This window comes from Antedon bifida, chromosome 6 (assembly GCF_963402885.1).
Source record: "Antedon bifida chromosome 6, ecAntBifi1.1, whole genome shotgun sequence".
Classification (NCBI taxonomy): Eukaryota; Metazoa; Echinodermata; class Crinoidea; order Comatulida; family Antedonidae; genus Antedon; species Antedon bifida.
This window is the reverse complement of record NC_136231.1, coordinates 26,614,073-26,877,776: the sequence shown is the minus strand read 5'-3', so window position 1 is coordinate 26,877,776 and position 263,704 is coordinate 26,614,073. Positions and strand designations below refer to the sequence as shown.

At 32.8% G+C, this 263,704-nt stretch overlaps 17 protein-coding genes across 27 annotated transcripts; 4 read left to right on the top strand and 13 right to left on the bottom strand.

The window, feature by feature from the left end:
• The first annotated feature begins 4,276 nt into the window (after positions 1 to 4,276).
• On the top strand, positions 4,277 to 42,318 carry LOC144844496 (uncharacterized). Of its 2 annotated transcripts, none has more exons than XM_078701434.1 (11): positions 4,277 to 4,398; positions 5,322 to 5,637; positions 15,243 to 15,364; positions 23,013 to 23,061; positions 32,038 to 32,190; positions 37,220 to 37,296; positions 38,231 to 38,312; positions 38,713 to 38,796; positions 39,150 to 39,239; positions 39,568 to 39,682; positions 40,212 to 42,318. In XM_078701434.1, the coding sequence occupies exons 2-11, from the start codon at positions 5,380 to 5,382 to the stop codon at positions 40,886 to 40,888; spliced, it is 1,707 nt and encodes a 568-aa protein (XP_078557560.1). In that variant the 5' UTR covers positions 4,277 to 4,398; positions 5,322 to 5,379; the 3' UTR covers positions 40,889 to 42,318. The 2 variants fall into 2 exon arrangements, with proteins under 2 accessions (XP_078557560.1, XP_078557559.1); XM_078701433.1 differs by having other exon boundaries at positions 4,309 to 4,398; positions 5,329 to 5,637.
• A 1,169-nt stretch (positions 42,319 to 43,487) lies between these two features.
• On the bottom strand, positions 43,488 to 55,982 carry LOC144844127 (uncharacterized). 2 transcript variants are annotated; one of them, XM_078700867.1, is made up of 6 exons: positions 55,816 to 55,982; positions 51,251 to 51,315; positions 50,606 to 51,012; positions 49,721 to 49,852; positions 46,241 to 49,520; positions 43,488 to 45,046 (listed from the first exon to the last, which is right to left on the bottom strand). In XM_078700867.1, the coding sequence occupies exons 2-6, from the start codon at positions 51,297 to 51,299 to the stop codon at positions 44,985 to 44,987; spliced, it is 3,930 nt and encodes a 1,309-aa protein (XP_078556993.1). In that variant the 5' UTR covers positions 51,300 to 51,315; positions 55,816 to 55,982; the 3' UTR covers positions 43,488 to 44,984. The 2 variants fall into 2 exon arrangements, with proteins under 2 accessions (XP_078556993.1, XP_078556991.1); XM_078700865.1 differs by lacking the exons at positions 43,488 to 45,046; positions 55,816 to 55,982 and adding an exon at positions 54,814 to 55,102 and having other exon boundaries at positions 46,127 to 49,520.
• Positions 55,983 to 58,664: 2,682 nt separating this feature from the next.
• Positions 58,665 to 62,930, bottom strand: LOC144844402 (uncharacterized). The gene is made up of 2 exons (XM_078701297.1): positions 61,304 to 62,930; positions 58,665 to 61,168 (listed from the first exon to the last, which is right to left on the bottom strand). The coding sequence occupies exons 1-2, from the start codon at positions 62,917 to 62,919 to the stop codon at positions 59,872 to 59,874; spliced, it is 2,913 nt and encodes a 970-aa protein (XP_078557423.1). The 5' UTR covers positions 62,920 to 62,930; the 3' UTR covers positions 58,665 to 59,871.
• A 20-nt stretch (positions 62,931 to 62,950) lies between these two features.
• On the bottom strand, positions 62,951 to 66,626 carry LOC144845757 (uncharacterized). Its single transcript, XM_078703187.1, has 6 exons — positions 66,568 to 66,626; positions 65,761 to 66,167; positions 65,284 to 65,421; positions 63,420 to 65,175; positions 63,020 to 63,380; positions 62,951 to 62,963 (listed from the first exon to the last, which is right to left on the bottom strand). The coding sequence occupies exons 1-6, from the start codon at positions 66,617 to 66,619 to the stop codon at positions 62,951 to 62,953; spliced, it is 2,727 nt and encodes a 908-aa protein (XP_078559313.1). The 5' UTR covers positions 66,620 to 66,626.
• Positions 66,627 to 70,278: 3,652 nt separating this feature from the next.
• On the bottom strand, positions 70,279 to 78,427 carry LOC144844493 (uncharacterized). Its single transcript, XM_078701429.1, has 15 exons — positions 78,314 to 78,427; positions 77,883 to 78,017; positions 77,616 to 77,756; positions 77,346 to 77,406; positions 76,903 to 77,068; positions 76,187 to 76,384; positions 75,688 to 75,955; positions 75,269 to 75,462; positions 74,768 to 74,933; positions 74,203 to 74,354; positions 73,244 to 73,439; positions 72,627 to 73,120; positions 71,991 to 72,139; positions 71,461 to 71,665; positions 70,279 to 71,015 (listed from the first exon to the last, which is right to left on the bottom strand). Exons 2-15 carry the CDS (start codon positions 78,004 to 78,006, stop codon positions 70,764 to 70,766), a joined length of 2,766 nt encoding a protein of 921 aa, XP_078557555.1. The 5' UTR covers positions 78,007 to 78,017; positions 78,314 to 78,427; the 3' UTR covers positions 70,279 to 70,763.
• A 211-nt stretch (positions 78,428 to 78,638) lies between these two features.
• Positions 78,639 to 90,143, bottom strand: LOC144844191 (protein transport protein Sec24C-like). The gene is made up of 18 exons (XM_078700949.1): positions 89,499 to 90,143; positions 89,145 to 89,292; positions 88,139 to 88,864; positions 87,899 to 88,010; positions 87,508 to 87,635; positions 87,080 to 87,218; positions 86,444 to 86,559; positions 86,046 to 86,170; positions 85,000 to 85,191; positions 84,473 to 84,566; positions 84,061 to 84,177; positions 83,770 to 83,940; positions 83,319 to 83,561; positions 82,904 to 83,042; positions 82,541 to 82,659; positions 82,076 to 82,255; positions 81,234 to 81,515; positions 78,639 to 80,588 (listed from the first exon to the last, which is right to left on the bottom strand). Exons 1-18 carry the CDS (start codon positions 89,816 to 89,818, stop codon positions 80,448 to 80,450), a joined length of 3,492 nt encoding a protein of 1,163 aa, XP_078557075.1. The 5' UTR covers positions 89,819 to 90,143; the 3' UTR covers positions 78,639 to 80,447.
• A 2,601-nt stretch (positions 90,144 to 92,744) lies between these two features.
• Positions 92,745 to 101,900, bottom strand: LOC144844752 (death-associated protein kinase 1-like). The gene is made up of 13 exons (XM_078701803.1): positions 101,870 to 101,900; positions 101,019 to 101,295; positions 100,359 to 100,457; positions 98,521 to 98,619; positions 98,026 to 98,124; positions 97,421 to 97,519; positions 96,947 to 97,018; positions 96,434 to 96,553; positions 95,893 to 96,135; positions 95,141 to 95,279; positions 94,741 to 94,898; positions 94,423 to 94,611; positions 92,745 to 94,150 (listed from the first exon to the last, which is right to left on the bottom strand). Exons 2-13 carry the CDS (start codon positions 101,184 to 101,186, stop codon positions 92,987 to 92,989), a joined length of 2,649 nt encoding a protein of 882 aa, XP_078557929.1. The 5' UTR covers positions 101,187 to 101,295; positions 101,870 to 101,900; the 3' UTR covers positions 92,745 to 92,986.
• Positions 101,901 to 104,661: 2,761 nt separating this feature from the next.
• LOC144844602 (death-associated protein kinase 1-like) lies at positions 104,662 to 113,644 on the bottom strand. Its single transcript, XM_078701581.1, has 13 exons — positions 113,537 to 113,644; positions 112,966 to 113,247; positions 112,275 to 112,373; positions 110,684 to 110,785; positions 110,134 to 110,232; positions 109,830 to 109,928; positions 109,460 to 109,531; positions 108,309 to 108,428; positions 107,767 to 108,009; positions 107,278 to 107,416; positions 106,826 to 106,983; positions 106,329 to 106,517; positions 104,662 to 106,043 (listed from the first exon to the last, which is right to left on the bottom strand). Exons 2-13 carry the CDS (start codon positions 113,131 to 113,133, stop codon positions 104,880 to 104,882), a joined length of 2,652 nt encoding a protein of 883 aa, XP_078557707.1. The 5' UTR covers positions 113,134 to 113,247; positions 113,537 to 113,644; the 3' UTR covers positions 104,662 to 104,879.
• A 4,743-nt stretch (positions 113,645 to 118,387) lies between these two features.
• LOC144845274 (cGMP-dependent protein kinase 1-like) lies at positions 118,388 to 187,316 on the top strand. 5 transcript variants are annotated; one of them, XM_078702465.1, is made up of 17 exons: positions 118,388 to 118,831; positions 155,487 to 155,653; positions 159,152 to 159,265; positions 159,737 to 159,842; positions 165,033 to 165,096; positions 166,133 to 166,210; positions 172,134 to 172,231; positions 175,635 to 175,703; positions 176,068 to 176,139; positions 177,347 to 177,434; positions 178,435 to 178,571; positions 179,681 to 179,770; positions 180,415 to 180,556; positions 180,859 to 181,022; positions 181,990 to 182,175; positions 184,234 to 184,300; positions 184,804 to 187,316. In XM_078702465.1, exons 1-17 carry the CDS (start codon positions 118,560 to 118,562, stop codon positions 184,900 to 184,902), a joined length of 2,013 nt encoding a protein of 670 aa, XP_078558591.1. In that variant the 5' UTR covers positions 118,388 to 118,559; the 3' UTR covers positions 184,903 to 187,316. The 5 variants fall into 5 exon arrangements, with proteins under 5 accessions (XP_078558591.1, XP_078558595.1, XP_078558590.1 ...); XM_078702464.1 differs by lacking the exon at positions 118,388 to 118,831 and adding an exon at positions 150,185 to 151,161; XM_078702469.1 differs by lacking the exon at positions 155,487 to 155,653 and having other exon boundaries at positions 118,779 to 118,831.
• A 760-nt stretch (positions 187,317 to 188,076) lies between these two features.
• Positions 188,077 to 194,543, bottom strand: LOC144845275 (uncharacterized). 3 transcript variants are annotated; one of them, XR_013612528.1, is made up of 11 exons: positions 194,171 to 194,195; positions 193,860 to 194,004; positions 193,168 to 193,330; positions 192,631 to 192,700; positions 192,063 to 192,313; positions 191,624 to 191,821; positions 191,012 to 191,115; positions 190,413 to 190,588; positions 189,705 to 189,838; positions 189,214 to 189,542; positions 188,077 to 188,886 (listed from the first exon to the last, which is right to left on the bottom strand). XR_013612528.1 is itself a non-coding variant. In XM_078702471.1 (10 exons), exons 2-10 carry the CDS (start codon positions 193,994 to 193,996, stop codon positions 189,282 to 189,284), a joined length of 1,494 nt encoding a protein of 497 aa, XP_078558597.1. In that variant the 5' UTR covers positions 193,997 to 194,004; positions 194,435 to 194,543; the 3' UTR covers positions 188,077 to 189,281. The 3 variants fall into 3 exon arrangements, 2 of the variants coding, with proteins under 2 accessions (XP_078558597.1, XP_078558596.1); XM_078702471.1 differs by lacking the exon at positions 194,171 to 194,195 and adding an exon at positions 194,435 to 194,543 and having other exon boundaries at positions 188,077 to 189,542; XM_078702470.1 differs by having other exon boundaries at positions 188,077 to 189,542.
• Positions 194,544 to 194,637: 94 nt separating this feature from the next.
• On the top strand, positions 194,638 to 200,165 carry LOC144845869 (uncharacterized). Of its 2 annotated transcripts, none has more exons than XM_078703347.1 (7): positions 194,638 to 194,759; positions 195,110 to 195,323; positions 195,801 to 195,973; positions 196,333 to 197,049; positions 197,410 to 197,561; positions 197,818 to 197,954; positions 198,359 to 200,165. In XM_078703347.1, the coding sequence occupies exons 2-7, from the start codon at positions 195,122 to 195,124 to the stop codon at positions 198,517 to 198,519; spliced, it is 1,542 nt and encodes a 513-aa protein (XP_078559473.1). In that variant the 5' UTR covers positions 194,638 to 194,759; positions 195,110 to 195,121; the 3' UTR covers positions 198,520 to 200,165. The 2 variants fall into 2 exon arrangements, with proteins under 2 accessions (XP_078559473.1, XP_078559474.1); XM_078703348.1 differs by having other exon boundaries at positions 194,647 to 194,759; positions 195,107 to 195,323.
• Positions 200,166 to 200,863: 698 nt separating this feature from the next.
• On the bottom strand, positions 200,864 to 214,504 carry LOC144845868 (prolyl 4-hydroxylase subunit alpha-1-like). Of its 2 annotated transcripts, none has more exons than XM_078703346.1 (14): positions 214,335 to 214,504; positions 211,858 to 212,028; positions 209,459 to 209,613; positions 208,665 to 208,829; positions 207,916 to 208,076; positions 207,708 to 207,759; positions 207,137 to 207,375; positions 206,316 to 206,489; positions 205,892 to 206,062; positions 205,556 to 205,609; positions 203,983 to 204,033; positions 201,720 to 201,788; positions 201,370 to 201,466; positions 200,864 to 201,022 (listed from the first exon to the last, which is right to left on the bottom strand). In XM_078703346.1, exons 2-14 carry the CDS (start codon positions 212,019 to 212,021, stop codon positions 200,952 to 200,954), a joined length of 1,623 nt encoding a protein of 540 aa, XP_078559472.1. In that variant the 5' UTR covers positions 212,022 to 212,028; positions 214,335 to 214,504; the 3' UTR covers positions 200,864 to 200,951. The 2 variants fall into 2 exon arrangements, with proteins under 2 accessions (XP_078559472.1, XP_078559471.1); XM_078703345.1 differs by lacking the exon at positions 203,983 to 204,033 and adding an exon at positions 203,643 to 203,708 and having other exon boundaries at positions 214,335 to 214,502.
• A 4,228-nt stretch (positions 214,505 to 218,732) lies between these two features.
• On the bottom strand, positions 218,733 to 219,506 carry LOC144845756 (uncharacterized). The gene has a single exon (XM_078703186.1). It carries the CDS (start codon positions 219,504 to 219,506, stop codon positions 218,733 to 218,735), a length of 774 nt encoding a protein of 257 aa, XP_078559312.1.
• A 4,382-nt stretch (positions 219,507 to 223,888) lies between these two features.
• LOC144845978 (uncharacterized) lies at positions 223,889 to 237,175 on the bottom strand. The gene is made up of 6 exons (XM_078703511.1): positions 237,112 to 237,175; positions 230,667 to 230,742; positions 229,968 to 230,105; positions 229,640 to 229,711; positions 227,528 to 227,599; positions 223,889 to 225,486 (listed from the first exon to the last, which is right to left on the bottom strand). Exons 2-6 carry the CDS (start codon positions 230,739 to 230,741, stop codon positions 225,046 to 225,048), a joined length of 798 nt encoding a protein of 265 aa, XP_078559637.1. The 5' UTR covers position 230,742; positions 237,112 to 237,175; the 3' UTR covers positions 223,889 to 225,045.
• On the top strand, positions 231,113 to 243,264 carry LOC144845976 (uncharacterized). The gene is made up of 6 exons (XM_078703510.1): positions 231,113 to 231,431; positions 237,452 to 237,534; positions 239,305 to 239,407; positions 239,809 to 240,060; positions 240,346 to 240,636; positions 240,877 to 243,264. The coding sequence occupies exons 3-6, from the start codon at positions 239,330 to 239,332 to the stop codon at positions 241,204 to 241,206; spliced, it is 951 nt and encodes a 316-aa protein (XP_078559636.1). The 5' UTR covers positions 231,113 to 231,431; positions 237,452 to 237,534; positions 239,305 to 239,329; the 3' UTR covers positions 241,207 to 243,264.
• Positions 243,140 to 251,062, bottom strand: LOC144845975 (uncharacterized). Its single transcript, XM_078703509.1, has 19 exons — positions 250,882 to 251,062; positions 249,973 to 250,122; positions 249,640 to 249,816; positions 249,045 to 249,172; positions 248,607 to 248,684; positions 247,869 to 247,989; positions 247,477 to 247,599; positions 247,207 to 247,293; positions 246,734 to 246,838; positions 246,387 to 246,468; positions 246,084 to 246,196; positions 245,889 to 245,983; positions 245,667 to 245,706; positions 245,485 to 245,586; positions 245,227 to 245,322; positions 244,968 to 245,111; positions 244,628 to 244,681; positions 244,136 to 244,221; positions 243,140 to 243,740 (listed from the first exon to the last, which is right to left on the bottom strand). The coding sequence occupies exons 1-19, from the start codon at positions 251,029 to 251,031 to the stop codon at positions 243,560 to 243,562; spliced, it is 2,112 nt and encodes a 703-aa protein (XP_078559635.1). The 5' UTR covers positions 251,032 to 251,062; the 3' UTR covers positions 243,140 to 243,559.
• A 347-nt stretch (positions 251,063 to 251,409) lies between these two features.
• On the bottom strand, positions 251,410 to 263,469 carry LOC144844119 (neutral ceramidase-like). The gene is made up of 19 exons (XM_078700852.1): positions 263,332 to 263,469; positions 262,081 to 262,221; positions 261,106 to 261,282; positions 260,548 to 260,675; positions 259,949 to 260,026; positions 259,328 to 259,448; positions 258,891 to 259,013; positions 258,704 to 258,790; positions 258,403 to 258,507; positions 255,692 to 255,773; positions 255,141 to 255,253; positions 254,504 to 254,598; positions 254,281 to 254,320; positions 253,782 to 253,880; positions 253,187 to 253,282; positions 252,827 to 252,961; positions 252,602 to 252,661; positions 252,337 to 252,422; positions 251,410 to 251,998 (listed from the first exon to the last, which is right to left on the bottom strand). Exons 1-19 carry the CDS (start codon positions 263,467 to 263,469, stop codon positions 251,788 to 251,790), a joined length of 2,115 nt encoding a protein of 704 aa, XP_078556978.1. The 3' UTR covers positions 251,410 to 251,787.
• Between the last annotated feature and the right edge of the window lie 235 nt (positions 263,470 to 263,704).

The window sequence follows — 263,704 nt, the reverse complement described above, 5'->3', positions numbered from 1 at the left end:
TAATTTAAACATTTTGGATTTAGAAGACCAAACAGTATCATCTCTTTGGATTTATCAATTGTGTATGGCACACCACAATGGTTAAAGAGGTCTAATCTTTAAAAATTAAAGCACACACAAAGTTTTTCTATGATTGGGCAGTTCCCACTCCGCACTCAAACCAACTTAACCATGATGAACAGATCGAATGAAATTGAACAGATCGAATGAAATTGAACAGATCGAATGAAATTGAACAGATCGAATGAAATTGAACAGATCGAATGAAATTGAACAGATCGAATGAAATTGAACAGATCGAATGAAATTGAACAGATCGAATGAAATTGAACAGATCGAATGAAATTGAAAAGAAATTTTGAGCAATCCAAAATTTTAGAATTGAAAAATTGTAACAGATATTGGCATGCACACCCTCATGCAGGCGGATTTATAATATTGAGTACTTTAACTTTTGTAATTACTATTATGGAAATTCAGCACCATTATGGACATGGATAGAAATAAAATACAACGGCAATACATTTATGAGAAAAAACACTATAATTATGGGCAAATCAATTACCCACACCACAAAAAGCCTTTGCATCTTTCATTTTCCATTGTCAGTGTCAATTTAATTTTCAATATCACCGGCATGCAGGCGTGGATTTAGACAGGGACTAAACAGCCATGTCTCTTTAAAATAAAATAATTACTATTTTCATTTTTCTGTAACCCTACATCGTTTTCATCATTTATGAAATATTTAGCCCCCTCTAGTCTATAATGCTGGTTCCGCCCGGGCCCTGACATGCAACTATCGTCCTGCACACGGTCACACTGCACATGCACAGAATGTTTAAAAAAAAAATATTTACAACTTTTTTTTATCAACACTACTACGGATAATTAAAAATTAAAGTAGATACATTTTGCCATATTTTCATGTGTGGCGTCCCATACCCTGCCGGCGATGGATAACACTATTCCTTTGCTTTCACTTAGGTCCTAATAGACTTAGTCGAAACACCCTGTTATTTTATTATTGAAACAAATGTCCTACTTACATGGTGGGATGGCCGAATACCTTCATTCGGAGTGGTCCTCTGATATGTGAGTCGGCATTGTGAATTGTTGACAGTTAACATCATTACAATCCACTACGCCATCTTAGTTTATCTATTATAATGGTTTCTTCTTGGTAGAGATAAGCTCGAACTTAAAGCTTGATTGATTTTCGCGTTGAGATGACAACTGTGTGACGTCTGGAAAGTCAACAAATGAGGGCGCCCTGGTAGTATGTTATTCAGAGCCATATATATATATATGGCTCTGATGTTATTTTGTGTACAAAATTAATTTAATCATTACTTTTTGTAGATTTGAATTATTTCTATCGAACCCCCATCAAACTAATAAATCGAACTTTTGATTTGATTTGTACCAGTATTTTAGATAAATGAGAATAATAAATGGTTGGAGAACCTCACATAACGAAATCGTCGCTGTTATAATCCAAACTTTTTGGAATAATCTGTGTATAGAGACGTTCTGATTCACTTTTATTGTCGGTGATGCCCGACATAAAGATTATATTAAGCATGCAACGAAAATATAAATTAATAAATATTTATTGACCATAGTGAATTAAATTCAACAAATTAAATATTAACAGTCTTGGAATATGCTCCACGAATTTATCTGGCTACTCAATTAATGTTTTATATTATCACTACATTAATGTACCGTCTTTGCATTTTTTAAAGTTGCTATTATTTGTATACGCCAAAAATGTTGAATAAAATCATATTTTATATACATTTCTCGGTGTGTCTCTACGGTGTGTATTTTCAAATAAGTTCTCGTTTTGTTGTGTCACATTTTTTTTTTCTAAATGTGTGTATCATCTTCAATCATATCATGTCTGGGTCACCCTTCTGTCCGTGTAAATGCACCTTCAAATCACTAAATTCAAATTTATTTCCACGCGCTCACATTCATAATGCCGTGCGTTGTTATGCAATGGTTGTGCAGGTGTAGTGGGAAAGACGGTATTCGCGGTCAACACGCCACACTGTTAAATTTTGATTTTATTAATCAATGTTGCTACACTGGTAGCGAAATGTCCGATTCATGCAAGATATTGTATTGTAATATGTTATGAATAAACGTTTATGGTAGTTTGGAAGTAGAAGTACTGGTACGTAGTCCCAGAAAAAAACAGATAGTTTGTCTCCTCCGATGATTTTTGTATGGGATTAATGGAGAGTAAAATAAGATAAAATATAGAACATTTGCAAAGATGCCAATTTCTAGACCAATTTCGAAGCTTAGACTAATTTCGCCTAGACGTTAGGCATATACGAAGTCGAGTTTTAAAGTTGAAAACCCCACCTAAAATTTTGAAGTAGCATCTGGATAGTGAAATTTTAACATTATCATAATTATCATAGGTGATTATATATAGTAATAAGTATACGTATAAATGCAATTCTGGGCTCTATTTTCATTATTAGTTCTGCCCCAACGGTGGGCTAGTACTGGAGACATTAATATTTAATTTCATATTTCAATGAATCGTACACTTTCCGGGGACAAGCTCTATTGTCCTGGTGAGTCTTATATAGTTTGTTTCATATAATTTAAAATCATGTAAAGTGTCATTTTTTCGGGCCGGAACCTATGCACCTCTATTTTTCAAAATTGTCTTTGCTCAGCCCTAAGCATGGTGGGGTACTGAAATTCTTATACATGTTATTTGAAAAAATAATAAATTTCATCGGGGACCTTGCAGCTCTATTTTAAACAGTTTGGTATGCCGTGCGTTGTTATGCAAATGAGTTTGTGCAGGTGTATTATGGGGAAGATGGTATGTTAGTCATTCGCGGTCAACACGCCACACTGTTAAATGTTGATGTTGTTAATCTTTACATTAGAAGATTGTTCAACTCATGTGAATAAAACATTTTCCTGGCGGGAACCTAGCAGCTCCTCTCTTTTAGTTTGCAAAAGTAATCTCGAAAAGAACTCCATGTGGAAAAGAAGCCCACCCAAGAGTACTAAAAATGAAGGAGCACATGGGCTTCTTTTCGAGGTTTTATGGCAGTCTATTTAATGGAAAATAATGCCATACAACTTTGTTTCTGTATTTAAAAAAAGTCCACTTGTTTAGGCCTGACATTTACAACCCTCAAAATAAAAGAAAAACAATATTCATTATTTTCCATTAAAAAAAAATATCCGTAGAGGTTCGAACCCAATCTACTAGATCTAAGAGCTCCCAAACCTGAGCATTGCCCGTTAAGCCACAAAGTAGTACATGACTGAACAGCTGATAATAGTCTATTTATACGTGTATTACGTAATTCATCATTACGTCATATATATCATTTTAACCTTGTTAAAATCAAAATGATCAGTTAGCTCAGTCGCCTGAGCGTCGTGTTAACAACACGTATGTCGTGGGTTCGATTCCCACGCTGGTCGGTGGAATAGAGTTTAAAGGCATGCGGCCACTGTGTTTGGGGTTCACAGAATTATACGTCCCCCTTTCCACCACACATCATGAGGCGACAACATCAATGCATCTGGTGATGTGCTGGAAACGACCCCAAAAGGCTGTGGCAGGGCCTTAGTGCTGAGGCAGGGAGAGCACATTTAACATCTATTTTTTTATTTAATTTTTTTTTTCAACCTGTATGCGATCTCGTAAATTTTATGTTTGCCGCCCTCAATTTTAAAAGAAATTGAATTTATTTTCATCGCAGGTGTACGAAACGGTGGTTTTATTTACGTTTACTCTATTTTGTACGTTAAGCACACCGTGAAAAAACGACAAACCAATGGTACGCCTAGTCCTCTCATTTTGAGTCCCACCATTTTGTATACTGTTTTATTTGAAGAAAATAAATGTTACTTTGAATGAATGAATTGAATGAATCCTGTCATCGCGTCGTTTTGGGATATAAATTTAGGCTACATAAACTAAATAAGCTCAGCTCAATATTGGGCGGTCATTTTTGTCTTCGCAGAGTGCGTCAAAAACAAAAAAATACAGTTTAAAATCATAATCATAAATTAAAAATTGTCAGTAAATATTTGTCTTGGTTAAACTCATAATTTAGTTAAAATGTGGAAACTCATTATCAGCTAAGTGCCATCAGACCAAACTATTTCTGAATATTTATCATTAATATTTTTAAAACTAGGCTATCAAAGGAAAGTCCATTATAATTGTTATCACCCCCTCTATAATCCACACAAACCAAAATAAATGCACATACAGTATACACACAAAAACAACATCAACACGGTGTGTGTGTGGACATGTTGGTTTTGGCGGAAGTAGCCTAGGCTAGCTTAGAAACTGTAATTCTACTACATATGCGATTTGTTTATCAGAAGTCGGTGAAAAAGGTACTTCTACTTCTATTTAATTGACCGGGTTCTAGACGTATTTGTAGATTAAGTGTAGTAGCATAAAACATGCTAGGCCTAGGCTAGCTAGGCTCTAGCAAGGCTAGCTAGGCAGGCGCGCCTACCCAATCATTTATTAGTGTGTGTTTGTGGGAGTTAGAAGGAATGGTATGGTTAAGTATACCAGCCAGGTGCTGGCTACTACACTAGGTATATACATACTTTACTAAAGGCCTAGGCCTATAGAGTACTACTACTACTATTCTAGGCCTGAGGAAAACCATATGGATACCTTCGTGCATTATGGATGGACAATTTAATTTGTTATCTATGTTTGTGTACAGTAGAGTAGGCCTACTACTGTGCTCCTCTCCCTGTTGAATCATCATGCCAATCATCACAGTATTTTAATTTTTTTATTTATTTTTTTTTTAATTTAAAAAATTATTTCTTTTATAGCAATTTAAAAATCCAATAAGGATAAATAAAAACAATACAATGCAATTGTACTATTAACTAAACATCACCCGATAGCTACAGAAATTTACATAGGAAGTTCCAGTAAGCAGTGTTATCAGGTACTGCCTGCTGGCTACTTCTACAGTAGGCCTAATATCAATTACTACAGTCTATATTTACTCATCAGTAAAGCGTCGTAGAATAAAGTGAAGTGTCGTCATTTCATTGCGTCACCGACAAATTACATAACTAATCGTAACAACTAACAGTAGCATAAGGGTAGAGTATTACATTCACTCACTAATCCTCAAATAATAAACCTCTGATTAATAAACTTGAAATAAATAACATGATTAATCTGTTTGTACTAAAAATCCAATGAAATGTTTGTTTATAAAAACTGATTAATTACTGTTTACCAATCAGTGACCAGATAAAATTGACAGTTTGTCACTTTTTTCTAGCATCTAGCATAACGATGTCAGAGCTTGAAACATAGCATAGAAGGCGTACAGTAGCCTGATGATGCTTCAACCAATGGAATCTGATGAGTCAACAACAGATAGTCCACCATCAACCAGTCCTAATGGCTGTGTCCAAAGAAAAACAACAGAAAAGAATTGGAATGTAACTCCTGCAAGACAGCGTAACAGTATTGCTGGTCGGATGCCGTTGTCACCAGGTTACGGCGCTGTTGTGTCAGCACTTAGCAAGTTAAATCGTTTGGATGACTTTGTCTTGGAGCCAATTGCTAAAGGCTTTTTCTCAGATGTATCCAAAGTAAGTTTTATATTATTTTTTGTAAATTACGATTTGAATATTTTTTTAGCTAAACTATTAGCGAATTGTGAAAAAAATATATTTTTTGTGTTTCAATTTCAAGTAAAGACATGCAAAGCAGAGCTCATACAGCTAGCACCCGCTTAAAGTAATTGTCTGTAGTTTTAAAAAATACATTGACATAATGTCATAAATGTACTTTTAGAAGTCAGCAGTTTGGATATGGTGGTCACACAGTATCTTTAGCTACAATACTTTTGCAATCTGTTTCATACATTTTAGATGCTTTAGATTCTGGTCATCATCATATTCATGACATGTTATAACAAAATTCTACCTTGCATCTTACAGTACAAGAAATATGTGTTAGAAACTACTGTATCTAGCAGAAATTTAAAAAATCAATTTGTACGAAAAAAAAAAATTAACATTAACAAACAATACTTTGAAGGAAAATATTGTATATGATTGAACCGTAGACAACTGAATGGATAAGGCATCAAATTGATTTCTTTTAAGCAACTTAATAAGTTATAATTTAATTCATTCTGTATGCAAGGTAGCATCAAGCATATGTTCATTTATTTAAGCTTCTTTTCAAAACGGTCTCAATATTTGCATGACCAAGTTTAGAAAATTCTGAAGAAAGGTGTTTACTTGCTGCTGATGTGTTGGAATGTGCACTTGTAACTTGAGATAGATTGATAGCTCTAAGTACTTACCTGTACCTATTGTATTGTTGTTTGAATCCTCTTTTTATTCATTCATTTTGGGACACTATCAAGCGTTTGACCATAGCTATAATTAAAGGATTTAACCTCAATTTAATTTAACAATTTTAACAACAATAATTAATATCTTTGGTGTACAGTTTTAGCCTGTAGATTTCCACAATTGATTAAATCTGTTTTCTTATCAACTAAGCAGTTTCTGTCGCATATTCTCAAAATACTGTGCCACAGTAAATGAAATACTGTATATCATGTACTGTTTCTCCTTGCATGGTTCTTGTTTTTAATCTTCATAAGCATTTCAAATATAGCTAATCATTTAGCTAATCATTTTGCTATATTATGCTATTATTTGCTTTAACCAATCCTGCGCCTGAGTGGACTTCCAGTTGGACATTTGGATTGACCTATTTAAACTATTAAGTGTGTGTATAACCACATCAATTACAGTTTGTAATTCACAATAAAATGACTGCTTCAGTGTCTCTTTAAAAACTTAATTCATCTTAATCCAACATGTCTGTGAATTAATGAATATTTTTTATATAAAATTAATTAATTTAGTTTTAGTTAATATTCAATTTAATATTGTTCGGGAATATTTATTTTCATGACAAAATTATTTCAATTAAATCCCAACCTTGTTATAATTTTTTTTTTAAGTTTAACTTTAATTGTACAGTATTACTTTAACGTTTAATTAAGCAATAAGTGGAATATACAGGTTCCATTTTTGCACTCAAAATGTAAAACATTCATTCTAAATACTTTATAGTACTTAACAGTATTAGGTATTTTGATGAAGTAGTTTCGCTAGACTACTGCTGCTGCTACTATCAATAAGTTAAGTTACATTTATTGAAATTCGTTGATTCATATATAATTTGTTAAAGTGCTCACGGACATGTGATAGTAAATGCCAACAACAAGAAGAGAATTGATCTAATGGTACCTGGACAGCAATACAAAAATGTCAATCAGATTATATCAGTACTGTACAATTAAACTAAAAGTACAGATTAAAAACTTATTAGGTCATTCAATGCCTTATTAGGTCATTCAATGCCTTATTAGGTCATTCAATGCCTTATTAGGTCATTCAATGCCTTATTAGGTCATTCAATGCCTTATTAGGTCATTCAATGCCTTATTAGGTCATTCAATGCCTTATTAGGTCATTCATTTCATTTTTCATTTCATTTATTTATTCGACACAAGCGGTCCAGGGGTTGCGACAGCAACAGAGCGCCATAACACATTTGTGTCCGCAACCCCTGTAACATACAACTTAATACAAGTTAAAAATGAATAAAAAATATACAGATTATATTACACAATTTAAAATACACCTAAACAATTAAAATAAAGTTATCGATTATCAAGCAGATATTTTTTCAATTTTGACAGAAAATTTTTCAAAGGAAGAGTAACTGCTTGATCTTTGATTATGGGGGGTAGTGATGACCATATAACAGGAAAATTGTTGATAGACGAATATTTTAAAGTATCGGTACGTGCAAAAGGGTGGACAAATGTGAGTAATTCAGGATGGCGTTGATTGATATGAATATTATTGTTTACAGTACTACAAAAAGTTAAATTATAAAAACAACGAAATATAAAGGAAATTAAAATCATTAAACGTCTATCACGTAAGGATAACCAACCCAAAGTTATTAAACGTTCGTCGTATGATATAGGTCCGCAGTGGGGTCCCAGAATACGTCTAGAGGCCCGTCGCTGAACCTGTTCGAGGCGTTCTATGTGTCCTCCATTTCTGGGGCCTTTTCAATGCCTTATTAGGTCATTCAATGCCTTATTAGGTCATTCAATGCCTTATTAGGTCATTCAATGCCTTATTAGGTCATTCAATGCCTTATTAGGTCATTCAATGCCTTATTAGGTCATTCAATGCCTTATTAGGTCATTCAATGCCTTATTAGGTCATTCAATGCCTTATTAGGTCATTCAATGCAATGATCAGTTTCGGCTGAATGGACAACATTAGTTGATTTAAATTCCTGTTAATGTACTAATTGAAACACATCTGTAGTTTTCCCATATTTACTAGTTTAGTAGTACTGAAATTATTGTTACTGTTGAAATCCATTTCTTGTCATGTCCTGTCATTAAACGATACATTTTTGGGAGAAGAGAGATTCTATTAGTCGTAAACAAGTTGATGGATTCTTTGCCAAAATAAAAGCTGTTTGAAGTCAAATAATATTTGAAGTTCAAACTTGAAGACATTCATTAAAGTTTACACATTATTATAAAGTTAGTACAAATTTATAAAGTTAGAGCTGCACTGACGAGATCTAATAAGATCGAAACAGTACTGTCTGCAGCTTGGATAAAGTTAGAGTATATATTAGTAACTGTACATTTACATACAGTAGACCTGAATATAACCATCCTTCTCACAGTTTTATGTTGAAATGTGTTTTACATTGACGCTATTTAGAGATCAAAAGGGACCATATATTGCACTTTAAATTTATCCACCTAAGGGGGGAGCGGTTAAAAAAAAACTGCATTCATTGTAAGAAAACGTCACGGTTGAGCAGTTATTTACATTGCAAATTGGTTTCTCATCTTTCATTTCATGCTTTTGACAGCCATTTAGCCGCCAGCAAATCAACAAACATATTCATAGAACTGCGTGTTTGTATTATTATTATAAAGAAGGGGAACAGTCTGAAGAATGACAGCCAATGCAAATGTATGCTTGTGATTTAGATTTTAAAATTTAATCAAACCTTGTTGATGACGTATGTAATAATATTGAATTCCACAAATTCCTGTATAAATATTATACAATTTTTTTTCTCACACTGTTTTAACAATCAACCATTCTGCTATATTTTTTGTATGGTGTGAAACAAATTCTTCAGATTATATAACTATTAAATCATTATTTAATGAATTATAATGTGTATAAAATACAATGAATGTACAGTTAATATAAAATAAAATTATAAAAATAAAAAATTAGTCAACCAGTTCGACAAAATAAATCCAATTTGTTAAATAATGACTGTATTATTGTTGCACGCACAGTACACTACTGTTTACCTTTTCAATTACAGTAGTACATTTTTTACTGTTTAAACTGGACTGTAATGCCTCATTTTATCCTCCCATGTTGGTGTAGACCCGGGGGGTTACTTACATATTTGAATAAACTCTGCATTTTGCAGGCAGTGCCTTAGAATTATTGTTATTATATGCATCAGAGTACTGTACCATGCTATAAGATTAATCTTCTAATCTATTAAATCTTTGTTCTTAACCTTGATTGGAAATCTACACTCAACAACAGGTAATTACTGGTGAGTACTTCAAAATCCTTTAGTGCATTTCATACCTAGCTTGCACAACCTTCAATGATTTTGCAGAATGTTTTGCAGTATTTCATTTCCAGAAATAAATAATAATAATAACTACCAAAGATAGTGTATACAGTACCATCCTACGTAAACATAAAGTTGCCTGAAAGAAACTAGTAAAATACATGGTTTGTTGCCTCTATAACAACAAAAAGTTGTTTTTCCTAAATTTGTTTAAAGCAGGAAGTTACTGATACCATGGAGGTAAAAAATAATTTTTTTTTATTGTTTTCCTCCATTCTGATACTGGGTAAAAAAGCCAAAAAGTTTTAACATTGATGATACATTCACATTTTGTGCGCTAAATAAATCAACTTCACTTCCCTTTGTTCCTTCTAAATTTATGGAATAATATAAACATCACGCTTTCACTTAACTTTTAAATGTTAAAATAATAACTTTTTTTTTTATACCAATTGTTTCTATTTTATATTTATAAACAAAGTTTACAGAAGTCAGGAATGTTGTCATTCAATTCCTTTGTTATACTTCACTAAAACTGTAGTTTCAATTTCATGTTGTTTTTTTAAATGATGTTTAAATGACACAATAGCGTTTAAATGTCCTCATTATATTCTCAGTTATTGTTTCATTTTCTTTCTCAGCCTATCATCAGCTTGTTATCTTATCAAACTGTTCTGTTTAGATATGGCTTCTGTTTTTCTGTTTAAGTTCTAATTGTTTGTTTGTGATGAGGGTGAGATGTTGGCTTATTGCCACCAATACCCTTTGATATGGCACCTCCACGTGTCCTTGGAGACTATAATGTCACCAATAAGGATACATTAACAAAGAAAATCATAATAATACATATTTGGCAATATATGTTTTAGGGCCTGCTTCTGCTGCATAGCAACGAATAAACAGTTTATTTAATAATTACATTTTTAGACTGACTGCATTTCTACTCGCAAATAGCCGTTTAAATTTGAGGGTGGTCAAAAAACGTTAATACAGTATCATCCAAAATGCAATGAGATTAAGCAGTCAAACATCCGAGATACTACATCTGGCAATCAAATAATTTTACGTTGAATTTTCACCCTGCCATTTAACCGGTTTATTGAAAATTGTCCAGTTTCTGCTGCCAAGAAATTGGGGTTGAGTCTGTATGTTTGGTTTAACTATTAGCACATTGTTGAAACCCTAATTTCTACATTTCAAGGCCTTATATGGACTAGTGGAAACGCAACATGTGATTGTGAGCAAAAAAAATATAATTTAAATAAATATCATTTAATATGGTCCACCGATTAATCGTAGATACTGTTGTAGTATTTTTCTAACCTACAGTTTTAAAGCTACAGCAGGCTACAGAATGTCTGCCCAATGAGTTTGTCATAAATAAAGTGAGTCTTCAGAATAAAACATCTCTTGCCTAACCACTTGGCCATTGACTCACTATAATCATCATATTTATCAAAGTGATTGCTTAATTCCTTTTGATGTATTTATAAAACACTTGAATTTAATTTCTCATATTTTCCAATCCAATTCAACCACAGGATTATCGCTTTCGAATATTATGTTTTTATTTAAAAATCATGCAGATTGACAGGTCAACACACAAAGGTCAACATACAAAGGTCAACATACAAAGGTCAATATACAGTACAAAGGTCAACATACAATGGGTTTACAACTGATAATCCTGACACACTTCATAATTAATTTTAATTAATAACTTCCTGAATAACATCAGATCAGATAAATACCAAATAAACATTGATGAAAATCAGTTATATTGAAGTTAGAACCAGGCAAAACAAATAAATTGACAGACTTGTCAACTTGGATAAAATTGATTTCAGTAGTCTTCATAAAAAAAACTCAATAATATAGAAAATTTCAATTATCTTTTTTTTACACATCATGTCAGTTCTGTGACCTGTGACCTGGAGAGTGCACAGAGTGATTTTCTAACTGTTTGTCACGTTATAAAAGCATAAGGCAAACGGTCTACCATTTGGCACTTCTACACTGGAAACGAGTCTTTTCGTGGTGTCGTCCATAATTATTGTTTTACAGGAATTTCCTAATATTTTACATTAAATCATAATTTATGTATTTTCCTCTTAAATATACATTTCTGTACATCTGTAATTAGGCATAATTTTCTGTTGGCAGACATTCTGTAGACTTGCAATGAGGAATTGGATAATGATATTGGACATGCTGAGTAGGTAGAATGATATGATTGATAATTATTGATTAATGTGAATGATGTCATTGCCATGTTAACCATACTCTGTGAGTTAAACCTCAGCACAGCAGTATTGCTGCTGGTCAGTGTCATTGTACAGTATACAGTACCAATACCAGACACCTTTGGGCTGGCCAAATATGTTTGGTTTTCGAAATGTGTTTTTAATGGTAAAAAGGAATTTGGGACCTTTTGGACCTTGAGAAAATTCTGGTATTGCGAAAGTTTCTGGTTTTCAGAGAGTAATGGGAAAGTCGACTGCACTTGAGAAAAATCACAGTCATTTGGTGCAAGATTGCAAAGATAATAACATAACAGCTTACTAATATTAATATAAGGTGTATAATTATTAATACTAGTAGTCCTTGACATTATTCTGTAATTTAATCACATATAGAAAGACTTTTGGACCCGTTTATGTTGTGTGAGGAAATAACTTGTAAATACAGTATTGATAGAATTACCTTCATTTTATTGCCAACAGCACAAATACAGTTTTCTCAAAATAACTGTTACAGTCACTCAATCAGTAATTGTGTTACGTACTATTACCACCAGTTTTTCAGGAAGCAAAAATTACTGAATATGACAAAAAAAATTATTTGGTATTTCAGAAGAAATGTAATTCTGTGGAAGGAAGCAATTTTTTTTGTTTATATAGCAATCTGAAATGATATGCCTTTTGGATGTGTTTTCTACTATTTTTACCTTCTTATTTTAGTGTTTTGTATTTGTTGTCTTGTTTCCCAACGGAAATAAACCGTAAGGTTTTATTGGGTCATCCTGAGCTTTGTTTTTTACTTTTAAGTTTATATTACAACCGTCCATTATTGTATTGTTAATTATGTGCTCGAATAAAATTGAATTGAATTGAATAGCTCCACGTATGCTTGGTCCTCCAAGCTGTGACCTGGAATATTTGTATACATTCTTATATGTTTTTTAAAAATAAAGGATGATTTTACTACTTTTGAAAATTGTACTTTATAAATTGCTGTTTCGTTGGTTTACTACTGTATACCATTATTACCAAGTAGGCCTATATCGATTGAAAGATCAGTTAATATTGGCAGTAACAACACAACAATGTGTACAATAAATATAACGAGATCGTGATGATTACCGTAAGCTATACATGTCAATATTGCTAGGAACAGGAAATAACACATCCCCCTTCCTGGTTCATTCCTATCCTGGTCCTTGTAAAGTTTCAAACAATATCTGTAATGCTTCAAATGTCCGATAGGCTAACAATGAATCTGCTTTAGCTATTACTCACGATTTCATTATGAAATACCTGACAGCTTATCTAACTGGTTCAATAAACTTGAGTTCATTTATACCTTTATATTGTATTCTTCAAATCCTCAGTAAGCTGTTATTATAACAAAATAGTTGAAAAGATTTTATAGTAATGAACGTAATGGTGACATACTGTAATTATAGTAACACATAAAACTGGTACCCGTATATCCTCGGGTATAATCCCATGTCGAGTCTAATCCCACCTCCTACCTTATGTCTTATTTCACAAACAGGAATATGCCCGGGTATAGTCCCAGTATTGACATGATCTGGATGTAGGCCTATCTCTAGCCAGTTCAGGTGAGTTTTTACAAGAAATGCTTACCATTACCAATCATTTTTTCCCTGAACCAGGGTTCCCCCGGGTACTGTATTGTTCCAGGTCTGCCCAATTTCGTGTGCTAGAGGGGTGGGATTATATCAGAGGATATACGATAATATTAATAATACTGTTCTATAAATGACCTGTTTTTGGTTGTTTTTTTTTATTTATTGAGATATTTACATTATATTTTTATAACAACTTGTACAGTCATTTCTTGTCTGCTACATACAGAATAAACATTTATTTGAAAATAGAATTTATAAAAAAGGTGTTTAATATCAGTGGGTGGTCGTCAATAAAACATTAACATTACCTAACAACATGCAATGTACTCAGGCTGTCAAACAATTAACCATTATTTTGCAATGCAGCTGAATACCAACCAGTTTACAACATCTAAGCAAAATGAGAACCGGTGTTGAAATTTGGATAATTTATTCAAACAGTTATTAATCATTTATTTGCTCGCAGCAGAAGCAGGCCTTTAGATCGAATTTATCTGTTTCTGTTAAATGCAAGTAAAAATATTTGATACTGTACTGTAGCCGATCAGATTCCAGTAGAGGTAAATCATCCATGTAAATTACAATAAAGCGTGCGCTTACATAACACAAAGAAAACCAAAATACTAAACTTGTCTCGAACCGGTTCATTAGACTATATAAATAAAACAGTGAAAACTAGAAGGAATAATACATATAGCTTGTGAACAGTCTGGTATTGTACCTATCTCTTGGACTGTTATCAGACAAATAGCCTCTTTATATACTTCTACTCAATTATCTTAAATAAATATCTTTTGCTTTTTTAGCTACTGGTGTGAAAGATTATAGCGTTAGATCCATTCTTGCGTTATGGTGATAATAATAAATCGTTTCCTTAATTCACTTAGATCAGAAGATCACCTATCCTTATCAATTTATAACATTTCTTTAAAAATAGTATCTTGAAATTGCTAAAAAAAATAAAGAAAGTGTAGTACAGTATACTGTAATATGCCTAGTATTACAATAATTAATGGCCAAAAAAATCAGATACAAGTATTTACTAATTAATTATTGAGACAGAATAATAATAAATTCATATTTAACTGTTTAAAATGTTTTGCCTATTTCTGTCGCCAAAAAAATAATCTTTAAAATGTCCAACAGTATTGTATTGTTGTAAACTCTGTATAGTATTGTAAATATAAATACAGATTTCATACTTAAATTTATAATCTGCGTGTAAGAACAAAAGTGATTGACACAAAAGCAGAGAAAAATAGGTAAATAAATGACTACAGTTGAACTTCAACATGTTTTATTTTTGCATTCTGACAGATATAGATCTTTGTCTCTACTCTTTTCTCTTCAACGTTAAATAATTGAGCAATTAGATCAACCATCTGATGCTATATGAATTATAGATCGTTAAAAATGCCAGAACAAAATCATTCATTAATAACGACTACTTACAGTACTAGTGTACAAACCGTACTTAAGTATGTCCATCTGAACATGTACTGTACACATTTTGTCTTGGTGTGTCTTTTGTAAGCATATTAATAAAGAAAATGTAATTTGCTATATGAGTAACAGCACCATGAGCAATGAACTATCGTTCGAATGACGTTATTGAAGTCTGTATGACGTATTATCTTCATTTTACAGGTTTGGCATCGAATAAGTGGAGAAGTAATGGTGCTCAAGATGAATACACGCTATGACAACAGAGCTAATGTTATACATGAAGTTGAACTACTCAATAGATTAACACACAAAAACATTGTCAGGTAAATCGTTTTTATTTTACTTCACATTTAAAAGTTAATTCTTTCCTCTCTTCAGTCTCTTTTCTCTTTCTATCCCCTCTCTTTCTATCTTTTCTCTTTCTATCCCCTCTCTTTCCATCTTTTCTCTTTCTATCCCCTCTCTTTCTATCTTTTCTCTTTCTATCTCCTCTCTTTCTATCTTTTTTTTTCTATCCCCTCTCTTGCTATCCCCTCTCTTTTTATATTTTCTCTTTCTATCCCCTTTCTTTCTATCCCCTCCCTTTCTATCTTTTCTCTTTCTAGCTTGTCTCTTTCTATCCCCTCTCTTTCTCTCTTTTCTCTTTCTATCTCCTCTCTTTCTATCCCCTCTCTTTCTATCTTTTGTCTTTCTATCCCCTCGCATTCCCTTCTTCATACATAATTACTTTGGCACAATTACCTAAATGTTTTAAAGGACATAGCAGCAGTCGAGAGTCTGTTCACCAGATGACTGATGAATACTATTTTAACTCATAACATGACAAACTAATCACATGACAAACTCATAAAAGCATTTAAAGGAAACATTAAATATATGCCCATTAGCCAGCATAACATAAAATAAAACATTTGATTATGTGAGACATGTGAAGGCTGTCTACTACAATAAAAACATTTGAATGAAATATCAGAATTCTGTTTTCCTTCATACAGTAGATGTTTTTGAATTGAATGTATCCTATTTTTTTAGAATGAACAAATCCAATGCCTTGTTTGTGTGTATCAAAACTCTTCAATGACAATAATTTGATGAATGTAAAGATGTCTCTCAAAACATAAATAATAAAGAACATTGAATAGGAAGTTTTGTAGTTGTATAATAAAGATAGTAAAACAAACAAAAATAATGATTTTACTCATTAAAAGACAAAATAAAGTAAATATTTCTATTGACTTTAAAGTAGCATATTCTACAAAACATTATTTTTTCCAGTGAGACAATATATCTTTAACAATTTAAGTAATGTTTATTCATTTTTTTTATCACAGTACATCAAATATCTAAACCAAACATACACCTTTTCAGTAAATAATACAAGTAAAATCATCTGCTTCTGGCGTAATGATGCTCACTGATATATGTCATACTGCTTCTGATTGGCCACCAATTGTTAGAATAATAATTTATTGCAATCTTTCCTTTCAAATCTTACGCATCCTTGTAATTTGCATGCCAACGGGAAACAAAATATCTGAGAAATCAGTTGGTAGTCTGATATTTAAGAAGGGCGCGATATGGTATTAAATGGGTCAAATAAGGTAGATTAAACATCAATTTGTTTCCAAACTGAACTAGACATGAAACTCGTCACTTTGACGAGTTAGTTATCCGCACCACGACAAACGCCACGTGCACGTCATACGTTGGAATATTGCACACAGATAAAGATTATGGCATTATGACAAGAACTGAAGAATATGACATGCTGTTAGTGCTGAATTTTGTGTCATATAGTATATACATGCAAACAGTATAAGCTGTATACATATTACATACAGTGTAGAATATGTGAAATTACGGGACCCGCCATTTATTCCAATTTTTAACATGGCGACGGTATCAAAATGAAACACTTGGATAGCAATTTCAGAAGGAAATTATCTCAGGAACAACATATTAACGTGTAGAAGAAATTTGAATACGTAAAATATAGATGCGCACCCTTTTAAATGTGATGAACTATTACGCAAAATATCAAAATACGACTTTTTTTATTCAACTGGCCATATGATGACGTCACAACATCCGATTGGCAAAATGTTTACATGAATTCGTATCTACAATCCAATAGCTTCCAGAAAACGTTTTAATCGTGATTATCACATTTTATTCTTACGAGCTATTACAGATTAAAATTTACTGTAAAGATGAAATTAATGACCCACGTAATTAAAATTTGTAGGCATGATGACGTCATAAAAATTAAAATATTTTTATCTCATGCTAAAGAAAGTTGATTGACCTACACAATATATAAATGTAGGAGAAAAAGGAATACAGATAAGCGCGATGCGCTCCATTGAATGTGATGAGCAATAACGAAAGAGACAAAAATCCTATATTTTACATTCGTGTGGCCATACGATGACGTCACAATGTTTTTTTAGCCTTATTGATGCATGATCCGATATCTACAACTCATCAACTTCTAGATTTTGTAATAAAAATAAACGGTTAACGGTTTACTTTAGAAACTATGACTGTTTAAAAAAAGACATAATTTTGACGATTTTTTAAGCTTTTTCATAAAAAACGCGCACGAATTGTCTAATTCAACGTGTTCGTATGGCGTTATTTAAACTGGAAAAGGTCTAAATTGTTTTCAAAATCACTGGGAAAGGCTTGAAAAATATAATTCAAGAGAAAAAAATATGTTTTTAACGCTATGTGCCCACCGCGCGCATAAAAAATTGCGCGCCCGTGGGAATTTTTGACATGCTCAAAATGACAAGAAACGCGTAAAAAGTTGATTAGAAATTAATTTTGCGCATTTTGAAATTTTAAATGCGCGTGCGCGCGTAACTTCTTGTCAAACATGCCATTTTTAATCCGTAGAAAGTTTGCCCCTGATATGACTTAAATTTTGTCAAAGTGTCAATACTAAATGACTTTTGGTTTTTAATCTATGATCAATCATTGAAATTCATAAAATTGCGCATAAGTCACGTTGCGCAACTATGACGTCATTCAAAAATAGGAGGTGCACAACTTCACGTAAATGCCCATATGTTGTCAAAGTTATGAAATGTTATGTTTACACATTTTAGAGGAACACGACTCACAAAAAGGAAGGAAGGAAAGAAGAACTAGACATGAAACTCGTCACTTTGACGAGTTAGTTATCCGCACCACGACAAACGCCATGTGCACGTAATACGTTGGAATATTGCACACAGATAAAGATTATGGCATTATGACAAGAACTGAAAAATATGATATGCTGTTAGTGCTAAATTCTGTCAATTTTGTGTCATATAGTATATACATGCAAACAGTATAATCTGTATACATATTACATACAGTGTAGAATAGGTGAAATTACGGGACCCGCCATTTATTCAAATTTTTAACATGGTGACGGTATCAAAATGAAACACTTAGATAGCAATTTCAGAAGAAAATTATCTCAGGAACAACATATTAACGTGTAGAAGAAATTTGAATACGTAAAATATAGATGCGCACCCTTTTAAATGTGATGAACTATTACGCAAAATATGAAAATACGACTTTTTTTATTCAACTGGCCATATGATGACGTCACAACATCCGATTGGCAAAATGTTTACATGAATTCGTATCTACAATCCAATAGCTTCCAGAAAACGTTTTAATCGTGATTATCACATTTTATTCTTACGAGCTATTACAGATTAAAATTTACTGTAAAGATAAAATTAATGACCCACGTAAGTAAAATTTTTAGGCATGATGACGTCATAAAAATTAAAATATTTTTATCTCATGCTAAAGAAAGTTGATTGACCTACACAATATATAAATGTAGGAGAAAAAGGAATACAGATAAGCGTGATGCGCTCCATTGAATGTGATGAGCAATAACGAAAGAGACAAAAATCCTATATTTTACATTCGTGTGGCCATACGATGACGTCACAATGTTTTTTTAGCCTTATCGATGCATGATCCGATATCTACAACTCATCAACTTCTAGATTTTGTAATAAAAATAAACGGTTCACGGTTTACTTTAGAAACTATGACTGTTTAAAAAGAGACATAATTTTGACGATTTTTTAAGCTTTTTCATAAAAAATGCGCACAAATTGTCTAATTCAACGTGTTAGTATGGCGTTATTTAAACTGGAAAAGGTCTAAATTGTTTTCAAAATTACTAGTAAAGGCTTGAAAAATATAATTCAAGAGAAAAAAATATGTTTTTAACGCTACGAGCGCACCGCGTGCGTAAAAAATTGCGCGCCCGTGGGAATTTTTGACATGCTCAAAATGACAAGAAACGCATAAAAAGTTGATTAGAAATTAATTTTGCGCATTTTGAAATTTTAAATGCGCGTGCGCGCGTAACTTCTTGTGAAACATGCCATTTTTAATCCGTAGAAAGTTTGCCCCTGATATGACTTAAATTTTGTCAAAGTGTCAATACTAAATGACTTTTGGTTTTTAATCTATGATCAATCATTGAAATTCATAAAATTGCGCGTAAGTCACGTTGCGCAACTATGACGTCATTCAAAAATAGGAGGTGCACAACTTCACGTAAATGCCCATATGTTGACAAAGTTATGAAATGTTATGTTTACAAGTTTTTGAGATACGTGAGACACAAAAATGAGGGAGAAAGAAATAAGAAAAAAAAAAAAAAAAAAAAAAAGTAACAGGACGATTACAAGGAGTTATCCGCTACTAAGCGGATAACTAACTAGACATGAAACTCGTCACTTTGACGAGTTAGTTATCCGCACGACAAACGCCACATGCACGCCATACGTTGGAATATTGCACACGGAAAAAGATTATGGCATTATGACCTGAACTGAAGACTATGATATGTTGTTATTGCTGAATTCTATTATTTTGATTCATATATAGTATACACAGTGTAATCTGTATACATATCACATACAGTGTAGAATAGGGGAAATTACGGGACCCGCTATTTATTGCAATTTTTAACATGTTGATGGTTTTAAAATGAAACGTGAAGGTAGCAATTTTGGAAGGAAATTATCTCAGCAACAACATATTAGCGTGTAGAAGAAATTTGAATAGGTGAAATATTAATGCGCGCTCTTTTAAATGTAATGAACTATGACGTAAAATATGAAAATACGACTTTTTATATTCAACTGGCCATATGATGACGTCACAACATCTGATTGGCAAAATGTTCACATGAATTCGTATCTACAATCCAATAGTTTCCAGAAAACATTTTAATAATGATTATTACTTTTTATTCTGATGAGCTATAACAGATTGAAATTTACTATAAAGATGAAAATAAGTGACCCATGTTATTTACATTTTTAGACATGATGACGTCATAAAAATTAAATTATTTTTAACCCATGCGATAGATAGTTCATTGACCTAGAAAAAATAAAAATCGGGGTGAAAATGGAAAACGGGCAAGTGGAGATGCGCTCTATTAAATGTGATGCGCTGTGACGAAAGATACAAAATCCTATATTTTATATTTGGGTGGCCATACGATGACATCACAATGTCCGGTTAGCCATATTAATGCATGATCCGATATCTAAAACTCATCACCTTCCAGAATATGCAATATAAATAACTTTAACCGTTTAGTTTAGGAACTACGACTGTTTTAAAAAAGGCATAATTTTGACAAATTTTGACGATTTTTGTAACTTTTTCATCAAAAACACACGTAAGTTATCCAATTCAACGTGCCCGTATGACGTAATTTTAAGTCGAAATTGTTCAAAAATTGGTAAAATTACTAGAAAAGGCTGGAAAGACATAAATCACGTGAAAAAAATTGTTTTCAACGCTACGTGCGCACCGCGCGCGTAAAAAAATGCGCGCATGTGGGAATTTTTTACATGCTCAAAATGACATGAAACGCGCAGAAAGTTGATTAGAAATTAATTTTTCGCATTATAAAATTTTAAACGCGCGTGCGCGCGTAACTTCGTGTGAAACATGCCATTTTTTTTTACAGTCAGTTACCGCAAGATATAACTTAAACTTTTGTTAAGTTTCAATTTAAATTGTTATATGGTTTTTGATCTACGTTAAATACGCGAAATTCGTAAAAACGCGCGTAAGTCATGTTGCGCAACTCTGACGTCATTCACAATAGCAGGTGCACAACTTCACGTAAACGCTCACATGTTGACAAAGTTATGAAATGTTATGTTAACACGTTTTAGAGATACGCTCTGCACAAAAATGATGATGAAACAGGACAGTTACAAGGAGTTATCCGCTAAATGCGGATAACTAATAATACAGAAAAAAAATATTGATCTCATACAATTACAAGGAGTTATCCGCTTGGTATACCAAGCGGATAACTAATAAGTGTAAAGCTCTGTCTACAATATCAAACTAGTTTGACAAAAAAAAGTGTGATGTGCCCAAATATGGTAGTGATAATATTTATGCTTAAATATTGTAGTGATATGACATCATCATGATGTCAATATGAGCACATCACATTTTTTTGTCAGATAAAGTTTGATAGTGTAGACAGAGCTTAAGTGTTCTGTACTAATTTCCAAACACAAAAGAACCAAGAATATGGATTTACTGAAAGTCTTGATTGGGTCTAAAGTACATAGTATAACAAGAAGATGATTGGACAACTTGGAACATGTTAAGCAGCATTTACACAAGGAAATATGTCATGTTCAAATTAATTTACACAAGAATGTAAATATGTGGTCACTTTCATGTCATGTGGAACCATGTGATGTTTATAATGATCATAGTTTAAATGCCAAGCCAAAACATTTGCCCTTTTACTATCTTTGCAACAATATGCAACAAAATTAAAATTTTGGGTTTGAACTTCGGACATAAACCCAATTGTACGTGTAACCTAAATAATTACTCTTGAGACTAATCAGACAAACCGTTTACCCAGCAAGGTCATATTTCATTCTTGAGTGACCCCAGTCAAATTTGTACTGAATGATGGTATCCCTGTTATCCCATGTGTGATGGCTAGGCATAGGCGTGATTAATCAGCTTGCGGTTTAAGGTGTAATTGAAAAATCTACCAAATTTGTTCAGTTTTTTAAGCAGTTGTTTATCGCAAAATTTATACCCAGGGAAACAATTTAAATGCCGAACGCAACCATTTACATGACGTTTAAATTCTAAAATCTCAACAGGTCCTTACTTTTTTGCTATGACCAAACATTAATTGCATTCACACAGAATGCATTACAATCCAAAGATAAATTTGCTTCATTCATGTTTACAAGTTGCCCTAATGTATTAATTAATATATGCAGCTTTACGAAACATGTTGAATAACAAACCTTATTCATGTTTCATGACTTCCAGCTATATATAAATTTACAACTATGTAAATAAGCCAAAATTTGCAAATTTCATTATTTCATTTCATCATTAAATTGAAAGTAATAAATGACCTTGAAAATGTGAATAGTAGTAGATAAAAAACTATTTATAGGTTAACCTTTGACCCATTTAACACAGTTATTATAGAATGCATCTGCATTTACTGTACCAACAAAAAGTATACAGTTTGAATAGTACTGTTAAATATTTATTTAAATTTCTACTATGACATGCTTTCAATGTACTATGGTGAATGAGTTTAAAGCTCTGTCTACAATATCAAACTTTATGTGACAAAAAAATCATGTGATGTGCCTATGTATGGACATGATGATGTCATATCACTATCATATTTAGGCATATCACTACCATATTTGGGCATATCACACATCATTTTTTGTCAAACTAGTTTGATAGTAAGACAGAGCTTAAGTTTGTTATTTATTTTTATACCATTTTGTATTATACTGTAGAAATGAGCATTTTTTTCATATTGCGCTTCTGGAATTTCTTCTTTTCTTTGGCTGATTGTTATCATTTTTATACTACATTGTTATTTATGCTTAAATAAAATGTTCTTATTTATAGATTCAAAGGAGTGTGTGTACACAATGGACAACTACATGCGTTAACTGAGGTTAGTAATCTAAATTTACTAGATTTATGACAAACTGTCCATGCATACTGTACATGTCAAGTTTGACATTGCTACTAGTTTCAATTGTGACAAAATGTCCCCCTCCCAAACGAAACAACCCTGATTCATTACTCCCTCTGATAATTACATTGGTACAACTCCATAGGTCTGATCTCATTCATAATACATTTATTTTCAGTTTTCAATATTTTGAACATAAATTGATCTTTATAATACCAGAAACATACAAAAAAACAAAAAAAAATAAAGATATTGTTGAATATAAAACATTTCTGCTTCATCATGTGGGCTTCCAATACAATGTTACCTAGCAACCATAACAAAATGCAGACATAGGTCTTGGCTCACGACCTATGACCCAAGAATCCTGGTGGTTATGAGGCCATTGAGGCCCATAACATAATTTTACTGTTTTTATAACTTGTATTTTTTCGAATGATAATGTAGAAGTACATGTAAATGATTGTAAAAAGTTAGTGAAGAAATTCACAACTCGTATGCTATAATTTATGAGCCATGACAAATTAAACCAAAAGTTGTTCATTAATATAATTAAATGATTGATAACAAAAAGTAGAATGCATGCAAGATAGAGCGAGATTTAGGAATGGAAAAACCCAAAACATTTTTAGTTATCCGCTTGGTATACCAAGCGGATAACTCCTTGTAATTGTATGAGATCAATATTTTTTTTCTGTATTATTCTTCTTTCCTTCCTTCCTTTTTGTGAGTCGTGTTCCTCTAAAATGTGTAAACATAACATTTCATAACTTTGACAACATATGGGCATTTACGTGAAGTTGTGCACCTCCTATTTTTGAATGACGTCATAGTTGCGCAACGTGACTTATGCGCAATTTTATGAATTTCAATGATTGATCATAGATTAAAAACCAAAAGTCATTTAGTATTGACACTTTGACAAAATTTAAGTCATATCAGGGGCAAACTTTCTACGGATTAAAAATGGCATGTTTGACAAGAAGTTACGCGCGCACGCGCATTTAAAATTTCAAAATGCGCAAAATTAATTTCTAATCAACTTTTTACGCGTTTCTTGTCATTTTGAGCATGTCAAAAATTCCCACGGGCGCGCAATTTTTTATGCGCGCGGTGCGCACATAGCGTTAAAAACATATTTTTTTCTCTTGAATTATATTTTTCAAGCCTTTCCCAGTGATTTTGAAAACAATTTAGACCTTTTCCAGTTTAAATAACGCCATACGAACACGTTGAATTAGACAATTCGTGCGCGTTTTTTATGAAAAAGCTTAAAAAATCGTCAAAATTATGTCTTTTTTTAAACAGTCATAGTTTCTAAAGTAAACCGTTAACCGTTTATTTTTATTACAAAATCTAGAAGTTGATGAGTTGTAGATATCGGATCATGCATCAATAAGGCTAAAAAAACATTGTGACGTCATCGTATGGCCACACGAATGTAAAATATAGGATTTTTGTCTCTTTCGTTATTGCTCATCACATTCAATGGAGCGCATCGCGCTTATCTGTATTCCTTTTTCTCCTACATTTATATATTGTGTAGGTCAATCAACTTTCTTTAGCATGAGATAAAAATATTTTAATTTTTATGACGTCATCATGCCTAAAAATTTTAATTACGTGGGTCATTAATTTCATCTTTACAGTAAATTTTAATCTGTAATAGCTCGTAAGAATAAAATGTGATAATCACGATTAAAACGTTTTCTGGAAGCTATTGGATTGTAGATACGAATTCATGTAAACATTTTGCCAATCGGATGTTGTGACGTCATCATATGGCCAGTTGAATAAAAAAAGTCGTATTTTCATATTTTGCGTAATAGTTCATCACATTTAAAAGGGTGCGCATCTATATTTTACGTATTCAAATTTCTTCTACACGTTAATATGTTGTTCCTGAGATAATTTCCTTCTGAAATTGCTATCTAAGTGTTTCATTTTGATACCGTCGCCATGTTAAAAATTGGAATAAATGGCGGGTCCCGTAATTTCACCTATTCTACACTGTATGTAATATGTATACAGCTTATACTGTTTGCATGTATATACTATATGACACAAAATTCAGCACTAACAGCATGTCATATTCTTCAGTTCTTGTCATAATGCCATAATCTTTATCTGTGTGCAATATTCCAACGTATGACGTGCACGTGGCGTTTGTCGTGGTGCGGATAACTAACTCGTCAAAGTGACGAGTTTCATGTCTAGTTTCCCATTAATTTTTTTTTTCAAATACATTTTTTTTTTCAAATAAATTTAAGAGCACTAGACAATTTTAAAAAGTGATGCATATAAGTGCCTACTGATGAAATATTCCAGATAGTAAAGCACTAGAGAAGGCTGCCAATATCTAAAGTAAAATGCACTCATCAATGTTTGAAAGATTATGATGATGTCCTAGATGTGATCATGTTTGTTCATTTTAGATACACTTCCTTTCTCATTCAGCACTTGAGGGGTTTTACTGTCGATCTAAATGTAAATGCAATAAGTACATCAATGTCCTATTTTAAGCTCACTTAGCTCTGCTGACAATATAGGCCTAGTAGGCTTTATGGAAAGTAAATTGATTCTAAAAATGTTGAGTTGAAAATGTACTAAAATCATCTGGATACTACAATTCTGAGATTAACATAAAAACATGTTAAAATATTTGAATAAAACACATGTTGTTTTGACTTTGTAACACTTTTTTCTGAAAATGAGTTTAGCAGAGAAGTTTGTTAATCAAGTTTGGCTGTTCATAGTCCAAGTAAGAGGCCTGTGATTTCAATTTAAAATACCATAGGCCTACAGTAAAGAAGGTGTTTAAATGATGTGAATTATTTTTGCATTTTACAACAGAAAGTTAGAAACTTTCCTGGGGGTTAAAAAAAACTACCAGGAATAATTCTGAGGTAACGTAAATATGTAAACAATCTATACTATTAAAACTCTGTCCACACTATCAAAAATGTGATGTGCCCATATATGGACATGATGATGTCATATCTGGGCACATCACTACCATATTTACTTTGATAGTGTAGACAGAGCAATTTCAGAGTTGTGCTATGACATCAATTGAAACAATATTTAATATCACCCTGAAAACTTCTGCAAAATGTTAGATGATCTGCTTACCTTGGACGTTGTACTTGAACAAACCTTGGACAACAATTAATATTATTACATAACACACTCAAGTGTATCTTTGCCATTTAATTATTGCATGTTTTTCAGTATTAGTTTTACTGAACGGGAAAATTGAATAATTATTATGGTGATTAATTAATTGTGATAATACAAGTTTTTTTTTCAAACAGTAGGCCAGAAGTTGAAGATAAATTTCATAATAGTTTTAATCAATCTAAAAGTGTAGGCCTACGTTGTTGACCAGTGATAGCAGTATCGTCACCAAAAATCCTACAGTACCTCTACTGTAGGCCCATAAAAAGTGTAAGCCAACAGTACCTATAGGCCCATAAAAATGTAAGCCTACTGTAGGTCCTGGTTGACTGTCCTATTTAATTTGGCTCCACCTCATTTAGAACAGTTTTTCAACTCATGAAAATATTCTCCCATCCAACTCATAAACATTCATTACATATTACTTAAACATACATTTGATTAAACTTGTACTTGATTTTTTATTCCGTTCACATAATATTATAACCAATATGAAACATTATCAGTATCGATTGTTTTGCTTGTCATTTCCTGCTGTTGGTCCCTAGAAAATGTGGCCATGAATTTAACTACAAATTGATATCTAGTATAGGTGCCAACTAAAGAGTTTAGGCGCCAGCTAAGTTTATGGGTGTATGCCAAAAAACAACACTGCTACAAGGAGGTTAAGAATTTCTTATGGCGGGGATATAGAAGGTAAACCCTGGATGGAAATAGAATCTTGGGGGCGGGTGTTAAGCTGTTTCCATTCTGTTGTAGAAGGTTAGACCTACTAGTTGTTATCTGTCCAATGGGCCAGCACCATCTTAGCCCAGATAATGAATTGGTGATGAATCTGCAACCTGATAAATAGGTACCCTATACACAAGTATCGGGTCGGGTCATAGGAGGAGAAAAAGAGGACAAAGTTTATATGACTTCTCTTGATTGATTAAATAACATACTGTACTGAAGCTGATAAAATTTATTGTTTGTCATCGCTAGTTGCAAACTACTTTCTTGGTGCATGCATTGGAAAATGAGTGATTTAATGGTCATTCAGGCTCTTCTGCCTTTTGACTACTATACTACAGTACTACTAATCTATACATTAGAATAATATAGTGAAGCAAATTTTGTTTGATATTTATAAGCTTTGTTGGCAGTTGTCCAAGTTTATTTGCTAGCAGGATGTAATAGCGGAAGTAGGTCCTTATGTAGGCTATATATTGCTATGATTGGTATGGGGATGACATGGGATGATTGTGAGCCCCTGGACAAGGCACCTGGACACTCTTCATTCTCTTATTAAGAGTTCTTAAGATTCTATATCTATCATTCTAACGACCTCTTGACATTGATTTACCAGTTACTGTACACTTACATTTATCATTTGACCACATTTTCATTGTATTAAGAAATTGCTAAAAACATTTTTTTTTAATGTATTTGCCGGATTACACCACAGACTCTTGGTTTGTGTATTTTCTCCATATGTACAGTAGTATTATGAGTTTTCATTTTTCTAATTTAAAAAGAGACTTTGTATAATATGATGAACTATGCATTAGTATTATTATAATACTTTTATCTATTCTTTAATTACATATTTTATCATTAGGGTTAACTTTTAAATTATAAGTTCATTGAGATGTTTGAAATTACAGTAGAATCCGTTCATGCATAAAATTGTATTTATATTTTTAAATTGCATATTTCAGATGATTAATGTGTTAAAAAAAGTCAACAAATCATAGATATTATGATACTTTACAAATAGGAAATCATACAATGTTCACCCTTAATACTTACTTACTTGCTTACTTGCCATACTACCTAAAATCAACATATATTTTGATCTGGTGTCAGAGGCGGAGTACTTTAGTTCGTCCTAATTGCACTAATGATATACTTTAGAAAATAACAGTAGTATGAGCAGACGGTGGGATGGAGAGAGAAAACACCCTTTTCACTTTTTTGAACGGATGAGAGAATATTTTTTAATATATAAATGTGACAACATGCATTTTACAAACTTGTTATCTTACAATACTATATTTTAAATCAGAGTTACTGTACTCGGTCCTTGACAAATAGAATATTCAGTTGTTAAATGATACAGGACACCAATATATGTAAATCCCTTAGTTTTACTACTATTTATTATTTAAATTTATCCTTGGTAAACTGGTAAAAATCACAAAGAGAGAATTTCTGTTAGGCAGTATAAATTAATATTAAAGACAATAACATTAACAAAGTGTTGGTATTCAACTTTCAATGACTAGTAAAGGCTGATATTTTATTGTATTTAAAGCCTCTGTGTAGAAAAACAAGATGTTAGTTAGGAACAAACTCAATGTGACATGATGTTAACAAATGTCAAATCATGGTACTTTTTTCCACTAAATTGTTCAATTGTACCTTCACATAAATTTTTTCCAAATTCTACATATCAACCATTAATTCTGCTACCATTCAAACTTTTAATATGAAAATATACAATAGAAAGAACTTGTTAACCATGATGACATCGTCACTAAAAATTGAAGGAAATAGACCTCCAAACTGTTATGATTAATACTAAATTAATTTTAGAAGTTTGATTAGCAATTTCTCTTAATATTCAGACATTTGTTTTACATTTTAGCCCAACTGAACAATCAAAAGTTAAGTATGATGAGTCATGTATTATGATTTCATTTATTCATATTATTTTAAGTGTGAATCAACTACCAGCAGACAATCACCTCCATAGTAATTAAGGACATCATTAATAGGTTTGTTGATCACCTGGTAATGACGAATTAAACTAAATTTGGAAACAAAACACAAGAAGTATGCCTGATGATCAAATAGGGCTCAGACCTTTGATGTACAAGGAGATTGGGGATGTGATTAGTGAGACATCAGTAGTAATAATTGATTTTTTTATAAATTTAAATCCATATATTAAATTTGTCTCCAATATAGTTTCTAATGTATTTCTTCTAATTTGCGACCAAGATAGAGTAATGCGCTTTTCACACACCCTGCTTCGGTCCAGCTCCAGTTTGCTTGTCAGATTGCATGTACAGTGAGTCTAGACAGGTGTGAAAAGCCCTTTTTGCAGATTGCCCAAAATCTCGTAGCTTTACTGGAGATTGTAATCCCCATATCATTGGGCCTGTTTCTGCTGAGCAGAAATAATCGATTATTAACCGTTTATTTTTTTAATCGATTATTTTTGGGCAGCAGAAACGGCGCAAAATAAAATAACCGATTAAAAATAACCGATTAAAAACACTCAATCCATTGCGTGTTTTAATCGATTATTTCTTGTTTTAACCGATTATTGCGGAGCAGTTTTGAGCTGCAACACAAATAGCGATTATTGACCCCACTTTGACCTCTAGAGTATGGCAAACTCATTCACGTCACAAAGCATGCTGTTTATTTGCGCGATATCGACGACGATCAGCAAAACAACGATCGCGATGTAGACCGAATAACAATCAAATGTTAAACATTTGATTTTTATTATTTTGTGGGGGAGAATTATACCGAGAGACTCCAGGATTCTGTGTTACAAGTACACCGTTACATCCCACCAGTCCAGGCTAACGATGTTTTACACGTCCTTTTTTAGGCCTGTTGTCTGTTTCGGTAGAAATATATAGCCTATAGTACTAATAGGCCTAGCAGGCCGAAGGTAGAACCAACGAACGAACGGCGAAACGAACTTTTCTCGCCGACGTGTCTTTATTAATAAAACATCATTATTCTGTTGTATGTGGTACGGTAGTAGGCCTAGATGTTTATTTTACAAATAATATAGCTTTACGTAAAAGTAATTTTTAATCCTACATGTGAGAGTTTTAGGCAGCGATAGGATGTAAACAAACCAACTTCTCATCGGCCTTTCATAACTTGAATGCGCTGTGGGGGAATGATGACGTGATTTTAAAAACCGATTATCTGAATAACCGATTAAAGTCGTAGCAATTTTCAATTGCAACGCGATTATTTTTGTGGTTTGCGGTGACTGGAAAAAATCGATTATTTTGATTTTTTCAGCAGAAACAGACCCATTGGTATTATTCATTATTTACTCTGAGAGAACTACAGTGTATTGACTACTATCTAATAATCATTATCTAAAAGTACATCTGTATTTGTGTAAACGTTGGGTGTTGCACAGTGTTGAACAAATTTGCAGAACGAGCAATAATGGGGATCCACTTCCCTTTCCATATTTGGTTGTTGAGGGACGCATACAAACACAAATGTATGGGTTTGTGTTTGAACTTTGTACACTTTTTATAGCACTTTTTATAGGCTATGTAGAGCAGGTTAGTTATAAACTATAGACAAAGGTAAACTTTATTTGTAATACTGTATAAGAAGATGTATAATCAAAATTCTATAAGATAAACATTTTTAAAAGTTCTTTTAGATTTCAAATTAAAAATATGAATTGTTTTTGCAACAAATAATCTAAAATGTAAATTATCGTGGTGGTCTAACTTTCCCTGATTTGTCAAATAAATTAGTGTATAGTATATACTGTAATAATGTTATATAGTGAGATTTTAACCAATCAGGACACAATATCCTATACAAAAGGTTACTGAATCATGTCTAGTGAATATGGCAAGATGTTGGCCCCTTTTGCAGAATGTAGATTTAGACTGTGAAATCAAACCAAGCAACATGTCTAGCAGCTTTTTGCAAGTAAATATTATCCAGTAAATGATTCCAAGTTTATTTTTCTAGAAAAACACTAATATTGGTGTTAATTCCTTCATTACGTCAGTGATTCTAATCAGGGTATTAAAACTGATTGATCTAGATTACCCACATCTACCATATTTCTCAAGTTTAATCCTGCTAAAATTAACTCTAAAATAGCAGCTATCTGCCTGATGGACATCAATAGATTACCCACATCTACCATATTTCTCAAGTTTAATCCTGCTAAAATTAACTCCAAAATCTGCCTGATGGACATCCGTATATTTCACAAATCGCTGGCCAATTTGTATAGTATTTTTAGATAGTTTTCAAGGCCAATGTGTCAGCAAGCGGGAAATAATTTATCATTCTATTCATGATGCTTTCCTGTGAGCTGGTATTTACTGGTTTGTTTTGGTTTTTATAGGGATTTTTTTCTGGGATTTTCAGTTCACAATGTTTTCCTCAATTTTAAAGCATATTGTTAAGCACTGTCTACACTAGCAAACTTTATGTGACAATAAAATGTGATGTGCCCATATATGGACATGTCATATCACTACCATATTTGGGCATATCACTACCATATTTGGGCACATCACACTTTTTTGTGAAACTAGTTTGATAGTGTAGACAGAGATTTATGCAATAGTAGATAGACAGAGGGAGTATTTGTCTGTAATAAAATCTCTTTTTTATCTACATGCTGTAAACTTCCTAATGAGAAAATAGATTTATTTATAGAATGATGTAATGATGCTTGTGAATGTCCAACTGAAAGGTCATTATAACAAGGTCTCAGAATACTAATCTAAGTCCTTGCTTAATGTACTGGTACTGTAGTACAGTAGTTTGTATTTTAATCACTAATTAGTAATTTTGGTCAACATTTTTTTTTTCTATCTCCATTTCATCTCTCTTTTTCTACATGTCTTTAAATAATTTAATTACCATCAAAAACCATGCTGTTACATTGTCAATAAGTTGATCAAGGTGATTAAGTGAGTTCATTTTTCTTAAATTAAATGTTATGATCTATTATTTTACAAAAACTTTAATTATTAAACTTAAACTTCTTTCTTGCAGTACATGAATGGAGGAGATCTTCAACATATTTTATTAGATGAGAATGTTATCACGTTATCGTGGGAGTTACGAATAAGTCTATCACGAGATGTAGCTGATGGCATGAACTATGTACATACAAAAGGCTACATTCATCGAGACCTAACAGCTATGGTAATTTACATATTATTTTGAATCTATTTGCATATATTAAAAAATGGCACACATTATTTGCATACATTTGTCACAAGATTTCACTACTGGCATGAATGTTACAAAAGGTTACATTAATCTGGACCTAACTGCTATGGGAAGGCATTTACATATTGTATAAATCATTTCCATATTATTAATTCATTTACATACTTATAAATCATTTGAATTTTATTAATTCATTTGACATACTTATAAATCATTTGCATATTTTTAATTCATTTGCATATTCTTAATTCACTGCACTTGCATACTTATAAATCATTTACATATTCTTAATTCACTTTAAAATAGACTGCAAATACCAGGTTTCATCCTTTTTCATTTTTCAAAACAGTCTATATAATTACATTTTTAAAGAAAATTGAATTTATGAAAAAATGAGGTGAATCAAGAATTATGTAGAGAAAGGGGTACATCAATAAATACCCAAGTACTTTAGCAACTGAAAAAAAGCTTTCTTTAAATGTATTTCTTTAACAAATTGACACGTTCATGAACAGAACAACTTTGTCTCCTTTAGTTTAATCAGTTCAGTAGACAAATGTTATCTGACGTATGATCTCTAAATTGAATAATACCATTTTCAAATAATAAATCATATTTTATTTACATTTTTAGCAGGTGGTATATTTAGTTTTTATCTTGTTTATGGCATCTTCATGACACTTTACTGTTTCATATTCTTTTTTATAATATTTTGAAGTATACATTTCAAAACATTTCTATGAGAATCAACTTGTCAACAGTTTCTCAGACTAAAAAAAATTGTTTGATAAAAGAAAAACCTGTTATAGTTGCCATGCAAGTGTAGCTATTTTCTATGGTATGTACTTGTTGCTATGGATACTGTTACAGCTTCTGAAGATTTGCTTTATAATGTTTTATAATGAATTTAATAAACATTATTTGCCCTTTAGGCATCAAACATTATAGGTCTGGAATGTATGAGATAGTTAATACTTTGGTATGTACAGATGTAAACTATTTTTAGACAGTAAAACTGAATATTATTTTGCCATTACTGGATGAACTACTCTACATACACTAGAAAATAAATTATTGTAGTTATTTATTAATATTAGGAACATTATTGCCCAGGTATTAAATAATAATTTTTTTTATCATTTTCACAAACTCTGATCCACAAAAGCTAGAGGTCTTTGGAATAAAAAAGAAAAAAATAAAATTAGTTACATATCATTCAGTTGCATTCTTAATCTTAGAAGTTTTTATTAAAAAATATTTGTTGATTTTATAATTTTACCAAAATAAATTCAACGGAAGTTCTAACAATGAACAATTAATTTGACGTCTTCATTTGTCAACAAGTGCTAACCTTAATCATGCCATCCCAGTTCAAGGAAAATTGAAACTATTTTTATCTGATTGCGGATATACACAGGTATCTTGCAGCTCAGTGTGGATTGGATTGAACGTTGAGGTAACAGATGTGGCAGGAAAAGGTGTATACAGTACATTTTTATACACTGTGTATATATATTATATAAATATATTTATTATACACTATATATATTTAGGCAAAGTGCCAAGGATTCATTCACTACCCTTCTTAAAGGTGGCAATCGCGTTCACAAGACAAACATACACAAGATGCTCTACATAAACAAAGTCTTATTACAAGTCTTTGGGAGTGGAGTTGTAATTTGTCATTAGGAAATATCCTAAAATATGACAGAACTTGAACCCATGACCATTGGATTGGTAGCCGAGCATCATAACCACCAAACCACAACTTCACTCATATACATGTTGAAGCTTCTTTATTAGGCATCCTTGTCTTTACACGCACAAAAAATAATAGTAACGAAAATTAGATCTTTCTTATTTCAATTTACGATTGTTTATTTATAATGGTGTGTTTGTGATATTTGTTTACTCGCTTCGTCTTCCTTAAATTCATTAGGTTTATTAGGTTATATGCATGATATGCATATAACCTCTTGATTCTGTCAGGATCTTTATTTATTTATTTATTTATTTATTTATTTATTCTTTCCTTAGCACTATTTTGTCCGTGAATTATCTTGGCATCAGTTTCATCTAGCTAAGTCAATTTTTCAGAGTATATTCCTTATGGCCAGGAATCGATGTGGTCATGTTTTCACGGTGCGCAATCATAAATTACGCGGTCTACGCGCAATTTAATGAAATCACGTTTGTAATCATATCTTCACAAGCATGAATCACTTTTAAACAAAATTTGGTACTCATAAATTTCAGGTCATATTTCATCATATGGCAATATAATTACGTGCGTAGCGCATATAACGCATGCGTACGCGCGCTTAAAAGTTTTAAAATTGTCAAAATTTATTTTCGATTAAATTAGAGTACGTTTCAGGCAATTTTAAGCGTTTAAAAAATTGCCACGAGTGCGCAGAATTTTGCACGCGCACTGCGCGTTAAACGTTAATGCGCACTATTTTTTCCCGATTTCTGTTTTACAACCTTTCTTTAATAATATCATCATATTTGATTCACTTTTCAACTCGAAATTGCGTTATACGAGCACGTCAAAAGTGACAGGCTACGCACGTATAAGTTAACAAAATAGTGAAAATATGCTAAATTTTAAAATTAATATATATCGTCAGAATGCTGGGGAACACCTATTTTTTATTTCATTTTCTTGAAGTGTATGTATCATATGTATGATTTATTATCAAATTAAGAGAACAAAAGTTGATTAAGTCATCATTAATTGCATATTGAATTAAAAAAAATTAATTTTGACAATCAAACAAATTTTGACAATTTCTTAGGCCGAAATAACAAACTTAACATTAACTTTCTTTCTTAAGAAGTTCATATATTAAAGTTAAAAGTATATAGTTTGACAGTGCATCATTTTTTTTAATTTTTAAAGATGTCATCATAGTAATAAATTATAATTCATTGCGGTATGTAATAATCTATCTGCACCAAAGTGGCTACTGAATAGTAAATACACGGAGGAATCTTTCTACATGTTTTAGTAAGTTGTGTATGGCTCGGTGGTCTGTGCTCGTGTTTATGGCATTCAAGGTACCGAGATCGAGCCTCACCTTGGGTAACGAAACGAAATAAGATTTTTTTTAATTATTTGTATTGTTTGTTCAATTTTATTTCTTAGTGTATAGATTATACACATGATTTATAATGAAATTTAGATAAAAAGAAACTTATGTCTTTATTATTATGTAACAAATATGGTTTATGACATTATACGCAGAGGGATCTTTGATCGGATTGCGATACCGGCTATTGTATTTGCCTTAGCAAGATCTTAGCATATATTATAAATAATTAAAGATTCTGAGAAAATCAATCAATCAATATATCTTTTACAAATCAATTATCTTTATTTTAATCAAATGCATATAACCTATAATTCGTCATAGTGACGAATTAAATCTAGTTTTATTTTGCATTAGTAAACAAAACATTTTCAGTAATCATAAACAAATGCGATTATTTGTGTAATATTGAACACCCACAATGTATTATCTTTTAAATAAGCTTTTTTGTTTGGATTAAAGTGTGGATTAAGGGATTTGTGTCCAGTAAACAAATAATATTAAACAGAACATTATATTACTTAATTAATTCAAAGATATCTGATGAAGTATAATATTACAAAGCTGACTACAAGCTATTGGTTAAACTAACCCTACAGCAGCATCTAGTTGACATTCTTAATAAATTGAAGTAAATAATACCTTTCAGAATTTGTTGTTGTAGATATTTCATTTCAGAATGTAATTCAACAAGCATCTTTGAGATTACGTTCTTCGTTTCTAATTAATAATATCACGTTTAATTTTGTGGTTTACATTTGCTTCAAGCTTCAATGTCCTAAATATTGTTAATCAACATATTCTAGTTTTTACACTAATTTCAAAATCGATATTTTTTAATGAATTTATGTCATCTGCACTATTTATTGTTTTATTTTTAGCTATCACCTTTATTGTCATCAATATTTTATTCAATATTAATAATGGACATTAACCAGAATATTTAAAATTTTTAAATATATCAACCAAATTATCTGTAATCATCATTATCAATTAATCGTTATTACAGTACCCTCATCATTGTCATTAAACCTTTATCAGATCATCATATCACTATTTTTTTATCATCATTATTATCATCATCGTTATTATCATCATTGCCATTAAATCTTATCAGTATATAAATCATCATCACTATTTTGTTATCATTATTATCATCTTCATCATTGTTTTTCATCTACAGGAATAACATCATTACATCATCATCCTTATCATAATCATTGTTTTAATATCTTTATTATTATCGTCACAATTAACTGCACAATACTATCATAGCTGATGTCTATGACTGGCGACCCAGAACTAGTACAGTTATTAACATATTTCATACAAGTACAAACATTTCAAATGTAACGACCAGCAAGGTCATGTAAGTTTACATTACAATGCTTTAATATATGTTTTTAACTCATAATGTTAATATTTATTGGTTACTTAAAAAGGTTTTGACTTTAATTCGCAAGTATTTCATTGGTGTATGTAATAGGTGGGTTTAGCAATGCATTACAGTATCACTCTCAGGGGATCTACAGCTAAACCCTAACCTAGATATTTTACAGAATTGTTGGCACCAGACGAGTCACAAAATTGCATAAGTATAATTGTAGCAATATGGCGTAATGGTAAAGGAATCTAGCATGTGAATTGGTATTGGTTCGAGACCGGTCTGGGTCATTGTAGCCTTAGGAAAGACGCTTTATTCTTAATGCCTCATCCTTTAATTTGGTTGTTAAGTTGTTGGTCCCAGGTACATTATACAATGCAATGGTACATGATAAAGAACTTGGTAAACTATTGGAAAAAGAGATGGGTAAGCGGTGCACTGTACCTGCCTTGGGTCTGTAGAAGACATGCATGCTTCATGTTGTCTTGTCATTTTAATAATATTTCGCCTTTTTATGTTTTTGTAGAATATATTGGTGCGTAAAGAAGGAGCTAGATGGCAGGGAATTGTTGCTGATTTTGGACTGGCAACCACAATACCACAGTAAGTTGAGAAAACCTTTGAACATGCTTACAAACCAATCAATAGATATGTTCTTGAACTACCTCAACTATTTTACATTACTTTAGTGTAATAATTTTTATAATTCTGTACTATCCTGTTTCTTGTTTTCCTATGTATTCAGATTTTGTAAATAAATGTTTATTGAATTGAACTGAATTGAATACCAAAATGGTGAACAGTATTCACAAATTATTTATTTCTTTTTATTAAATGTCAGAAAAATTATGTTCAATCATAAAGATCATATATAATTCGTGACAAGTTAAAATCGAGTTGTTGTTGTTATTGTTGTTGTCTTCTTAAACATCTGATTATTAAATTGTCTCTCCTCATTGTCCAACTATTTCTGCTATATTGTTTGAGATTGATATACAGTGTTAGTACTGTATGTCTATATTTATTTGTAGATTTGTAGTCTATTGTTTGCATTGCAAAATAGATATTTCCTTTCTCAAACATTAACGTTGCAGTGATTCCAACAACACATGAGTGTTAGCGCAAAGTGGATAATGTACTTAGTTTGTTATCTGCTATATATAATATATCACACGATGACAATTAGCATCCTCTTAAAAACTTTTAACATGTCAACGAATGAAATGATAAATGCTACAAATATTTAAATAAATAAATCACCGGATTAACCAATTTGATTCAATTTTGTAAGATATCAACATTTCAGAATTATTGATAATTAATAAGTCTATTTTGAACCTAGCTTACCTGGAGAAACCGACAATAGCCCTTTCTCCTCAAAGAGTGAGATATACCTCAAAAAGTAGAAATTTCCCCACAAACCACCATCATCATTTCTTTTCAAGACATGAGAGAGTAATCATGTCTTCAAGAGAGCTTGTACATTTCAGAATTATTGATAATTAATAATTTTATTATAAATTTTTATTTATTTCAGGCATAATGAAAAGAGATCAATAGCAGGTTCTCCATACTGGATGGCCCCAGAATGTTTGCGGAATGAATTCTTCAACGAAAAGGTGTGTTAATTACACAATAAGTAATCTAAAAAAAGTTGACCGATTAGTTAAAGCCATTAAGGGCCACAATGGAAATAAGTTTGACCATAGGTTACTTTTTTGTGCTTCCCTGAATTCATTCCTGTACTGTTTTTTAATGTTATATTGTTTTGAATTCCAATAAAGAAATGAAAGAAAAATGGGACAGGTTCAAATTATAGGTTTCAATTACAGGTTCATTATTGTGAAAATAACAATTTCTTGCATTGAAAACCAAAAAAAAAAATTTTTATTTTCAAATAAAATCAATATTGTTTTTCACAAAATGCAAAATAGATATTGTGTATGCTGTATTATTTGAAGGATATTGATGGAAACAGAGCTGTGTTATAAATATATTTATTGTGTTCATTTCCTGTAGGCTGACATCTTTTCCTATGGCATTATTCTTTGTCAAGTTATCGCTAGGATACAAGCTGATCCTAACTGGTTGCCAAGACTTGGGGTAATATTACACATTCAATTTATTACACTATTAATAATAATTGGTTTTTAAAATAATGTTTACTTTATAAATTTGTTATTTACCTAAAGCTCTATCTTTATGTGACAAAAAATGTGATGTGCCCATATGTGGACATGATGATGTCATATCACTACCATATTTGGACACATCACTACCATATTTGGGCACATCACTACCATATTTGGGCACATCATACTTCTTTTGTCAGTTTGATAGTGTAGACAAAGCAACATTTATTTCAGAATTTCCATTCATCAATTGTCAATTTTACACTGATTTTTAAGTTTAACCTTTCCCTCTCTCTTTTGAATTGTTATCATTTTTTGTTTTAGAATTTTGCTGTTGATGAGGAAGGGTTTAAATGTTTATCTTCTGATGATTGTCCTCATGATTTTCTTCAATTAGCATTCACATGTTGTAATGTAAGTCACACGCTATACATACTTTTGAATCTCAGCTTTAATATGCTTGAGATGACAACAATGTGACCATTTCCACAGACACCAATGGGAAGGGGAAGCTAAAGGTCGGAGGGGAAACTAGAGGTCGGATGAGAAACTAGAGGTCAGAGGGGAAACTAGAGCTCGGAGGGGAAACTAGAGGTCGGATGGGAAACTAGAGGTCGTAGGGGTGATGGTTGGAAGTGAACAACATCTGAATGAACAATAACATTTGGATCAAACACCATAATATTTCAACAATATATCACATTGTGATTATAACTAAAAATAATACGATTTTAATTTGTAGATGGAATTTGAGAAGAGACCAAGTTTTGAACAGATCTTAGGCATGCTAAACAAAATGCTACGTAAAATAAGGGAAGACCGAGCAAACCAAAATTCTGTTTGGTTCCGAAATCGGAGTAAGTAATTATTAGGTAGTTTTTCCTACAGCTGTATATTTTTTTCCTATAGATATATTTATATTGCTGTATTGGAGTGCTATTTTATATGATTGATTATTTGTCAATCAATGTTGGTTATGTATTTCGTTTAAAAATGTTAAACTGGTTGGATTAAGTTTCATTCTTAACTGACACTTCACTTATCTTCTCATCTTTCAAAACCTGTTTGTCATGTATGTAGAAACAGTAACGTCAACAAACAAAGCAACTTTTGCTGCTGATATGATGGTTAACATGCTTGCCTTCCAATCCAAAGGTCCGGGGTTCAATCCTGACCTAGTGCCAAGGTTGTAACTCATAACTCTTTCAACTCCACTCCCTAAGCCTCAAATTAGACTTAGTTTATAAACACAATAAATTATAAAATAGTTTATCCATCCTGTAATTGGCGAGTTTGTGCTCGCTGTTGGATGTGTATGAAATAAAATAAAAAATAAATAGAAGTACATTCAGTACACTAATTCCAATTATATAATTATTTTTTCAGATGAAATGGCGGTTAAAAAACGATCACGAACATCTGTCAGTCAGTTGGATTCTCCAGTACAAAATAACTTACGAAATTTCCCGTTAACTCGGAGTAATTCAGCAAGATTAAGGAAGCAATCAGAGCGCCCTCAGCTTTTCAGCAAAAATAGTAGTAATCCTTTCGATACACCTGAACTAAAAGGAGGGCAAACAAAAATAGTTTGCAGCCCTCGAGGAATCGATGCGGATATACCCCCAAAATTAAGTGCAATGTTTGATGAGTTAGACCTCGATGAAGAGTATTTTCAATTCCAAAATAAAGATCGTAGAAAGTCAATATCTTTACCTACATCTCCTGTTTTAAGGAAAAAATTGCAAAGTACAGATGATCGGCTTGAAAACTGTGACAGTCCAGATGACGCTAAAGCTTTCTTTGCTAGTGAGAACGTAGAACTGACGCATCGATTAATATCGTGGCGTGAGAGGAAACAATCTGGAAAAATGGATGGCAGCGGAGATTGGGAAATCATTGACGCTCCGTCTGCCACCATAACCCCACTTAAGTCTGTGCTAAGACATGATTCTGGTGTTTGTTCATTATTTGATGAGGAAACAACACCGTCAAACAGTTCACATGGAAGCATGGATGATGCGTTTATTGGTGCTAATTGTAAAAGAAATTCAACAGGAGAGTGAGTGATTAAAAGAACAGTAAAATGAATATTTTCCCTCCAACGTAAGAAATGTAAACTGGGGTTGTGCAACTATAGAAGCCCCAAGGGAGAAAACAAATATTAGAAGTAAATTTAACAAAACAGTATATTTTGATAAAACAATATAAGTTCTTTAGTTCTTGTACATTGAAACAGATATACAGTGTCTTGACATAATGTTGAATAAGGTGCACACATGTATGCAAATTTGTAAATAAGTCATTTTCACTATAAGTATACTAACACAGTATTTAGTTGTGTAAAGATGCGATAACATTTATGATAAATAATTTGTGTTCATTTTAAGGGACCATGTCAGAATTATTCTAGAGCAGTTACTTTTAGTAACTACATTTAATTTTTTTTAAAGAGATCCCCTGAATATCAGTTGACCCATTGGACTAAACTGGAAGGAATAACCCTAAAAGATGATTGAAATAAAAATACTTTTTTTTAACTGCAATAATGTATAACTTTTTCAATGTTAAAGTCAATTAAAGGCTGCAGTAACTGCAGTAAACATGTGTGTATGATTACCCAAAAAAGCACTTGCTATATTAATAGGTTAAGAGTAAACAAAATATAGTTACTGAAGTAACTGCAGTAGAATACTTTTGACATGGTCCTTTATTTTAGATTCAGACTTGTACAGTGGTTAATTAAGGTACATCATAAAATCTAGAAAATTGATGTGATAAAACATTTTGTCCTTTTTCCTTGAAAAAGAACCCCTACCCCAATGTACAACCCAAGGTGCGGTCCTGAGGTGTTATATAACCTTATTAACACAATTGATGAAAATGATTTATTTTTGTAACAAAACCTAGTAAACAAGTGAACAGTAAGTAACATTAAGGTGATATGACTAATTTGGTTAATAGCTTCCATGTAATTAACTCATTTTAAAGTAAGGAGCACATTCACATAAATAAATCCATATTCAGCACGCCACTAATTATTAAAACTTTATTGTGCAAAAGATAATTGTACATTATCACATTTGTCATTCTTTAACCAAATAAAAAGTATTATGTTGTGTTTAAAAAAAAAAGTTATTAAACATAAATATTTTATGTCAACATGATGTAAAATAATTATTATAGAAAGTGATTATACTATTTTGCTACAATTTATAATGTTTTAAGATAATATTTCAGAAGTGTATTATTAAATCAGTACGTATATAATTTGGTAAAGGAAAGCTATTACGAGAGAAAATACATTTATGTCCAATCTTTTGTACTGAATGTTTAGTTATCAACAGTTATTGAAGTAGGGTCAGTACTCTCATCAAAGAAAGCATTAGGGTGGGGAAGCATTAGGATGGGGGAGTGGATAACCTTACAAATCAACATGAGAATGAATGTTCACCAAATGTTATTCATGATATGTAACATTTACAAGTTTCTTTGTGAATAATAAAATGCAATATTATAAAATGGATTGTGGTTTGTATGCTTTTCTTTTATCATTTAATAATTATTGCGAGACATAAGAATTCAAATGACAGAAATAAGAGGTAATATTAAGAAACGTGTGGATAACAACATTTAAGGAAAATTAGGAAGCCCAGCTGCATGTGTGTGACCAACCCATGTGGACTATACTCAGAAGAGGTACTGCACAGTATAGAAAGATGATGATGATGATAATTAGGCAGAAACACAAAAGTGGACTAAATCATTATTATAACGCAAGTGCAATGATGATACTACGAATTGTTTGCAAGAGCTGATGATGATGATTTGATCTAAGTAAATATCCAAGATATTTAAAACAGGTAGAATCTACAGGTGTTTACTTGTGGTTGGGGCTATAACATTGTACCACTTTGGTTGCTCTGGATATATTTTGTTACCTATCCCAGATAAATAGTATTTTGACTTGTGCCTAAAAATGGTAGCAATTGGGTTGCCCTGTGATTGCTCTAAATTCATGATACCATCCAGATCTTTAAAAGTGTTGACTCATGGTTGGGGCTAAAAATTGTACAAATTGGGTAGCCATGTGACTGCTCTGGATCCATGATACCATCCAGGTCTTTAGAAAGTGTTTGACTCATTGTTGGGGCTAAAAATTGTACCAATTTGGTTACCCTGTGACTGCTCTGGATCCATAATACCATCCAGGTCTTTAAAAAGTGTTTGACTCATTGTTGGGGCTAAAAATTGTACCAATTTGATTGCCCTGTGACTGCTCTGGATTATGATACCATATTGGGGCTAGATCGTGAAGATTCTCACTATCAGTATTATCAAACCAAAATTGATAAGTCTATTGTGTAAAATCAACATGCAAACAACTGCAAAAAAAAAACTACAACAACCAATCTCAATTTTCACGATTTCTTGTACATTTCTGGAATAACAGATGTGGTATTAAAATCTTGATATAAGTTTGCGGTACACCGCATATATAGTTATGAAAAGAACTGTTTGTCGACGTTTCAATCAATATAATTTGATCGTCCTCAGGAGTGAGACTCACAGATGTGGTAATAATTCTAGTGTAGTGTAATTGGACAGTGGAAGTCAAGCAATGTGCATCAAAAGGCCGAAAGAAAAATGCCACAGAAATTATATTAATATAATAATAAAAACAATTTGTATTTATTCTGCAATGTATAAACTGTATATTACATTTATCTTATAAAAACATATAAACTAATAAGAGCTTGGTAACAATCAAAGCACAATATTCAATAATAAACAAGATATAAAAATTCTACAGAATCTTTCTAATGCTGAAACCTCTGCTGTTCTCGAAAAAACTTTAAGTATGACCGACTCCTCACCCCACATTATACCCTTGCAGCTGTCTTCAATCCTTCATGAGAACCAGTGTAGATACCAGATTTATAAGCACCAAACATTTTTTTCCATTATTATGCACCAATTGTGTTCAATTGATTTTTAAAAAGAAACATCTTCTGAGGTGAATCATTACTAGCTTTAAATCTTTAAAATAAATTTGTAATCTCAAATGTTTTGTATAGTTTTATAATAAGTTATCTACGTCTCTATCATAATTATTTCCAAATTGAGAATTCTATCTATTTTCTAATTTATATAGTTCTGGATATCAAATAATAATAATCAATCAAATATGTATAATATAAACAGTGAATTACATTTCTATATGACTGAATATAATACCATGCTCATGCAACTCTCTCTCTAATTTAGACTATGAACACAACACCCTCTAATTATCATTAACTTTTGTACCAGTCCCCGGAAAATTCACTCATCATATATATAGTAATACCGTAATAATAAATAAGAAAAGCCTGTTTGGAAATATTCTTTCACTCTGCTGTTGTCTACCTATTGACAAGAAACAAAACTGCTGTATAAAATTATAATGTTAAAGCTACCATCAAGACTTATTGCACATTTTTCCGATCTCTTTGTGAATACTGGTTCCTACTAGGACATAATACAAGAACGAAACAAACATTGTCATTTGACCAATCAAAAGCGACGGAACACAATTAATGTTGGTTAGTAATGAGGTACCAAGCTAACGACTGCAATAGGATACAAATGTAGTTTTTGTAACATTCTATGAAAATGGTTGTAAAATCAAGGTACTTTAGAATGGAAGTCTTGTACTCAAAAAAATTAGTAAAATGAAAACAATTTTAAATGTTAAAAGTACTTTGACAGGCAAACCAACAATAAAACCATCAAACAACTTTTTTCATGGTAAATTAAAAATTAATACTGTATTAATTAAAATTATCTATCGTAACAAGTAAACCAAATTTTACAATATTTGATTGATTTTAATCTCAATCAATGTTGATCATGATCATGATCATTTCTTGGTTTACTTTTTAAAACAGATAATTATTAATTGGGGGACACATCCAAATTATTCTACTGCTGTTACTGCAGTACATTCTTGTACGATTCTTGACGTGATTGTTTTAGTTAGTTTCACCGTAGAAGCTTATGAGACAGTCACAATAAACAGCAATAAACAGAAAGAGTTTGCTAAATAATTGAGAGTATTAGAAGAATAATAGTAGAATAATTTTAACATGTCTCCAAGACTGTATAATGAAGTTAATGATGCTAGTAATTATCCCGACAAATGCCTCCTCTTTGTCTATATCCTCTTTGTGCACAGCGGCCATCTAAAAATAGGGTACAGAAAAAAAATTAAGTTGTCAGATAGTTAGAATAGTAAAGAAAACATTAAAAACATACATTAATTAATACACAAACAAAACATCACACAAACAAATTTGATCCTTTTCAAATTCTCCTGAAGCCTGTTCTCTACTACAGTATGCAAATTTGTTTACGCAAGTCAAAAGCTTATATGCATCAGTATTCAAGTTTCCATTTTCTAAATCTCTTGTCTGTGAATTCTCTTTTTAGTTCCTTGTGTTTTTTTCTATTAAGCAAAATTAGTACAGTAGTTTGTATAATTTTATCTTTTGAAAAACAAAAAATTGCACCAGCAATCAGAGCTCAAGAAATGAGTTACAACGTTTTTGTGAGCACTCATGCGATGCAAATTGCAGCTATTTGCTTTCTTATATGGAAAGGGTATAGCGCAATTTTTTTCTTTGCAAAAACATTGGATTTGTACAACGTCTAGTGGAAAACAGGCTTAACAAGTTTCGTACACAATTTTAGTGTGAAAGGTTAACATGCTTATGGATAAACAGTATTGACAGTATAGTTGTTTGTATGTCAGAATGAGGGGTGTGGGGGAAGGGAGCATGAGGTTAGTGGGACATCAAATGAACATTTTAAAACTCAACTGAAACAAACACAATAATGAAAGCAAAACAGTGTGCTGTATTAGCGTAATTTACACCATTATAAAAATGTAGGCATATTAGAATCACTAAAGGAGGTGTTGAGAACTAACATCTCATAATGATGTGAAATACAATTTATCTCTAACTTTGTTGGTGGTAGGAACCAACTTATCCTGGTTAACAACTAAGCTTGAACCACGGCCAACAGTAACGTTGATACATACGCAATTCAATTTTATAAACACTTTCAAGGATTGATTAGTTCTAATAAAAACATTTTTAAAACAGTGTAATCAATTTATCAACATTCATTTTTTTTCAATATGCATATCACAAATTAAAAAGTGTTGTTTTCATTGATTTTCAATTAAAATTATAAACTGATTTGTATTGCATAATTTAAAATGTAACGTAAAGAACAAAAATTGAAAATATGTCTAATCTAATTTTAAGTCCTCATTTTTATCCAATTACAAAACAAAAACTATGTATGTCTTCAGGGCCATTGTGAATAGTAATGATACCACTTCCAATAATCTTCATATTTCACATACGTACCATTCAAATACCTTGGTGGCCATCGTTCATCCCACCTATCATCATACTTATTTTGATGATGCCATGTTTGGTTCTCAAATGGGTCTCTGTTTCTGTAATCTTCGTAACTTTTTGTACCAATGCGACTATGATTTTGCAAATGCTCGTTGTTATTATTACACATGTAACTAGATGATTCTCTTCTAAAGCGCTTTACTACATTGTGTAAAGTATCAGCATCAGTTTTATCTGGACTGACATTTGAGCTTTTAGCAGGAGACTTTGAACAATCACCCGATAATCTGTGCTTTCGACATTCATTAATCTGATGTCTTAAGTCATTTTTGTTGATAGCACCATCGTCTTTGGAAGAATGTCGTCGCTTTCCATGTCCTCTTCTCCTTTTACCGAAATGTACTTCCTCATGAGGATGTTCAAAAAGATTTGGATTTACTCCTTGTAAGTCTTCGGGCAATCTTTTAAATGGGTTTTTGTCCATTCTATCTTTTTGGTTAGAATTATTTATAGAAAGGTCAGTATCCATGGCCAATGAATTGACCTCACTTCCAGCATCCAAGTAAGAAACTTCACCTTTGCACAAGTTCTGCATTGGATCATTTCTGGTTGTTATTATTGCAGGACAATGGTCAATGGTTTTTGATACATCTATCTGTATAGAAACATTTGAACATTTTGTTACGGTTGTTGGAATGTGAAAGCAAGCAGCATTGTCATTTTGGTGGTCTTCTTCCGTTATGATCTCCTTTTTAATAGCTACATCTTCACATTTATAATTAACTAAAGATTGTGTAGCTTGACATGGATCACTGTCATGCGATACAGTTGATAATAAGTTGTAATCAACTGAATCTTCATTCTCTTTTAATTCGTTAGTCTTCCTCCTCTCCTTCATATTCTGATCATTCTCTAACAAATTTGACATCTTGTTACTAGAAGAAGAATCTATTCCATTGCGCTCAAACAATTCAAACAGGAAATTTGCCGAGATTGTCCTTTCCTCTAAATTTACTATAATACGCAAGAGGTCGTCTTTATAAATAAACTTAGTTTGTAGGTAAGCATTTTGTGAATTATCTGTCTGTGTTGAGGCTTCAATTTGCTTTTTCTTTAGTTTGAGGTCATGACCTTGTAGCTTGTCTTGCTTTCTAACAACATCAGTCAATTTTGTTGATGGTTGCAAATGACCATTCATCTGTTTTGATGCGGACCCATTCTTTTTTTCAATATATGTCTGATGATTTTTATCCGATTTCTTTAATACTTCTGGATTCATTGTCGACATTGTCTGAAATGCGGTGTGTTTAATTACAGAAACTTGACCAGATTCAAGCTTTACACAACTTTTGTTTGACTGCAAATTAGATGATACATCTGATGTTTTGGATTCTTTTCTTTTCTCTGTACAATCAAAACTCGTTTTCTTTTCTGATACAATGGAAACATTGTTATTAGAAACTTTCAACGACCACTGTAGAACAAAAAAATCTGACACCTTCTGAGGGCGATAGAGCATCTTACGAGGGTCAGGAGGTTTTGTATAACTATCTGGTGTCTCCAGAGGTATTTCAAAATGATCTTCTTTAGTTAAAAATGTCTTTCCATGAAAATTATTCATTTTTTTTGTCTTTTTCACAGGTGACACATGTAATCGCTTATTCTCATCTTCATAAACATTATATTCAGCAATTGTGTCTTTAAAACATTTGTTAATACATCCAGCTGTATTAGAAACACTGTTTTGCAAAAATGTGTCAGCACGTTGAATTGGCACATTTGGTTCTGGACTACTAACATCCATGTCCATAACTTCCAGATTATCCTCTTGAATACTATAATCTAAAATAGATTGGGATGGAGAATAGGCACCATTTTTGTAAGAAACTGCTGGCCTCATCGCATTCTGGTTGGAATCAAATGACTGGTTATCCTCTTGAACACTATAATCTAAAATAGATTGGGATGGAGAATAGGCACCATTTTTGTAAGAAACTGCTGGCCTCATCGCATTCTGGTTGGAATCAAATGATTGGTTATCCTCTTGAACACTATAATCTAAAATAGATTCGGATGGAAAATAGGCACCATTTTGGTAAGAAACTGCTGGCCTCATTACATTCTGGTTGGAATCAAATGATTGGTTCAGCGGAACAGTTTTATCTTCTAAATCACTGATTTGATTAGGTGGACTTGCTGGCATAACCAAGGTAGGAATTGATTTAGAAAATGTGTTACAATTCTGATGATTTACTTCTGCAGATCCAGGTAAAACATCATGTGGAGATGCAGTCTCCAATTGGTTGTTGGAAGTATAATCAACATTTGAAGATACAGGACGTGCAATTCCTGAATGGTTGTATTCGAAAACATGCTGAATTTTGCTATTATTACTTGATCCATTTTGAATTATCAATCCATTAGTCGGGTTAAAACCATTAATTCCAGTCTGAACAACAGGTTCATTTTTTACTTCTGTTGGACTAGGTAACATCTTCTCTTTTACAGCTTGCTTTTTTGTATTTCGTAACAACTTTTCATTACATAATTTGGAATATTCAGCAGCAAGTCCAAAATCGGAATCTTTCTTTGGCTGTGCGTTAATAAACGATCTACCGATCTTTTTGTAATTTTTTCTCCAACGATCACGTTTTCTTCTAACGACTAGTTTTCCAGCATATGCCTTTTTCTTTCCTCTTTCATTTATATTTCTTTTCAGTTGACAATTTTCAGTTTCCTTGGAATCTGATTTGATCCGATTTGTGGAATTAGTTTCTTCTTCATCAGACAATGTTTGATTTGAGTTACAGTTTTCACAATGATACTCATCTAGAACAATAAATGACACCAATTTATTTGGTTGTTCAGTCACAGACTCCTCAGTCACAGACTCTCCGGTAACGGTCTCTCCAGTCACAGACTCTTCGATCACAGACTCCTTCTTAAGTATTGATGTACATTTCTCTTCTTTCAAAACAACTTTCTTTTTGCCTTTGGGTCCAGAGACCTTTCTCAATGGAAGTGTATTCACAGATTCCTTAAAACTATTTTCTTCTTTGAAAGTAACTTTCTTTTTACTTTTAGACTTGACAACTTTTGTTGGTGGAAGTGTATCCACTTCCATCAAACGTACTAATTTACTTTTTCCTTCTTCTGAAGCAACTTTCTTTTTGCTCCAAGGAAGTGCATCGTTGTGCATTCTTGTGCATGTGACTACTGCAATCGGGTAGCAATGCCTAGGATGCTTGCTGGGTAAAGCCTCATCGTCATACTCATAAATAAACATCTACAATATGGACAAATGAGAATAAAACTTTTTTTAAATTAGGAAGTTCAATGTTTTACTTTACAAAACAACATTAGGCTGATGATTGTGAAATTCAGTCAGACACACTCATGCAGCCATCATGCGTGCCAATGTGGAGATATTAGATGGTTTTTACACAAAGCCTAAAAGATCTTTTCAAGAGCCAATGTTATCATTACCTGGCTGGAATTTACCAACTTGCCAAAGTTTGCAGTCTTTGTTACATGGCTTACATGACATTCAAAGTTTGGTGTTGGATCGATATTACTGTTTAGGGTTGGTTTCACCAATTTTGCTCGTCCTCGCATTACCTGTCAATAAATAATCAGATTAGAAGATTAATTATAATTCAAAATATCTTCCATTTCGTCATTCATGCATTAACATCTGAAAGCTTGTTTGCATTAAAACAATTGTAAAAGTATCAAGTGAAAAATCTGCTTTAAAAAGGCACCAAATATTATCTTTTTTTTTACCATATTTAATGAGGGTTATCCATCCAGCAATTGCTGATCATTAGGGACCCTCAGAGGTTCACAATACAAACATATACACAAGATGCTCTACATAAACAAAGTCTTATTACAAGTCTTTGGGAGTGGAGTTGTAATTTGGCCCTTAGAAAAAATCCTGACATGTGACGGGACTTGAACCCAGGACCCTTGGAGTGGCAGCCAAGCATCATAACCACCAAGCCACAACTCCACTATCTATTGTCTACATGCAAGCACTGAAGCTTTAAATTTGCAATGGGTTACCAAAGTATGTCATGTTAATTCACTGTGCACAAGCAGAGAAATTTCCCGACAGTTTTATGGTGGACACAATGAAACACATTGATTAACCCGGCCTAGGTACGTCGACAAATCTAAAGCTCCCCAATACTAGACTCTTAGTTCCGCAGTCCCTGCCAGGCAAATTGTTGGCAACTATACCATCACCATTTCCCATTTTGTACAATCCCTGCCCAGAGGTGTATTAGCAATTATGGTATTAAGGTAATCACTCATTTTTTCGCTGCCACCTTTACTAAGTGGAAATTAGGCTTTACAGTAAAACATTACCTTGTACACAATTAGGTAGGCTTTCAAAATATTTTTGGTAGCCCATTTCAGAGGTATGTCTGAATACAGCCACACATGAACACCATCAGTTCGTTTGCCTAAGGTCATAGAGGTTAACATCTCATGACCACTGAAGACTCCATTTTTACATGCATCATTTGCCTTCTCTTCACTGTCAACAATTGCAAATGCAAATCGTTCACCAACATCACTACTCTTTAGTATTGATCTTAATTCCTGCCGTTTGTCTTGATATGATTTCTCAAAATCCTGGTTAATAACTTGATCAACAGATGAGATAGTCCAGTTATCTTCAAACACATAACTTGATTCGAAATATGCATCTTTTATAGACTGCAATATTTCTTGATAAGTGCGAGTTCCTGGTTGAATTATATTCTTGCAGCCTAAAAAATAAAGGAGTGATTAATCATGGGGATAGCAGGGGTAGCCATTATACTGAACCACATTACTGTAACTCTTTTATTCAGGCTGCTATGTCTCTGCTGACAATAAGCCATTGTTGAGCATGCTAACAAACCTTGGCTGACGAAATGCTTTTATCCTTACTTTTCATGACAAATCTTTACATGTCATGATCAGTCATGTTACTGTTATCTTGATGCAACATGAAATACATCTTACCTTCATTAGGTAATTTTGGAATCAAGTAGACCTTTTTTGGTTGTGACATGGTGACCTCAAAATTCCTGTAAAAACAATTAAATAGCATGTAATCTAATGCAACTACACACAAATCTAGAAACAATGGATGATGAAAATAACCAAAACAATGATCATCATAAATTCAAGCCAAACCAACTAATTCTACAAATACACAGTATATCACAGTAGGCATATTGGTTTTGTTAAAGCCTTGAATATACAACCACAGTATCAAGCATGGTCACGCTAGTAGTGAATCACGTAAGTAAGCTGATACTGCATTGGGGAACATAAACTGGTACTGTATTCTGAAAATCTTAATTTTTCTTTTCATTTAGCTTGCCGACAGACACAAAAGAAAAGGAATCAAAATCTAAAATAGTTGATCTACCCCGGGACCAAATGGAATTAGATTATAGACAAGACGGTAACCACATCTAATCTAGATTATCACTTATATGGCCATACTGCGTTGAAACACTGGTTCTCGTCAGATCACTAAAGTTAAGCTACATTGGCCCAGTTGTGTTCTTGGATGGGAGACCATCCGGCAATATAGTATCAGATGATGTACAGTATAGACCAGAGAATGATGGAGCAATAGCCTACCATGTGATAGGTTCAAGTCAATTTGTACACCATACTGATTGTATCCTTTAGGCAAGATGCTTTACACTCATTGCCTCTTTTTCCCCGTTCAGATGGGACATAAAGCTGTTGGTCCCTAAATATAAAGAGCATGGTACATAGTGTTCGCAAAGAGTACTTTTCGTGTGCTGATCTGGGTTAGCGTTGCACCTCTGGCTGATGTGTGTCTCTAGAGGGCCTACTGTAATCCAAATTTTCACCGAAAAACCTAGCCGTGTCTGGAGTTACTCCGGTGTTCCCCAATGGAGGATGAGTATTATCAAACCAAAAAACATATAACAACGTAAATCGAAAGGTATCTGTTTTTATAATCCTTGTTACAGTATTTGGTATCTGGTGTAGTAAGCTTTAGAATACTGATGGCAACATGGACAAAAAAAAGAGTGCTTCTTGTACTGTAGGAAGTTCAGTCAAGTAAAACGGAGCACAATTCTTCCAACCTCATGCATCTAGGCCTAGTCAGGTGTGGTATTGGCCAAAAATGATGATATCCATTTCTGTTTACATTGAATAGATTGCTAATGCTTGAACCATGGATATGCAAAAAGAGGAATGTTCTTACAGCTGATATAATGCTCTGAGAAAACCAGTGAGGCTGGCTGTAATGTGGAGCTTTCGATTTGTGACAGTAAGTAATGATGTTAATTTATCGGGTACACCCCCCAAAAAGGTCCACTTTTTTAGGCCTCTTGGCTTGACTTTTACAATTTTCGCAACCTTGACAGCAACCCAGCCTATGCCTCTGTTCATCATTGATTCCTTAACATAGTTTTGGTGGATTTCAGATGACATAGGTCCTAGCAAACACCTGACCAGCTGTGATGGCAGGTAAATTTGTCTCCAGGGCATGTACCATGCATTTATAACCCCTCTATCTTGATGCTTTTTGACCTCCACTATAATTCTTTAAGATTGAACTGATGCTTGTTTTGTACTGTAAATTACCTCCATTATGAAGACTGAACTAATTCTAGACACTTTCACTTTACAAGAATGAATTGATACTGTGATGTGTTAAGACTGAACTGATGCTTGTCACTTCTATTGTGATACGTTAAGATTTCCCTCATGATATCTTAGGACTTAACTGATGTTTGACATTTCCCTCATGATACATTAAGACTGAACTAATGCTGAATACCACAACCATGATGCATGGCCTGATGCTCAACATCGCCATTGTGATGTTTAAAGGCTAAACTGATGCTTGACATTTCCCTAAAACTGAACTAATGCTTGACACTCGCCTTGTGGTATGTTAGGGCTTAACTGATGTTCAACATTTCCTTCATGATACAAAGACTGAATGAATGCTTGACACCACCACCATGATGCATGGACTGATGCTCAACATCGCCATTGTGATGTTTAAAGGCTGAACTGATGCTTGACATTTCCCTCATGATACGTAAGATTGAACAAATTCTTGTTCCCTCGTGGTATGTTATGCCTGTTTTCCTGTTGACATTATCATCGTTGATCGTTAAAAGTTCAACGACGATCGTTTAAAAACGATCAAGTTGAAAGGATAACGATAGCACGATCATTTGATTTCTAGCGTTGAACGTTAGAGTTGAAACTCCTGTCTTCTTACTATCTCTATACTGATGGTTCTTCGTTCTCAGTAGGATAGCATTTTGGAGTAGGCTGAAGACTTAGACCTACCTAATACCATGCCTACTTTCCTCATTTCATCATTTTATAGTCACTTTCGCTAGGCCTAGCCCTAGCTTTGACTGTGCCGCGATGCAACAAAAATAAATGTAGTCAGCAGGATTTTTCCATCAATTATGTGATGTACTGTATCGCCAAGATGATTGGTCAGTTCTTGCGTTTCAAAGTTGCGATATCGCTAGAATAAAACTGGATTCCACTCTCGCTATTGTCAATGATCATTAATTATTACACAGTTTCCTTTAAATCGGCGAAGTTTTGTGTCGTCGTTAGTACCTTTTCCTTTAAATCGTTAAAACTTCGCAGATTATTGTTAACGATAGCGTCGACTATCATCGACAGGAAAACAGCGTTTAGGACTGAACTGATTCCCTCATGATACATTAAGACTGAACTAATTCTGGACACCACCACCATGATGCATGGACTGATGTTTAAAGACTGAACTACAGTAATGCTTGATACGCCACCATGATTCTTGACACTTCCCTCATACTTTAAGACTGAACTAATTCTTGATACCACCACTGTGATGCAATAATACTGAGCTAAAGCTTCATACACCACCATGATGTGTGGACTGATGCACAACATCGTCATTGTAATGTTTAAAGACTGAACTGATGCTCAACTGACACCTGCACTGTGATGTGATAAGGCTGAACTCATGTTGACACTTCCACTGTGATAAGTTAAGACTGAACTCATGCTTGACATCACCAACTTGATGCATTCCGAAGTTATGCTCAGCACTGCCATTGTGATTTGTTAAGACCACTTCTATGTCTATGTGTTAAGACTAAACTGATGCTTGACCCTCCCAATCTGACATGATAAGACTGCACTAACTCTTGAAACCACCACTGGAATAAAGTAAGGCTGAACTGATGCTTGACACTGATCACTATGATGCTTTTGAGAGAATTTTTCTTGTTTTTCCTTATTCTCAAGAGTACAATTTTCATGCTAAAACCAATCCTACACCTTTCAACCTGATCACTTTTTTACAGAAGTCTTTGACAGCTCAGTGGCTTGAACAGAGGTTGTTCTCTTTTCTTGCGAAAACCGGACCACTTTATTTCTCGTGGCTACATCACTGCTTAGTGGACGCTTTAAGACTTAACCGATGCTCAAGTTGTGACTGTCATGGTTAAAACTGAAAACCAAGTTTTAATCACGGTAATGTATTTTGAACTGCACAATCATTTCGGCTGGTTTACCTTCAATCGACTTGAATAAATCATCGGAGCCAAAATGGGATATTAACTCTCTGTATATGAATCCAGTACCCTTAGTTGAGCAGTAGCCTTCAACTATGAAGTTTGCTCCTTAAAATTGAAGAAGATGAAGAAGTAAAAAAAACCTCCATTTCCAGGAAATTTCCTTCTATTTTATAGCCATGTAATACTGTAGCATGTTTTAATATGGGTCTTTTCTTTCACCTCTTGCTTCTAAATAACCATTTAAATCAGTGGGTGGTCGTCGATGGAAATCAGTGGTATTACCCAAAATGCAATGGGCTCTGGCGGTCAATTCAAACGTTACTGCAGTGTAGTTGACTGCTGTTAATCAAAACCATTATTTTGTGTTACACAGCACTAATTGCTTAAACCATGGAGAAATAAGTTAACTTATTTCTCCATGCTTAAACACAGAATCGATTGTGTTTTTTTAACCATTATTTTCAGACTTCCATTTAACCGGTTACTGAAAATTGTGGCTGCCAAGAAATTTGGTTAATTTATTCACACGGTTGATAACCAGTTATTTTTTTGGCAGCAAAAACACCGAGGACCTATGAGTATGAAAAGCCCCTGACTGAATTCTTGAATAAAATAGTTGACCTGCTACTAAATAATGCAGTATGAATTTAACCTTGTTGAAAAACTAATTAAAATTCATTGGACATGCGACTCTGCAGCTCGAATAATTGTATGAAGGAAGGCCTCTCTATAATGTAGTATGTAGTTAATGTGAGTGTGTGAACCTCGTGAATTGTAACGAACACAGTGACTGGCTGCATTCCTGTGGTTTTCTGAAAACGTATTGTAAACTACTTCATTTACTCGATCTAGAAACTTCTATTCTTCTTATCGTCGTCCATTGTTTCTGCTTGCAGACATGTCACATCATAACGGTGCCTCCTTTTGTGTGAATGTTATTTGTGTTAAATATTTCCGCGGCAAAAAGTGGGCTAAATAAGAAGATTGAATGATCCTTACTTTTAAAAATCAAACATCATCATTGTGTTCAGATTATTATAAGATACACTGTCACACATTAATGAAGGATTAATTAGGCGAATTGTTCCTCGTGTACGTAGGCCTATGCCTTGCCTCTCGTCTTCAAAACACCCCTGTTTTCTCAGGAACAAGACACAAGAAGTCACCTCCCTCTCTCTCTCCCCGTCGTCCGCGCACACAACAGAAATCAGGCGCGGCGTGGTGATGAAATACTGTATGTACAAAACAAGGGTTTTTCCCCAACAGAGGGCGCTAAGTCAATATTGTTATTTGGAGATGCCTATTACTGTATTTAATTTGGAATTGATTTCTTTCTTGATCATCGAAGAATAATAAATCATAAAAAACAATTTAAATCAACATTATCTAATAATCTAATGCCAGATGCAGAAGAACCTGCGTAATGTAATCAATTTTTGTTTTGTCCCTAAATATAAATAAAGTAAATCTTTAAATAGACGTTTTAGTTTTAATGAAGTTATTGCCCAAATAAAAAAAATAATGACTTCGATATAATTATTACAATTATATTGATTGATTTTAGTATTAATCATATTCAATTAAATTGTATGTACAGTATATTATTGATGTGTAAATATTTTTTCCGCGCTGCGCCTTTAGGAAGTTAACTTATGTTTAAGAAGCAGATGCCGGGGAAGCATTGAGAAACTGTATCACGCGGCTAAAATGGTTGAGAAAAATGGGTATTTGGAAACTCGGACTAAGCATGCGCAAACCCCAAAGCACTTCTGGGAGAAGAGAAGCTATAATAATAATATTATGATTTGATTTGAATTTATTCGGAAGTACACAAATATACATTACAATTGGTAAACAAGAACAATTAAAACATACGGTAGTCTTCCATGGATAACCCATAAAGCCGGTAAATATCATTCCAGCTTATTTCCATTGGGGTCCATTATATACATACATACAAACAATAAAATATTAAACCAGTAAAACAATAAAACATAGCATATAAAAGCATACTGTATAAAATTGATTATTAAAATAATATTTCAAGTCATTCTTTAAAGTCTTACAGTAAGTTAAAAAACATCTGTCATTTATTCATTCATGAGACGTTGCTAAATATTCCTTTACTTTAAATTTAAAATCTGTCTTGCTAAAAATGGTTTTTAAAATGTGTGGTAATAGGTCCCATTGTTGTGCTGCTGTGTAGAAGAATGTGTCTTTGATATATGTGTCTGATTTAGACAGGATAGATATTATGTATTGAAGCTACACCTTTACAACGGTGACACACGTTCATGCACGATGCGTTCTTAAAATATATACAACAAACAAATAGAAAATAATAATTAACCCACCGAAACTATCGCCGTCGTAGTCGGTATAATGAGATATACAACCAAATTAATTACAAAAATTAAGTAGTAATAACTATAAATTGACAATAGTAAAACTGAGAAACTGAAAATAATATTTTAAAAAACAACAGTAAATAAGTAATAACTGAAAATATCAAATGAAAAGATTTAGTTATACACATATACCGCAACAAGACAAAACAATCTGCGAGTTGGATTTATAAGATCATTTCGTATTATTAGATATGTTTTACAATTTTTTTTCAAAACACATTGAATTTCTATTGCTGAGAGGAAGAGTGTACCACTTCCTAGAACGTATAACATTTATATATTCATTATTGTTATGTTGCTAAGTGCAGAATATTTCCCATATATCTAACTCATTATGGTAAATTAAATCTTAAATATTTAGTTGTTCATTTCTTACACATTGCAATGCATCACAATCACAACTACTGGAAATAATCCCTTTTCAAACTGACAACCTTGAGTCGCCGCCGCCGCGCCCAAGTAAATAAGTTTTTGCATGCCGGTCAAATAATACCGTATTATTCCCGTAACCTTCAAACATTGACCATTCCCATGACCTCATTACCTCAAGGTTCGATAACCGGTAGCTGGGCCTACTTCTCATTTCCGCAATATAATAACAATAGAGAATAACAAAAGCAAGACAATGAGACAGTTGTTCATAAATCATGCTGAGTGAGGACCCGTGGTTCATACGTAGGCTAAATAGGCCTACATTGTTAAAAAAAAAAAGCTGTAAAATCATTGAAATTAAATTATTAGGACTATATTTTATAAATAGTATTAATAAAATGTAATTGGTAATACATTTATGATATAAAACAATTGAAATTTAAGAAAATTATAAAACTAGGGCTCCATGCATGAAATACTAATGATCAAGAGTTCCAGCTTGATCGGAGCAATTTTGAAAAGTTACCTGACCTTTGACATCGCATGACCTTTGATGGCGATCAGATTCATACTCACCCTATCATTTTGAGATTTGACCTTGCTGACCTATTAACTCGTTTTTCTTATACCGAGTGGCACCCACCAAGTTTGAAAACTATACCTAAATTTCAGATTCATCGGAGCAGCATGGAGTAAAGATCGGAGCAATTTAGAAATTTTACCCTGACCTTTGACATCGCATGACCTTGGTTGGCGCCTTCCTCGATATTGGATTCATATTCTATCCCTGAGACAACCAACAACCAAAGAGATTACAAGTTATTTCCCCTTGTGTCGCAATTGCAGACAGTTTTCAGGTCTTGTACCTCTTTGTTAATGCAAATTTGCTGAGTCATCAGTAATTAAGCCAAGCTCATTGGTCATCGGTGACGAGTGTGCGCATGTGCAGTCTTTCTTTTTAGTCAAAATCAGTGATTCGTGAAAGTTTGACCAAGGAACAACGAAATTAATTTCAATTATCAATCATTTTATTAAAAAAAACATCAAGTAATATTATTAGAAACACAGTTTATTTTTGTTATCGATGGTGAGAGTAACAATTCAAAGTATAGAAAATGATGTTATACTGTATTTAACAAGATAAGAGTAATATTATTCTTAATTCAATACCAATTTGCTGCTATGATATAATTATCAACGAGTACACTTTTAGAATTTTTGGTTATTAATAAAGAGAACTACTTATTCATTATAACTGAAGAAAATGTTAGTGTGACCTTGGGTGGCCTCCTAAGTTCGTAGCAGGATTTTATTGAAAATGATAACAAGAGCAACATGACTAATGGTCATTTAATCTTTTATTAATCCGAGCTTCTTATACGCCGTTTTAAAATTTAAAAACAGCTGTATGTACCAAATAAGAGAGCCATTAACAATGTCTACATACATGTGTTTGTCATAATGTAAGATTTGGTAAAATTGCTATACTGTACATGTCATTTTTACACACATTTGATTGCTAGGATAATATGGAAAATGGAAAATTGTATACATTATTTAACCGGAATTTATAATATAAAATTGCTTTACAAAAAACTGCTTCTGATCACTAATACATCTTAGATACATTGTTACAAATGAATATTTGTTTATACATAATTTTAATAATTAATATTAAAATAAATTACGTTTTCTGTTTAAAAATTAAACCATTAAATGATGTTAATCTTAATTATCAAACAATTATTAAATTAATACCTAACTGCATAACACTTTTTAAATTTACAAAGGTTTAGTTCGAATTCAAAATGAAAGATGATTTAAAATACAACGATGGGTAGTCTTCAGTATTAAATGTATTATGGTTATGATTTTGTTAGAAATACAGTAAAATAAATGAAAATAAATAATTAGTCCTGAAGCTGAATGCTTATGACATTCTTATACTTATTTAGTTGTTCTCATCAACTGTTTGCATGTTGATGATCTGAGGAGCATTGACATGATACAAATGATTTTAAAAAATTTGAAAACCAAACTAACAAATGTTTCTACTAATTAGTGAATGAAAGCCAAAGGGAACAAATTAAAATGCAAAACTTAAAATACCGATACCAACCAACAGTACACTAGCATGATCTTTAGGTATCGTTTGCAATAAATGTGTAAAACAACCAGAAAGCACAAAATAAATAATAATTATAAATCATTAACAATTATTATGGTTATAATAAATAGCTTGCGAGTATTCATCATTTCTTCGTCTTTGTCTCACTCATTCAAGTAGATTATTCCACCAATAACTTCTTCTGGAGTCTGTTACCCTTTCTCTCGGACTGTCGTCTGCTGCCCGATAAATGTTTCTATTATTCACAACATATTCTGGATACATAGGCCTAACGTTTGATTTGTTAGCACTTGACCGTCTTCCATGTGGCGAGCGATAGGCAATATACGGAGTACTATCAGTCATAGTGTCATATCTTTCTGAATTTCTTCTAGGTGGCTCATCTCTGCACCTCTTGACCGGAGGAGAGTTTGATATACAAGTCGTACTTCTTGTGCGTTTTCGATTTATGCTATATTTTGAAAACGTCTCCATAATCAACCTGCTTTTTTCAAAATCAGACTCGTTATGGCCACTATTTATGTTAGAAGAATGAGTAGTGCAATTGTATTTACTTAATTTTCGGCAACCTACTATCTTGATATCATTTGAATGTTTGTCTCCATTATTAAGTAGTAAACGACGAGCAACACTGGAAGTATTATTTGACTTCTGAATAATGTTATCTGACATGGTGTTATCTGCTCTATCGGTTTCATTAGAACTAATTGTCTGCTTAGTATGATTAGTACCTTTATGATCTTTTGATACAAAGGTTTTCTTTAAATTTTCATCAGCATGTTCTTCTAAAATAGCAGTACTATTCTTCAGCTTAACTCTCTTGGCAGGGGTTGTAATTAAATCTTGTGAACTACATTTGTCAGGGTTGCTAGTTGTTATTTTCAAAGATGAAGGGTCTCCATTGTCCAGATCAATTTCTTGAAGTCCTGAAAGGTTCACTGCACATTTTCCAGTTGTTTTTGCCAAAGATGAAGTAAGGAGAGAGGGTTCTTTATCATTAACTCCATTTTCCAGATCAATTTCTTTAGGTCTTAAAAGGTTCACTGCATATTTCCCAGTTGTTTTTGCCAAAGATGAAGGAAGGAGAGAGGGTTCTTTATCATTAACTCCATTGTCCAGATCAACTTCTTTAAGTACTGAAAGGTTCACTGCACATTTTCTAGTTGTTATTTCCAAAGATGAAGGAAGAATAGAGGGTTCTTTATCATTAACTCCATTGTCCAGATCAACTTCTTTAGGTCCTGACAGGTTCACTGCACATTTTCTAGTTGTTATTGCCAAGGGTGAAGGAAGGAGAGAGGGTTCTTTATCATTAACTCTATTGTCCAGATCAATTTCTTGAAGTCTTGGAAGGTTCACTGCACATTTCATTCGCAAAGCCCTGTTTACCATCTCAGTTTTCAATGTGTCTTCGATATAGGTCACATCTTTTGGAGGTTTTTCTGCCACTTCTATAGTTCTTGATTTGTCAGATTCAATGTAGACGCTTAGTTTTGAAAGACATACCACAGCTTTGGTTTGCAAATATTTGTCTTCCATTTCCATACTTTCAGTTTCCGGATTTTCATAAAAATCGGATTCATTCTCTCTAACATTTGAAAAACATGCCACATCAATGTCAGACATATTGGCTTCAATAGTTGAAAGAACATCCATATTTTGGGTTTGCAGAGGAACTTCTGCCATCTTTAATTTGATCATACCCTCGGTATCTAATTGGTCTTCAATACCAGAGTCACTGGCTGCAACATTTGAAAGAACATCTACATTTTTGGTTTGTAAAGGAACTTCTGGCATCTTTAATTTGATCATGGCCTCAGACTCTAAATGATCGATATCAGTGTCACTGACTGCAACATTTGAAAGAACAGCCATATTTTTGGTTTGTAAAGGAACTTCTGCCATCTTAAATTTAATCACGGCCTCAGACTCTAAATGGTCTTCAATGTCAGACTTGTTAGCTGCAAAAGTTGAAAGAACATCTATATTTTTGGTTTGTAAAGGAACTCCTGCCAACTTCAATTTGATCGTGGCCTCAGACTCTAAATGGTCTTCAATACCAGAGTCACTGGCTGCAACATTTGAAAGAACATCCATATTTTTGGTTTGTAAAGGAACTTCTGTCATCTTTAATTTGATCATGTCCTCGGATTCTAAATGGTCTTCAATATCAGATTTGGCTGCAACATTTGAAAGAACATCCATATTTTGGGTTTGTGAAGGAACTTCTGCCATCTTGATCATTGCCTCAGATTCTAAATTGTCTTCAATATCATACTCATTGGCTGCAACAGTTAAAAGAACATGGTCTTCAATATCAGACACATTGGCTGCAACAGTTGAAAGAACATAGTCTTCAATATCAGACTCATTAGCTGCAACATTTGAAAGAACAGCCATATTTTTGGTTTGCAACGGAACTTTTGCCATCTTCAATTTGATCGTAGCTTCGGTTTCTAAATGGTCTTCAATATCAGACTCATTGGCTAAAACATTTGAAAGAACATCCATATTTTTGGTTTGTAGAGGAACTTCTGCCATCTTCAATTTAATCACGGCCTCAGTTTCTAAATGATCTTCAATGTCAGACTCGTTGGCTGCAAAATTTGAAAGAACATCTATATTTTTGATTTGTAAAGGAACTTCTGTCATCTTCAATTTGATCATGTTCTCGGATTCTAAATGGTCTTCAATATCAGATTTGTTGGTTTCAACTGAAAGACCATCTACATGTTTGGTTTGATAAGGCTTTTCTGCCATCTTCATACTCATGGCCTCAGTTCCTGAATGGTCTTCAATACTATTCTCATTAGCTGCAACAGTTGAAAGAATATGGTTTTCATTATCAGACTCATTGGCTCCAACATTTGAAAGAACATCCATATTTTGGGTTTGTGAAGGAACTTCTGCCATCTTCAATTTGATCATTGCCTCAGATTCTAAATTGTCTTCAATATCATACTCATTGGCTGCAACAGTTGAAAGAACATAGTCTTCAATATCAGACTCATTGGCTAAAACATTTGAAAGAACATTCATATTTTTGGTTTGTAGAGGAACTTCTGCCATCTTCAATTTAATCACGGCCTCAGTTTCTAAATGATCTTCAATGTCAGACTCGTTGGCTGCAAAATTTGAAAGAACATCTATATTTTTGATTTGTAAAGGAACTTCTGCCATCTTCAATTTGATCATGGCCTCAGACTCAAAATAATGGTCTTCAATGTCAGACTCGTTGGCTGCAACATTTAAAAGAACATCCCTATTTTGGTTTCTAAAGTCTTCAATATTATACTCATTGGCTGCAACAGTTGAAAGAACATGGTTTTCAATATTAGACTCAGTGGCTGCAACATTTGAAAGAACAGCCATATTTTTGGTTTGCAATGGAACTTCTGCAATCTTCAATTTTATTGTGGCCTCGGTTTCTAAATGGTCTTCAATATCAGACTCATTGGCTGCAACATTGGAAAGAACATTCATATTTTTGGTTTGTAAAGGAACTTCTGTCATCTTTAATTTGATCATACCCTCGGCTTCTAATTGGTCTTCAACATCAGAGTCACTGGCTGCAACATTTGAAAAAACATCCATATTTTTGGTTTGTAAAGGAACTTCTGCCATCTTAGTTTCCATGGCCCCAGTATCTAAATGGTCTTCAATGTCAGAATCATTTGCTTTAACAATTGTAGGACACTCTATGGGTTGTAAAGGTTTTTCACTAATCTCCATTTTCAAAGCATCACTTTCATTGACATCTGACTCAATGATAATGGTCTGATTGTTCTTCATACCACAATCAGAACAAACATTATAAATATTCAAAGTGATATTCTGTTTACATTCAATTCTTCCACTTGATAAATTTTGAATTATATTTACAATCTTATCTTCAGAGATGAAAGCATGCCGATGAGGATCATTGCAGGTGGGTTTGGGTTCACTTGATACCTTCAGATTTCTTTTATCTATATTTGTACCAGAACAGGCTTGATCCCCAATGTTACCTGATACTGCTCCTAAATCTGTACCTTCATCTGAGTTGTCTTCTCTCTTCTGTCTGTTTTGGACTATTGTATTCTTGCTTTTATCAACATTTAGCCCTACCCTGGATGTTTCAGCCCTCAAATTTCTATTTTCAACTAAATTTTCAACCAAAACAATCATATCTTCAGGCATTTTTTCAAATCTATAAAGCAGTAACAAACCATTTATCATATGTCTAAATTCTTTCTGATCAATGTCCTCATTCAGCAACTGAATCTTTTTACCAAAATTGCCACGATGCAAAGATAAGTAGTAAAGAAGCACACGAGCATCTAAGATGCCGAAGTTAAAATAGTTCAATCCTTTATCTCGATAACTCACTGCCATCACTTCAATCCACTTCAGAACTCTGATGCAATTGCAAAGTAATTTTTTAGTCATAGTCTCAATTCCCCAGCCATATTTTTTCAGCCATTTTCGTGTAAAGCGAATTAGCACAAATGATTTCTTTATCATTGGAGACAAGCTTTGATTATCACCTGATGTAATGACAGTGATGTCTGATGAACTGGTGGATAATGGTATTATCGATTGTGATTCCGGCAAGCAATCCTTCAGTGTATCCAAATTATGTGTATCAAGTAAATGTTCAAGAGAATCATCGTTTAAGACATAATCTTGATTTCTAATTTCTTGTTTTTTTGTTTCAACTGATTTGATAGATTTAGTCTTCTTTGGCAAGCAATCACTATTTGATGGAGTAGTCAATGTACTCCTCTTTGACAAGAAATCACTTCTATCAGCCTTTTCTTTTAATCTCATCTTTGAGTTATCTTTCTTATTCTCAGTAGATAAATGATGTTTGTTGAGGCATGTAGAGGTGTTGTGTTCCAAGTACATATTACATGCTTCATTGCTTTCATCTGTACTATTCTTTGAAAGCAAACTATTTCCTTTAACTGAATTCATATCTTCTTCATTTGCTACACTTAATTTCTGCTTTTTTGCTTTAGATAATTGTTTACTTTCATTATTATTGGCATCTTTAATAGTTTGGTTTGTTTTTGCTTTGATTTTAAATCTGTCACAACTGGATGAAGGGTTTGTCTGTAATTTGTTTTTCTTCCTCCAAGATTCTACAGCCATCTTATTTTTTGCTAATTTCTCTTTTAATCTAAACACTATTGCGTCCTGCTCTGATTGAAAAATGCCTATTTTATGTGATTTATCTTCACAAGGTTTACTCAATTTTGTGTTATCAGTAATCACTTCATCATTCGTATATCTGGACATCAGAACATCTGAGGACCGATGCATAGACTCTTGTTCAATATCTGAAATGCATGGCAATATTTGGTGCTTCTGCGAATGTATTTCTTTGGAGAAAGTAACAACTGCATAAGGATAACAATGTCTGGGACGCTTAACCGGCAGGCATTCCTCATCGTATTCGTAGATAAAAATCTAAGGATAGAAAAAAAATAAATAAAATGCGAATTATTAATGCAGAATAATATTCTTAAAATATTACATTTAATAATACAGTAATAAACGAATGCTTTCTGTACTCACCTGTGTGGTATTAATTAACTGGCCAAGTGATGCTGTAGCTTTTGGAAATTCGCGGCTTACATGGCATTCATAGTTAGGCGTGGGTTCAACATCACTATCAATACTTGGAGAAATGAGTTTTGCTCTGCCACGTATCACCTAAAGCAATTAGAAATTTGGATGTTGATCAATCAGGTTAAAAATGGAGAGGTTAAGTCAGCACTTTGCAATGTTGAAGCAAACAGTTTTATTTTCTATGTGCTAGTACTGTATGTGTTATTGTTAACAATTTCCCAGGTTGTTGTAACTCATTGATGTTATAGTATTATATGTAATGTTTACACAATGGGTAACAAGAAATAATGTAAAACAAAATGGACTACACTGGGTCTACTAAAAATGAAAAAACATAAAAAAAACTTTAGACAGGTATTTACTACAAACTGCTTATTACACCAATAATGTAGCCTACTGTACAAGTAAAATTCTTATATTTACCTTGTATACAATAAGGTGTAATGTTCTAGTGATTTTGGAAACTGATCGTAGAACAACATCAGCATTCTGCCACAAATGAACACCACATGTTTGTTTTCCCAAGGTCGCATAAGTCAATTTTTCATGGCCGCTATTAATTCCATCCTGACACACTTCTTTAACTTTTTCTTCGCGGTCGACAATTGCAAATGCAAACCGTTCGCCCACATCAATGCAGTTTAGATCAGATCTCACTTCTTGTCTTTTCTGTTGGAAAGTTTTCTCAAACTTCTTATTCACAACTTCTTCAATAGAGTTGATATGGCAATCTTCTTCGAATTTGTAATTTGAATCCAAAAATGAACTTTGAATTGTCTGTAGAGTTTCTTTATAGTTCCTGGAAGTTGGTGGAACATCAGATCTGCAACCTGAAAAATCAATACCTTAAAATTAGTGTTTAGAAGAGTCCTAAATTTGTACAGCCTCCTTAAGAAAAAACATAAGCAAATTTAATTTTTACCCCTCTGCCATTCTTTAAAACTGTAATAACAAGATCTTCCAACACACTCCACAAATATCTTTGTTTTAAAGCACATAACAGAACTATTATCGATTGTATGGCATTGTTTTGTTACTCATTGTATTTAAATTGCCATTTGCTAAAGATTTTAGTGACAGCATTCTTCACACCACCTTCTCCAACTAAATCTTGATTTTTTATTTCACCATAGAGAACCGTCTGACTTTAATTTAATCAAATTTCACACCAACATTAAAATTTATTCCATTCCTAATCTGCTCTATTAATTAACACAGCAATTGCTTTACCTAGTGATCTTTTAACCTTTGGAATAGAAAATGTCATAGGTGGTCCAGCCATGGCGATTTTTCCATTCTGTGTGTAAAATAAATTAAAACTTGTTAGCACGTTCCACAATCATTACTGTTACATAGAAAGTGTTGATATTGATTACATTTATTCAAAAGAAAAATCCCAAAATAGAAAACATAGTATTTTAATGAAATGTTATATTTAGTAAGTTTTACTTACAAGTTATGAGTCCTAAAAAACTAATAAACATGTGGCACACTCAAGCGAAATCAGATATAAGTTGCATAGATAGATTTGTAGCCAAAAACAATAAAAGATTGAAAAATCACTTCTTTTTTTTACGAAAAATTATAGTTGAAACAAGTACTTATTTACACATTATACCTTAATGTTTTTCTATTTTTAGACAAATAAATGCAGGAATTTTAACATTTTGTGTCGTCTGTTGTATTGAAAAGGTTCCAATGGGTTGTTTTTAATAAAAATTGAGCATAATAATAGAACAATAGTTAGTGAACAAAGGTGCAAAGTTTCATTGAAATACAACAATTAGTATACCCCTTTAGCAAGGCGCAAACTTAAAAACCCCCTGTTTTTTTTTGTTTTTACATGTCATTTGTCTGTTAAAAAGCATTTTTCTCAAAACACTGATTGTAATGTAACAACCAAAACTTTAGACTGTGACATCTCTGGAAGTAAATAGTATCAAGATATTTTTTTCAGTATATTAAATCTTGGATTATGTAGTTTTAGTATTTGTGAACATCTTAATTTTGAAAATTCCAACTTATGTCTGATTTGCTTGAGTGTGCCACAAGTCCTTGCTGATTATGATTGAAGTAATTAATATAATTAATAATTAATGTATTGGCACTGCACTTTTTTTTTATCAGTGGCACATACCCTTTAACTTGAGAAGGTGCATGCATCCAAGCATGGAGAATAAGTTATTTATTTATTTCTTTATTTAAGTTACTTATTTCTTCATGGTCCAGGGAAACCTATGAAAGCCCATTAATGCCATTTTAAGTATATGTTTATCGAACGTAATCCGTTCTAACGAATTAGTAATTCGTTTGAACGGATTAATAATCTGTTTAAACGAATTAGTAATCCGTTCAAACGAATTGCAACATATACATTTAAAGTATATGTTGTAATTCGTTTGAACGGATTACTAATCCGTTCAAACGAATTACTAATTTGTTTAAACAGATTAATAATCTGTTCAATCGAATTAGAAATCCGTTCAAACGGATTAGTAATTTGTTTAAACGGATTACTAATTTGTTCAAACGAATTACTATTTCGTTTAAACGAATTACTAATTTGTTCAAACAGATTAGTAATCCGTTTAAACAAATTAAATTAAACAAATTACTAATTTGTTTAAATGGATTAATAATTCGTTTGAACGAATTAGTAATTCGTTTGAACAAATTAGTAATCTGTTTAAACAATTTACTAATCCGTTTGAACGGATTACAAAACAGATTATTAATCTGTAATTAGTAATTCGTTTGAACGGATTAGTAATCCGTTCAAACAAATTACAACATATACTTTAAATGGCACTTGTTGTATATGTTGCAATTCGTTTGAACGGATTACTAATTCGTTTGAACAGATTATTAATCCGTTCAAACGAATTACTAATTTGTTAGAACGGATTACGTTCGAAAAACATATACTTAAAATGGCATTAATGGGCTTTCGTAGAAACCAAAAAAAAAGAGAGAAAATACAACAATGCAATGGGAATACATCCTACTTAGAAAACAAAATACTACTACAACAAGTTACAACCATAGATTATAGTACAAACAAATAAAATAATAATAATAAAATAGATAAAAAAAACCAACTTACCAAATGACTACTCTGGCAAAATATTATAATGAAATCCCTCACTCAAATAAATAGGCAACATATCACAAACACTTACAAGTTAGGCCCTACTAGATTTGTATTGCATCAAAATTGGTTTTTGTAGTCAGTAGACTGATGATGTACTCCTACCTACAGCTGCCAGTATCATGAGCACAAGACAGACGTGGTCTTCCCACCAACTGCTGCAGCTGCTGAGCTGACTAAGGTATGATTAACGAATAACAAGCCTTTATCTCTGTGGTAACATACCAACGTTGGAACAAAACCTCTTTGTCCAATTAATCTCCAGCAATCCTAGCCATAGCAGCCTTAAACAATACGACTTCCCGTTCCCGCCAAAGTCATCATTTGATATTTAATATTCATTATTCATTAATTCATCGATTTCTCCGATCGAGCCAACACCGTTGTCTTGTCGTTTTATTATTTTGATTGCCTGCTTGTTTGGCGCCGTTCGCAAACACAACAGAACTATTCTTTGACATAGAGAGGGAGATATACTGAACAGGGAGGTGAAAAAATTCTCCCTGTACTGAAATTGCATTTGATCAATTAGGTTTCACTTCATTTATAAAACAACCAATAATTCAATCAAAAACCCATTTTTTTAGGTAATCTTCGATATTGTGGATAACTCATTATGTTACATTAAAATGGCATATTCAACAGTGGGAAAATACATTTTAAAGTTTTCTTGTAAATTGGCCCAGGCCTTTTTTAAAACTTAAAAATTACTCTGGTGGACGCACCTCTCGTATCTAGCCTAGAAGCGTACGTGCCACTATTTCAAAAGTGTTTAATTTTCCAAGTAAATAATTATTATTTAATTAAAGGCTAGATTCACGTAGGCCTATATACCTAGTATCCTTCTTTTCTTCTGAACAAAAAGTATCAAATGACCGGGATAATATGAATAATAATATTAATAATCTCTTGAACCAATTTTTCTTTCACACAAAATCAATAATTTCTATATAGAAATTAATATAAGCCTAGGTCTACCTACCGTGAACTTCAAATTTAATCTCTTGTGGCAAGCCATAATTATTAATTTCTTGTTGCTTTCTTCTTCACACAAAACAAACAAAACCTTTTTTTTATACAGAATCACCAAAAACATGTAAACAAAATGGGCCAATAAGTGTTAGGGAATACTGTTACTTCGCAACGTAAAACAAGGCCCAGGGCGATAAGCGCGGATAAAAAACGCACGTCGTAAAGCCCGGCGCGCGCGCACTAGAGCTATCGGCGGCGCGGCTGCTGAGCCAACTCTAGGCACGCGAATAACACTTTGGTGCTCCGCACACGTCACTGATTTGATTTATTGCATCTAAAGTAAAAAATACATACTATTTATGGATACTGATAAATACAAAATATACGTTTCCGCAGCAAAAATTAATCGATATAACCGATCATTTCTGTGGTTAAACCAAGGCCTAGATTGCCTTGGTTTAACCGATTCCGCTTGAGAAAAATTACATCGAATTAAACTCATTCAAATCAGCTAATTTTTAACCTTAATCTTTAGATGTAAAAGTAAGAAATTATTCATATCATTTCTATCAAGATTATAAATAATATAATTGATTTTATAAATGATTTTTATGTTCTTCATATATTCTAAAATTATCATATGGCGGCTAATTTGCGTTCCTGGCCTATTATGGCATAACTTCTACCTCTCTAGTTGTATAAAAAATATCTCATTTAAGTATAATATTATGAACATATTTTTTTCTAAATATTTTACTGAATATAATTATAATAAATGTATAAGATGCAGTTAATTACAATAAAATAAAAACAATACACTGTTATTGGTGGAAAGCATTTTGATTAATGTTTAATAATCGTTTATTAATGGAAGAAAGACAAAGAAGAAAGACATAGTATTAAAAGCGCCCTACTATACACATTAGAAATAAACTAGCTACTACAGCTTGTTACACTAATTTGTTCATTCTTTCAAATCAAATATATTTTGTATAAAAAAATAAAATATTTTGTATAATCATCATTTTATCGATTCTGTTGAACATTTTATGGAATTGTTTCTTGCTCATAAATTGAAGGAAACATGTTTGCAGAAGTTATTATAATACTATCTTCCACATTCATCTAGATGTGATTAGAGTTCTACACTAACTTTTTAAATATTATACTTATCAATTAATGAAATTTCAATTTATTTACACAGCGTCTGAAAATAAAACAATACCACTCAATGTACATACACATGAAAGCCATTAGAATTTATTGTTTGACAACTTAGTTATTCCTTCAATGTGAAAAAAGTCAATTACGGTTTCCCAACTTCAAATTTGGCTAACTGGTAAATCGTATTGCAGAAGGCGATATAATCAACATCATGTTTCCCGCCAACTTTTACGTCAAATTTCTCGCATAAGCTGCATAATTCGCTGTTGTTCACTAAGGATCCTAAGTCAAGTTCACTGAGTACACGAATCAATTGAGATCCTGAAACTGTGCCGTTGTGAACGCGGTCGTAGTCTTCAAACAACGGAAAGAGTTGAATACGTCGTTGTCGAACCTTAAAGTTAAACAAATATACACATGCTATTAAAACATAAAAAACAAACTCAATTTCAACAATACAGTGTACTAGTACTACACTCGCAAAAGTTGGCCAAATATATTTCATATAATCTTTTCATCTTTTAGCAGAGAATTGTTCTACGTCCATGGCTTCTTCTAAAACACATTGAGAAGAGGGATTTATAAATTGCATTAATAAATACATCAAAATTACAAAAGAAAAGTTCTGTTATTATACAAAAATATCAAAAATTACCACCATTACTACTATACTCCTACATAACTATAACTATAAAAATATATTAATTAAAAATTATTGCTTTTAAGATAAATATGCGTATTTAACATCATTTTATATTTACTCAATTGAACAAATTGGTTATTTCTATCCATCTAAACACAAAATGTATTCCATTTAGAAGTGCTCATCATCTTCTCACCTTTTCTGCCAATCTCCTCATAGTTCGCATCAACATTGCTTCAGCTTCAGGTGATAAGATGTTCTGGTCTACTTCCACCGGCGGGATGAACTGTGTTGGTGTCACTTCTGGTGCTTTCTCAAGATTCTTCAACGTGAATATACTTTCTATCTCATCGGAGAACAAAAGGTATTGTACACAATCAGGATTCGTTGGACACTCATATCTAGAAATAGAAACAGATAAAAGATTGTAAAAATTCACTTTAATATTTTTTACTCATAACTATCAAAGTCCATGTTAAAAGTTGATAACAAAAAAGTTGTGTAAGTGAAATATTTTTTTTTTTAAACTGAGTGATGATCATTATTACAAGGACATATTTTAGGAATTTTGAAAAATAATGACAGAACCACCTGCACCCGCTTCTTTTCACAAAGTTTTGTTAGGGTAAATTTAATTTGTAGAGAAAATGAAATATTTGCCTTGCTGAGCACAAAGAAAAACCCCCAATATGGAACCATGGGAATACTTGTTTTCAATATACTTACACAGTTGCTAGGACATCAACCTCAGTTGGCAGCAGTCCAAGGTTGGCCAGATCTAAAGCACGTTGAAACAAAGTCTTGAGCATTCTGCCTGTTCTTAGCTTGTCATAATCTCGCATGAATTCAAGAACTCGTATACGTTGTTTACTAACCTGAATAAGTAAAAAAATAGAAACCTTTCATTGAAACATAAGGCAAAGTATATTTGATATTTTTGATAAATTTGTGATACGCAACTAAATTAAAATTCTTGTTGTGGTACGGTTTACAGATACAGTTTCCTTTTATTATCCAATATAATGGAAATTACAGTGCTCATATCTTGGCTTGCCTTAAATAAATATAAAGAAAAAGGACTATCTAACAAATCTTTTGTTACAGAATTTCTTTGAATAACCATGATTATATCATGGAGGTATAAAATTAGTAAAACCTCCATGATTATATGAAGTCAATTTTAGAAAAAAAATATTTTTTATTGGTTTTGTAAATTTTTAACAATCTACCTTGGTCTTGTAACTAAATTAAAATTCTTGTTGTGGTATGGTTATACAGAATTTCTTTGAATAACCATGATTATATAATTAAATTAGAAAATCAATTCTTATTTATTGGTTATGTAAATTTGTAGTAGTTTACCTTGGTCTTAATTTTAGTCATAATGCTTTCGAAGTCCGTCAAAGGATTTTGCTCGAGTGAACTTGTCTTGGAATTGACCTTGCGAAGTACCTCTAATCTTTCTGTGTATTTCAACTCAGGCTTTTGGGAAGGCTGTAAGTCCTCAAGGAATCTGACATAATTAAATCCCATGTTGTTGGAGTATTTGCTCTCCAAAGCAGCCATTTCAAACTCGGAAGCCGTCAGACCAAGATATGTCAAACACTGTCGGAACTGAGAGTTGGTAACGATTCCAAGGTTGTGAGGGTCAAAGTCTTGGAAGCACGGCTTTGTGAGAACTCTTCGTTGATTGGCTCGTTGTTGCATCCTTTCCATTGCTTCATCAACAAGTTTTACTTGTCCGAGATCAGCTGTTGACCAATCCATTGTTCCAGGCTTCTTCATTAGGTAAACTGAATGTGGAGGAACATGGCTTGTTGGCGTTTTCTCCAAATTTGGAAGAACTTGAGTAAAAGCTGTAAACAAAAATATGTATTTCTAAGAAAAAAGCTAACTATGGCTCAAATCACCTCAGTCGATCTGATTTCACACTTTTTCTGAGGATTGAACATTTTTAAATGATTAAAAAGTCTTCTTACCAGTCTCAATATCTTTTTCAAACAACTTCCAGAGAACCTGGTCGGTCTTTTTGGGGTTAGCATAGTGATCACAGAGAGCTTTACATTCAGCTTTTGTTACATCTTCCATTCCTAGTGAAGTCAAACCCATGATGAACTGGCTACGAGGGATTGAATGTCCACGCAGTGAATCAAAGTCTTGAAAGTATTCACAAACCTTCAAACAAAACAAAAAATATTAAGTTGACCACCTCGCTCTTACTTTACCTATTATCATAACTTGATTCATCTTCTTCAATTTTAAGGAGCAAACTTCATAGTTGAAGGCTACTGCTCCACTAAGGGTCCCATTGTGACATCGGCAGCCAACTACGGCGCCAATTCGTCTGTCCACGACAGTGTGTGTGTATGAATGAACTAGTACACCGGGGTAACCCCCTACTCGTCTCGAAAGATGTACTAGGTTCTTTAAAGTGCACATGAGCCAGATGTACACTGGACCTACGGTTTATAGTCCTTATCCGAGAAGACTTGTTCTACCACCAGAACCATGGAGCGAGTGAGCCTCGAACCCTTGCCAATGTTATGGCTATGGATTTCGGTTCCACTGTCTTAACCGCTCGGCCACACTCACTGATTAAAACATTTTCATCATCACCACCCACATACAGTACACCATCAATTGTCTAAAACTAGCAAAAAAAAAGCAGTATCTAAATATAAAAAATATGGTAAATTTGAACATAGCTATCTTTTCTACATTAAATTAAATTGCCTGAAGGCTGAAAGGAGGAAAGACATTTTACTATATTCAGTATTCCAATGACAGTTAAGATGCATGCTCGCATTATCATCACCATATCATCACCATCTCATCACCACATCATCAACATAGCATCACCAACATCATTAATAATACCATCTGTTCATCACCAAAACACCATCATCCACAGTAGCCTATAAAATAACATTGGTCTCACCCTGATTCTGTTAGTAAGTACAAAATGCCTTATGGATGCTTTGAGATGCTCTATGTCAACATTGCTTGAGTCTACAGGTATGTCAGTGTACAGCACACTAGCATCCTCCACTCTCTGCTTATCACCTGATTCCATTGTGAAACCAATAAATTCTAAACAAAATAAGAAAAAACTAATAGTTAATTCTTCTACCCAATTCAATAAAACTTTATTTAACCAGAGGCCCAAATCAACTCACGGCTATTCTTTCCCTGGGGTCGTGCACATAAAAAAACACAATTTTACCAAATTTTGTATCCATCTAAACACAAAATTTATTCCATTTAGAAGTGCTCATCATCTCACCTTTTTTAATATTATGTAGTATTATATATAAAGTATTATACATATACGTATAAAAAAAGTGTTAACTAAGTTTAGCTTAAGTGTTTGTGGAGTTGTAGAAGAATGAATCAAAGATAATGCTCAATTTGTATTGTTAACTAATAAAAATACGAAAAAATACATTTTTTGGAAATGATAAACAATAAAGATGGTGTTATAAAAGAATCACAAATAAGTATACCATTATCAACACTTTGAACAAATGCAGGATAATTAATATCGCTACTTAATGGAACCTCAAACTTTCTACATAACAGATTCAAGTCTTCCGGTTCAACATTCAATGACAGGAAATGAAGAATACGGCCAAACTGCTGTTTAGTAACATTGCGTGTGTAAGCTTTACTCTGAAAAGAAAGAACACAATATTAGAAAGTGACCTTTAACAAGTGGTAACTACTTTGTGGGATTTATTTATTCGATTTTTTGGTAATTTCAGTAAACTTTCCAAAACCAGATTTGCCACAAACTCAATGGATTTTTCATAATATTCTTTTAGTCAGTAAAGCTCTGTTTATACTATCAAACTAATTTGACAAAAAAAGTGTGATGTGCCCAAATATGGTAGTGATATGACATCATCATGTCCATATATGGGCACATTTTTTGTCACATAAAGTTAGATAGTGTAGACAGAGCTTTTAATATTCTTTTAGTCAGTAAGTTTGATCTCAGCACTTACTCTGTCAAAATCTTTAAAGTATGGAATCATCATCAATCGTCGTTGCTTAACATCTTCCGACAAAGCCTTAAGCACCACTTGTATACGTTCTTCTTCTCGTTCAGACAATGGGTTCAAGGTTCGAGAGAGGGCTCCTAGAGGTGGACGAATGACCTCAAATTGTGGTTTCTTTTCAAGATGTGGTTCATTGAATGCTTTGAAATAAATAGTCACAAATTTTAATTAATAACAAAAAGTAAAATGATAACAAAATATGCCATTTTAGAAAAAAAACAACAGCTGGCCGAAAAAAATTGTAAAATTTGAAGGGAAACATTTATTTTTGTCTGAAGTGAATAACTTTTTTAGAAATACAGTTTGATTTTATAAATCCTTAATTTTCACGCTTAGGGGATAATATATCTTTAAAATAAACTCACCATTTTCCATTAAATCACAAAAATCCTTGTAACGAACCCTGCCATCATCAGTCTTATAGAAGTTGACAAGATGTTGCACTTCTCCTTTTGTAAGGTGTGCTTCTTTACCAATGCACAACATCAGACCACATGTGAACTGGTTCTCTGTGATAACTCCACTACGTAATTTGTCGTGGTCTTTAAAGAATTCAGTTGTACGTACACCGTTCTTATGCACAGCAACTTGGATTTTGTTAAAGATTTGTTGTGTGGTTCCATCTTGCATATCCTGAATAATAAAGTTAATGCCTTCCATAAAATACCTTCTCATATATAATGACAAAATAAATGGTCAAATAAATGGTCAAATTCAACCAAAAATAAATTACAGTTTTTTCAGGTAAATAATATTTTTTTCGATTCAATTTTTGTTCAAAGTGGATAACTGTTATGTGACAAAAAAAATTGAAAACATTATTTTTTCAGGGGACAATACATCTTTAAGTTTTTCCTTTATTACCTCTCTTGGTATGTTATAGGAAGTAGGAGGAGCAGAACCAAACAAGTTGTCTTCGCCTTGATCTTGAACCTTCTCTAAGTCATGATGCAGATTAAGGTAGTTACACATGCTAGGCTTGGCTGGGTCAAGGTATCGCCGTGCCAGTAACCCAAGGCTGCTCTCTTCTAAGCCTGGAGGACGTGGAAAGCTTCTGTAGAACTAAATATATGAAATAATGTTGATAAAATCATACTACTTATTTTTTTAGGAGACACTTACTCAGGTCAGGAGACTTGATATTGGTATCTTGTAATCCAATACTACCTGCTGCAGGGTCGGGCCGCTGGTGACTAAGCCGGTACCCCCACCAACTCTTTAGGAGCATGGTGTGGATGGTGGTTGCACACCCAGTTGGTACTAAAAAACCAACTACAAGGGCGTTGGTTCAGGAGAACCAATGATTGCCATCCAGCAAATCTCGCAAGCCCAGAGACGAGATAGGCAAAATTAGAATTTATGACTTATGTCTGTGTATCGTATCATGATGAGTACAACTACTAATTCCCTATATGGAAAGACTTGGTGTACTGTATCTCATCTACGATCCTCTAGGTCATGGGACAACTAGAAATCATGAAACAAATGAGGTAAAATATGTATTTAAACATTACAATCAACGCTCAGAGGGTGACACACTTTGTTAGGTCTCAATAATACCATCATTCATAAATACTTACTTGACTCTCGGTGACAAGGCCTATGTTGTGCTTATCAAAATCCTCAAAACTGGTACGAATATTAATGCCATGATACTTATAGTACGGAGCCAGAGATTGCAAGACACGATTTATCTTGTGTTGAGAAGCTGGACTGAGAGGGCGCACTGACCGCGTAGTACCAAGGCTGTAAACAGTAAAATAAGTTGTTTATGTTACATTACATTAATTAAAACATCAAATTTAAATTTGATGAAAAATCTCCAATTCCAAGTAGAAACAATATAAAAAACTATTAATTTTTAGATATTACAATACCGCAACTTTGCCACTATAACTATAAATTTGTTTACATTTAAATCTTTCAAAAAGTGATGAAGTAACAGTTGCAACATGTATTATTATTTAGTTAAAAGTTTGAGCTCGTCCAACAACCACCATGACAAAGTTCAATATATACTTACTATTCATCAGGCTCAACTGTTTGGTACATTGGATCAGTAGTCATGGCTTGAGGGTTAAAAACTAAAAGAATTGAAGAACAAAGAAAATAGATAAAATGCTCATTATTTTTATTTATTTATTTTAAATAATATACTTATTATAATATAAGCAATATTTGGTACCTATGTCCTTTTATGAGCTTTAAAGTTTTACTTTTTAATGAATTTTATAAAATAAATAAATACAACTATTCCTGAAAACATAATGGTAATGCCATTAGTTAACAGTACCTTGTTCAATGTTATCTGCAAAGCTATTATAATTTATCATTCCATCATTTTTGTCGTTATACTTGCTGAGTAAGCAATTCTCATCCTCAGGAGCTAAAATGATACCAAAGCTTTGATCCAAACATCTTGTAAATCTAGTTCCTGCAACCAAAAATAAACAAGTCAACATGAATGAAAATTGATGACTGTTAAACTTAAAGTTTAGTAAAAGAAAATGGATGATCATCTCGGTAAACTGTTTGCCAAAATGTTACTGCATACACTTACGTGTTACGTATCCTGATCGTAGCCTATCATAGTCTTTAAAGAACTCAGAAACCCGAACTCTTTTAGATAAGACAGCCGTTCTTATTCGGTCTTCAATTAAACTTGCCTGGTCCTTCATTGGCATGATGCCTTTCTCTGAAAAACAAATGCGTTGTTTTTTTTATGTTATTCATAATTTAGTATAATATGAATTATTTAATTTATATATTTTAGGGACCGATATTTTAGTATTATTCATACCAAATAAAATGTAAAATATAAACAAGACTAGTGCCTAGGAGGCCTAGGCCTGGCGCAAGCCTAATTTATTACTAACATGTGGACAATCCGACCCGTTCAGTGCTGGTGGTGGGTCCCAACAACAAAAACCAGTCTGAAACTGGCCGGTGTTTAAACAGATATTATAAACGTTACAAAACAAGTATACTCACTTTAAGATGCACCAGATAGACCTACTATATTTAAAGCTAGTTTTCAATACATACACAGTATTAGTAATCTTATTCTTAATCTTATATGTCTTTTCAATCTGTTCACAACAAACACCACACAGCAGCAAAACAAAACTTATTTCACGCTCAGATTGTTATTACGCATCCTAGCAACAATAATGAATTACTCTATTGGTGGCGCTGTCTCTAAAATTGACCTCATCAACATTGTATTTTTTTTTATGACTTGCATCCATGTGGGTGACTTGTATGTTAAATTGATTTGTTTTCCAAATGAAAAAAGTAAAACAAAAAGCGGTAAAAATAGTTTTTCTTTCCAAATTTAATCGGTATTTATCATTATTCCTGAAACGGTATTGTTTCATAATTTAGCCAAGCCATAACATTTTTCAATAAGCTTTTCATATAATTTCTTACATTTTTTAAAGTAAAAACAGAATATCTATAATAGGTTTAGGTTGACTTATATACTGTATATACACACATTCTCTGCTAGAACTAAGTAACAAAAATCACTGAAAACATGCAAATTCAAAAGCAATAATCACATTACAATAGAATGTTGATGCTCTTATCAGTTATTAGTACTATTATACTTATTCAGTATCAGTTCTACATTTAAAAATAAGATATTAGCTCTGTAATAACTTTGGCATTTTGCTCACCTTACCTTCGTTGTAAAATTGACTTAACATTAAATACAGTTTGTTGACAACAAAAATTACATTCACTACTACAATGTTGAAATTAAATTTAGGGTAATAACGTAATTTTTAATAACGTTGAAATCAGTTTAATATAGTTTTAGTGATATAGAATTTCAGTATTTCACATATACGGTCTGTTGTTGGATATCTAAATTAATTTACCCTTCACTTTAAATACATTTTAAAAAGACAGAAGAAACATTATTTAAACAATGAACAAGATTTAAACATGAGAAATTATTATATATTATAATAATAATATCTCTCCATGGTTTAAGTAACTCACAATGAGGGACATAGATCTATACAATAATACATGTTAATTAGAGTCTTAAATTTTCTAACTTTAATTGATATCAGGCCTGGTTGTAGTAGTATTACTTAACTAGTCCCTAGGGGGGGCCTAGCCTTCATTTTACTTGTCGCACTTTTGTACTGTGTCTTTTACTTTCCTACCTTATGTGGAATACTTTTCTTGATAAAAATCTAAATTAACTACAGTATTTTACTTTCCACCAATTACACAATAATATTAATATAAAAAATAGTAAATTTAAATGTTTACAGTACACTGTACCATTTTTTAAATTTCAAAATAAATAAACTAAACTAAATAAAAAACAATTATACTTTGAGTGAGATTGTATTGCTGTTGATTGAAGCAAGGACAATATATTGAAGATTAGCTAATATTAGTTAATGTGTATTTCACAGCCACATACTGTTGACTTTCATAATTTGCTATGTTTTGCAACGGAATAGATAAAGAAAAAGTAATTGGTAGGAATGCTAAAACAAAACAATTTGAATGATAGGCCACATATGGTAAAGGTATGCTTCTTTTTTCAGTTTCAAAATCTTTAGTCCACAAAAATTGTAAAAAATGATTTGATTAAATTGAACTCGCTGATAGATGGTAACGAATGTAATCTTGAACATTGATACTAGTGTTTAGTGATGTTAAACAACCTTTATCATGGCCAAAAATCAATAAATTGTAAATAATAGGTGTTATATATCCTGATTCTATAACCTGTATCTAGACAAATGGAATAATTAATTCAGTATCATGGCAAATTCCATGATACATGGCACAAATGCATCACATGTGACTGCCTTATCATAAAATGTTAAGGTGTAAATAGTGGCATTGTTCCTATGGTACAGTTTTCATGCTGTATCATGGAATTTGCCTAGATACAGAATAGTATAAATACAATAGGTAGAATCAGGTAGATATATTATAAATCTTGCTGTACAATTCTAAATATTAGCATCATATTGTTGAACAATGATGAACATAAAGCAGTTAAAACATCTGAAAATATATTGTTATATTTCCATTAAACATTTCCCACCAAAATATCTAAAATGGATTGTGGGAAGATGATGATATGTCAAAGGTCTTAGGTCAATAAATTGCGTATCTCCTTATGCATATGGCAGAGGAAGTCAACGTAAGAGGCCGTTGCATTTGACCCTTTATCTTCAACTAAGAAATGTCGGAACCAGCCTTCCAGAGCATCTCGTTGACGAACTAATGTTAACTGTGAAAAGCAATAGAAAACAGTATTGATATTTATGTGGGAAATACAAAATAAATCTAATACATACATTTATTTAATTTAAGAATTATTTGTCATAAACACACTGTTAAGCTTTGTCTACACTATTAAACTTTATGTGATAAAAAAAATGTGATGTGCCCATATATGATAATGTCAGGAAAGAAATAGGTGCTGCATAGGCAGGATCATGTATAAAAATAAAACAGACAAAGTTCTTGTTTCTGCCTCAAAATAAAATATTTATTGTATTTTCGACCATAGGTCATCATCAGGTACTGATAGAATATTGGTAAAAGACGAATACATATAGAGAAAGGGTACACTAGAAAACAAAGGAGTCTATTATGGGCTATATGGGCGTAACAATGAATAAGCAAATAACAAATTGACAAAAGCATTGACAAACAAAATGTATTATCATATCAATACCATATTTAAGCATATCAATACCATATTTAAGCATATCACTACCATATTTAAGCATATCACTACCATATTTGGGCACATCACACCTTTTTTGTCAAACTAGTTTGATAGTGTAGACAGAGCTTTAAACTTCCAGAATTCACTAATATTATTCATGTTGTGTAATTGTGCTTGTAGGTTGTCAGTTACACTACATACCTTCATGTATCTCGGCCTTGTCTTCCTCACATCATCAACAATAGTTCGCACCTGGTTGGAAATTTTGTTATCTATTTGTAACAACTTCTGCGATTCAATGTTAATTTGAGCAGCGGAGTTTACACCAAACACTTGTTGAACCCAGTCTTGCGGAACATGCAGACCAATCCATATAAATAGGGACAGTCCATTCTCAAGTAGGTATACACCGGTGTCACTAAGACGGTCTGCTGAACATCGGATTGCTACCGGAAGTACATTGGAGTCTGGGTTTAGTTCATGCTGAAACAAGAAATAATTCCACAAATTATAAACTGTAAAATAAGAGTATGTTTCAATGCAGAAGTCATTACCTCACGAAGAAAAATTGATAAATAATTGAAAAACAGGTTAATGGCCCATTTATACTAGGACCATAACGATCGACTATAAATAGATAAACATACATTTTTCTTACATAAAACAAAAGATATTTAGAACTCATTCATTCTAGAACTATAAAATAATCATTTATGCTGTCTTTAATAAAATTAATATTTTTTTAAATACAATCAAATGACGTCATGATCAATAAAAACATTAAAATCGGTGTATTGTCACGATATTATTGCTCTTATCAATTATGACGTCAATCGATTGTACGTTTGAAAATATTATTTTCATCAAAGAAAGCATAGATGGTTGTCCTATAGTTCTAGGATAAAAACTCTTTCTTTTGCTTTATGTATGAAAAATGTATCTATTTATCGTCGATCTTTATATTCCAAGTGTAAATGGGCATTAAGAGTTTTAAAAAAAGGTAGTAACTGCAGTAGATTTGTACATGATTGCTAAGTACATACCAAAGGCAGCAATCTAGGATAGAAGTAGACATGACTTGATGGTACATCCATTGACATCACAGCCTGCATTAACCAGCTACGATCATCTGTCATGATCTCAGAGCTTCCTTGTAAAGCGTCACTCTTTATAATACAGTTGCAGTATAATGGCAATAGTTTCATACATTCCGGTAGTATTAGCTGTAAATACAATTATTAATATCTAATTAAAACTTTTAAATTGATTTTTATATTATTTCCCAACAATTCTGAACACACATTTGTTTTCTTTTGTGCAAATAACAAGTTTGATTTTTTTATAAATAGCATATTTGATTTTCTTTCTAAAATAGCAAATTTGATTTTTTAAAATTTAATTTAATTTATTTCCACAAATAAATAACAAAACTGTATTTAAATTTGTTCAGAAATGTCCAATAGAGCCTTTTATTGAAATATATTCACTTAATTTGCATACAAACCCACCTGTCCTTGAGATGACTGGTTAGCACAGTTCTTTCGATAGCAAGCCAGTATCTGAGCGGTACGGTTTACTAATCCCTCTCGAATGGCTTTGGGATTTGATGTTAATGAAGCTTTCATTGCTGGAAAGTAAAATATAAACACACTTTTAATTTGAGTTATTAATCACAATTTTTAATAATATATGGTTATTTTGATTTTCTAGACAAAATTTAATTTTCTTTTGACTTTGGTATTTAATTACAACTCATTTAATGTTTCATTTGGAAAAATCTTTTGAGACTCAGAACAATGTCACCATTTACAGTAAAATAAAATTACAAACAAATAGAAATGTTTATAAAAGGAAACAATCAGAACACAAACCATGTTTGGATAAGAAGTTGATAATAGTATCTGTTTCACAGCTGCGGTACATGTCTGCCATTTGTGAACAACAATTCATTGATAAATTGAGAACTCGAAGTCTACGTTGACCACTAACACTTGTGTATAACACTGCCACCTGCAATAGTACATTTATATATTATTATTAATCTAAAATTAAATTAAGTAATTTGAATAAATAGACCAAGGCAAAGCAATGGTCAATGCTATTATCAGTCCTGGATTTAAGGAACAAAAATAGGCATCAGGTCTAAAGATAGTTTGTATTCTTTGTAATTTTTCACAATCAGAATCTTTGTGTCTAATTGTGAAACAAAAATCTAGTTGAAAACAAAACAAATATTTTAATTTTTAATTTATTCTTAATTACTTTACATAAATTTAAAAGGTTTACCTGTATATAAGCGCCGTTTTCCTCAGATAATTTATCATCATGTTTAATCTCAAAGGTAACAGCTTTATCACAATCAATCGATGCCAACTCAACATCAACTGTGTTTGACATGAAAAAATTACCATGAAAGTCTGTGGCACGAATACCGGTACTTGTCCGCACACGCATGACAGCATCGAAGGCTATTGGTCGTTTTACGTTGCGGTTGAGATCTTGTAAGAAACGCTCACCTTCGGCAGAAGCCTGATAAATAGCAAACATAAGTAACTTTCATGATTTGGAAAAATTATTCAAAATGTTTCTATTTATTAAAACAATATTTATTAATAATTATATAATAGTATTATGTTGAATGTAACATCAGTAGTGTTGTTCTGTGGCATTGTAGAGAACATGGCAATCTTAATGTTCTTTTGTATGTAATTTTGAGACGAGAAAATAAAGCACTTACCTGGAAGTATGTGTATTTATAGCACTGGCCACCCGTCAGACTGGACACTTGACCAATGGTTGCCAAGTCCGTGTAAGCATTTGGAAATAAAAATAAATCTACACTGCAACCAGCTGCCACACAGTCTTGGCCAAGTTTGGTATAGAATCCGGTCTGAGGTGATAACAATGTCTAGAATAAAAATTGAGTTTTGCATACATTAGTAAGTTAGTTTTTAATATGTCCTAAAAAAAAAATACAGGGATTCAAGAAATTGAAAGTAAACATGCAAATTTAATAATTTGTTCATACCTTTTCTTTTTCCGTTCCCAGTAGTTTTCTATCATCTCTATTTTTCAACTTCCCAGGGGCGTCAGCAATTGGAAGAGATGTGTGAAATATAAAAAGCTTTCCTGCACAATTTGCTGCCTATATTAAGGACATTTTGGATAGGGTAAACTAGTGTAAATAATGAGTCATGAGGAAAGCATTTAAATATCTTTATTATAATCTTAAGCTCTGTCTACACTATCAAATGTGATGTGCCCATATATGGCCATGAAGATGTCATATCACTACCACATGTTTTTTAGTTTAATAGTGTGGACAGAGCTTAATATAACATTTATATTAAATCAAACTTGATTAAGAAAATAATTATAATATTTGTATATATTACTATTAATTTTATTATATAATTTAAAATAATTTCCAAATCAAATACCTTGAGGGCTTCTAAACCTGCTTGTACAACTGGTCCCAGCATTGATTCTGTTTCTCTTGTATCCGCAAACATCTCAGGGATTTGGTCAAGAAGACTATAAGGGAATAACAATGAGAGAATAGTATACATTACTGTATGCCAACTGGCATAGGTTCTTTTAAGGCCAACTCAGACAGCGTCGGGAGAAAATTAAACATGTTTAAAGTTCTCTCGACGACCTAAAAACTACACCTGTCGCTATCTCAAGATGACTAGTCACGTCAGGATAAAACTCAGACACTACAGCATCAATGGTTCAAGACGTTTCATCAGCATCATCGTTTGATGCTGTGTGAGTTGGCCTTTAGAAGAAATCTGACAAAGGACAGTCTAAGTTCGGTAGCCAACTACCAGAACATATGCAAGTGGGATGTCTTCAATATCAAAAAAAAAACTGAATGCATAGAGCATTTATTTATGACATTATCATACATTACATTTTTGGGAATAGAATTTAATTTGACTGATTGAACTTGGTGTAAGCTTACCTATCAATAACTGCCCTAGAATCTGAAACTTTGACTAGAAAACCATCTAACAAAGGCATAAATACATCATGAACATCAGACACAACTAACATCTGAGGCTGAGCAAGAGCAGAGTTGATGTTATAAAAATGCAGCGTACTATTATATGTTACAAAACCAACACGGATTGCTGATTCTTTATTCCCATGTTCCCTGAAAAAGTAAATAAAGTAATAATAACAATAAATGTTGATATAAGTTTGCGGTACACCATGTATATTAGTTCTGAAAAGAACTGTTGAGTTTCTCGACGTTTCAATCAATTGATCGTCCTCAGGTGTGAGAATGTAATAATAATAAAATTTCTTATTTTTTTTAATGCAATTACAAACACTGAAAAATGTTCAATTTCGCAAAATAGAATGAAATAAAAGTAGAAAGAGGAAATTTGAAGATGGTTCACTAAAAAGATTGCCTTAACAAATCTGAGAAATATTACATATGAGTTCATACAGTTTGTAATTGCTATCATTATCATTGACATGTAACAAATACATCATTAAAGTCTGTCGTGTGACACATAATAAGTATGATACTCAAGGACATATCTAAAAGCACAGCACAGATCTTAATATGCATCCTTTATGTACATGTGGAAAAAATAAAGAACAATTTTGAAAATTGTAAAACATCTTCATGCAAACAATATATCTATAATAACTAATAATATTTTGAAATATTTCTGAATTACAATTAGTTTAATTAATTGTATAACACAAAATAAATTAATTTTCAGATTAATCATTGTTGTTCAAAATTGGTATTCCTTATGCATATTTTTTGAATATTGACTTTCCAGCAAAAGTACAGCTGCTCATTTGCATAAAGCAACAATGTGATTAATAATTGTGAATGAATAACATTATTTATAATGAATATAGCATAATCAAGACATTATAGAATATTATACACCTAAATCAATTCCAGTCATTTGATTGGACAATTGTGGGTCACATGGAGTGCAATAGTACATTAATTATAGAATATTAATTGAATAATTTGTCTACCTTGGTAACTGGTCAAGAATCGTTTTTAACTCTTTACACAGCAGATCCACCATTCCTGTTTTTATACTCTGATATGTTACATCAATCATAAAAATAAATGCAGGTGGTTTCGGAAACTCATTGTTCTGCAAAATGAACAAGAAAAAAACTTACAAACGAAACTATAAAAGTAATTTATTCCTAATTTATTACTCAAAATCATTTTTTTTAAAAGGATTGTATAGTATAGATTTAACAATTAAAAACTATTAAGCGAGTCAAATTCAAAAGGCCATAGGATTGTCCTATTTCAGTTGAAATAATGTTGCAACCAACGGAAAACAAAACTAGGTCAAAAGAATAGATTGTATTTTCAAAAAACTAAATCAGAAATAGTATATAAGACTTTTGTTACTTACTTTACAATAATCTGTTGTAGCTAAAAATTCATAAGCACCGAGCGAAAGTTCCGCTCTTTCATACATGTCTACTCGCTTTCTCATATGATCCAGCGGTTGGAAATACTCAGGAGGTACTGTGCAAAAAAAGTACATTAAAAGTTACAATAATTAGTAAAATGTGTATAAAAGCACATTAAAAGTGTTACCATTTCAGAAATAATTAATAAAATTTGCTTCAGTTTTGACAATAAATGAATAAAGTTATTTGGCAAGAATAATATCTGCCCTACTCTCACATAATTGTACATTATACTAGTACATAGGAATTTTTTTTTTTCAACAGGCAAGTAATTCTTGAGTAAGACACAAACCTATAAATGATCTACAGATTACTAGTTAAATGTTAAATAATGTATGACTTTGAGTCTGAGATGACGCAACTACTCTTGCATTGTAGCCTGAATCATTGTTGATTTGAATCATTGTTGATTTGAATCATTGTTGATTTGAATCATTGTTGATTTGAATCATTGTTGATTTGAATCATTGTTGATTTGAATCATTGTAGGCATTTTAGGCTGAAGAAAAGCTGTCCAGCTATGACTGGTCAACAAATTATTTAGTACTAATTGGAAAGTGATAATTGAATAGTACCTTCTGTGACACAATTGCAAAAGTTACATTGAAACCGACGACCACCATCAACAAATTGCATAAACGGACACATGTAGGCTTTACAACGATTGCATCTGATTGGTCCATTTGGTCCATGATCAACCAATGGTGGAGGAAACTGAAAGAGAACAACGAAATGATTGCGATTATAATGTTACCTTTAGTGTTTTCATGGATTTCATGGTCATTCGTGGTTTTACAAAACAAAAATGGTTTTTAAAATAAACAGTTCACTTTTAATTTCTAGATACATTTTAACATTCCTTCTACAATTTTATTTTTAAATTTGATTTTTCCTCATGGGGTTTAATGAATGTTACGCATTCTAAATTGTTATATCATTATTTCTTACAGATTTTCATGCTTTCTTATAACTAGTGGCAAAAATATAGGCAATAAAAACTAACCTCGCCTTCTGGTAGCTCTGAAAATGGACACGCCACAACGGCCATAGGGAGCTGTGACTGCTTAATCATGTCTTGGGTGCATGGTAAATTATACATGGTTGACCTGATCATTCTTGGACTAGCATTACCTGTAACATCAAACATTAAAAAGTCACTACTAATCACTCTAGATATTGACAAGAATAATTGTTTTTTATTTATACTTATATTTTTTTATGTAATACTTAATATTGTTATGTGACTTTTCCAGGTCGCTGGGTCAGATATTAATTTAAATTATGATGTGCAAAAGCTAAAAAACAAGCTTTGAAATGTAACATTTTAGTTGACTATATATGGTTGACCTGCTGGTGCTGAGAATATATTGTGTTTAATTTATAGGATGTCATACCTTGATCTATAACTTGGAATTGTGTAGTTACTAGTGGTGGTACCAGACCTCTGGAGTTGGTCATAAATTGCTCATTTCCTCGGTTCTTTTTATCGTCTTCTATTACTTGAATCTATAACATAAACATGTATGGTTAATATATGCAACAAATGTAAACATTTCAGATCACAATGTGCTACATGCTGTAACTATTTATAGGTCTATTTAGGGTTTACAAACTTAACAAATGTAAATACTTACTGGGCTTGGCATCTGATCAGGATCCAACCTTCTTGGTGCCGGTTGTTGCGCCATACCTTGGCCTGGTGGCATCCCGGGTCCTGGTGGCATCCCAGGGCCTGGTGGCATCCCAGGGCCTGGTGGCATCCCAGGTCCCATTGGAGGGCCCATTCCAGGGTTCTGCATGCCAGGATATTGCGGCCTAGCTCCTGGTCCACCTGCAGGTGACATTGGAGGCGTTTGACCAGTAGCAGGACCACCTTGATAGAGTTGCCCTACAGGTGCCCCACCCATCATAGAGTTTGGAGGGGCGCCCATCATAGCATTTGGAGGGCCACTCATTGTGGAATTAGGTGGGCCTCCCATCATAGAGTTGGTAGGGGCACCCATCATAGAGTTGGGAGGGGCACCCATCATAGAGTTTGGAGGGGCACCCATCATAGAGTTTGGAGGTGCACCCATCATAGAGTTTGGAGGTGCACCCATCATAGAATTAGGAGGTGCGCCCATGGGAGCATTTGTTTGCTGGTTGTTATACATTCCCATCTGTGTATTACTTGTTGGTGGTTGTCCTGCCATTGGTGGAGGCCTACTGTTTGCCATACCCATTCTGTGTATGCTTCCTGGTGCTTGTGAGGAGGGTGGTGGTCCTACTGTATTAGATGTTGGCGGTCCTTGTGAGTAACCCATACTTGATGGTGGTGGCCCTTGGGGCCTCACAGGATTCTGCATCCTGGGACCACCCATCTGCAAAATAAAAAGCATAACAATTTATGTTATTTTTCTGCTAAATACATATAAATAGTTGTTTTTTTCTTCATGTCTGAATTGTTATTATACAGAGACCACTTTTAGAGCCTCTGATATCTGGTGGACCAAACATTCTGAATTCATTTTGTCTTTATTTACTGTTCCATTATCAACGTTTCATCCTTTTTGTGATAATAAACACATTTATTATCTTTTTTCTTTAATTATGATGCTGGAAATTTTTGTATTGTTAACTAATAATAGCACATCATCATACCATGCCTGGTTGGTTGCTACCTAAACTCATTCCACCCATTTGTGTAGTCATTTGGTTTTCACCTGATGAAGGCGGCAGGCTTGTCTGTGATGTAGGTTGGTAAGGAAGTCTCTGTGGTGGTGGTTGACTGTTTTGTTGTGGAGGCCCTCTGTCAAAAAAAAATAAATTAAAAATATGAATTAATTAGCAAAACCTTTGGTATAAAAAAATATGGTTTTGAATTATACATTACATTGAAAAAATGATATGGCCTGGCATATTGTCATCATTATTTACATTTAGTTATGATGATAGATTATATTTCATTTTAATTTCAATTTAAATAAAGGAAAGAGACTTTGTGACATTGCATACCTTGACGGTTGTTGATATCCTCCGTAGGGTGAACTCTGATTTAGTTGTTGCCCAGGAGGTGGTGGTTGGCCGTATTGTTGACCAGTTGGGCCCTGTGGTGGTCCTTGGTGTGATGAAGGTCCATTCATCCTAGGCTGCAAACCGGGTTGATAAAACCCGGGTCCTCCGTGTTGAGTTCCTGCCACCGTTTTCTGCTGTGGTGGTCCCCCTGATTGACCGGCGTTATTGTAGTACGAATTCTGCTGGTTATTTGGAGCTTGTCCGTAATTATATTGACCAGGACCAGGTGGTCCTTGGTTCATGTAAGGCCCAGAGCTCATTCTTGAAAAATTATTTTACATTAAATGATCCACGTATATAAGAAATCAAAATATTTAGACACCGGAAACTCTCACCCAGCATAGGTTGTTCCGCGGCCGCTGTTGGTACTATCGCTGAATCCTCTTTCTAGGCTGGCGGCCTGGCACTCGTCACTTATACCGTCTATTATTTAACGATTTGTACCAAAACGTGGCAAAAAATGATGTGTAGGTTACCTTGATTCTATAAATGAACAATCCATATACCTACCGCAACCATGTGGCAAATAAAACGACGACAATAACGATACAACACAGATTTAATCGTGTTTTCTGTCAACGTATTTCTCATGCCACGTAAGGTTTACCCTCATGTACAGGTCAGTACGCATGCGTATTAACAGCCACGTCAACATCGCAAAGACTGTTGGGAAGTTTAGAATTTATACTTTACTTAGCAAAATTATTCAGCACACCTACTATCTACGGAGAAATTAATTAAATATTTTCGATGGAGCAATATAAATCATTCCCACAATCAATATTTCGTTTCTTCTAGTGTTTCTTATAACATTTTCGTTCAATCGAAAAATATTATATCGTCCAAGTTCTTACGCGACAATTTAAGTTCCCTCTATTTTCAGGGAGTTAATTAGCAACGCAACTCTGTATTTGGTTCCGTCGAAATTTAGTTTTTATTTTCAGACCGCTAGAGTTTTTTAAAATAATTTGATTTAATGTACATGTGTTTTAATACGAGTAGTTTTAAAATACCCCTTTTAATTCGCCGCTTGTGTGTGGCGTTGACAGGCTCGACCATAATATATATAATTGATAACATTAATGTTATTCAGTTACTAGTTGCAGCATTTTTTTAGTACCAGCATATGTGTCGTCACATTGTTTATCATTATGTAAAACTTACTCAGTAAAGCCTGCATGGTTACACCACTGTCTTAAGCTCTGTCTACACTATCAAACATTATGCGACAAAAAAATGTGATGTGCCCATATAATGGACATGATGATGTCATATCACTACCATATTTGGGAATATCAATACCATGGGCACATCATACTTTTTTTTTTTTCTCAAACTAGTGATAGTGTAGACAGAGGTTTAGGGAAATGATCAAGATCAGCTTATAAGAACACAACGCACTAATATTAAATAGGTTAAAACAAACAAAATTTCAATTTATAAGGGAATTATACTAAATAGGCACAAAAAACCCTATTTTTGAAAAAAAAATGTATATTTTCTTTTTAAATTAATTTAAAAGGCCATGGTCAAAATCTACCTATTTCCTAAATTAACACTGGAAATATCTCAAAAAAATATTTATTTTCTATTTTTAAACCAAAAAATAAAAAAATCGTAAAGATTTGAACCCTGTCTGCGAGAGCTGTAAGTATTCAAAAGAGATCATTACCCGTTACGCCACGAAGTACATGACTAAACATGCTGACAATAGTCTATTTATACGTGATTGCGTAATTCATCGTGGCCTCATAAATCTGCATATTCATGACCGTCATCATGACGGAGAACGAAGCTTGTACAGTATTAACCTTGTTAAAACCAAAATGACCAGTTATCGCAGTCGCCATGGAAAATAATGCCATAGGCCTACAACTTTGTTTCTGATTTTAAAAAAGGTTAAAAAAAAAGAAAATATCTCTCTTTCAAAATAAAAGAAAGAAAAACAATATTCATTATTTTCCATTCCAAAAAAAAATCCGTAGAGGTTCGAACCCAAGTATCTGAAGCTGAGAGTACTCAAACCTGAGCATTACCCGTTACGCTACAAAGTAGTACATGACTGAACAGCTGATAATAGTCTATTTATACGTGTATTACGTAATTCATCATTACATCATATATATCATATTAACCTTTTAAAACCAAAATGATCAGTTAGCTCAGTCGCCTGAGCGTCGTGTTAACAACACGTATGTCGTGGGTTCGATTCCCACGCTGGTCGGTGGAATAGAGTTAAAGGCATGCGGCCACTGTGTTTGGGGTTCACAGAATTATACGTCCCCCTTTCCACCACACATCATGAGGCGACAACATCAATGCATCTGGTGATGTGCTGGAAACGACCCCAAAAGGCTGTGGCAGGGCCTTAGTGCTGAGGCAGGGAGAGCACATTTAACATCTTTTTTTTTATTTAATTTTTTTTTCAACCTGTATTCGATCTCGTAAATTTTTTGTTTGCCGCCCTCAATTTTAAAAGAAAATTGAATTTATTATTTTCATCGCAGGTGTAAGAAACGGTTTGGTATGCCGTGCGTTGTTATGCAATGGTTGTGCAGGTGTAGTGGATGGGAAAGACGGTATTCGCGGTCAACACGCCACGCTGTTAAATTTTGATTTTGTTAATCATTGTTGCTACACTGGTAGCGAAATGTCCGATTCATGCAAGATATTGTATTGTAATATTATGTTATGAATACACGTTTATGGTAGTTGGTGTGTATGGCCGCACCGTCCCTGAATAAACATTCCTTTAATAGATTTTAATTTTAACATTATCATAATTATCATAGGTGATTATGTATAGTAATAAGTATAAGTATAAGTGCAATTCTGGGCTCTATTTTCATTATTAGGTCTGCCCCAACCATGGTGGGCGGCTAGTAGTACTGGAGACTTAATATTTAATTTCATATTTCAATTAATAGGTGCACTTTCCGGGGACAAGCTCTATTGTCCTGATAAGTCTTATATAGTTTGTTTCATATAATTTCAAATCATGTAAAGTGCCATTTATAGGAGTTTAATTGTTTTCCCCCATCCGATATAATTCATGATGCATGTAGTAGAAAAAATGTGTACAATTAAGAAAATGTTTTTTAAAAAATAAAAAAAATAAAATAAAAAACTTCATCAAATAAGAAGACAGAAGACATTCAATTTCAATGTTTCAACGATGTATTTTCATTTTTGAGAATTAAGGTACTTAATTAATCGTTACAAAAGTGGTATCATGTGTCTACCGACAATACAGCATAACGTATCGTGTCATCTGACAGAAAGCTTCGTCCCACATGGGATATAGTACTGTATGCTTCTCCGATTCGAACCACAGCGTGCTACGTTTGGGCTGATGCCGTTAGCAGACACAATACTACTGCCTGTTTATTGTCGCTAGACATGATACCGCGAGAATCAGCTGACATGGTTTAGACAGGAGCAAATCCTTCTTCCTTCATCATTTTATGAACCGCATTTAGTGCGTCATTTCGATCCATCTCCTTCAATATGGCGCATAATCTACCTATGCTACTACAACTCTCTTGGTGCTCGGACCATCTCCTTAACAGCATGGGCAACTTTCCTTCGTTTCCAGAAAGGTTCACCTCAGACAGATTTTTAATATCTATTGCATTCATTACACCTATTCTCTCAGCAAACGTTCGGTAATCATTCAGATCTGCAGCACGTTCGCGTTCTAAGAAAACTCTAAGTTGCTCAACAACTTGTACTTTCAACCATTTAACGTCACTCTCATAACCTTTTATTTTCAAGATAGTCATGTCATGTCCTTGACATAATAATTCAGTTACGTGTTCATTTTTACTACGTTTTAAGTTGACGACAAAGCCGTTACCCCCATCAGCTTTTATAACGTCATTTATTGAATAGCTTTGGCAGTCTGTGATGTCAGACTCTTTTTTCATGTCCGCTACACTGACTACGCGGATCTCTGTTTGAGTTCCCTGTGACACTTGGTACTTAGCATCATCTACGTCATTCATGAGTTGTGACAATAGTATATTGCACTCTTCTTTACGTTTCACATCGTCCACTTTTACGCCAACAAATAAAGACATTTGATCGCTGGACATTTTCACAATACTTTCAACGTAACCTACAGCGCTTTTGATCGTATTTCGCGTAAGTGTGCTGTGCGCTACGAACTCATTGAGTCGCGTTAAAATTGTCGCTTGAAGGGATGGGAAAAATCCCGGGGTGAACATATCTGATTCATCAACACATTTGATGTGTCTGCCAAAATAAACTGATTTCTCCTCCTCTACCCATTTCACTGCTGGAAGATCTAAAGGCAATAAACTTGGAATGATGTAAGTATCTTCTCTATATTCGTGAATTAAGTTAAGATGTGTAAGAAGTTGTATTACTATCGTTGGGTTTGCAATTTTGCTAACTATTTCACTTATATCTTTGAAGGTAAAGAGTATCTTAGTTGGAACTCTCTGCACACCATCGAAGAGTGTGTGGTGGCTACTGGCAAACAGTCGTCCAAACAAGTCTGACGTCAGCCAGCCGGGATTGATGACAACTTGATCTTCCACGTCATCACTCTGAAGCTCCGCAAAATATATCTAAATTATAAAAAGTATAGATCAGAAAAGATGTAGACCATGAATGAAATGTATTAGTAATTACCACCGATAAGGAATCAGAGACGATGAAGGAAAAAGTATAAAATGTGAAGAAGACATGCTGCCGAAATCAGAGAGTTTGTTAGAAGGGCGAAAGAGTAGGCCTAATTGAGCATGCGCAAAGTAATTCGTTGCATTGGCAATTGTAATTGCATCTATATGTACTTTTTGAATTATAATGTATTTGTATAATTATACAAATACAATCTTACCTCTCCTGTGTCAGTCATAAATCTAGCCGCAGTTTTCAGCAGTTCTTTCGTTACCAAAGCGTTTGTTATAGAATTAACGCGTTTTTCAAACTCAGTAAAACTCAACAATGGAGCCATAGCTAATTCGTCGATCCAATCTGGAAGATGATTGGTTATTCTCTGACATATTACTGGTACCCGTTTTGTTCCCTATAATAAAGTATAGAAAACTTTTATATAACATCAGAATGGTATGAGTTAAAACATTAACCTATAAAATCCATAAATAAATACAGTACACACACACACACACACAGAGGAGGCGGGATGTATACTTACTCGTATACCCTTTCCAAGAGTTTCAATTGCATTACGTAATGGTTTTATGTGCTCATCCCACGATTTGTGTGTTTTAAGCACTATTACGTCACTAGTTATGTTAAGAGTGTAGAACACTTTTTTCATCTCCTCGACATTCTTCCTGGCAATGGAAGTTGCTGGAAAGAAAAATAAATATTGGAACTATTAAGTTAAACCATTATACATATTAGTGCTCTGCTGTTTGCAATAATAGTAAATCTATTGTATAATGGGGTAGAATTTCTCATGAAAACGATTGAGCAGGATCGGATACGTGATTATGTAAAAGTTCTTTGCTATGGAGTTACTGGTATGACAGAGGATCATACCTATTTAACAAACTAATACCAGGCCTATCAATAACATTAGTGTCCTATACCTGAAGAAATATTTGCAGCATCTAAGTTGTCCTTGTGTGTAGCTACAATCACGATCCCACTGTTGATTTCATCTGGATGGAATGCTGACGTCACTGACTCCCTCTGACACGCTTTAATCATAGCCAACCAATGTTTTAACTTTAAAATTACAAGAAAAACCAATAAAGTTCTTAAAGAGCTATTCTTAGAAAGAAGCAGTGGCACGCATATTGACCGCAAAGAATTGACAACGAGAAATAGAGAAATAATGTTAGGGGATCCAACCGTTTGCTTTAAACCAACGCGCTCTCTCCTGTGTTTACTCCAATCTTCAGAGTAGTTTAAGCTCGGTTCCTAAAGTGTGGTTCCCACTTAGAACGCAACGACGTATTGACGCAAGTACTGTATTGCGTGAAGCGTGGTTCCCACTAGAACGCAACGCAGCGACGTATTGACGCAAAGTGATGTATTGCGTAATCACAAGTGGGAACCGACGACGCAACAGTGCTGCAAAAATCGCAGGTTTGATTTCACGCAGGTGGGGGCAAACACAATTATTTGAAGGGCATTTTCTTACGTTGCGTCGGTTGCGTTACGTCGCTAGTGGGAACCAAGCTTTAGGACGCAACGCAGGGACACGTAAGTAAGTGATTTGACCAATCAAAAACGATGGATTATTCGGGCTGTCGCTTGTCATTGGTCAACTCGCCTGCGTTTAATACAAAAATGATTATAGTATCTCACTCTTTTACAGTATCAACACAACTCTCACCTGTCTTTGCTGTTCCCTCTGTTCAAGTGTTATGTCATACAACACTAGGAAAATGGAATTACGAATGCCGAAGAATGCAGTATGTGTTATATGGTATTCACCCTGTCCAGCAAAGTCTCTTGCACTGAACTTCCCAGCCTTTGGAATGGATACGTTAGTTATTCGCACGCCTGGTGTTGCTCTGTGATCTAGTGCATGCGAAAGTTTCGGTCGTTCGTGAAGACGATGTGGAGACCAACGTTTCTATAAAATGTTAAAGAGGTATTAAATTAGAACAATTAATGTCTGAAACGATTTACAAGAGAAAGCAGTTGAGGAAGCACCATCTGTTTATATTGTTTCAGATTTTTAATATGGAAACCGTCACATTCACACTAACTCTTTTCGGATTTCATACAAACGTGTGTGAACGCATCGCCCGAAAAGCGTATACGCAGCCCGGAGTTTTCTCCGGCAACGATCGTGTGAACATTACTTAAGATGCGGAAGTTTCGGTCGCTGTGATTTGATGAAATATCAAAATATATAAGATAAAACAAACCTGTATTAGTGTTTTGAGTAATGTTGTCTTACCAGACATCGGGTGGCCGATAATATTCAGTCTCAATACATCTAATGGTTGCCCACCATCTGCTAGTTTCAAAAGATCCTGTATATTAGCCTATAATAGGCATAATATTCAAATCAAAATATTAATTTTAATATAATTTCTCCGAAAACAATGACATAAATAAACTTGCTAGCAAACAGGATAATCTGAAGTTTAGATTGTAACATAATCATTGATGACATCCTGCCATTTATCTTTACTTTTTCTCCTTTCATACTTTGTATTTTTTTTTATTCATATAAGCCATTCAAATGCCTTGTGTTTTACTGGTGGTCTTAGCTTAAGTGACATTTTGTCCTATAAAGGCATCCTTCCATGTTATACCATCATTTTAATCTCAAAGTTTTGATCTACTTGTTATATTTTGTATATTATTATTATGGGAAATAAATGAAATGAAAATGATGTATTAAATTCATAATAAAATACGTTCACTATAATTACCTCACTTTTCAAGTAGTCGGCAACCGCTCGATGGTTTAGAGCCTCGGCTTCGTCAATTGCTGATTTACCTTCCTAGAAACACAATAATAACAGGCCTAATATTTTAGGATATTGTAGGTTGGTTTTGTGGTTGCTTGTATTGTTAATTTCCTGGTGACATTTTTTCTCTTTTTATTTTTGTTTTTTGTATGATTTGTATACAAGATACAAGTATTGTCAACATTTTAAAATTTTGAGATATGCTTTGTACCATAGATCATTAAATAATACAAAGTGATAATATTTAAATACATTTAAATAAAATATCCAAAATAAAGGAAATGAATGAATAATCAAAATTACTAATTATAATGAATACCAATAATAACAAAATACAAAAAGTAATAATCATGATATAATATTATCATAATAATTGATACATTAATAGACAGGACTTAGTAGAGGTTTAGTTAAGTATTTGTAAATTCTTGTTACCTTATTCTTTTCTCTAATTGTTGCTTTATTTTCAACGAGTCGACAACAAATGTCGAAATTGTTAACAATGACAGCCAAATGAAGCGGTGTCCTGCCTTCCTATAAGATAACAAATAATTTTTTATTTGTATTTATTTGATACTTTTATCAAGCTCATTTCGAGTATTTACGTGTTTCCTTTTTATCTCTTTATCGACCAATTTTTCTGATTTCTTTATATTTTTAACGATGATGAATAAAGTATATTTGATTTAATTTGAAATTTACATTACATTTCTTTACCCAGGGTAGCCCAAACATTTTAAACTGGTTTTCATTGGAGCCCTGCATGCAACATTATACATGTTAAAACTCAGCAGAGACTTAGTTATTAATAAATTACATCAAACAATTTTGATTTGAAGACCCTTACAGAAGTCTCGGTTCTCGGTCAAACTGTTCCATATATTTGTGCAAAAACTTGTGAGATAACTTTCCTTTTTTGCAAAAGGGACCTTAAGTTGAGTTAATTATCAAATTTATCATATCTCACATCATCTCCGTTACCATCCTACTCCTGCTTCATTGGTACCATTAACGTATGTAGTTGTTCATAATGTACTTACACAATCTTTTGATGAAATATCAGCTCTTTTATCAAGAAGAAACGCACAGATGGTGGAATGACCAAGCAGAATTGCCAAGCTGAGAGCTGTCAAACCTTTCTGTCGATATAATGTCAAAACTAACACATCAAGTAGATGCCATATTCTGAGCTTTCTATAAATTAATGTGGGCCTGGATTCAATGATTCAAAGGACAACATGTAATTAAAGACCTGAAAAAAGCTATGGCCTATCTGTATAAAGCCTAAACCTTCCAATAGTTGTGTTTGCCCCCGCGCCTGCGTGAAATCAAACCTGCGATGTTTGCAGCACTATTGCGTCGTCGGTTCCCACTTGTGATTATGCAATACAGCACTTTGCGTCAATACGTCGTTGCGTTACTTGCGTCGCTAGTGGGAACCATGCCTTAGAAGTACTCACAACAATAACAAGATAAAACAATTAATAAATTAATACATGAATTATGTAAATTAGTTTACGTATTTGAAATCTTACGTTATCTTTGAGGTCGACGTTAGCTGAGCGATCAATTAGCAACTTGCAAATGTCTAAGTTGTTTTCTTTGGCAGCTTCGTGGAGCGGACTTCTTCCTTCCTGAATTATAAGCACACATATTTTCTTTTCTGAACATTTTGTAATGGCTGTGGGTTTCGTAATTTTCACTTAGAGCATGACTTTACTAAGGGTTTCTATTGTCACACGTAAATCTAAAGCTCTGTCTACACTATCAAAATAGTTTAACAAAACAATTGATCGATACTGAGAATTATAAAAAAAATATTACAGTTTACAATTAAGTGCCCCAGAACATGGATTTACAACTCTGTATAGTCTATATTGTTTTGTATGGGTATTGTGCTCTGTCTATACTATCAAACTAGTTTGACAAACAAAGTGTGATGTGCCCAAATATGGTAGTGATAGGCCTTGCTTAAATATGGTAGTGATATGACATCCTCATGTCCATATATGGGCACATCACATTTTTGGCACATAAAGTTTGATAGTGTGTGAACAAGGCTTAAGAAACATTTTTCTATTCATTTCATAATCAATAAAATCACTTATAATGCGACCATACATCCACTGAACTTGCTTATGCGCAGTACATACAACACCTACAAAGCTAACACTTACAAATATAATATTTAAATGGTCACGTTTTAAAACTTTTCAAATTGTTAAAGCTTACCTAATAATTACGTTACAAAAAATAAATTCGTGTAGTATTGTCGATTAAACATATTTTCGCGCCGATCCTTCAGTTATAGGCTATTCAAGAGAACGAAAGCATTAGGAAGCAGTTACCACCATGCGGTATAGCTTATTGTTTACTACGGCTGAAAAAACGGACTGGGCATGCGTACACCTCAAAGCACGTCTGGGAAAAGAGAGTCTATGAAAACTGCTTGCTGATAAAATTGAGATCCATATTGTAGACGGTAGTTATCGTCAGGCGTTTTTTGTAAGAAATAATTTTTGTTTAAATAACGCTTAACACTAATATAAGGATAACAGAGTGCATCAATAATCCACTGACCATGTAAGACAGAGCCTCCAGTTATTATAGTTACAATAATTGTTATAATAGTTTAGAGAGTTTAACAAAAGAAATAATATCACAACAATATTATAAGGAAGTATGTTAGAATTATTTTTTTTAAATAATGGTTGGCATTGAAAGTCTGGATATAGGAAGAAATAGACACACCTTTAGAATCAGTTTAGGATATAATTTAGGCCTATTAACGCGTACGTAACAGCACAGTATTTTCCCCATCAGTACGTGCTGCACTTTTACAACTGAAAAAACTAAAGCGCATTATGCTATTTGTATAACAAATATAAAACAAATTGATATGTAGTTCATTGATTGTAAACCTGACGAAACTGTCTTGAAACGTAAGTTAAAATTACTGGTTTACAATTTTCAAGTTCAAATAAACATTTATTTCTTTCATATTCATATTTAAGTAAAACATTATAATTTCTGATATTTTTTTTTTTTTTTTAGAGTTATAATAAAGTAGGCCTAAACCATAATGTATGAAAAAGGTGATTCAGTTGAAAATGAAAGAGGCAAAAAACCCAAGAAAGTTATCTATCAATTGGAAAAAAAAATCCAACTGAAAACTTGTATATTGGGAAGCCATGTAAGATTATATACTTATATATAAATGTAAACAATCAATGAACTATCAAAACATACTAATCGAAAAAAAGTTGTCACTATTAATGTATAACAAGTCATCTAACGGTGTTTTCATTATTTAGCTAGTATATAAGTATTTATATAATTTCTTTGATTCAATATTATTGGAATTTATTCTCACCATGTCAGTACTATTAACATCAGCATTGGCTTTGATTAGAATTTCACAAATTGATTTGTAACCATTCGCAGCTGCAAGGTGGAAAGATGTTTTGCCAAGCTATTTTGAACAAAAAAAACAATTTAATTGTCAATAAACAGCATCCCCGACCAAGTAATCTAACAACACGCTAATTTCTCTCATAATGATTTTGTATCAATTGGATCCTTTGTTCTTTTCATCATATATTAATATAATATTTATTTTTAACAATTCGTTTTTAACCTTTTAACTGTTTTATACTTTTACACCTTTTTTCAACCGACATTTCTTTTAAAGGTTCTTGTATCTTGTAAAATGCAAAGAAATCTCACTCATGGACGCACCGCGCATTGCGCAAGAACGCAGTGGAGTATTTGACCAATCACAAGTGACGACGATCATCCTAACAAGCTTTTCATTGGCGGATGTCTCGTGACATTTCTTACATTTTGAGTTCTAGACCTATTAAACATAATGCATTTATAACAATTATATAATATTTACTACTGGGCTTACATACATAATGCAACGGTAACTAAATATAATTGTTGAATTTTCTGTAATATTGTTCATTAAACAAATTTTGATTATTACATTCTGGTAATCCACAAGTTCCTATAAAATAATAAAAGAACTTACCTCTGTTAATGTGCCTATTTCAACCTTTTCGTCATTGATTAATCTTTGAACTTCTTCACTGTCATTGTTGAGAACGGCACGTATCAGTCCCTGCTCTTGAATTGTAGATTTTCGTCTAGGATTAGATCTTCTACTAGGAGACAAACTAGATGACGACCTGGTATCCATTTTACAATGAAGGCAATATTACCTTGGTTCGCTTGGTACACTTCCTTATTGACGTTATGATAGGTAAATAAACAGTACATTTTCAATACACATTGTCATGTTATCGATACTGAGAATTACAAAAAAAAATATTACAGTTTACAATTAATTAAGTGCCCCATAACATGGATTTACAACTCTGTATAGTCTATATTGTTTTGTATGCGTATTGTGCTCTGTCTACACTATCAAACTAGTTTGACAAACAAAGTGGGATGTGCCCAAATATGGTAATGACATGCCCAAATATGGTAGTGATATGACATCATCATGTCTATATATGGGCACAACACATTTTTTTGTCACATAAAGTTTGATAGTGTAGACAGAGCTTAATGCCTACGTTTATCCACCCAATTCTGAAACATTTACTATGTATTTATATAGTTTTGACATCTGTCCTGACATCTAGGTGTGAGGAAACATCCTACCTACCTACCACCACGAAACGTGGTCTCGATTGACATATGAAGACATTTTCAAGCTCTATGTTTTGTCATCACTGTTTACACATCATCATCGCTATAGTAGCTATTCTTCTTTCGATGTAAATTTGTAAAATGTAATTGTTCATCTTTGGGGGTTTTTTTAAACAATAACAATGGTACCGGCACCTTAAAATTATAATAATTGAGTGAGCTTACCGTGGAGACATCTGCTAACATTGAATCTTTACTATATAGGTCATCGCCAGTAGGGCCTACAACGCGTTTATTGTGTACAACATTCGGGATCGAGTTGTGGTTATAACTGGCTTGCTCTCATGCACTTCGTAAATGTTGTCAAAGTGTGAACACTTCTGAGCTAAATATATTAAGTACCGTAATTCTTGAAACGGATGAATTAAATAGATCGTCGAAACATTGAATTTGAATGTCTTCTGTCTTCCTATTTTATGGAATTGTAAACATTTTCTTAATTTTACACATTTTACTACTAGCCTACTACATGCATCATTGGGTATAAAAATCACCTCTTGATTGAGTATGGTTCTTTATAAAACAAAAGCCCAAAACATAAATAACATTCATTTTGTTCTTGTTAGACCATTCCATGCGTCATGTTTGCTAATAAAAATGATTATAAAAACATGTCCAAGTATAAATAAAATTCGGTAGACCTGAGGTATAGCGCGTACTTCAATTCAATTCAATTCAAGAAACATTTATTGACCATATTTTAGCATAACATTAACAATGGTTAGCATATAATATATATAGTCGAGAGACTACAAAAGGCCCGATGGGCCTGTCGCTGTAGTCCCTCTTTACATTATACAAGTAAACATACAAATACAAATAATAATAATAATACAACACTTAGGCTAATCTTAATTAGCCGTTACGTACATTATATCAGTAAAAAAAAAAAAAAGAATACTTAATCATACAATAACAATTATTTCATATAGGCCTAGAATATACATATTTTTTCGCTTATTTCTTACTGAAACAGCAAGATAAAAAGGGAAAAAAGCAACAATCAAAAACGAAGATGGAAGTATCTTATGCTATCTGTCACACAAAGGTGCCTAATCAACTGAAAAATAATATAATGCTTACCACACTGTATTTTGTCATTATATTCTTGACACATGAATGCATGTCATTGTGTCCTCGATCCTCAAACACTGGTGAACAAAAACGCATAACTTACATTGTGTCCCACATTGCACTCTTGGCAATCCCCAGGGTGCTGCACCGTTGTCATGTATTTTGTTTGTGCCTGAAAATTTAATTAAAAAAAGAATAAAATACAGCCAATTTGGTGAACACAATGAAAATATACGAAGCAAGTTTATAAGGTATCCTGTATCCTATATATAAAACAATATTTATTTTCCATCTTTAAACCAAAAAAATAAAAAATAAAATAAAAAATACGTAAAGATTCGAACCCTGACTGCTGGATCTGTAAGTACTCAAAACAGATCATTCTCCGTTACGCCACAAAGGACATGACAGAACAGCAGACAATAGTCTATTTATACGTGATTCATATTACGTAATTCATCGTGGCGTCATAAATCTGCATATTCAGACCGTCATCATGAAGGAACGAAGCTTGTATTAACCTGTTTACAACCAAAATTACCAGTTAGCTCAGTCGCCATGGAAAATAATGCCATAGGCCTACAACTTTGTTTATGATTTTAAAAAAGGTAAAAAAAAAAGAAAATATCTCTCTTTCAAAATAAAAGAAAGAAAAACAATATTCATTATTTTCCATTCCAAAAAAAAATCCGTAGAGGTTCGAACCCAAGTATCTGAAGCTGAGAGTACTCAAACCTGAGCATTACCCGTTACGCTACAAAGTAGTACATGACTGAACAGCTGATAATAGTCTATTTATACGTGTATTACGTAATTCATCATTACATCATATATATCATATTAACCTTTTAAAACCAAAATGATCAGTTAGCTCAGTCGCCTGAGCGTCGTGTTAACAACACGTATGTCGTGGGTTCGATTCCCACGCTGGTCGGTGGAATAGAGTTAAAGGCATGCGGCCACTGTGTTTGGGGTTCACAGAATTATACGTCCCCCTTTCCACCACACATCATGAGGCGACAACATCAATGCATCTGGTGATGTGCTGGAAACGACCCCAAAAGGCTGTGGCAGGGCCTTAGTGCTGAGGCAGGGAGAGCACATTTAACATCTTTTTTTTTGTTTAATTTTTTTTTCAACCTGTATTCGATCTCGTAAATTTTTTGTTTGCCGCCCTCAATTTTAAAAGAAAATTGAATTTATTATTTTCATCGCAGGTGTAAGAAACGGTTTGGTATGCCGTGCGTTGTTATGCAATGGTTGTGCAGGTGTAGTGGATGGGAAAGACGGTATTCGCGGTCAACACGCCACGCTGTTAAATTTTGATTTTGTTAATCATTGTTGCTACACTGGTAGCGAAATGTCCGATTCATGCAAGATATTGTATTGTAATATTATGTTATGAATACACGTTTATGGTAGTTGGTGTGTATGGCCGCACCGTCCCTGAATAAACATTCCTTTAATAGATTTTAATTTTAACATTATCATAATTATCATAGGTGATTATGTATAGTAATAAGTATAAGTATAAGTGCAATTCTGGGCTCTATTTTCATTATTAGGTCTGCCCCAACCATGGTGGGCGGCTAGTAGTACTGGAGACTTAATATTTAATTTCATATTTCAATTAATAGGTGCACTTTCCGGGGACAAGCTCTATTGTCCTGATAAGTCTTATATAGTTTGTTTCATATAATTTCAAATCATGTAAAGTGCCATTTATAGGAGTTTAATTGTTTTCCCCCATCCGATATAATTCATGATGCATGTAGTAGGAAAAATGTGTACAATTAAGAAAATGTTTTTAAAAAAATAAAAAAAATAAAATAAAAAACTTCATCAAATAAGAAGACAGAAGACATTCAATTTCAATGTTTCAACGATGTATTTTCATTTTTGAGAATTAAGGTACTTAATTAATCGTTACAAAAGTGGTATCATGTGTCTAGCGACAATACAGCATAAAGTATCGTGTCATCTGACAGAAAGCTTCGTCCCACATGGGATATAGTACTGTATGCTTCTCGATTCGAACCACAGCTTATACTGCCTGTTTATTGTCGCTAGACATGATACCGCGAGAATCAGCTGACATGGTTTAGACAGGAGCAAATCCTTCTTCCTTCATCATTTTATGAACCGCATTTAGTGCGTCATTTCGATCCATCTCCTTCAATATGGCGCATAATCTACCTATGCTACTACAACTCTCTTGGTGCTCGGACCATCTCCTTAACAGCATGGGCAACTTTCCTTCGTTTCCAGGAAGGTTCACCTCAGACAGATGTTCAATATCTATTGCATTCATTACACCTATTCTCTCAGCAAACGTTCGATAATCATTCAGATCTGCAGCACGTTCGCGTTCTAAGAAAACTCTAAGTTGCTCAACAACTTGTACTTTCAACCATTTAACGTCACTCTCATAACCTTTTATTTTCAAGATAGTCATGTCATGTCCTTGACATAATAATTCAGTTACGTGTTCATTTTTACTACGATTTTGGTTGACGACAAAGCCGTTACCCCCATCAGCTTTTATAACGTCATTTATTGAATAGCTTTGGCAGTCTGTGATGTCAGACTCTTTTTTCATGTCCTCTACACTGACTACGCGGATCTCGGTTTGAGTTCCCTGTGACACTTGGTACTTAGCATCATCTACGTCATTCATGAGTTGTGACAACACTATATTGCACTCTTCTTTACGTTTCACTTCGTCCACTTTTACGCCAACAAATAAAGACATTTGATCGCTGGACATTTTCACAATACTTTCAACGTAACCTACAGCGCTTTTGATCGTATTTCGCGTAAGTGTGCTATGCGCTACGAACTCGTTGAGTCGCGTTAGAATTGTCACTTGAAGGTATGGGAAAAATCCCGGGGTGAACATATCTGATTCATCAACACATTTGATGTGTCTGCCAAAATAAACTGATTTCTCCTCCTCCACCCATTTCACTGCTGGAAGATGTAAAGGCAATAAACTTGGAATGATGTAAGTATCTTCTCTATATTCGTGAATTAAGTTAAGATGTGTAAGAAGTTGTATTACTATCGTTGGGTTTGCGATTTTGCTAACTATTTCACTTATGTCTTTGAAGGTAAAGAGTTCCTTAGTTGGAACTCTCTGCACACCATCGAAGAGTGTGTGGTGGCTACTGGCAAACAGTCTTCCAAACAAGTCTGACGTCAGCCAGCCGGGATTGATGACAACTTGATCTTCCACGTCATCACTCTGAAGCTCCGCAAAATATATCTAAATTATAAAAAATATAGATAAATGTTAGGCCTTCTTTTATATCAGAAAAGATGTAGACCATAAATGAAATGTATTAGTAATTACGGCCGATAAGGAATCAGAGACGATAATTAAAGGAAAAAGTATAAAATGTGAAAAAGACATAAGCTGCCGAAATCAGAGAGCATAAATGCCTACAGTAATGGAGCATGCGCAAAGTAATTCTTTGCATTGACATTTATAATTTCATCTATATGTACTTTTTGAATTATACTGTATTTCTATATACAAATATAATCTTACCTCTCCTGTGTCAGTCATAAATCTAGCCGCAGTTTTCAGCAGTTCTTTCGTTACCAAAGCGTTTGTTATAGAATTAACGCGTTTTTCAAACTCAGTAAAACTCAACAATGGAGCCATAGCTAATTCGTCGATCCAATCTGGAAGATGATTGGTTATTCTCTGACATATTACTGGTACCCGTTTTATTCCCTATAATAAAGTATAGAAAACTTTTATATAACATCAGAATGGTATGAGTTACATTAAAAAAACATGTCAGATTTTCTACAATGTATATGGCATGCAATTTATTTAATCAAAACTTTAAAAGATAGTAACTTGTATTCATTTATTTAAATAGTTATCACTTTGTATTATTTAATGATCTACTATGGTACAAAACATATCTAAAAATTGTAAAATTTTGACAATAAAGTAGACTTGTATCTTGTATTAACCTATAAAATCCATGATTAAAATAAACACAGAACAAAAGAGCACTGGGGATGTATACTTACTCGTATGCCCTTGCCAAGAGTTTCAATTGCATTACGTAATGGTTTTATGTGCTCATCCCACGATTTGTGTGTTTTAAGCACTATTACGTCACTAGTTATGTTAAGAGTGTAGAACACCTTTTTCATCTCTTCAACATTCTTCCTTGCAATGGAAGTTGCTGGAAAGAAAAATAAATATTGGAACTACTAAGTTAAACCATTATACATATTAGTGCTCTGCTGTTTGCAATAATAGTAAATCTACGGTATAATGGGGTAGAATTTCTCATGAAAACGATTGAGCAGGATCGGATACGTGATTATGTAGACGTTATTTGCCATGGAGTTACTGGTATAACAGAGGATCTTACGATTTGCTAGTAAGTCGAAAAACAAAGTTGTGTTAAATTTGCTTAGTTACCTATTACAAAATAACACCGTAGGCCTATCAATAATCTTAGTGTCCTATATACCTAAAGAAATATTTCCACCATCTAAGTTGTCCTTGTGTGTAGCTACAATCACGATCCCACTGTTGATTTCATCTGGGTGGAATGCTGACGTCACTGACTCCCTCTGACATGCTTTAATCATAGCCAACCAATGTTTTAACTTTAAAATTACAAGAAAAACCAATAAAGTTCTTAAAGTAAAGAGCTATTCTTAGAAAGAAGCAGTGGCACGCATATTGACCTCAAAGAATCGACAACGAGAAATTAAGAAATAATGTTAGAGGATCCAACTGTTTGCTTTAAACCAACGCGCTCTCTCTCCTGTGTTTACTCTAAGAGTAGTTTAAGCTCGGTTCCCTAGGACGCAACGCAGGGACACGTAAGTAAGTGATTTGACCAATCACAAACGATAGATTATTCGAACTGTCACTTGTCATTGGTCAACTCGCTTGCGTTTTATACAAACATGATTATAGAGCCACTCTTTTACAGTATCAACACAACTCTCACCTGTCTTTGCTGTTCCCTCTGTTCAAGTGTTATGTCATACAATACTAGGAAAATGGAATTACGAATGCCGAAAAATGCACTGTGTGTTATATGGTATTCACTCTGTCCAGCAAAGTCTCTTGCACTGAACTTCCCGGCCTTTGGAATGGATACGTTAGTTATTCGCACGCCTGGTGTTGCTCTGTGATCTAATGCATGCGAAAGTTTCGGTCGTTCGTGAAGACGATGTGGAGACCAACGTTTCTATAAAATGTTAAAGAGCCATTTAAAATTAGAGCAATTAATGTCTGAAACGATTTACAAGAGAAAGCAGTTGAGGAAGCACCATTTGTTTATATTCGTTCAGGTGTTTAATATAGAAAACGTCACATTCACACTAACTCTTTTCGGATTTCGTACAAAATGTGTGTGAACGCATCGCCCGAAAAGCGTATATAGCTCGGAGTTTTCTCCGGCCACGACCGTGTGAACATTACTTAAGATGAGGATGTTTCGGTCGCTGTGATGTTATGCGATATCAAAATATATAAGATAAAACAAACCTGTATTAGTGTTTTGAGTAATGTTGTCTTACCAGACATCGGATGGCCGACAATATTCAGTTTCAATACATCTAATGGTTGCCCACCCTCTGCTAGCTTCAGCAGATCCTGTAAATTAGCCTATAATAGGCATAATATTAAAAATCAAAATATTAATTTTAATATAATTTCTCCGAAAACAAAAATGATAAATAAACTGGCTAGCAAACAGGATAATCTGAAATTTCGATTGCTTACATAATCATTGATGACGTCCTGCCATTATCTTTCGTTTTCTCTTTTCATTTACTTTGTATTTTTTATTAATAAAGCGTGGTTCCCACTAGAGACGCAATGTAACGCAACCTACGCAACGTAAGAAAATGCCCTTCCAATAATTGTGTTTGCCCCTGCCTGCGTGAAATCAAACCTACGATGTTTGCAGCACTGTTGCGTCGTCGGTTCCCACTTGTGATTACGCAATACAGCACTTTCCGTCACTGCGTTGCGTTCTAGTGGGAATGGCAAGCTTAACCATTCAAACGCCTTGTGTTTTACCGGTGGCCTTAGCTTAAGTGACATTTTGTCCTATAAAGGCATCCTTCCATGTTATACCATATCATTTAATCTCAAAGTTTTGATATACTTTGTATATTATGGAAAATAAATGAAATGAAAATGATGAATGAAATTAAGTAAAAATTAAAATTTGTTTTGCTATTTTTTTGTTATCCTACTTTCTGCGATCGAACCAACATAAAGCTTGGTTCCCACTAGTGATGCAACGTAACTTAATCTACGCAACGTAAGCAAACGCCCTTCTAATAATTGTGTTTGCCCCCGCCTGCGTGAAAGCAAACCTGCATATTTGCAGCACTATTGCGTCGTCGGTTCCCACTTGTGATTACGCAATATAGCACTTTGCGTCGAAACGTCATTGGGTTGCGTTCTAGTGGGAACCACGCTTAAACAAGTAACGCATTGTATTATTTGATTTCTGTCATTTTAAATAGAGTGTTCACTACTCAACCTTTATAATGTTTCAAATATGCCTACTATCAGACAGGAAATATGTTAGTGTTTACGAAGAGAGTTATCCAACATTTATCACATGATAGATAAATATTAATAAAAGATACGCATTCATAATTAAATACGTTCACAATTATTACCTCACTTTTCAAGTAGTCGGCAACCGCTCGATGGTTTAGAGCCTCGGCTTCATCAATTGCTGATTTACCTTCCTAGAAACACAATAATAACAGGCCTAATATTTTATTAGGTTGGTTTTGTGGAAGTTGCTTGTATTGTTATTTTCCTGGTGACATTTTTTCTCTTTTTGTTTTTGTTTTTTGTATGATTTGTATATGGATTATTATCCAAATTAAAGGAAATGAATGAATAATCAAAATTACTAATTATAATAAATACTAATTAGGCCTAATAACAAAAAGTAATAATCATGATATAATATTATTATAACAATTGATACATTAATAGACAGGACTTTTTTATAGTTGAGTATTTGTAAATTCTTGTTACCTTATTCTTTTCTCTAATTGGTGCTTTATTTTCAACGAGTCGACAACAAATGTCGAAATTGTTAACAATGACAGCCAAATGAAGCGGTGTCCTGCCATCCTATAAGATAACGAATCATTTTTTATTTGTATTTATTTGATACTTTTATCAAGCTCATTTCGAGTATTTACGTGTTTCCCTTTTATCTCTTTATCGACCTATTTTTCTGATTTTTTAAATTTATTTATCATCGTCACATCATCTCCGTTACCATCCTACTCGTGCTTCATTGGTACCATCATCTTATTTAGTTGTTCATACTTACACAATCTTTTGATGAAATATCAGATCCTTTATCAAGAAGAAACGCACAGATGGTGGAATGACCAAGTAGAATTGCCAAGCTGAGAGCTGTCAAACCTTTCTGTCGGAATAAAGTCAAAACATAACACATCTATGTTCAAAGTATAGTAGTAGATGCCTTATTCTGAGCTTGCTATACAATAATGTGGGCCTTGATTCAATAATCTTAATGACAAAATGTAATTAAAGACCTGAAAAAGGCTATGGCCTATCTGTATAATGCCTAAAGCTTGGTTCCCACCAGCGAGGCAACGTAACGCAACCTACGCAACGTAAGAAAATACCCTTCCAATAATTGTGTTTTCCCCCGCCTGCGTGAAAATCAAACCTGTTGCGTCGTCGGTTCCCACTTACGCAATACAGAACTTTGCGTCAATACGTCGTTGCGTTGCGTTACTTGCGTCGCTAGTGGGAACCAAGTTTTAGAAGGACTCACAACAATAATATGATAAAACAATTAATAAATTATATACATGAATTATGTAAATTAGTTTATGTATTTCAAATCTAACGTTATCTTTTAGTTTGACGGCGTTAGCTGAGCGATCAATTAGCAACTTGCAAATGTCTAAGTTGTTTTCTTTGGCAGCTTCGTGGAGCGGACTTCTTCCTTCCTGAAATATAAGCACATATTTTCTTTTCTGAACATTTTTTAATGGCTGTGGGTTTCGTAATTTTCACTTAGAGCATGACTTTAATAGAGGTTGCTATTGCCACACGTGAATCTAAAGCAAATTAGTTTGACAAAAACAATTGTGATGTGCCCAAAATATGTCCAAGTATGGCAGTGATATGACATCATCATGTCCATATATGGGCACATCACATTTTTTTGTCACATAAAGGTAGTGTAGACAAGGCTTAAGAAACATTGTTCTATTCATTTAATAATCAATAAAATCACTTATAATGCGACCATACATCCACTGAACTTGCTCATGCGCAGTACATACAACACCTACAAAGTTAACACAATTACAAATATAATATTTAAATGGCCACGTTATAACACTTTTTTAATTGTTAAAGCTTAATAATTACGTTAAAAAATAATTCGTTTAGTATTGTTGAAAAAAAATTAAACAGATTTAGGCAGTTATATTCAAGAGAACGGAAGCATTAGGAAACAGTTACCGTGCGGTAGCGTTTAGCAACGGCTGAATAATGGCTATTTGGAAACTGGGACTGGGCTTGGGCACCCCTCAAAGCACGTCTGGTAAAAGAGTCTATGAAAACTGCTTGCTCATAAATATTGAGATGCATGTAGACGGTAGTTATCGTCAGATGAGCGGCGTTTTTCGTAAGAAATAATTCTTGTTTAAATAACGCTTAACACTAATATAAGGATAACAGAGTGCATCAATAATCCACTGACCATGTAAGACAGAGCCTCCAGTTACTATAGTTACAATAATTGTTATAATAGTTTAGAGAGTTTAACAAAAGAAATAATATCACAAAAATATTATAAGGAAGTATGTTAGAATTATTTTTTTTAAATAATGGTTGGCATTGAAAGTCCGGATATAGGTAGAAATAAACACACCTTTAGAATCAGTTTAGGATATAGTTTAGGCCTATTAACGCGTACGTAACAGTATTGTGTTTAGTTCCCCATCAGTACATGCTGTACTTTTACAACTGACATTGCTCAGGTTAATGAAAATAATTTTCATTAACCTGAGCAATGTCAGTTGTAAAATTAATTTGTTTTTAATTATTACGTTTCCCTTTTCTACAAATAAAACGCATAATTCATAAAAGACATATATCTTTGTTTTCATTCTTTTTTTTTAATTTAAATTTTTGGAAAACAGGGACAAAAGCGCATATGCGTCTGTGAACTAATGTATACGTAGTTCATTGATTGTTAACCTGACGAAACTCTCTTGAAACGTCAGTTAAAATTAAAAGAGTTAAAATAAAAGAGTTAAAATTACTGTTTTACAATCAATCTACTAATCGAAACCAGAGGAAACAGTTTTCACTATTATTGTATCTAACAGTGTTTTCATTATTTAATAACTTAGTATTATGCTAGTATATAAGTATTAATTTTATATAATTTCTCTGATTCAATATTATGAATTATTTAATTCTCACCATGTCAGTACTATTAATATCAGCATTGGCCTTGATTAGAATTTCACAAATTGATATGTAACCATTCGCAGCTGCAAGGTGGAAAGATGTTTTTCCAAGCTATTTTGAAAACAAAAATAATTTAATTGTCAATAAACAGCATCCCCGACCAAGGAAATCTAACAACACGTTAATTTCTCTCATAATGATTTTGTATCAATTGAATCCTTTGTTTCTTTTCATCATAATAATATTAATATAATATTTATTTGTAACAATACGTTTTTAACCTTTTTAAAGAGTTTTACTCTTTTATACTTTTACACCATTTGTCAACCGACATTTCTTTACGAAGACAAATAAAGCTTCTTGTATCTTGTAATATGCAAAGAAATCTCACTCCTGGACGCACCCCGCATATTGCGCAAGAACGCAGTGGAACGTATTTGACCAATCACAAGTGACGACGATCATCCTAACAAGCTTTTCATTGGCGGATGTCTCATGACATTTCTTACATTTTGGGTTCTAGGCCAATTAAACATAATACATTTATAACACGATTATAACATGTATTACTGGGCTTATATACATTATGCAACGGTAACTAAAAATCATTGTTGAATTTTCTGTAATATTGTTCGTTAAAAAAAATTATGATTATTACATTCTGGTAATCCACAAGTTCCTATAAAATAATAAAAGAACTTACTTCTGTTAATGTGCCTATTTCAACCTTTTCGTCATTGATTAATCTTTGAACTTCTTCACTGTCATTGTTGAGAACGGCACGTATCAGTCCCTGCTCTTGAATTGTAGATCTTCGTCTAGGGTTAGATCTTCTACTAGGAAACAAACTGGATGACGACCTGGTATCCATTTTACAATAAAGGCAATATTGCCTCCTCGGTTCGCTAGGTACACTTCCTTATTGACGTTATGATCGGTAAATAAACAGTACATTTTCAATACACATTGTCATGTTATATCGATACTGAGAATTATAAAAAAAAATATTACAGTTTACAATTAAATGCCCCAGAACATGGATTTACAACTCTGTATAGTCTATATTGTTTTGTATGGGTATTGTGCTCTGTCTACACTATCAAACTAGTTTGACAAACTAAGTGTGTCATCACTGGTTACACATCATCATCGCTATAGTAGCTATTCTTCTTTCGATGTAAATTTGTAAAATGTAATTGTTCATCTTTGGGGGTTTTTTTAAACAATAACAATGGTACCGGCACCTTAAAATTATAATAATTGAGTGAGCTTACCGTGGAGACATCTGCTAACATTGAATCTTTACTATATAGGTCATCGCCAGTAGGGCCTACAACGCGTTTATTGTGTACAACATTCAGGATCGAGTTGTGGTTATAACTGGCTTGCTCTCATGCACTTCGTAAATGTTGTCAAAGTTTGAACACTTCTGAGCTAAATATGACTAAGCCGGATATTGTAAATTATCGCTCTATCCTTCACAGTGGACTCAACGATTTTCTTCAAAGAAGAATGCAAGTACAATTTGTTAATAACATGATTAATATCATATTTATCCGGCTTTACTTTATATCGTTTCCTTTTATCCTGTTTCTAGCTACCATATACACCTCAAGGAAGTGGCATCAATTCTTAATTCGACTTCTTGGGGGATAACCCAGTAGGCCTATAAATAAATAGGTTTTACTATTAAATTATTATTATTCACAATTACATTTACAATATTTAATAGTATACCAAAAGAAACGAGTGCTTGTCAGTTTGGTAACCATTATTTAAATGCATTTAAATGTACGGTACATACAACATTCAACAAAAAATATGTACGAAAAAATAAAAACATTGGTCGCCCACGACCGGTCAGCACCTCCGGTGGGGCAATCCCTATGGGGATACGGGAAAATTATTATTAAAAACATGTTAGTATTATTATATTACTTTAATAATACAATAATATTTATCTTTGAATCTCATAATAGTAATTAATCATCGGTCCTGTGATCCCATGTAATTGTGCGGATAAAATACATTCTGTTTCGTGCACCGAATAACCCATTAGTCGGTCTAATAACGCACCCTTCTTCGCAATTTTTGTATTACCCACCTTTCTTTCTGACTTAGTACCAAACTACGCTTGCATTAAATCACGCCGGTCACTTCGTGATTTCTGCGCATTCACGACTCTCAACTCTCGGTGTTTGCCACAAAATCATCAACATTTCTTCATGTTCTACGTACAAAATCTCGAACCTCTCAGCCGATTCTGCTACTGTCAAGAGGTATCTATATAAAACTATAGCAAGTTATACACGTTGCTGTCTGCAGAAATGCTGTAATATATGTAGAGCATTTCTGCAGACAGCAACGTATATAACTTGCTATAGTTTTATAAGATAGATACCTCTTTACAGTAGCAGAATCGGGTCAACCTCTCGTGTTTGCGCACAAAATTATGAAACCGATGTTTTCTGCGCACTTAAAATCACGAACCGCTCTTCGTATTTTCTGCGCACTTGAAATCACGAACCTCTCTTCGTATTTTTTGCGCACAAAACCACGAACCGTCTTTGTATTTCTGTGTACAAAACCACGCGAAGTTAAACAAAACATAGAATTTGTAAGTTTGACATTGTTTGTCGAAACCTACCACAAGAACCGTCAGAACAAAGACCCTAGAACGCAATGTGTACCTAAAGTGCAATGACCGATCATGCAATGGACACATACATAACTATTGTCTACAGTAACCCTCTATATAATAGATATATCGAATGCATGTGTAGGCCTCTGTAAAGTAAATAATGTCTTGACTCACTCGTCCATCCCGATTGTATCCGTGTTTGCTTTGTAATAACTGGACTTTATGATCTCGTATCTTGCTTTGGTATTCACAGCTGCACGGTGACACTCCAAAGTGCAATTATAAACTGTATTTTGGAACCATTTTATTATCGCAATTGTCAAAAGAAACAAAATCTTGTTAGTCGTCATATGTTGTAGATTCGCATATTAAATTGAATTATCCAAGAGCTCTTTGGTAACATTTTGTACCAATTATAAGGGTAAGCTTTCTTATTTTAGTTATTTAATTATGACACATTACCGTAGCTATCTTATTGGTACACCGTTGACAGACTTATGGTACATTGTTTAGAATGGTAACAACATAGCAACGGAATGTACCAATTTGGTGTTTATGTACCTGTTGCTACGGTATTCTTCCTAAATAAAGTGTTATTCCCACGAGAACGGAAAGCAATGACGTACGTAAGTCATTTGACCAATCACACGGGTCAATTATCCGCTACTTGTGACTGCGCATTACACGTACGCCCGTGCGTTGCAAATGCATAATAAGTTTTAAAAAACTGATTTGAGACCAATGTTGAAATACTCGTGTACTACATATACTATTTTTTTAGCTTTCACATTTATAATCATTGACATTCTATGAGTCCGGTTTCTCAATTACCCAGGAACACTACAGGGTAAATTAAGACTTTAATAAAGGGAAATAAAGATATTTTTCTAACTGTGCAATTTCATTCTACCTTTAATGGTTTTTCAAACATAGGCCTAGTTTGAGTATTGTTGACTGTACACAAAGCACTGTTCGCCGACTTATAACATATTGATGATTAAACAAAACTGTATGGCTGTTTGTGAAATGAAATAATTCTAAAATTTCTTTTGTTTACTTTCTTAGCTATTGAATTTTAATTCTATGGAATAATATGTACCCGAATATAATTCATTTTTTATAATAATTAAGATGCAGTTAGTAATACTTCACATTGTAATCTGACAATAGCTTTAGGCCTATACTTTATATTCCTTTATTTTCTTTTTTTGGCTTTTAGCTTTCATGACGACGATATTAATTATAAACATCTTTACGATACGATAATACAATCATTTTTTCTCTGAATAATTTAGGAATGTGTTTTCGTGAATTGATAGTTGTGGGCTGAAGCAATGGGATCGGCTGTGGTTCGCCATTCAAGTCCTTCCCGGAACCATAAGGATTCGCCAAATACAGTCATTTGTGACAAAAAATCGGGTAAGTTGAGGAAAATTCAAGATTGAGTTGGATCGGAAATGTTCACCATGCACTTTGACCTGGGTCTGGATAGACGTGTAGCTTTACTATGTTCTTAGTTAAGTTCTAATGTTAAAGTATTTCGAAGAGACTCACACCAGTGGACTGTGCCTTACCTCTAACATGATTGCTTATATAAAACATTTATGTATTTTGAACTGTATTTTGATTTTTAATTTTTTGTAGTTAAGTTCTTCTGGGGCCCCAGACATTTCATGTTATGGTGACTCTGTTGCTTTTGGGGTTCCATGACATAATGTCGAATAATGAAATGGAATGCTAAGTGGGTAGTGTAGCATTAATTCAAATAAACAGCGGATACCGATATCAACTGTCAGAAACATGGGGCGTGGGTCTATGTATACTTCTAGCAAAAGTTAGAGCCGTACTGTGTGTGTAGTCAGTAGGCCTACAGTAGGCCTAGATATAATTTGTACCGTTGTATGCGGTTTAATGTAATAGCGCCCTCTACAGATATTACATTCATAAACTTTTGTTAAAGCCCGGTTTCCACTTCCACTTGTGATTGGTCTACTACTTGCAGTACGTCCTATGTAATGTCACAATATTCTGAAGTACCATGTCTGTCATCTAGGCTATGCTATCACAAAATCATCGAAATTGTATTCGCTATGTTATCACAGAATCATCGAAATCGTATTCGTGTTCACGAAAACTAGCAGAGATCAAAGTCACCTCATTCATGTTGGTCTATCTCCACACGTCACTGTCAATCATTCGGACCACATCTAATTCCCTACCAGTGTAGGCCTATAAAGACCGCGATTAAACTCATGAATATTAAAAGGCAGATTGAGACTCAGGGAATCAGTTTTAGATATAAGAGTCAGAGAGTCAGTACTTATTGATCTCATTTTCTACTTCAAATTTGAACCATAGATAAAATTGCTCGCCTCCTCCTCATATCATCAGACTATTTACAATACTTGAAACCGCCCTGTGCCATACTTAATAGCCGTTTTATCATTGATTAAACAATAACTACCTTTGACTCTATCACAGTATCACAGTGTAATAATAATAATTAATGAAAATAACTTGCCAATAGTGTTAGTGTTCTTATACTATAGGCCTACTGAAGTTATAGGCCTAATTTAAGTTTTTTCCCGGTAGACAAATTTAACGGCAATCATTGATACGAAAACTTAGCTAACGGCGGATCCAACCCGTTTATTATTAGGAGAGAAGAATGTTGTTGAAAAGATGTAACATCTAAGTCCACAGCGCTTTTGATCACTTGTTGCTGGAATTGGCGCTTTACAAATTCGTATATATTATTATTATTAGTAATAGTAGTAGTAATTTGAATGAGGTGATTTAGTACAGTATTTTATTTGATTGTGTTAGGCCTACTACGAGTAATTGGATATTCTAGGAAATAGAAACACGGACTGAATAGTGATTTATATTTTACAATATACGGGTCTATACGCCTCCGTCTAGGCCCCAAACATAGATGAATTAATTGTACTGCTGTGGTAAATGATGCAAAAACAGTAGGAAACTAGCTGCACGATATTGGACGCGCACGATTGTGCGTTTTGTATGGAAGAGATTATTAAGTTCAGTTTATTTAGGAGTGGAGGCAGATCATTTTAGGGGTTAACGGTGTTCATTACAGAGGGGCTGAATCATTATGATCTCTAATTAAGACACGCAATTCTAAAAAAACAATTTAGTCGTAAAGGAAAACGACGCAATCGCAAATTAATTAATTTGAACGTTACATCATTATCTGTGATGTGATGGCTATCATTATCATTATAGGCCTATCAACCAACCGGCTTTCAACAGCCGATGACCTTTCGAATTGAATGCTACTGCGGTATATATTTAGTATTTTGACTGACAAGAGTGCCAATCATAAATACTCATTTTTTTGTCGCACATGAGTTTGTAAACATTACTATATGCAGATTCATGCGGAAGAAGAAGTTAAGTAAACAAGAGCATGCTAACCAGTGGAGCGTGAAGCGATACGAAAGCGGTTAGTGTGAACTTAGTGGCCTTGCAGGGGGTACGCAGGCAGGCAGCAGCAGCAGAGAGCTTGTATTGCGGCGAGTCGCATCAAACAACATTCGAAGCGCCCAGCAGATCTGCGTCGCCCTGGCCAACTTTTGAATCGTTTTTATTTGGTTTCAGGAGCTGGTCTTGGACAGACAAAACAATTTAACAACATGGGTAGTTTATATGAATTAAAGAAAGAACTTCGGGAGAAAGATAGGCGTATAGAAGAACTGGAATACTTGGTTAAGGCGAAAGATGTGGAATTGGCCGAATTACGTACGACCGTAGATAAATTTCAATCTGTGCTTCCAACTATCGGTCGTCCAGGATCTACTGTTTATACTAAAAAAAGGGCCTTAGGTATTTCAGCAGAACCTCAATCACTACAATCCGTTCAAGAAGCGACACAAAAAGAATTCAAGAAGTATCCTAAATCAAAAAGGTAAGTCCGTTTATTTTACTACTGTAACTGTGTTTGAAAGTTGCTCCAAAAATGTCAAAAAGTGTCCGTTTTGTCGTTAATCCGTCGCAAAAGACAAATGCAATGTCACACAAGGAGACGAAACAAATCCAAAGATACGATCTTTTTACGAAAAATGTATACATACATTACTAGCCTACTTAATTAGAACAGAAAAATAATCATGTATCTGCTATAATATTAGTTGATTGATTTAATATTAAATATTACTGTGTGCTGAAAAAAGGACGGTCTAGTATTATATCACAACAGTATTTAAAAGTACAATAATTCAATACCGGGACAGGTGGGTGGTCCATTATTACCCACTATCTAATAGTTGGCTCTCTAAATCTATTGAACACAAAATACATTTTTAAAATAATAGATCATATATGATATTATTATGAGTGTACATTATGACTAAACATACCAGAAATACCAAATGTGCATTTAACCCTAAATATTGGACAATAGAACAAATTGTAAATAGTACAATGAAGAGTATCTGTTCTTTGTTTTGACCTTTGTACCCTGATCTGATCAGTTAAAAATACCTATTTTGAAGATGTGGTGGTCACTAGTGTCCATACTGTAATAAACAATCAACCTTTGACCTACACCAGAAGGCCTTCAACCTGTTGTTTGTCTTGATTGGAGATGAGTTTTGTTCATTTACCTCTAATGAGGACAATTAACATACTGAATGAAGTGGCTACTTTGAATATTTCAATAGATACCCAATTAGTGAAGAATCTTGTATGCAACACCATGGTATAGCACTTTTCTGTTTTGAATTTTGAGTGGCAGATCTGGCAATTTGAAATATGGAACGTAAATTAAATACATTTACACCCCCTCCCCCACCAAATCCACTACCACTATGTTCCTATTTTTGTTTTTATTGAGTATAAGAGATATTAATAGGTTAAGTTAATATTTTTCAAAACATTTCCTATATTTGGAATCAATCATATTTTTTTTCAATTGAATTCACCATGTAAACTGAATCAAGATGTTTCACTAAACAATAATGTCAGAAACACATTCAGCTAATAAAAAAAGTGTAATTTCACGTTTCAATTGATTTCTCCATTGGCATTTGAGAACATGAGGTTTATATTACTGTACATATTGTATAACGTCACACACTCTTTCTATAATATTTATTTTATTTCATTGAGTCATATATTTATTTTTATCTTATGGACCATGTCAAAATGTTTGTACTGCAGTTACTGCAGTAAACTACACATTGTTTGCTTTTTATCCTGTTGGCTACAAATACTGCAGTAAAAATGTAGTTACATCAGTAAACTGAATAATTTTGAAATGATTCCTTGCCATGTAAAGAGTTAATTCATTGAGTCATATATTTATTTTTATCATAATGGACCATGTCAAAATGTTTGTACTGCAGTTACTGCAGTAACATCAGTAATGTAGTTACATAAGTAAACTGTTCATAATGTTGAAATGATTCCTTGCCATGTAAAGAGGTTGACATTATATCAAGGTTATAGGGATTGTAAATATTTGTTGACTTGTGTGAGGAGAGACTTTTTATAAATTTCTGACAGTGATGCACACTCATGTTTAACTGACATTACTGTAGTGACTATAAGACATTAGTGTACACTACTCTGCCGTCCATGTCTGATAGATCATAGACTTCTTTGAGTTGATTACTGTATAGTTGCCTGAGCATGCATAACATATAGTTTACTCCTCCATTTAACTATTCTTGATTACTATCCCTACACTGTATCATTGGTAAAAGCTTGCCCATGGCGCAACACCTACAGTACACATCCAATAATTGTTATCTACAACATTTAATCAGCACATTGCAAAATTGTAATTATTTTCTTTTTTTTAATTTGTACTAGTGCTGGCTTTTCCCACAACACCTTATATAGAAATCTTCTTCTTGTTTTTCTGAATATGTACTAAAAACTTATTGTTTTGAATGTTTAAAGGTTTGTAAATACATTTTATTCTATTATAGCTAATAAATATATAATAGCTTTACAGTAACTGACCTTGAAATGATGTGACTGTCAATTCTTTTAAAAATTATGTCATAAATTCCAAAAGTGTGGTTTAACCATTGAGCATAATGCTAGGTAATGTATTTTTCAATCTGCAGGTTATTGTTGCAAACACCTTGCCAATAATGATTGCTGGCTTTCACATTTGATTCCTTTACAGATTAACAAATATAAAACAAATCCTACTTTACCTGCGAATCAGGAAAATGTTAATTGATGCCTAAAGCTGTATCTTACTGTACATACATACATAGTTATTTCATCGTGTTTGTGGTATAGAAACTTATGATGGTTATCTATAGGCTATTAACTGAAATAATAGACCAAACATAAATCGTGTATTGCAGAGATTTTATTTTTAAAACTATATTTTAAAATATTTAATACTGAACATGTTAATTCAAATCATTTTCAGAATATAAATTCATCAGAAGTAGCGGGAAAAACTATATAGGGGTCTGGTGTTGTTTCTACACAAAAAGGACCATTGTCATTTTAACCTTCGACATAATAGGGAGAGGGAGGAGGTGCCAAATTATCTGTGTTTTTTGTTGGACAGTTTACCACCACTTATTTTCAATATGATTATTATATTTTAAAAATTAATATTGTTTTGTTTTTTTTAAGTTTTTACATTCTATCACACTTTTTTCCTTTCTTTTTCTTTCTTTTTTTTTTATCTCATGTCCAATACAACAATCAGTAAATCAACTGTGTCGTATCTAGTCCGTCGTTGTGTGCTATACACAATATAAACAATATAAAATGTATTTGCCGATTTGGTGTATCAAGATGAAGCATACATCTACCTGTATATTTTTTATTTATACACCTTTTTTCAGGATTTAAAACTTGTAATATAGACGTTTACTACAGTAGATGCTATCTATGTAATATTATTAACTTTCTAAAAATACTTTTGTATACTCAATGCTTCGTTGAATTGAACTGCAATACAATTTTTTTAGTATTTCTATTGAAAGATCATAATGTATTTGCTATCAATTTCATAAACAAAGCATAATTTTCTAATTCTCGTTCGTTTTTTGGTGAGTGAATAAATAATTAAATCGTCCTAGAATTGTACAACCCAGAGATATTTAATATCTGTGTAATACTTTAAATAAAGTCAAATTAAATTGATTAAATCTGGATAGGCTACTTATAATATGTGCCGTGGACTTGTTTTGAGAGCTTACTGCCATGTTAGCTGACCGCGGCATGACGTGTAACAAGCACTGTGTTATTATCGTATCGTTTAAAGTGATGTAATTTCGTATTTCCAAACAACAATGGAATCAGTAATTGCAATAGAATAGGTAATTGACTATAAAACCAGCAGGTATTCATTCTTAGAAAGGTTTTAATCTTTAACTTGTCATTAGTCTTTAATTCTGATTTTAAATAAATTATGCAGATTGCTAATCGGTCAATAAGGAGAATGCGTTTTAGTAATCAAATAGAAATACAATTGTTGATCTAGATTATATCTGGCATGAACAAAACTAAAAAATTGTCATTACTCATTTTTGTATTGATTGTTTATTGAGAAATGTTTTGTAATAGACTCACTTGCGCAAGACAAAAATAGAAAAATATATAAACAGTATAAATATGGAATGTTGATCAATAAATATAAATTGATTTGACGGCACTTTTAAAAAGATTACAGGTGTTTCCATATCCATATATTGTAAATGTGAGATTGGCACAATACTTTGGAAATAGAATTGTTTATGTCGGTTTTACACTTTTCAAATTGTATTATTTGTTTCTATGGTGATGTCCCACTAGGACACAATGCAAAGATGTACATCAATGCAAGAAGACCAATAGCAGCAAGCTACAGATCACTAACCTGTCACTTGTGATCAGATTAAGCCTTCTTGCTTTGGGTGTCCTAATGGGATTGAGGTGAGGTGGACTTTTGGACTTCTGCCTATTCTCACTAAGTACTGTTTAATATTATACATCAATTGGTGACCAAAATAACACCACAGCCTCCTCCCCACACCCTTCTCACTTGTTTTGCCGTAGCTTACTGTAGGAAAGATACCGTGTAACTTACAGTAGGTTGCAGGTACTGTATTGAGGAAGTGGTTGAAACACATTGATATTGTACAGTAGCTATTTTAGTTCAGGCGTCTGAAATTAGAGGTAGAAGAAAAAGGCAGTTGCAATTTGATTATAGGGTATACTATATAATAGGATTTACTTATTTCAACAACATCTATTAAGGAGGGTGGTCCGACCATACAGCCAAAGCTGATCTGAGTGAGAGTTTGTGGTTGGAACTGGTGGGAATCATAGAGTACATTATTGTTGAATACTATAAAGCAATTGGAAACAAATTATAATGCAAGATAAATTGTTTGGAATCAATGATCCAAGGAAACAATGTATCTATTGTTAAAGCAAAGTTGAAAGACACCCAGTAAACAAGTACTTTACAACCCATAGTTCAAAGACACCGTAGTAGTAAACACAACTTCCAATCCTAGATCTCACTTTTTGTTCTACTACTAAGTAACTCTGTTCATTTACTTAACATTTTTTCGTAGTAGCCTGTTGGTCTGTAAAATAATAGCTTTCATTTGTATTAGACTAATGCAGTCATGCTTAAGTTATTTACAGAGAAATAGTTAAGATTTAAACCAGTACCATAGTCCAATGTCTACATTGTACATTTTGATTTTAAATTACTTTATGATTTTTATGATGCCAGAAATGAAGAAGAAAGTTTTCCACTGATAATACATTTTACAAAACTGGACAAAAATTACAGTAGTTTACCAGGCGTGGATTTAGATGGGGCCTAAACTGGCTTTAGGCCTCTCTCCCACTTTTTTTAACAGCCATGTCTTTTAAAAATAAAACAATGTTAGTTATGAAATAAATTGTTTTTTAACCTACATTTATGAAATAAATTCGCCCCTGTATTCCGTTTTTAAAATTTATTTTAGGCTAGTTTTAAATGATAATAATTGTATCACTGCTGATGATCACTAGAATTGCATTCATTCAGGTTTAAGAACAATTTAAACTAGTGACAAAAATGTAAATATATTGAAGTAGGCTGGATGAGAGTATTTAACTTGTAGACAAGGCAAAAGGAAAGCTAAGATTTATGTGATCTGCAATAAGAATATAAATTACAGTAATGTAGTCTATCTATCTGAATGTCTTGAGGGCTTTTAAGATGGATGCCTTTAATATTTATGCTTTTATTGTGTGTGTATTTGTCTGACTACAATATTATGTCAACTTTAACAAATGCAGAATTTTAACGAGTAGTTTATCGGTGAGGCACTGTACGAATGTTGTTAAAAATCAAATGTCTTTATAGTAAGTACTGTCATCTTTGCTTCACAGTGTCTTTAAGCAATAAAACTTAGTCATTTAGATTGCTCTTGCTTACGGCACTGAGTAAAGTCTATCACCATTTACCATTATCTTGTCAGCATTAGTATTTTTAAGATGATGTAACAGCAAAGTATAGAAATGGAATGTATTGATAAATTAAGTTATCCATTCTAAAAGTTAACAGTCAGGATATTGAATTTAAAAATATATTTATTAATAAGTCACTATTAATTTAAAGAAATACTGGAAGCAATTATTGTTTGTAAAGCTTTAACCTACATATGTCATTCCATGCTAAATGTGTTTTTTCCACTAGCATAGCAGTTAAACTATTAAACATAATTTTAACATACCACCTGTATATACTGACAATTGCTATAATGTAAGTAATTATTTAAATTTTATTATTTAAATCATTTGAAACAAATGTGGGAATGAATTGAATATATAGATATCTAGTACTATAAATGAAATTATACTTTTGCAAAATATGTAATACTGGTTTATTATACAATAGTGTATTGGATTAGCAGGGTACTGTGACCTTGCAACCCCAAATCCATCAAGTTAAACATTGTCAAAAGGTCGCTAAGGTCAACTGCAGATATAGGGGTAAAGGTTAAGAGTGACAGGTACTTATATATTTGGCAGATAGGAGGAAGGAGAGATATAATAAAAGATGCTAAATTGTAGGTGAATATTAGAGTGCGTTTATACAACACACTATTACATGCATATTCAACACACCTACGAGAAGATACTTGGTTGCTGTTACTGTTGCCGTGTTAGAAGCGTCCCAGGGTATTGTTTTTTCTTTTGTTTTATTCGGTACAATCAAAATACCAAGGATTACCCATAAAGCTAAAAAAGCATATTTCCAATGGGGTCCTTATAACAAAAACTTTAAAAAAAAAAAATTCACAAAAATATAACAAAAGTTCACAATACTATCAGTCTAGCTATGTACATTACTACATTACATGTACAGTACATGTACAATACATGTACATACATTACATTACGATAAAGCTTGATAGCACGTTTATACTCATTAAGTGGTTTTTGTACCTTTAATGTTTGATGAAAGATTATTCCAATCTTTAATAGTATTATAATAAAATGTTTTCGAAGCTCACCCTTTGATATATTAGGAAATACAATATTTTCATTTAATTTCCACGTACAGTATGTTTAGAAATTTTTGTAAAATTGTCTGCTAAAAAAGTGGAATCTACATCATGGTATATCTTAATAGTGGACAAGTCTTAGAAATTTAACTCTGTTGTTTATATTCAGTTAACTACTGTATGGTAGTATTATTAAATGTATAATGTTTTTTAATGTTTTTGGGGATTGACCTCGGCCCCTACAACATGCTAAAAATGAACATTTGTTCAAATTTAGGGTGTTGTATAAACACAGCCTTAGTTGGGGGTTGAAAAGTAAGTTTGAAAATCAATGGAAAGTGGAAATTACCAGAGTATGTAATTATAAGGATACATTAATTGAGATTGTTGAAGCACAGGTGGTACTTATTAGATCATAATGATTCGTATTAGATATTATATTAAACTGTGATAGGAGGAAATGAATATAGGTAAAGGTTGATAGTCTCATGTGAAAAAATATGATTAATGTGAATATAGATTGAGATGCAACTGGGAAATAAGTTAGTAATTAAAGTCGTAGTACAGACAATGATTAGTGAGATTTGTACATACAAGAAGAGTAGAATAGGAAAGACGTTGAATGTTTGACCTGTGTAAAAGCATGATTGCAACCAATTCATTGATGCGTTCAAATCTGCAATACTTAAACCAGTCTGGTTGTTGCTTATCTTCTATTCCTAAATCCCATTATTATTACTCACTATAATGTATGTCAAAAGTAATAAATTAAAAGATGTGACGTTTTTCTGATGCTGTTTACTGCTTCTTCAACCTTGTCATATTTCTGTCACAAGAACAGGTAATGACCAAGAAAAAAAGAACTGTTGTTATCATCAGCTTTTACAATCATTCTAACTGATTTGGTTTGGGACTTATTTTGGCACTATTTCTAATGACAAACACAAAATAACTGATTACTCCTAAGTACCCTTACCTATAGACGTGTCAATGTTATTACTAACGATAATTAGACGCATAAACTTGTTATTCTACTGGGGAATCTACATTATGTTTAATCAGTAGCTAGGCCTATGTCTATATATCTATACAATCTATCTAATTTATTAATTATAAATACAAAGGCAAATTACTGAAATGACAATGTTGGGGATACCAGTGGCTGGATCTCAATCGAGAAATAAATTAAAATAAGCAAAAAGCTAAATCAAAACGATAAAGTAAAACAGCCAGAAAAATTGCTATCAATTATATATCTATTTAATTTTGAACTGTGAAAATCAGATAATTTGTCACTGTACTTGGTAATGTAATCGTCTAACTACTTATTTGTGTCCATAAAATAGAAAAAAAGGATTAAAATATAAATCAGCAACGAATTGATATTGAGTGGGCATAATGAATAGCTTCATGAAGATGATGATGTGAGGGTTGAAGGATGTACAATAACAAGAAGATTTAAGTAGCTTTTGTATTATGTAATTGAGGAATACTCAAGGTAATGAGCAAAATAAATACTGTAATGTTTGGAAGTACAGTATTATACAAATACAGTATAGGTTATGTATAGTTGGGTAACAATTTAACAATAGATGTACTGTACACAGTATCATTTGATTCACTACTGTCCTTATCTTGTAGGATCTCAACAATTACCTGGAAAATGATTGTTTTGCAATGATTTCTCCGAAAGGAGTGAGAGAGGCTGTTATCTGTAATGCTAATGTCATTAGATTTAGTTTCTAATTTAATCTTACAAGAAAACTAAGCAAACACATCCATTTCTGTTGATGATTGAGTATAAATGGCCTGTAAATATTAGATTTGAAATGGAATGTTAAAAGACTTTACCTTCTTTACCAAACTTAAAAGGATAATTCAAAATTAAAGCAATTTGTGTGCTATCTGTAGCTACAGTATTACAGCACTGTGGGCTACAGTATAAATGACCAAAAATATTTCAACTGTCATGTCATGCTTTTTTATGTTTCGTTCCCCTGTTCCGGAATAAAAATCATTAGTTTTTAAAACATTCTCAAAGTTATATTGGATTAAAAAAATGTTCGAAAAGACCCTGTGCAAGTTCTTGTAACCATATTGGTAAATTTTTATGAGGCTATCATGTTTGTGTAATGACTATTTGACAGTGTCAAGATTTCGATGAATGTCCCACTTTCAAATTTGATACGCCCCAGTTTTGAGCATTTATTAGAAAGTTGGAATGTCTGTTCTTGTCCACATGCTTCATATCTTTTCACATAATTTTCTACACCATAAAAAAAAACAGAATTTTAACTACAATCTTCTGAGTAAACTTATAATTATTAACAAACTACCTGAGAATATTAAAACAATGATAGATGAATCGTGAACTCTGGACCAGCATACAGTATTATTGTCACAGTTGATAAATGGTACTTGGAAAAAGTAAAATAAATTTTTATGGTTAAATAATATTTTATGAAAAGACAGTGCAATTTATGGATATTTTGAAAACTTTTCTAGACATGGTTTGTTTAAAAATGTCTTGATCCGCCCCATTCAACTTAATAGAATCATACAGTACAAGTATTATTATAAACAAGGCCATATACATGGCTGCAGTCGCGTGCTCAAGTTAGTGTTTACCGACCGACCGACCGACATAGTGAGCTGTAGAGTTGCATTGCACGCGACTAAAAATGCTGTGTGTGGGAGCCGTTGGCTACAGCGATCATCTTCTTGGACGATACTAGTGCAAAATAAGTATGCATATTAATATTATAAGACCATCATATACATTGATAATGTTGTGTCACATAAATCCAGGTTGCTCATCACTATTCTCTTAATAACAGAATTTAAATTTGCTGTGTACTTTGTGCACTGTCAGCAGCCATCTGCTGCGCCCACATAACTGTCAAATTCAAGTGGTTTTCTCAATAATTTCATAATTAATTTTGGATCTATAACTTTATGTGTATGATTTGTATCAGATATCTCGTGTGGAAAATCATACCTAGTGAATATATGATATGAATTTTGTGATTTGATTATCATAATGAAGGTTTTAATGATGAAGAATATGATATTAATGATTTATAGCAAATGATGATGCTATATAATTTAATTTGGCCTATGCATTTTCATGTTATACATTCAAAAGCAAAAAAGGAGCCCAATAAAGACAATTTATAAATAACTAAATAATTAAATAATAATTAAATAATAAATAAATAATTAAATTTGAGCTAAGTATTAAAAGTTGAAAAATGAACAAAGCAGAATCCCAACAAAATTTTACCTTGTTTCAGAATGCATAAACGTATTTTCAAAATGAAAATTTAAATAAGCGACAAGTATATTTGAAATTAAAGCATTTCACTTATAAACAGTGAAAGTCTGCATATTTTAAGCATAGTTTAATAAACTAATTCTTGTTTGACTTAAATTTAAATATTGATTTTAGATAGTAGAATGTTTTAGCTATATCTGAAATGGTGACTGCTTACATAGTACTTTGATGACGTTTAACGAACAGAAAACAATGGTATTAAGTAGCTTCTAATTCCACCAGTGTACAGTGCTCAATATCCAATCATAATTTGTCTAGGATTTAAATGAATTAAATTTTTGAAAAGGTAAAATTCGGTTGTGATTTATTTCAGAGGTTTTACAACATTATGTTGGGCGCTTTATAAATCCAGAATATCATTATTGTTTTTATTATTTTAAAATTATTTATGTACAGAGTACTATGACATCATTTAACTGAGAATTATTTACGTACTGTATAGTGTTGCCTTTTTTTGTAGTACAGTAGGTAGTTCCCAATTGTCATCTTACTTATAGAGATATGTAGGCTAACTACGATAGTATTAAAATTATAACTCTCTCCACCCGGAACCCGGTTAGATCAAGACACAACTTTGCGTTGATTACTAGGTGCAGTATGGGAGTATGTTTCCAAATGTGTTTGATCCAAAAAAAAGGACTGGGGCAATAATGTTCAGCGTTTAGAGGTTTCAGAACATTAGGCGCTATATAAATCCAGGATATTATTATTATTATAACAGTTTTTGTCTTTTTTGGTACAGTAGTTCCCAGTCATTGTCTTTTATAGATATGTACAGAAGGTATTGAAATCTGTCAATTCATTTTCCGAATAAAAGAAACCAACAATATAACCATCTTGACGTATACAAATATTACTAATTAGGCTGTGTGATGTCCAACAGCCTAAGCCAGGCACTTTCTAATAGCATCTAGAGCAACCATTAACTTGCACATTATGGGCTCTGTTAATTAGCTTACTACTCATATGTTATCAGATTCATAATTAATTACTGTACTATCACCCTTCAATGACCACTCGCTGATCCATTCAATGTTTTGTTTCATATGGTCAGCCTTACGGACAAATTAAACGTTTTCATGCTCTAGGGCTTTTTAAGGTCTATAGCTCTGTCTACACTATAAAATTTAATATGACAAAAAATGTAATGTGCCCATATATGGACATGATGATGTCATATCACTACCATATTTGGGAATATCACTACCATATTTGGGCACATCACACTTTTTTTGTCAAACTAATTTGATAGTGTAGACAGTGCTTATGATGATGTTACATGGATAATGGGTGGATAATTTCTCCTCTATTTTTCTCCATGCCTTTATCATTTATATGTTGTAAACAGGAGAAAATCCAGCTGGTTAATGGACATGAACTGTCCCTGTTTAACAGCTAAAAGGAAGTAATGAACTACTCTATAGATACATATTTTCCGACTACAGAATATTAATATTATTTTATATACTACTGAATATTTTATGTTTATATTTGTGTTATGTTTTTTCGAGGGCTCTAATAATCAGTTCCTTCACTGTAACTGTATAGGCCACCAACCCTCATTAAAGATGGTAATAAATAAATAAATGTTAGCACTTGCTCCTTTTTAAACAATCCTGGATCCGCCTCTTGCTTGGTGAAATTTTTCTCCAGTTTGAAACAATATTTGTTTTTTTTTTATAGTTTTCCATTCATATCCCATGGTAGCAAGTGACAATTCTATAATTTATTAGTGTGAAATTCTTAAAGTGTTTGTAGGACTTTGTGTTTACAGCTATCCTTCCCACTAAATTCACTGCATTGAATGACCTGGTCACATAAATTTAATAACTATATGGATTGACGACAGTACTAATATTATAGTCTTTCATAAATTTTGCTATTTCTACTGTGCTTTCTCAGCAAACCATTTTTCAAAGTCGAAATGAATAATAAAATGAAAAATAAGGTGTTACAATGAGTTTGGTAGCAGCCTCCTAGGTTTCTATTTTTTCTTTTTTCATACGCATCCAACAGTGAGCACAAATTCGCCAATTACAGGATGGATAAACTATTTTATAATTTATAGTGCTTATAAACTAAGTCTCATTTGAGGCTAAGGGAGTGGAATTGAAAGAGTCATGAGTTACAACCCTGGCACTAGTTCAGGATTGAACCATGGACCTTGGGATTGGAAGGCAAGCACGTTAACCACCAAGCTACAGCTCCACTACTACTTGCATGGCACCTGAGCTTTCAATTATTAAGCTGTAAGTGCATTTCAACAGTATTCAATATATATGGATATATAATTTGTCCTTAAGGCTGAAGATGAATCTAATGCTTTAGAAGATAAACTTTTATAGACCAATAAACAAGTGTACTGTAAATCAAACGATTCAAAGAAAATGAACAACCACTATCTTCTGACATTAAATGAGCTGTAATAAAAGAGTTTATCAAATTTCCAGAGAGAAATGTGGTGAGGGATATGGTCACAATGTTAATGTGGGGGAATAACCTGCAACTCGCAGCCTACTGGACTAAGTTGCACATGTATACAACAACTGTCTTCTCCACAAAAGGTCATTCTGTTTCGTACCACTGCCACCGAACGGCGCTCATTCGCCTGTCATGTCATCACCCACAGAAGCCGAGATGGACCAGTACACCGGGTAACCCCCTACTCTTTCGAAAGATTCATATGGTTCTTTACCCAGTGGAGGTTGGGGATGATAACCTCTTCTCATATAATGATATAATCAGCAACTAATTCTCCCTGAATCTAGATTTTATTGTAGAAGTCGTACTGTAAAGAAGTAAATTCTACACTACATGACATGTGGAAACAATATCAGATGTAACATTTCTAAAACCATGTCACATTATGCATACTTGCTATGTATGAATTTGTATCAAAACTGAATGTTGAATGTTAAGGTTTTGAGATAGATTTTTTTTTTTCAAAATTATCTGGCCATATATTATTTGTTACCAACCGACGTGCTATGAAACACATCAGTGTGAAACCACATTAACATATTAACTGTAACATAATGATTCACCAGTGTACAGTTGGGTAGCTGTTTAAGCTTCTTTTTTAATGTAATTGTAGACCTACTACAAATCACATAACATGCATTAGCACAATTTTTGGCGATAAAAGTCTGTAGTGATACTTTTCATATTGCTCATTCTCCATTCTGTACAACTCCAATTTCAAAATTTAATAATAAAGATTATAGAAAAACCTTAGACCTGAGGGAAAATATGTTTTACTAGGAACAAACTGCCTTACCCTATTAGAAATGAAATTCTTATTAGTGTCTTGTGTATTTAGTGTTTTTAGAGTTGTTTGTATTGTTCTCTGTTTTTAACCTTTTCAATTTACACGGTCTCAGAGGCGCTATAAGCAGGTCAACAGATTCTGCCCATTAAAGGTTTAAGAGCTTTTCTCCATCAATGAAACTATTGTTGTTGAAATACTGATTTTATTCTGATAGCAAATTATACAATGAATACAAATTTATTAGATCAACTATATGGGATCAAATCCAATATTCTCCAAAACAGATTCTCTATGCTCTGGGAAACACAGTTATATACTTATTATACTTATTATACTACGAGTTATTTACTACAGAAATTACGGATGGAACAGAGATACTACAGAAATACATAAAATCATGATTTGGCCTAAAGTTATGGGACAAATCAACAACTTACGAAAAGCCATGCTTCCCAGTTTTCCACAACCGTACAACAAACATTGAGTGTAAAACCATATTGTTCTGGTCTTTTTTGTCATGATGCACCAAGCAACTACACAACTGTCATGTCTGGAAGTTGCTCTATGCACACAGAATGAAGTGAATGAATTGAAGTGTAAAAAAATAATAAAATTGTCTATTTACTAGGCCATTTGAATGCTGTATGTTGGTCAACTTATCAACTGTAGGAATAATGGGATGTAGAAAATCTAATTTGAAATCTATGATGGTGATCAGCTTGGCATAAACAAAATTGATTAATTGAAAAATGAAATAGCATTACTTCATTGACAGTCTAAAGTTCTGTCTACACTGCCCAAATATGTAAGTGATATTCCCAAATATGGTAGTGATATGCCCAAATATGGTAGTGATATGCCCAAATATGGTAGTGATATGCCCAAATACGAATTACGGTAGTGAATATGCTCATATATGGTAGTGATATGTCCATATATGTTAGTGATATGCCAAAATAATGTAGAGATATGACATCATCATCCATTTGTCACATAAAGTTTGATAGTGTAGACAGAGCTTTAGGGTCATTTTCAGTGTCTTTATTTACAACTATACACTTTATTTCCCACCATAATGAATACTCGTCTCCCCTTGCCGATCTTTCTTTTGTAATCTTGCGACAATGACATTACAGTTGAATTGTGTAGTGACTAATAGCAATAACAAATTTACACCCAATGAGCATTGTGAACAGCCTAGGTGTTAATGCATTTTACTGGCAATCAAATGCACAGATAAACAAAGTAGTAACGATAATCTTTAGGGAATTATATACAAGATATTAATATTGATAGATGTTTCTTTTTAGACGACACATTTATTATGATGCATATTATTTTATGCAAAAATTTAAATACATGACGTCAGACAAACTAAATTGAAAATGAGTGTTTAAAAAACAGATGTTTCAACTATTGATTCTAACAATTTTATTTTTTTTGCTTGATGAAGAGTAGACACTGTATAGTTTTTACGATTTTATAATTAGTTATTATTGGATTAAGTTGCATTTATGTACTATAAATCAAAAACGTTTGCCTGATCAAGCAGTGAGTACACGTCAAAAACTGTTGTACATGAGTTAGCATAAATTAGGAAAAACATATGAGCAAAGTGTCTGTACTTGTTGTAATCGGGTTGGTTTTACGGTTTCACATTTTATTATGTACGGTGTAAGCAAGTGTTGTACGTACCTCTAAATGCGTGTACTTACCTTTAATGCTTTTGACGGCCGACACGCGGTAGTTAAACACTTTTATCAATCCTCGGATCTGATTTTACTACTTTTAAAATGTAATTTCTGAGTCATCTCACATGAGATTGTGTACTGGTACAGACTAATGACTTTACTACGTAATTAACACGGTTTTGATGCCTCAATAATCCTAAAGCTCTATCTACACTTTCAAACTTTATATGACAAAAATATGGACATATCATATATATGTCATATCACTACTGTATTTTGGTATTATCACTATCATATTTGGGCACATCACACTTTTTTTGTCAAACTGGTTTGATAGTGTAGACAGAGCTTTAGGTGTGAATTCATAATATGCATACAAAAAATTATTTTATATAAACTATTTTAAAACTAAGTTTTAAAATAAAAAATAAATTCATAATTATTTTGTTTTTTTACATACAATACAGTAGAGTTGTTACATAAGCTAGAAATGTACATTAATGTATTTATTAATGTAGTCCTTTACATTTTCTATTCCTCCTCCATGATTGTAGGCTTACAGTTTACAGAGCTTATGCCTACTGTATGTTCTTTGAAAAGAGGTTTCTGTGATGTATATTCGTGGATGGCTTGGGGCCTAAGAACAGGTCAAAATAAAGTCTTCAGGTTGTAATAATTTGGCAAGTCTAGACGACTGCCAAAATAGATCAATTATAGCTGATTATGTGTGTATTGGAATGTATGTTATTTTTCATGCCGTTTTTCAGTATTCTACACTGTAACTTGTATGTACTGTAATAACCTGCCTACAAGTCATTTGAATTATAAATCCAAATATTTTTTTAAAAAGTCTTATTTTGATAATTTTAACTTTCCAATTTCAAATTTCTAGATATATTTATATAAAGTGAATCTGTAACATTTTTAACAGTAATAAAGTATGATTTGGGATAATTTTACTTTTCTAATGAATACTGCAACTACTGTACCGATAATGCTAAGATAACAAGTACGAAATCAGTAATATCGTTGCATTAGATTTTGTCAGCAGAGAGCAGTATGTTATTACCTTGTCTGTGTTTTATGTGCGACATTCATGTATTTGTCTAACATGCTAACTGTGATGTTTTTAGATTAGGCATATATTCAGATTACATTACGGAGGCCATCATTTGATTTATTGAGTAAGTCATACATGGAGGATATAATAAGAAAAAACTTAAAACATTCATATAGCATTTTTTTTGGTTATACGCACTTGGTGGATAACCCTTGTGATTGTCAATGAACATCTTTTTTTTCTCTTTAAGTTTCACTATTCTTCTTTCTTTCTGCCATTTTTGTTAGGAACATTTCTCCAAAACTTGAAAACATTTTTTAACTTTACATGATCATTTTACATTTTGCTTGTTGAATTTAAATTTCTCGGTCACTTATATCATAGGCTCTAAAATGTAGGTAAGATTTTATGCCTGGTCAGTTTTTCAACCAAATCACTTTTTAACTTTTTTTCCCAACCCCCATTTTGAATTGCTTTTCAAAATTGATATTGGAAAAACAGCATAAACCTAACACTGAGTGTAATATTGGATCAACAGTCCTATTTTGTAAAGCTTTTGAAGCCCAAGTGTGGCTATAGTATTGCACTGTATTGTAGCAGACAATTACAATACTATACAAATGTATATAAAGTAGATGTATTCATTGAAAAACTTCATGTGAACTCATCAAGTGGCAGACCAATGAATAAATCAAATAAAGAAATCAAATAAAAATACTTAAAAGTACAGTAAACTCTAAAGCTCAGATTTACAATATTGACAAATGAGGTTATATACATAATCCTAAAAACAAATGTTTTTAAATTTTAATAATAATAATTTAATATATTTAATGTAATTAAATTCAGAAAGGCATCAAGCGTTTAATATATTAAATACAATTAAATTCTGAAAGGCATCGAACGTTTAAAAAACATTTAATATATTTAATATAATTAAATTCAGAAAGGTGTCAAACGTTTTACAATTTTTAGAATAATTTGCGAGATTTCTAATAGTAATCTGGTAAAGATGAAGTCGTCGATAAAATTATTTTAAAAATGTTCAATTAAAAAATCCATGTCATTTTGAAACATCCCAAAACCATGTTTCATGCTATTTCTAAAAAAATTCATGAAACCTGTTTCTGAGTTTCCCGCCACCACCACTTCATCAATTCCATTTTTTTGGACTGGCAAGTCAAGTTGTTTTTCATTAATAAACCAAGTCTTCATAGATGTATTCTCTTAATATGTGCTCTCTTGAAGAGAATCATGAATATGGATTGCGATACTATAGAGCGGTTTCAATTTACAAGCAAAAGAATTGTTAATGCACAGTGGTCATCAATCACGTAACGTATTTTTCGTTCGTTAGTACGTGTAGTGTCAGCAGATCGGAAATCCCTCGTGTGATGATGGGTAATTGTTAGGCTATTTGAATCCAACATCTAAAGGGTGTTTTATCTGTATAGCTGTCAGGATTGCACTGTATATTGTAGGAGAATGCTAATGAAATGAGCAGCAATTTATATGCTGATACTTGCCTTCAATGCAATGATGACTAGAGTATCGTAAGGACGGACTGAACATTATCGGTGTCACTTTGTTCGAGTTTCTGACTAATGATTTGAATTTCAAATCCAATTTATCAAACAAATTAGATATAAAAATAGACGTTTTTAAATTAATTGAAAGAGAAACGACAAAAAGTCTAAAACATATTCATATCAGAATAGTGATCAGTTTTTATAATCACACTAATTGCAATATCAATCATTTAATATGACTATGCCGACAGAATAGTAAATCATTTGTTTGGGAAGCCCTCCTCTCCCCGTCTCTCCCTCCCCGCCTCTCCCTCCCCGTCTCTCCTTTCCCCGTCTCTCCTTTCCCTGTCTCTGCCTCCCCGTCTCTCCCTCTCCCCGTCTCTCCCTCCGTCTCTCCCTCTCCCCGTCTCTCCCTCTCCCCGTCTCTCCCTCCCCATCGTTCGAGCAAGTTTTGAATTAGTCATGGTATGGCTACCTTTAGTAATCATCTTAATTTTTTTCACTTGTTGAAGTTAATTGGGACTCATCAATCAATAATCAAACCATGGCTTCTCCGATGTTTATACAATTTCTAAGACGAATTTCAACATTGCTGGTGATTTAAAAGATTAACAAAGGAAGTACAGACGTCTTATCTACAACCAATTACAAGTTGCATTTCATACATGATTCTTGCGTATGTTTGGAGATTTGGATTCTTTGCATTTTATACTTGTTGTACTAATGTCCCCATATGGACATACAAACCGATCGTGAAAGTTGAAAATGTCTTTCACAACTAACACGGTTATACAGCAGTTATGCTTGATAAGACAACAGCTGAGTGTATTTCAACCGATACCGTCATCTTAAACCGCAATACTTATATAATTTCTACTTTTTAAGTTATGAAAATGTAAATGACATATGTTTAGTTTGTGGCAGGCAGGCCTACATACTACGTGTACTGTGGATGGTATATTCAATAATACTTTTATAATCAGGAACCAATGTCTACCTATTTGAATGTTATTGTAGTCAAAAACAAATGACAACTGATTTGATCTGCTTGTGAAAGATGACATACAGTAGTAGCATTGTTACTATTATGTAAAGCCATACAAATTGTAAACTCTGTGACTAGTACACATTGTTCAATTTCACTGTACTTTCCATTTGTGTTTTTTTTTTAAATAAAAAGTTAAACCAACAGAGAAGATAGTAGAATGCTTCCTGTATGGGCATCCCCATTTAGCACCTTTATTGACACCACTATTCAGGGAGACCCCTGTAAAGGAGACACCTCTATTCAAAGGACACCCCTGTTGGAAGACCTCCTATTCAGTGACTCCCCCCCCCCCCCCCCCCACCCCCAATTCAGAGGACACCGCTGTTAATAGGACACTCCTATTCAGCGGACACCGCTTATTCAGGGGAGACTCCCATTGGAGTGACTTTGATGGTTTGATGATCTACTTAATAAGATCCACCCATAACCTCCTCCCACTTTTTTTTTCTTTGAACCTTTCAAAGCAGGAAAAAATGGTTGATATCTATTTAACCCATGGTATATAATAGAAGTATTCAACCTATTTGGCATATACCAGTCCAGGAATTTGCCACAAACCAGCACAGCTTCAAAGTGTATCCATGGAGTAAAGTTACTCCATGGTGTATCCCATGTTCTGGTGTGAGGAGGGTGAATATGGACTTCTCTACATCTGAGCTAGTCAGTGTAAAATTCGGTATCAAAGGCTTGGGTAGTTGCAAGGTCTATTATTACCTTGTATTTAAACTGATACACTGTATTTACTATGCTACTATGCAAACTTCGTAGTCTGAATGCTAGAGTGGTTTAAATTAGAGAATAAACAGTACAAGTAAAGCTGCACTGTTCCTCTTTGTTCAACTGTAGAGACATTTAACCTCTGATCTGCATTATAGGTTATATGATACCTTTTAAAGAAACACTGTGTTTAAATTTCTGCCAGTTAATTTATACAGGTTATGTTGTTGGACTTAATTACAGCATGGCGATTGTTAATTCACTAACTCCCTGTAATCAACTCTTTTGTTACCATCATTAATTGGCATCGAGTTGTCTAGCTGTTTGGTGATAAACGTTTACTAAAGATGAATCTTTGTCGGCCTACAAGAACATATTATTGTCTTCAGTAATTAAAATTGCTAAAAAAAAGTTTCTATAATAAAAACAAGATAATTGAAACCAAAATGAATTCTGTACCTGTGTATCGATGAACTACCCCAAGAAGAGATAAGATTCCAGTTAATAATTTACTGTACGCCAAATTAATATAAAGAAAAAGTAATGTACTTTCTATATACTGAGTACAAAAACATAATTATGAATAGTGAATTGAGATAATAACATTTTAATTTGGGTTTTAAATATTATTATTATTTACATTTATTTACCCAGGGTAGCCCAAACAGTTAAAATTTCCATTGTGGCCCTGCATTTTACTTTATTTTTTTATTTTTTTTCATTATGGTATACGTACAAAAGCAATATCACACAGTTAATAATGTTTGTAATTACAATAAAAAAATGGACAAAAAAAAAAAAATCTATAAAAAATACAACAATAAATTTGTATACAATTTGAGGGCAATGTAGCTCCTCTCATTTTGAACACAGTAAGGTCTTAATTATGTGACCAATAACATCATTAACACACTTTACAAAATGTTGACATTGTCAAAGTTTTAGTTGAAGTTTGTTTTTATAATTAAGAATTGCCAATTTGCTGAAACTAACTGTACAGGATGTGCTAATGCAGTTTTATGAATATAGGCTGAATTCCATCAATATGTTAACATGCATATGTTAGTTTGTGTTTTTATCTCAGACACTTTGTAATGAGTTTGTTTGTAGTTTGTGCATCAATAAGTTTGTGTTTTTATCTCAGACAATTTTTAATTAATGTAGTTTGTGAATACCATCCTCCTACTACAGATTAGAACAACTTAAGTAGCAATTGAAATGCCTACCATTTCATCTATATAATATATAGGCCCTGCTTTTGATTTACATATCAAACTGTCTCTAGTCTAGCTAATTTATTTTTGGATTGCAATATTTGTTTGATTCAAGTTACAAATATTGAGCTATATTTGATTTCAGTTCATAAAACTGCTAACCTTTAAGGAATCGGATAGAGTTTAATAATAAGTTGAAAATCTTACAGTATAAAAGTTCTTTGTTGAAAACATTTGTAAAGCTCTGTCTACACTATCAAACTAGTTTGACAAAAAAAGTGTGATGTGCCCAAATATGGTAGTGATATGACATCATCATGTCCATATAAGGCACAACACATTTTTTTGTCACATAAAGTTTGATAGTGTAGACAGAGCTTTACATTGCGTAGAATTAGACCTAATACTTATCAGGCTGTGGGTGCTCTTTAGCATATTATTGTATCATCATAAAGTCTGTCTTCCGGCTTTGTATATTTAAATCACATTAATTTCTTTATTACCTTATTTGTATTCCCATTAGGGTTTATAATAGGTTTCTTTACTATAGTATACATTACAATACCAACAAAGCACTAAAAAATGTTACACTTGATTAAATCTGTAACGGATGAAAAATGTTGAAATTAGAATGCAAAATATACTGTAGGACATTTTTGAACACTTGAACACATTGTCCCTCTCCCATCCCATTCTTCTGCTTCCTCTTTTCTTCCCCTCTCTCTCCACTTCCTTCCTCTCTCCCTCCACTTCCTTTCCCTTCTTCCATTCCTCTCTCCCTCCTCTTCCTCTCCTAATTTAAAATCCTGGATCCACCATGGATGCAGCAATGATATGTATACTATTTCATAACTAGCATGCCTAGATAGATCAATGATAATAATATACATTAACCTCGAAAAGCATTATATGACTTGAAAACAAACCAAGTCAACACAACAGTTCTTTTGAATTGTACATAAAAAAGGGATGAATTTGAATATTGACTACTGTATAATGATATAATTCACTTGAATTCAATATGTACTATCCTACTTTGCCTGTAGCCATGTCGGTCTACATGACAACGACGTATAATATCATTTTAAATATGTACTAATGATTGATTGATATCGTGAATTCTCAGATGGAACATTTCCGTTTACTGTTGAAGAGTGATTATTGCATCTTCATTATGTGAGGCTAGCTGTGAACAGTCATTATTAACGTAACAAACAGTCTTTATGATCTCAAGCAAATACTTAATTGTTTGCGAAAGTGTAAAGAGAAAGAAACAAGTTATTACATTCAGTTTTTTCTGTATTCTTTTGTATTTTTTGATATTGTATTTTTCATATTTAATGCCTTATTTTCTGTACACAGCAAACAAAACAATTTTCATTTCTACATGTTTCAATCTTGATATTAAAATTACGAACAGAATTGCCAAAATTGTGCATATGTCAACAAAAATCATCTTTCTATAATTGATTTTAACTGAACCATATATATTAAGATAAGTGTTTATTTGGCATCTATGCTCTGAAGGATATAGTTAGAGAAGTATCAGTATGGTGTTGGGAAAGCAACAGTTGATACAACGGGTTAATATTTTGTATAAATTTAACGTCTACGTTCCCAATGCAAAATCTCAGTACTCAGGTATAATCCCACTTCAAGTCTAATCCCACTTCCTACGTCTGACAAGCATATCGTCGGGTATAGTCCCAGTATTGACTTTTAGTCTGGATGTAGGCCTCTCTCTAGCCAGGGTCACCTTTTGTAGTCGAATTAAGTGATTTAGGTAGGCTTGATTTAGTCACAGATTTTATTTGAAGCTTGTCTAAGTTAACTAAAATGTTGTAATTGTTTAGATAAATATTACTGTTTGCAATGCTTGTAAATTGTCAGAATTGGCCAGAAATTACGACATAATTTCAATCGTTTTTTTCAATCTTCTTTCTTGTACTTTCATTACAATGAACAAATTACTAATTGTGTCCTTAATTATCCAACAAATTTATACCCCGAGTGAAAAAATATATTTTCTTTTTGTGTGTTTTTGTTTTAAATTGTGTATTCAGTTCTAAAGTTAAATTGATTCTATTTTTCAGCAACATTTTCAATTGAAACTATGCAAAAATCAGTTTTTCAAAGAAAACTAAATGATTGAATGTATGACAATGTACTGTATGTCACTTCCAATTACACAAATAGTACTTTGTTATACTTTCTCTAATATTTGTACATATATTTTCTATCTCTAATTTGTAAAATGATTATTTATTATTTATACATAAACACATCCGACTAACTTTAATAGTCAGAACTAATCAAGTTCAGCCCCAAAACATTAAAGAATAAATAGTTAATGCATATTATAAAGGCAACCTTTCTAAACTTAATATACATCAAATATTTTTTTGTTTAACTCTCAAATATATAATTTATTCGGTTATTTGACAATAATCTTATTATGCCAGATTGGAACCTATCAGATGGGATTAGAAGAAAATTAATAGATACAACATAATGTATGTAATTAATTAGAAAAGGTGAAGTCTACAGTTTGAAGGTTCATGGCTGAATGTAAATGCTGATGGCCCTTAACCTAATATTCTGATTATGAACGAAACGTCACCTTCGGGAATCAATCAATTTATATGTGTTTGAATCCTATTCTTACTGTATCTCGTTAGCACACTATTCACACTATTTTGAAAATGGTGTAAATTAAAGTTCACATCTAAGTTGTGATAAGCTAACCTAATAGGGCATAATTATAAGAAGACTCTTTCTAAACAGGAATTTATTTTATTTATTAAAAAAAATGCTTCACTGATATATCAAACTGCTGTTCATGTGACTATTACATCATTGGTGATCTCAGTTTTAATTAAACAGTAATTAAATACATTCATTTATGAAATTATTCAAATCAATTCAACATTTATTTTGACCTTTCAATAGACTGTATAACTTTGTGATTAACAAGTTTGGTGTCTGATGAAGGCTGATTCAATGCATGATAACAGCCGGTCAAATTTGGAAGAGGCCCTCCCCTTTCCAACCTCCCCTCCCCTTTCCAACCTCCCCTCCCCTTTCCAACCTCCCCTCCCCTTTCCAACCTCCCCTCCCCTTACCAACCTTCCCTCCCTCCTGATGCAGACCTACTCTGTATTTCTCACCATCATCCCACATGGAAAAACCTTTCTGGATCAATATTTATTACTGTAATTAAAATTTAAAAAGTATTATGTCATGTTTTGCGATAATAGCCTAGCTATTAGCAACAAATAAAAATATGTTTCAATCATTAATACAAAATTGTGGTAATTATGTAGATCAGCTTCTTTGAAATTCTCTGATGAAAACATTTGTAATTATTTTGTATTTCAATTCGCTTCAATCTGAAATTTGAGTCGGACCGAGATTGTAAGTAATACCAAATCAATTTCATCTTATAATCTAATGAATGTAAGAAAGAACCCCTTACAGACCGTACTCACCAGCTTTTTCAGCATATTCCATTGATAAACTCATTATCTCCTCAAGTAATAAATATATTAATACCATGTTGCCACTCTGCTGCTATCTCCTAAGGGAATTGAAATTTAAGAGCACCTGGCTCCGTAGGGAAGAGTTTTGCTTGAGAGTTGATTGTTACTTTGCTGGATTCAGCATCAATCAATAAACAGGCTTAAGTGAACATGTTTTGTAGATCTGTTTATGTACAAGATAATTTCATTCGTTTACCAATTAATAATTAAATTATATTTTTTTAAATATTTTAATTAGCAATATTAATAGTGATACTAAAGAACAAGAAAATATTTTCAAACAAACAAAATATTGTCCCAAAAAATAATTTTAATACTTTTATTTTATTTATGGTCAATTCATTCCAATATTGGGATCATATTCAAGACATTAAATCTCGAAAATTGAACATTTAGTCTGAGGATGTCCATAGTTGACCTGAGGTCACTTTTGATGGGTTGTTAGATAATAGCTTTCAATTTGCGATGACCCGGACATGAACAGGTCATGTCAATGAATGTGTCACCAACCATTACTTGAACCTAAAAACCACCAAAGAGCACAGAACCACTTCCCAACTTCTTTGTATGCGCACAACAAATTAACGTGACATAGTTAGGTCATAGGTCAGACATCACAAATCAAAAGTTTCCTAATTATTTGACCTTTAGTGTCCAAGCAGTAAAATATTTGCATATTTTAGTTATGAATTATAGAAAATGATTTGTCACTGTAATAGTATTTTTAATATCTTCGAGTGTAATTTATTAGATTGTTTAAACTTAAGAATTATTTAGGATCATTAGAGTTCATTGACTAATGATTAATTTAATTTTAGTTGCAAGTTTAGTACTAATATTTATAATGGATTTCTGCAGCATTAATTGTGAATATATTATTCATCGTTCTGAATAAGGTTGAACTTTCACTGGCACTGACTGCACACAAATAGAATCTAAGATTGAAGTTACAGGAAGGAGATGAATTAACCTGATATAAATATAGATTTATTGGAATCAGAAATGACATATAAGTCAGCCGTTTCAATTCTATTTCTAGTTCTTGCATCTAGTAACATTATGCTGACATTTGTAATGATGAAAATGTGTTGGCAATAAGTGCTTCTGGTATTTCAATACTTGTTGTTGCCATGTCAACTATTCTCAGAAGTACCAGTATGTTCCTAATGTTATTCGGATAAGAATCTGAACTTTGAATGAACATAGGTGGTTGAGATATTTAAATTGAAATATAATAATAATTACCCCCCACCCCCTAATCCTTCACAAAAACCACCAGTTGCACTTGTCCAACCCTTCCCCTCTCAAAAAAAAAAGAAAAGAAAATCAGAAACCATTAAGAAATCATGAACAAAATCTTGATTCTTTTAAACAGCCAACAATACACATCCAAAAGATTTCTGTCTTGGAACCAACGCTTACATGCCTTGCTTAGGTTATTTCTTAGTTTTATTATTAAAAAAATGAATTACTTACATTACAATGTGTTAAAAATGGTTGTCTTATTCCATGGTTGAATTTTTCTCCTAATTTAGTTGCCATTTACCAGTTTTTCATTCCATACTGTACAGTGTGTAAAAAACAGCTTACAATTGATCTTAAACCAAACATGGATGTATAAAATTAGAACCAAATAAACATTGATTATTTCTAACTAAGAATGCAATATTCAAGATTGAATCCTAACATAGCATATATTAATTTAATCCTGATCTAACCAATATTCCTAATTAGGAATTTAAGATATGAGATATTATACTTTTTAAATTTATTAGCAACTGTTCTGTTTTAGTTATGTTACATGTTACACTCAACATTGTGGTTTAGCTTTTTCTGTTCAACCTGAAAGTGTTACATTCTGAAAGTTCTTGCAGTTAAAATATCTACATCAGATGTATACCCATCAGATCAAAGAAGTCAGACTAATTTTGAGGCTAATGATAATAATAAAATGAATCACTATTAATTGTATTATTATTGTAAAAGAATATTATTATGTTCATGTATTATTGAGTTTTATTTAGGTAAAAGTAGAACAAGAATTTTAGAGAACATTATTAAGCAGTGTTATAGTTTACTACGCATACCGTGATGATGTCGTCATAAATCTGTAGTTCTGTCAAGCAGTCGGTTTATAATGAACTTCTGCAGAGGTTAAAACATCTGAGTAAGTGCCGTAGTGCTTTTAAAATGTGTACCAAAAAAAGATATGGCATGCTATTATTCTGTATGTTTACAGCCAGGCATAAGGGAGCCAACATGAATGTTATTGTTATCCGTGGAATAGTCCTCTCACATGTTAAGTGATGCTTAAAGATTTTATGATAGACTTGGGAGTAATGATAAAAGGTTGAAAGATGAAGTAGATTGCTAACTATTGTCAGGGGCGTATACTCTTTTTGCCGTCAACAGTCCATTTTGCAACAGCCTGTATGAAAGCAACACAATATCAGAGTATGGCCTAAATAAATTCAATTTTTTTTGTACTGTAAGTAAGAAATAACTATAAAAATGCATGGTCTATATGCATGGTCACTATACTGTACGTTTTCTAAAAAGACAGTACAACTTTATACAAATATATATTTCACGAAAAATAGGTGTTGAAAATAATAATAATTAATATGGTTATGTGAAAGAATTAAGTGAAATTGGTACTTTCTATAAATAAAATAACAGAGTTATTGCACCTAAAGCTCTGTCTACACTAACAAACTTTATATGATACACTATTTTTGTCAAACTAGTTTGATAGTGCAGACAGAGCTTTAGATATCAATTAGTATAGCAAATTAGTATGAAGCAACATGATTAAATACAAAAAGTGAAAAGCATATGATATTTTAAGAGGCTTGAATTTTATCAAAATTATTATATGAATGTAATACTGTATGATTTATAGATTTATTGAAGACATTTTAATTGATTGTATACAAACAAGAAGTACTGCATCACTGATTTATGGGTTATTTTAGACATTTGATACATTATTTCATTTTTAAATCCTCTTCTTGTTTAATATTTTTTACATTGTACGTGACAGAAATATTGAGATTTTTCTTTGATTGAGAAACAATAACTATGTATCAATTTGTCAATTCTAAAATCTAGATAGATGTCTCATTTAATTTCCAAAGATTACAGAACAAAAATAACTGATATAACATGGACATGGCATGTAAAACAGCATATTGTTAAATAAAACTACTTAGCTTTAGAGAATTGCTGTTACTAAAGCTCTGTCTACACTATCAAACTAGTTTGACAAAAAAGTGGGATGTGGCCAAATATGGTAGTGATATGCCTAAATATGGTAGTGATATGACATCATCGTGTCCATATATGGGCACATCACATTTTTTTGTCACATAAAGTTTGATAGTGTAGACAGAGCTTTAAGGGTAATCAGATGTATGAACCTGTATACTGTGTGTGGGCTTTTATAGAACTTTAGCTCTAAATATGAGGATTAAAATAATTTAGTAAAAATCCTCCATGGGTGTCGACCGAATCAAAGTAGAATTTCAACACTTTACACTTACTGCAGTAAGCCATCCGGATGTTTTCTCCTACACGATTTTAATTTTGTAGGTGTTTTTTACAACTTACAGTGACTATAGACAAATGGTTTGTTTTATGTGAAATGAATAGTACTTTCTTTCAAAATTAACCTGTTTAATAATGTTTGTAAAAATTCGGTCGGTGGAAAATGAGGGACCTTTTTCGAGGTCAAAGGGAATTTCCATTCATTTGATTTTTGGAAGAATCGTGTAAGATTCATGCGTGTATTGTCTCAAAAGGAGTTTTGCGATTTCTGCTTTGGTATACCAGCCATTCATCCAAGTTGTCTTACTCTTAAATATATTATTTTCTCCGACGACGAGGCAAATACGTACATAATATTATTAAATATGAGAGAATACACGTGATGTTAGTATGCTTTGGTTGTGGGACGTTCAGCTAACTCACTAAGTATACAAGTTGACGAACGAACACAAATCGATTTATTGCAACATGTTTAATGCTTATATGTTGCTGAGTTCGTGCTTATGACCCACAAACCATCAAGGCATCTCTGCTAGCTAATGTTTATCAGGACATGAATGAATACATTACAGAATAGTAATACATTACTGTTTTAGGAGACATTTTCCAATACATATTAGTATTAGTAGGCCTATTGTTTTTGCTGCCAATTAAACACTGTATGTATTCATTCATTCAATCTTTTATTTCGGAATCTCTGGTCCATAGTAAAATTACATAAACATTAATTTAAAATACTATAATAATAAGACTGTACTGATTACTACTACTCATCTCAGGATGGCATTCCACCTGGAGAGCATCTTTGACATCTATAATTGTTGAGACTAAAACATTTTCACTTGAATTGAGTCTACACATCAGGCCATATATAGATTTTCTTTTAAAAAATGGTATATTTTCAATACCGTTTATTATAGGCCTCGGTATATTTTGAATACCGTTTTCCCCAAAATTTGTGAATTACAGAAAAATTTATGTTTTTAGGAACTCGTAAAAATCGTAAGAACCTAAATTCCCGTCACTCTGTGTATAAACACCGTGTCCATTACAAACATGTTGTTCGGGGTAGGACAGTTAAAATAAATCCTGAAATAATTCTAATCTAATAGAAGAAATGTTATTTAATTAAGCCCCTTTTCTTGTCGTGATTTAATCAGAAACACACAGGTGTGGACTGTGTTTTATGTTCACTCACATACAATTGGTAAAAATATTAATTATTTCGTATGTCCAGACGTACGGTATCAATTGTGGTGAATACATTGCGGCTGGACAACAGACGTCATCTTGTCGGTTTCTCATGCAAGAACTAACAATGTCGCCTTTAGTACAGGTTGATCTAGCTTAGATTCGGTTCGTTACTTTTTGCCAAATATTCCACACGACCAATAAAGATAATGAATGCTTTCTGAACTCTTTATTTAAACTGTAAAATTGATTTTGCTTTGAATTTGCATTGTAATTGAATTGCTTTAGTACTAATCTAGTTATGAGAGCATTACCGCGCCACACTTTAGGTGTTCCAATCGCTCAATACAATAAATGTGTTCGATTTTTAAAAGGCGCCTGATACCATCGATTACAAGATCTTAGGCGCGAGAAAAATAAATCAAATTAGGACTAATGTACTATTGGATCTTCACGCCCTTAGTTATAGAGGGCGGTATACCATCAGAAATCTAAAACAAACGAGACGAATTAAACCTGTTTAGTAAATAGCTAATCCAATTAATAGACGTACGCAAACAGTGATTTTATTTAACTTGGGAATTGAATAACGTGTCAAATTGCAATGAATAAAAACATCTAATTCTAATCCATCTTATCTCTTATCGCCCACGTGACATAAAGATACTCTTTTCTTTCTCTAAAAATACCGTTCCATTGCCTTCGTCATTCTTTTAAACGTGACTTTTATTATCTTTTTTATGTCAACATCACTTGATAGATATTTATCCTGTTTTCTTGTTTTTCTACCCACGCGTCATCATGACATCATAACCGTTGCTACATCGTACGCAATTATTCTCGATGTCTGTGATACCAAGGTTTTTTTAGAAATAATTATTGATAAGATCCTTTTGAATGTAATTTATCAGATTCGAACTTTCGTAAGGCAAGATAAGATAATGGGCAACAACCATAATATGCCCACCGTCCCTCATCGTCAAAAGGAAATGAACGAAGGAGGAGCTGTCTCTCGTCAACATACGATGCGGTAATTGGCAACCGTCTCTCGGCTTCAAGAAGATAATAGGCCGCATCGTCTCTCGTCGTCAAAAGGAGATGATACGAAGGAAGAGCTGTCTCTCGTCAACATAAGATAAGGTAATCGGCAACCGTCTCTCGTCGTCAAAAAGATAATAGGCCGCATCGTCTCTCGTCGTCAAAATGAGATGATACGAAGGAAGAGCTGTCTCTCGTTAACATAAGATACGGTATAAAATGGGAGATGAGGTGTCTCTCGTCGTCAAGAAGATAATAGGCCGCATCGTCTCTCGTCGTCAGAAGGAGATGATACGAAGGAAGAGCTGTCTCTCGTCAACATAAGATAAGGTAATCGGCAACCGTCTCTCGTCGTCAAAAAGATAATAGGCCGCATCGTCTCTCGTCGTCAAAATGAGATGATACGAAGGAAGAGCTGTCTCTCGTTAACATAAGATACGGTATAAAATGGGAGATGAGGTGTCTCTCGTCGTCAAGAAGATAATAGGCCGCATCGTCTCTCGTCGTCAAAAGGAGATGATACGAAGGAAGAGCTGTCTCTCGTCAACTACGTTTAATTCATTGTGCCCATGTGGACGTATTGACACGTGTTTCCCCGCTCCTCGCCTCTGAACACCGTATTTGATGGTTCCTAGTTCCAGGTGGCGACTGGCGACACATCGATTGATCCGATATAGTTAGGTAGTTGGTCTTCACAAATCCCTAATAATAGTAAATATGATACGTCTCTCGTCAAAAAAGAGATGCGAGATGATAAGGGACAACCCCTTTGCAGTTGCGTGCGAAATCGTCGACAACAATTCCATTCATTATAAAAAAAACTCATTAATAAATAGAAACATCTGAAATTTGAGGGTCACGTAATGTTGCAACTTAACTCTTGACGTGAAAATGAGGGAGATTCGAGTGGCTGGGGATTGATGAGAGTTTGCGAAATACGTACGAAAGAAATCGTATGCTAACTCCGCTTAAACAACAAACGGGTAATAGTGGCAACAAACATTTCAAATAATAATTTCTGATCGAATAAACAAATAGATTGACTACACATAAATATTTTAAAATACAGTATTATGTTACGTCGGAGTTTTGAGGGCGCTATGCACACTTATTGTAATTTGCAAAGCATCACACAGGTTACGTTTCTCAGAGTCTGATAGGGAGGTTATGTTTTCACCCATCCATTCTGTATGTTGTTTTTTCAATGCAAATCTTTCGTTGTTACTCTAAACTAAGTACCTAAACTGTTGGTGTTTGTTTTTTTAGGCCCAGGGAACTGAAAATGAATAATATTAATAATTCATCCTCCATCGTAATAAAAAGTTTACACTCGAATTTCAGTTTCATTTTTTCCTGAGCCTTTATTATTGATAGAAGAATCATTACATATATTTATAATATTACAGTAAATATATTGGTATACATACTGTTTTATTTATTTATCATTTCGGTTTGCGTTTTTGGTTTATTTCTCACTTATATACCGTAGCAACGGAACTACCAAGATCTTCCTGACTATTACTATTACTCCTAGTTGTCTGTGCATGAACAATACGGAACATCCGCCCTCTATAATTGTAAGCAAAAGTTCTCCTCGGCTTCTTCGATCCTTTGAGCTCGTCTCCCGCGGTTTCATGTGAACATGTATCTTTTCTTATAATTTCACAAAACCATCATTTAGAACATGATGTTTACGCTTACTAATTGGATTGTTTATTGTGGAGCCACGTGCAGAGCCAACCTGGAGGATAATTAGATGTCCGCTTGGAATATTTATTTTGATGAGTTGAGAGATGCTGGGCTGAATTTATCCTTTTGAGTACACTGCATATCATGGCCATGGGAAGTACTGAAGCTCACCGCGACCACCAATGTTTAGATCGTCATGGATGAGTACACATACAGTAATTCCGGAATTTTATAAACTCTGCCTGGAAAAGTAATTTGTAAGGTATTCTTCCGTTTCTAGGTAGGGTACTTCCTCATCCGTGTGAATCTACGAAATCATCTTGGAATTTTTAGGCTGGGTCAAATTAACGAACATGTTTTCTTCTGTCCTAGTTTCGCGTGACGGCAATCTTCACGTCGCATGGCGATGCATTGGAGCAAGGCGATAAAGCCTTTCCCCAAGATTGAAATCTTATCTGAAAAATCGTGGTTTACGTTTATACTTATCTGAAAACGATATTGTTGATGCTGACAGTGAATGCACTCAATTAGCCATCCGTATGCGGTTTAGTTTCTACCACCTGGCGTGAACTAACAAGTAGGCAAGTTTTTACTTAAACTCTTTGATGGTAAGCATGGCGACTTTACGGGACCTCCAGTATGCACTGCAGCAAAAAATAGAAGAACTGAGGCAAAGAGACGATTTAATCGATGAATTGGAATTAGAACTTGATGAAAAAGAAGAAATTATTTGCCATTTACGAAATGAATTAGATAAATATCGTTCAGTGCTTAGGCCAGTGACGAGACAAGTTATCCAAAATCAACAAACTCGACAAAAACGTCTTGGTATCTCAGCTGAATCAGGTACCAGTATAGAGGAGTTAGCACTTGGTGGAACATTGAAATACCATCCCAAACCCAAATCGTAAGTCAAAAACAATGTCTGAACTTTAACCTATTACTATTAATAATTTCTAATTTAATAAAATATCTTCTTCTTTTTCAATGGATATGATGAAATCCGATACCATTACCAGATAGCATATTGCTACTATTGCTAGACCTACTTCTACTATTACTGTATGTGCCAGGCACAGTCCATTGGCCGCCACTTATTTCGGCTGTCAGGTATGGAACGCCCCAAATTCATCGACACAACTAAGGATAATGTTCATTTGTTAAGCCGAAACGAAGGTATCCCTCTGGGCAATTATGAGTAAAGATGACCTACTGTAACTCTGTACTCAATATTATCAAGTGGATTGTAAACACATATCTAACATTTCTGTATGTGAGAACAACTGAAAAAAATTAGATTATTTAGTCAATTTGAGACTTTTTGGGATTTTTGAGATGCAGTATCTTCATAAATAATTCACATACCATGTTTATAAATTATGACAAGAGTGGTGTACCATGAATTGGGTTTTAAACCGGCCCTAAATTTATCTGACACTATACCAAAGCTAGGTTTTTAATGAACGAACGAACGAAACAAATTCAATCCGATAATTAGATATTCTACAAGATTAATTTTTATTTTGATTGCAGAAAATTAGATTTCTTGTCATGCCATGATGCAACATATAAATGAGTGCGGACATCATTTGTTAAAATCAATATGCCCATCGTTATTGACAATCAATGAATGTTGCATCTTTATGATACTTAAAAATTATTTAACATTTAAAGGGTATCTGTTGATAGAATTAGTTGAGCATAGCACAATTTTATAGTAGTGTCTGTATTATACTTTTTCTGAAGCTCTGTGTAAACTATCAAAAAAACTATTGAAAAAAAAAGTGTGATGTGCGCAAATATGGTACTGATATACCCAAATATGGTAGTGATATGACATCACCATGTCCATATATGGGCACATCACATTTTTTTGTCAGATACAGTTTGATAGTGTAGACAGAGCTTAAGTCAGTGACTTGCTGTATTGTGTTCAAAGTATTTACAAATAATGTGCTTGAGTGTGCTTTTAGTGTAATTTAACCAAAAAAAGTGATTATGCCTGGCCATTGGTGAGTAATACGAGGAGAGGTATCCCACTGCACTCACCGGATCACAATTACCATTTCACTTGTCTGTCATGTGTAACCATGGTGATAGAATGTTTTGCCAATCTCGTGCTAAGTCTTCAGGCAGGATACCTACACTGGAAACGTGCGTTCTGGTATTTATTAAAAGCTATTCATCCATACTCACATTCTGTCATCAACCATTGAATTCATTTGGTCATCCATCCTTCAATTCTTAATTACTGCTTTGTCTACAGTATCCATATAATTATTTATTGTTGAAGCAATGGTTCTTCCTTATCAACCCATTCATTCATACAAAAACCTCCATCCCTTCATTCATCCATCCATCCACCCTTCCATTCATTCATCCACCCTTCCATTCATTTACACCAGGGCTGTAGCCAGCATGGCTCGCCTCGTCTGAAATTTTCAGTTTTCACCACCCACACCCAATACCCCAGCACAGCTCGTCGTATTTTATATAATTATATTTAAAGCATCTTTGCTTCATCCCTCCTCCTTTATAAATACACTTCCTCATCTAACTATTCACTGCCTCATTTAACTATTCATCCCCTCATCTAACTATTCACCCCCTCATCTAACTATTCACCCTTCCATTTTGCCAACAATCAATTACTGTTATTCAATGGTTTATCAACAAATTAATTCATTAATTCACCTTGAAAGTTGTGTTGGTTTTTCTTCATTTTTTTGGTTCAAAATTGTCTAATAATTTGTAGAGCTATTTATAAAATGTTTTCATTATTGATTTTTGTATAGAAATTGAAGTATTTTTTCTGAAGCACGTAGTTCGCAAACGTCGTCGTCTCAATGTACACGCTTCAAATCTGATTAAGCTTAAATCTTACTGATGATTTTCAACATATTAAGTCGTTACAAAAACCTTAATGAGTAATTTAATTGGGTGTATTTGTTTCAGCTAAAGTTGAAGAAATAGGCAAGTGGAAAATGAAATGTGCTACATGTAACTAAGGACTATTTTTCTAGAAATGATTTGACTGTTTAAATATCCATTTCATACAGAGAAGGTAGAAAGTCTATTATGGCTTATTTCGTATCTGTATTACAAACACTGTTATCGTGTACACTGGTCAGGGTAGATCTTTATTATTCAGCATATACCATCCAGAAACATCTATAAATTAATTTGACTGTAGTACTATTTGCTACTATGCTATTTAGAAACATTAGTATTTAATTTGCTAAACAGTTTATGTAACAGAAAAGCTATAAGTGTTATCAAAAAACAAAAAAATAAATGTATTCTCTTTACAAAATGTGTTGAATTGTGTTTGGTAACAAGATGAATTTTAAGTATATTCTTGCGCTTTAATCTGGTTGAAACGTACAAGATCGTGTTATGGTCAACGGCCTCTTGTAATCAAGCGTCTGCCTGCTGATGTATTTCATTACACGCCGTTACCACTCTGTGGCTTAATAAGTCCATGCTTATATCTTTAATTACAGTTTCTAATTTAATTTTCATTGTTTTCATAACATTAAACCTTTATTTATATTTATTTTTTAACTCTCATTTTGACTATTGAGACTGGAATAGATTGGAGTTTTCAAACTAGTTTTGTTATTGGAAAACCAAGTATTTTTTCAGTTGTGTCATTTATAAAAATGGTGTTTCAAAAACCAGTTTTTCTTCAGGGTCAAAATTATTCAATTTCAAGAATATTTACAAATTAATTATTAGATGTTTGAAGTTTTAAAATGAATATTCAGGACTTTAATTTATATTGAACATTTTCTCCAAACTTAACACAATGTTAATTGTTTTTATTATAACAGTATAAGATCAGTTGTATTTAATTAAAGGTTTTTACTTGTTAGTATCTAACCACTCAAGTTTAGCCGTCGTGCTTTCTGTCTCAACCTGTCATTTCTATTTTGAAAGCATTTATACGTCCTAGCAGAGTGAAATAGGTAATTGCGATAAACACACGATCTTATGTTGGATTTTCTGTCAGCTGTTGCAGACAAAACACAGAGATGTCCAGCCCCAGGGCCATATTATCAGCTCTGCTGCAAATCCAAGTTTAAAATCTGCATGTGTATGGCTTCACACTAATAACATTTAAAAAGCCAATGTCGTAGTCAACAGTCCAAGAGTAGCAGTAAGAAAGTAATTAATTCTTGGATTCAACTTGACTTGAACTGTCCTCCAAACCCTCCTATCCCCCAATCCCTCCTCTCCCCAACCCCTCTTCTGCCCAACCCCTCTTCTTCCCAACCCCTCCTTTCCCCCTACACCTCCTCCTTCAACCCCTCCTTTCCCCCTACACCTCCTCCTCCAACCCCTCCTTTCCCCCTACACCTCCTCCTTCAACCCCTTCTCTTCCTTCAACCCCTTCTCCTCCTCCAACCCCAGATATATACAGTACACTACTCTAGTTCAATAAACTTGTAACTGTATTTTACAAATCACAAAATGATGTTGTTTTATTGTATAAAGTAGAAGAGTGCTTGTCCCTGAAAACACAGTCAATTGCAATAGCATGTTGCGACGGCGGCAACATAAAAAGATATTAATATTCAAGTTGGAAATTAGATTAAACTAAAATCAATAAATTAATTTATACATCACAATGATATACCTGAGTAATATTATTATATACCCAAACAAAATAATACAATTTGTATTTTAGGTGTGGAAAAACACTATTATTCATTTCTTGTGTTGGTGCTGTGTTAGTATAAGTGGAGTAGAAGGCTTTAAAAGTGGATATCCCCAGTCACTACCAACCAGTATAATTACTTGATGATAAAAAAAACAGCATTCACTGATACATTATCAGATTATAAGATCTGACAAAGCATTCAATAGATTTAATATAATGTTTCTTTGCCAGCAATATTTGTGATTTCTCGTTGCGAATCAACATGATAGAATTCTACAATCTCCCATAATCCCATTCTACTTTAATCTTCTGCAGCGAAGACCGTTTTCTTTCTTAATTAAGGATAAGCTGTTTACCGACAGGATTTAAGAGCAAAAAACAACAAATAACACTTAAGTTAAATCATTTTGATTTGTTTATTCGCTATTGAAAAGCAAAACTCTATTATATATGTATCTTGAATGTGGAATTTTACCTTTACCTGTATTATGAACTGTACTGTTGAGTAAAAATACTATCTTTCTGCAAATTATATATTTTTGACAATGATTATATATTTTCTCTTACAGTGCTCAAGAATGTATCAAGGTTGCCATTTTAGACAACGATTTTATGAAGAATCTGGAGTTGTCGCAGATCCAAGAAATTGTGGACTGCATGTACCCAGTAGAGTACAGCAAAGACAGCTTTATTATCAAAGAGGGGGATGTTGGATCTTTGGTGTACGTACTTGAAGGTAAGATTTATTATCAAAGAGGTGAGGGAGGATGGGAAGGGGGAGAGGGGGATGTTTGATCTTTGGTGTACGTACTTGAAGGTAAGCTTTATTATCAAAGAGGTGGGGGAGGGTGGGAAGTGGGGGGGGGGGAGATGTTGGATCTGTGGTATACGTACTTGAAGGTAAGCTTTATTATCGAAGAGGTGGGGAGGGTAGGAAGTTGGAGAGGGGGATGTTTGATCTTTGGTGTACGTAGAGTACTTGAAAATAAGCTTTATTATCAAAGAGGTGGGGAAAGTGGAGAGGGGGATGTTTGATCTTTGGTGTACGTACAGTAAACTTTATTATCAAAGTGGAGCTGGAAGATGTTGAATCGTCGGTTTTCTACGTCCTTTATATGAGCTTGTGTTCGCCGATTGTAACCCAACAATAAGCCTACACTGCTGCAAGGTTTTAGCAGTCTTTTTTGTTGAAAATGCCAATAAAAATCCATTGACAAAAAGACATGTTTAAATGCATTATAAGCAATTGATGTTGTTTCCATGGTATTTTATTTGCACTAGCAAACCAATAATTTTTAATGTTATTTATTCAATCATAATTAAGAATTTGAAAAGAAACCACAACAATTGACCACTTTACATTGTTCAACTTATTGTCTGAAATTGCTGAGTGGATCATTTAATTTTATTTGCGTATAACTGTATGCAAGGTATTGTACTAAGAATATTAGATAGGTTTCGCAATCTTACGACTACGATAACGAAAACGGATACGTCACGCGCACGTATTCGTTTTCGTAAGCCATAAAAAAATCTGTTTCGCATGGCAACGAAATATCGAGGCGCGTCCAAAATATGACTGCGGTAAATTTGAGCGAAGCGCAGGTGGTACGTGTTGCTTGGTGCTTGGCTGCCTAGGCCTAGCGTATTATCAAAGCGAGTGAGGACTTTAAATACTGCTATTTATCAAAATTGACTGGCATTTTAGTAAATTACTTTAGTAAATTATTTTCAATAAATCTATAATTATATTATAATCATGAATCATTCCTGATTCAAATGCAAAATGTGCAAAATATATCAAAAACTATACTCGTTTTGTAGTTACGAATATGACTGGTGATATTCGTCAACACGAATACGCTTTACGAATATGAAATGGGGATCAGCTCAAAAGTTTCACAAATGTATGACGTATCCGTTTTCGTTATCGTATTCGTAAGGTTGCGAAACCTCCCTATTAAAATGACATGAGCATTGTGCTGCTGTCCATATTAGTGATACCAGAGAGAATGAATATTCTGCAGTACAAAATGCAATAAAGAAACAACACTACTGTATGAGAATAAATATCATAGAAAAATGAATAATCAAATGTTTACATCAATTATGGAAAAAATAATTTACCAATAAAAAAAATGTAAATGCTTATTGTTTTTGCTTTATATGACAGAAGAAAAATGTCCATATATGGACATGTTGATGTAATATCACTACCATTACCATATCTGGGCATATCACTACCATATTTGGGCACATCACATCATAGTAAGTTTGATAGTGTATGCAGATCTTAATATGAACACAGATCATGAACATAATCTTTTCATTAAAGGCTTTAAAAGGAATTTGAACCAAGAAACCTGACATCAGTAGCAAGCTACAATGCCACACCTGAACATCCCAAAATGTGGAGATGACAAAACATTATTAATGATAATGATATTAATCTTAATAATGATTACATAATGTTAAAAAAAACCAAAAAGTTAGTTGCATATTTAACACCAAATAACTCTAAATTTTCTTATGTATTTTAAGTTAAATATTGTTTACAATCATTATTATACAATGTCTTTGAATTTAAGGGTACTTTCCCTTTTAAGCCCATCATCATCGCTCAACTAATTTACTAATAAACAAAATCTTGTCATTCAGCATTTGTTGCTTACATTTAATGAAACTATTATGTTTTGTAATTAATTAAGGTAATTAAGCGATTTCTAATTGATTAAATAATTTACTTCAACATGGTTCAATATTGTGTGTGTTACTGTTAAGAATAATAAATATTTTGATTATCCAGTTTATTTGAATTACTAAATGAATATTGGGATTATTCTAAAGCTCTGTCTACACTATCAAACTTTATCTGACAAAAAAATGTGATGTGCCCATATATGGACATAATGATGTCATATCACTACCATATTTGGGAATATCACTACATTATTTGGGCACATCACACTTTTTTAGTCAAACTAGTTTGATAGTGTAGACAGAGCTTAATGGTTGTGCATTATCTAATTCTATGTGTTGCATAGGTCACTAAAATACATAGGGCAATATACTGTCTGTTGTAGTTGCATAGGGCATTTACCTATCTTTTGTTGCTGACGAGCTCCGGTTAGCTTCTAGCATGGACTCTAGTATTATAACTATCTATAACTGAATTGCATTAACTATATTTTATAGTTACATTATTCACCAGACATTATTCACACTAGTGGAATCCTTTACTTGCTATACACTAGATTCTTGGATTTTCAGACTAGCACAAAATTAAATAGTGATTGTTAATGTTAAACATCGTATGGAAAATTAGTACAGCCATTTTTATGTTGACATTTACTTTTTACTCTAAGTATTTTTAAAATGGAAATTGGACTTGTATGGATTGATTCTCTAAACAATTCAAATTTTATTAATGTTGAATCGATTTTAAATAATTGACACCGGAATGATGAGGAGAAGGAAGAATCAGATTATTTAAATTAGTTGTCTGTAGGATATATTTAAAAATAGATTTTCTAAATAGCTTTGAATTTTTTTTTTTTCAATTTCTCTTGAGGTTAAAATCTTATATTAAATTGTATTGGGATTACTTTGGCGTATCAGATTAGAATTAAAGTGTTTATCTCAATGTTCAATTTAATTAATTTTATGTGAAGTATGTTTATTTAATATAGAAAGTACACTTTGGCTTCCTGTAGAGGTCCTGATCTGAATTTTCTCTGTTTCCAGTTAAAAACTGAAAATACCATATATGACTGTATAATCACATACTCGAATATAATCCCACCCCGTAGATGCTAATGTAGACACAATTCTACTCCGAATATAATTTTCTAAACATTTCATCGGAGGCCATTGGCAGTCATATACTGTAGTACATTCAGAGTTGTATTGGTAATTGATTTTGTTGTCGAACACAATTGTGATTTTTACTAACAAAAATACCATAAAAAACATGAGAATAATATATATGAATAATTTGTTAGTGTCAATAGCAATCTGTAAGTAAGGTATTTCAAATGAAAATTAATGAAAATCAGAAATCGATTATGGAATGTTATTGGCATTTAAGAATCACATGTGTAATTATTAAAATATTATTTTAATTTTTAAAATTGATAAACGATTTAACTATGACTATAAAATCGATGCATTGCAGAATTTTATAATCGGATATGAATTGTTAAACAGTAATATTGTATTTAATTGGTTTTTACAGACGGTAAGGTTGAGGTAACCAAGGAAGGAAAATACCTCACCACTATGACCAGGGGCAAGGTGTTTGGTGAGTTAGCTATACTGTACAACTGTACAAGAACTGCTACCGTCAAAGGTATGTTCTCAACTATCCTTCTCAATTGTATCTTAAATTCTAGTGTTTGTCCTCATGGTATGTTTGATGAACTATGAGAATTATAATGAAATATTTGGATAAATATGTATTACATTATCATCAACATCTGAAGTAAAAACAACTGTATTTAAACAAGTTACGATAAGAGAAAAAAGTTAATGCGCACGCGTAAGCAATGATTTTTCGTCTTAAGACATAATTTCCTGCCTTCTACAGTTTATTTTTGCACATGCGCAATGTAAAATTAACCTAAGACAATTTTTCTGCTAAGAATGTTTGATAAATAAGCTTAAGTTATTTGCTTGAGCACTTCTTATATTTCAACTTAAGCAAAATATAAGCAAATATTGATAAATGCCAACCCAGATAAATGCACAATCAAAGATTTTTTTCTACCATCCCAAAAAATAGTTCTACCATTTAAAAAATAAAGTGTATTTTTTTTTCTAGCAATAACAACGACCAAACTATGGGCTATTGACCGTCCTTGTTTCCAGGCCATAATGATGAAGACAAGTATGGTACGGCAAGCGGAATATATAAGCCTTCTTAAAAGGTAAGTAGACTTTACGTAGGCCTTTCATACTTGCTTCACAATCATCCCTACTTCAAATTCTGTGAACTTTTTTTGTAATGAATCAATGTTTTCTTCCACTTACGCTGATTTGTAAATGCTAGCTTTTATCTGAATTGAAGAATGTTAAAAACATCCATTACATGATGGTAAAAGATTTGAACATAGACATAGCACAACAAATAGATGGATTTGATTGAAGAGAATGGAACATAAAAACAACACAAAAAAAAAATCGTCTCTAAATAGAAATTGAAAATCATTAAAAGTATGTAGTTAAAATTGCTGTAAATAGTAGAAAATTGATTTCTAAATCATATATAATGGACTCATGAAAAAACAGATGACAATTACATAGTACTGTACATTAAAGATTTTGAAATGTACATAATTAATTACCTGTAACGGGACAACCCACTACTTATCCACCTACCACTAATGAGTGATTACCAACAACCTATGGTGTCTATCCACCTACCACTAATGAGCGATTACCAATAACTTAGGGTGTCTATCTACCTACCATTAATGAGTTATTACCAATAACTTGGGGTGTCTATCCACCTACCACTAATGAGTTATTACCAATAACTTCGGGTGTCTATCCACCTACCACTAATGAGTTATTACCAATAACTTGGGGTGTCTATCCACCTACCACCAATGAGCGATTACCAATAACTTAGGGTGTCTATTTTAAGATTGTCCTTTTGTTAATTAGAGTGTCAGCCATTATGTGTTCACTATCTTTTTTTCAGTCTTTTCAAAAAGCCTTGTACAGTCGGAAAGCCGCGTTGGTAACGCATCACTGATTTCATTCATTGTGAGGGCGCGCTTCGTGGAAAATGTTGGCATTTTTGCTATTTTAGTACACTTAGAAAATGGTATAATTTTGATATTAAATGAAATCAATAAACGTATTTCAATAGTTGAACTACAAGCGTAAATAATGATAAAAACTGTGATCTAAATTCCACAGATTTTTTGTTTCAAGAAATATCATTATTTTATGTATAAACTTTTTTACTTTAATTTTTTTTTAAATGATGGTAAAAAATCATTAAATTTCATATTTTCTAGATAAGGTTTCAAAGCGAATTTAAAATCCTTTCAAGATAAACTATTAAGCTATCTATTAAAATAAAAATCTAATTTTAAGCTTTCTTGGGATGCAACTCCCACTAATCAAACCAAACCTACTACATTTCTGTTCTGTTTCGATCGAAAAATCGCCATTTTGAAACTTTGTTTACGTTTTACGAAGCTGGTACGAATCGTCCCGGACCGAATCGTGTCTGTGTTCAATACGGTTTTCATGCAGGCGTATTACGTCATAGGCCTAAGATTTCAATTTGCTCCCCGATTATTGTTCTATTTGGTTTCTGAGCTAGGAAAGGCTACCTACTATAATTACTTACTTGATTTCTAGCCTAGCTAGGCCTAAAAATAGTATTTTCTAGGCCTAGCTAGGCTGAGTAATTCTGATATAATACTAATATTAGATAGGTAGGCCTACCCTAGTGAGTGTTAATAATATTAGCTGGGTATTCTATAGTCTAGGCTGGTGGTAGGTCTATCCCAGCTCTGCTCATATACCAAGCAAGAAGAAGCCTGAAGGAGAAACTAGGCCCAGAACAAATAAAAAACTGTTAAAAAAACAATAAATGGAAAAAAAAAAAAAAAAAAAACCCATTTTCAATTTATATATGGGGAATGTTTTATAAAATCGGGCATGTTTGTTTCAGAGACTCAAACGTGTATTTTTATATGGTCATGTTTTTAAAAAAGATAATTATGGGCCCAGCTGAAACCAAGATATAAAAATATAAGTCCACCATTTACTTGAGTATTGTTACAGTGATTGGTTGGTACTCAGTATTTCAGTATCTGGCAGTAAATGTCACACTTGTATATAAATATTACTTTATTAGATACAACTTGCATTTCACACAAGCAACCAATTTTTTTTTTACGTATACAGAATGTGAAAAAGCAGTTTTTAATACAAATATCTTTCAAACAATACTGATATAAATAGTAAATACTACTACTGTATATAAAAACTTGCTTTTATTTAAATAGCACCTTGTTCATCAAACATAACAAACTAGCTAGGCCTATATCATATTAACTTACGTGAGTCTTACGGTTGTAATGATTTTATGATTGTTTTATATGTTTATATTGTATGTATCTGTGTGACTCTGGTTGATAAAGTAAATCAATCAATCAATTGCAACTTAATTTATATCTTATCATTGACTGATCTGAAACGCTTCTAAAACTTGAATGCGTATGAATGTATATGTTATATTATTATTAGCGAATAAAATGAAAAACTATCAGCTGCAGCAATGATATTGAAATCGACAAAACCATTACAGCTTCCACCGTCCAACCTCATATTGAAGAACGAGACAGAAAATCGTCGAGTCTTGATACCAACAAAAAACCTAAAATGAAAATGAATAGCTGAAATGTAATGAATGAAACTATTTAAATAATTGTCACTATGATATGAACAAAACATTGCATCGTTATACAGTATAATTATTCAACAACCTGAAAACATTTTCAGATATAGGCCTACCATGAAAAAGCAGCAAATACAAAATTTCATTATGTCTGTTTATTGTAATAATTATTAATATTATAAATAAATTGTACCCCTCAGTTGTCAATAATTTTACTATAAATAAATATTTAACTATAGAATAGGTAGGCCTATACCTGTATCAGGCTGCGATTTGCTTAATTATCTTTTTAAAACTTCCCAATGCATCTTCAATATAGAGTAGGATTGTAACGACACTTTAATAATACTAAATTGTAACTAAAGTATTTAAATTATTAACAGAACATGTTACTAGGCCTAGGCCGATATAATACGACAACGATCCACCAGGTCGTGCATATACTCACCTACAACAACCACAATCAACACACCATGGACCACACACGACGGAACTAGTGCCGCGAGACGTAAAAATATATGACATGAGGACCTTTTTTAAAATGTTCGCTATAGGAAGCTTAAATAGGGTTTCAAGCCAATTTTAACGTAAAACAGACTATTGATACTTACTCTATCCATATACGTCGGTTTTTTGGTAATTCACTGTATGGGATGCAAATCCCACTAATGGAAAATTTGTAAACAAACACCTGTTAGAAAACTTCAGTTTTGACGGACGCACACGAACTTTGGAAAGAAATTGTCGCTGACAACAAATCCAACAAATTATTCAGAAAATTAGGTGACCTGCGACATCTTAAACATATAAGGAACTGATCTTACCATATATGGTTAATTTTTCGCCTACTAATGTTTATTAAACAGCTATTAAATGACGTATACTTTATGCTAATGTTTTCGCGCGAAACGTTGATGCTTCTGTGCCGAGAGAGGGCTTCTAAAATTTATGACGTCATGCGAAGTCGAAAATTCAGCGATAACGGTCATATTTCCCAACGCGGCTCTCCGACTGTGTAGGTATACAGTGCCTTTCTACAAGTGATTAACATCAATAACAATGAGTGCGATGAGCATTTATTTCTCTTTCTACCTATTTGATGCTTTTTGTGCTGTTTTACAATTTAATCATTAATATTGATTTTTCTGCTTTCTGTCTTTAAAACATTTTTGCAGTTGTATGATTTATATGAAAACATTTCCAAAAATGGTCTACTATTTTGTTAGTTATTTGTTAATCATCATTAACTATCTTTTAATGGAAAAAAAATATATCATTCATCTTCATCATTTGTTATTGAATTGAATTGAGTAATGCTTATTACCATTAACACTATCGTTTTTGTCGCAATTTGATATTAACCTTCTACGTTGTGATCATAATCACCATCATCATAATCTATGTTGTCATCATCATAATCACCATTATATAATCACCATTATCATAATCTATGTTATATTCATAATCATCATCATTATCATTCATTTTTGTCATCATTTCATCCATTCTTCATTGTTATGTCCTCTTTCTCAACTACCATCATATTGTACTTCGTAATATTTCAACTACAAAATGAACTTTTACATTCTGCAGTGTGTCGTGTGTTGTAATTTTCAAAATTCAAACATAATATTTCACACTCCTCATACGTTGAATTACATTTTGCATTTTAAAGCTACATTTTGCGAATGTCATAACATGTTTTATATTTTCAAATTGGTCGTTAAGACTTTGTGGCTGGACTGTGATTCAAGGCAATTCCCGCTGCGCAATTTTCATGATATAGAATACTAGTAAAAAGTCTGCATTAAATTTGTCACCAAGAAAAAAAAATGTAATTGCTAAAATGTCTAAACAACGTTTAATTTACAAATCGGAATTTTCAGAAATAAAATCCAGATCTGTTATTTTTTTAAATCGTTGCATGTTTGTAACAAAGTTGTATGCATTTTTAAAATGAGCAACTCGTATATTTTAAGATGAATTTCAATTTTAAAGTGGATATGAATATGATAGAAACCTTTATTTTCATTGCAAATTAAGTTGAAAACTTCGAATATTTGTATTCATTGATGGCGATGAATGGGCATGAGATATCAAGATCCTTTTACCACATAAAACGATGATGTCAGCTGCAGCTGTGGCGTAAATGCCTGCTTCTATTTTGTTGACCTATTTTAACGGAGCTCTCTATTTACGACAACCTAGAGTAGGAACAAGTTTCCTTTGTAAAAGTTCTTTGAAAATTGAAGTCCTTTTCTACAAACTGATTCTTTTTACTCTCAAGTTTCTTAACAATGAACCATCAGCCATCCAACTTGATTAAATCATCTAAGTTCCCTTAATACCAGATCGATGCAAATCAACATAAAAATATAAAAAACAGTGAATTACGATAACTTTATAAAATGTTTACAAAAGGTTACAATTTTAAGATACTTTTTCGATTAAAAAAAACTAAAATAATATGATGTTTATGAAATGTAGCTTCAGAAATCGCAATATTGTTCCGTTTCCCATGAAAATTGAATTTGAAATTCTCTGTTTTCATGAATCTTCATACTTTAACATCTCCTATTTCAAACTAATATTTTGTTTATCAAAAAAAAAAAACTTTTAAATTAGTCCATTTATATTATCATGTGTGTACTTTAAATGAATATATGTAAATAAAATAATAATAATTTGTTTTTTTCAGTAATGCCACTTTCCAGAGCTTCCCACAGGAATCTTTAAACAAGATAGCAGACATTTTAGAAGAGGTAGGAATTACCAATAATAACATGACATTTGAAATGCCAATGAATTATTCTATGCTATAGATAAATGATGTAACATCTGGTATTAAATAAAGACAATTTTGATTAATTTGTTGGCATTGTATAACTCCTTCAAGTACAATGTTTACTTCTATGTTTAATGCCATACTTTCTTGATTACCATATTGTTCTGTCTAGTATATGCCATATTGTTATTGTGATTTTTTATTTTATTGGATCTATGCAACTTAAATATTATTGTCCTGTCTACACCATCAAACTAGTTTGACAAAAAAAGTGTGGTGCCCAAATATGGTAGTGATATGACATCATATGGTAGTGATATGACATCATGTCCATATATTGGCACATCACATTTTTTGTCACATAAAGTTTGATAGTGTAGACAGAGCTTTAAGTTACTGCTTGTTTATTTTCATCTACCATCCCATCATGTTTATAGCTCCTGACACCGGGTGTCTTCATTCAAGTCCAGATTTGCAGTTTAAACTTTGAAATATGCTTACCAATTAGTAGCTTTTATGGGTGCACTTTGAAAGAATTTTATTACTAAACCTTTTCCATAGATGAAATAACACTTCCTATTTGCAGTGTGAAGTAGCGATGCAATTATCACATTTAACTGAGACGTGTAATAACTTAAATCAATGTAAATATGTACAATTATTATGTTGGGCGTCGTTATAATTTGCATCGGCTAAAATTTAACCAACTTGTCTATTATTAATGCCTTGTAAAATAAATAAAGATGGTATGTTTAACTTTCAAAATGTTTTTTTGGCTTGACTGTTCCATGTATTGTGTTTATTTTCACAACATTCAATTTATAGACTACTGACATGATCAGTATGTTTGTGTATTTGTTGTGAAATAAGCAAAATATTACAACAGCAGCCCACGATCCTCAAACCTAACCTAAAGTCCACAGTCTGCCCAGTATTATATAGTTTTACCAAGCTTTCAGCACTATGTTGTTGTGTTATTGGATGTAATTAAAAATGTGCTGTCTTTTTTATAGGTATACTTTGATGAAGGAGAGTATATCGTACGCCAAGGTGAATATGGGGATACCATGTACATTATTAGCAAAGGAGAGGTAAGTTTGACAATTTATTGATAAATAATAAAACATCATTAGAGAGAGAATATAAAAACATGAAATAAACTGGGATTGCAACTGAGATTGCAACTGAGATTGCAACTGGGGGTTGCTTGCCTTCAAATCTGACCTAAACGCCTGGGTTGTATCTCACGAATGTGAAACTTCTCCGCTCCCTAAACCTCAAATAAAATGTTAACTTTTTGTTGGATGTATATTAAATCAATGTTTATTAAAATGCAATCAAAGAAACTCACATTTAAATTAAGAGGTGGATGTTTTCTGAGAAGACAAAAACATAGGTTTTTAAAATGAATTATGTGCAGTACGTTTTATTCACCAACTCATGGTGCCACATTATCATTTTTCAACGTCATATTGCTGCAAATTCTTCAGGTTGTTGAAAAGTGTGGTCCCTGAGGCTTGTAATGTGATTTATTTCATAAACCACTAATTTCGGTTGGTAAGGTCGTCTAGTTTAATGAACAACTCAGCTTTAGGCCGAACACCATCATATCTCATATTTAATTTCTGGTTTTTCAGAGTTAAGGTGATTAATAATATGTAAAAGTATGAATAGATATTTGACATAGTACATTCTTATAGGAAGTGGATATGTAGATTGCAAATTTTTTGTTTAAAAGGTAATGTGCTAAAACCCTTTGATTAAAGTCTTGGCATTTTCACCATTCCTCATCTAAACATATTTCACTCATCGAGAAAATAAAACGTACTGTCATGTAAGCAAGATCTAAATTTGGAGGAAATAAATTGGAAAATTTGTTAGATTTTATGATGACAAAGACTTAATTAGTCTATATCTTTACATCTTTTGTTGACGCGCACATCTTGCGCTATTTCCAAAATTCACAAACACAATATTCTCATCAAAACAATCTGCTTCAAGCAGTAGTAATTTGGTAAATATAGGACATCAAAATGTCATTTCCACGGTTTGTTTTTTATGAGATTTTCGGCGCAAACCTTGCAAACAAACAACTTCTTTTCTACAATCTAAGAACTAGATTTTGTTTGAAGTATTTTATACAGCTGTAAATGCCTTCAAAACGAGTATTAATTAACAACTGGTTGTAGTCGGATCTTAAAAGTGGTGCGATGATAGACTAGATGTACCTTGATCATGCTGTTTCAATCGTGTATGGCTTGAAAATATTTTAAGAATCTGATGTCTATCTTGAAAATTGCTTATGGAATTAAGAGCAATTTTAAGAGTTAATACAAAGTAAACAATTGGATTATTTAGCATAATATATAAAGAACATCTATAAATGTAATTATATATAGCAAGGCCACGCAAGTTAGTTAGTAAAGAATTACACATTGGGGTTTAAATGAAATAAGGTTGCATCGCTCTCATCGGAAAACATTTCAAGAATTGAAAAATAATGATGTACATATTAAATAAGCTTTTATTTAAACTCAATTCCTTGCTTCGGATTTATACCAGAACCCTTTATTTGGAAAGCAATAATATAATTCCTAGTTTTATCTTTTAATATTAATAATTTCAGTTTACACCTGTCCTATGTTTATTCTATCTTATCTTTTGCTGGCTCTCCGTTATCACGTTATTAAACTGAGGTTTCTTGGGAACTCAACAGCCGGTGCGTTTTATCATAATTAACATGTTTGAGCATCCAAAAGGCTATATTATACTTGGTATCAAAGTTGGTACTCTTTATCTATAGACATGAAGGAAGAAATGATAAAAAGGTCATAGCTACTGCATCGCTTTAAATTGAAAATAAAGACCCTTGCAATAGCGTGTGGGTGGCTTTGATGAAGGGTTGCATTATTTACACATTCTATTGACCTTCCTCTCATTAAGTATCATCAGTATATGGTTTGACATTCACAACCAAACATACGAGTGTATAGTATTTTTGTCTATTTCAAAATTAATTGTGCTGCAAGTAATTGGCAATTCAATATTAAAAATAATTCCTTTTTCTTAGATTCAATATAATTTAGATTAATATATTTAACACTGCATCAATCCAAATATTCATACACATACTTGATGCGTCTGATGTATCCGAATTGGGAGGTAGATGGTCGGTACTGTAAATTAAAACAATTAAAATTCCGATTGTATAGTATTAATAATTGAAATTCCAAACTGACTACTCATTATTATTATGGGAAAAAAAACTCACTCTGTGTTTTTACTCAACATTAAAAAGTTTTCAATAATTTTATAGATAATTATGCTTAATGTTAAACATGTTTCTATGTTTGTTAGCATGTCATTAAAGTTTCTTATGCCGCTTTTTTAAATGATTAAATTCATTCCCACATGACTAATTTATTGCTTTTCTCTGATATAAATTTGATTATTTCCACATTTTTGACACATAATGTGTCGATGTTAATGTCTTCATTTCAGTAATTCTAGCCATGTAGTTTGTTGACTTTTATTATTCAACATTACTTAATATGATGCATTGCTGAGCCGCCGCTGTCTCCGTCATGGGTACCATCATGTTCTGCTTCCAGGCACATCTGTTAGCACACACATCACTCCTCAATGTCGTTCTATTGATTCTAACTATTTACACTTTTCATTTACTACGTCTTGTCTTTTAATAAAATCCTCTTTTGCTTTAAAAAAAAAAGATCTTTTTATTCAAATTATTCCCTAGTATTAGAACTTTAATACACTTAACACTATACACTCAAAAATACAATATGTAATTTTAAAAGCTACGTAATCCATGACTGAGCCTTAAAAAATGTAAAAAATAAATAATCATTTTTAATTTCCTTGCACAGCCTCAGATTTCACACTTTATAAGTTTCCAATTATAGAGAATAATATCATTCTGTTTAATAACTGTGATTTTTATATTTAATTAGAATTTTTAAATTGTAAATAATTGATATGGTAGGGTTGATACCTAGTAGAATACCAACCATATCTCATCCTGTGTGATGGCACAAAGTAAAATCCAGTCAATTGGTGGAGTCTTGTCACACGTACACTTTTCTCAGATTGGTAATTAATGTTTTAATTATTAATGAGAGATAGAGATGCTACAAAGTTTTTAGTTCATTGAAGAACTGTGAGATGGTCAGCCTTTTATTTTTGTTACAATTGCAATGCAGTAGGCCGGTACTCGACAGAAACCCACTTGTAGAGTGCGCTGTCTATAACTGCTCTACTTTGCGGAAAAATCCTAGCGCTACATTTGTGCACGGTCTAGCCAACATTTGATTTAAGATGGAACCGACTTTCTGTAATTGAATAAAAGTAATTTTAAATATTTTGTTTTAATAAAAGTAGGTGTGAAATAAAACCAAAACTTTAGAATAGAATCTCACTCATAAACATTCAGTTTTTGACACACCCTACTCTTTCTGGTGTTGCATCAACTTGTTAATGTCAATGTAAGCTTCTCTAGGGATTAAATGCTTTTCTATTTTTGATGCCACATGTATTTTGACGGCTAATGAATTTTCAGATTTGTAATTGGATGAGAAACGTTGTATTCATGTTCTTATCTGTAGGCTGTTGTCACCCAACGTTTCAACACACTTTATGTAGTCTTATTTTGAATTATTTATCTTATATACAGATAGCTTACAATTAATTAATTTGAAGATTATCTATTTTAACTATTTAATTAAATCCAATTAATTTTGTGATACTATAGTAAAGATACATATTAATATATCATTGAAATTATAATTATTTCAATAGTATAATTAGTAATTGCAGGCCATAATTAACACACAAAAATGTAAAATAGTGCAAATTATGTAAATTTTACAGTACATTCACATTGCGTTATATAATGTAATTATGCAAATTTTGTTTGTGAAGTCTTTCATATAGAGTATATTCACATTAAGTGAATAAAATCAGCATGCTATATAGTACCTAATTTACATAAAATGATAGAATTAAACATAGCTTAATAATATTATATTATATGATATAGACATTGCAAGAACTATTTATAGTTTAAATACAGGTTTCACAACTAATTAGCTTAATCTGTATAAAAAGTATAGTGTTATATTAATTCTGGTCGAACATAAGATTGAACATACAGTAAAGTCGATGTTATTTTAAGAGACACACTAAACCAAGTCTGAAAATGTGTACTTAGATTTATAGGGTCTTTATAATACTACGCTTAGTGGGATTAAATTAATTATTTTGTTTAGCACTGTTTGTAAGTTAAAATTCCTTGCTGCAAATAGAATCTCACAGGCTAATCTATCCAGTTTTGTTGCATTGTATAGCAACAAAAATAACCAGCATTTTTATAGGTTTTTTGTAATGGTTAAATTAAATAAATTTGAGAGATTGTTTGTCATACCCGGAACAATACTGATTACGTCAAGACTGACGTGGTCTGAATTTGTAGCTGGATTAACAAAAACAAATAAATATTTAAAATAAGCTGATGTAGAACACAGGACAATGTTCTGTAATTTACTATTTGATGATTGGAAACTCATTTGACGATTTAAATGACTGGATGTTGATATGTTCTTTTGTTTGATGGCTCAATTCTCTCTGGACGATGGCGATGTGCATTTCATAGATACTCACCTTCTGTTTAAATTCAGTTGTGCTAGTTTTCACTCAATTTAGGACACTTAGCACAGTAATATTCACTACTTGGAAAGTAGAAATCTACACATTAGACTCATTAAAATGTGCAGTGCTATTCATGTTTGAATTACCAAATTATTAAAAACAAAATGTATTACACCTACAATATAAATGTTTGTTCAAAATTATTAATTACTGTACTGTGTGTTTTATTTATAATTAAATTTAACATTTACATATATAAACTATAGACTTAATAATAATTACATCATCATCAATATCATCATCTATGTTATTTATATTACTTATTTAGTATTCATTGGTTGGAGGTACACACCTAATTGGTGACAGTGGCTTAGGCTGCTTTTGTGCTTTCCTGACAGCTAGTGACTATGATTTTATATTTTCTCCTTGCGTCATGTTTGTTTAATTTGTTGATTTTTATTATATTTTGTAAAATGTATCTTTTGCCTGAATAAATAATTAATATGCACAATTTTAGAATTAAAATGGCGGAAAAGACAATGAATTACTGATTACCTGTAGTCTAGCAGTTCTTGACTATTACAAGTGGTTTAAATTAGTCTACTTCAAATTCAGACTGTAAAATCTGTATTCTTTGTATGTAAACACTTTTTAAAGCTCTGTCTACACTATCAAAAAAAGTGTGATGTGCCCAAATATGGTAGTGATATACACAAATATGGTAATGATATGACATCATCGTGTCCATATAATAGACATATCACTTTTTTTTGTCACATAAAGTTTGATAGTGTAGACAGAGCTTTAGAAGGTAAAATTAGTACTTTGCAAATAGTGCAATTGAAGGTGTCGTCATGCCAGGTGATTTACAGTGTGTGTTGTTAACCACAGCACTTAGACATGTGTTAAGTAAAATATAAATTTCTACTCTAATATCTTAAAATGAGGACTGTGTTAAAATACCTTGGTTTATCGACCTATTACTTTATAGAAATAAGTGACCAAAAAAACCGCTAGAATGATAATAACGTACCGTTGATAAAAATGTTGAAAATAAAATATTCTTTAAAACTGATTACAGATACATTTAAAATGTTTTTTTAAAACTATTAAAGGATATTTATTTATTTAATTCTAAAACCTCCCGGAGGAGAAGCATAAAATAAAAATATTTAAAATACAGTAGAAGAAGAACATCCAGTATAGCATCTTCTAAATTGATTAACATTTCAAAAGAAGAATTAGAAAACAATAAATTTACATTTAAAATACACCTGTATTTGTAATGACAATGTACTGCATTTGTATACATTTAATTCATGTTTAATTGTTGTATGACTTGTTTTTCAGTGTGATGTAACAGGTCGGTTATCTGCCCATTCTGAAGTTCAATTCATTAAAAAAATTGCAAAGGGAGATAATATTGGAGAAGAAAACTTTCAAAATAAGTAAGTACAGATATATATATGGATCAGAAAAAAACAAAAATAGCATGAATAGTTCTCGCTTTCTCACATATATGACCAACTCATTTCACCTGAAAAGCCGAAAGAATTTCGGCAATTCGCAGACCTAGTTTACTATTAGGGGACGCTGCTCTACAACAAGCAACCACTAACGTCTAGTCATTGCCAGATTAAGATTTGCGGTTGTCTATTACTGGTTTAACATAAAGAATTGTATACAGATATATATATATATAAATCCAAAGGCAAATTACTGAAAATAATGCTGTGAGTATCAGTGGCTGGATCTCAATGGAGATACAAAATAAAATAAGCAAAAACCTAAATCAAAACGATAAAGTGAAACAGCAAAAATAAGTAGCAGAGCTTTCGGTCAACACTATCCCTTATATATTTTATACTACCTGGATGAATGACAATATCCAGAACTGTAAGTACAGACTTGATTAATAGTATCTCAAACCTTGTTTTATGTTTCTTACAAAATTGAAAGTTGAATTTGCAGAAGGATACATGCACGTAATTGCTATGCAGCTGAACCTTGTAAAAACAGCTTTATAGTATGGTGATAGCAAGTTTAATTCCAGTGATGAATATATTGCTGAGTGAATAAAGAAGCTAGCTCCTGCAAAAATGCACTAAACAACTTTCCTCTGATGAAATCCACAATTTTAATTCATATTTTGAGTATCTATCTATTATTAATATAATGATATGATAATATAATTACATAAACCCTAATACGCTTTACAAACAATGAAGAATAAAACGTCATTAATATCCTAAAATAACCAAAAACAAATTGGAAATGATACAGAGGAACCATTTTTACCGCTCTGTTCTCCAGCACTTTGAAAGTGTCCAAAATGAGACCTCTTCGGAACAGAATTTTCATTTCATTTCAAATAACATTTATTTCTTCTTTCAAATAAAATGTAAACATTTGACAAAAATAAAGTATTGAAAATAAATAATTAATATACATTTTAAAAATGCAAAAAAGAACAGGAGCTTGAGTGAAAATGCCCTCAAAAGCTGTGATATTTATTTTGCCTTTGCATTCTTAACCATAATATGATGGTCAACTATTGTACGACGTTTTTAATACAATATAAGCATAGACGGGCAACAAGAAAGAGAGACAACTACATATTATCCATACTGAATAATATGTATGTAATATGCTGAGTGTAGAGCACACACAACTTGTCCATGACGATGCATGTATGTATTTAACTTTCTACTTGCAATTGATACCTGTATGTGACAAGGTTCAGCAGCGTGCACAAGATTTATAATAGTGGCATACTTAATACATAATGAAGTCTTGTGAAAAAAGAAGTAATAATGATGATCAATAATAGACTATGTTCATCTGCAGTTGCAAATAGATAATAACACGCTTCACAAATTTACACAAATCGTATCGATGTGTGGCTGTATGTTTATTTGCGAGTGTGAAGTTTTAATTGTATTTAAACATATCCTGGAGATCGTACAGATGGCCAAAATGCATCTGCAAAATAAAGATCAAATTGAACTATACTTAGACTTTGAATACAAATAGAGAGTAAATATAGCGCTGTAATTATACATGCTACGTATTAAGGTCGTTTGCCTGAAACAACTATTATACTTTGTCTATATATAAACGGTAATACCATGCACGTTGTGATTTGTTAGTAAATAAGACAATTTACTTGCTTGCACCTTATCCCCTAATGCAGAATTTGAGTCGGTAAGCTTAACGTTATTACTTGTCGAACCGCATTACCAGACTCCCTTCGGCTACCACTAGTCCGTCGTTTGAGGAAATTCAAGAAAAACACCCCCTATCAACGATAAGATTACAGATAATTGCCATGCGTGTCATTTAGCTGCAAGATGTTTACATTGGATGATATTTCAGCAGCGTTGGCAGACGAGCCAATGGCTTTCTAGAACCGTCTAGCTATATTGACACGCAAAAAATGATTTGGTGATTAAATATATTCTTAGGTTTTAAAATGTTTGCATAATAATGGTAATTTGTAGTATAAAATACTGTTTATTGTGAGCAAATGACCTAAAAATGCCACCACTAAACCGCAGTTAATTATTAACAAAACCTTTTAAATACAGATAGAAAATAAAATCCTCATTTACGTTGAGAGAATTCCGGCTCTGTTACTTTAATTAGTCTGCCATTTGCTTCTATGTATCAATGTATATACACATATCAACATTGACAAATCATTTGTCATAAGAAAGCGTTTTGATTTTTTTGCCATAGCTGCTAAATTAACCATATTATTAATAAAGCAAGTTATTATTCTGCCATCGTTCAAGAGATCAGCTTACTTTAATATATCATTCACTTTGACAGCTGTCAGTCAACTTGACAGAAACATGAAATTTGAATTTCATTTCATCTTAATGGCAAATGCAATTGAAATATTGATTTGATATCCCTTCTAAATAAATGTCTAGATTTAATTAGTAATCAATTAATTAATTAACCAAATATTAATGAACTGCACATTTGTATTAATCAATAATCATTTGTATTAATCAATAATCATTTGTATTAATAAATAATCATTTGTATTAATCAATAATCATTTGTATTAATCAATAATCATTTGTATTAATCAATAATCATTTGTATTAATCAATAACCATTTGTATTAATCAATAATCATTTGTATTAATCGATAATCATTTGTATTAATCGGTAATCATTTGTATTAATCTATAATCATTTGTAATAATTAATAATTATTTGTATTAATAATTATTTGTATTAATAAATAATTATTTGTATTAATAATTATTTGTATTAATCAATAACCATTTGTATTAATCAATAACCATTTGTATTAATCAATAGAACATTATTAACATTTGCTTGCTGTAGAATAATTAGTATAACATTCAACAGTGTACATATGTTTTGTTTACATATATATTGTTTATTGAAATCTGTTTTGTATATGAAAGGAGAAAATAAATGTTGCTTTGAATTGAATTGAATATAGAACTGATAAATTGAAAATAACTTGACTTTCTGGTAAACACGCTTAAAGCTCTGTCTACACTATCAAACTTTTATGTTACAAAAAAATGTGATGTGCCTATATATGGACACGGTGATGTCATATTACTACCATATTTAAGCATATCACTACCATATTTGGGCACATTGTCAAACTAGTTTGATAGTGTAGACAGAGCTTTAAGGTGTCCAGTCACATCAAACATGTCTAATTTCTTGTTAACTATGTTGTGTCAGATATCTGTTTATTAGAAAAGATTGTCACGGTTTATAGATGTATTTTTTTCAATTTATTTTGCAAAATGGAAAACAACGTACACTTCTATAAACATTGTTTTTGTATACTTTCAGAGAATCTGTAAGAAAATTCAATGTTTTAGCAGGAAAAGGAGGAGCCACATGTCTTGCAATAGATGGAGAGTAAGTCAACCTTATTTTATTCTTTTAAAAGTCTTTTGGTCAACGATTTTCTTATGAAAAACCTATTACAGCCAAAAAGAAAAAAACTATAGTCAATCAATCGATTTCAATATATGCATTATATAATATTATATATGCATAATGTCAATACAATATCAACGTATTTTATCTAAAACCAAAATTATTTATTAACATTAACATGTTTTATAAAATTATTTATTATATTATTATTATTATATTATTACAGCAACATTATTATTTATCAAAATTGTAAAAAACATTTTTAAAAACATTTTTTACTCACAAATATTGTTAACAGTCTTATATCAAACATGTCTTTAAACCATCTTTACTGTATTTACAGATCTTACTATCAACTAGCAACAACTCTTGAATCTGTAAGAAACAGAAAATCAGACGAAGGAATCAAAAATGCGTAAGTACACAACACCCTTTAATTACTTCAAGTTGTGAATTAACCCCATGGTCCTTGGGTATGGACCGCCATCGCAATCATCTCCAAAAGTCTGTTCCATACCCTAGGTCACTTGGTGGTTTACCAACATAATTTCTTTTGGATAAATGTTCAAGAATGGCATCTATGTCATCATTTATCTCTATTGATAGAAAATGTCAGTTACATTTTATTTCAATCAACATATTGAGTGACAACATTATTGTTGATAGAAACAGATGAAATGCAATGAGACATCATATGCATTCAATCCATACTGAATTTTAGTCACAAATCATTATCATCATCTGACATCACTATCATCATCTGACATCAGACATCATCACCATCATCTGACATCATCATCATCTGACATCAACATTATCATCATCTGACATCATCACTCTCTTGTGATATTGCCAATGTAACCAGCATGATCTATTTACTGTAAGTTGCCTAATGCTCTGTCTAAACTATTAAACTTTATGTGACAAAAAAATGTGATGTGCCTATATATGGACATGATTATGTCATATCACTACCATATTTGGGCACACTTTTTAGTCTGATAGTGTAGACAGAGCTTAACACTTCTCCAGAAAATAGTTACAATACAACAATTTTCGATTTATGAATCATGTAATTAATTTTTCTTCTTGTAAAAAGTTGTAATCTAGCCCATTGAAAGTCCATATTCCCAAAGCAATTTGTAGTAGGTGTAGAATTACCTTTATATATCTCGCTATTGTAAAATATATTTGATTTATTGTGCTTATTTTATAACCGTTTCTGTTTGTAATCAATGGTAAAATAATTACTTAAGCTATTTTATGATATTTTAAGGATACAGAGATTTAGATGTGGATTTGGAGGAGGGGTGGGTTGGGGAGGTATTTCTTGTCATGTTTTATCAAACCATGACTAAAAGTGGATATTATAGTTATTGTATTAAAAAACAAATTTGGTTCATGTAAAAAAATTGTTTACTTGAAAAAAATGAAACAAATTTTGATATTGAGAGTTAAAGACAGCAATAAATTTATTTTAAAAAAAAAACCTGTTTATTGACAACTGTAATCAACCGCAGTTACTGTGCGGTTATCTTGGAGAAATTGTCTTGAGTAAGTTTTATTTTTGATAAATCTGTTTAGCTTATTATCATATTATTATTGATTATTTGTTTGTTTAGCATTGATTCTGAATATGCAGGTCTTCATCTAGAGGAGCTGAGCGTCTTAACCACACTCGGCGTTGGCGGATTTGGACGAGTTGAATTGGTAAGTTTATTGACGATGATCAAATGTCCAAGCTTCAAGACATGTGTTCTATGCAAGTTCAAAATGTGATGTGACCAATAACTGTCTGCAGTGTCCATGAATAATGTCCCTGTTTATCATATACTGTTCTATACTGTATAATGAATTTAAACATAATATATTGTATATTTTTATATAACTGTTTACTTAATTTTTAAATGTCTTATTTACTGCTATTGTTGCCTTGAAGATTGAATTGAATTGAATATTTTGACAATATAGTTATCTTGAATCTTCTATTTATATAGCAATTCCAGGCATAGCAATTCTGTAGTACAATAATAGTATTTGATAATAATAAATAATAAAAATAATGGCAAAGGAAAAGCTTAATATTTAGCTCTAATATGTTAGATATTTTTTTCTTTCTTAAGTAAGTATAAAAATAGGCTTAAAGCCTATTTTCCGCTAAGCAAATTTGTTTGCGGCATATTGAAAGTGTCGGCTTATACATATGCGTATTCATGTTTCCATCTTTCAAATCCTTCTGTATGCATGTGTATAAGCTGACACTTTCGATTCTTAATTGTTGGTTTTAACAGCAAAAAAACTTGACTAGCCAGATTTAAATGACTAATTTGTAAGATCAGGACATTTTTACCGAAAAATTAATTACATTTACATTTTTAAGTGTTTTGTTTTCAAAATTAAATTATCAATTCTGACTTATTATTTACTTATTCAGAAAATTGAATTACAGTAAATTAGATTCTTGGTACATTTAAATCGTTTGTATTTTAATTTATATCATGTGTAAAAGGTCTGTCTACACTATCAAACTATTTTGACCAAAAAAAAGTGTGATGTGCCACATCACATTTTTTGTCACATAAAGTTTGATAGTGTAGACAAGGCTTAACTCTGATAGCTAATAAAGTTAAATAAAAAACCATGTATAAAAATCACATTACTATTGCCAAGTAGAAACATATTATATGATTTTGTTATTGTCATGTTCTAGGTGTCGATAAAAGGGCATGATAAAACATACGCCCTCAAACAACTTAAGAAGAAACACATTGTAGAAACAAGGCAACAAGAACATATTATGTCTGAGAAGAAGATAATGTTAGAATCAAGATGTGACTTTATTGTAAGGTACGATAATTCACATTTTAATTTGTTGTCCAAATTACAGTCCAGTAGTGGAAACCTGTGAGAACCATTAAGCTCTGTCTACACTATCAAACTAGTTTGACAAAAAAAAGTGTGATGTGCCCAACTATGGTAGTGATAAGACATCATCATGTCCATATATGGGCACATCACATTTTGACAGTGTAGACAGAGCTTTAGAATAAGCTGAAAGGACAAGAGCAACAATGATACAGTACCATGAGAAGAGGATCTTATTGGTTACCTGGGTATTGGCAGACGTTGGATAAGCTATTTCAGCTTTATGTTATCTTCTTTGAGTACCGAATAAAACAAACAAAAACTTTAAATCATTAATGATTAATAAAACGTGAATGAACATATCAATTACTTTATTAAAGATAAAGATGAAAAAGCATCAATTTCAATGACCTCCTTACAATGAAACCTCTTTTGAGTTTTCAACATTTGCTCGGTAATATTGTTTGACTTGCAAGTATGCGAGTGTGTTGTTTAATCTTCTTTCTCATTTATCAGAATGTTACCCCTTTGACAGGCTTCATTTATTTATTTTCATCCTCAACCAAGAGGTCATTGTATAAAACCAGGCCCAAATGTTCTTCATGTTTACCTTTTTCCAATAAATGTTAATGTTTAACATTCTTCTTTGTCACAACATTCTGTCCAATCACATCATGTACATTCGCTTACCACTTTTATTGTTCACTAGCAAGTTTGACTAATGTCACCTTTTATTACTAGCGGCAACATTATCGCAGACAGAATGTGATTCTGTCAGATATTAGTAACAATTACTGCTTTATTGCAGAAACAAGTGAAGCTTTATTGCAAAAATCTGACTTGTATAATATGCATACTTATTTACATTCTTGTACAAGATTAAATAAATAATTCATGTTGAAATGTTGCAGAAGTTTTTGTTTAAGAATATTATCATTTATCCAGATTTACCTTAAGTTTGTTTGAAGTCAATGGTTATTTAAGTTTGACTCCAGTTTTGTTTAAAAATGTTCTCAACATTTTATTATAAAATAATATTAACAAAATATTGACAAATTTAAACTGATTTAAAAAATTGGTTTTTATTTCAGATTGTATCGTACCTTTAAAGATAAGAAGTATCTATATATGTTACTTGAAGTTTGTCTTGGTGGTGAATTATGGACCATACTTAGAGACAAGTAAGTGAATTATGGACCATACTTAGAGACAAGTAAGTGAATTATGGACCATGCTTAGAGACAAGTAAGTGAATTATGGACCATGCTTAGAGACAAGTAAGTGAATTATGGACCATGCTTAGAGACAAGTAAGTGAATTATGGACCATACTTAGAGACAAGTAAGTGAATTATGGACCATGCTTAGAGACAAGTAAGTGAATTATGTACCATACTTAGAGACAAGTAAGTGAATTATGGACCATGCTTAGAGACAAGTAAGTGAATTATGGACCATACTTAGAGACAAGTAAGTGAATTATGGACCATACTTAGAGACAAGTAAGTGAAGTATGGACCATACTTAGAGACAAGTAAGTGAATTGTGGACAATACTTAGAGACAAGTAAGTGAATTGTGGACCATACTTAGAGACAAGTAAGTGAATTAAAGACCATGCTTAGAGACAAGTCATTCAATGGTCAAACAACAAAAAAATTTAATGAAAACATTTCTCTTTCTGAGCATTTTAAACAAGTTTATGTACAAGCATTATGAAATGTCTTCTTTAATACAGGCTTATCCGTGAGAGTATTATGTATGCGAGCTTTGTTTGCCATTTAATGTTGATATATTGATCATAATTAATGTTTCAATTTGAATTAGAACTGCTTTTGATGACGCTACGACTCGTTTTTACACGGCTTGTGTCGTTGAAGCCTTAAACTACCTCCACTCAAAGGCCATCGTTTATCGTGACCTCAAACCTGAAAACATTCTTCTTGATAGTAGGGGATATGGAAAATTAGTAAGTTGATTTGTTCTTTATTTTATGTATTGTTTTGTATTTTTTATAACATGGGGAAATAAATTTACTTAATTTAAACTTTAAAAAAAGTGGAAATAATCTATCATGGGAGTTGCTTCTGTTTTATTTAAGATAAACTGACATATTAGATAAAAAAAATTGTTGTTTTAAAGCATACTTACAATACATACCAAATTATAGCAAACATCCATTGGAAGTTTTAATTCTGATTTTTCTTATATTATAGTAATAATTTTGATGTTATTTATTCTGATGTATAGTTTTTTTGTTTGCTTTTTTAGGTAGACTTTGGTTTTGCTAAGAAGATTGGAACAGGACGCAAAACATGGACGTTTTGCGGCACACCAGAGTACGTAGCACCAGAGATCATATTGAACAAAGGTCATGACCTTTCAGCGGACTATTGGTCGCTGGGAATTCTTATGTTTGAATTATTAACAGGAAGGTAAATAAGATACAATTTCACAATAAAATATTTGTAAGAATAAAATTTGAATTTAAGCCATTTATTATTAAAATATTAACTTAAAATTATTTTTAAATATTAAAAAATGAATAAATACATTTTTAAAATAAAAATTAATAAAGTAAATTAGATCAATATAAACTTTTACATGGCAATCACAACACACAACACATTTGTGTTTGTTATAAATAGAAACATCAAAGATGCTTAATGAGTCGTGTAGAATGTTGTGTTATAATTAGACCAGAATGGAAGCTATAGTTCAACTACCCATACATTTACGAAGGCATAATATTTGCTATTTCTGTTGACATATTTAGTGAAGTTACTAATACTAATTACACGTTGTTAATTGTGTGCAATTGGAGTATATCAGTGTTGACACTCGCTAATCGTGTTATGGCCAAATTGACATCTTTTCATTATCATGATTGATTTAATGCATAATATTGTTTCAGAGTAATTTGTATTCATTAGAAGCAGGATGATACAACATTCACTAGTTAAAAGTTGAAGCTGCTGATAGAACTAAAAGTATTTGTAATACAAGTTATGTTTTAATTTGCCTAATAATGTTTAAGTATCGTTTTGTTGACAACTTTATTATAAGATTTGTCAGAAATAAACAAATTGAGCAGCTTTTCAAGAATGCTGATGTGGTCGTTTATCAAATTAAGCTTTTGAAGCTGAGTGATTACATTACCAATGCAATTATTAAATTACTAATCAAAGCAGAAGATTGTGAGGACCGCTCACGGATAAGCTGAAATACATATGATAAAGATGGTGTATAAAAGCGAAGCAGATTATTACAAGGTCTAGTTATCCAGGGCGTCCATTTTCACTTAGAATCTTTATCATTTTCACATCAAACACATAACATTACAGATATGTCAATTACATTTTCTTAGCATCGCTGATTTTGAATGTGTCTATCTATTTCTAGTCCACCATTTACTGGAGCAGATCCGATGAAAACGTACAACATTATACTAAAAGGAATGGACATGATCGAGTTTCCTAGAAAGATTACACGAAACGCTGCGTACCTCATTAAGAAGCTTTGTAAAGATAACCCATCCGAACGTCTTGGATATCAGAAAAATGGTCTCAAAGATATTATGAAACACAAGTAAGTCAGATATCGTTGAAGTGTGTCAAAAGAAACTAAGCTGGTCAAAGGAAACTAAGCTGGTCAAAAGAAACTTAAGTTTGGTCACATGAATTTTGAGTTGGCCAGATTAAACAAAAGTTAAGAATATGAATCATAGTTGTCATGGTTACTGATTTGTTTAGGATTACCATAATGTTTCTTGATTATGTTCTGTAAATGATACTGAACATAGTTTATGTTTTTTACCTAATGCATTCTTCAACCAAGTTTATTCTACGAACTTGTGACATATGAGTGTAAATAAATCCCTATTTATAATAAATCCAAAGGCAAATTACTGAAAATAATGACAATGTATTGGCTGGATCTCAATGGAGATACAAAATAAAATAAGCACTGAAAAAAAATGACAATGCTGTGGGTATCAGTGGCTGAATCTCAATGGAGATACAAAATAAAATAAGCACTGAAAAAATGACAATTCTGTGGGTATCAGTGGCTGGATCTCAATGGAGATACAAAATAAAATAAGCTAAAAGCTAAATCAAAATGATAAAGTAAAACAACCAGAAAATTTAGCAGAGCTTTCGGGCAACACTAGCCCTTCATCAGTGCAAGTCCTATTTATAATAAGATAGATATAAAATTAGTATTTAAATTTTTTTTTTTTTATTTCATCATATAAGACATTACAAAGGAAAACATAATAAAATTAAAATTAAGATAAAACTTCATAGAAATTATTCTAATTTCATATTTGATTTATAAATGTTTCTAATTATATCTATTTTGTATTAAAAATATTGTCCTTAAAATTCTGATGATAAATACATTTTTCCGCTTCATAAAACCTTTTCAACTCGTTCATAACCATTTTGATAGTTGGCTTACATTTAAACTAGTTTTGTAAATACATGACTCTAATTTTATTTGCAACTTCATACCTACTTAAAAAACTGGTTTCTTTAAGTTCTTACTTAAAGGCATTAGCATACACATTGCATCTGGTCTTTTTGTGGCAGATATAAATACACAAGTTGTGTAGATTTATATAAAGCAAGAAGATTGTAACTAGTTTATATGATTTATGGATTGTGTTGTTTTATTAATGTCATTTATATCAACTGTTGTCAGTTGATTATACTTGTCCTCATTCATCAACTACAAACTTTGATAGTTTATTATGAAACATGACCAGGGGTTACTAATAGCAATTCATCATTGTTTTTATATGCACTGCAACACAACCATGACTGACTAAGTGTTTTTGTAGTACCAATAGCAATACTTAATTTTTAGGTAGAATAGACAGATTATCAATAGCAATGTTTAATACTGTATCAATAGCCATTGAATATTTTTGAGTAGAATAACATAATATCAATAGCAATGCTTAGTATTTTTAGGTTAAGTAGACAGTAATTACCAATAGCAATAATTAAATATGTGTCAGTAGAATAGACAGTAGTACCAATAGCAATGCCTAATATTTGTAGGTAGAATAGACAGTAGTACCAGTAGCAATGTTTAATACTGTATTTGTACGTAGAATAGACAATAGTACCAATAGCCATTGAATATTTTTGAGTAGAATAGCATAATATCAATAGCAATGCTTAGTATTTTTAGGTTAAATAGACAGTAATTACCAATAGCAATTTTTAAATTTTGTGAATAGATTAATAACAATGCTTATTTTTGTTCAAAAATGAAATATTTTAGTTTCTGTGCCATACACTCAAAATTCCATAATTTGTAAACCTATTTTCTTGAATTTATATTTTAATTTAGTGCATGTTTTTAAGAGCAATTTATTTATGTACACTTTCCTTGAATATTGGTGAAGCAGCAGAAACACAGAGATGAAAATATTATAAATACTGAAATGAATTATATAACTTGTTGAGAAGTCTTATAATGACATTTTGCTTTTTTGTTTTAGAAATGAAATATTGGTGTGTTTGTATCCTTATTTCCTTCTCAAATAATTAGCATGACTACTTATAATTAGCATGACTACTTATAATTAGCATGACTACTTGTATTACATATATTTCGCACTCTTTATTCTTTCAGGTGGTTTGATGGTTTTAATTGGACAGGACTCAGAAACAGAACACTAACACCTCCAATTATCCCAATGGTAATTTTACTGTTTCTTGGTACATTTTATAATACTATATATCATTAGTTACCAAATCAAAAACTAAAAAAAAACAAAAAATAAGTATTAAAATTTACTAGTACATATAGTGTCAAAGTTGACATACATATACATTTCGTGAGGTCCAAAAGGTCCCAATTTTGTTACCATTAAGCCACATTTTAAATACCAGAAATATTAAGCTAGCCCGAGGGCGTCTGGTATTGGGAGAGTTGACTGTTATTGTTGCTACTTAAAGCTCTGTCTACACTATCAAAATTTATGTGACAACAAAATATGATGTGCCCATATAAGGACATGATGATGTCATATCGCTAACACATTTGGGGATATCACCACCATATTTGGGCACATCACACTTTTTTGTTGAAATAGTTTGATAGTGTAGACAGCTTTATGATGTATGTGTATTTAATTTATTGTAAGTAGATCATTGCAGTTCATATTGAACAAGTATATGTATACTTTATTTTAATTTGTAGATATCGTCACCAGATGACTCTTCCAATTTTGATGACTACCCACCAGACACAGACCCACTGCCCCCAGATGATCTCTCAGGATGGGATCGTGATTTCTAGGCATAGATATTAGCCACCAGACACACTACAACGGATCTCTCAGGATGAGATCATGATTTTATAATACAAAGACAACAGACACAGACACACTACAACGGATCTCTCAGGATGAGATCATGATTTTATAATACAAAGACAACAGACACAGACACACTACAACGGATCTCTCAGGATGAGATGATCGTGACTTTCTAACACAAAGACAGCAGACACAGACACATTACAATGGATCTCTCAGGATGAGATCATGATTTTATAATACAAAGACAACAGACACAGATACACTACAACGGATCTCTCAGGATGAGATGATCAAGATTTCTAGACATAAAGACAGCAGACACAGAATGGATTTAAGATTGTTGAACAAAGCTTAACACAAATGTGCTATGAATTTCCAGTTCCAAATTAGGTTATAATTTATGAACATGTTTATGTTCGTATTATCTAATGAACAAAGTTTTTGAATTTTATTTTTCGGTGATAATAGATCCCTGTTTTAATAGTCCAGTTCTTTTTTCTGTTTTAATTATTTGTTTTAAGTGTGATATAGAATTAGATTATTGGATAGATTATATAACTACTAAATTTAATATATGAATATGCTATCAATGACCAATTTTATGAACTCATATTTATTGATCTATAAACTATATATATTTTTTAATGTTTTACTAAAATATCTTGAGATTATAAATTAAAATGAGTGGTGTTTGGAATGATGGTCATTAAGATAGTTATTTATTATTGGGAGGGGATTTTTAAAAAGCCTAATTTAGGAAGTCTATTCTGAACTATAAAGGTAGAATCTATTTGCAATTGTACACAAAATAAACAAAGTTTAATACTACAAACTTAAGGCCTATTTACACTAGGACGATAATGATTGACGATAAATGTTCATTTTTTATAGGTTAATATTTCTATGCTGCCAAGTCCAATCAATTGACGTCATGATTAGTATTAAGTACAATAATATCGTGACAATACAACAATTTTATTTTATCAAAGACAGCATAAATGCTATCCATAGTTCTAGAATGAAAACTTTTCAAATTTCTTTAGTTTTATGTAAGAAAAATGTATGTTTATCCAATTTATCGTCTATCGTTATCGTCCTAGTGTGTCGCAGCCCAGTGCTCCTTCTATGGGTAAACTGGGTAACAAGATAACAACATCATTCAGATGTGGTAAACATTTGTTTTAGAATTAACAATAAAAGGAATCTTGAAAAAGTAACCACACAACAAACTTTAGTTTTCATGATGTACCACTAGACTAAACTGTCGAGTTGAAAAGTCACTCTGTGTAAATTCACCACGAGCATGCACAGAATGACTGTTAGACTCAACAGTTAGTTGTGTGTTGCATCCTAAAAATGAACGGTCATTATGTGGTTACTTTTTCAAGAAACAAAGATTTAGAAAGACCTTTATAAAACTTACGCTATTATGAAATATAGCATGAAAGATTAAATTTATGTTTTTGATATGAATAGGTCTAAAAATTGAAAATTCAAATTTTATTTTCTCATCAATTCATGGTATTCCATAAATAAATTATTTAATGTAATTGATTTCTAGCATCTCTTAGTTAAATCTTTAGGATTTTAGGTTAATTAATTTTATTATTTTGTAATAGTGATGACATGGAAAAATGTTCCACTCTGTTAGTTTATGAACAGAACCATTCCAGCGCACAATGAACCTATTTTGTAATGTATACTGTACTATCATATGTTTGATATGACTGGTATAAACCCACCTACTTTTAAACAAGACGGGTTTGGCAGGGGAACATGCAACTTGAATCTTTTAGTTGTTTGTTTTAATCCTTCAGTATACTTCATTTACTTATATTAATTATGTTTTAAGATGAATTTTCACTTATTTGAACCAACCAATTTGTTGAAATACTGTATACATAATTGTTATTGTATTATGTTGTAATCTGAAATCAGAGTGGAACATTTTTCCATGCTAGGATTGTACCAAATTTATATAGATAATAATAATATTGTTACCGCCAAAATGACGGTAGTTCTCCCCCCCCCCCCCCCCCACACCAGGTTTCCTTATATATTTAATGTTTAATAGATATTGTAAATAGGACTTAAATGTATGCTTACTTATTATGTAAGTGCTGACTTGTGAACGCTAAATTGCGTGTAAGCGTTTCTCGACAAATGCGTGCGCTTAATAGATGACAGCAATTACCATCTTAATAAATTAATTACACATTGTATATACTGTAGTAAATTATTTACTTAAATTGTACCAACAAACGAGATTTTATTGTCGTATTCTGACATTATTTAATTTGTAATTTCTGAAGACAATGTCAGGTTGTTTGAGGGCAGTCTTTCATTGCATGACAGTTTTAGAAACAATAAAATCAACACATTCAATAACAAATGAGGACTTTTTTGGTTTTTTATTTATATTTATTTGTACTGGGTAACCTCTTCAGTCAAAGACTGGTCTTCCAGAGGACCCAGTTATGACCAGTGGCTGTGAGTGACAGTGGCTGTGTGTGTACTATTACACCGGGGTAACCTACTTATCTTGAAAGATGTACTAGGTTCTTTAAAGTGCACATGAGCTAAATGTGTACATTGCACCTATTTATTTTCATTGCTCCTGGTAATACATCCTATAGGCCTGTCATTCACTGAAATTATTATAATGGTATTTCAATAAAACTAAATTCTATGTCAACATTATCATTTATGCTGTCTTATATACACATTCAATCATCTAATATAATAATGTATTATCATCATCTTAAGGTGTATGTACACATTAGCAATTTCACTATCTTATTTGTTGACATAACTCATGTACTATACATAACTCATGTCACATTAGCATTCATTTATTTATTTTTTTTTTATTGTATGGTTTGCTCTTGTTCTGTTGTTTACAGATGATAAATTCATGTGTTAAGCTCTGTCCACACTATCAAACCTTATGTGACAACAAAATATGATTTGCCCATATATGGACATGATGATGTCATATCACTACCATATTTGAGCATATCACTACCATATTTAGGCACTTTTTCTGTCAAACTAGTTTGATTGTAGACGGAGCTTTACACAATGCCAAGAAGGATTAGATTTTCTTTTATTATATAAATGAGCCAATAAGAAATTGAATCATTGAAATGTCATTCCATTTTAAAAGAACACTTTGTTTACAATCAATATATTTAATGCTGTACAGAAGTGCAATGAAATACCGAAGCATGCATGCTGCTTGTTCATCTCAAGTTTATACAAATTAAAATGACTACTTCTTCTGGGGGAACATCTTTTACGTTATGTTGTTGCATTGTGAATCTTACAAACGGTGATTATTTTACTTGATAGCACCACAGATGGTACACACTTTTAATTATAAAAAATTGATGGTTGACTAGTATCACACACAGTCAATTATAAGGTTTCTGTCATATAAAGTGATCTTTGGTGTAAATTCCACACACTAATGTTGAATCTTTTTATAGTAACGTACAATTATTAAAATTTTAATAGCTGATTCTTGGTACTGTTCCTGTTTCTTGGTCCAATATCCAACATCATAGGCAAATACTGTGATACAGCATCACATGTGAAACACATGTGACACCTGTAACATGGGACCCAAACCTAGTAGCCCTTAACCTAACCGGCCCATCTGAGGATCACATGGCTTCCTGTAGTCGTGTGGTGGACAGCCTATAGTAACACAATATACAGTGGCAAACACAAGTTTACGAGTTTAAACTAGGCTTTAGGGTGAAAATATATTGTACAATAAACAATTCTGTAGAAAAGTAGATATATATAAACAATTATATGATTCAGTTTTAATAAAATTATAATTTATAAAGTATATTCTAATTATCCTATATATTTGGGGTAATAACCTTTTGTGTTCTGAATTTAAACTCCAATAAATGCTAATAATTTACAATATAAATGACTAATTTATTCATAACCATGAGGGCGTGTGGCGCAGTGTGTTGGACGTTGGACTACCGATCGTCAGACCTAGGTTCGAATCCAACTCTCGCCGCATTGCTTGTATCCGTAGGCAAGATACTTTACTTACGTTGCCTCTCTCCACCCAGGTGTATAAATGGGTACCCAGTTAGATCTAGACACAACTTTGCGCTGGTTACCGGCTGCATTATGGGAGTATGTTTCCATACGTGTTTGATCCCAAAAAATACTGGGGTAATAATCCTTGTAAAGCGCCTTTGAGCATGATTACTCATGAAAAGGGCGCTATATAAATGTGGTATTATTATTATTATTATTATAACATAAAATTATACAGGTGTGTGAACAATAAGCACCTGTGTGCTGAATGATATGCTAATTAGGAAGACAGCTAATTTGAATGTACTGCTGTGCGCGATGTGATTGGTGGAATAGGGTCAGTAGAATGTAAAGGGCGTAATACAGGTGACTGTGAATTTAGTATATCATTCACTGCTAGTTGTTGGTCAATAGTGTGACTCGCTAGAGGTCGTAGGGAGCGTAGTTTAGCAGAGGTCACAAAGTCTGTATGGCGCATCTGAGGTTTAGGACCTCGTTTGATTCTGTTGCCTTCTTTTACAATGACACCTGGTGACAGCTCCATTGACTCAATCTGTAAAGATAATTTATTATAATCTTATTTACTACTTGTAAAAGTAAATCAACATAAACCAACATGTGATGTTACACATGAACGAACACAAAATGATATTGTTTCTGTAATATATAATAATATTGCAAATTTGTAAGAATAATAATAAAGCATGATATTTACCAGTGGAGGAGGTAATGGTGTAACTGGTGACTGGTTTGTAGCGATTTCATACGCTGCTTTTAATTGACTTGTTATAGTGTTATTACTTGCAATTGTCATACTGCTTGCGGCTACCTTACCAACTCTACCACCATCTATTAAAAAAACAAAATATATATATATATATATATATATATATATATATATATCAAATTAATTAATTAAATTTCAGTATATCACCGGGCGGTTTAGAATTAATGTTCTGTGCCTGATTTGTTTATATATATATATATATATATATATAAGTCGCTATAATTAAATTTGAATCATAGCCATGAAAGCCCCAGTGGACTACATGTAAGGTGGGAGATTCCGGGTTTGAATCGTGATTCAGGGGCCTTTTTCTACGACAAATGTAGTAACTCCTCCTAAAACTTTTTTTGCCTTCAGTGGCCATGCTTGCACATTGAATTAAACATGGATGGCGCTCATTTGAATATGGGCGGCCATGTGAGCATTAAGCACTGGATATTACACCAGTGACCGTATTTCACTTAACTCAATAAATATTTAAGTATTTCCCTTAAAGTTTATTCACTTAGATAGTAGATTTTTTTTATTTTAAGGATAAGTATTTTCCTTAGCCTAAGTGTGAACTGTGATTGGTGAATATGGCCACTGGGTTGCAAAAAACAGGGTTTTTGGTAAGAATACATAATAGAAGTATACCTGAATTGAAGCCGTTGTGATGAGCTGTGACTGTTTTTTCAAAGTGTCCAGGTAGTTGTTTGTTAGTTGATGAGGCTTTCTGTTTATTACTTTGGAATCTTCCTGTTCTCATTGCTACAAGTCTAGCATGTGCTGCTTCAACTGACGGGTCAATTACCTTGTACTTTGTTTTCACTCTGATTAAAAACAATTGAAATAAATAATAGAAAGTATTAGACCTATAAGAATAAGTAGAAAACTACAAGCGGACATTTTAAAATAAATGAGTGGAAATTATGTTTTTTTTGTTTTTTTCATACGCATCCAACAGCCAATTACAAGATGTATAAACAATTTCAGTGTTTATAATTTATCGTGCTTATAAACCAAGTCTCATTTGAGGCTAAGGGAGTGGATTTGAAAGAGTCGTGAGTTACAACCCTGGCACGAGGTCAGGATTGAACCACAAGACTATGGTAAACCACTATGAACACTTTGCTTGGCCCAAAGGTGTCCCTTTAACAGAGGTTCTACTGTATACAGCACAGGTAACTATCACCATACTGAAAAAGAAACAAGCTGAGCAAAGCATTTGGTATAAAATTAATTAAACAACTTACCTGTGTGTGGGTAGCCTTTCTGGATCTAACTTGATAACTGCTATAACATTGCCCTTTTCATCATACGTCACATCTTTACTGCCAGGAGGTCGACCAGCTTGCACCTAATGCCAACAAAAACGTAATTAATACTAAATATTATCATTTACACAGATTACATACAAGCGATCTTGTTGCAGGTGGGTGAAGGTTGTGTTAACTCATCTCATTTATTAAAACAAACAGGTGACTAATTATTTCCGTTCAAATGTTACCTATTGTGTAACTACTGTATGACATCAGTAGATACTATGTGAAGCAGTAGAAAAGCACAATTTTGTAAATAATTTGAAGTTGACTAAATAAAATTGAATATAGTAGAACCAGTCGTTTGGGACATCCCTATTCCCTAACAATATAGCCAACCTCTATTCTGGGGACACTCCTATTAAAGGGAAACAGACTTTTTTGGGTTCCAAAGGTTTCCTTAAAGTATTTCAACCTAAATCAAATAAAAACTTTAGTTTTTTATTTACAAACAAATCTAAATAATTAATTACTGAGATAAATACGTTGTGTAAATATATAAAAACATGTTGTGACAAAAAACAAACAATTGAATAATAGCAGTACCTTAAGAATGGAATGACAAGAAGATGGCATGTGTTGCATCACATCCTTCTGGTCAGGTTGTTGTGGTGAGGGTTTCTCTTCTAACTCAAGTGCTTTCTCTGTATCTTCTAATGATTCCACATTCTTTAGAGGAGCTGATTTTAAACGCCCTTTGTATGGTTTGAATTTCGGTTTTGTTTTCATTGGTAACTTCTCTTTCTAAAATACACATTAAAAATAAGTAACAAATAAGTCCTATTACAATGAACAAACCAAACATTATATAATGGTATCAGAGGCATAGGTCACTGGTTTAGCACTCCTAAGGGGGTCCTCCAACGCTGGGTAGTTGCAGTGGGCTGTTCATGCTCTGGGCCCCTCAAGAATGCTCATATCTACTGAATAATATTTATTTGGTCAGTGCATAGGGAAGGAAAAAATAGGATTATGAAATACATACTGATGTTGATATATTATTGTTCTTCTTTTCCTCTTTTTTATTTTCAGTGCTTCCCTCCATTTCTTCTTGTTCATCAAGTGTAGCAGTGTCATTAACAGTAGCCAAATCATCATCCATAATCTCATGTTGTGATAATGGTGTGACTACCGTTAACTCTGTATCTGCTTCGGATATTGTTGGAGAAAGAGGGGGGTGTTGATGCCTCGGTACCGATCCCTGAGCCCAAGCATCGTGAGCGCATGGCAATGGTTCTGAAACAGAAAATTAATTAGCAAGAGATTATAATGATTACATAGAATTGTATAAAATGCTATAAACTAGAACAAAATTATCACAACACAGAAATCAGTTGCTTGTAGAAAATACAGGATTAGAGATAATGTAGAATAAATTTTAAAGCTTAGGTTTGGATAAATCTCAATATATAATGATTAAGTAACAGATTACTGTGCCTGTCAAGCAAGTAGAGTGGTTAAGACAGTAGAACCGTAATTACAGCCATAACATCGATCCATGGTTCTGGTGGTAGAACAAGCCTTAATAAATAAAATGTTAGGGCAACACTTACCATCTTCTTCCAACCATGTTGGATCTGTCTCTGGATCATCTTCTCCTTCATCTCTTGCTAAAAATTGCCACTGTAAACAAAAAAATATTTATTAAAAAATAGTAAACACATTTGTTGATGGGGTAGGGAGACCCAGACAGCAGCCAGTAGAGAGGATTGTCAATCCAGAAAGAGAAAGAAAAGCTGGATACTAAAGCAGACACTCTGTGTGTCACCAGTAACCAGAGATTGCCAGTATTAAGCTCTAGTTTGACAACAAAAGTGTGATGTGCCCAAATATGGTAGTGATATTCCCAAATATGGTAGTGATATGACATCATCATGTCCATATACTGTATGGTCACATCACATTTTTTTGTCACATAAAGTTTGATAGTATAGACAGGCTTATTGTCCAGTATAACTCCATTCATTACAGTATGTACTTTTACTATAGAATACAATTAATACTAATGACAACATTAATAACATAATAATGAAGTATGATTCATATATAATAAATTATCATAAAATATAATGAATATTGTTTGAGCTGACCTCAACGACCTGTAAAATGGCCTCCTTTGCCTGTGACACTGTATAAGGAAACAGTTGTTTTTGTATGTAATTATCATATATAACATTCAATGCAGAATCCACAATATCACCAACAATATCCACTACAAAGTCCTCACTGTTTTCATTATCAACCAACCCATGCCTAAAAAACAACAAGCAAACATTCAGAGATAATGTGTAAGTATTTTTAGTAGTGCTTAGTAAACAATATATATTTAAGTCTGATGGTAATAAAAACTGTTCAAGTGGTGTTTTTTTTTAAACTGTATTATAAAGAATTTACTGTAATGATAGTACAATTTTATCAATCAGTATATCAATAAAACATTTAAAGAATGTGAATTGATACTGTACTGTAGGTATGATGGGGAAAACAATAAATGTTGTTTAAATTGTACATTTTCAAAAGTATTTATTTTAAGGTATCCAAATGTGTTTTAATAAAAGTATTATGGTTCCAAGGAAGACAATTTTTGTATTCTTTTACAACGAGTTATGTCTATCTCTATGTGTCTAATAATAGATGTAACAATTGAAGATACATGTATGCCTATGTATTTGTCTGACACATGATGTAGTGCAGTAAATATATATGACTAGTGAATGAATAGTTTGTAGAGAGTACAGTTGCATTTAAACGAATATATTATTTAATTAGTAGACAAACACACCAATCATTTTCCGTAAAGCGACCTGGAATGACGTCAGTGTTGACTGCTGGTACCGGTACTGAAGTGCTACCACCACGGTCCTTTTCTTTTTCTTTATTCTTGTCCGAACGGGACTTTGACATTGTTGAACGTGACATGTTTAAATCTGAAAACAAACAAAATAGCACTTTCTTTCAATATTCACTGTTTCAGTCAGTAATTTTTGTGTTTTTTAACATTTTTATTTACTATTTATAAATTATTAGGCCTAGGCTAAGTCTAGCCTAGTCGTACGCCTTACTATTAGTTAGGCTTATATTGAAAACGATTACTAGTATTCATTTAGTAGTAGGCCTAGTTTGATTCAAGCATCCGAAAACTACACTCTTTCAAAACCTGACACTCAATCCACACACACTCTCACAGTCACAGGCAGTAGCTGGCTCTCTGCTAGTGAGTGCTACCACCGTACTATACTGCACTGTGTGTGACTGGCCTAGCCTACTACAGTATACTAACTAGGCCTTCCAAAGACTTACTATTTATTATTATCTTGACATTATAATACAAAATCGAATATTATAAATCATACAAACCTATTATTCAAAAAGTGTTACATATTTTAGTTTTTTAACTTTGGTACATTGTAATGATATTTTATCACTTTCGTCTTGTTTAGACGTATCTTTGCTGTTGCTAAGAACGATGTCACAGCGCATGATCAGGAAAAGTAACTTCTTGAATCTGATTGGTTGCTAGCTATAATAATAGGGTCATATTGTTGACCTTAAACACAACATAATTTTTGCTTTTGAAATTCCGAAAAACGTTCACGAGTTGTATAATTTAGAAATGTTAATTTGGTATTATGACATCTCTGATTTGTACTCTATTCACTGATTTTATCTTAATAAGTCTTCGGTGAGTTATGTAATATGTATGATATATTTATGAAAGTAGCACTTGTCTTGATAATTAATTGCAAGTAGTTGTAGGGCTAGGCCTTAGTTAGGCTCTATCTAAATAGAAATGCCTTTCTCCTTAGTTTGTTAGTTAGCTCTATAGACTAGGGGAGCTCTATCCTAGGCCTGACATTCTCAGGCCTAGCCTAGACTAATAGGTCTATCTGGTTTTTTTTGTAAGCCATTGAACTTACTGAACTGAAATGCCGCTCCTTGGCTTTGCTTGAATTTGAAATGTGAGATTTGAATGATTTGCGAGTTCAGTAATCTATAAATATTTTTAACAATTTATTGTTTAAATTTAAGCAGGTTTAAAAGAACATGATTTCCAGTCCCATACCAGTTGACCCTGGTTATCATGGGAAGAATGGGCGTGGTCAAAATAGCAGCAGTATGATAGATACACGGCCTGTACCACGTGTACGTCCTGAAGCTGAGGACATTGCAACAAGGGCTCAAGGCTCTGTTGGATTGCTGCTACAACTTCAAGGACAACCTGTGTACAGAGCACCAGTTGTTAGAAGTAAGTGGTGCTAGCTGTGTGAAAGAGAATCTGCTGTTTAAAATGTCTACACCCATTTAATGTTATGTTATTATGATGTTTTTTTTGCAAGAACCAATGTATATACTGTAAAAAAAAAGCACAATTTTTATCTCAACCATACATTACTTCAGATTAGTGAATGTAGTACAGTCTACTCTCCTAATACTGAACACCTTTTAGCTGGCCTAATACTATTACTGTATGTCAGGTTTTCTAGAAAGTCTGGTTGTACAAATGTATTTAAAATGGTAAAGAAGAATTCTGTACCTTTATGTCAGGAAAAGTCTGTTTTTGTCTGGTTTTCAGAGAGTCTCGTATTGAAAGAGTTGACTGTATTTATATCATCTTGCATCAAATTACGTGATGATGGATTAACCCAAGTAGATTTCTACTTATATTACACTCTATGATCATACAAACTATCAGCAATACCTTACTCTTTATCATTTAATTTAGAACCAGAACCAAAGAATTTCTCACAGGAAAATGTGAGACGGATGAGAAAAATACAGGCTATGAGTCGAAAGAAGAAGGCAGCGGAGACAATCAATAAAAACCAACCAGTTAAGGTTTTACCACAGTCTGAGAAGTACAAAGAAATCCAATCAAAGGTTGCTGTACATATACAGGTTTGATCAAATTAGTTACATTAATTTAATTTTCATTCTGTAATAAGCAGTCTACCCAAGACTGCCTACAATATTCTTTTAAAAGACACTTTGAAACAGCATAGCATCGCCTTATATTGTATTATCAACCACTTGTTATGATTGACCTAAATTGATAAATTCATTATCATATTTATAGTTTAATCATCATCTTTAATGAGTACAACAAAGGTTAGGCCGACTTTACTCACCATTGAGGGATTTTTTTTTACTAAATTAATTTCAGCTTGCAACTAAGTAACATTTCTGATGTTATTGATTTCTTTCAATTTCTAATTGATTAATTAATTTTCTAATTAATTTTCTAATTATTTTTTTAGCAAGAACCACCAGTACCAAGACCATCATCTGCAAACTATTTACGGTCGTATAGCCGCGCAGGATCGGCGCCACCTAGAATGCAACATCCAGAGCAACAGCGTTCAGAAATACAAGTGTCAGTACAGGGTAAGAATGTTCGTTTAGAGGTGAAAGGATATAAACATGATGGTTCACAAAATGCTGCACCGCGGTATAAACAGGAACATGAAGACCATAGAGGCTATACATATAGCAACGATTATCAACAAAATAGGCAACAAGAAACAGAGGTCAAGGGTCGATCATCTATGAAAGTTACACAAAATCAAAGGTCACAAGCAGGAGATGCCAGAGATCGATCATCTATGAAAGTTGCACAAAATCCAAGACCACAGGCAGCAAATGCCCGGGGTCGATCATCTATGAATATTACACAAAATCAAAGGCCACAAACTGCAGATGGTAGGGGTCGATCATCCATTCATGTTTCGCAGAACCAAAGACCACAAACCGCAGATGCCAGGGGACGAACATCCATTAAGGTTTCGCAGAACCAAAGACCACAGACTGCAGATGGTAGGGGGCGATCAACAAGTCAAGATCCACAAAGACGTAGATCACAAGGGGTAGATACAAGAGGTCGATCTACTAGCCAAGATCCGCAACAACGAAGAACAGGAGAAGCAAGACAAAGAGGGCGCTCACCTAGCCCAGGACCAAGACCTAGAACATCAAGTGTATGTGAACCTCGGCTCTTATTTTTTATTTATATTATTAACTATTAGGTTCATGGCCCTACACCTTTTATGTGTATATCTACATATTCTTAGGTGGACCACTAATAGATATATGTTATGTAAATTTCTACTGTATATGCGCCTTGAGCACTCTTGAGTGGTATGTGCGCTATAAAAATCCTGTTATTATATACAATTTATTATTTTGTTTTAAATTTAGTACTTGAGGAGTTCCTAATAAAATATGTTTACTATCTAATGATAATAATGTTTATAAAAATATTATTATCCTCGATAAAATAATAGCAGCAGGTGTAACTCCTGTTTACATTTAATTCATCATTTTTTTAATCTCAATAGTCGTCATCAGATATTGACTTCATAGCTCACAATGCAAGACTAGCCCGTAAGCATCAACCTCAGAGACCGCCTTCTGCCCTCGCTCAGACGGCATTGAATGAAAAGAGGGTCAACGACATGGAAAAATACAGTAAAGGAGAAGTGCCAAAATAGTAAGTTTTAAATATTATAATAGTTACGTCATGAATTTGTATCAATTAAAATATCTAGTGACTGAAATTATTGTGACCATTGAAAACTAATTTTGATCTTAAGTACTGTTATTACTTGTCATACTGCCCCAACAAGATTACTATAATAGTACATAATGGTCTTTATCAATTTTTTACTAATAACTCATAATATGACAATAATTACTGTTCCTATCTTTGCAATTGAATTTCCATATATTATTAATTCCTCCTTAAGCTTGAGGGAAAGACAAAGGCAGTGGGAAGAAGATGAGATGGAAAGACTGCGTAGTATTCCAGATCCGGAGATGCCTCCAGGACATAGAATGATGCCAAGGGACGAGAGAATCAAGACACTTAATATCCTCAAAGATAGTAGGTTTTAATTTATTCACACATATATATAGATGTACTTGGAATTGATATTGTTTGCGCTTCAAGAAATGGTTATTTGTTAATTATCCTAATTATATCTGCATTTACAATAATTAAAGCAAATAAAAGTATAGATACCTTAAAGATATGTTGTCCCCCTGAAATTAATTTCTTAAAATTGTGTTTTTGATGACTATAATGCCATTTTAATTTCACATAGTTATTTACCTAATTTGTCAAAAAATTTAGATTTAAAAAACAAAGCAAGAAATAGTGTAATTTTCTTATCAGACAATGGTGTTTGGTTAAATTTAACAGTTTATTTTTTGTGTTAACTATCACAGACAAGAGCTTTATCTATTCAAATAAGCTAAAAACAAATATTTTAAATCATTTCTTTACAGAGGAAAAAGAGCTGCAACTTCAGCTGCACAAAGTACCATTGAACGCAGAAACGCTGCGAGCAAGGACGATGAAAACTGAAATTGAAACGAAAATTGCAGAAGTGGAAGAGGCAATTAAAATATTCTCACGGAACAAAGTATTTATTAAAATCGACTCATGAACAATTCTAACAAAATGTAAAAATGTAAATGAATAGTATAAGTAGTAGTGATGTAGTACAGTAAACTCTCACAGTACCGGACTATCTTAAAACCGGAAACTCTCCTAAAACCAGACTTTTCTGGAAGTCCAAAAGGTCCCAAATTCATTTTTACCATTAAAAACACATTCTGAATGTGGTGTCCGGTATTGGGATCGTTGACGGTATCTGGTATAATGTACCAACATGCACCTCAATCACTTATCTTTACCTGACCATAGAAAATTAAGTAAAGATCCTGTTAAAGTGATGAAAATGATAATTAAATTAACTGATAATTTTGATAGTTAGATTTCAGTTATTCACTTTCTAAAGCTTGGTTCCCACTAGCAACGCAACGAAAAGAAAATGCCCTTCCTAAAAAAATGTGTTTGCCCCCGCCTGCGTGAAATCAAACCTGCAATGTTTGCAGCACTGTTGCGTCGTATGTTCCCACTTGTGATTACGCAATACGGCACTTTGCGTCACTACGTTGCTGCGTTGCGTTCTAGTGGGAACCACGCTTTATATGTCAGTTTTAGTATTAGACAATTTATAATGCTCAAATTAAATTGTTTTGCAACAGTAAATTGTTTGTTGACATGCATTGAAAATGTCAGTCCAGCTATTAGTTTGTTTTGGTACAGTAGTTGTTTGCAGATTATCATTGAATTGTTCTATTCTTTGCCAAATGAGGATTGTTTATAGAATACACCAATGTGATGCAGTTGTAATCGATGGTCCTTCTTTATGATACTAGCTGTGATTGTGTTGTAATATAATTCTATGAGTATAAAGTAAATATGTTTGCCATGCTTGTATCTGTAGGGCAAAGTGTGCTTGCCCAAAGCTGGACATCTGCCCAAATTAGTATGGTTTATAGACCTTATCTGAGAAGACTATGTTGGGTACATTTATCAGTGGAAAATTACTTCCATTTAATGTCATTTGCATATAAAATATACATAGAAATTGTGTTTGCTTTGAGATATACAAAAACAGATAAATGAAAAAACAAAAACAATTACGAAGTGTCACATCACTCTCGTGCAGTATACTGACAAGCATTCAGTGCCCGAATGGCAGCTGGATAAAACCTGTTACGAAACCAATTTGTAGGTGATGATGGACCGGTAACGTCTACCGCTACGTAATACCTCAAATACATTATGTTTTTTTATAGAACATGCCAATTTAACAGCTATGGAGTATGGCGCCCTCTGCCTTTCCATCACTGGTAGAGTTGACTGTTTAAAACAGTGATATTTAAGAGTACAAGTGTAAATGTAATTTTAAATTAATTTCTAATTCTGCAAATTAACTAAATGTTAGGAAATAATGTAATTAAAAAAGGCAAATTTGAGAATATCTTTTCTTTCATTTATATATATACCGCAAACCTTTACTTCAGTGATACTATTATTTCTTTGCTATCGGACTACTGTACATATTATTTAGTGAATATTACATTATATATTTTCTACAACTGTTACTAGATTTGTAAAAATATTGTACAATTTTGTTTGTTTACATTTTGTATATAATAACAATACGTTTGTGTATATTTCTTGTATGTAGTATTTGAGTACTTTGATGTGCAAAGTAGGAATAAAACAATAGAAACAGAATATTGTGTTCATTATTTATTGATAAAACTGAATAGCACCGATAAAAACTTTAACTACAGTACCTACAAAAATAGATAGGGCAATTTATGACAACAAACGCTTCTGGGCAAGAGGATGATATTTAAAATTCTTAATCAACTTATTACTGATTTTGTTGATTGGCAATTATGGCACAACTTGTCATATATTCAAATTGCTTTAAACCCAAAAGATTATTCACAAAAGATTAAAAATTATATTTATATATACCATATAGCCATTATTGCATGTCACAAAGGTTGAAACATAAAATCAAAACAAATCGCAACCTGCTAATCAATGGCTGTGACATTAGTTTGACTGAAGTGGCTGATACCAAGGCAATCTAACAACAGGACACTGAGCTTGCCTTGCCAAGATAGGAACTTTTAACAGTCCTTAGATCTAATGTCTGGCTGCGACAAATACCAACAGTACTGTATTATGTACATGTTTTCCGTGGCACGCAGTGACTGTTAAGGGACGTGGAACTGATCATGTTGCAGCCACAGATAAACCCTTTGATCTCCAGAGCTCAGCATCCTGTTGTTAAATTGCCTGGCTGATACTAACTACACACTAAGGACATATACCTGATTCTCACGTACTGTAAAACTATTCCAAATTTATCTACACATTAAATATGGTTGTGAAATGCAGAGGAAAAGGATATTTTAAGCTTTTGTACAAGTAGCATAAATTTGTCAAAAAGTACCGTTGTATAAATTTAGAATTTTAACATAAATACATGACTGCCACTGGGTTGACTTATTCATCGGGATAAAGACTGCACGGTCGTAAAAATTCTTGTCCATATTCGTGAATCCATTTGTTGCTCACTGCAAAACAAAAACAAAACTTATTTTATTAAGCATCGCAAGAAATTATACTGATTTTTATCTAATGTTATAAGGGATCCATATGACTTAGTGGCCAAAGTGTTTTAATCAAGTTTGAACTCTCTCTCCGAAAGAAAATCAACAACTCTATTAGTATTAGAACATGTCTGGCTGTCTCCTCTTAGGAAGAAGTACGCAGTAAAGAAGCTATCCAGGGCAGTCTCCCAGACATGCTGCTTGTAAACCAATATGAGGGTTTGTTTTTAATAACATGACACTAAAAATGTCATATATTAATACTGTAATTATTATTATTAAAAGTAATAATATAAACAATAACATCATACCCCATTTAGTGCCAGCCAGTACAGGACATCCAGCATGTCTTGTTAACAAATCACCTTCTCCAGACTTATACAAATTGTACCAAAATGCTGCAGATTTCTGAAACAAACATGAATATCATCATTTTAAAACAGTTGAGTAAATTACCTTGAGTTTTTAGATTTAAAGCCTCTTGTATTTGAAGAATTTATTCTCACCCAATTTGCACACTTTTTAGGGATAATTATATTAGGGGGTTTTTGCAGGAGCATGTAAACTACTCTCATACCTTATTTGGCATCATTCATACCTTATTTGCCATTATTCCTACCTTATTTGGCATTATTCATACCTTATTTGGCATTATTCATACCTTAATTGGCATCATTCTGGCACCAACTTCAGTAAAGACTGTTGCTCCTCCTGCTTCAACATCACTCATCTAAAAAACAAAGAGCAATTAAAATTGAGATAAGATAATTAAAATCTTCAAACAATAATGAAACCAAACAATCATTAGTTGAAATTGTGTAATTAAAATATAATTCTTTCATATGTAAATTATTTACCCAAATTTGAACCAATTCAATAGTCTACAAGGAATTTTTATGAGTGGAATAGATAAACTATTTTCATGAGACGGACTGGTCTATTTAACCAGGGGACTCCATTCCACTCATAAACATTCATTATTTGTTTTATCCTGTAAACGTCAAAGGATATCAGCAAACGCTGCAGAGTTAAGCTCTGTCTACACTATCAAACTTTATGTGACAATAAAATGTGATGTGCCCATATATGGACATGATGATGTCATATCACTACCGTATTTGGGCATATCACTACCATATTTGGTGTTCGATAGTGTAGACAGAGCTTAAAGCTTAAAACGTGAAACACCACAACATCACCAGCCTTATTCAAGCAAATTCAACAATATTTTACAAAAACCTGAAACATGCAATGTACAACCACCTAATTGAGGATGGTTCAAAATAATGACACGACATCATGGTGTTATAAAATATAAAATAACTTCTGGAGTGCAAAAACAATTGTGCATGAGTAAAGTAGATATAACATTTAACTTGTTTCAATGTTTAAATTGATAAATAATGTAAGAAAACACCAATGGTAGCAAAAGACATAAAGTTCCATTACTAGAGTGTGTAGGCTAATAAATAGAACTTGTGTGCTTTAGTGTGTAGAGATGTGACACTGGACACTCTCTCCCAAACAAGCTGGACTCCGCTTAGTAGGTGCATTTCATTGTTAAAATGAGACCCTGTATTTAACAGTAGCAATGTGTAATTATTGATCACTTCAACCATAAGTGTACTTTTTTAAAGTTTGTTTATGTTTACCAACATACTTCACTTGGTGACAAATAATCTGGCATTCACTGGCATGTAGCAATTAAAACAAAATAGTTCAAGTTATATTTAAACATCTATAGAATAAACAAGGTACTTATGTTGGAACTGGATTCAAGGTAATGTAGCAACATATGCAATGCGACAAATATTAGGTAACATAATCAGATTTTCTTACTAGGCTCAAATTACTGAACGCATGCCTGTATAACATTGCAGCGTAGATATAATTACTTATAAGCATGCCTTGTATAATCAATAATAATTAATAATATTCCATTTCTAATGAAATATAATAAAACTAATCTTAATTTTCCACCACTTTAATAATGGGATTACAAACTTTATATTTAGTAACACTAGGTGGGTAGCGATAGAGCTCAAATTAAACAATGAAATTATGAACTACTTTATTTTTGCCAGAATATTAATATTATGTTAACGCTCCCTGTTAAACAATCCTGTGGCCGAATTCACCATTCAAGAAAATGCCCTTCCAAACCCACTTGTGATTAAGCAATACAGCACTATGCAGCGATACGTTACTGCGTTGCATTGTGTTCTAGTGGGAACCATTCAGGTCCATTCATTGCCAGAAAGTAGTAAATAATTATGGTTAAAGCTGCGTGACTTGTGAGTACACAAGAAAGACTTTCTTGGATGATCAGCAAATTGCGAGGTAGAAATCAAAAGGCTGCGAGACTAAAAGCCACCAGGAATCAAAAGCTATCAAATGATAATTCATCAATTTTCAATATTTTGAATTTTCATGTCTTAATTTTGATTAAATAATATAATTAAATTATCAAAAAAAGTAATAAACAAATGTCCAAAATTCTCTCTTATTTTAATTTATTAACGTCTGATGGCTTTTTTTCTCGGTGGCTTTTTTTCTTTCTTTTCTTTTTCCTCGCCATACTCACATAAAAAAGAAGTGTGGCAATTCTATTACCAGTACCAAGTTCTTTGAATGCGTTCACTTCTTCTTTCTACGAACACAAAAAATTATAATTAAATAAAACGAACAAATAAGTTGCTGGAGGAAAATTCAATTAGCAGTGGTATGGCACGGAAAAGCACAAAAAGTAGTATGGCACGGAAACGCACACAAAATAATTGTACAATGGTAAACACAAAACAGAAGCACTATACATTAGATTGCTTCTGAACTAAATACAAGTATTAAGGGCGTGACAAGGGGCGTGCCAACTACCAATGCTAACTGAATCCTCCTACCAGCTAATGGCACACCTTGTTACTTACATAAAATAGCATTGTTGCTAATCTATTGCCATCGCTATATACATTTGGTCTCTGCAAGACAATAAAACATCTGTAACATCTAATCTCCTTCAGCCAAATAAGTGCACATGCTTACAAGAGGTTAATAAGTCTAAGTATTATATATCGTATGATATAAATAAATAAGTATAAATAAGAGTATATAAAATCCTACACAAAACCTACTTGCTTTTAAATTCTAAAGAAACCATTTTTTTTTAGAAAAAAAAATAAATTAAATAAATTAAAAATTCATAATGGAAATTTTTCCTAAAGTTCATATAGTGTATACTTTAAGATTACAGTAGTACTACTGTACTCACACTATTAAACTATGAGTTAAAAAATAAAATAACTAAATTCAGGGCTATAAATTCTACATGGAATGGTTCCCCTATTAAAGTATCTGCTATTTTGTCAAATATTACATCAAACATTACATGTGAAGTGTTACATTAAATGTGCTTATTCCTTTATAAGTACTAGAGAAGAGTATAACTGCTCTTCCTTGATAATACTAAAAATATATTACATAGTTCATTAACTTTTAAAGCCTGGTTTCCTGATTCTAAGAATTCTATTGCATATAACCATCCATCCCACATCCATTTTATAAACTTTCCCTGTTATTGCCAGTTGACCATCCTTTTCCTCAATCATTGACATAAAACTAACTAAGCATATAGTTGCCAGTTTATCATCCCTTTCCTCAAAATTGTACACAAAACTAATCAAGCATACAGTAACAAAAATTCCAAACATCGCATTAATTACCTAATATTAGGAAAGACAGAAATATAACTGCAAAACCCTGATTTTATTTATTAATATATTATTATTCTTTTTAATTAAATATAAAAATCATTAAACCAGTGCTATCGATCATGCTAGAAATAAAACCATGCTGTGGCTAATATAAAAGACAACAAAACGAAGAGAAGAATGCTCACTCTTCCCTACAACACTCTGCTCATCATGCTACAGTTAACATAAATAAGCTACATATATGTCTATAGTAAAAATGTGAAGGCACACTTCAATAATAATAATAATTTAAATCATTTCTCCATGCTTACAATGAGCGGATTATAAAAAGAATAGACATGTATTTGGGTCTTGTAAGCAGCAAGCTTAACCTTTGACCTGAACAAGGATACATTCTCTGTTATATAAACAATTATATATTGTACACAATAAAATATTATTAATATTAAAACGTAGCTACTATGTTATTATTAATTGCAAACAAAAACATTTCAAACAATATACAGTACTGTACATGTATGCTATAATTTATATCTGTCAGAAATTAAGAAATTATTACTATAAAGATTAATTATAACTTTTGAAAGTTTTAAATGACAAGAAGTTCTAATTTTACTTTTTTACACAAATGTTGGTAATGATGAATGTAAAATTCAACATCTTGAATGTAAAAAAATGTCATCTTATTTCAATGTAGTAATAAATATATTCATATAAAACATCTTGAAATTATTGTACTAATTAATGAAATTCTATTCCATTTTAACAACAATATTTACCTACTACTTACCCTTGCAAAATCAAAATGAGGTTCATACTGTCCTCCTATTCCGTAATTGACAACCTAAAAAAAACAAGCACTCTATGAAATGAGCTAGCTACATAACATATATTGAATAAATATAATTTTATTGTTGATATAAAGTTTGCGGTACACCACGTATATAGCTAAAAAGAACTGTTGAGTTTCTCGACTATCTCTATCTCTATCGGCTATCTCTGGTATCATACAAAAGATTGCATTTTTGTATTTTTTTCTTTATGTATATTATTGAAATTAAATTTAACATATTTAACTTACACATTATAGATGTATAATAATGATGTATATTAAAGTTGCTCCTACCTGTAATTCTTCAGCTGTTTCCATTGTTAAACCTGTAATATCTTGTATACGATTATTCACACTTTCTACAACAGCATGTTCATGGCTTTTCAACCAGGCACTTTTACTTATACGGTATTCAGCATATTCTAATACACCGGTTTTAGGATTTTGAATTGTGGCTCTGTTCAACTATAAAAAAAAATGTGGATTTTGTATAATGAAATTGTATTCATAAGATACTTATTTAATATTCAAATAACCTCTCTTACAATTGAGTTATTTCAGTTAAGTTATTTCAGTTAAGTTATTTCAGTTATGTTATTTCAGTTAAGTTATTTCAGTAAAAGTTATTTCAGTAAAAGTTATTTCAGTAAAAGTTATTTCAGTAAAGTTATTTCAATTAAAGTTAATTCAGTTAAGTTATTTCAGTTAAGTTTTTCACCTTTGGTAATGCTAATGACTTGATGACTTCAATTTCTCTGTCATCCATTATATCGTGGTAATACAATAGAGTTGGATTTTTGAAAACAACTTCTGTTTTGATTGGACTAAGTAATAATCTTGGTGCGTTGTTATGCCTGTAGAAACATCTTAGTTGCCATGGTTTCCCTTGAACCTAACATTTGAAAACAAATTGTTTAGAAATCTTTCCATTGAAACTTGTGTGTAGGTGAGGGTGAAAGGGGTGCCATTTGGTGGCAGCTGTAGGACACAAGGGGGCCCTATAAGTGTACATCCACATCTGTGTGAAATTCAGGTTACAAGGCACAGTTATTCTTCTACATGTACTTCTTACAAACAAGCAGGTCTACATCCAGCAATAATGGCTACATGTTAAATTATATATTCAAAAAGTAAATGAAAGTTAAATTTGATTAAGTAATTACATTGGTGGTTTGTGTCCATATGTTTCAGTTCACATACTACATGTGTACCACGACAAGACTTGATGATAGTCTAATAACAAATACATAAACGTGTTCGGTATTTGTCTGGTGTATTTGAACAATTTAAAAATTACAGCACACGTAAAACAAACTTGCCACTTAAAGAATGACTAAACTAAACACATGCTAAACTGTCTTATTAAGAGACTTGGTATTGTGTCACAGCATGGATTTGAACCTAAGAACTTGGAAAGCAAGGCAACAATCAAGCTGCATTACCATTTTATAATATTAAATTCACATCATATGAATATGTATTTTTAACTTAAAATGTAAACATTTTTTTTAAAAGACAAAATTTCACTTTAATACAAACCTTAACTACACTTTCATCTCCACGACACAAAGCTTCATAACGATCACGTTCATTGAGGGCGCTCCACGGTCTATCACCAGGAGCAATGTTCATTGGGTCATTGTCCTCATCATCCACAGTTTCTTCTTCTTTATCTTCGTTATCTCCTTCCTCTTTTTTCTCTTCTTTTTCTTTCTTCTCTTTTGCTATTTCATGCTCAAAATATTCTTTATTACTTTTTGCACGTTCATGCTGGTCATCTGCAAGGTCAAAGGTTACAGATATGGTTTTAAAAATTGCCAAGTTTAAACATTGGTAGTATTTCAATTGCAATTTATTTTCACAAGAAAAACTTTTGACAATTTATATCAAACAAATACAATTTTTTTTTGTTTTAAATCAAAGTTAACACATATTTCTTACAAGATTTTCTTTTTGTTTCCGAGAAATATTATAATAAATCATAATATATGATACAACCCTGTAATTTTAGTGATGTAGTTCAACTCTAAAACACTATATTAATGAGTGTAGCTTATCCTCATTATAACATAACTTGAATATCTAAGTTAATAAATTAATTGATTCTCACCTAATTTAAGGAGTTCTTCTGTCACCATCATAGCTGCTTTTTTATTCCCTTGCTGTAATTTAAGTAAAAATCTACTTTTTTAAATTTTAGGAATTTGATATAATTATAATTTGTAAAAAAACCTTAAACACATTAAAATCATTACCAATTAATTTTTCACTAAACAAACATTATGAATATTTAAATACAAAATAAAAGGATAAAGTACCATATATGTTGAATAAGCCAAATAGTCCAAGACAACAATTTTCTTAGTATCTGTGCTCTCTTCTTTTAACATCTTTTTATATGCCTCTTGCATCCAAAGTACACTGTGGTAATGATCATCCTTGTTGTATGCAGCCCGGCCTATCTCAAAACACTCGGCAGCTATTAATGAATCAGTTAAAATGTTAAGCTGGTTTAACAAATAATTTGGTAATTTCTTTTTTACAAAAACAATGAAATAAAAAAAAAGAAAAACGGAGACTCTTGGCCTGGTCCAAAATGTCAGATTTAATTTAATTTAAATGCAATTTAAATAGTAAGAGTGAAATAGGACCTTTGGGAAGGTTTTTGTTTTCAGAGAAGTGTTTAGGAGAAGTTTAGTTATTTTGGCTTTTTACAGGCAATCTGATAGCTTCCATTCAAATTGTCCTTTTCCTGTTTCTTGTCTCTTTTGTACATGTTAAGTATCATTGCTAATCAATAAACCTTAATAAGTAAAGCTCTGTCTACACTATCAACATTTTTGTGAAAAAAAAATATGATGTGCCTATATATGGACTGATGATGTCATATCACTACCATATTTAAGCATATCACTACCATATTTGGGCACATCACACTTTTTTGTCAAACTAGTTTGATAGTGTAGACAGAGCTTAATTCAACTGCTCAACATTTCATCCATCAGTCAGAATCACTTGTCAATCATTTCATCAAAACTGACATTAATAATATAAAATGATCACATACCAGAAAGAGGTTCTGTGTCCCATGTGCCTTGTATGCTTCCATTTGATATTGCAGATGTCGTCAATTTGTACGTATCCTGCAACCTCAGCAATGCCACAGCAGCACCCTCAACGTCTTCTGCTGACGGTATAATATCTTTGTATGATGAGATGTTTGCTATGTAATCTATAAAAAAACACAAAACAAAGATAAGTAGGCTCGAATTGACCTAAAACAAAGTGGAGGCTACTGTGAAATGGACCATCAAAATAGAAACTAATTAATCAAAGTATTGTAGCCCTACCACATGGAATTGTTATTTAAACCAGGGAAGAGTTAATTTAACTCCTGTTTAAACTACAGTATGACCTACATTATAATTCAATTATACACATTGTGAATCTAGTCTGTACAAAGGTTGAAATAATTTTGTAGATGGTGAATGAATGCTTTAAATGAATAATTAAAGCTACTGTACTGTATACTATTACATTCTATTTTGTAGATGGTGAATGAATGCTTTAAATGAATAATTAAAGCTACTGTATACTATGTATACATTCTATTTTTTAGTTACAGTATTACATTGCAGTTTATCAGAGTGAAACTGTGGTTTATCCAAATTAAATTCTGTTTTATATCGGCTGAACATAGAGGGTTAACGACATGGAGGTGTAATGCGAGTTAACTGATGATACCAGCACTTACCGCTGATTTACTTATGATTCAGATCAGCATAAGTGTACATAGAACATAGGTTATGATAGTGCATGTGTATAGCTTTTAGATATAAATCAATTAATACAAAGCCTTACCTGTGCGTGGCTCATCAAGTCTAATAAAATTCTCCACCTCCTGCCAATCATAGTGAAACCGTTTGATGAGAAGGAAGCTGTTGACCGGATGATGGAGGTATCGGTCAGGGTCTTCCACTGCCTCTTGGCTGACCCTCGTTAACTTGCTTGCCAACCTGGAAAGCAATTCATATTATTTTAGTAACTGAGATGATTGAGGGCGTGACCTGGTTAGCTCAGTTCCTGTACTATTTTGGTAACTACTATACTAAAGCATAGGTCATCAATTAAAGTACACCAAAGTACTAAAATGCACTATCCATGGTTTTACACAGACAAAGCAGATGGGAAAGCAACTCTGGCATACGTCCTTGTAGTCTAGTCAATTAAACTGACCATTTCCTGTTTGAAAAGTTACTGAATGGCTACTGGTTTCCTACTATTTTACACATTTTGTGTGTAAATTTACTACTGAATATTTAATACCAATACAAATTCTTATCGAATAATATTAAGTTCATGCTCTGTTGCATACTCTGTTGGTACGCTTTTTTAACTTTCTGTACTGTATATATGATATTTTATATTTTTATATTTCTTTTTTGTTGTTTTTTTTATGTAAGGCATGCTGTAATTGGCTTTTCGCTGTGTGTTGAAATAAAATATAAATAAAAAATAAAATATTTCTTTAACATAGACTATGATTTAATATTCTTTCTGGGAAACATACTGGCATTTCCTCTAGGACTATTGATAAATTTAAAGGGAAGGACGTCTGTACTTTCTGACACTTTCTATAATTATGAAATTCCACAGATCAATAAGCTTGTCAGTAATACGTTTGATAATTAATTATGTAAAATGTTGATTCATAATATGGAATTTGGCTTGCAACACAAACAGAATGTTAAATTACCGTATATTTAGATATTTCCTTGCCATGATTCATAAAGGAAATGTAAAACCAAATCTAGAAATAATTTGATTTAGTGGGACAAGATAGGATGCCATATTTCATTCCTGGCAGTGGAACAGGGATAGGATATTTTTAAATCATATTTTGAATCTACAACCAAATTTTGAAAGATTGGAAATTATAAATCTACAAAATAGGAGAGAAGACCTTTTATCAATCTTATATAATTATTAAATCTTATAGTAAATCAGTCGCATGATTTTTGTTGAGTGGAAGAGATTATTTAAAGGGTTATAAGATTATCACTGTACATCATTTTAGTATCTAGCAAATAGAACGAATTATAAAGAAAAACTGTAATAATAAATAATACGATTTTGTTTATATATAATATACAGTATAGTATACAGTATTTTTCAGGGTTTTTTTTAGGTTTGCACGATTTACACTGTAAAATCTGACATTTTATCCAAAAAATGATGTTTTTCGCCCAAAAAAAAAGCCAACTTACAGCAATTTCATAATCTTTTTTCATAAATTACCTGCTATGATAGTCCTGGTCGTGATAGAACCAATACTAAGCCATTTAGCCATTTGGAAGAGGTTTGCGCAGGTTTTTTTGAGGTTTGCACTGTTTGCGCTTGGTTTGCGCAGTTTAGCAATACCCAATGTTATTGCGTTTCAACACAAACTACTTGTTTTCTGAGTCAGGTATGACAAGGTTGCATTGAATACAACAGTCATAGTATGTTTCACAGCAGGGCGTTCAACACTCCTGTTTAACCAACCATTTCTGATTTCATTGAATGTAAAGTACATGTACAGTATTTTCAAAATTATCAATTTATACTAAATGACAGGAAATAAGAGGTCACCAATCATTCATCATTTAAATGAATTATTTTCTTAACAATTACTACATGAGGCTAACCCTAGAGAGGCCTCATGGATATGATCTTTACTAGATGAGGCTAACCCCAGAAAGGCCTCATGGCTATGACCTCACCAATGATACTCAACAAAACATTTATTTTACATTACTACAAGCAAAATAAACTTACTAACTGCTCTAACAAGGTGTTTATTCTAAAAGCCTGTCTATCCTACGAGGAAATAACCGGTTTAAATCATTTTAAACTAAATTGTATGATATATTTAAATCCACATCGCACACTCTGTATTGAAAGATATGGTTGATTGGCTGTTTTATCAGGGAGATACAGCTTTTTTATATCATTTACGAAGATGACCTAAATAAAGTTGAGATGATTGCTGTACAGTCATGTACAATAAGTACATTTCGTACATTTCGTTTTCATGATGTGCCACTAAGCTATGAGCCTATCAAGTAACAAAGTAATTTTGCACATGCTCAGATACATATGAGCATGTGCAGAATGACAGTTGCGCTCAATAGCTGCGTATAAATCATGATGCGCTTGGTGGAAACAAAAGGTCATTAACATCATTCTTGTACCGATATAAATATTATATACTAACTTACTCTTTAAGATGCTCAATTTTCTTTTCTTCTGCCTGGATGTAGCTATTTAATTGATTTACCATGTTATTTTCAATATAAATAGAATTTTCAAGCTCAACAAGTGCTGTGAATTTATCTGCCGTAGCAACAGCCACCATGCATAGCAACAAGGACATCAACTTCATTGTGACTCTGTGAAGATAAGAAATATCTATGTTTAGTTCAGGACGAAAATCACAAAAGTTATCCCGATAATAACCAGAACGGTGTATAGTGTACTGGGCTTTATACCGTATTCTTCGCTTACTGTACTACCCTGTAGAAGTTCGCAAGAATTATTACTTATTACTTAATTAATTATTACGAGTTATTACTATTAGTAAACTGTAATGCCTGGCCACTAGCAGAAAAGGAAAGAGAGACAAGCATACTGTATTAAATGTAGGTTTGAATCAAATTCTTCCTGACTATATATGTATTGAAATGATTGAATATTTTGCAATTCAATAAAACATCATATCTGATGAAGCTTTCTTTTTTTAAGTTGAGAGACCCTCTGTATAGTACTGTATACTGTACATCATCAAAGGAAAGCCTTAGAGATTTGTAAGATCTACTGAGAGTACTATTGGAATATGAACACACCTGTTGGAACTATTCACTCAATTGCAAAGATGACATTATGACACCAAATCATTATAGTTCAAAAGATATATAATGGTATTATCTGTACTTGCAGGTTACTGCTAAAACTTCACAACTATTTAATATCACATCACATACACCAATGTACATATTTTATAAGATAGTGCATTTGGTAACAGAAAAAATAGAGATCTTCTCAAAATGTTTTGCAAGTATATATTAACCATATTGGACCATGAGCTTTTAATTTATTTCTTTTGCCTTATTTTCAAGATGTGTGATTTTGGCTTACTTTTCAGTTATAAGAGTTGTCAGTCTCAATTTCCTTACATGATAATAACTCCAAATATTGTATATAATCCGTCCTCATACACATCCGTATATAGACATACATACTGACTTGTTTTAATATTAATTACACATGTATGCTAATCAGTTACTGTATAACATAGTGTTTAAATTCTAAAATATTTTTGTCAAAAATAAAAAATAACCACCAGACAATCAAGGATACAGATAAAACCAGAATTATTAAATATGCAGGAATTGACTGGGTTTACAAAGGTTACAGTGTCTGTTGGGGTCTTCAGGGAATGTGGCATGTTGTACCAATTGTACATTAAATCAATTTACTTCAACCATGGAGTAGAGTACAAAATCTTGTACTTCAATCAATTATACCAATAGTAAGGGCCTACTGTATACTATTTCATTCATTCCTATATACATTCAGACATATTCCTTCCATGTGTATCATTTTTAGTTTTCTTATAAAAAGGAATTTACTTTAACTGTAGTTAAACGAATACAGATTAGAAAAAAAGAAACTTTTTAAAAGTTTAATTTCCACTGAGAAATATGAAATTACTACTGTTACTACTACCAGCGCGGATCCAGCGTTATAGATTAGGGGGGAGGGGGGCTAAATATTTCATAAATGATAAAACGATACGTCGTAGAAAAGGTTGCAGAAAAATAAAAATATTCATTATTTTATTTTTAAAAAGATATCGCTGTTAAATGCCCTGCCTAAATCCACCCCTGAATAATACAGTTACTACTTCTACTACTGTATTTCTATAATTTTGTTTATCAACAGAACTCTACACTATTATCTCTTTTGATTATTATTGTATTGCAGCGAACTGTATTCTTGGAACAGTATTTTAAAAACTGTTTACCAACCATTAATTTTAGTTTGTTTATTACCCTTGATTGCTTCCGGTATAGTCTAGAGTTAACAATTAAAGTTACTTTATACTGTACAGTAGATATATGCAATAAATTTGCAATGTCTTTCTGAAAAAGAAAGCATAACAAATGTTAATCTTGAAAGCTGACAAACATAAACTGTTACAAACAAAGTTAAAACTTACAATTACCCACAATAAATAGCACTAGACCTTTTTTAGTTTACAAGCAAAATCTGCTCTTTACTATTAGTATTAGTCTTAAATAAACAAACAAAACCTAGGCTAGGCGGCCTAGGCCTATGCCAAATCCTGTAGGCTGTAGACACTAACAATAACATTAACAATTGACATTCGTTAAAGTAAATAAAGTAAAAGAAAAGGTAATAAATATAGAGTATCAATGCTAAAAAATATTAAAACTTAGGCCTAGTACTGCAGTACATAACATACTGTAAGTTGTTGGTCCTGGTTTGTTTTGATTCACACACCAGACAATGAAAAGTCAGTCAAGCAAAACACCAATAAACTGATAACACAAACACAAATAAATAATGTTTGTTATGCTGCCTTTCGATACGGAACCTCATTCATATATTCGACAATAAACAGTAATGTTAAATACCTGTATTTACGCCCAAGCCTAGAAGAGGATACACTTACCTTTGCAGAAAGCGTTATAACTGCTAAAACCTCCAAGTAAGCAAATTGTCAGAGTGGCTAAGCTCTGGCCTACGTGCCTAAAGTGTCAACGTGTACACTTTCTTCCAGAAACTCTCCTCCTCGAGGTAGGCTTGCTGCTTAGCGCTGCTGCTAAACTAAACCTTTGACTAAACGCAGGGATCGGATTTCCTTCTTCGTCACGCTACTCGCGCTCTACTCGAAAAAGAAGATTGGCAGGAAATTTCATTCTTGAAAAGCGCCCTCTATAATATTTTGAAGAAGAAATTATGTATAGCAAAAATAATAATTCCAAAACTAATGGAACAAGAATAGTTAGATAATAAGGAAAAAACAGAAATCTAATTATAAAAAATGTCTTTTATATGAAGGTAACAATGTAGTGTGATATGAAATTTGACGAAATGTAATGAAATGAAAAAAGTAGACAACTGATGTTTAAGATGACTATGCCAAAAAGATACTTACGTAAGAGTATATTAAGTCTAGAAAATAACATTGTAGGAGGGAGTATTAGGGAGAGACAGGCTTCAAGGTTATGATAAAAGGAATAAAAAAAGAAAATATTATTGGTAGTTGAAAATTATTTAGAGGGTTACGTTCAGGGATAGTTTTTATTATTACACCGGATTACATTCACATTTTTTTAGTGCGCAATAGCCTAACTTTTATAATAAAGATAAAATAAAATGAGTTCGAATCAAAATAAGTGGTGTCATTTTTTTTTCAAATTGTAAGTAATTTATCCCCATTCTAAATAAATGTCTCTTTTCTCCATCTTAATTTGTTTCTGCTCCGTAGGCCTTACTCTTCTCTATATCTGATTTATTTCCTCCATATTATGTTCGTCATCCATCTCTATTTGTACGACCTCCATATCATGTTCTTCTGCTTCCATAGTGCATGCTCCTGTTGAGCCGTGAAATGTGCAAACAACCACATTTGTGCAAACATGTTGCCTTCAATGTAATAAATTACCATTCCCTAACAACACATACAGTAATCTACATGAACATTCTAGAATAAGAGTATGTTTAGATTTAAGAAATAAGTAATGGTACAAATAATGGCATGAGGTGAATGATGAAAGGCTATATTTATAACCTTTCATCATTCATATATATATATATAGACATATATGTATATATGGTCTAATGGTTATAGGGCAACTGCATATCAAGCAGACGGTCCGAGTTCGAGTCTCGGTTGGGGCGACTTTTTCTCATTCTCACAGATTTCCTCATCTTTATCGTTTCAAATTAATTAATTAAATTTCAGTATATCACCGGGCGGTTTAGAATTAATGTTCTTTGCCTACTGTGTTTATATATATATATATATATATATATATAAATAAAATAACAGCAGAAAACTTGGTTACTTCATTGTTTTAATCACTACAAATTTGTTTCGTACGACCAGCATGTAGCTGGCCGCACTCTTCAGGTGAAATGTAAAACATAAGTGACACAGTTGTCTCATAGTGCTTAATAGAAGTGAGTCATCAGGAAGTCGTATACAATAGCCTATTGTTTTAGATTTAGATAAACTATTTGGATCTGCAATTTAGTAAGAATTTTTTCCTATGTCTACAAGTAGAGACTAACTCGTTCTTACGGTTCAGTGAGCATAGCTCTGGTTGACATATAATAATATACTTTTCATATATACATAAATTACATCTTTTGTTAATATTTGAGTAAGGTTTGCATTTCTTTATAATTTTCCATTTAATTGAGTAATTTGTTTTAGAGTCTTTAAGTGTCCATATATATTTACTGAGTTCTGTTGCGTTTCTTAGTTTTTCGTTCCGGAATGAAGACGTATGGTTTCTGTATCTGGTTTTAAACTGGTTTTCAGTTAGTCCGACATATGTTTCTTCTTTTGACGAATCCAGAGCTATGCTCACTGAACCGTAAGAACGAGTTAGTCTCTACTTGTAGACATAGGAAAAAATTCTTACTAAATTGCAGATCCAAATAGTTTATCTAAATCTAAAACAATAGGCTATTGTATACGACTTCCTGATGACTCACTTCTATTAAGCACTATGAGACAACTGTGTCACTTATGTTTTACATTTCACCTGAAGAGTGCGGCCAGCTACATGCTGGTCGTACGAAACAAATTTGTAGTGATTAAAACAATGAAGTAACCAAGTTTTCTGCTGTTATTTTATTTATTTATGCTCTACCTTGGTATTGAGCACTCTATCCTAACGGTCTGATAACTTCAACCTGAGTATATATATATATATATATATAAACAAATCAGGCAAAGAACATTAATTCTAAACCGCCCGGTGATATACTGAAATTTAATTAATTAATTTGAAACGATAAAGATGAGGAAATCTGTGAGAATGAGAAAAAGTCGCCCCAACCGAGACTCGAACTCGGACCGCCTGCTTGATATGCAGATGTCCTAACCATTAGACCACTGGGGCTTTCATGGTATTGTTCGAACTCGATTGGATAGCGACTCTTTAACATTCTCGGCGTAGTAGTACGGCGGAACAGCACTAGTCCTATATATAAATCAATGATGTTGCGTAGCACTGTGTAAATTATATATAAATCATACTGTAAATTATAGAAACAGTGCTCATATTCGGAACATGATCTCATAATCGCGTCGAGCATAGCTCATTGGCGAAAGTTCCGTATTTTTTATATATATATATATATATATATATATAAATCAATGATGTTGCGTAGCACTGTGTAAATTATATATAAATCATACTGTAAATTATAGAAACAGTGCTCATATTCGGAACATGATCTCATAATCGCGTCGAGCATAGCTCATTGGTATGATACTCGCCCTGTAAGCGAGAGGTTGCAGGTTCGAATCCCGCCAGAGACATTTTTTCATACAACTAAAAAATACGGAACTTTCGCCAATGAGCTATGCTCGACGCGATTATGAGATCATGTTCCGAATATGAGCACTGTTTCTATAATTTACAGTATGATTTATATATATATATATATATATATATATATATATATATATATATATATAAATCCAAAGGCAAATTACTGAAAAAAATGACAATGCTGTGGGTAATTTGCTTTTGGACTTATATGATTTATATATATATATATATCTATTTTATTTATTTATTTTTTTTTTCCCTTTCTCCAACAGTGTATATATATACATATATACACTTACAACTACTAAAAAAAATTTTTTTTTAATATATATTTTTTCCGGGGACATTTTATGTAATAAAACTGTAAATAATACTGTATATATTTATATATACAGCATTGTCATTTTTGTCAGTAATTTGCTTTTGGACTTATATGATTTATATATATATATATATCTATTTTATTTATTTTTTATTTTTTTCCCTTTCTCCAAAATTATATCATCTAACCTAAATCTAAATTAAATAAAATAAATAATATAGTACTAAAAATAAGACTAAATAATATAATAAAAATAGTATCACGTTTAATTAAATTACAAATAACTATTAAAATTAAATATAATAAGAATAAATAATCATATAACAGTTGCATTTATTTTAATAATAACAGTATAATAAAATTAATTATCAATTATATTTTTAATAATAATAATATTCGCTTTAAACTTTAAAATATTAATAATACTGACAAAAAAAATAATGATAACTAGAGGGTACTCTGAGAGTACAAACCTCCGCCTACTGTAAAATTCCCTTACATAAAATGTCCCCGGAAAATATATATATTTTTAAAAAAAATGTTTTATTAGTTGTAAGTGTAAATAGGCTAACTGCACACTACAAAGTTGTGGATGAGAGTTTGGTGTAATGGTTATGTATCCAGCCTCTCACAGTTGATATCGCTGGTTCAAGTCCCGCTGAGGTTTTTTTTTTATTATTATTTTAAATTTTTTTTTGCGGACCTTGATCTTTGACCCTGACCCTTCAAAACTTAACCACAATTATATGATGAGTCATTGGTCTTTGTGGCTAAGTTTGGTGAGAATCGGATAAAAACTGTGGTCTCTAGGCAGTAAAATAGTTTTTTATTAGTTGTGACCTTGACCTATGACCCTTTCCCTTCAAATTTGAACTCGTCCGAGCTTTTGGGGCATAAATAATAATAATATCTTGGATTTATATAGCGCCTAATGTTGTGAAACCTCTAAGCGCTGTACATAAATTAATATGAAAAAAGGGAAATCCAACCATGCCAAAAAAAAACCAAACCGCAGTAAGGGAATACGCCTTCGTCGCTAACCAGGGATCGGTCTAATTGAACCCCGGGCAGAACCAGTTGTGTCACTGTCTCGGTCATCCGGGACTCAGGCGCCTCCTGCCCTACAAAAATAGATCTAAAACAATCTAGGTGGCATGGAAAAGGAGAAAAAAGGAGATTAAAATGCTTTAAGAAACAAATAAGTCTTAAGAAGCCTCTTAAAAACAGTCACTGACTGTGCATCTTTAATGTAGTTTGGAAGAGAATTCCAAAGCATAGGAGCTGCATAAGATAAAGCACGGTGACCGTATGAGATGGTCTTCACTTTAGCAGAAACAAGACGATTCTGAGATTTGGAACGAAGATTACGACATGAGGATTGTGGAGTGAGAACATTGTCGATGTACCTCGGTGCAAGGCCATGAAGAGATTTATATGTGAGTAGCAATATCTTGAAGTTGACACGCTCCTTTACCGGAAGCCAGTGCAGTTCATGCAAGATAGGTGTTATGTGGTCTCTACGCTTAGTTTGACACACTAGACGGGCAGCACTATTTTGTAACATCTGCAACTTCCTAAGCAGGGTCTTGGGCAGTGCGACATGAAAACTGTTACAGTAGTCCAGACGTGATGATATAAAGGCATGCAGAAGTCGTGTAGTTGTTTCCCTATCCAGAAACCTACGAATTAGACCAATCTTCCTAATCCCAACCATAGCAGAACGACAGATGGCATTGATGTTAGCATCCATCCGCAAGTGGGAATCCATGTAAACCCCAAGACTTCGAACTTCTGAGGATGGTTTAAGATCTAATACAGATGATGGTTGCAATGGCAGAGATTTTCGGAATCGTGATGTAGGAATAAGCTCTGTCTTGTGTATGTTAAGTTGCAGATGATTGAATAATGACCGTGTGTGTATGTCTTTCAAACATGCAGAGATTTTAGACATAGTATTATGAAGATTAAAGGGTGAAAAATCCAAATACAGCTGTGTATCGTCAGCATAGAACATGCAGTTTAGACCATGTGCGTTTATTAATGATTCAAGTGGAGTGGTGTATAAGATAAAAAGAAGGGTACTAGGGGTTGTCGTGCTGGGAAACATGTGCATAAGCAAATTCCTAAAATCAAGAATAGAGCTAAGCACATTATTACTACGTTTTCTCGTGGTGTTAAAAGAAGTAACCTGGCATTTTTTTCCAAGAAACATCATCTCATCTCGGGCTCCTGACTCCCACTTTGCACTATGGAATGCTCGCTCTCTAAAACGCAAATCCTATCATTTGTGTAATTTCATCATTGAACACAAGGTCGATATAATGGCTGTAACAGAGACTTGGTTTACTGGTGATAAACGTGATAACTTTGCTTTAGGAAACATCACTAAAACTCTGCCACATTATACAACTCACAGCTTACCACGTTCTTCTAGAGGAGGTGGAGTTCTTCTTCTTATTAAATCTGGTTTTAATGTTCATCTCCACGATACTACTTCCTTCAAAGCGCTTGAATACATCGATCTTAGTGTCTCAACACCACCATCTAACACAGCCTTAAGAGTATTTATAGTTTATCGCCCTCCTCCTTCAGCAAAGAACAAACTTAGTTGAGGTCAAGTGTGTTACCATTTACATGAGTAGGCATTGCTGTGTGGTTCTTCAGGCATGCCGATTGTAAAATATCAAGAAAAGTATTAGCATGAGTACACCATCATCATTCACATGGAAGTTAAAATCACCGGCAATTAGTAATTCCACGTTATCGTTGCAGAGGGAGACCTGCTCAAGTAAAGATGAGAAATCGCTCATAATTACACGTACCTCTAGTAATTTTGTATCGGCTCTCGACTGCTATGATGACTTGCCATATGATCATATGGCTTTAACTGCTTTGGTCAACCTGAGTCGTCCACCTTTTATTATTGTGCACAGACAGCAGCGCCAGCTTAAGGAAATCAATCACGTTGAGTTCTGTGATGATATTCGTTCATCATCACTGTTACTCAATCCTTCTGACTGCTTAAACACCCTAGTCCAACAATACAATACTCTTCTTGTAAATCTTCTTGACAAGCATGCGCCTGTGGTTGACCGTAAAATCACTTTACGTCCCCACGCCCCGTGGTACAACGACCAACTTCGGAGTGAGAAACGTCTAAAGCGTATTGCAGAGAGAAAGTGGAAGAAGTCAAATAGCAGTACTGATAAACAGTCTTATCATCGTTCCTGTCGTGACTACTCGTTACACCTTACCGAAGCAAAGAAACAGTATCACACTACTCGTTTTCAGAAATGCGATCTGCGTAACCTTTTTCATCTCGTCAACGAACTTACAGATCCAGGTCATGGTCAGGTTTTGCCTTCATATGCTGAACCAGACGCCCTTACTGAAGAGGTTGCTGACTTTTTCAGAGATAAAATTCAGAAGGTCAATGACCATATCCTAAGTTCATGTTTTGGTATACACCCGGAACCGGGTGTGTAGAAAGCGACGACCTCGAATTGGACGACTCCAACGACCCGGGCGACCTCGAATTGGACGACCTAGAATTGGACGACCCATAACACGAAACCGACGACCCTTATAGCCTAGCCTAGCCTAGGCCCAAGTGTGGTATAACATCCCGAAGCCGAACATAGCCAAAGATCTTTAAACCATACCTTATATAATACTCGCAAGCAAACAATTGATTGAAAAAATACAGAAATATCGCCATTTGATACTGAATGTGTCGATACGAACAAACGAACAGATATGGAACGCCAAGAGTGCATCATTAAAACTGCATTCGACTCGATTAGCACACGAAATATCATAAACATGGCAAACCAGGTCAAAACGGCCCCTTTTTCAGCGGCGGCGTTGGCGTTCCATATCTGTTCGTTTGTTCGTGTCGACACATTCAGTATCAAATGGCGATATTTCTGTATTTTTTCAATCAATTGCTTGCTTGCGATTATTATATAAGGTATGGTTTAAAGATCTTTGGCTATGTTCGGCTTCGGGATGTTATACCACACTTAGGCCTAGGCTAGGCTAGGCTGTAGGGGTCGTCGGTTTCGTGTTATGGGTCGTCCAATTCTAGGTCGTCCAATTCGAGGTCGCCCGGGTCGTTGGGGTCGTCCAATTCGAGGTCGTCGCTTTCTACACACCCCTCCGGAACCTGCAGTGCTACCACCTGCTACTTCAAGTCTGGAAAACTGGGATGTTTCAACATCAGAGAACATATTGGAAGTAATCATGGCATCTCGCACACGATCATGTGACCTTGATCCTCTTCCTACATCCTTGCTGAAAACTCACATAAATGAGCTCATAATGTATAACATCCATTATCAACACCTCATTTTCAACTGGCAAATTTCCATCACACTTAAAGCACGCCATCATCACTCCTATAATTAAAAAACCTAAGCTGGATCACAATATCCTTGCTAACTACCGGCCGATCCCAAACATTTTCTTTCTTTCCAAGGTGCTTAAAAGAATTTCATGCATACAGCTTCACAATTACCTTGCAGAAAATAAACTTCTCGGAAACTTTCAGTCTGCATACAGGGCCACTCATAGTCCGTGTGCACAATGATTTGATTAGGGCCATTGATTCTGGTCGCGAAGTTCTTTTAGTTCTATTGGACTATTCTGCTGCTTTTGATACTGTCAACCATTCTCTTCTACTTCATCGTCTCAAATCAGTGTTTGGTATCTCTGGCAAGGTCCTCACTTGGATTGAATCGTATTTAGTTTCTCGCACATATGCCATTAAAGTGCGTTCCATTTCATCATCATCAAGCAGTTTGTCATGAGGCGTTCCTCAAGGATCCGATCTTTTAGCGTATTAACAAGAGTTGACGAAATATGAGAACGCTTCCATAAACTAAGCATAGCAATACGTGAAGAGTATGAAGGAGAACCTGTCAGGTAGGCTGACACATACCTATAGCCAAGCCCAGAAACAAAGGAACTGGCAGCACTGTGCAGTCCTTTGTACAGCATGGTAAACAAAGGAGACACAGACACAATAGGGCCTAGCAAGACTGGTGTTAAAAATAGTCTTAAACATCTCTAAAAGTCTCAAAGAGGCTAAAAACAGACAAAAAAGAAAGCAACTAAACAAACAAGTATGTAGTAAAAACCACAAATGGCAACAAAAAGCAAAAGAATGTAATGAGAACAGTAGTTGCCGTTTTGATTTTACGATCATTCGGGAAACCACCTCACAGACGCTATTAAAATAGCATTATTTTTTTTTTCGTTCAACAGTATCATTATAGAATGAGATAGTTACATCTAGGTGTATCTAACTACAATACTTTTAATATTGTAGTTAGATAATTAAAGTTAGTAAACAAGATTACATTAGGTGGTTTAAACTAAATACCAAATGTGTACCAGCTTTCTATACAATTTTAGTAAAGATTCTAGAAGCTATACGCGCGATTTACCGAACTTTACTATTAAACAAGAAATATTTCTTACAAAAAACGCTGCTCGCTTGCTGACGTAACAGTTTCAAAGATATATTGTCCTCCTGAAAAATATTTTTTTATTTCAAATTTGTTTTTGAATGTGTCATTTTATTGTCACATAATAGTTAACCAAATAATTATTTACCTGAAAAAATGTAATTTAAAGCAAAAAAATACTTAAATTGTCTGTCAGACAATGTTTTTTTAGTTATAATTAAACGTTTCTTTTCTCTTTTTATACATGAATAAATATTATTTATTTGTTACAGAAGTAAATAACTTTCGTATTTGAAGTAAATACAAGAATTCATACTTTGATATGAAAGAGACTCAATTTCTGTCACTTTAGTTTATTATATTGCTAAGGTCAAGTCTGGGGGTCACTTCATCACGCCCAGATACTTCAAGTGTGAAGTATCCTATTACAAACAAAAACTGTTTTGATAATAATTCAATGATTATCTGACAGCGAATTTCAGTATTCAGTCAAATGGGAATCAAATACCAGATAAAATGTTTTGATTATTTGACAGTGAATTATTATAACTAGATCGTCGTGCCCACAGATGGTTCTCGAACAGTAATTCCAGCAAGAAAGAAACGAAGAAATAGACACAATGATTTATGTAGTAAACCAAAATTAGCACCCTGGGAATTACTTCCGAGAGAGAGAAACTTGTCACAAAATGAGTCAAATTTTTTTATTTGAACTCATTTAAACAAACCCAATTTGAGTTTTGTATGTAACATTAGGGTTGAGGGATGGGGAAGAGGAAAAACACTCAGTAACGAAATATTTTTTGTAGTGTTTTTATGTTTTATAGGCCTATATTAATAATATACCACTAACAGTAAAACATTTGCGATGTAATACTTTGTTAAAACTCTCACTGTCATAGTCGATTGAAATAGTAAAGCACATGTAACGATACACCACTACGACGTTTATATATTTTTTAATTATTAATTAATACAAACGTTGAGAAGCAACTGTCAGTAATAAAGTTTATTTATTTGTATATTATTTGTTTATAATCTAACAGTAGGCCTACCAAAACTCACAGTAAGAAATTTGCGATTCAAATGGCGATCAAAAGTGGTTAATACCTATTTACAGTATTGTACAGCATTGCAATACTATTTTATGTTTATTCTCCAAGGGCTCATAAATTTACCTAATCGTGTTAAACCATGGAGGTAAGCCTATACCTCAATGGGTAAACCAAATAATTTGGAATGTTCCATTCATCACAAATCAATACATTTGTATAAACGTATATTAAATCTATCAAAATAGTAATTTTTAAAGAAAATCGGCCTGTCTTCAACATTATGATGCTGTACTCGAGCTGTTCAACCGGTTTTCAGCCATTAACAACAATTATCGTAGGAGGAGATAGGAAAATGCGAAGCATCCTCGTATTATTGTGAGCGGGTATTTTTCAAGATAAATATCCATTAGACAGTGTATACCACGATCGGAAAACACCCCTATTTGGGGCTAATAGTTGAACCTAAATTCGTTTTAATTGTCAATAACTAATTATCTAACTCAATTTAATTAGTAAACAGGGTTACATTAGGTGGTTAAAATCAGTACCGAAAGTACGAACCAACTTTACATACCATCGAGTAAACATTCTAGAATTAACGCGCGATTTACCGAATTTTGCCCTTACGTAAATTTATATATAGATACTGGCCTAGGTTAACAGCAAGAACAAATTCATTATTTATTAAACAAGATTTTACAGATTACTGTCTACATGCATCTATATAATACTGTGTTATCAGCAAAATTGTTCATAGACTCTCTACTTCCAAATGTGCTTTGGGGTTTGTAATTTTAGCATGACCTGTCCTAGTTTACAAATTCGCAAACACGTCAGCCTCTAGTACTATAACTGCTACTTGCTTTCAGCTTCTAAATGAGTCATTCTCTTGGGACGTAGCGGGCTAAAGCAGCAGCGTGAAAATGTTTCTCACTATGTACAGTATAAGAATAGTTCCATCTCCAATTCATTTAAAACCTAAAGCAGGTAATTGATCTCGTCCACTAAGATAACTAACCGCAACACCCGCGATAGCTTCAACAATCTGTGGGGTCTTTTCAATTAAGACACAGAATGCGTCACCCAGTTTAGCCCAAAAACCTTTCTCGTTGTTTGTTGTCGACTTCATGTCGGTCTTATAATCAGGAAGGACATTAGCCTGATCCTTTAATACACACGCTACGTTTTTGTCGCTAGTTTTATAAATTACAAATACATTAGTCTTGTTCCCTGCATACAATGAACATGGAGGATTTGATGATATCTTAATTATCGCATCTTGAAGAATCCTATCTTCTGTTTTGGCAACTAAATTCATAACAGCATCAATATAGCTGTCTTCAATTTTACCTTTCAAACCATGAACTTCATCCATTCCAATAACTTTACCGCAATCAACGGAAATGACCTATGTTAAAACAACGTAAGTACGCAGTCAACATAACATGTAAGTTACCATATTAAGGGTGACGGGACGTTTTGTCGAACGCCACTTCGCCTACAGACTACTGGCCGACAACCTATTCACCGACCGGACATTTTGCCGACAGGACATTTCGTCGACAGACAATTGACCGACAAGGCACTTTTCTGCCATTTATACAGTTGGCCGACATACATTGATCGGCAGACAATAGGTTCACAGGTTACATTTTGCCGACAGGATACTTTTCCGACAATAGTCATGGCCAATCAATACACTAATTATAAATATGAGTTTTGAACTGAATTAAAAACGTTTTACATGTTTACGAACAGACAATATATACGTTATAAATGGTGTAAACTTTACTAGGACTATATTTTTTTTTATAGATTTTCGTATTGATACATTGAAACCGTCCATTTGAAACTGCCAATTCTAAGAAAAACATTATGACTTATCCTTGAATAGAATAATAAAATAAAATGTATATCTTATAGTCTACTTATGATGAATGTCCGATCTTCTTGAAGATGATAGTGGACCACACACTACATGTTACGACAGTAAAAGGAACCATAGTTTGTTTTGTTCCAATTTAAATTTTATTTTTCTTATAATAAAACATGAGAAACTACATGTGCTATGTGTTATTACTGTCAATATAAAAAAGTGAATACAGGAATAAATATATAAAAATATTTCTGGTCTTTAAAAATTACGTACGCCTATAATAATATGTTCGGATGTTTAAAGTATGGGTTAAAGTTGGTAGCGGGCTAATTATTCCACAACTAAAATTAGATTTATATTATCGTTTTTATCCGAATAAACAGTCTGCTTTGAATAAACACTACACATATTTTCTCAACTTTTAATTACTCTTGTGTTGTATTTTTTCATATCTAGGGGGGATTTATTTAATTATGAATTGAACCGTGTAGGTCAGGTTTCGGCGAAATTTCTTGTCGACAAATTAATTGCCATGTTGGCTAATTGTCTGTCGGCCAATTGTCTGTCGGCGAAATGTCCTGCAGGCGAAATGACCTGTCGGCTAAATGTCCTATAGGCTAAATGTCTTGTCGGCCAATTGTTGTTCTGTCGGTGAAATGTACTGTCGGCGAATTGTACGGTCGGCAAAATGTCTGTCGACGAAATGGCATTCGGCAAATGTTCTAGTACCGTGATTATCATAGTAGAATATAGAATAGAATTCCTCCTGTGGCACGGCAGATAAAATATTTTGTGAGGTAATTAATAACCAATTACAATACGAAGTATTACTTTATTATCGAAAAATACATATAATATAGGCATAAAACAAATAATACTGATAATTAAATAAATGCATGTATTAATCAGTAACAAAATAACGAATTGAGGTAGGAGGCTGTCTGGTGGGCACAGCCAATCAGCTTCGAGTATTTCAGTGGCCTTATTTTCCTCAATATTGCCTGCTTAGAGGTAATCCTCGAATGACCGGATGTTCAGCGCTCCGCGCGTATCAGGTTACTACCGTGAGTATTGACCAATCACAAACAGTCTTTCGTCGCGTCTATAGAGGGCAAATAACAAATGAGGGCGCTATGTATGCATAGTTTAAATAGTTTAGTCATGGAGGTATAAAATATACTCCCATGGTTTAGTTGATTTATTTCAGGTGAAAAAACAACAGCTCAGGTTATGAAACCACATAATAATGTGGTACTTTGAGAGAAAAATTGAAGCTTGAGGGCGTTGTTCAAACAAGTAAAAATAAGTGTTAAGTGTTCACCAGAATAATTTGAAAATAGTCTTATTTGATAGATAATTAAATGTTCTTTATATTAAAAAAATTAAATTTTATATTAAATACAATTTTAGAAATTTGACAACATGGGTTTTTATAACCAGCATGCTTCAAATATTCATAAAACACAATTTTTACACTTTCCCCATGATTTGCACACGAAAATACATACTAATACTAATAAATACTATAACAATCACCACGAAAATACAGTACGTGCATTACAAAACTACTTACTTCTTTTTTCTTTTCTTTTTTTCTAGTGGAGGTAGTCTCGCATCTCGCATCTTCCTGCTTTGTCTTGTTCCCCTGTGGAGAGATGTAACAATTTCCTATAGTGAAATAATCTAAGTGTCTTTCATGACAAAAACATTAAAGAAACGGGAAATTACAGGTGAACGAATTACCGTCGCAAAGCAAAGCGGCCGCATGTTCAGTAACGGTAATGTGTATATGGATCGGCATGTGTTGGTTTTGATTTTCCGATCGTCATGTTCGTGTTATTGCTACACAATAATTAAAATGGCAAGCAGAAACCACCTATGTGTATTTTAACACTTTACCAGATCATTTTTTGGATCCTTAGTTCTAGTTATCAACTGCAATTCGTATCCTCGCCACATGGCCAGCTTTTATTTTACCGACCAGTAGACCCATCTCTAATGCCTTCTCGATCACAACATCACTACAAGGTCTAGGTAGGTTACTAAATACGTTTTTTCTACGTTTGCCTACCCAATTTACATGTTAAAACAGTGCCGGATTCATGGTTTTTGGTCGCGTGGACGCGACTCAATAGTTCACTATGTCGGTCGGTCTGTCGGTCCGGTATCACTATGCGTTTTATCGCTTTTCTGTACTTTTTGAACTGTTTTGATGTACAGAAAAGTTTTAAAGTACATTACTTTTTGAAAGTTCATTTTTTTCTGAGAGCACGCTACTTAAATAGTAAGGGGCAGGGCTCAGCGGTACCACGGAACCTAATGCAATTTGAGTGTCGTTCTCACTTGTTCAAATATACTTTTGGTATTATTATACCTAACAATGAGATCACAGTTTATTTTATTCACCTGTGAAGCTATGGCTGAAACAAACATTGCGTTTCCTGCGTACAGAATTGACACCCCTTCCCTTGCTTAGCGCCTCAAGTCAACCTGATCATTCCCCACACATGGGCCTCACCAAACGGTGAAATTGCAATTAACAATAAATACATTGGTATTTTTGTACGTATTTCAAAGTTATGATACACACAAACGAACGAGTTTCCTTTTATGCATCAACATTATCGAAGTGAATATTGAAATCGCCGTAATATAATTTATATATATATATATAAATCCAAAGGCAAATAACTGAAAAAATGACAATGCTGTGGGTATCAGTGACTGGATCTCAATGGAGATACAAAAAAAAGCGAAAAGCTAAATCAAAACGATAAAGTAAAACAGCCAGAAAAGTTAGCAGAGCTTTCGGGCAACAAGCCCTGCATCAGTGCAAGTGAAGGAATTTGGATAACGTCATAGTATAAGAGCTGGCAAGTGCTGCCTGAGTGAACAGGAATAAAAGAAATACAACAAAAGGAGACAGGGTGGAGTCTGAATAAGAGTAGAAAACAAAGAAGGTAGCTTATAGAAAGAAAGATATATATATATATCTTTCTTTCTATAATTTCTTTGCTGTTAATAGTTGTTGAACATTGCAACATAGTTCTATAAATAAACTATTATTATAACTGGAGGTTGTCCTCCTTGATAATATACAAATATTGCATGCTTAGACTGAGGTAATCCTCGAATCACCAGGTTACTACCGTGAGTATTGACCAATCACAAACCGTCTTTCATCGCGTCTATAGAAGATGTTAACACATTACATGTGTGAGTGATCATAAATAGAATTCCTTTACATTTTTATAAAATTGTGTTATTATAAAACATATAAACATACATACATTTTTCGAACAATTTCACATTAAAAAAACCTTTTACGGCCAATTGTTTTTGAGATATAGAAATGTGTAATACCAGTACAGGTCAAGGTCAATAATGCAAACAAAATTAGAACGAATATTAATATGCATCTCCCAAATACTTTGACACTAAAATTATTTTATTTAATCTAAGCGTTGATTTTGTTTTCAATGGGTCAAAATATTCAAATTGAGGTCAGATGTCAAAGATGAATTTTAGAAATTTTACAACATGGGTTTTTATAACCAGCATGCTTCAAATATTCATAAAACACAGTGTTTACATTTTCCCCATGATTTGCACATGAAAATACATAGGGATCTGGACTATAACAATCACCACGAAAATACAGCACGTGCATTACAAAACTACTTACTTCTTTTTTCTTTTCTTTTTTTCTAGTGGAGGTAGTCTCGCGTCTCGCATCTTCCTGCTTTGTCTTGCTCCCCTGTGGAGAGATGTGACGATTTCCTATAGTGAAATAATCTAAGTGTCTTTCATGACAAAAACATTAAAGAAACGGGAAATTACAGGTGAACGAATTACCGTCGCAAAGCAAAGCGGCCGCATGTTCAGTAACTGTAATGTGTATATGGATCGGCATGTGTGCAACGACTTGGTTTTGATTTTCCGGTCGTCATGTTCATGTTAAACAAACAAAAAATACACAATAATTAAAATGCCGAAAGCAGAAACACTTTTACCAGATCATTTCTTTTATCCTTGTTCCAGTTATCAACTGCAAGTCGTATCCTCATCACTTGGCCAACTTTTAATTTAAGACTATCCACCAGTACAGAAATATTTTCTAATGCCTTTTCGATCATAACAACATTATTCAGCTGAAATATGAATAATCAACATGATTTATTTTTAATGGATGTGTATAAGATTTTGAACCAAAACTATTGTTATACTTTATTGTTATTCAGTAGGCCTAAATCCCACACAAATCTAAAAGCCAGCACTGAACAAAATAATTTTTGAACATGAAAACAAAACTAATTAGGCCGATTCAAGAAATGTTATTGGTCCACTTAAAATGCAAATTCATTTTGCTTGACATAAAGACAATAAAAGACAATAAAACTACAAGAAAAATACATTAAATTGCACAGACGCTATTTGCCAATATTAACATAAAAAAACGATTACAAATGATTGAAATTCAAAACAAAAATTTTATAGAGTTATCGTTGAACATTTGAACCGTGAAATGTGCAAACAACCACATTTGTACAAACATGGCACCCTCAAATGTGCAAATATTTAAACAATTAATGTGCAAACATCACGCCGTTAAATGTAACATAATGAATGTTATTATAAGTAGTAGTAGTAAGTACATCCTAGTTCTACATGATTGCAGGATTTTTGTCATTCATTAGTATTATTTCACTAACCTCTTGCTCCATTAGAATATCTATAGTATCTTGATTAACTCCCTCACTTCGCATATATGGTAGGAATGAATCCATTCTACAATACAACACAGAATTTAGTCAAGAACGGTGCTTAATTTGAACATAATTATACCAGAATAAATACCCGCCTCAGAGCGGGTATACCTTCCACTCTACAGTAGTAGTGTAAAACCTCCCCAGTACAAATTCCGGCCATATTGATTACATGTTTTCATCGAGTGTATCATTAATTTATTCAGAGAAGCATACATTATTACTATCGATTATGAAAACATTTTTTTTTCTTTGATATAACTATTGTGTACATCAATATGCCTATTGTTATTATTTCTTATTATGTTAAATACATGATGCATAACACATTAAGCCCTTTCTTTCCGTAGCATTAGTAACACCTTATTTCTTCGTGGTTACAGGAAATTGGAAAGGTTTGAATGTGATACACCAGCTCTGAAGTAGCGACTAAAATTAAATTCTGACATTTAAATAAACAATCTGTTTATTGCAACATTTTGGTCTTTGCAGACTAACTATGATTTTCGTATAGTTATTTAGTGGAACCGTAATTACTTAACCATAGCATCGGCAAGAGTTCGAGGCTCACTCGCTCGATGGCTCTGATGGTAGAACAAGTCTTCTCAGATAAGGATTACAATAATATTTTTTTATATATGGCTAGGTATTAGAGATTATATGAGGTTATGATAAAGGTGTTCTTCGATATTCAATTCTTTGTGTTAACAGGTAAGTTATTCCACAGTTTGAGACCACTAAAATCTGATGTGCTAAACGCGGTTTTAGTAGGTTAAGAGTGATATTTGAATGGAATTACAGAATTGGGAAGGAATGTGCCGGTCGTGGTTGAAGCATGGTCTTAGATTTATAGGTCCATGGTTTAAGAATAAAGAAATTGCTTTGTATGTGTTTAAGGTTAAGTGTATTGAGGGACGAAAATAAATGGTCAGTGTGGGCTAAGAGTGGTATTCTGGGTAGGCTCTGCACTGCTTGCTGCCGTGGGTCTGTAAAGGAGGACCTAATTCGAATTTCTAAAGTTGTCAGTTGTTAAGCTTTGTTAAAGTCATCTATAGCGTTGTTGTTCTTAAAAGAGTTGATAATAGTAAAGATCTCTGATAGATCAACCGGGGTAATAAATAATGAGTGGGGAATAGGATGAAGTAATTTATAGTTTCAAATTATATATATTTTTTTTAATGGGCGCATACCGCGTTTAGCTACAGACCATGTAGCTTGAAGTTTTGGTTTACTACATCGTCTTTAGTTTAAAAAGTACATTTTCTTGTAAATTGTTAAAATTTCAATTTTAACGTAGAGGATCACCGATTATTTTTAACGACAATAGCGTCGACTGGAATACAGGCTTTAGCGTGTAATAACTTTCACTAACATTATACTAGATTATCTCTCACTTTTCACACATTTTAAATAGCATTTACCTATTTAAATTATTTTGATAATGATCTTGTAAAATTTTAAATGAACATATTTTTAATCTTCTAATGAAATTAATTAGAAACAAACAGGAAAAAATGGAACAGGAACAATCAATTAATATTGTAGACTATTTTGAAAAATCTAAAGTCACTGCTGTAGAATGCGAATAAAAAATAATAAAAATTAAAGTAAATTTATTGGACTGTGTAAAGTAAGGTCTCTATCTAATTGTCAAGATAATATCACCTAGATCGAAATAAATGTTACATTTATATTTATTGAAAATATAGTTATCGGAAGTATGTAAAACGGATTGTCAGGGTGATGAATAAATCGAATCGCTAAAAAAATGATTGGAACATTTTTAGATATTTCCAACTGATTCCATAACTATGGTATAATAAATGATGACAAAAAATGGTTTAAATATGACAAATTTGAGTTTTGGAAAAGTAGAATCAGTTTAGTATTGTGAAATGCAAGGTAGGCCTAACTATTAATGAGATTCATCTCAGTTGAAAAATGTAAAATCGGCAGTATCCAGTGGTGGCGCCAGCGGGGGGGGGGGGGGGGGGCTACGGGGGCTGGGCTCTAGCCCCCTCGTCGGGGAGCCTAGCCCCCCCGTCGGGGAACACGGGTACTTTTTGTCGGGGAATATAATATACAGTAAAAAACGTTCGCGTTCACTTCATATAGCTTCAGCGCCTAGAAAACCACGACGTTCCATTGACCGTGAGAGTACGTCAGAGGGCTAATATGGACTTTTATGCATTCATTATTGCCAGCGATCTAACTTACTACTAAACATTAGCTAGGTACGCACTTGTCTGGCGGTATCCCTTTGTACGAATCGTTCAACGTTGGGTCGAGACGCGTGATATCATGTTTCATCCAGGGACCAAAATGTGTACTGTAGTTATTTTCCAGGCGAAGTTTACCGACGGTTACCGAAGGGAACACGGGTACTTTTTGTCGGGGAATATAATATACAGTAAAAAGCGTTCGCGTTCACTTCGTAGCTAGCTTCAGCGCCTAGAAAACCGCAACGTTTCATTGACCGTGAGAGTACGTCAGAGTGATATTATGCACTTTATACAGGGCCGTAGCCAGGATCTGTCAAGGGGGGTTCGGACAATAAGTATTTGGGTCACTGCGCCGCGGGTGGGGTCTGAGGCGAATTTAGTGACATCCCTTGATGGCCGGAAATGGTACTCTCGTACATAACATTCATGATAAATGGCACCTCTAATTGGCCGGAAAAACACTCTCATGCAGCATGCTACGATTGAACAAAACGATCGTACTTTTTTCCTCCTCCTCACGATAACATTTGTTGCCGCCGTATGTTAGATGCGCGTGCTCTGTGTGCGGAACCACCGCCGATTGTTTGATCATTCACTCGGTATTTTGTTTTGCGTTCAAGTTACAAGCCCCCCCAAAAAAGCACAATTTGGGTGAGAAGGCAAATTCAATGCTTATTATAGCCAGAGGCGGACCCAGGGGTGTTTCCCTTGTGGCCCGGGCAACAGCCTTAATTTCATACTAAATGTTGTTTCTGCCACTAAATTAAAATTGAGTTCCATTTCATCGTATACAATATCCATCCGGAGCCGGAACTTGATAGGCTTAGTCATAAAGTAGTTACAGAGTTGCAGGGCATTTTATTATTGTTGAATGTTTTGATATTTTTATTGTTAAAACGACCTTCACAACCAAAATAATTCTTTTCATTTTAAATGGAACGCTACAAAAATAATCCTCTGCTTCATCGGAGCATGAATACCTAATAACCAGACAAGAACGTATCTTTGTTACGTTTTACTATCAATCCATTTTATGTCACGCAATCCATTTTTCAACAATATAGTAGTATAACAATAACATTTTGATTGAATAGTGAGGGATTAGTTACAGTTTGACTTTGAATAAACCATTGGCAATTTACTGAAAATCCAAAATTATTCAATTAAAGAAACGCTCAACACATGAGAAATAGATGTCGGTCGATAAACTTCTGACGACGACTAAAACAACGACAATCAGCTAAATTTTAGTGATTTTATTTCATCTCTGGCTTGTTACATTTTTCATGACACATTACCGGACTTCCCCCTCCTCTCGCAATGAACGACAGTACAGATCTTCCCTATCTAGGCTCGTGTATGTAGCATACTACGTTATTCACAAATTACCCACGCATAGCAGTGTTACTAGAGCCATCACAGATTACCTCTAATGGATCAATCATTCATACATGAATTCAAAAATTCATCGACAAACGAAATATAGCCTATATTCATTCCTTTTAAATATTAGGCATATTGCCAAGGCTAATAATCGATTTGTCCATAATTATTGCGTTTTGCGGGGGTTTTCCATAATCTAAGGCCAATTTTTAGGCCAAATCATAATTGTGCGTATTCTGTATTTCCGATGCGTGTAGTACCATATTTATCTTCATTTCCGTACGTTCGTAAATATTAGGCCGAATTTCCGTAGTAATTTATAGACGTTCCGAAATTTGAACCGTGTTATACCGGTAGCAGAGCAAAGTTTGCTTCTTTCTGCAAATGTCCTATCATTCTTTTCTATGTTTTATTTGGAGTGTGGTTTAAAACAACACTTTTGTAAAGTTTATAGTGGATAAATAAAAATGAATTTTTGGAAATGGTGGTTTTAACATCTGACTTTATTTAGCATTTTTAAATGAATTAAAATTCCAAATTATACAATTTAACCTTTTGCTCAATATATTTATAGCAACAGCTTCATATTTTTTGTATAACTTTTTAAAATTATTAATTGATAATTAATTTACATTAATTGAGTACAGTTATTAGAATGTATTACCGTACCAAAAGTACCTTCATCGGGGACCTCCCCGTGACGTTCGCATTGAACGAAAAAAAAAATATCATGAATTTTACGTGCGAGAGTACCATTTGCGGCCATCTAGGGGTGTCATTTAACAATTTTCTTGCTCAAATACTCAGTGTCTACAGCCCTGGAGTCTTTGGGCAACCCTCTTAAAATAGTCCTGCGACCGCCCCTGATAGCTCTATCTATATTTATTTACAGCAATTTGTTGAGGAAACTAAATATATCAATGTAAATAGGTGGTATTGATACAGTTGAGTAGGCCTACGTATCGGCTGGTGGTCTAGAAAAAAATAATCGAATGCTATAGGTGTAAACTACAGTACATGATACCATAGATATTATAGTGTAATATATTAAATTTACTATAATCCACTATACTTCATAGCCACACATACATATTGTAGTTAACCGCAGCGTTCCATTTTTTGATGTACGTCGGAAGGCTATATATGCATGCTGACTGCCAGTGATCGAAACAATAGGTACGCGGTTGTCTAGCGGTGTCCTTTGTACGATTCGTTCGTGCCCAAGCTCACGTCAATATCATGTTACATCCTGGGACCAAAAATTCGTATTATTTTTCGGCAACCAATTCATTTGTTTAACAATAAGGTATGAGTTATTCACGAACGAGTTAACGAATTTTTCAATTTACAAATAACCTTTTGTATTGTGGGGCACGTATTTGGAGGATTTTCAGAGATGAGGGTGGTGAGGTATTGGGGATGTCGGGGATGGGGGTTCGCAGTCGGTTAAGGGGGGTTCGCTGTAAAGGGGGGGGGGTTCGCCCGAACCATAAAAACCCCCTCTGACTACGGGCCTGTTATATGCATTCATTATTGCCAGCGATCTAACTTACTACTAAACAATAGCTAGGTACGCACTTGTCTGGCGGTATCCCTTTGTACGAATCGTTAACGTTGGGTCGAGACGCGTGATATCATGTTCCATCCAGGGACCAAAATGTGTACTGTAGTTATTTTCCAGGCGAAGTTTACCGACGGTTACGTCGTGTACTGCGTCGACGTACGCTACACTACAGCAAAAACGAATTATGTTAATTGTTCGTATGTTCACCAATTTTTTAATTTACAAGTAACCTTCTGTACCGTGGGGCACCTAAAATAAATTTTTCATCCATTACTAAACAAAAAAACATGCCCTTTTCAATATCCTGTATGTCATGAATTTCTCACCACTCGGAAGTCTAGATGGTACGCACGCATACACCTGGGAGGAATAAACTTATTTCCCCGACTGAAAAAGGTCTACGCTTGCGTTTTTTAAGCCTCTAGGCCTGATGTTTCCAAAGTATAAAATGCAATTTTTTTGAAGACCTGCAGCTCTAGTTTTAAACATTTTCTTAGCTCAGCCCCAACAATAAAGCTGGTCATATTTCAAAGAACAAGAAGTACATTTTCCGGGACCTAACATCTCTATTTTTCAAACATTTCTTAGCTCAGTCACAACCATGATAGGGACTTATATATTTTGTTTCATGTTTTGAAGTATAATAAGTCCAATTTCCGGGACCTCCAACTCTATTTTTCTAAATTTTCTTTGAACTTTTATTTTTTAAATTGAAAAATATGGATTGAAACAGTCATCGCGCATCGTTTTTTTGCATGCAGTATTTTATTTATGCATTATAAAAAATGGCTACCCTAAATCTGATTAAAAAGACCTCAAATGACGCTAGAACGCGTTGCTTCCGGGGGCTTCGCCCCTGGACCCCCACCGGGGGCCCTTGGCGGCCCCCTGGCCCCCAGCCTAGTGATGCTCGCTTCGCTCGCATAGCCCCCTCGTCGGGGAATGTAGCCCCCGCGTCGGGAAGATCCTGGCGCCACCCCTGGCAGTATCCTGGAAGTATGTTTTTATTTTAAGAGTTTTAAACTTTCCAATTTCAGCTCGTATTTCAGAGAATTATTATGAATGAAGAAAGGATTATTGGACACACCCATAGCGAGAAAAGTCGTTATAGATAATAAATACTCTATGTGTAATTTTTGGGACCGTACAACACAAAATAATTAATTATTGAGAAAGGTTGTACAGTAAACAAAAAATTACCCAAAACATACAAATCACTTACCTTGAAATTAGAAATGCGCAGTTTTTTCCTAACGCGGATATAGTGCCGTCAGTTCGAGTGGGGTTTTGACAAGTACGACGCGTCTAAGCTTGAGCAAAATATCAAGAGTGATGGTGGTTATAAATAGATTTTATGGACTTTTTGGAACCGCATAACACATATTATAGAATATAGAAATGCGCACTTGTAGCTTAGAAACAGTTTTTTTCAACAACGCAAATGATCATTTGGAGGGGTTGTTTTACGTAAAACACAGGAGCAAAACAATAATAAATGTTACTGCGCATGCAAAAACAACTATAGAGTGACGTCGTGGCATATATTTTATTCTTTATTATAGATTTTGTGAGCCGCATAACACGAATCAGTATTGTAATTGGTAGGGTCTACAACGGAGGCTTCACTTAAGATTTTCTTCTCAAGGTAAGCTATACTCTTTAACGACGGCAACACCTTTGAGGCAGGGTGGTCACAAGACCAAATCAATTGCTAAAAATACGGTAAACAATTAATATATTTTCAGTTTCAACAATAGGCATAATAATATATATGCATAGGCTTTTGGGCGTCAAGGTTGTTTAAATTGGTAATTTATAGTCCTATTAGGAATATTTTTATTTACTAGGCTATTAATAATGCCTGAGAATGTTCTCCAATAAAAACAGTTGAAAATAAACATGTTTAAAGGGTGTGTCAACATTTATGGCTGTATCTGGTTAATAAAATAACCAGTAGTTGAAGCCACGCCCAAAGTACAGTATATGGATCTGTTCAATCAACTTCCCGGAATGCTTGGTGACCATTCACAGCGCGAGAGCTCCCAATGCTTTCGTGTTCAATTAATATATGAATATGTTATTACCATCGGGCCACCGAAAGAATCAACCCACGACGAAAGGGGCGTTTCTATATATCATTAGATAGTATTGTTACAGAGTAATGGAGTAGTGATAACTATAATTATGGTAATGTCTTAATGAGCAAATGCTTTGAATAAGAAGTTTCGTGTAGACTGCAGAGTAGCGCAGACATTCTTTTGTATACAACGGGCAGAGAGTGAGGAGCGTCTAGTTCACCTCACCGTAAAATAATTACTGTAAATTAAGATCCGTGTACTAGTCAATATGATACTGCATTATTGTAAGTAGGATAATTATATTTATAAACTAATTTTCAAGTATCGTTAAGAGAAAAAAAATTATTATGTTATCAAATGTATATATCTGGTTAATTAATTAACACAATTATATTCAGTTAGATTAGTTACCTAATTGTGAAAAAATACAGCATTTACCAAATTAATTCATAATTAATTATTATTTACTTTTTAATATTGTTTGATCACTGTAAGTTACTTTATTTAAAAGTTCATATTACTTTGATACCTATTACTTTATATTTAAGTGATTTTGTGTTATGGTTGTATTTTTTGAAATGAATAAAAAAAGGGGAAAAAGGTATCGTTAGTTTAATATGTTATGGGGTGCCGTAAATGAATTGTATATTATTGTATATTTGTCTGTGTTGTAGTGCCGCTCGAGAGTATATTATTGTATATACTTTGAGTCCACCCACAACACACCAAACCCACAACACACCAAACCCACTGACAACGTTGCCTTGACAAATATATTATTATTTAAAGTATTGTAAATGCATAGATAAATAGGGCACTGGAATGAACACATATTTGATACATATTTAAAATTCTTGTTGTTTATATTGCTGCTTTCAATGTCTGTATACTATTTGTTGTTAATCATTTTGTGGTATCAATTTAAGAGTACTGTAGAAATTTACTCATACAAGAAACATTCATTATTTGGATTAAAAATAAAATTATTACAAGATTTTATTAGTGATTTAGGCCTACAGTATTTTAGATTACTTTCAGGAAGAATATTTGATTGACTTTTTTTATGTTATTATTTTTGCCGCACAGTAAGTTAGCAAAATGAATGCATTGCAAACAACGATCACATAAAATGTATTCATAAATCGGAGTATCTTATTATAAAATCAGGTAAAAATTACTATAAAATCGGATGAACTACATTACTTTTTTTAGCGCCCAATAACTTGTAAATAAAAATTAGTTTAAATAATAACAATTTTGATATCATTTTTTAGTGTCTGTTAATGACAATGTTCTATATTATAAATAATTTGTCGGGCATGGATGTTTTTATTTAGAAATCAACTGGTCTTAAGGTAGATTATGGAACTGCTTTATGACCCCATGACCGTTGCCGATGAAGACAGCTCATTTGGAAGCAAGTCTGATAATCATTTGAAGGTACGTTGTGGTGCCTTTTAAACATTATAATTCTATGCTTTCGTTTCGTTTATTTATTTGACCAGCATAAAATCAATACAATATTTAAAAGAGATCAAAAAATGCTGGGCAGGGGCAACTTAAGCAAAATACATGGCTGTAACTCAAATATTCAGTTATGAGCCCTCAAAGAGTCAGCTACCCTGTTTGACTGCTAATTTTCAAATGGGCTCTGTATTTTTTTTTTTTAAAGGTGCATAAAAGCAGAACTAATTAGGCTAGATGACTGATCTTGGGCAGGGAATCAATTATTTATTAAATAGCTAAAATTTGTTTAAAGGCCTACAATTTTATTTCAGTCTTATTATATACTAATATAAAATGTTTTGCTTGTTAACGAAAAATAAATTTATTTTTCATAGAAACACAAAGAAATTGAATTCAACATCACACGACTGAAAGACGTTGTAGATGATCTATTTAAAGACCAAGCGAACAACGACATGATTCAAGCAAAACGTAAATTTGCAAACAAGTGCGCTTATTTTCTTCAAGCAAAAACTGGAGAGAAGTGCGTTGGTACGATTCAATGGAATACCAACTTTTGTAAAGCGAATGTTGCGGAGTATACACTGAAGGTGAAGGTACCAAGCAAAGGAATAGTAAATGTTAAGGTAAAATGTTTTTTGTTAATGATAATTTGTATGCAAATCATTATCATTTTCATATTTTCTTTTAGGCCCTAACTGCTATGGTAACTGTTTAAGTCTGTCTTCAGAATATTGCATAATAGATTTACGGATGTGAAACAAATTCTTTAATTTTAGAATGTGACATATTTTAACAAATATGAATTACCGTATATATTTATATATATTATAAACACTTACGTAATGTAATTCATTATAAAATATTGCATTGGTAAATGTGTTACTGAATTACATAATTATGTTCTGTAGTTGGTGGTAGACCTTCATAATTGTTCGTGTCTTGCCGACGAAGAAAGTCACAAATATATGTCTCATGTGTTTGATGACTTCGTTGACGACTCATGTGAGAGTCATTCTGAAGATTTGATCAACCTTCTATCATACTGGAAAGAGTTCACACGTTCGTTTCGAGAAAGGGGTTTTTCTAACTTAAAACTAATATTTCGTGACTTAAATGAACAACAAGTCACATTCAAAAGCAATCGTGTCAAGTCTACTATAATGGTTCACCTGAATGAAAAAGAAAACAAAATAGTCATGGTAGGTCTTTATATTATTATTTGTGTATAAATGTTGTTGGTTATTGTCTCAGTATGATTTTAGTATAAGAGATTTGCTACTGTTTTTATTGAAATCGGCCTTCTACTGAAAGTACTGTTGTTTACCTTCTACGAATACTCTACCCATAATAGGAGACTTTTGAATAATGGCAGCACTAATATCAAAAGTAGACCCCTTATCAAAAATCAATTTACATAATTCATAATTATTTATTATCAGTTTCGGGTTGATGAGATAAACAAACGTACACTGGCAAATATCATACTCAAACTCTGTGGAAATGAAGGCGCTGAACAAACAACGGAACAGGCTGGACTTCGAAGACTACTACAGGCATTCATGACCAAGTTAGAAGCTGATAAAGTAACAAGTTTCACTGACGTCAAACTTTCTCTTTATGGCCAGAAGGAATCGTCATTTCATATTTTAGCTGGAAAAAAAGATAACCCAGATAAAGTTATAGGTTTTGTTGACTCAAAGGGTGAATTCAACATACATGAAAAGAAAACACCTCCTGTGCCTGATCGTCGTCGGTGTACAGTCTCTTAAAAATATAATCAAAAAGACCGATTAGCTATCAATAGTTGTTGCAATATTCATTCAATGTAACCAATGTCTCAGTAAGACGTAAATAGTGTTAAAACATGAAAACTAAATCAGACTTTAAATAGGTTATTTTTAGTTTTAATAATCACTTTAATTAATCACTTCCATAAAAAAAAATAAAAAAACTTACTTACACAATGACAAAATAAATGGTTAAATTCAGCCAAAACCCATTGGCTGGCAGCCAATTGGACTATCTTTTGCTTTAAATTACAGTTTTTCAGGTAAATACATATTTTTTCGCTTCAATTTTTGGTCAAAGTAGATAACTATGACTATGACATTAAAATGGCATATTCAATTTTCACGGGGACAATGCATCTTTCATGTCAGCTAATTTTTAAAACACTGTTTTGATTTTCTTATTCTAAATGCCGTAGTTTATTTCTTAATAGTAGTAAGAATGTGTTGTCTCGGATAAGTCACTACAGTTCCAACGAGAGAAAGAAACTTATCATTGTTAAGTCTATATGTCTAAAGACCTCGTCGACTAGTCGGTTAGTCTGTGTATCTTTGTGAAATTCTTGTTCATTCAATTTTGCACACTGCATTGTGGTTCTACTTTTTTTTAATGAAGACAAATTGAAATGTTAGGGTACAAGTTAGTGTAGATTAGAATTAATGGAATGGCAAGAAGGAACAGTAGCAATCAGTTTAGTAGCTTTCCAATTAACTTTTGGTTGTTTGTGAGAATGCATAAATTATAGTTCAAGATTATAGTCTTTTTTATTGTTTATGAAATATATGTAATGCACCCAATTTTCATCATTTGCTTTTTACTTCTAACGTTTTCAACGGAAAGTTTTAAAACAATGGAATCATAGACACAGTTCCTGATCAAATTGTTCCGTCCATTAATCTTATTATCTCTTCTCCCCCTTATTTTCAACAATGCCCGTCTAAGTAAAGTACTTCGCGCGTTCTGTGAAAACAATTCGAGGAGAGAGAAAAACAGGTTGCCCGCAGGTGTTAAGCAGGTCTTGCTTGTATCACCCACTAACGTAACAAACTTTATTAACCACTAATGTAACAAAATTTAACCACTAACGTAACAACAGTAGAAAAAGTTAAGAAATCTTGGACTTGGAAATTGTTTGTCATATTGTTTGTTTTGAAACTCAGAAATCTAGGAGTAGAGTATCAGTCATGTTTGTCCGCCAACTCTATATTTTTTAACTGTTGGATGAATAATGGTGTTACATTTAAGTAAATTAAACTAAAATCTTTTACTTTTTTGAGTTTTTACAAACACTTTCACAAAAATCAAAGTGCAAAAACGGTCTTTCTAAGCTACGTAGATAGTTATAAATTAACCGATACTTTTGTTATGGCTGCGGAAAAAGGCTGTTGGTTTAAGAATTTCAGGAAATCGCGCGTAGTTACGCTACCATAAATATAAACCAAAGTCAGGTGTACAACTACATATATACGTGCATCTACTGAACAAGTTACAGCTGAACTGTTTTAAGCAATATTTTTGGATCAGAATAACTTACATAATATATATTATTGAATATACAATGGACAACCATCAATTGAGCCACACAAAGGTCAGGTCAGCCCATGACACAGTAAACAGGCACAAGTAATAAATGGACAAGTTTCATGGCATAAATTGTCTTAAAATTCGAAATTCATGAAATCTGAAATTTAAAAAAAAAATTACATAATTTATTATTGTTTTAGTTGCCGTTAACGATCAACGATATCGTTATTCTTATCATTATCATAATGCTTTCATTTATATTTCTAAACATGCCCTAGTCAATAATGATTTGTGTCGGTTTTGTAATAACTATTTGTCTCTTGTGACTATTTAGAGCGAAATAAATAAAAGCACAAATAAAATCATAACGGTACATAATTATTTCTTTAAGCACCTTTTAATAATTGTATTATATTGGTAACTAGATATATTTACTATCTATATTTTATCTTACAATCTAATTAAACTCTGGACAAAAAAAAATACCTCAATCATATCAATTTTTCAACTGGTGACAAAGCAATCTAGATTAGTACTGTTACTACAAAAAGCTGAATTAAATAATCTCTATTAAATTCTTTTTTATTTTTATTATTTATTTATCTACTAAACTTTTAACTTCTATTTATTAATGCACAATAAACTTGAAGTTTCATATTTGGTTATAGTTTTGACAAAATGTATACACTTTTTTTACTATACTTAAATTCATTCTTAAAATCAAATATCAATTTTGTGGGTTCCTTTGCTAATTGGAACAAAAAGTCACTGATTTTATAAATCAAGTAAACTACCCTAAATTGAAATTATTTAGTGAACTTTAAAGGAAGAGGAGACGCCTTCAAATGAGTGAACTGTTTCTGTGACAGCTTGTTTGTGGTCGCCATAGTATTTCAAACGATACGTTCCGATTGGAGCATCACTTGGAATGGTCCATTCAATGGTCACCTCGCTCTGACCAAGAATTGTTGACGTGCGCTTCCAAATAAACCTGTCGAATTGATATGATTATTATTATTATAATATTACCATCCAATATCTTTAAATATTTCTGTCTTGGAATTTTATTTCCACAAATTAATAAATAAAATAAATTTAAACAAATTATAAATTAGTACAAAAATGGAGAGGTTTTCAATGAAACAATTTGTTCATTTCTTTGTTGTTAATAAACAAAATAAGGTGCATACAGGAAATACATTTTGCAAACAAACAGGTGTTTTTAGGAGCACAGGAAAATTTAGGCCTTTTTTTGTCACTACAATAGTACTATATCATCAGAATGTAGTAATCTTGATGAAATTAGAATTCCAAACAATTTTTTAAATGATAATTACAAATTGTATTATTTTAAATAATGTATAACAACAATTCGTGCATACATACTTGGTAGACCAATCAGCATCTGTATATCTTGGAATCCATTTCTCACTATCATCTTGATAATCAACTGATAGGAACGTAGCCCCAGTCTGTAACATAAACAATGTATTATCAACATTTTAGTAGTGGCGGTTGTTATCTCTGTTAATAAATAATATTTTCACCTAACTTTGTGACATTATTTAGAAGTCAATTAAATATTTGTAAACCCTTTTCCAAGTCGTGTTGTTGGTCAGAGGGTAGTTTGTACAATATGAAGCAATTAAAATTCCAGTATATCAAATTACTTTCAGTGTACATCGATAGCTATCAAGAAGAGTGGGTGCAGAGAGATAAACAATATAGGAGAATGAAAAAACTACACAGTTTGATTGCAAGTGCTTGAAATTTCTTCAGATTGTTGGAGATAATGAAGTTTCCTTATATCTTATGTGTACTGCAGGACTAGCTACTAATACTAGATTTTCTAAAACAAAACTATTAAAAAAAACTTACTTTCAGATCATTTCTTGGATTACCAGCTTGGAAGGTAGCAGAGACTGTCGTATTCTATAGAAACAATATCACAACTTAATGATGATACAAAAAGATATAAGAAAACAAACATGCTTACGGATTGGTTTACTATTCATGTTCTTATAAAAGAGGAAATGTTGAATCAATTATGGCCAACATGGTTGTAATTTTTACAATACTCCTTTTCTATTTTGTATTTAATCACTGTATCTTTTGGTTTTGATAGGTATATGAACAATAAGCCAGTTGTAGGTGGTTGAAAAACAACCATGTTCTCTAGTTATACAACACAGATAATTGAGAAGTTAACAAATCTTACCCTTTTGTAATCAGCAATAACATCTGTTAAAACATCTCCAAACTCCTTGCCTATTGGCTTACCATCATAAATGACTGGAGTTACAAACGATAATTGATCATCAAGTAACAGTTTAGGCTTTGGTCCTGCTGGCAATTTGATATTCTAAGAAAAATAAGGAAGAATGAAGACTATGAAAATAGAGTGATTCATGATTTCTATTTTAAATAGACTTAATTAAATTATGAAAAGGTGCAAATTGTATCTTATAAAAACGTACCTTAACCATAGCCTCGGCTAATGCTTTAAACTGATTAATATATGCCTGGCATGTGTGGGGTCCAAAGATGGTTGATGCCCCTTCATAACGTTGTACCTGTAACAATAACACTTTAATTTTAAAACAGAATGAAATACAGTACTACAGAATATGATTAGCCAAAATCATTTTGAAAAACAGAAAAACAATTATTATCATTATTTAAATTTGACTAAAGACAGTACAACTATGCAAATAAGATGTACATAAGGTACCCACCTGGTATTCTTCTAAAGTGGTTATATAATCACTATAGGTGTTTGAAAGTCCGGCAATGAGAACCTTGGTAGAATCCGCTTTTAGTCCATTGGCTACGAGAACCTGCAATGATCACAAGAAATTAGTAAGTACCATAAGAAAAATGCATTATACATTTCCAAATAGTGCGAAATTGTACAAACCTGAAGCACATTGTCTCGCAATCTTCGTCCACACATTGTTCTGCAAATGGATATATAGAAACATTTGTAAAGTTATAACAAAAGGTGGTCTATACTATATGTAATGTTGAATAAAAAAGAAACAATTTATCATTATCATCATTCTCTGTTCTCCACATATAGCATTGTATGTCCAGTAACAAGGACAATTCCGTTTTCAAATCATATAATTGCCAAACTTACGTAAATTCTCCTGGTACCGCGATAATAAACAATTGTCCGAGACGAGTAAGCTGAGTATCCACGATGGTCGGTTGCCAGGCATACGGAAAATCAATCTAGATTTGAATATTATTATTTAAAATATAAAAATATGTGAAATTATTATCAAATTATTATGAGGAAAATAGTCTAACTTTTGCCTCTTATTCAACTTACCTCTCCAGTTGGTAGTAGGATTGGTTTTGGTTTGTGGCATTCCACAAGTTCATCTGAGGGTTCCTTGATCAAATCTCGGATAGCATTCCAGAATGCATTGCCTTCTGTGTCACCTGATAATTTACAAAAATAAATAAATTGAAATAAAATATAACAATGAAAAAAATATGAATTTACTGACAAATTAATAATGTAACTGGCAAATAAGAGATTATATTTCTCAAATGGCCTTGTGAGGCACCTCTGTACTGAATAAAAAAAGATCACATCTACAGATCACAGACATCATATTTACTTTCTTACCTTGTGTGAAATCAAATGCACCAGGCCCATCAGTTGTACCTGCGGCAAAGCTGAAGCCCATAGCTGGCTTGCACGTTTTACCCTAAGATCATTACAAAACAACATTTGTAATAGTCAAGAGTGCCAAATCATATTCAATAATGACATGATAATAATAGGACTGCCATAAAAATAAATAACTTATTCAGAATGACATATTTAATGTTGAATTTAAAACAGAATTCTAATGACTCGTTAATTTACGAGGCTATTCTTTATCGCATGTCAATTTGTTAACATTATTAAAGAATGAATTGAATTTTAGGACTTCTTTTTATTATTTATTCTATAACTTGAGTTATACTTACCTTGTATGTATCATTGTATTTCACTGTCATATTTGTCATATCTACAAATTGATGAATGAATTGAACAGGACCAGACAATTTAATGGTTGCACTTGTGTATAATTCCTGCAAATGAAATGAATATTACATTACATAAAGTGATAGAGTTATGATAAATAAAACAATAGAGTTATGATAAAAATATTAGCATTTTACTTTTGTTTATATATTTACATTGTAATTCACTTTGGGAACCCTTTAACTCCATTTACACTTAACAGGTCACTGCAATGTTCCTGGATATAAACAATTAAGGGTAACAATCAATTGAGTGGAACAAAGTGATACAGGTCAGGTCATGACCCAGTAAACAGGCCCAAGTAATAAAGTGCTTTATTTTTAATGGTGGACAGGCTTCACATGATAAACATTGTCTTGGAAATAAAAATCGGATAATATGAAACTGAAAAAAAAAGGATAATTAAATGATTTACCATTGCTTTTTTGTACTGACTTGTTCCTATAATTTTAGTGCTATCAAACATGTCAACACCTGGCCCACTTGCTATACACTTTTCCACCTTTTAAAAGTAAAAAACACAATTAATATCATTATAACCACTCATTATCATTAAACATAAAATAAATAATCATTTTTTCAACTTTCCTCCTATTTATTTACAAATTAATTTAAATATTTACTGCAAAGTTATTAATTCTGTTTGTGATTTGAAATCAAACACCTGTTATTTTATGCTAATTACCTTTCCATCACAGGTGCTACTGTTACGTTCACATGGTTTGCCAGTATCTATACACTTGGCACCGTCAGTATTGGGAGACACGTCGCCAAGGTTACTCTGAGCAAACGCTGCAACAAATTTTCCCTTTCAAATTTAAAGAAAAAAACAAAATAAAAAATTAGTAAAATGATTTTTCAATCTCTGTCTACACTATCAAACTAGTTTGACAAAAAAAGTGTGATGTGCCCAAATATGGTAGTGATATGTCCAAATATGGTGGTTATATGACATCATCATGTCTATATACATTTTTTTGTTACATAAAGTTTGATAGTGTAGACAAAGCTTAATACACGATTTATTGAGACTCAAAGGGTCAGTAATTAATATTTTTAGAGTTTGTAAATGTTTACCTTGCCTGGAGCGACTCCTTTGTTAAAATATTGTTCAGCTAAAAATGAGGCATATCCCTTGTTGTCTCCACTTATAAGTCCATTGGTGTTGTTCATGCTTGTACAGTGAACTGCAAACCAACTAAAACATTGACACATTTATCACTTATTTAGTAAAATATTATTAATAAGAGAATAAAAATGTAATAGCAATATAATGTACACGTATTACCAGTTTGTGGTCCATGGGCTTTTGCATTATTATTGTATTGTCTTATTATGTAATTATGTATATTAGTTAAAGAGCTTTGTATCTGTAATGCTGTATATGTACATTTGATTACGAAATAAAGAATAAATTAAATGAATGAATATAATGTGAATGAATAATTAAATAAATACCACATGAAATTAATTTAATTTAAAAGAGTGTAGTCTTACATCCAAGATTTGAAAAAGCTTTGATTTGATTGATCATACTTTTTTAATTTATACTTTTCTTTCTGCCATTTTATTGTTAAGCGCATTGAGGTTTTTTGCATATTGCACTATAAGCCTGACCAATGTTGTGTGTGTAGCTAGAGTTAAAAACTGACAAGGCAAAGATGCTTTAAATATAATTATTTATATAAAATATGACGAGCTGTGCAGGGGAATTGGAGTGAGTGGTGAAAATTGAAAATTCCAAACGAGAAGAGCGCCTTGTCTCCCTCATGCTGGCTATGGCCCTGCTGACTCAGGGTTAGTATCCAAACTTACTTTATCATTCCAATGTCTGTACCGTCAGCGTCCACAAGTTTCAAGACCACCATAGTTTTATCAACATTGTATTTATACCTATAGAGGAAAAGAACATTGAATGAATAAATGAATGAAGCCACTTGCATGCAATACTTACATAGCATATAATACAAAGTAATGAATGATTCAAGACATTTTATTCGTCCAATTTAAAATGGAAATTCATTTTGCTTGGCATAATTAAGACAATAAAACAACAAAAAAATACATCAAATTGCAAAAAAGCAAATACTATTGATATGTTGAAATACTGTTAAAAAACTATTAAAAATGCAGATTGCAGAAACGCCATAGGCTCTGTAAAATACTGTTAAAACTCTTAAAATTTAAAATAAAAATTAAAACAAATAGTTATTGGCGAGCGTTAGAATTGTACAAAAATAATGCACAACTTACTTGGCTTGTTCATTAGCTGGGTTATTCTCGTAAGCACTTGGACTTCTGTTTATATTACTCTCAAGCAATTCACCAGAATTCATGTAAATATTCCCGTCAACAATGTTCTCATGGGCCCTTGTTATACTCTGAACATCAAAAACATTTGTAAATATATTTGTTAATATAATAAATTAGTCATTTTAAATTAATAAATTCTTGTGGCAAAAATCTATATTGCAAGTAATAAAACAAACTATTATTTTATTAATAACTGAGTCTGAATAAAGCTACATTCATATCTGTTCCGTTTCACAGAATGGAATACTGTGGCGTTCAATTCCGTGTATGATTTCCCCATTGTTTAACAAAACAGCGCTATCCTCCGCACCGTGAAACGGAGTAAGTGTGAATGTAGAAAACTGGTATATATGGTTTACACTATCATACTTTATGCGACGAAAAAATGTGATGTGCCCATCCTTATATGGACATTATGATGTCATTAATACTACCATATTTGGGAATATCACTCCATATTTGGGCAAATCACACTTTTTTTGTTTTGTCAAACTAGTTTGATAATAATGTAGACAGAGCTTAAGATAACACACACCTTCACAATACCATCCACAAGTGCAGTGTAAGTTTGATTGACAAAGCCAAGAGAAGTAACTTGAAAGAGAACAAACTGAAGGAATCCAGCGGGAGCAGAATGCGTGTGAATTCCACTGATCACCACGTTCTGTTCTGTGTATAAGTTGCCAAATTTAACATTCAGCTTCTTTACAACCTACAAAAAAAATAAAAATAAGATTTAGAATTTTAAAACAAATTACAGAGAGCGACATAGGGCCATAAAACTTTTCGGCCAAATAAGCTTTTGTCAAGTAATCAAAACTATTAATAAGTATGAACCAAAATTGTATTTTAAAGGTAATGATCTCACTTCTAAGGTGACACTCTGAGCTCCCATGCATGCATCAATTGATACAAACACGGTTCGATTTGAACTGTTCTTATCTTCAATGATAAAAGCACGGCTGAACTGGCGCAGATGGATTCCACTTGACTTCTGTGCAGGCATTGCATAACCCATCTATAAACAAATTAATCAAATTATAAGTAAATAAATAAATGTAAATGTATTTGATTCTTGTAAATCCTATTTTCTTGTTGTTGTTCCAGATATTTATTACAAAATTGAGGCATAGGCTTATATAGTATTTCTACATTCCACTGAACCAACAGCTGAGTGTCATTCAAATCAGATTGTGCTAAAGACATACAGTAGACCTAAGAAGGCCTACTAACCATCTATATGCCCACTGTCCCTGTAGTCTCTAGTCCTGGCTATGTTCTGATGATATGATAGTGTAGTGGGGGAACAGACGATCGTTAGTGTCAACGTGCTTTTCTTGCGTAAATTAAGATTTTAATTAAAAAGGTTAATTAGATTTTTCTGATTTTATCATAATTTTCCCCTAATTAACACTACTGGTTTTAAGAATTTCTTACCAAATACTCTCGATTTATAAAATAAATGTGATTGATTTTGATTGTTATTATTGTGTTGTAATGTATGTATTCCCGTATTAAATTTTTGCTCTATTATAAAGTGTGATATAACTTGACTTCTCTCTCGTGAAAAAATTAATAGACCTAGCACATGCGTGAAACCTGATTCGGTAATACATATTTTCATATTTTTCTGACGATCGTCTGATAACCGTGTAGTGATATTGCATGATTATGAGCTAGCTACTAGGCCTAGGCCCTAGGCCTAGCCTATTTAAAGTCTAAACTAGCCTAGGGCCTAGGCCTAGGCCTAGCCCTAACCTAAACAAATTCGACATACCATATTCACTTCAGCCGCAGGGCCCGTAATGTCGGCGATACCGATACCAATACCATACTCTGTATCCGTTGACAACACAGATGCGGGATATAAGATAGAATTTATTGCTAAAATTACAGAGTAAATCGTCTTCACAAACCAATTCGCCATTGCAATTTTTGTTCAGGGTGTAAAACATGTGACACACTCACACACACAAAACAAAGTTACAATCAGCTGACTACCGTGATCAATCAACCGTAACGTAAATAGTCACGCCCACTCAACTATGAACCAATCAAAAACGTCATATAAAAATCATTATCAATTTTTTTTTTTTGATAAGCTAATTTTGTGTATAAAACATGGAAGCTATAATATGAAATTGTTTTCTTAATTGCCTGTATTAGTGTTATTACTTTGCATGCTCTCTTTAATCTGTGGGTTATACTGGTAATGGTATGTACAGAAACACACAATCAAATTACGTACTATAATTATAATTTATTTAATAAAACTCCTTACAACACATGCCATATGCACCAATCATTACATATTATATTGTCTGTTATCTTGTCGTATTACAGGTAGATAATACATTATTTTAACTGTATGTATCTCCATATGTCTATAAACAAACTAGAAAAAAGTCAGTTCAGTATGTGCTCAACTAAATTAGTGATTTCGATAAAAAATATTCTACTAATCAAGTTGTACTTTTAAATATAAAATATTTTTCATACTTTATTCTATTTTTTATGCAAAACATTCTGAGGCTTAATATGCTTTTTCAAGAAAAAATAGAGCCAGTTTTCTTAATCATCCAATAATCCTCTATGATTGTGATTTCAAAATCAATTACTAATAATAATAATATATCATATTATATAACATTTATTCATTGTAATTAAAGTTTAATTAACTTCACTAAGATCGTTTGTAGTTTTCTGATACAATTTCAAAGTCATCCGTTTCCTTCTCATACTGTCTCATAGCTCCTATTGTTTTTCTGTAATATCCTAAATGTTTGAGACGGTAAGTGCCGAGTTCTATATCCATTGGGATACTCCAGGTTAAGGTTGCTTCCCCGTAAGATCCAGGTGGCACAGCGCTCACTTCTTTCCTCCTCCATTCAAATCTGTCAAGGAACAAAAACAAATTAAAGGGGAAAATAATTAAAGTATAAAAAGAAAAATCTTTATTGTCTGACAACAACTTTATTGATTTTACAAAAGAACATGACAAAAAGAGAAAAATAGCAACAGAATTTCAAAAGCACGGTCCCTGCAGAAATTATAATATTACATATTGTAAAGGTAAGGTATATTTAATAGGTACAGGTACCATGAAATCTAAGTGGTTAAAACCACTAAGATTTCATGGTACCTATACCTGTCACCTCTCTCTCTCTCTCTACAGTAATAACATTCTCTATTGTATGAATGTGTAAGTAAGTAAATGCATAAAATATCTTACTTTGTTGACCAATCAGCGTCACTGTAGATCTTGCTGTAGCTTCCATCCACCATCTTTTTTTCAACATACATGTAGGACTTTCCACGCTACAAAAATTTAAACAGAGAATCTTTTTGTTTTTGTAGAAAATCAAGTTAACTAAAAATGACAATAACCATGGCTATAGAAGGTCCAATGTCTGAACACAACAATGCAAGCTTCAGTCAATTCTGCAACATTATCACTCTCCATTTGAATGGTTAATAAATTCCTGAAGCGTGCCTACCATTTCTGATGCGCTTCGTCTTGGATTTCCACATGCTAACACAGCTTGTACAGTTGAACCCTTTGAAGCAAAATAAATCTGTTTAGTATACAAGTTTCATTTTGCTTGGTTATTTTTACCAGCAATACAGCATAAAATCACCATGTCTCCATGTACAGTATCAAAAGACAGGTCATATTTAAACACACAGTATCATATATATACTGTCATGGTATAGGAACTCACCCTACGGTACTTGGGGTCTGGTTGTACAACCACCTTCTCATAATCATTTCCAAGATCAGCTCTTACATCAGGCAGGAATCCAGTGTAGTTGGTGGTTACAGGGGCTGTGCCTACTTCTTCCCCTTCACTTGTACCCTTGTCAAAACAAATAAATAATTTAATAAATAATAATTGTCTTTCAAAATCACAATACAGTAGATTTAAAAATAGCAAAAAAAAAAACGGGAAAAAAAACACTAGAAAATCTAAGGATAAGCAAAGACAATGAAAATCGCTGTAGCTGTCATATAAATGTTACGTAGAGAGCACTTGAATGGCAACTTGTGTAGTAGCTAATAAACAAAACAAACTAAAACTTACTAGAGCTATCTTCACAGCTAATTGCTTGAATTTATGAATGTAGGCGCTCAACGTGTGTGGACCATAAATTGTAGATGCTCCTTCATAGCGTTGCACCTAGAAATAAATATCAATTACGATCTTAATTGGTCCAATTACTTAACACCCTGACGCAAAGCTACTCCACGTTAGTTACAAACAATTACAAAATACAATCTTATTTATTCTTTTAAAAATATAGTCCAATATGAAAACAATGCTAATGCCCAGGATGTGATGCTGTGGAGTGGTGGTCTAAAGTTAACTAACTACTAAACTGTAAGTCCTGCCGGCGTTTTTTCAATATATATGCTCATTTATTTTTTATTATATTATTAGAATTAAATTATTCAAACAATCAGGCATTCTTCAGTTAAAATAGACTATGGAGACAACATTATAGAGAATTTCATCAGAATCATCAGAATCCATCAGAATTTCATCAGTTATCCAGTGAGTCTGTGTGAGTTGCAGTGACTGATCTAGATTTTCGTTTCAGATATCTCATTTCATTTTCCATTATTATTTGTACAATAAATAACTGTATTAATTAGTTTTACGTAGATAACCACCATACCTGATATTCTTCATAGGTGACAATATAATCAGAATAGGTGTTTGATAAGCCTGCAATAACCACCTTACTATCATCACTCATACCATTCTCAACTAATGTCTGCAAATAAAACATATCTTTATTGTATAAACGTAAATACTGTATAATAAATTGTTTGATTTGTACAGTACTCTAATATTTACAGTATATTTTTCTTTTACATACTTAAATTTTGCTTTGCTTTTCTTTTTTAGTTGTTATTTATGAAAACCACCACCAACATGAAATAAAGCTGATCATTATAAGCAATTTAATTAATCCATCAATAAATGCAATCAAAATTACAACTTTCAGTAAACTAAAGTTTGTAATTGCCTGTGCTTTTATTTAGAATTTTGTTTATTAGAAAAGTAGTCTACTGCCCTCTTTAGTAATAACTACTGTACTTTTCACAAAATGTTTCTTGTGAACTTTATTCGAAAAACAGACTTTTAATAATATTGAACAATTAATAAAATACCTGTTTAATAGCTTCTCTCAGTCTGCGGCCTGCCATTGTGCTGTTTAATAAAAAATATGTTTACATTTATCTTTTAGTATTACAAAGAGCTGTATATTCTATTTATTGATCAGAATGTTGGCAAGTAATATTTAATATGAGTATTAATAAATTACACTATCCATGCAAGAACAGTGCAAGAACAAATTCATAAGTGTTTTTTGAAAAATGGAGATGTACTTACCTGAATTCTCCTGGTACAGCAGCAATGACGAGTTGACCAATACGGAGTAACTGGACATCAACTATAGTAGGTTGCCACTTCCATGGCTGAGACATCTGGAAAGTAGATGTGAAAAATGGACAGAAGTCTAAGGGGCCTGATAGACTAGGAATTATTATGCATTTTAAAATAGTTTATGAGTCTTATATTAATCGTTGATTATTTGGTATGGTATTCTGTAAAATGTTTTAAAATACTGATATACCTGCCAACTTTTTCAGTGGCCAATGTGCGAGACATTTAAATTAAAATTGTATATAGCGCCTCAAAATAATCGTGAAATACGGCCTCTGTGTTTTTTTCGCCGAATTGAGTATGGCTTTCCTGTACTACCTCAACCATAAAATACAAATAAGCATAGGCCTAGGCCGTTTATGCTCAAATTAATTAAATAGTGTACAGTCCTAGGCTATTTTTCCTTCAAAATAGGCAAGTTAATTTCAAAATAATGTTTTTCTGAATATTTTTTATGGAGGATGCGTGAGAAACAGCCACATATGCGTGCGGCATAAAATATCAGCACTCATGCGTGAGACTCACGCGCTATACACTGAGGTCAAACTCAAGAGAAGCTTTGAGTCAGATCCATGTTTCTCACCTCTCCAGTGGGTAGCAATATTGGTTTAGGAGCATGGCAAGCTACTTCTTCTGCAGATGGCTCCTTGATAGCATTTCTAACTAGATTCCAGAATACACTTCCCTCAGTGTCACCTACATAATAATTGTTAAATTTCTTTAAAATGATACAAAATATTCGGGAAAGTTATTTTTGTGGGCAACTAGCCACCATCAATGCGATTTAGTCTTAAAAGTGATACATGTTCTTTTAAACAATACGTATAATAAATCTATATAATTATAAAAGAATAAGTTCACAAACCTTTAATTACACACATTCACTCATTCATTCATAACTTCTTTACAATCACAAAATGAAATGTAGGTGGGCGAGTGGGTTTGGCCAATGACTGAAATGATATCTTAACAAGATGATGGTTACAACAACAATGAAATTTGAAAAGAAGAAAATGATATACAAATGATAAAAATACACATTAATTCAATTTACAATGTTATATTACTAGGCGAGAGTGTCTTTTCATTTTAATACCTTTTGGAACACATTATTAATGTAAAAAAAATGTTTACCTTGTTTAAAACTTAGTACACCAGGTCCATCAGTTGTACCTGCAATAAATGAATAACCCATTGCTGGTTTGCACGTCTTTACCTGAGAAAAAAAAATATAACATTATGTCACCAAATAATTTGCTCTAATTCAACAAATAAAGTTAAGATATAATATATATAACAATTTCACTTGCACTGAGGAAGGACTAGTGTTGCGGAAACTCTGAAATATATTTCTGGCTGTTTTCTGTATTGTTTTGATTTAGCCTTTTGCTTCTTAAATTTGTCCATTGAGATCCACCCAGTAATTTAATTGCCTTTGGATTTATAATAATTTCAATGATTTTTTTTTACTTGAGAACACTGGCAATTACGGGAATCTACCAATTTATACACCTAAATGACAATACACCCTGATACACCTGACAATAAATTCTATACGTACAAGTTGTAATTAGTTTAAACATGATTATTAAAACTTTGGAAATCTGTTCAATGAACTAGACATTGGGGCATTGAAAGTAGCAACATCGGAGCAAACAAACACTAGATTGAAACTAGTAGAGCAAACAAAGCCTAGGGCAAAAATCCTAACTCCTAATGCTTCAACGAACACAATCCCAAGCATGGCCACTCCGACACGTGCGAAGGCAAGATAAATCCTAAATGAGATTGAACCGATACAGGCCTGATTTCGCTTCATTGGGTCCAACAAAAACACCGTCATAATCACAGAATAGCATGATTTATTTTGATGGTATTTTACTCGTCTTTTTTCGACGTTTCTCACGATGAAAAGCGTGATCATTAACTACCGTTGTCATCCTGTTCAATTGTCTTACGAACAATAACAATGACACAATAAAATTCTTAATGTGAAATTTGATAGTTGACAATAACAATAGAACGCAAGACATAAAATATTAGTGGGAACTTTTGATTTCAACTTTTGATTTCACTCTGTATAAAGTGCGTATATTTATAAGATTATAATGCATATTCTTAAATGTATGGTCTATATCTCATTAAAATAGAACAAGAAAGAAAAAAATCAATAGTTGATGCTCTAAAGCTCTGTCTTCACTATCAAACCAGTTTGACATAAAAAGTGTGATGTGCCCAAATGTGGTAGTGATATGCTTAAATATGGCAGTGATATGATTTCATCATTACCATATATTGGCACATCACATTTTTGTTGTCACATAAGCTTTGATGATGATATTTTTTAAGATTTACATATTGATGAATAAGAGAGGCAGGTTACAGAATTTGGAAAATGATGTTTTTATATCCAATCCTGTATAAATATGTTTTAAATAAATAAAAAAAAATAAAAAAAACATGCTGACTATGAAAAAGTTGATGACAATTATTCTAAACAAAATCAGAAACAATTATAGCCAAAATCAGGTGTACACTTTAAACAAATAACAGGTTCACTGCACTAATCAATCAAGCACCTCATCTGAAACCATTAAAAATTCAACATTCTAAATCTGTGGGATTTTGTTGCGGCAGCAAAGGCTGACCGAAGGCCGAGACAAACTAAATTAGCTGCTTTTGTACGAGATCTTCCAAGCTCGCAATCACACAAACGAAGGTGGATAGAGGGAGCACGCCTATGGTAATTAATTCCACGCTTCACTGAGCACAATTCATTGTCAGAAACTTGAAGCTACTTAAGAAGAGAAAGTTTACAATTTACAATGAAAACTGTATCTTTACACTGTAACCTAGAAACGACGTTAGATGGTTGAATCACTTCAATACATTTGTTTATTACAGTAGTTAATTATCAACATTTATCTATAACTTTATATTAATACATTATTAAGATATTTTCATTAAAGCAATCCTTTTTGCTGGTAATAAATACGATTCGTTTGTACAAGTACAGTGGTAAATTTCAGAAACTCGGCTTAAATTATTTTTTCCAATCTAATACATTTTATTCCATACAAATTTAAAAATTTAAATTAATTTTTAAAATAATACTAGAATGTTCATTATAAGAAATTAAATTGGCTCGTTTTATTTTGAACAATTAATCTTGTTTTTCAAATATTATTATTATCATCGTCAATATCATTATCAGCGTTGTTATTTTAAATTACATCATATTTTATTCATGTCATAATCCAATCAGTAACATAATTAATCATAATTGCATTAAAGCAAGCAATAAACAATAGAGCTCTAAATCAAATATAGAAATAATACCAACGAAAAGAAATCACTAGTGCAATTAAGAGAGGATGCTTAATTAAAGGTTAATTACTTAAGTCAAGCATGTAACTAAGTCGCACGCCGCATGCAGTAAGATTCTGCTGAAACCAATGTTTATGCATGCATGTGTGATTAGGTTAGACAATAGCAGTATGTGATTGGATAAAGAAGAAGGGTTATAAGGGTAGTGGAGCTTTAGCTTGGTGGTGCCTTCCAATCCCAAGATCCAGGGTTCAATGCGTATGAATTTTTTTTTTTAATAAGAAAAAAAAACTGTATGGATGCCCTCTTAAGAAGAATCACATACAGATAAAACTTAATTTAGCTGTAATAATATGTATTATAGGGTCGGCCACCAGTATGGCTGGTCAGGTTCCTATTTTACAAATAGTCTTATTCTTATTCAACAATATAATTAAAGTGAGCTTAAAGATCATGGCTAAGGGGGTCTTAGCCCATGTGCTGTAGGCCTTACAGTTCAATAACAAGTAGATACTTACTGTAACATTGTTTTCTAAAGGAACAATATAGTTAGACATATCAACATACTGATGAATGAAATCCACAGGTCCACTAATGCTCATGTTTGATGCATCATACAATTCCTTTGAAACAAAATAAACACATTCACGTGACAAAAAGGGAATTCTATTTTCTTCCATATTATTATACTATTATTCAGTTTAAACAATACAATTCACTGTATATGTCATACATAAAATGGCAACATGTCAGTCAATTATTAGTATATCTTGAATTTTAAAATATAAAATGTTGTTTGTTATGCATTTTGTAACTTACCATTGCTTTGTTATACTGGCGTCTACCAATAATTTCTGTGTTCTCAAACATGTTTTTGGTGGGTCCAGCCCCTCTGCACATCTGAACCTTTTTTTTGCATAAAAATGAAAAACAGATGAAATAAGATCAAAGTAGCAATAATAAAAATGTCCATTTCTCCCCTATGACAATGCAAAATGTCCCTTACCTTTCCATTGCATGTACTGGTGACAAGGTCACATTTCTCTCCAGTGTCAATGCAAAATGAGCCATTGATGTTTGGTGATACATCGCCAAGGTTACTACTGCTAAAAGCAGCCACAAATTCACCCTAAAATTAATATTAATTATTAATCAATCTTTATTTTCTATTATACATATGGTAACAAATAATGTTGCACTGTCTTACATAAAATCAGCCACAAGTGGCCACAGAAACTCTATTGTTTGTTTGTTTTTTTTATATCTGAGACAAAATAAATGAAATGAAATGGCCCTACCTACAATTTCCAATCAAGTTCTCCCTCAATAATTGAACTTACTAATAATTGTTATTAAGAAGTTGAAGAGATTGTTTTTAAGTACTCCCTCAATTATTACAATAGTTTAAGAGAAACATAGAGCAAAGAAACAATACTTCTATACCTTGCCTGGGAGAGCATCCACATTGAATTCTTTTTCCATCAGGTACGCTGCATATCCTTTGTTATCTCCACTTATCAAACGATTGGAACTGTTCATACAGACAGGATGTACTGCAAACCAACTAAATTGAAAATGATTTAGCAGATCTTCATTCCTGTTAAATCTTGGTTCCCACTAGTGATGCAACGCAAGGAGGATTTGACCAATCACAAGTGATGGATTATTCGAACAGTGGCTTGTTATTGGTCAACTTGATTGCGTTGCATGTGCGTCCTTGCGTTGCGTCTCTAGTAGGAACCACGCTTTAGGTAATGCATGAAGTAAGTGTTTGAACTTGTGTGAAATCTTTCAAAATCAAATTAATTAAAGTTACTGTAGAACAACAAAATGTCCCCTTAATAGAGCTGTCTCCTGAATAGGGGCTTGGCAAAGTAAAGCATTACAACTCATTCATTTTATAGGAAAGTGTTCACTTAGTAGGGACGTCACCTGAATAGGGATGTCCAAAAGGAGAGGTTCTTCTGTATATGAGTTTACATTGTATTAATAATAGTCTACAAACAATATTTAAAACAGACCATTTAGTTAATATGTCAATTAAATTTGACATTTTGCACTTACTTAATACTTCCAATATCTGAGTTATTTTGACCAATCACCTTCATTAAAAACATCTCTTTATCTACATCATACTCATATCTGTACAATGATTTTAAAACAATAATAATTACCACAATTAAATATATTTTCTTGAAATATCTTGATGCCTCTATATTTTAACCCTAGTGTTTCATTCCAATATAGTGATCATTTGTAACATTTTGCCCAGCAGAAATTAAAATGCAACTAACCGTTTCTAGCTTGGGATTGGGTGTGCTGCAAGAAACAGCAGGCCCCATAACTACATCAATAGGGGCTGTATTTGAACCAGAATACTGGGTAACCATCAAAACGATGTCCTGTTCTTTTGAGTGCACAGGAGCCATATGTGTACACTGGGCCTCTGTTTTTAAGTTATTATCCAAGAAGACATTAATTTTTGACCAAAGAACTATGGTCGAGGAGATTTGAAACAATATTGTGACTTGGTTTGTAGCGCTCCTACCTTAACCGTTGGGTCACTCAATGACCATGAAAGGTTATACTAGTAAAAAGCTAAATAGATGGGGTTGCAACATATATATTACTGTACTATTATATTACAATATGTTGTTATTTACTTGTTTCTCTCTTCTTCTGTGTTGTTCAAGTAAGCAGCTGGACTACGATTGATGTTGCTGTTAAGTAACTCTCCTTCATTCATCATCAATGTACCAAAATCAAGTTTGTCATGTGCATTTTTAATACTCTGAAATGTAAGTAAGTAATGGTATTAAATATAGAAACACATCATTTCAAATAAGACACATACTAAAATGAGAGTGTTCTGCTGTATGGTATAGGATAATCAGTGAGGTAGCCACTATAAATAATGGTATGGTTGTCATCACAAGAAAAGTGAACAATTTTGTGTAGATAGTTACCTTTTTGTAAATGTGTGTGTACTAATGTAAATTACTTTGTTAGTTGTCTTTGAATTATTTTTATGATATTGTTATTGTCTCTCTACTGAACCATTTTGGAAATCAATGCTTTAGCACTGAAATTTGGGTACATCACAGGGCTTAAGAACAGGTGTTTAATGTAAGTCTGCTCTTCCAAAACTTCCAACTTCATGATTCTTCACAGAACAAGTGTAAATGTAGTTTAGTGATATTTAACAAAAAAAGATATCTTACCTCTACAATACCATCCACTAAGATATTTGTATTAGCATCAACGTTGCCAAGAGATGTCAAAGTGAAAAGCAGATATTGATGATAGCCTCCAGGTCCAGAATGGGTGTGGGTGCCACTTATTACTGTGTTGCTCACATTATACTGACCAAGACCTTCTTCAATAAGTTTTTTGAAAACCTTAAATGAGTGGTTACATTTTCACATTGAAAGTTAAAACTTCTGTCTACACTATCAAACGTTATGTGACAAAAAAATGTAATGTGCCCATATATGGACCTGATGATATCACTACCATATTCAGGAATATCACTACCATATTTGGGTGCATCACACTTTTTTTGTCAAACTAGTTTGATAGTGTAGACAGAGCTATAAGGGCATGCGACACAAAACACTATCTTTTGAGTATCATCAGGGGAAAAGTGACTCTTCCCTGGTATCACTCTTTTTCCCCCATTTTTAGTCTACTTTTTATCATTTCATGACATACAGTGGTAGGTATTCATTCATTTATTGGTATAACTACGTGCAGGTGGACAGTTTTTAATAAATAGCTGAGTTTAATTTAGCAAGGTTTAAAGAAAATGTAGTCTAATACCCTTTTCACTTTTCACATAAATTGTAACAAGTTCTAACCATATTTGATCTACCGATTTACTACAAGTTTAAAACACATACATGATTCCTGAGAAATCTCGAAAGGAAAGAAGAAAAGCATGGCTGCACGCTACTTAATTGCTATGATTGGTCAGTTTAATACCAGTAAGACCTCGGTAAAAACAAAAAACAGGCATATCTTGTGTTTTTCTCCCTGCGATTTCACTAGGAGCCTCTGTGAAATCTCAGGAGATTTTCTCCAAATTTGTGTTCACACTCTGCAAACCTGGTTACAAGTTGTTACAAGTTGTAACAATTGATGTAGATGTGAAAAGGGTATAAGTCAATGATATCTGAATAGTAATGTAAAATGTTAACCTGATTATTTATGAGCTGAGAGCACATACCAAGGTCGACACTGACAAAAACATTACACTTATCCTGACAGAAGATGAAAGCACGACTGAAAAGACGAAGATGGATTCCTCCCGTTACCTGGACAGGGTTAGCGTATCCCATCTGAAATTAATCATGAAAAATGGCTCATTTATTGTTTTTAAGAAGATCAAACAATCATCTAATCAATCAAACAATTAGAGATTCAAAATGTTTAAAAACTTCCTTATAACTAAAGCACCTTTAAGTTAAGTAAGTACTTAAAGTATTCTCTTTGTAAATGAACAAACATTGTATGAAAATGAAGTTCAACAAGATTCTTTAGAAAGCCTGTTTTTTTTATTGGCAAATCTATTTGCACAATCAACTTATATTTATTTATAACTAGGTGGTTTTTCTTTTTTGCTTATAAATGCTTTAATTAATAAACTTATTGATGTGTCTGCTTCTATTGTTGTCAATTGTCTTATCAAAAACCAACATGGGTGCTAGCTTATTACAACATTATCTTCTAATGACTTTGTGCAAAATGATGTTATCATCTCCTTAATAACCTAATTTTATCAAGAGGCCAATAAAATGATAAGAAATGAAACCGTTTAAACAAATATCAACAAAGATGACATGATAATTTTTAAACAAATAAAAAGATAAAAAGTCTGATGGCTAATTATGCTATTGTGATAAGAGTGTTAAGTTAACTAACACAGTGCAATTGAGCATCATTGGCCATTATCACTAAAAATACACTGGATTTGTTCAAATTCTTATCTACAGGTTAATAAATAATAGGCAATCTGTCGATGAACTTGGACCTGGTACATCTACACTTATTGTCCCAGCCCACATTAGGGCCCTGCCCATTGGGCCATAGGCCAAATCCTCGCCTCCTCACCCTGTTAGCCCATAGTGTCTACTTCCCATGATGACCCATAAATATGAAAATGAGTTTTAAATTAAAAGTTACTAAAATAATTTTTTTTTCTAACTTCCAAAAGTTTCCCTACATCAAGCAGATCTTTCAACTATTTACTAAAATCTCATATAGTAAACCTAAACATAAATACTGACTACCATAGTATTGGCCTATTATATATATGCTACTACTATATAAACCAAAGATGGAAACCAACCTGGTCTATAAGTATAACGGTGAGTAGGCCTACACTCCTAAAGAAGTCATATGAGTCATACGTAACATACATGCGATAATAAGCAATTACTTATACATACCATGTTCACATCAGATGCTGGTCCAGTGACATCACTAATTCCGACACCCACTTTATATTGATTGTTCTGTCCAATACTACTCTTAAATAAGCTTATAAATACTAAAATTAATGTCGATTTCAAAGAGAAAGTCCCCATTTTGATGGCGTGATACAAATTAAAACCACAGGCTCACTCACGCAGGTGAAATCGTCACGTGTCAATGTTTACTGTGACAGGTACGAAAGGGAAATTCCCTTCTATCTGACTCTAAATAACTAACTAAATAAAACATAGAATATGCGTATCAAATTCTTTGAATTACAGTTTCTAAGCCTGCAAATTGACATTATTGATATAATTATTAGTGTTTCAGGAAATTCATGCCTATATA

Excerpts from the sequence above, each read along its gene's own strand:
- LOC144844402 (XM_078701297.1), bottom strand. The coding sequence starts at position 62,919 with ATGATCAAATTGAAGATGGCAGAAGTTCCTTTACAAATCAAAAATATA. Across the intron at positions 61,169-61,303 it reads TCAAATGTTAGAGAGAATGA|AGAAAAACCTCCAAAAGATG; the intron begins ATCCGATTTTTA and ends TATAGAAGTGGC.
- LOC144845274 (XM_078702464.1), top strand. The coding sequence starts at position 150,860 with ATGGTAAGCATGGCGACTTTACGGGACCTCCAGTATGCACTGCAGCAA. Across the intron at positions 159,843-165,032 it reads TATATAAGCCTTCTTAAAAG|TAATGCCACTTTCCAGAGCT; the intron begins GTAAGTAGACTT and ends TGTTTTTTTCAG. Across the intron at positions 175,704-176,067 it reads TGTCTTGCAATAGATGGAGA|ATCTTACTATCAACTAGCAA; the intron begins GTAAGTCAACCT and ends CTGTATTTACAG.
- LOC144845869 (XM_078703347.1), top strand. The coding sequence starts at position 195,122 with ATGATTTCCAGTCCCATACCAGTTGACCCTGGTTATCATGGGAAGAAT. Across the intron at positions 195,324-195,800 it reads CAGAGCACCAGTTGTTAGAA|AACCAGAACCAAAGAATTTC; the intron begins GTAAGTGGTGCT and ends CATTTAATTTAG. Across the intron at positions 197,955-198,358 it reads ACTTAATATCCTCAAAGATA|AGGAAAAAGAGCTGCAACTT; the intron begins GTAGGTTTTAAT and ends ATTTCTTTACAG.
- LOC144844493 (XM_078701429.1), bottom strand. The coding sequence starts at position 78,006 with ATGCCAATGAAGGACCAGGCAAGTTTAATTGAAGACCGAATAAGAACG. Across the intron at positions 76,385-76,902 it reads GCCTTGTCACCGAGAGTCAA|TTCTACAGAAGCTTTCCACG; the intron begins GTAAGTATTTAT and ends TCATATATTTAG. Across the intron at positions 72,140-72,626 it reads TGACTAAAATTAAGACCAAG|GTTAGTAAACAACGTATACG; the intron begins GTAAACTACTAC and ends TTACTTATTCAG.
- LOC144844496 (XM_078701434.1), top strand. The coding sequence starts at position 5,380 with ATGATGCTTCAACCAATGGAATCTGATGAGTCAACAACAGATAGTCCA. Across the intron at positions 37,297-38,230 it reads CTGGCAACCACAATACCACA|GCATAATGAAAAGAGATCAA; the intron begins GTAAGTTGAGAA and ends TATTTATTTCAG. Across the intron at positions 38,797-39,149 it reads ACTGGTTGCCAAGACTTGGG|AATTTTGCTGTTGATGAGGA; the intron begins GTAATATTACAC and ends TTTTTGTTTTAG.
- LOC144845976 (XM_078703510.1), top strand. The coding sequence starts at position 239,330 with ATGGAACTGCTTTATGACCCCATGACCGTTGCCGATGAAGACAGCTCA. Across the intron at positions 239,408-239,808 it reads AGTCTGATAATCATTTGAAG|AAACACAAAGAAATTGAATT; the intron begins GTACGTTGTGGT and ends TATTTTTCATAG. Across the intron at positions 240,061-240,345 it reads AAGGAATAGTAAATGTTAAG|TTGGTGGTAGACCTTCATAA; the intron begins GTAAAATGTTTT and ends TATGTTCTGTAG.
- LOC144844127 (XM_078700867.1), bottom strand. The coding sequence starts at position 51,299 with ATGTCACAACCAAAAAAGGTCTACTTGATTCCAAAATTACCTAATGAA. Across the intron at positions 49,853-50,605 it reads CCTACCTAATTGTGTACAAG|GTAATGCGAGGACGAGCAAA; the intron begins GTAATGTTTTAC and ends ATTTATTGACAG. Across the intron at positions 49,521-49,720 it reads AGTTGGTAAATTCCAGCCAG|ATGTTTATTTATGAGTATGA; the intron begins GTAATGATAACA and ends TCCATATTGTAG.
- LOC144845756 (XM_078703186.1), bottom strand. The coding sequence starts at position 219,506 with ATGTCTAAAATCTCTGCATGTTTGAAAGACATACACACACGGTCATTA.
- LOC144845975 (XM_078703509.1), bottom strand. The coding sequence starts at position 251,031 with ATGGCGAATTGGTTTGTGAAGACGATTTACTCTGTAATTTTAGCAATA. Across the intron at positions 247,600-247,868 it reads AAGGAGTCGCTCCAGGCAAG|GGAAAATTTGTTGCAGCGTT; the intron begins GTAAACATTTAC and ends TAAATTTGAAAG. Across the intron at positions 245,323-245,484 it reads CCACTTTAGAAGAATACCAG|GTACAACGTTATGAAGGGGC; the intron begins GTGGGTACCTTA and ends TTATTGTTACAG.
- LOC144844191 (XM_078700949.1), bottom strand. The coding sequence starts at position 89,818 with ATGAGCTCTGGGCCTTACATGAACCAAGGACCACCTGGTCCTGGTCAA. Across the intron at positions 84,567-84,999 it reads TCTAGGGCAGTTATTGATAG|TCTTCTTGACCAAATCCCTG; the intron begins GTAAGCTTACAC and ends ATTCCCTTATAG. Across the intron at positions 83,043-83,318 it reads AAAACGGCGCTTATATACAG|GTGGCAGTGTTATACACAAG; the intron begins GTAAACCTTTTA and ends GTACTATTGCAG.
- LOC144845275 (XM_078702470.1), bottom strand. Across the intron at positions 193,331-193,859 it reads CGCTTTACGGAAAATGATTG|GCATGGGTTGGTTGATAATG; the intron begins GTGTGTTTGTCT and ends GTTGTTTTTTAG. Across the intron at positions 191,116-191,623 it reads CTTGTCATTCCATTCTTAAG|GTGCAAGCTGGTCGACCTCC; the intron begins GTACTGCTATTA and ends TGTTGGCATTAG.
- LOC144844752 (XM_078701803.1), bottom strand. The coding sequence starts at position 101,186 with ATGGATACCAGGTCGTCATCTAGTTTGTCTCCTAGTAGAAGATCTAAT. Across the intron at positions 96,136-96,433 it reads TACTCAAAACACTAATACAG|AAACGTTGGTCTCCACATCG; the intron begins GTTTGTTTTATC and ends AACATTTTATAG. Across the intron at positions 94,612-94,740 it reads CTCTTGGAAAGGGTATACGA|GGAACAAAACGGGTACCAGT; the intron begins GTAAGTATACAT and ends ACTTTATTATAG.
- LOC144845757 (XM_078703187.1), bottom strand. The coding sequence starts at position 66,619 with ATGGCTGGACCACCTATGACATTTTCTATTCCAAAGGTTAAAAGATCA. Across the intron at positions 66,168-66,567 it reads AAAGGTTAAAAGATCACTAG|GTTGCAGATCTGATGTTCCA; the intron begins GTAAAGCAATTG and ends TTGATTTTTCAG. Across the intron at positions 63,381-63,419 it reads ACCTTTACAACCCATAGAGT|ACCATTTAGATACTGGGGCC; the intron begins GTCCTACAATTG and ends CTGACATTGAAG.
- LOC144845978 (XM_078703511.1), bottom strand. The coding sequence starts at position 230,741 with ATGGATTCATTCCTACCATATATGCGAAGTGAGGGAGTTAATCAAGAT. Across the intron at positions 230,106-230,666 it reads ATATTCTAATGGAGCAAGAG|CTGAATAATGTTGTTATGAT; the intron begins GTTAGTGAAATA and ends TTCATATTTCAG. Across the intron at positions 229,712-229,967 it reads AGGATAAAAGAAATGATCTG|GGGAGCAAGACAAAGCAGGA; the intron begins GTAAAAGTGTTT and ends ATCTCTCCACAG.
- LOC144845868 (XM_078703345.1), bottom strand. The coding sequence starts at position 212,021 with ATGAAGTTGATGTCCTTGTTGCTATGCATGGTGGCTGTTGCTACGGCA. Across the intron at positions 208,077-208,664 it reads GGACACAGAACCTCTTTCTG|CTGCCGAGTGTTTTGAGATA; the intron begins GTATGTGATCAT and ends ATTCATTAATAG. Across the intron at positions 201,789-203,642 it reads TTGCCACACTTCTTTTTTAT|ATGAGTGATGTTGAAGCAGG; the intron begins GTGAGTATGGCG and ends TTTGTTTTTTAG.
- LOC144844119 (XM_078700852.1), bottom strand. The coding sequence starts at position 263,469 with ATGGGGACTTTCTCTTTGAAATCGACATTAATTTTAGTATTTATAAGC. Across the intron at positions 261,283-262,080 it reads CTCAGCTCATAAATAATCAG|GTTTTCAAAAAACTTATTGA; the intron begins GTTAACATTTTA and ends CACTCATTTAAG. Across the intron at positions 252,662-252,826 it reads CAGACCCCAAGTACCGTAGG|GGTTCAACTGTACAAGCTGT; the intron begins GTGAGTTCCTAT and ends TTTGCTTCAAAG.
- LOC144844602 (XM_078701581.1), bottom strand. The coding sequence starts at position 113,133 with ATGGATACCAGGTCGTCATCCAGTTTGTTTCCTAGTAGAAGATCTAAC. Across the intron at positions 107,417-107,766 it reads AGAGGGAACAGCAAAGACAG|TTAAAACATTGGTTGGCTAT; the intron begins GTGAGAGTTGTG and ends GTAATTTTAAAG. Across the intron at positions 106,518-106,825 it reads CTCTTGGCAAGGGCATACGA|GGAATAAAACGGGTACCAGT; the intron begins GTAAGTATACAT and ends ACTTTATTATAG.